This window comes from Trachypithecus francoisi, unplaced genomic scaffold (genome assembly GCF_009764315.1).
Source record: "Trachypithecus francoisi isolate TF-2019V2 unplaced genomic scaffold, Tfra_2.0 Lachesis_group8, whole genome shotgun sequence".
NCBI lineage: Eukaryota > Metazoa > Chordata > Mammalia > Primates > Cercopithecidae > Trachypithecus > Trachypithecus francoisi.
In genome coordinates, this window is record NW_022681473.1 from 96294986 (window position 1) to 96583343 (window position 288358).

Consider the following 288358-nt stretch of genomic DNA (forward strand, 5'->3'; position numbering starts at 1 on the left):
GAGAAAGGTGATAATTCTTATTGCAATTGTGAAAGTCAGGACTGGAAGTAGTTTTGAGTTGTGGGAAGGAGCAAAGAGTTGGATTCTGCTACCATGATGCAGCAAACCCTGGAACTAGTTCTGGCCCTGCCCAGGAAGCAACTGGACAGGTGAACTGAAAAAACAGCTCAGGAAAGTCTCAAACACTTTGGGTAGGAAGTCTTCTCAATCGAACACTAGACCTTCCTCAAATAGCCTTTAGAGGCAGCTTCCTCCACAGAAGTGCCACTGTCCACACTTCCCTCTTCAGGTCTTGCCATTGCTCCTGAAAGGCTTTGCCTCACAACTGGCTACGCAGTCACCATCCTCTGAAATGACAGGCACTCTGCAGCCTGAGCAACCTCACCACTCTGGGGCAGTTCTGTGCTCTGTGAATATAAATAGGTGAAACGATGACAGAGCACTGATCTTCAAGGACTATTTGCATTTGGTTACACTACTAATGATGCTTTCTACTGTTTTATAAATTCAAGTTCATTGATTTAACATATACAAATTAGATGCCTACTTTGTATAAAGTAGGTGTCTTCTCAGAGCATAATGCTGGGGAGTGGGTTCTTCCACCCTCAAAGAGTCTTTACAACTGTGATAAGACGCGGCCTTATCCCCTTGGAGTAACCATCGAACCCCAGCTACCATGCTTCCAACACTGCCTGCCGAAGTCAGTTTTAAAGGTTCAGTTGCCATGAATTAGTTAGCAAACTTGGTTAGGGCAAAACTGAAACCTCCTCCTCCTTTGATGTGTAAAAGAGGAGACAATGAGAGTGGTAAAGTGAGTCTGAATTTCTTGTACCTGATAGATGGTAACTCCAAGCATGACACTGCCAGGGACCCATTAATTGCACTCAAACGTTCAAAAGAGGTGGTGAGGTAATACTTCAAAACCCATCACATATGTTACCGTGTTGACTTCTTCATGCTGTATTTTAAGCCATTATTCCAGCATTTCCTTGCCTGGATCAAAATTTGTATGTTTCTATTTATTGATTGATATCTCTGTCTCTCCCCACTAAACCATAAATTCCTCAAGGGCAGAAACCCTTGCTTGTTATCTACATAGCCTTAGACCTAGCTGTGCTAGGGACATGATGGGACTCTCAATAAATGCTTGATAATTGAGTAGATGAATGAGCAAATACATGAATGGACATATAAGAATTTTTTGTCAGATTAATGTTATTAATATGGTTATACATTTAGTTTAAACAAAAACTTTATAAAGAAATGGTGTCTCATATTAAAAGAGATTTGTGGCAGATGTTTTGGGGTAATCGCTTTTTTTAGTATTTTTTGAAACAGAGTCTCACTCTGTCACTTAGGTTGGAGTACAGTGGCATGATCTTGGCTCACTGCAACCTCCGTCTCATGGGTTCAAGTGATCCTTCCACCTCAGCCTCTTGAGTAGCTGAGACTACCAAAATTAGCCATGCCTGGCTAATTTTTTTTTTTTTTTTTTTTTGAGGCGGAGTCTCGCTCTGTCGCCCGGACTGGAGTGCAGTGGCCGGATCTCAGCTCACTGCAAGCTCCGCCTCCCGGGTTTCCGCCATTCTCCTGCCTCAGCCTCCCGAGTAGCTGGGACTACAGGCGCCCGCCACCTCGCCCGGCTAGATTTTGTATTTTTTAGTAGAGACGGGGTTTCACCGTATTAGCCAGGATGGTCTCGATCTCCTGACCTCGTGATCCGCCCGTCTCGGCCTCCCAAAGTGCTGGGATTACAGGCTTGAGCCACCGCGCCCGGCCAACCTGGCTAATTTTTGTATTTGTTGTAGACACAGGGTTTCGTCCTGTTGTCCAGTCTGTGCTGGAACTCCTGGTCTCAAGCAATCTGCTTGTCTTAGCCTCCCAAAGTGCTGAGATTACAGTCATGAGCCACCATGCCCCAGTAATCACTTTTTAAAAAAAATATTTAAAAAATATTTTGTAGACGTGGGGTTTCCTTTGTGGCCCAGACTGGTCTCAAACTCATGGCCTCAAGTGATTCTTCTGCCTGGGCCCCCTACAGTGCTGGAATTACAGGCATAAAACACCATGTCCTACCTAAAGAACACCTTATATGTTTAAAAAGATGTTTCCTTTATACAAAGTAGGCATGTAATTTGCATATGTTAAATCAATTAAGTTGAATTTGTAAAACAGGAGAAAGCGTCATTAGTCATGTAACCAAATGCAAGTCCAGTTGCTGGCCATTTGCAGTGTCCAATTAACAAGAGCGAGGTCTGGGAGACACAAAGTGACCTTATTCCAGAGCTAGCTGAGGGGAGGTAGTACAGGCGCCTGCCTTGAGGGCACCGCTTCAGCTTTCAGGTCAGAAAGCAGGGGCTTGAAAGGGGAACTTATAGTGAATAGCATGCAGAGTAGTGAGCAAGGAGGTGCCAGGTCTACATGACTTGTTCAGTGTCTTATTCATTGGGTGGCTTGCATGGTGCCATCATGGGCAAAGCCAGGCTGTAAATTAGCACTTGTCTAGAGGCAATCTCGCAGTGGGGAGATAGTTCTGGAAGTGCCTGGTTTGTCTCAAGGTTCTGCCCCTGGAACTTCAGAGTAAACACATAGATAAACTTGCAGTGCAGTAAGTGCCTAGTGGAGTGAAGTTAAAGATTTTTTTTTTTGAGACGGAGTCTTGCTCTGTCGCCCGGGCTAAAGTGCAGTGGCCGGATCTCAGCTCACTGCAGGCTCCGCCTCCCGGGTTTACGTCATTCTCCTGCCTCAGCCTCCGGAGTAGCTGGGACTACAGGCGCCCGCTACCTCGCCCGGCTAGTTTTTTGTAGTTTTAGTAGAGACGGGGTTTCACCGTGTTAGCCAGGATGGTCTCGATCTCCTGACCTCGTGATCTGCCCGTCTCAGCCTTCCAAAGGGCTGGGATTACAGGCTTGAGCCACCGCGCCCGGCTGAAGGTAAAGATTTTAATTGCGTTCCTGAAGAACTAAGTAAAAGGTGAACAAATAGGGACAAGAAAAAGAGGTTGAAGATAATTTTTAGGAAAAGGGGTATTTGGTTACCGTAGAAAGAGTCGAGTTGATTGTAGTCCCATTTTTGCCACTGACCTTACCTTGAACAAGGAAGTTAACCTCAAAAGTCCCACTGGCTCATATATTCTACAGTTTTATAAATTTATAAGTGGAAGCAACGTATATATCTACTCTTCAATGAAATCAGTGAAAAGGCAAATAAAAACACGCAACCACCTCAAGGCACAGCCCATTTTTCTAAGAAGAGAAGAATTTAGGGAATGATCACCATTAGACTTCCTTGGAAATGGTTTATTTTGCAATTGTGGCCCTAACCTCAGAAAAAAACTATTGTTTGAACATTTGACTCATTACTCAAAAACTCATATACTCTCTATTGTTCAAACAGATCAAATTCTACTTCATAGATAAGTTGAAAAGTTCATGAGCTTAACAATGAAATAATAACACAACTGTGGCCTGACCTGGAGAGCTTTCAGGATCCAGAGCTGAAAGAATAAAATAATATCCTGGTAAATTAGACATGTAAGAGAACAATTAAATCTTACTACATCTGTGTAAATTTGCTGAAAATACCATAATAATGTAACTTTAGCTGATAGGAAATATTTTATAGCATATTTCTAACGTACTGCATATAATTTACCCCCATAAAATCTTACATTAATTCACCTACTGGCATTAATTATGTAATTATATTAATTAATATATTCTGAAACTAATGTTATGATTGATCAGATTCAAGCCCATAGACCTGTGCCCTATAGCAAATTGGATGCTACTAGTGCAGAAAGCAGAGCACAGGTGTGGTGTGCCCAGCAGGGCTTACAGTTGTAATTAGATAAATCAGAGAAATCTGGATTATCTGTCACTTTGAAGTGCTTTTCAAAGCAAACCTCAAAAAATGTGCCATGCAATAATACGATTTGGGGGTCAGAGAGTCATGTATAATTGGGCTGCTAGTTTTGCATCAGAGAAGAAAAATAAAAAGCTCCAGTTCTAAGAACTGTCAGGAAATGGGGAGAAACAATCGCAGCCCTCCACAGTACCTGGGATTTTTGGCATAAACTGATGCTTATCAATGTCTACCAGCTGTATGTAGAGACGTGGTTATCAAACTTTAGGAAACGTTTGGGAAGCTTGCAAAAACTGCAGCCACACAGTCCGCATCCTCAGAGATTCAGATTCATTCAGTGGGGCTGGGATGGGGTCAAGGAATCTGTATTTTAAACAGGCATACCCTTAAATGGCAAATTAAAAAAAAAAAAAAAAAGATTCTTATTTATCTGTAAAACAACAGTCGTTTGTGTGAACAGTGGTTTTCCCAGAAGAGTAACAAAATCTTTGTTGTGTTCATCACCTCAGACTTTAAGGGCATTAGGTTTGTAGCCATAATGACCTGAACGTGTTATTTTAGACCTCTTGTTCTCAATAGAAAAATCCCTTCGCTTTTAAGTCATGTCTTGTTGTCTGCTCAGATAGAACTTTTAAAGGATGATTAAGAAATTTGGGCTTTCCCAGCTCGACTTTCCTTCCCATTTTCAATTTTAGTGTAGAAGCAAAGTTTATTTATTTATGTGTTTGTTTATTCCCTCACCATTTATTATCTAATGTATGTGAGCTATGTTTTAATCACTAAGAGTATAAAGATAAATAAAATGGTCTCTGTATTCAAGAAGTTCATAATCTCTTAATAGGTGATAAACGGCCGGGCGCGGTGGCTCAAGCCTGTAATCCCAGCACTTTGGGAGGCCGAGACGGGCGGATCACGAGGTCAGGAGATCGAGACCACCCTGGCTAACAGGGTGAAACCCCCTCTCCACTAAAAAAATACGAAAAACTAGCCGGGCGAGGTAGCGGGCGCCTGTAGTCCCAGCTACTCGGGAGGCTGAGGCAGGAGAATGGCGTGAACCCGGGAGGCGGAGCTTGCAGTGAGCTGAGATCCGGCCACTGCACTCCAGCCTGGGCGACAGAGCGATACTTCGTCTCAAAAAAAAAAAAAAAAAAAAAAAAAAAAAAAAAAAAAAAAAGGTGATAAACATATAAGTAAATAAGTCTAATAAAGTGTTACTGATGTTATTATAAGAACATATGCAGAGTATGGTTGAAAACAAAGAAGCAGGTCAACTCTCGATGGGTAGGAATAGAATCCTAAGGGGGATACATGAAGGAGTTTATACTTAATCTGAAAGTGTTATTTGATGGGCTAAGAGGAGGGAGAAGTGATTCTAGGCAGAGGGAAGCAGCAGCAAAGGCCGGAGGTAGGAAATAGCATGGAACATTGGCTCTCTGTGTTGGCTGTGGGTGGATGAGGCGGAAGAATTAGCTTCTAAGGTTCATAAGTTATCTGCAAGGAGGGCTACAGTGAGATGTGAGTGGTATAGGTAGGGTGGTGGTCATCAACAATTTATTAGGCTAAGGGATTTGAATTTATTCTACAGGTGATGGGAAGCCATTGGGAGGATTTACAGTAATGGATTACTCTGATGATTAATAAAGCCGTTGTTATTACTCTAAAGTCTTTCTTGGGCTTTCCTGAATTTCATGAGTCAAAAAAGGGAGATGTAGTGGAACTGTTAGTACAGATGCTTCATCCTTCTTATGTACTTGTTATCTGCAGATAAGTAAGGTATATTTAAAAACCTGACATTTCAAAAAAAAGATGAGCTTATTTATTGATAGTCAATCTTCTCATTGAAAGAATCACACAGAAGTGACCAAGTCACCTGTTTATCATTTCCCTCAAACATGAGATTGGATGTTTTAAAGAACAACTTTGTGGCTCCATAAAAACTTTCAGAATTATTTGCAAAGCCCATAAATCTTAATGAGGCTTGCTTGAGAGATGAGAAAAATTCACATAAATTGTTTAAAAATAAAAAGCCATCTGCCTGCCTAAAGATTAATTCTAACCCAGACAATACATCCAGCTCAGTTTTATGCCTTCTGTACTTGAATGAAGTAAGATATTGGTAATACATTAGTACTCAAACTTCAGGCTATTATTTATTTAGCCTTGAGCATTGAACACTCACTACAAACTATTAAGATCCTGTAAATTACATACAGCCAGGTGTATTGTTATTTCATCAGACTTGTATTAAACTCATTTAGTTGGTTGATTTTTATACAACATTATTGTAAAGCTAGACTAGCATTCACCATCTCTATATGGGAAACAATTCAAAACTCCTGTTCCACATTCTTTGCTTACAATGCCAGCATAGCTGAAACTACTTAACTTAAAATGCATAATTTAAAAAGAAATTCTGTGTGTACAATGTGCAGCCTCAGGATAAAAAGATTAAGGATAAACCTGAAGAGTCTAAATGACAACTGTCCTACTAAGTCCTGCTGCAGAGAAGACGTGCTGAGAATGCTCCCAGGGCTGAAGACTTGAGTCCATTTTATGGCTGGGGAGGGAAAGACTGGGGAAGTAAAAGTATAGTTTTGGCTTCAGGGTGGTAAGATGTTTAAGAGACAAAGCTCTTATTGAATGAAATATTTATTTGTCAATGCAAAGTAGACATTGGCATGATTAACAACCCTTTTTCTGGTGGCAATGCTATCTAACACATTAATCTAAAACTTTGCTCAAATATTTGACTGATGGTTAAATGAGTAAATAAATAACCTGAAATGGAAGAACAAATGCAGATTATATGCCAAGTTCAAGTTTATTAGCTTATCAACAGGTTCACTTCAAGTGAGACACTAGCAATACCAGTATAGAGAGGAAGTTCGACATCTAAACTATACACTCTGAACTACAAAGCTGATTGTTGCAATTTACCTGTGCTTTTGAGTAAATATTTGAGATTTTGTTTAGAGAATTTACTTTAGAAATATGCTTTTGTCAAGCTTTCTGTACATTCTTCCTTTTAACAAAATGTGTTGTATGTATTTGAAAGAGATTATTAATAAGTTACAAAGCTTTGTGTGGAGTTTGATTTGTTGGCCGCCAGAGATGCTCCTGTGCTCCCTGCTATTCACCAGAGTTGAACTCAACTGGTTGGCATGTATATTAAGACTCAGTTGCAAGTGTTAGAAATGTAACTCTATCTAGTTTGTGCAAAAAGGAGAAAAATAAGCTCATATATATCTGGGAGGATGACAGGAACTAACATTTTAGTTCCTGTTTTTGCCTACAATGTGTCAGGCAAGAGCCTATACTCTAGAATCTGACTGCCTAGGTTCCAGTCTTGAATTTGTACTACTTAGCTACATGAGTTAAGGCAAATTATTAATACTTTCCCCTCATTGTGCCTCAGTTTCCTTATCTGTGAAAAGGGTATTCTAATAGTACATACTTCATGACATTGTTGAAAGGATTTAATGAAGTAATATTTGAAAATACTTAGAATCATGGTAGTCTCATTTCATTAATCTTGATACCATCCCTGATGAGGAAAGAATCATTAGTCCCATTTTACAAAAGAAGAAACAGGCTAAGAAAAGGTAGTAAGTGATTTGCAAAGGGTCACATAGGTTGTTGGGATGCAGCTGTCTTTCCACTCTCTATGTTGGCTTCTGATCCATGAAAATTGTGTTTTGAAAAGATTAATTTGGGGATGAACTGTCAAATGAATTAGAAAGGAGGAATATACTGTGGGAGGCCATAGCAATGATCCATCTAAGAACTCACAAAGGTCTGGATTTGAATAGTAAAAGCCGGACTCCATAAGACAGAATGAATTTGAAAGATATTACCAAGATAGAGTTGTTAGAATTTAGCAATAGATGGACTAATAAAAAAAGAAAAAATGAGTTACAGGTGCCTGCGGCAGGAATGTGTACCCAGAGGCTACCTCAGTTTGTGGAGCATGACAGGTGTTCAGTTAGAGCTTTCTTTCAATGAATGAATAAATAACAATTAGACTTTGAGTAGGAATGTTGGGAGCATTGCGTTATGGGGAAATTCAGAAGAAAAAGCAGGTTTGGAAAGTAGGCTGGTAAGCTTCATTTTGGATGCATTCATTTGGAGAAGCCTGAAAAAATATCAGAAGATTCCTGGCAGACATTTGAAAATATGAAGCTGGAGCTTAGGTGAGATTTTGGAACTAGAGATAGAGATGTAGGAGTTAGCTGGGTGCATGTGGATTTTGAAGCCATATGATGAATTAAGATTTCTGGTGGAGAAAAAAATCCAGAAGAGAGATAAGGGCAAGAAGGAGGAGGAGGAAAAAGAGCTTGAGGTGCAGGCTGCACATGAGCAGTTGGAGAGGGTGGAGGGAGCCAGACACAACCTGGAAACAAAGAAGCAGGAGTGCCCAGGGGCCACCACAGAGAGCCAGGAAGCACAAGGTAGAGGGTGTACAGATGGGAAGTGAAAATGTCATTTCCCAGAGTTGTTTCTATAAAGCAATGGGAATGGAAGCAAGATTCCACTGCGTAGAGGCATTAATAGGCTTTCCTGCTGTTGGGAACCTCTCCTTCCAACTATGCCAGATGCGAAGAGTGGCCTGACTTGTTTGCCAGGTTACATTTGCTCAGAAAAACACAAAGTGCTGCTGCAGCCAAATGCACATTTTGTTTTTGTGGGGGTCTTGGCTTGAATTTTTACTTTCTTTCACTCTAATGAACTGGTTGGGGCTTAAGCTGACTCAAGTTGGTCCTCTGTGCCCACCCTGGCTCCTGTCAAACCCCGAAGGAAACCTCCCTCCCAGATAATCATCTTATGCCTCATCTTACTATCTGAAATGGACCAGAGAGAGATGAGAAGCCTAAAAGGTAGGCAGATACTTGTTGCCCATCCCTTCACCCTTTCCATCTAAGGCTCATTTTACCGTTTTTGTCCTTGTCCAAATGCTGTCCCCTCTCGAACAGTGAGGCAGGAAGGAAAGTTGTGGTTAAACATGTGTGAGACAAGAGGCAAAAGTAGTTTGATGAAGAGACTCAGAGTTGACCAGAGAAACAGTGTTGAAGAATGTTTCCTAGATGGGGAAAATTTTAACATATCCCTGAACTGTGTGGAAAAAAAACAAAAATAAAAGATGGTCAGTTCATGCTGGATCGTGAGCATTTTGAGTTTCTGAAAGATACCCCTGTGTGTTAAGTCCATCAGAGTGTTATAAAGTAAAGGGCTGTGGTTCAGGAGAGAGGACAGGCAGTAATACTTTTTTTTTTTTTTGAGAGACGGAGTCTCTCTCTGTTGGCCAGGTTGAAGTGCAGTGGTGTGATCTTGGCTCACTGCAACCTCCACCTCCCAGGTTCAAGTGATTCTCCTATCTGGGCTTCCCAAGTAGCTAGGACTACAGACATGTGCCACCACACCCAGCTAATTTTTGTATTTTTAGTAGAGACAGGGTTTCACTATATGTTGGCCAGGCTGGTCTTGAGCTCCTGACCTCAGGTGATCTGCCTGCCTCGGCCTCCCACAGTGCTGGGATTAAAGGCATGAACCACTGTGCCGGCCCGTGCAGTAATACTCTTTTGATTGCAAATGCCGCATTCCTTTCTCCATCATCAGTACCTGCTGACCATGTCCCCATCTCCCTTTGCAGTTGCTGTGACCCCATTTCAGGCCCTTGTTACTCTCATTGAGACTAACAGTTATTTACTCCCCTTTCTCCCAGTTACTCTTTCTCATTTGCCCTTTTATACACAGTTCCAAGATTAACCTTTTGGAAATTCAGCTCCAATCCCATCACTCCCCAGATCAGTGGTTGTGGAGTACACTTATAAGATTGGAAAACGCCACATACCTCACACACAAAAATATTCTTCTAATTTCCTGGAGCTGTTTTTTTTTTTTTTCCCCATCACCTGCTAAACATGTATATAATGACAAACACCTATTTTCCATCTTCCCCCAACCAATCCTGCAATCCACAATAGTTGAAGTGGTGGGGGAGGCAAAGAAGCATTTCTTTTCTCTTTAGTTCTAGTGAAACCAATATTTTTTCTTTATACATAAAACAATTCATTGTTATACATGAGGGCATTTTACTCAGTAGAATGTTGTTGAGGTTGTACGTAATGTATATTCATTTTTGTGGCAATGCGTCCATTTCTATGCATTGCAGTTCAATGGAGCAGCACCAGAAAGAAAGAAAAAAAGAACAACTCACCAACCTTAATGCTATTTTAACAAAATGCTTTAAATTATGTTTCTTCCAGTTAATGGTTTGAAAAGAAAAATGGGGAAAGTACATACATTTTACTAGAATGAGCCATCAGAGATCTAAACAAATGGACCAAATGAGTTTGTTTGAATGTTCCCATTCACATAGGATTATACATTCAAATAAAACCGTGTACATTTATTTGAATATGTAATCAAGGAGCTAAGCGTAAGTGGCACTTATTTCTAAGTGTAGCATTCCTGGTTTACACATGTGAGTACCTCAATGTGTTGTTAAAAAGCAGAAAATAGTTCTTTCTATATGCATTTTATGCAAATTTCAAAGCTATTGTTATTGTTTATCAGCTTCATTGCTCCTCAGGCACAGACACTTGCACATATTACCAGCAATGCTGCTGCCAAATGGAAGGCTATATTCAAGTTTCTCAAGTTGTCTGAGACTTTGGGAAAGTTGGTTCATTCATTCCTTCATTTTTCATTTGACAAGTCACTATGCTAGGTGCTGAGTTACAAAGGTATTTGAATCATCTAGGCTTTTTAAAGTGCCTATCCATACTGGTTTCTGTACTATTCATTAGGCTAAACCTGTCCTGGTTCATGACCCAAATCCTTTTAGGCCTCTGATCTTTCAGGCCATCCTTGGTTCTTGAGGAATGGTGAATGTAGAGCATGATCCAGGCAAATGCTCATGTTAACATGATGTGGCACATGAGTACAAATGGGGACTTACAACGTAAATATTAAAGGAGTTATTAACTAAACTAACAGAGTGCTATGTAAATTACATTCTATCCTCCTACCTTGTTCCTAGCTTCACAATGGCTGGAAGGCTAAGTTCTTTTTTTTTTTTTTTTTTTTTTTTTTTTTTTTTTTGAGACGGAGTCTCGCTCTGCCGCCCAGGCTGGAGTGCAGTGGCCGGATCTCAGCTCACTGCAAGCTCCGCCTCCCGGGTTTAGGCCATTCTCCTGCCTCAGCCTCCCGAGTAGCTGGGACTACAGGCGCCCGCCACATCGCCCGGCTAGTTTTTTGTATTTTTAGTAGAGACGGGGTTTCACCATGTTAGCCAGGATGGTCTCGATCTCCTGACCTCGTGATCCGCCCGTCTCGGCCTCCCAAAGTGCTGGGATTACAGGCTTGAGCCACCGCGCCCGGCCGGAAGGCTAAGTTCTAATTTAAGAATCCTTAGTTCCTCTGGGTTCTATGTTGGAATGTGGCAGCACTAGGTGTACGGCCCCTACCCACTGGCTGAGGCCTGCAGCCTGCTCCATTCTTTGCATACTGTGGGCTCTGTCAAGTATCACAAAGGGCTTTACATTCGCATGGATGGATGCCATTGTCAACACATCCAAGCTCTGTCCGTGTTGTATAAATAGTTGCTCCAGACCTAGTGAAGACCAATGAAGTGAGCAGACTCTGGAAGCAGTTCTGGGCTGGTTGGGAAGGGAATTTTGCAGTCCCACATACCTGGAAGGTGGTCTACAACAGGGAACTTGTGAGATCTGTCCCCTTGGTCTTGCCCATGGAGGAAGGCAAGAGCCTTCTTCCTATATTACCAAGTGATCGCTAGACTGAGGGCACTTGGCTGGACAACTTGTGGACAATTTAAGAAGGACTCCCCTCCTTCTTAATTATTAAAGGTTTAACACTTAAGGAGTGTTCACACCTTTCCTACAGGTCCCTTTCTAGTCCTGCTTGGTCTTTTTAGCACAACCGTAACTTAAACTGGGAGCAAGAGAAAAGAGAAAATTGTACAGAGGAAGAAGGCTCTAACCTTTCTTTCTTCCACCCAACTCCACCCCAATGGTGGTGACACAGACCTAGCATGAATGAATAATATCTGGAGAAAAGATTTGTGTTGGCTTGAGTCAGTCATTGTGTTTGTGGTCCTCAGCAATCACCATGCAGTAGGACACAGCTCTTTCAGGACCCAGGGATCCTGAGGACTGCTGCCTAATCTGTTCTGTTATTTCTGAACAAAATGTGGGAAAGGAAGGTGGAAGGGTGGAGGGGAAGCAACAGATGGAAAGATGCTGCTAGAGAATTACAGCTACTGAGAGATTTTCAAGATTAAAAAAGAAGTAGTTTAATTTGAACATTGTTTAAAAATAATCTGAGTTGTCAAGAAAGAAAACACAGTTGACTAAACATTGATATTGAATATCTGAATGATAATAAGAAACGCATATACAGAGCTATGTAAAGCAATGCAAATATGTCAACATGACAAAAATTTGTGTGAGTAGGTGACGTGAATCAGCAAGATGATGATGATAATGATGATGACTGTCATTTACTGGGTGCTTACTTTGTGCCAGACACTGTTGTAAGGGACTGATATATAGTAACTCATTTAATCTTCATAAATCCCTTGAGGCAGACACAATTAGTGACCCAATTTTGCAGATGAAAAACTGGGTGTAGAGCTGTCTAGTAATTTGGACAGGGAATACAGGTCGTAAGTGACTGAGCCAGGATCTAACTCTGGAGCCTGCACTTCTAACCACTACACATAGAGACAGAACTGTCATCATCACTGAATTAGACTACAGTGTGCATTTTTGTTTTGTTTCAGTATGTTTTAATTTTTTTCCTATTACATAAATAACAGAATGGTGACATATTTATCAAATAATAGATTTTTTTTTCTAGCATATCTCCAACAGTAAATTATTTTCTTTGGGAAGTTTGGGTATGCTGTGTTGCTAATTTTGTCCCCACTGAATGTCCTTGAAGTCTCTATTTTGACCTTGGCCCTTGTTAGATCTTGGGCTGAAATGAGTGACTGAGATCCCTGAGCTCTCCCTAGTGTTTAAAGTGTATAATCAGACTAATTACTGGAAAAAGCAGTTTGAACAAAGACAATGTCTTTTTGAGATAAGATTAAAATTCAGGACTGAAATATTGGCACAATGGGAAGAAAATCGGCTAATGAAAAACCATGACATTACTTATTTGGTACAACATATAAAGTAACTGCCTGGCAGACAATAGTTGTGATATTTCTTCCTCTCTAAAGAGCAGATTATGAAGATTTTAAGGGCATATAGTTTTTTCTAATCCAGATTAATATTCCTAAAATAAAGCTCTGGTATGTCATTCTCTAGATCCAAGTGCTTCAAGCAGCCCCTCATGCTTATGGAATTAATTCCATAATTTGCAACTCTTGGCAAAATATTCCTTAAGCTTATTTTGTTATGGGAAGTTTTTCTATCTCCCTTCATTACTTTATACTTAAACCAAATGAAACTTTCTTCTTACTCATCTCTGTTGCCATTATTTCCTCATCTTAAAATACCTCTCATAAGCCCACTCTTGGTTTTACGTGTTCCCATCTTACCCACTTACAAGGTCCAGCCGAAGTGCTGGCATTTCCATAAAAATGTTCCTAATTTCTCAGATGGAAATAATGTCTTCCTCCTCTGAATTCTCAGGACATATGTTTGTTCCTTTTATTACAAATGTCATTTTCAGCCTTGCCTGATACGTCATTGTCATCTACATTTTGTTCTCTTGAGAACTGAACATATATCCAAATCATCCTTATATTTCTCATGGTAGTCTGCATAGCACCTTGTGTACAGTGGATATTCAAGTATGTGCCCCACTGAAGTGAGCCCCTTCCCAGGAGCTACCTCACCCAAGGCTATGACCCTTCACCGAGGACAGCCGGCATTCAATGACTGGTTAAGGTGGGGCCCAAAGGACCTGCTCTCCTGCTTACATTTGAGACATCTCTAAAGAGTCTTCCAACTTTGAAGCTCCCCATGGGATTTACTGAATTCTCAATTGTAACTGAATTCACAGTTCATTTTCTTCTTATGTCCAGTCCTTATGGAGGTGGTTCCTGGTAGAATTTCCCAGTTAAGTTTCTTCTATTAAATCTCCAACTTCTGTCTCAGAATCTGTTTCCTGGAGAACTAAATCTAAAAGACATATTCATCTTCACTGGATTCTTTTCTAGAATACTTTGGCCTCATTCAAAAGTGCTTGGAACAGGTTTGAATCCTGCCTTTATTGTTTACTAGGTCTGTGAACTTGGAATGTTAGTTATGTTCTTCTACCAGTTACAATTAGGTTCAGTGGCATATAATGAAAACCCTAAATCAATGCTGGCTAAATTATATTAAGAACATCTTTCTGTCTCATACAGGAGAAGACAAGAAGTATGGTACAGAATCCTTATGATTGGGCATAAACCAGCTCTGATCCTCTAAGCTGTGGTCTTTGCCTTAAAGATCCCAAATACCTGCTGGAGTTCCAGCCTCACACGTACTAACAGAATGGAGAAAGCAAAGAATAGCATGATCCTACCTTTAAAGAACACTTCCCAGAATTTTCTAAAAATCCTTCTTTATATTATCATTGACTAGAACATGGTCACATGTCAACACTTAACTATGTCTGAAAAATGTAGTCTTTCAATCACATCCATGGCAAAAGTTTTGTTCTTTATAAAATGGTTTGCTATCAAGAGTTAAAATAACGTATATGCATTGCCTGGCATAGGTGGTGGCAAATAAATGGTCCTGAATCCCTTCTTTTATATCACAGTCCTTTATTCTAATATACACTTAGTATTTTCATAAGGTAGCATTATAGCCAAGTAAGAAGCACTAGAAGCTCAATATCAGTGAGTAAGTACTGTTTGTCAAAACCTAATAAAAGTTGTGTGACTTTCAGATCTTTGAGCCTTCTTTTCTTCTGCTGTTGTTGTAATAGAATTGTGATATGATTAATAAAAAGATGCCAATAAATACTGGTAAATAAAACAACTCTTTTTAATGTAGGTCAAGGATATAACTAAGAACATACAGATGCTACACAGACCAGTAGAGACAACCACAATTGTAGCCACAGGGGCAGCTGTCAATGGTCTTCAGGGCCCCACCAAGGTGCTGCCAATGATACTATCAGTTGGGACAGGAATTTTGCATGAGTAGTATCCTCTACCTTTCTCTCAGACCCTTTGCTTTTTAAATCCTGCCTCTCTTGACTATTCTATAGATTCCCAGCTCCTCTTCTGCTTGCCAACAAGATGTATATAACTAGTAACAACCCCGGCATATTCCTGATTGCTTATCCAGAGGGCATATCAAAGGTAACTTTCCAAGGACCAATTTTCCAGGTTTCCTGTCCCCAGCATTTCCTTTCTCTAGCTCTCTAGATTGACTCTGCCAGTTTTGTCAAGCTGATGTGGGAAGGTTCTATACAAGGGTTCCTGGAACTCTTCCATAGATTTTCACTCTGACTTTCTCATCTTGGCTGTCATCTGTCCCCATTTAACATCAAGGTGAGGAAAATCACATCCCTTACATCTCTGCACTGGACAGAGGTTGAAGTTCATAATAATAAATAGTGATCAGTACATAGCTGCTTTTCTGTAAACTATAATGAATTTTATGGCTGTTTATGAAAAGCTACATCCGTCTTTCACTTACTGAAATCAGTGTATCTCAGAATGCTCTTGATCACACTGGATTTGTGGATCTTTCTATCTGTGAATTCTGATTTGCTTTACCATATTTGAGACCACTGGGATCAGATTTAGTGTTTTCTCTGTTGCCTTTTAAATTATTCTTTCCATGAGACCTAGTTGCATCTGAGGTTCTTTATAATTATTCTAAGTCAAAACATAGACACCTGTATTTAAGGTAATCAGGAGCACTGACACCTACTCAGGGCAAAATGACCCCACTACAAAGTCAGATCTTGATGGCACATCTTGACGGAAACCAATGAAGTTGGTTTGGTTCTCATACAGAGTCAGTGTGGAGTATGCAAACACCACTTGGCTTTGTCATTGAAAAGACCTGATTCTGAACCAATCCTTTGCCACTTTTTAGCTCTATAATTTTAGGGAAATAAATTAATCTCTCTAAGAGTACTCCTTAGTATCATAGCATTGCCATAAGGATTAAGTGAGATATATGATGCCCAGTGCATAGTGTTGGACATAGTAACCACTTGACAAAGATTAAGTTTTATAATTTTGTTTATTACCTATAAAAAGAATTTTTTCCATTTATAGCTTTCTTTTAAAATACAATGTTATAAACACATGGTAAGCCCAACCAACTCTTATTTTGTGTGGCATCAAAATAAGAGTCCTCATCTATTGACATGAGGAATTACTCTAATATTTTTGAGGTGACTCATTCTTACATTCCTTGGACAAGCCCTCTTCAGCTCAATATTACTATTTTTTGAGGGCACTTTTGGATTTAAATAAGCTAACATTATATATAGGTATCTTTTATATACATTTATAAATGAAACAAAACTATCATTTTCTTTTCTTGTAGTGTCCTTATCTGATATTGAAATTAAGATTACTCTAGCCTAATAAAAAGACCTAGGCAGAGCCCAGAAATAAGACTGCACACCTACAATATCCAATCTTCTACAAAGCTGACAAAAATAAGCAATGGGGAAAGGACTCGCTATTCAATAAATGGTGCTGGTATAACTGGTTAGTCATATGCAGAAGATTAAAACTGGACCTCTTTCTTATACCATATACAAAAATCAACTCAAGATAGACTAAGATTTAAATGTAAAACCCAAAACTATAGAAGCCCTGAAAGGCAACCGAGGCAATACCATTCAGGACATAGAGCTGGCAAAGATTTCATGACAAAGATGCCAAAAGCAACTGCAATAAAAGCAAAACTTGACAAATGGGGTCTAATGAAACTAAAGAGTTTCTGCACAGCAAAAGAAACTATCAGCAGAGTAAAAAGACAACCTACAGAATAGGACAAAATATTTGCAAACTATGCATCTGACAAAAGGTCTAATATCCAGCATCTGTAAGGAACTTGAACAAATGTACCAGAAAAATAACCCCATAAAATAGTGAGCAAAGGTTATGAACAGACACTTTTCAAAAGGAGGCATGCATGCAGCCAACAAGCACATGAAAAAAAGCTCGACACTGATGATTAGAGAAATGCAAAACAAAATCACAATGAGATTCCATCTCACACCAGTTAGAGTAGTTGCTATTAAAAGGTTAAAAATAACAGGTGACGGTGAGGTTGCAGAGAAAAGGGAATCCTTATACTCTGTTGGTGGGAGTGTAAATTGTTCAACCATTGTGGAAAGCAGTGGTGATTTTTCAAAGAGCTAAAAGCAGAGCTACCATTCAATGTAACAATCTCATTACTGGATATACCCAAAGGAGTATAAATCATTTTACCCTAACGACACATGCATGCATATGTTCATTGTGGCATTATTCACAATAGCAAACACATGGTATCAATCTAAATGCCCATCAATGACAGATTGGATAAAGAAAATATGGTACATATACACCATGGAATACTATGAAGCCATAAAAAAGAATGAGATCATGTCCTTTGCAGGAACATGGATGGAGCTGGAGGCCATTATCCTTAGCAAACAAATGCACCAACAGAAAATCAAATACCGCATGTTCTTACTCAGAAGTGGGAGAACAGGTGGACACAAAGAGGAGAACAATAGAGTCTGGGGCCTACTTGAGGGTGGAAGATGGGAAAAGGGAGAGAATCAGAAAAAAATAACTACTGTCTACTAGGCTTAGTACCTGGGTGACAAAAGAATCTGTACGCCAAACCCCTGTGACATGAGTTTACTTATATAACAAACCTGCCCATGTACCCTTGAACTTAAAAGTTAAAAAAAAAAAAAAAAAAGAGTAAAGTATAAAGGAAAGAACATGGCCTTTGTCTTAATTAGACAGGTTCATATGACAGTTCCGTCACTTACTATCCATGTGTCTGTAGACAAATCACATAAACTATCTAAACCTCAATTTCTTTTTTTTCTTTTTCTTTTTTTTTTTTTTTTTTGAGACGGAGCCTCACTCTGTCCCCCCGGCTGCAGTGCAGTGGCGCGATCTCGGCTCACCGCAAGCTCCGCCTCCCGGGTTCACGCCATTCTCCTGCCTCAGCCTCCTGAGTAGCTGAGACTACAGGCGCTCGCCACAATGCCCGGCTAATTTTTTGTACTTTTTTTTAGTAGAGACGGGGTTTCACCGTGTTAGCCAGGATGGTCTCGATCTCCTGACCTTGTGATCCACCTGCTTCACCCTCCCAAAGTGCTGGAATTACAGGAGTGAGCCACCGCACCCAGTCACCTCAATTTATTCATATGCAAAATAAAACTAATACAAGCTTACTTGTGAAGTTATTGTAAGCATTAAATATTAGGTTGGTGCCAAAGTAATTGCAGCTTTTGCCATTGTGTTAAAAAAAACCGCAATTACTTTTTCACCAACCTAATAAAATAATGTTTAAAAAGACAGTAAAGAATTTTTTCGGCCGGGCGCGGTGGCTCAAGCCTGTAATCCCAGCACTTTGGGAGGCTGAGACGGGCGGATCACGAGGTCAGGAGATCGAGACCATCCTGGCTAACACAGTGAAACCCCGTCTCTACTAAAAAAATACAAAAAACTAGCCGGGCGAGGTGGCAGGCGTCTGTAGTCCCAGCTACTTGGGAGGCTGAGGCAGGAGAATGGCGTAAACCCGGGAGGCCGAGCTTGCAGTGAGCTGAGATCCGGCCACTGCACTCCAGCCTGGGCGACAGAGCGAGACTCTGTCTCAACCAAAAAAAAAAAAAGAATTTGTTCTTGAAAATTTTATAGAATGTATCTGTAAAGCTAAGATACTCTGTGTTTTTTGGAAGGATCAGTGTTTGATTACCATTTCCATTCCTTTATGACTGCCCTATTACAGTTCTCTTTTTCTTGCACCAATTTTGCATTTTACAGAATTTTAAAAATGTTTCTATTTCACTTATATTTTCAAATTTATCAGTGCATAGTTATATACAATTGCTCCTTATTTTTAAATCTCTGCTCTCTCATTTCCTTTTCTCATATTTAGTTTAGCTTATGCTCATCTTTTCTCCTTTTTCTCTTACTTAATGTTACTATGTGAATACTTATCTTATTATGTTAATCTTTTTAAACAACCAGCATTTGGGTTTGCTATTATTCTGCCCTCACCTTTATTATTTTCTTCATTCTTATTTGTTTGGATTTGCTCTGTTTTTCTTTGTTCAACTTTTTGAGATGAATGCTTAGTCATTAAAAACCCTGTTATAATGGAAATTTTTAAGTATATATAAAGGAAAGAGAACAAAATAGAGAATCTCCATCTACCCTGCATCCAGTGTTAACAGTCAGTCCTGAACAATATGGTCTCCTCAGTACCCTGTCCCACTTCTCTCCTTCCCATATCGTGTAACATTTGATTCACAAATATTTATATGTGAATCTCCAAAAAATAGGGATTCTTTTTTGAAATATAACCACAATCTCATTATTGTGCTTACAATATTAATAACTGAGTGATATTACTAGTAATTTTCCCTAGTCATCTCAAAAATTTTTTATAGGTCATTTGTTGGAATCAGTATTGAAAAATGTTCTGTACATTGCAATTTGTTATATCTTTGAAGTGTCTTTTGATGTATATATTCCTTCTCATTTTTTTTTTTTTTTTTTTGAGACGGAGTCTCGCTGTGTCGCCCAGGCTGGAGTGCAGTGGCGCGATCTCGGCTCACTGCAAGCTCCGCCTCCCGGGTTCCCGCCATTCTCCCGCCTCAGCCTCCGAGTAGCTGGGACTACAGGCGCCCGCCACTGCGCCCGGCTAGTTTTTTGTATTTTTTTTAGTAGAGACGGGGTTTCACCGTGTTAGCCAGGAGGGTCTCGATCTCCTGACCTTGTGATCCGCCCGCCTCGGCCTCCCAAAGTGCTGGGATTACAGGCTTGAGCCACCGCGCCCGGCCTCATTTTTTTCTTATATTTGTTGAAAAATTAAATTTTTCCAGCCGGGCGTGGTGGCTCACGCCTGTAATCCCGGCACTTTGGGAGGCCGAGGCAGGCGAATCATAAGGTCAGGAGATCGAGACTATCCTGGCTAACACGGTGAAACCCCGTCTCTACTAAAAACACACACAAAAAATTAGCCTGGCGTGGTGGCAGGCGCCTGTAGTCCCAGCTACTCGGGAGGCTGAGGCAGGAGAATGGCGTGAACCTGGGAGGTGGAGCTTGCAGTGAGCAGAGATCGCGCCACTGCACTCCAGCCTGGGCTGCAGAGTGAGACTCCGTCTCAAAAAAAAAAAAAAAAATTAAATTTTTCCTACAGTTTGTCTTATATTTTCATTGTTTTATTTTGATTTTACATTTGGAAAATTAGTTTTTTATTTAATTTTAGTTATAATTATTAAAACTAATAGTTGCAAAGCCAGTTTTACAAAATGAGATATATTAAAATAAGTTTAGTTTCTATCACCATCTATTGCACCTTATTAGTTGTATTTCCTTGTAGGTAAATGTTTTAAAAAAGTTCTTGTTTTATCCTTCCATTAAAAAAAAACAACATATAAGTACTCTCTGGTCTTGCTGATTGCATCCCTGTGGTGATGCTTAATTTGTCTCTCTGTGCCCTGCAATTCCTGTAAATTGGGAGATAGATCTAGGATATGCATTCTCAACAGGGGTGGTATCACTGTTAAAAAGTGAAAATTGGTTCTTTGAGGGTAAAAAAATTCTTACTCTTTTTAGCTATATTCCCCTAATTTTAACATACATTGTTTTCATAATCACCAACATTAAAACATTAAATTTCCTATGTGATTTTCCTTTTTAGAAATACGCCATTTAGTTTTTTCTAATGTGTAATTTTCAAGCCCTATTTTGTTTTTATTTTCGAATTAAATATTTTTAGTAAATATTTTCTAATTTTTTTACTTTTTTTTTTTTCTGAAATGGAGTCTCTCTCTGTCGCCCAGGCTGGAGTGTAGCGGTGCAATCTCGGCTCACTGCCACCTCTGCCTCCTAGGTTCAAGTGATTCTCCTGCATCAGTCTCCCAAGTTCCTGGGACTACAGGAGCACACCACCACTATGCCTGGCTAATATGTGCTTGTGTGTATTTTTGTAGAGACAGGGTTTCACCATGTTGGCCAGGCTGGTCTTGAACTCCTGACCTCAAGTGATCCCCCCACCTCAGCCTCCCAAAGTGCTGAGATTACAGGTGTGAGCCACTGTGTACCACCTAAATTGTAATATTATTTTATAGCATTATGGTCAGTATAAATAGTCTGCATAATATTAATGTTTTTGCTTTTATTGTTGCTTCCTTTTTGTCTCAATATATGGTCTGCTCTTGTAAATATTTCCTGAGTGCCTTATTTTTGAGTATAGATTTATTTTTCTCCTTTTCTCTGTGTGAGTGTGTGTGTGTGTGAGTGTGTGTGTGTGTGCGCGCGTGTTTGTGTGTGTGTGTATTAACACCCATATATTTAAAATAATGTTCAAATTCTTAATATTTGTTTATTTTTGTCTCTTTCATCTACCAGTTTCGGAGACAGATGTGTTAAAATCTCCAATTACTATTTTTTATTTACATTTTTTTCTGTATTTATGTCAATTGCTGCTTCAAATACTTTGAATCACCCTTCTTAGGTGCAATGATGTTAATGGGGTCTACCATCTTATTCTATTGTTTATTTTACCAGTATATAATATTCCTTTGTGCATTTTTTTGCCTTCCTTATACTTTGTGAGACATTAATATTGATTTCTTTTGTTTCACAATCTAGTTCCTTCTTACTTTTCTGACCTCACCTTCTATACCTTTCAACTTGTCCACCAAACTCCTGCCTTACTGGCTATTCCTCAAATGCATTAGACATCTAGCATCAGGGTCTTTGCACTTGCTCTTATCTCTGCCTGGAATATTCTTCCATTGGACTCCACATGTGGGTTTGATTAACTGCTATCTTTTCAGTAAATTTTCTTTGATCATTTTATTAAAATTGCAACATTTTCTAGATGGCATACACTATCTTTTTTTTCCCCTGTTGTTTTTTCTCCATTGTGTAGCTCACCACTGGACATACTGATGATTTGTTACATCTCTTCTGTGGAGTTCTGATTAGTTAAGTAAGTAACAATGAGGAAGGGGCCTCCGGTCAGGTCGGGAAGAACAATAAACAATTTTTCAGAGAGATGGCTAATCACAAACAACCTATAGGCACAATGACCGCATTCCACACGTAGCCCCAGCAGCGACACCTTGTTTCATACTTTGCCCCTTCCAGCGCGACCCTATAAAACTTCCGTCCAGCCCCTGCCTCTTTGTACACAGCCCCCTCTCTGCTGTGCTGCCTGTTGCAACCTTGCAATATATTTTCATACTTTCTCTAATGAATCTGCCTTTCTTTACCCATGACTGTCTTGGTAAATTTCTTTACCACCCATGACACTGGTCCCAGTTAGTTGCACCTGAGACATTTTGGTGGCCCATATAGTGACTATATGAAGACCTCTCTCCCTATGTGGGACTCTGCCTTCTCCCTTTCTGTTTTCCAACTCGAGACCCTTGGAGGATACAGTCTAAGCATGGAGACAACATAAAGTCTCTGGCCAAGGCTGCACTCTGGTGGAAATGAAAGGTGTCCATGTGGAAATCTCTGACTGCCACCACCTCTTTGGGTGAGGGACCTAAGTTTATTTTCCCTTTTCAACCTTTCTGCAACCAGCCTGTAATATCCCTTTGGCAACTGATGGTAACTGGCCAGGTCTGCTCTCTTGTGTTACCTGAAAGCCAAAGGGTGAAGAGGTTTGACTGCCTTGCCTGGAAGGGAAGAAGATTCTCTCTGCAAATGAAGCGGGGTCATTGTCTGGAGTAAATACCTGGGATTTGTCATCTCACACCAAGGGAATCAAGGACGCAGATGCAAGAAGTAGGTTTAGGAGTGGAGGTTTAATAAGTAAAAGAGCTCTCTCCCTTGCAAGAGAGAGGGGTGCTCAAGTGGGACTTCCGGCCCACAGTGGAGTGAACTGGATTTTATAGACAGGCTTTAGTAGGCAGTGTCTGGTTTACACAGTGCCCACAGATTGGTTTGACCAGGTGTGACATTTACATAGCACGCAGGGAAGCTGGCCACCCCACCCTAATCTTCTTATTATGCAAATGGGCTTTCTGCTTGACTGGCACCATGTTGTCTGCTCCTTATTGTAAACGTGGCTGGCAAAGAGAAGGGAAGATGAAGCCACCACTTTGATCATGCCTAGTCCCAGAGAGCTTTATCCTATTGGCACAACTGCCAGCATTCACCCGTGCAAGCTTCCAGCTTGCTTGTCTGCAGCTCAATTTTACAGGCTGCTCTTTGTTAGAAAAGAAAATAATTTGGGGACTCCTTTTCATTAAAAGGAGAACCTTACCAAGGACTTTCTTATCTTTACTATCTGCCTAAGTAATTTCTTTAAAACTCCTATATCACTCTCTTTTCTGGTTTAAACTCCCTAACCCCTATGAATGATGTGACTGGCAGCAGTAGCTCATTCAAAGTGAATTCACACAAGTTTTAGATGACTCAGACCCTGTTTCTTACTCTAAATTTTCCAGTGAAGACAGCCAGACCTCCTGCTCTGGCTGCTCCTTCCCAAATCAGGTGATCTCAAGCAGCCTCAGAATGGTGAGTCTCCCATTTCTCGTCTCCTCTCCTGGGTTGGGATCAGGCTGAGTTTTTCCTTTACCCTTTTTCCTCATATCTGAGCTGATCACCTAGCATAACCATGTACCTGGACTGGCTATCTAGCATAAGGCGCCAGCACCAAGAGGTCCTTTCAAATAGGTGGGACACCCCTTTAGAAAGTGCATCTGGGCCGGGCGCGGTGGCTCAAGCCTGTAATCCCAGCACTTTGGGAGGCCGAGACGGGCAGATCACGAGGTCAGGAGATCGAGACCATCCTGGCTAACACGGTGAAACCCCGTCTCTACTAAAAAATACAAAAAACTAGGCAGGCGAGGTGGCAGGCGCCTGTAGTTCCAGCTACTTGGGAGGCTGAGGCAGGAGAATGGCCTAAACCCGGGAGGCGGAGCTTGCAGTGAGCAGAGATCCGGCCACTGCACTCCAGCCTGGGCGACAGAGCGAAACTCCGTCTCAAAAAAAAAATAAAAATAGAAAGTGCATCTGAGGTTGGGTGCAGTGGCTCACACCTGTAATCCCAGCACTTTGGGAGGCCAAGGCAGGTGGATGACGAGGTCAGGAGATCAAGACCATCCTGGCCAATATGGTGAAACCCTATCTCTACTAAAAATACAAAAATTAGCTGGACGTGGTGGTGCACACCTGTATTCCCAGCTACTTGGGAGGCTGAAGCAGTAGAATCGCTTGAACCTCGGAGATGGAGGTTGCAGTGAGCCAAGATTGCAGCACTGCACTCCAGCCTGGTGACAGAGTGAGACTCCATCTCAAAAAAAAAAAAAAAAAAAAAAGAAAGAAAGAAAGAAAGAAAGAAAGAAAGAAAGAAAGTGCATCTGAGTCCCTCAGTGGACATGAGTGGAACTATTTTCCTAGATGGGACATTCCAAGAAAAAGTGTGGTTTTTTTCTCAGTGGTCATTAGCCCCCAGCAGCTCATTATTTTTCAGTCATACCATAAGAAAAACCTTGTCTCTTCCTTCAGACTCATCTCTGGGTTGCATAGTAAAACATTGAGATAAATTTGACATTCTGACTCTCAAAAAGAAACATCTAATTTTCATGTATAATACAGCATGGCCCCTACACATAAAATCCTCAAATTAGCCTCCTCAATCTTTTATAACTGAGAGGATAATAAGGAGAACAAGTCTAAGAAGAAAGGAAAATGCAGGGACAGCTCAACTGTTGGCTGCTTTACAATTCCCAGCCCCTTCCAACTTGCCCTAAGGACACTTCTCCAGGTAACTGCCACCAGTGCAGAAGTCCAGGCCACTGGAAAGCAAACTGCCCCAATGAAATAAATGGGGAAAATTCCCACATGGCTTGCCCTCGTAACACAAGCTGAGCCACTGGAAACAGGGCTGCTCTGAAGGCCGAAGGGCCCCTGGGACAGAATCTCAACCACTGATGGCCTTGAGCTGAAGGGGCTCTCTGCTCTAGCTGGCTTCCAAATCAGACATCATTATCAGCAAGACAAAGCTAAGGGCAACTCTGGAGGTGACAAATAAAATTATAAATTTCTCTTTTGGGTTAAAGAGCTGCCTATTCTATCCTAATCTTCTCTGAGCAACTTTCCACCAAATCCTGTCAGGTACTGGGGCAAGTTGTATCCCCTCCCTCAAAAAGAAAAAATTTTCACCCCTTTGTATTACTTAAGGGACCAATTACCATTCTCCCACCAGTCCCTGGTAATGTCTAATTATGCCACACCCCTTTGGGGCAAACATATACTTTCCAAGATGTGTACCTGCTTAATATTTACCTAACCTTTGGATTCATGTTTCCCTCTAATAGCCCTATTTTTCCTGTGAAAGCTACCTAAATCTTTAACCAACCACCTATATAGTCCTATCTCAGGGGTTTCAACATAACCCACAGTTATTCAAACAAGTCCTAGCAAAAAATCTGAGCAGGGCTGGGCACGGTGGCTCAAGCCTATAATCCCAGCACTTTGGGAGGCCGAGACGGGCGGATCACGAGGTCAGGAGATCGAGACCATTCTGGCTAACACTGTGAAACTCCGTCTCTACTAAAAAATACAAAAAACTAGCCGGGCGAGGTGGCGGGCGCCTGTAGTCCCAGCTACTCGGGAGGCTGAGGCAGGAGAATGGCGTGAACCCGGGAGGCGGAGCTTGCAGTGAGCTGAGATCCGGCCACTGCACTCCAGCCCCGGCGACAGAGTGAGACTCCGTCTCAAAAAAAAAAAAAAAAAAAAATCTGAGCAATCTCTTGAGGGGGGGTGACTTCTACAGCACAAAGATAACCTCCTCATTTGCTCCCCCTTCACAGAGCTCACAAAGCATGCAGTACAAACCTTAACTTCCTAACAAAAGGGAAATAATTTTTGTCTAATTTAAAGGTTACTTAAAGGCTATATATAAAACACTAAAGGGAATCAGGGAATAAGAGAGACATAAAAATGTATAAAGGTATATATACCTTATAAAGGTAAAGTGATATTGCTGATAAAAAAAGGTTATAAATAAGAGATTTTATATGAGAAAGGATCTTCTAGAGTAAATTTTTGTCCTAAAGTAAAACGACTGGTTGTTTAAAAAGGTGGATGTTGGCTGGACGTGGTGGCTGACACCTGTAATCCCAACACTTTGGGAGGCCAAGGTGGACAGATCACCTGAGGTGGGGAGTTCCAGACCAGTCTGACCAACATGGAGAAACCCTGTGTCTACTAAAAATACAAAATTAGCAGGGTGTGGTGGTGCATGACTGTAATCCCGGCTACTCAGGAGGCTAAGGCAGGAGAATCGCTGGAACCCAGGAGGAGAGGCTGTGGTGAGCCAAGATTGCACCATTGCCCTCCATCCTGGGCAACAAGAGCAAAATTCTGTCTTAAAAAAAAAAAAAAAAAAAAAAAAGAACACAATGGATGTTTAGGACAAATCAGAAAGTCCAAACATGCCATAGATGGTCTGTGTAAGTTGTGAGAAGGCTCATGAAAGGGGAATTTATGAGAGGAATTTTACAGGTGATTAAGTTGGTTACAATTGAAAGGAGATTATTTGGGACAGTCTTTATAATGTTGGTCCCTTATGTTAAAGCAATGTTTTCTTAAGGTATTAATCTGCTCTTAATAAAATTGTAAGAACTTTTACTTTTATAAGTGTTTATTTAAGAAACTTCCAGTATCATATCTCAGAAGTTCAACTTTTTCTGTGTTCTGCTACTTTCAGCTTTTTCTCCCCTGGATAAGACCTAAGATAATAAATCTCTCCAGTTTTTGTCAGCTTCTGTAACTTTTTCCTCTAATTCTAACTGTTATTATGGCCTAAGGCTAAAATGTTCCATCTTGAAGGTCAAAAAAAATAAGCAATTTTTTTCCTCTAACATAATTTAATTCTGTACCATAGCTTTTCTTGATATTTCTAAGTTCTCAATGTAATAAAAAATAAACTTCTCATGTTGTTCCTAAGAGTCATGTCTTCCCCTGCTATACTCATAACCCTGAACACATTCTTTCTGTGTCTAATGAAATTGAAACATTTTTAAATCAAGTTTAACTTCCAGGTTATCTAAATGGGCTTCCAATAAGGAAAAACAGCCACACTGCAAAAGATTTTTTTGCCTTTTCAGTAACTGGCATAATAAACAAACTTTTATCTTCTAGAATTCAGCAGTTTCACCTTCAGATGATGCTGCAAACAGAATATCAGTCTCCCACAGTGATGCCTGCTACTTTTACAAATCTCCCCTAGATTCAGCTGTATACCAGTTTTGCCATGACATGTTCCCCCTCTCTGATGAGTCCCTTCTTCTAGCAAGATCCAATATCCTAGATCCCACAATCTGGGACAATAACACACAAGGTCTCCTGACAGACCACCAACCATAGGTAGGGTCAACTCTATGCCCCAGGCCAGCAGGAAACAGTTGGAAGGTGAGACATCCACCCCAATACCAAAGATTTGTCATTGTTGTTCTATCAGGGGAAGAATGTAGAGTCCTGATAAGATAAATAAGCAACAACAAGGAAGGTGCCCCATGTTGGGAAGGGCCCCAGGTGGGGAAGAACAATGAACAACTGTTCTGAGAGGTGGCTAATTACAAACAACCCATGGGCGCAATGACCTCCTTCCACACATAGCCCCAACACCACCACCCCTCTAGCACCACCCCTAGAAAATTTCCTTCCAGCCCCTGCCTCTTTGCAGATAGCCCCTTCTCTGCTGTGCTGCCTGTTGCAATCTTGAAACATATTTTTATACTTTCTGTAATAAATCTGCCTTTCTTACCCATGACTGTCTTGGTAAATTCCTTTATTGCCAATGACATTGGCCCTAGCTAGTCACACCTGTGACATCTTTTCCCACTACAAAGTTTTTCTCCATGCAAACAGGGACTTTGTTTTGTTGACAGCTGCCTCTCCAGAGACTAACACAATGCCTATAATATTGAAGGCACCCAGTAAATATATTTTGAACAAATAAGTAAATAGTTTCAGAAGCTGCACATCTAGCATATTAAGGTCTTGAGCTGGGAAGACTGAGAAATGGGGGACAAGTGATACAATATCTGGGGTCAAGAGCCAGACCTAAGAGTAAATCTGAGTTTGGGCACCAAGCATGCCTTGTGAGCCTAGGGTGATTTGTAGTATCCATCATCTTATATTGCAAGATGTGTTGCCCTTTTTTTCTTGCTGTAACAGAATTTTGAAAACTCAGTTTTCTGAACATAATTGTGTGGCAAATTACAATTACCCTAAAGGTGTGTTCTTGATTACAAGAGAGGAGCAAGACCAATGTGAAGAAAACAAGATTAAATCAATTTGCAGTTCACTTTCAGGAGAGTTGATTAGGACATGAGTTAATTAGGTCTATCTTAAATGGAAGGGAAATCTTATTAAGTCGTTATAAAAGTACCAGCTTTGGTTTGTTTTTGAAAGTATATGTGACGGTTACTTTTATGTGTCAATTTGACTGAGCCATGAGGTGCCCGGACATTTGATGAAACATCATTGTGGGTATGTCTGTGAGGGTGTTTCTGGATAGGACTAACATTTGAATTGGTAGACTAAGCAAAGCAGATTATCCTCACCAATGTGGATGGACTTCATTGAAGACCTGAATACAACAAAAAGGCTGACTCTCCCATAAAAAAGAACGACCTCCTCCTGCCTGACTGCTTAAGCTGAAACGTTAGTATTTGGATTCAGACACTGAAACATTGGCTCTACTTGGGTCTTGAACCTGATGACTTTTGAATTGGAACTCACACCAATGGCATTCCTGTTCTTAGGCCTTCAGACTTGGATGGAACTACTTATCAACTTGCTTGAGTCTCCAGTTTGGGACTTCTCAGCCTCTATAATAAATGCTTTTGGAGAACCCTGACTAGCACAGTATGGAAGCATTGACTGGATTTCTATAGCTCTTTAACAATTTATTAGAGCTGGTATGTAGTAAAATGATTTATAGATATTTACATGTCAGATAGGAACATGTAGTGAAAAGAGTGTGAGCTCTGCCAATATAAGCTTCAGAACCCATTCATTTATTTGTTCAAAATATATTTATGGGTGCCTTCAATATTCCATATCTCAGTTCCAATTAAGTCTGCCATTTACTATGTATCATTTGACAATAAATTTGAATTTTCTGCATGCCCAATTTTGCATCTGTATAATAGGGTAACTACCATAATGGTTAGTATGGGTCATGTGAATGTCAAAATTGAGTGCTTCCAAAAGCACTTGGGATGGTATGGCACTAAACATGTAGTATCTGGTGTTAGTCGTAAATATTTATTGAAGGTTTATGTCATATGCTTCATTGGTTATCCTATATTAGGGTATGAGTAGACTTAATATCACCCTGTTCTACAGATAAGGAAACTGAGACATAGTTAAGTAATTTACTCGAGATCACAAAGCTAGTAGGTGGTAGTGCTGGGATGTGAACTCAATGTGAACTGGATCCAGAGCCCATGTTGACTACTGTACGATTTGGCTTCTTGCTAGAAATAAAAACTAATTTTCTTTTCTTTCCTTTCTTCCCATCCCCCATCCCATGCCCAACCCCTACAACTTACGAAATCTGCAAAAGCATGTTAAAGACCAAGTCTGTGTCTTTTTATATTGTTGTGGTGCTTGTTATAGTGCTTGTCTGTTACCCAACATATGTCAGTAAACTATGGGGAGAAGATAGGGAGACAGTGTGGTCAGGAGAGAGACAAGATATACATGTCCCATTTTTCTTGCTGTTGATACAGGGCCTAGGATTTAAATTTCCTTTCTGATAGACTCTATCATTAAGCATGTATGACTTGCTTAACATGACATTGTGGCACATTTTCAAATAGTGAAGGAAATAGCTTCTTTTTATTAATACAGAGCTAAATGAAGAGGACTTAACTATCTACTCTCCAGTTACACTGATTATGTTTTCATTTCATAGAAATATGGGATGGCTAGTTTGTAATTAGTCCTCACTGACTGGGAACTGTTATGCAAAGTGGTTAATGTTGCTGTTTTCCTTTGCGCCTTTTGTAGGTTTCTTTTGGATCACCTCTTGGACTTGTTGGGTATATTAGAACCAATGTTTTTATTTTACCATTTTCATTTGCAGAGCACATTTTCTTTTAGAATGATTGTTTTCATTTTAAAATGTTTTGAGTCAGTTTAATAAAAACCTGAGTTACATTGCATTAGTATATGAGCTGTGGAGTTTTATTTTATTTTATTTTATTTTATTTATTTATTTTTTTTTGAGACGGAGTCTCACTCTGTCGCCCAGGCTGGAGTGCAGTGGCCGGATCTCAGCTCACTGCAAGCTCCGCCTCCCGGGTTTACGCCATTCTCCTGCCTCAGCCTCCCGAGTAGCTGGGACTACAAGCGCCCGCCACCTCGCCCGACTAGTTTTTTTGTATTTTTAGTAGAGACGGGGTTTCACCGTGTTAGCCAGGATGGTCTCGATCTCCTGACCTCGTGATCCGCCCGTCTCGGCCTCCCAAAGTGCTGGGATTACAGGGTTGAGCCACCGCGCCCGGCCGAGCTGTGGAGTTTTAACTCGATGGGGCCATGGGTAAATTTAAAGTAAAATGTGAAGCCTTTAATGGAGCCCACAACATTTGATGATCTTAGTCCTCTGGAGAGATTAGATTTCCCAGCTGATACATTTGTGCTTGGCATTGGGGATGTGAATGTGGTTGGAAGATAATCTTTCCTTATGTTTATTGTCCAGTTATTTATTTATTACTTTATAGGTTCAGATCTAATTTTACTGACATTAAATAAGTTCACATTAAGGGCAGAATAAACAATGAAAATTTTATTTATTTGCTTATTGTTCAAGTGATCATAGTTTGGAAGATTTAAGAGAGGGGCCAATTCTACATTATCAATTCTAATAGATCATTACTACCAACAATTATGTATTTTGGAATTTCTGGTAGTTTGGTTTTATAATACAAACCTTCTAAGTGAAAAGTCAAGAACAAATGAGGGTCATCAGTCAGGCGTTCAATTCATTCGACTAATAATACTGTGAATAAAACAGATAAGATATGGTTAAAAATAACCCAAAGACATTGGCTATCTGGGCTAAGAATTGCTACTACATTCTGCTCTTGAGTTCCAAGGAAAAGTGTACCACATCTATATGTTTGCATTGTGTTTAGAAAATCTTTGAAATGCTGAAACCTGTTTGCTTATAGGACAAGCTAATGAACTACCTTGGCAGTGAAGGTAGAAAAACAGAAGTGAATACGGAAGTTTCAGAGTTCACGAGACAATGGTGAGTGTTATTAGGGGACACAGGAAAGCCATATTGACCTTTTTATTCAGACAGTGAGCAGAAGTCATGGGTGTAATGAAGACAGTAATATTTTTAACAGAAATAGTCGGCTATCAACAAATGTTGTTTATATATAAATTAGTTGAACATCTAAAATTCATATGACATATTGAAGACAGTGTCTTTCAATGGAAACCAATAAAATCACCTTAAATAAAAAATTTAAAATGAGAGTCAATTATCTATCAAAATGCAGAAATAGAAATGGAAGTTAAAGTACTACTTGTGGAAGCTGAATTAATAACAATACATAACTACAATGTTATAAAAAAGAGACAATGTAATGTAGTGGAAAGGGTGTTAGACCTAAAATCTGTTAAGTCTGTGTTCAACCCAAATTCTTTCACTCATTATCTCTGTAACCTTTGGAGAAGTTTCTGAATATATTTGTGTTTCCTCATATTTCGTGTATGTGTATGTGTGTGTGTGTGTATGATGAGTTAACATATAAGAAAAATTTCATATTACTGATATTTAATAAATGTAAGTTTTTTTCATCTTTCTCCTTCCCATTAGTTAGAATGCATATCATTAGGCAGTGGGAGGATTCATTTTATAATGAAAATGGTATATTGATAAGGGTAGAACCTCAATCATGATCCTGCCTATCCTATAATTAGAAATCACATCTGAGGAAAAAAACAGTAAATTATGATGAATCATCTTGGTGCTATCATTGGTTTTAGTGTAATTGTTCATTAAACCTTTAAAATTATTAGATCTTGTTAATTTAAAAGGCTTTTCTGAAGTGCAATGAAGATGCTTATTCACATCAAATGATTTACAGTGAGATCCCTTCTAATTATAGACATTACAGCTTCATTTGCATAGTTGAAATAGTTAGCTTCAATACACAGTCAGTGCTCACTGTATCATGAAGTGGCTCCAGCATGCCACTGTAGATTAAAATGTGCTTTTGAAAATTAATATTAGGGCTGGCAAAAAGAACAGAATTGGGCTAGTTTTGTATTAAATCTTAGCCACATACAAGATCAGGGTTAGAATTGAGGAACACAGGTGTCAGAATCAAACTTTTTTTTTTTTTTTTTTGAGGCGGAGTCTCGCTCTGTCGCCCGGACTGGAGTGCAGTGGCCAGATCTCAGCTCACTGCAAGCTCCGCCTCCCGGGTTTACACCATTCTCCTGCCTCAGCCTCCCGAATAGCTGGGACTACAGGCGCCCGCCACCTCGCCCGGCTAGTTTTTTTTTTGTATTTTTAGTAGAATCAAACATTTTTTACTTTGCTATGGGGGGCATTGTGATAGTCCCTTAACCAGAGAGGAGAAGAGACAGTGATGAAGAGAATGCTGTCTAGCTAAGGTGAATGCTGTGCTAAAAACTATGTTAAATGATATGCTGCTTTTAGCATAAAAACTGTAACAGCTGATATCTTAGCAATGCATTTGATTCTATTATTCACTTGATGCTTTTAAGACATTTTATATCCTCATTTATAATTTTTAATGAAAACTGCCATTGTAAATGGGGCAGTGCATACACCAACCATTGAGAACCTCTTATCTATCTAGAGCTCTGAATCACAGAGGGGGAAAGAAGTCAAACTTTGGGCAAATAAAAATATAAAGTCATATATTTTGATTTTATAAAGAAAAAATATAAAAAGCTAACATCATTTTCTGTTAGTATAAATATTAATAAAATGCTATTTATCATACAATACCAAGTGATATTTTGAGGATAATGTGCTCCATGAAAGTATACAGATGTCTCTTTCTTCTATTCAATATGTATTTGTATTCATCTAGAAAATATATATATATTTCTTTTTTTTATTTGTTTATTTGTTTATTTGTTTATTTGTTTATTTTATTTTTTGAGACGGAGTCTCGCTGTCGCCCAAGCTGGAGTACAGTGGCCAGATCTCAGCTCACTGCAAGCTCCGCCTCCGGGTTTACGCCATTCTCCTGCCTCAGCCTCCCGAGCAGCTGGGACTACAGGCGCCCGCCACCTCGCCCGGCTAGTTTTTTTTTTGTATTTTTAGTAGAATCAAACATTTTTTACTTTGCTATGGGGGGCATTGTGATAGTCCCTTAACCAGAGAGGAGAAGAGACAGTGATGAAGAGAATGCTGTCTAGCTAAGGTGAATGCTGTGCTAAAAACTATGTTAAATGATATGCTGCTTTTAGCATAAAAACTGTAACAGCTGATATCTTAGCAATGCATTTGATTCTATTATTCACTTGATGCTTTTAAGACATTTTATATCCTCATTTATAATTTTTAATGAAAACTGCCATTGTAAATGGGGCAGTGCATACACCAACCATTGAGAACCTCTTATCTATCTAGAGCTCTGAATCACAGAGGGGGAAAGAAGTCAAACTTTGGGCAAATAAAAATATAAAGTCATATATTTTGATTTTATAAAGAAAAAATATAAAAAGCTAACATCATTTTCTGTTAGTATAAATATTAATAAAATGCTATTTATCATACAATACCAAGTGATATTTTGAGGATAATGTGCTCCATGAAAGTATACAGATGTCTCTTTCTTCTATTCAATATGTATTTGTATTCATCTAGAAAATATATATATATTTCTTTTTTTATTTGTTTATTTGTTTATTTGTTTATTTGTTTATTTTATTTTTTGAGACGGAGTCTCGCTGTCGCCCAAGCTGGAGTACAGTGGCCAGATCTCAGCTCACTGCAAGCTCCGCCTCCCGGGTTTACGCCATTCTCCTGCCTCAGCCTCCCGAGCAGCTGGGACTACAGGCGCCCGCCACCACGCCCAGCTAGTTTTTGTATTTTTTAGTAGAGACGGGGTTTCACCGTGTTAGCCAGGATGGTCTCAATCTCCTGACCTTGTGATCCGCCCGTCTCGGCCTCCCAAAGTGCTGGGATTACAGGCTTGAGCCACCGCGCCCGGCCGTATATTTCATCAACAGATGTATTTCACTTATTTCATCAAGATATATATATTTCACATATATTTATTATATTTAATGCCATAATATATTTATAATAATAGTATATATTAAATATATATATATTTTCATCTGTTGAACAACTAGAGATAAATAAATACCAAGAAAAGGCTAAACATTTTGGAAAAATGTGAGATTTTATTAGGAAAAAAGATCAGATCTGAGCCTGAGGAAGGAATACTACAACTGCCTTTCTCAGACAATTACTTTATATTGTACTAGATAATTAACATCATGGCTTTTCATTAGCTGATCTGTTTTCTCGCCATTGTGTCAATATTTCGGTCCTGGATTTTAATTTTTCCCCAAATAGACTTAATCAGTTAATCAAACTGCTTTTTCCAGTAATTAGTCTGATCATACATTTTAACCACTAGGGGGAGCTATGCAGTTTCAGTCTGTCATGATTTCAAGGTGATAGAGGCAGGAAACAGCCAAATGCCTAGGCAAATAGGGAAGGGTCCCAACCCGCCCACATTACTGTGCTTGGGAGCTTGCCTAAACATGCTTACAGTGAAAAATTCCATCCCTTAACACATGAGCAGTAAGGGAAATAAATCAGTGTGGAGTGACTCAGAGTAAGGGTCCGCATGGGCACTGGGGGAATAGGGTGGAGCCACCAGGAATTTCTGCCTTATGCAGGGGAGGAGCCTGGCCTCTTCAACTTGTATGTGGTGGCCTGATACTCAATTTGTGAGGTGGAAACCTGCATGCAGGACTCCTGTTTGTGTTGAGAGCTTTCCTTTCGCTAAATAAATTCTGCCCTCCTCACCTTTTAACGTGTCTGTGTGCCTAATTTTTACTGGTTGTGAGACAAGTACCCAGATTAAGCTGAACCAAGGAACAAAAAATCCTGCATCAAAGGTGTGAAGAGAACCCAAATATATATTGCAAAAATGATCAATTCATCATATGCCTATGACATATGTACTGAGAGTTGGTGAATATAGTTACAGGGAAATGGATTAGACAAACCAAATTGAGCAACAGGTCTGTACTCTTCAAAAATTAGTGTTGTGAAAAACAACAAGAGTGAAGAATTAATTATTCCAGATTAAAACATGATATGAAGATTCTGTTTCTGTCCATAAGGAAGTAAAGGGACTGGATTTAATTTTCTGTCTTAAACTACTAGAAAACTTGAAAAAGTATATAAAACAACTGTTTTCAGACATTTAACAACAGGAAGCATAAGACTATGATCCCTGAGAGAAAAGAACAAATGAGGTTAGCCTGATGACTACAGTGGCATTTTGGCTAGAGGCACATTCTTGACTGTGTAGCAAGGAGGAACATTCTAAGCAGATCATGCTGGTCTCCTGTGATGAGATGAAGATCAGAGTTCAGGCAGTTTGAAGTAGCTGGAAGTTTCTGAGGAGCGCTCTGACAAGGAGAAAATCACACCAGAAAAGAGTTCCATAAATCTGCAAAGAGGTTTTTAACGAGTCTTTGCTAAATATGCATGCATAGGATAAAATTCCATGAAATTGGAAAATAAACCAACTAGGAAACTGTGAGCTAAATGTTATCTAAAACTCATTCAAGAATGGAAATCAGGTACTCCTTTGTAGTAATGCAAAGAACAGACAAAACTGTTAAAAGGATTAAATGAGTTAGGTATGCAAAATGTTCAGCATAGTGCTTGGTGTATGCAGGGTTGCCAGATTTAACAAATAAAAATACAGGATGCCCAGTTAAATTTAAATTTTGGGTTATCTAAAATTGGACATAGTTATACTAAAAATTAGTTATTATTTATCCAAGATGGAATATATACTAACAATTATTCATTATTTGTCTAAAATTTAAATTTACATGAGGACTCAGTTTTTTTACCTGGTAACCCTGGACATACATTAAATGCCCAATTAATGTTAAACAATGCTACTACAGCTGCCACTACCACCTTGCAACTGGAATTAATTCCCAACACACTGCAAAACTAAAGTGTTAAGAAAATTATGCCTTTTTGCAGACCTTGTGAGGTGATTATTCTTGTCATACCTTGAGCCTCTGATATTACCAACTACTCTTACTTGAAATTCTCTCTTCCTGTGCCTTTGGGACGACACGTGGTTTTGATGCTCTTTTGATTTTCTTCCAATCACTACAATGCTTAGGCTCCTTCTGTGTCACTGTTTTTCTCCTTCTCCTACCAACTGGTATTGTAGGCATTGCCTAAGGCTCAGTCTTTGTTCTTTCCTTATTTCCTTTCATTCCTTTCTCTTTGAAAAGCACGGCTTTTCTCATAGTTGTAGTCGTCACTTTTATGTTGATCTCTATGTCGTCCAAGCTTCAGTACTGCCCTTGTCCTCCTGCTTTCAGCCTGGATGTCCAGCTCACTACTTAAAATGTTCCTGTAGTCAACACAAGGGACTTCAGGTCCAACGTACACAAAATTAAACACTTCATCATGCTTCCTGATGGCCTCTCCTTCCAGTTTCCTGAGTTTTGTGCTAATATTCTTTATTTTTGACTTTTCTTTCTTTTTTAATCTTTACAGGTAATCAGTCTCAATTTGTATGGTTTCTTTGGGTAGTGGAATGAAAAAAATGCAATTTGAAGTAAAAATGAACTGCAGCTACTGCTACCTTCTGGGTTTATGTGTGAGTTTGGGAGGGAACTGTGGAGAGAATTGGCACTATATATTTCAGGGGGAATGTAAGTATCTATAAATATCTGTATGGTTTCCTTTTATTTACAGAGGCTTTTGGATATGAAAAGCAAGGCACAGCTGAAACTTTAGTTTCTGGTAGTTTATTTATTTACAGAATAATAGTAACACTCAGAATTGATGAACCTTTTTTTTTTTTTGACAGAGTTTTGCGCTTGTTGCCCAGGCTGGAGTGCAGTCGTGGTCTCAGCTCACTGCAATCTCTGCCTCCGAGGTTCAAACAATGCTCCTGCTTCAGCTTCCTGAGTAGCCAGGATTACAGGCACTCGCCACCATACCAGGCTAATTTTTGTAGTTTTAGTAGAGACTGGGTTTCACCATGTTGGCCAGCCTGGTCTCGAACTCCTGACCTCAAGTGATCCACCTGCCTCAGCGTCCCAAAGTGCTGTGATTACAGGCTCATGCGCCCAGCCTGAACCTTGATTTTTAACAGATCTTATTAATGAATGTTTGGTTATGCAAATGCAAGTCCAGAGCTGAGGAGTGGGTGGAAAACGGACATTTTCTATAAAATAAAGGATAGGAATTAAGAATACAGACTCAAGAAAGGGATTTAGGCAACAAAATGAGAAGCTGGAGTCTCCAGAGAAAGTCTCCTAATGAAGAATTGTGGGTGTCAGGCTACTTAGAACTTTTCAGAGCATGGATGTCTAATAGTCAGATTAAATGGCTTACTTAGCAGCACTGTACAACATCATTATTTCAAACCTTCAGCAAAGTTTTTTTAATACAAAAATATTCAGTGTTGAGCTGGGTCTATATCTGAATATATCTGAATTTCTTTTCTTTCCTTCTTTTTTTTTTTTTTTTTTTTTTTTTTTGAGACAGAGTCTTGCTCTGTCACCCAGGATGAAGTGCAGTGGCACAATCTCAGCTCACTGCAAGCTCCACCTCCCAGGTTCACGCCATTCTCCTGCCTCAGTCTCCCGAGTAGCTGGAACTACAGGCACCCACCACCACGCCTGGCTTATTTTTTGTATTTTTAGTACAGACAGCATTTCACCGTGTTAGCCAGGATGGTCTCGATCTCCTGACCTGGTGATCCACCCGCCTCTGCCTCCTAAAGTGCTGGGATTACAGGCGTGAGCCACCATGCCCCCCCGCCCCCCGTATCTGAAATTTCTACAAAGCAGAGACAAAAAGAAGCCACTGGGGTTTGAAGATGACAAAGAGATTTCACGCAAAACAGAAAGGGAGCCAAAAGTGACCATGTGGGCCCCTAGAAATGTACCGAAACTTTAGGAAAGATATTGAATTTCCTATATATTGAAGTAGCCTAAACCAATTTCATCTAAACCTCAAAAGACAAGGTGACTTTAGCTGCCATTTGGGTTACATTCTTTTCTTCTTTTTTGAGACAGAGTCTCACTCTGTCGCCCAGGCTGGAGTGCAGTGGCATAATCTGGGCTCACTGCAACCTCTGCCTCCCAGGTTCAAGTGATTCTCTTGCCTCAGCCCCTCCAGTAACTGGGATTACAGGCACCCACCACCATGCCTGGTTAGTTTTTGTATTTTTAGTAGAGACAGGGTTTTGCCATGTTGGCCAGGCTGGTCTCAAACTCCTGACCTCAGGTGATCCTCCTACCTCGGCGTCCCAAAGTCCTGGGATTATGGGCATGAGACACCATACCCGGCCATGGGTTACATTCTTTTAACAGATTCTGAGAATCTGTGTCTTTCCAATGCCACCACCTCTAACAAATCGCACTGAGGTGACAGCTATTGCCTCCTGATGGGTCTCTTGGTCTCTGTTACTTCCACTCATACATATCCATTCTTCCACTAATCTTCCATTTTGTTTTTATGGATTCTAAGTCAGAAGTTTTTCTACCAGTTAACTGTGTGACTCTTGCCATAACACAGGATGATTGACAGTTAATTCTTGCTTTTCAATACTATGAATTTCTTTAAATGATGTTGGATCACAGAACAGTTACATACTGAAAGCTCTTATTTTGCTTAATTATAAACACGACTTTACTCTTTATCTCCAGCAGATGGGGCCAGGGAAAAGATTTTGCCAAGGTTCCAAATGCTGACGTTTCTTTGAAGCAGCTGCTTTATCCCAGGTTCTTACACAATCCTCACAACAGCCCTATTAAGTAGAAATTAAAACCTGTTTCACAATGGGAAAGTTGAGGCTTAGAAGGTTAAGTCATTTGACCAAGGCTGCATGAGTTAGTAAGTGACAGAGCCAAGATTAGATCACAAATCTGACTCCAAACCCCGTGCTCTTCCTATACTGTGTTTCCTCTCAGAAGAAGAAAAATGCTTATTTCAGCTATGTCCCCTAGATAGCAGAGCACCGTGCATTTTTGGAGATTGCAGGTGAACTGATGATTAAGCAAATTAATCAGGAAAAAAATGAAGTGTAAGGATTTTTAGCAGTGTTGTATGAGCAGATCAGTGAAATGCAAAGTAGCAATAATCAAGGACTCAACGTTCTTGCCTTTCTTACTTCATGAAATTATTGTAAGAACCAAAAGAGAAAATGGACCCCAAAAAAGCGCAACAGAAAGTATAAAGTACTCTCCAAGTATGGGGTTTAATGATTTTGGTTTTTATTGTTTGCAAAATTATCCTTTGGATCCTATTTGTGCAGTGATTTATAATTGATTTTTTAACAGAATGTCGGCTTTTCGTGGGGAAACATTTACTAGCTCACTTCATAAACCTGACAGCTGCAGGCAGGTGAGATGCACAGCAGCAGCAGTAGCAGAAGTAGGTTTGCACTTCTGGGAACAGCTGGAAACTCTGGGAGGAGATTCAGATAAGTACTATGGAAATACAGACGGCAAGAATCTGACAAGTTCTCAGTGGAAGGTACATACACTTAGGTTTGAATTTTAGGCAGAATTTTTTGAGGTAATGACATTCTATAATAGTAGATGGGGAAGCAATCATCACTGAACTCCATCCCTGTCCAAATCCTGCAGTGTATCAGTAATAGGTTTAATAAAGATTGGACAGCCTTGGGGAGAATTGGATATCATGCAAATAGAAGCAATTTGAAAGTAGTATTACTTTTCCTTTGCAAAAGCAGTATACGTCTCTTTTTTAAAAGCAAGGAAATTTTTATCTATCAAGTGAATGTCTCATTTCCCAATTTTCATCTTTCCCCACAATCCCTCTGCTAAAAGTTTGTCATGTATTTTTCTCTCATTTTAGCATATTTTCTCTCTTAAATATATGTATTTGCTCTCTTTCTCTCCAAATACACACACACTCTGTATATGGATTATAAATGCATACATTTATGTATTACAGTTCATTTATTATATTATAATTTGTATATGTATTTAAACAAAAATTGGACACCTACTATAACTCTTCTGATTTCTGCTCCAGCCACTTACTCTATTGTGAGCATGTTTTTGCATTAGTATGTTCAGCCCTACCTCATGGTAAAATCAATTTTGAAAGCTAATTTAGAAATAGCGACAGAAAGAATATAAAGTAATACTTTCCAAGGGCTGGGGAAATAAAGACGGGAAAGGAAATGAGTGGGAGAAATGGTAATTAATAAACAGAATGAGTTGGACAATTGTTTCTCTTTATCTCTCTGCTTCTGTATTAAATACTCAGACAGTTTTTTATTTACAGGGTGAAGTGCCTCAAGAATAAATGTTTGATTCTCATAAATCTTTAGATGTAGTTGTTTTATGGTTAAAGAAATCTTTCATATAAATGGGCTTAGTGAACAAGTAGAAAGAACACACAGGAAACTAAAAGCCAGCGGTTTCTTTTGCTGTATAAGGCCTCTTGCTAGAACCTACCAATCCGTACAGATGTCACTTTTGAAATGGGATTTATTTATGTTATTGCTATTCTTTTGCTCACAGTTAAATGGAAAAGCATACTGTGAGTTTTGCTATATAAAAACAAACAACACTGCTGGAATGTATTTGACATATAGTGTTTCTGCACAAGAAAATTTGCCATGATAATTTTCTTAGAGGGAGGACTAATGCTCCCAGAGACATTCTGGATAGAATTGAGTTTAGAATATATAAAAGGTCTAAGAACTAACATAATGTTAAAATTGTTCTTAAAAGAGGTTTCTATGTTGGCCAACTGAAACAGTAAATTCAAATGCGTTTTCAGTTTCTACACCTGGAAATAACTCTAGAGATAAGATTAATGAGGTGTTGGAATTAGCAGGGTAACATAAGCAGCACCATTGGCCCCTTTAAATAATAGCCTCCTTGATTTGAAGGGCAAGGCCAACTCTTGCCTACTTGTTTGCCTTCCAGAAATTTCTTTTTAAGGCACTTCCTTAATATTCAACACAGCTCTCAAAAAGAGATAGGGATCATGAAGAAATAAATGCGTTCAGCTAAGAGTTTTCAGATAATCTATTGAACTAGTAGGAGGTGGAATAGGACGGGGATGTAGGCAGACAAAAAACTAAGCCAGCAAACCAACAGTCAATCAAATCATCCCTGCCCAGAGAGCACTTATAATCTAGCTGTGGAGAGCAAGCTGGCAGAAGACAAATTTTTAAGTAGAGAAGGCTATTCAACTCCTTGAAGACCAATATTAAGATCTGGGATTAGAGAATATTAAATTTTCATCTTTCTGGTGCTGAGTGTGGTAGATAGATTCTAAAGAGGCCCTTATGATCCTGCCTCCACACCTAGGAGGCACCTCCACACCACTCCAGGCCATAAAGGCCTTCCACACCTTTATGTAGTCATCCTCTCCTCCTCTTCCTCCAAGTGTGGAAGAAACTGTGACTTGCTTCTAGCCATTAGAATATGACAAAGGAAATGAGATGTATGGGATTATGTATATATGGTTACATTAAATAAGATCACAACTTCCAGGCTGGGTGCCCCTGGTGGCTCATGCACTTTGAGAGGCGAGGCAGGCAGATCACCTGAGGTCAGGAGCTCAAGACCAGCCTTGCCAACATGGTGAAACCCATCTCTACAAAAATACAAAAATTAAGGCTGAGCACGGTGGCTCACGCCTGTAATCCCAGCACTTTGGGAGGCCGAGGTGGGTGGATCACGAGGTCAGGAGATTGAGACCATCCTGGCTTAAACAGTGAAACCCCGTCTCTACCAAAAATACAAAAAAAATTAGCTGGCATGGTGGCATGCGCCTGTAATTCCAGCTACACAGGAGGCTGAGGCAGGAGAATCGCTTGAACCTGGGAGGCAGAGGTTGCAGTGAGCCGAGATTGTGCCACTGCACTCAAGCCTCGGCAACAGAGCGGGACTCCATCTCAAAACAAACAAACAAACAAACAAACAAACAAAAAACAAAAATTAATCGGGCATGATGGCGGGTGCCTGTAATCCCAGCTACTCAGGAGGCTGAGGTAGGAGAATCACTTGAACCCTGGAGGCAGAGGTTGCAGTGAGCCGAGATTGCACCCTTGCACTCCAGCCTGGGCAACAGAGCAAGACTCTTGTCTCAAAAATAAAAAATAAGATCACAACTTCCAACTTGTAAAGAGACCCTTTCTCCCATGCTGACTTTGAAGAAGCAAGCTTCCATGTTGTTTACATCCCTATGGAGAGGGCCATGTGGCAAGGAACTGAGAGCAGACTCCTGCCAACAAGAAACTGAACCCCTCAGTTTGGCAGCTTGCAAGGAACTGATAGCATTGCCAAGAAACACATAAGCTTAGAAGTGGATTCTTCCCCATTAAAACTTCAGATGAGAACACAGTCCTGGCCAACACTTTCATTGTAAAGGACACAATTAAGCAACGCCTGGACTACTGACTCATAGAAACTATGAGACAATAAATGTGTATTGTTTTCAGATGAGAGTTTGTAGTAATATTATTCAATAGCAATAGAGAACTATATATTGAAGCATAAAACGTATAGGTTGATACCTAGTATCACCTAATTGAATCTTATAAATCTTTACCCACTGTAAAGGGAAAAACAACTCTAGAGTCTGTATGAAATTCTCCCACTGCCAATGTAACCTTTGATGTCCTTATTTAGAGATTCTCATTAGTTTTTCTTGTTTTTGGATAAGTAGCCCTACCTGTAGCACTGTAGCACTGAAGAGTTCTATGTTGCCACCCAACCATGACTTACTTGGCCAAGGGTGATGTTTTCCAGGCCAGTTAGACTTTTTCTTCTAAGTATATGGAGTTAAGGTGAAAAGGCAGAGTTCGTAAGACAGAGGCAGAATCTGGAGCTGAAAGATTGTGTAGAATTGAAGCCAGAGTAAGGGTCATGCAGATTAACAGTTACAAGTGAGCCAAAATCATGGCAGAACAGACCAAGGAGCTGTTTAGAGGCCACTGGCCTTCAGAGAGGAGACTGTAGCAGGACACGGGAGGAAGTAGAAGTGAGAACCTCTTAGGGAGAGAGACAAAGCAGGGCTTGCTGATGTTTGGTTTCATTTTCTGCAAAAGATAAAGGAAAAGGAAATGGAAAGATTCTCTCTTTCTTTACAACAACTCTTCCTTTCTCTAACCTTGCAACTACATTATACATGATCAAAGGATATTGTGTTTAATTTTTAGATTTACATTTTATTGTTATTGTTTTAAAATCAAAATGTACAAAAATATCCATCATAATTGTGTTTCCCATCTATGCAGTCTCTGCTTTCTGTAAACAAAAATGTAATCCTAAGGCCCCCACAAAAAACTGAATGGATTTCCTCTTGGCCAAGGGAAACCTGAAAAGCTGAATTCCCAACCATGATGGGAAAGGAGGTCAGATATGCCTCATTAAACACCTTCCCTTTTGGAGTTTAGACACAACTGACCAGTGCTAACATTGAAACAGAGATTATAAGCCTGACAAAACATACTCACTTGAGCAATAAGATGCCAGATTCTAACCTGACTCTGGTATAGCATCACATGACAACAGACCCTGAAGGAAAGAAAAATATTTTACCCCAAATATATTTCTTTGACATCTCTTGAAATAGTTCTGTAAAGCAGTGTTTTGTTGGGGAAATTTGTATCTACAAGAATCTCCTTCCCTTTTAGCCTTTTCCCTGATATAAGAGAGATTAAATGAGAGTATGAATCCTTTAAGGCCTGAAAAGAGATATTTACCATTTATTTTCTCTGAAATTTGGTACCTGGAGGGTTCTTCCACATAACAAGAACTTTGGTTTCCCAACCCTTCTTATCTTAACTGAAGCATTTCTTTCTACTGAGTTCTTTCATTGTGGGCACACTTTCTTAGAACCTCCTGAGAATGGTCCCCAGGTCATGGTCACTCATATTGGCTCAGAATAAATATCTTTAAAATATTTTGTAGAGTTTGCCTTTTTCATCAACATTTACACACCCTCATAAAGATTATTAATGTCACTAGTCTAGTGTTTATCCTTCCAGATATTTATGCATATTCTGTAATTGCCTGATGGGTTCATCTTGTCCACAACCCGGAAAATTCAATGCACTGAGAACAGTAAGTTTTTATAGCAAAGAAGTTTAATCAATGCACGGCTAGCAAAATGAAACATGGAGTTTATTACTCAAATCAGCCTCTTTGAGAACTCAGAGGCTCAAGTTTTGAATGGGTAATTTGGTTGGCAGGAGACTAGGGAATGGGTGCTGCTGAGTGGTTGGGGATGAAATTATGGGGTTGTGAAAAACAGTCCTTGTGAAATGAGTCAGCCTCTGGGTGGGGGCCACAGGACCAGTTGAGTCTTGAGTCATGGATCCAGGTGAAGTAAATCAGTCAACAGAATAAAGAAGTCTGAAAAACATCTCAAAAGACCAATCTTAGGTTCTTTTATCAATCTTAGTGATCAATCTTAATGATGTTTTCTATAGGAGCAACTGAGAAAGTTACAAATCTTGTGACCTCTGGCACAGTAAACAATTATAGAAAGGCAAACTATGCCCACACCTTAGCTGAATTCAGACCCCTCCCTTAATCCTAATCTTGTGACCTTTCATTAGTCTTACAGAGGTGGTTTCAGTTCCCAAACAGGAAGGGGGTCAGTTTTATGTAGCGACTATTAGCATTCTTGCTTCAAAGTTAAACTATAAACTAAGATCCTTCTATGGTAGCTTGGCCTATGCCCAGGAAAGAATGAGGACAGCCGGCCTGTGAGGCCAGAAGCAAAATGGAGTCAGTAATGCTAGCCTTCTTTCACTGCCAAGTGGTTTCAATTCAAGCAAAAATCTTTTTTCTCTTCTTTTTCTTAATGTACTATAATTTATATTTAGCTTGTCCCTTATTTTCTTTTTTCTCTGGTTGCTTATATGATTTTTTAAACATGTAATTTTCACTCTGATGTACCTAGGAGTGGATTTCTTCATTTGATATGCTTACAGTTTGCCAAACTTGAATGCATGATTAATGTCTTTCATCCATTTTGGGAAATTCTCCAAAATTATTTCTTCCTATTTGTCTGGAGTCTAAGCAATTGCAAATCTACAAGATCTTTCTCTCTCTTCCAGAACATCCTCTATGCCACTACTTACTCAGCAAAAGTCTTATGGTGAAAAACTGAGGTACCGGAAAAGCTAACCCTGTGTTTGGAGCTTCTTTAGATTCAAGCCAACTGTTTCAAACAACATGCAGACAGTAAAAGTTCAGTTGGTTTCAACCTGTCTCAGCAAAAGTCTGCTGCTGAGACAAGGTTACTCTTCCACTTGTCCATGCTTCTGGACTCCTCAAATATGCCCTTGGAGATAAAAGTGACCGTGGAGATTTGTTCACCTAAAAAAGTCTTGTTCCTTTTGCTAATTTATTTAACTTCTTTGTTTTCACAGATCCTCAATAACTTTAAAGAAAAAAATAGTTTCCCTATTTCCTTGGTGTTTTCTCATTGTTTTCACAGGATGATGGCTTTTTGCAACTGTTGGGGCTCAGAAAACAGTAGCCCCAAATGAAGGCCTCAGCAGCAGTCTCAGAAGCAAAAGATTTTCTCTGACCTTTTTCTGTCTTCCTCTCAGTCCCATTCTTCCCAGAGGCTAGCCATAAAAACTAGAATCTCTCTTCCCCAAGGTATGTCATAGAAACCAAAACTCCTTTTCCTGAAAGTAGGCCAGAAAATCTAAAACATTCTTTCAAAAACTGTCCATAAAGAAATTATCTGATCTAACTTATTTGACTGTATGTCATACAAGGTCTTGACTGTAGGTCAAGAACCTCATTTCAGAGAAGGTCCTGCCCATACACAGAAGGAGACCAAGAAGCAGCTAGACAGAGAGGCCTTGCTGGGTTTTCCCACCCATTCTGTTATCATTAGATCACACCCTTTTTGTCCAATCATATTGCTACATGGCCATCCATACTTGATTGGACCTCAGTATAAAAACGGACAATTTCCCTTGTATCTTTGTATCTTCATTCTGAAGGGTCCCATGGATACTTATTAAATACGTTGGTATGCCTTTGCTCCTATTAATCTGCCTTTTGTGAGTTAATTTTTCAGTGAGCCTTCAGAGGACTAAGGAGAAAACTCTTCCTTGGCCCCCATACAACCATTTACTGTTAAGTGGGCATAGATCTTCTAATTCTTTTTGACGTTTTTCATTCAAATGTGATTTTGCTTGCTTTTAGCTTTCTATATTGTATGCCTTCTGCGTGGCTTTAGTTATTGGTATACGTCGTTGTGTCTCCCTCAGTTTTGTCATTATTTCTGTGATGGTTTTATTCTTTGTTTCCTCCATTTGTTTCTGGAGCTTTGACAGTCTGTGTTTTATCTTTTACTGCTTCCTTTCTCTTTGCTTTTCCTGTGCTTTTTCTCCTATTTCTCTTAGCTCTTAAATCTTAGCTTTTTACTTCTTTATCTAGGATAATACCTTATGAATTTGAACATATATTTTACAATATATGTTTAAATTTTTAACTTCCTTATGATGACTGGTTTTTCATGCTGTGTGTCCTCTTGTGTTTGCTCCTATTTCTTTCCTCTTTTAGGGTGAGTTCATAGAGATTCTGTGCTGGTTGCTATTTGATTACTCATTTTTGGAAAAAAAGTGAACTTTTATATGTTTACCTGAAGCTCATACCAGGGCTATGTTCCAGGTTAGTTGAAGTAATCTTCCGAATGATTTTATGTGTAAGTCTGTTTATCCTTTATTTCTTCCCGGTCGACAGATATAGGGTTTATGAGATTTTTTTTCATAATAAAAAGTCTGATCTTCACCTCTGTCTGTAAAACATATGGGTTCGTACAAATATGACTTATTTATATATGGTTCTTCCTATAGTCTTACCTTCTGTGCTTCTTGGAACTAAATGGGTCCAGGGAAGTTTCTGTTCTTCATTTTGCATTTTGCTTCTCTCATCACAAGCAAGAGGTTAGGGTTTACACCTCTGGCTGTGCTCCTTTCCTTTCCTTGTCTGTCCTTTGGGATGCTTATTTTGCTTATCCTTTCTCTGCCTCTATAAATTTTCTTCTCTACTTCCTCCCACTAATATATTGGCTTTATCTTATGGTTTTTGACAGCTTGCTACACTTATTTTGTGGTTTGGGGTTTCAGCTTTTTCCTGTTGCCACAAAAACTGGGTGAATGATTTTGTTTCTTGTTCTCCTTTTTGATTCTAAGTGAATTCCAGGAAAGAAAAGAGGAAAATACAGATTGTAATATACAATCTTCAAAATTGTGATTTCATTATTTGTTGAGTGTCTTCTATGTTTCAGGTTCTTTCAAGTTGGCTATTGCAATACATGTTACAAGTTATTTATAATCTGTAAAAAATATGATCTTGGAAAGCTTATTGAAGGAATCATTTTAAACAGTAAAATCAAATTATATCTAAACAGTGATATCGTTTTATTACACATAGATTTTTATTAGCTTTGAAAATCCCTAGATTTAGTTCCATAATTTATATCAGTAACCTTTTTGAGACACTTCATCTCTTTGGGTAATAATCACTTTTAATTAATTTAGATATTCTATATAAAGCCTTTAGCATAAACCCAAGCAAACAATTAGTGTTCAATAAATGTTAGCTCTATTTTCTCTGTTCTCTGTGCTTGTTATCTATTGACTCCCCACAATAGCCTATTATCATCTCTATTATGAGAAGACAGTGAAGATCAAATATGTTAAACAGCTCACCCAAGGTGAGTGGCAGAAACAGATGTCACACCCAGGTCTGCTGCTTCCCTAGCCTGGACCCTTAGTCTCTTTTTCTTAATGTCTATATCATGCTACATGCTTTGAGAATCACTGAGAAACTGCCTTCAGTTTCTCTTTTAAATAAAAACCTTTCTTCCTACTTTGTGTTTTTGTCAGTCTCTTTTGTCCCAATCTTTTAAAACAACTTTGTGGTAGAAAGCATAACTTAGTAAGGGCCTGACTTATGCTCATGTCAATGGAAAGATGACTTCGTTTTCTTTTCTTTTCTTTTTCATTTTTATTTTTTTAGATGGAGTCTCACTCTGTTGTCCAGGCTGGAGTGCAATGGCGTGATCTCGGCTCACTGCAGTCTCTGCCTAATGGGTACAAGCAATTCTCTTGCCTCAGCCTCCCACACATTTTGTTTCCTAAGACTAAGTTTCCACTTACACATCCTCCATTTAGGACCTACATTTCTTATAGCAACATGGCATTGTAAATGCCTGTCTAATCTCCCTTTCCGTAACCCATCCTGTTTCTAATCTCCCTTTTTCGTTTCCATGGACCACACATGTATTAGTTCATTCTCACACTGCTGTAAAGAAATACTCATGACTGGGTAATTTATAAAGGAAAGAGGTTCAATTGACTCACAGTTCCACATGGCTGGGGAGGCCTCAAGAAACTTACAATCATGGCAGAAGGGGAAGCAGGCAAATCTTACATGGTGGCAGGTGAGAGAGAAGAGTCAGCAAAGGAGGAACTTCCAAATACTTATAAAACCATCAGATCTCATGATAACTCACTGTCATGAAAACAGCATGGGGGAAACCACCTCCATGATCCAATCACATCCCACCAGGCCTCTCTCTCAACACGTGAAGATTACAAGTCAAGATGAGATTTGGGTGGAGACACAAAGCCTAATCATATCATTCTGCCCCTGGCCCCTCTCAAATCGCATGTCCTCACATTTCAAAGCCAATCATGCTTTCCCAAGAGCCCCTCAAACTCTTAACTAGTTTCAGCATTAACCCAAAAGTCCACAGTCCAAAGTCTGAGACAAGGCAAGTCCCTTCCGCCTATGGGCCTGTAAAATCAAAAGCAAGTTAGTTACTTCCAGGATATGATGGGGGTACAGGCATTGAGTAAATGTTCTCATTCCATATGGAAGAAATTGGCTAAAACAAAGACACTACGGGCCCCATGCAATTCCAAAATCCAGTGGGGCAGTCATTAAATCTTAAAGTTCCAAAGTAATTTTCTTTGACTCCATGTCTCACATTTAGGTCATGCTGATGCAAGAGGTGGGCTCTCATGGTCTTAGGCAGCTCCACCCCCCTGGCTTTGCAGGATACAGCCCCTGCTCTCACCTACTTTCACGGCTGGTGTGTATATTTTTCAGGTGCATAGTGCAAACTGTCAGTGGATCTACCATTCTGGAGTATGGAGGACAGTGATCTTCTTCTCACAGCTCCACTAGGGAGTGCCCCGGTGGAAACTCTGTGTGGGGACTCCAACTTCACATTTCCCTTCTGCACTGCCATAGAAGAGGTTCTTCATTAGGGCCCCACCCCTGCAACACAATTCTGCCTGGACATTCAGGCGTTTTCATGCATCCTCTGAAATCTAGGTCAAGGGTCCCAGATCTCAATTTTTGTCTTCTGTGCACCTGCTGGACACCACATGGAAGCTGCCAAGGCTTAGGACTAGCACCCTCTGAAGCAATGGCCTGAGTCATACATTGGCCCCTTTTAGCCATGGATGGAGCGGCTGGGACACAGGGTACCACGTCCTAAGGCTGCACACAGCAGAATGGCCTTGAATCTGGTCCACTAACCCATTTATTTCCTCCTAAACCTCTGGGCCTGTGATGGGAGGGGCTGCCACAAAAGTTTCTGATATGCCCTGGAGTTATTTTCCCTAATATCGTGGTGATTAGCATTTGGCTCTTCATTAGTTATGCAAATTTCTACAAGTGGCTTGAATTTCTCCCCAGGAAATGGCTTTTTCTTTTCTATCACATCATCATGCTGCAAATTTTTCAATCTTTTATGCTCTGCTTCTCTTTTAAACTTAAGTTTCAATTTCAGATTCTCTCTCTCAAGTTCAAAGTTCCAGAGATCTCTAGGGCAGGACAAAATGCCTTCAGCCTCTTTGCTAAAGCATAGCAAGAGTGACTTTTGCTCCCACTCCCAAGAAGTTCCTCATCTCCATTTGAGATCACCATGCCTGGACTTCATTGCCCACATAATTATCAGCACTTTAGTCAAAACCATTCAACAAGTCTCTAGGAAGTTCAAAACTTTCCCACATCATCCTGTCTTCTTCTGAGCCCTCCAAACTGTTTCAACCTCTGCCTGTTACCCGGTTCCAAAGTCACTTCCACATTTTTTGGTATCTTTCTAGCAGTACCCCACTCTCTATGGTACAAATTTCCTGTATTAGTTAGTTCTTACAGTGCTATAAATAAACAACTGAGACTAGTCATTTATAAAGGAAAGTGGCTTAACTGACTCACAGTTCAGCATGGCTAGGGAGGCCTCAGGAAACTTACAATGGTGGCAGAAGGGGAAGTTGATACATCTTACATGGTGGCAGGTGAAAGAGAACAGTGAGCAAAGGGGGAACTTCCAAATACTTATAAAACCATCAGATCTTGTGAGAACTCACACATTATCATGAGAACAGCATGGGGGGAAATCACTCCCATGATCCAATCACCTCCCACTAGTTCTCTCCCTCAACACATCAGGTTTGCAATTCAAGATAAGATTTGGGTGGGGGCACAAAACTTAACCATATCACCATCCTTCCTCTCCTTACATTTATCCCTCTGATCTCTTCTAGCTTTCCAGCCCCTTGAAGAGGCCATCTCACATTTTTAAGCACTGTGTGAAGCTATGGCCCTCTACACTTTTCAAAATAAAATATCTACAAGGCAAACAAGTCTTTCTCCTGCTTGCCCTAATCAGGCTATAATATTGGTGGTTTATTATGCTAACAAAATCAATTCTTATTCACATCTTTCAGATAAACAGATACCTAGGTAGGGATTAGATATGCAGTGGATTTACTGTGGAAACTCCTTTGAAAGATAAAGTGGGAAGGAGGAAAAGTAGATAGAGATAGCCTTCAGGCCATGATCCAGGTCTTAATTTGTGAAAAGAGAGAGAGAGAGAGAAAAAAACTGGGTAGGAAAAGTCTCAGTTTGTGGTACCTTTCTGAGAAAGTTTTGGTCATGTTGATAAAGAGTTCCTGAGTCAGCCGGGCGCGGTGGCTCAAGCCTGTAATCCCAGCACTTTGGGAGGCTGAGATGGGCGGATCACGAGGTCAGGAGATCGAGACCATCCTGGCTAACACGGTGAAACCCCGTCTCTACTAAAAAAAATACAAAAAACTAGCCGGGCGTGGTGACGGGCGCCTGTAGTCCCAGCTACTCGGGAGGCTGAGGCAGGAGAATAGCGGAAACCTGGGAGGTGGAGCTTGCAGTGAGCTGAGATCCGGCCACTGCACTCCAGCCTGGGTGACAGAGCGAGACTCTGTCTCAAAAAAAAAAAAGAGTTCCTGAGTCAAAGTTGCTAATGAAAAGTGTCCTACATTGGACAGAAACAGGACAGACTAGTTATCCTCTTACACTCAGCCTTGGCTGCAAGCAGCCTGGTAGCAATGTGGCTTCAGGGTTTACAGGCAGCCACTCTGATTCTTGTGACTCCCCATTTTCCAAGAACTGAGTTAGTACATGAAGACAGTTTCAACAGTCCTATGATTTCATCCCCAACCAATTGGCAGCACCAATTCTCTAGTCCCTTGCCTGCCAAATTATCCTTAAAAATCCTAGCCTCCAAGCTCTTAGAGAGGCAGATATTAGAAACGTCTTCTGTCCTGCTGCTAAGCTGCCTTGTGATAATTAAATGCTTTCTCCATTGCAACACCATTGCCTCAGTGTATTGGCTTTTCTGTGCAGTGGGCAGGAAGAACCCACTGGGCTATAACACTATTCATAAAATGACATCCACTTGTTACAAGGGCAAAAAACAAACATACATTAAAAAAAAAAAAAACCCTGAAATCTAAATTTTCACCTCTATGCCATTTTACTTTACTAACGAGAATTAAATTATTAAATTATTGGGAATTAATAAAGAAGTATATTTGACCTATCACACCGGGTGGATAGAAAGGGTTTTGGCAGTTTGCGTGCTTAATAGTTTAGGGACCAAGGGAAAACTTGCCCTTCACTCTCTGAAGGATTGCTGAAAAACCAGCAGATAAAAGACAGGTTAATAGGAGAAGTGGCACACAAATTTATTAACGTGTATATGAGGAAGAGTTGCAGAGTGATTACTCAACTCCTCAACGGAGTGTAGAAGCTTCCATATCACCTTGAGGCTACAGAAAGAACAGGGTCTTGGAGCATGGCCAAAACTAGGTGGTAAATCAGGTTTTAGTGGCAAGATAGGTTATAAAAGGGGGAGAAGATGAGGCCTACCTATGAAAGTGGCCTTATATGTAGATGAAATCCCTAGGTAGGAGCCCTCAGAGAGAATGAATGGTAAATGTTTCTTTTAGACCTTTAGGGTGTCAAAGTGTCAGTTAATCTTTCCTACATTGGGACAAGGCAGGGCTTCAGAGAAAGCCTGACTGCATCAATGAAGATTCTCTACAGATGCAAATCTCCCCCATAAAAGACAGCTTTGCAGGGCCACTTCTGTTAGCTGGCTGTCTGAGAAGCCGTCTCAAACTATGTCAAAGAAGTGTATTTTGGGGTGAAATATTCTGATTTCCTTGAATAGTAAAATGTTCTGTAAATAGTAAAAATATGAAGAATCTTCAAATGGCTCTTGGTGAGACAAATCATATTAGCTCTTAAGCACACATTTTTCTCCTATGAAGATAAATACCCTAATTTTATCTCAATTATCTAATAAGAGTGGGAGTTTCCTTCCTAGGATATTTTGTTTTAATGGTATTCTTAATTATTTAAGAATTATTTCACTAGTTTCTCAGTATTTCCATTTTCACTTGTATGATTCTACAGAATGTTATATATTGTTTTTAATTTCGATTTTCATCTGCCTTGACTTTTTGCATCTTCCTGAATTTTATTGCTTACTACCCATTGGCTAAAATCTGTATTTTTTTTTTTTTTCTTTTTTGAGACAGGGTCTCACTCTGTTGCCCAGGCTGGAGTGCAGTGGCATGATATCAGCACATTGCAACCTCTGCCTTCCAGGTTCAAGCGATTCTGGTGTCTCAGCCCCCTCAGTAGCTGGAATTACAGGCAAGACCCACCATGCCAGGCTAATTTTTGTATTTTTAGTAGAGATGGGGTTTCTTCCTGTTGGCCAGGCTGGTCTTGAACGCCTGGCCTCTAGTGATCCACTCACCTCGACCTCCCAAAGGGCTGGGATTATAGGCATGCGCCACCATGCCTGGCCTAAAATCTGTATCTTTAATGGCTGTCTATGACAGTGACTTCTGCCTATGTCTTAGGTCCTGCTTCCAGCCATCCCCTGTTAAGCACTTTATCTTTCAATAACGTAAAATTGCTCATGTTTTCTCACATCCACTTTAGTGTTTCATGTCTTTGCTAATAATGTTAGCTGCATAGGCCCCTCTCCTTGACCCTCTCGCCCTTTAACTCTTTGTCCTATTTTCCTCAGTTAACTAACTCCAAATCATGTTTCAAACCTTAGTTCACTTGTGGCTGGGCGTGGTGGCTCAAGCCTGTAATCCCAGCACTTTGGGAGGCCGAGACGGGCGGATCACGAGGTTAGGAGATCGAGACCATCCTGGCTAACACGGTGAAATCCCGTCTCTACTAAAAAATACAAAAAAACTAGCCGGGCGAGGTGGCGGGCGCCTGTAGTCCCAGCTACTCGGGAGGCTGAGGCAGGAGAATGGCGTGAACCTGGGAGGTGGAGCTTGCAGTGAGCTGAGATCCGGCCACTGCACTCCAGCCCCGGCGACAGAGTGAGACTCCGTCTCAAAAAACAAAAAACAAAAAAAACAAACCTTAGTTCACTTGTTTCCTCTTTCCTAAAGCCTTTTATGATTCCCTTATTCTGGGTAGGGGCTCTGCCTCTGTGTTTTCATGGTAACCTTTTTGTACTTCTGTCTGACTTCTTTTTTTTTTTTTTTTTTTTTTTTTTTGAGACGGAGTCTCGTTCTATAGCCCCAGGCTGGAGTGCAGTGGAGTGATGATCTTAACTCACTGCAACCGCTGTCTCCTGGGTTCAAGGAAGTCTTGTGCCTCAACCTCCCAAGTAGCTAGGATTACAGGCGCCCACCACCACGCCCAGCTAATTGTGTATTTTTAGTAGAGATGGGGTTTCACCATGTTGGCCAGGCTGGTCTCGAATTCCTGACCGCAGCTGATCCACCCACCTCGGCCTACCAAAGTGCTGGGATTACAGGCATGAGCCACCGTACCCAGCCTGACTTCTTATGTGTCATAAAATCATTTCTTATGTGCCTATCTTCTTACAACACAAGCAAACCTCCTGGGAACAGGAATCATGTTCCATCCATTCTACATTATCCTCCTAGCATTGTATCTGACACATAATGCATGTAAAATAAATGTCTGTAGAATGTGACTCCAGTTTCTTCTGCTCCCTTTGGCTTAGAATATGTATGACCTTGATATTTTAGGCATTTGCATTTTTCAACATAGTGTGTGTTACAAATTCTGGCTAGCTTGGGGATGTTATTATTTTAACTCTGGCTATTGCTTCATGTAGTCATTTTAGTTACCATTTTTAGTGATAGCTGTCTATGTGAAACAGAGAGGTCTTTGGACTTGAAAATTATTGAACTCCATGTGATAAGCTTCACATATGAAAGAAAGAGATCTGACTGTACAATAACCTGAAAAGTGACATGGTTTAGTCGCTAAAGTTGAAACCATTCCCACAGGGCTGACAAGAATTGCATGCCAGGTCCTGGCCAGAAAAGATATTAATAGCTATAATTAAGCATTAATCAGGGTACACTTTGGCTCACTTCCTTGTTGCTGAATGTCACATACCACTAGATACTGCCCATCTGCCACCTCATTGTTCCTATAGTTAGGATTTCTGATAATGGGGGTGTAAGACTGTTTAAGGATTGATTTGCATCCCCATTGTTCCTACAGACAGGACCTCTGTCTGACCTTAGAATCATAAGACTTTTGTTTAAGCATCGTTTAAGATGTTTTTCAGACCCTAAATTTCAGTAACCAGTTTGAAGATCCCCACAGATGAATGCGATCAGCATGAAAATACGCTTTTTCCTGTCCTTGTCCTGTACTTCACCCTGCGCTCTTCAACTAATCAATCATCTTCACACTTCGGCCAACTCCAAACCCGTTATAAACTCTAATTACACATTTCTCGGGGAGATGGATTTGAGGTTTCCTCCCATCTCTTCATTTGATGACCCCACAATTAAACCTCTTTTTCTGTTGCAACCCGGTGTCTTGCTGTATGGACTTGCTGTGTGCATCAAGCAATGAACCTATTATGGTTACAAAGGGAGGAAATCTTTGAATTTAATACTTTTTCTGCTAAGTACTGCAGTGCAACTCTAAGAGAATTGCTGGGCCCTTTCCATTCCTTCTGTGTAAAGTGAAGATCCTAGTGTCAGAGGCATTGGAACCAGAGCAACTCCTTCTTAACTAGGAGCTGGGTAAAATGAGGCTGAGACCTACTGGACTGCATTTCCAGATTGTTAAGGTATTCTAAATCACAGGATAAGATAGGAAGTCAAGACAAGACACAGGTCATAAAGACCTTACTGATAAAACAGGTTGCAGTAAAGAAGCCAGCTAAAATCTGCCAAAACCAAGATGGCAATGAGAGTGACCTCTGGTCAGGTCCTCGCTGCTACACTCCCACCAGCACCATGACAGTTTACAAATGCCATGGCAACATCAGGAAGTTATCCTATGTGGTCTGAAAAGGAGAGGCATGAATAATCCACCCCTTGTTTAGCGTATCCTCAAGAAATAACCATATAAATAGTAACCAGCAGCCCTCGGGGCTACTCTGTCCATGGAGTAGCCATTCTTTGATCCCTTCACTTTCCTAATAAGCTTGCTTTCACTTCAGTCTGTGGACTCGCCCTGAATTATTTCTTGCTCAAGATCCAAGAACCCTCTCTTGGCGTCTGGATTGGGACCCCTTTCCTGCAATACTAGCAAAGCACTTCACAAAGTAGTTGTGAAGATGAATTCAACCAAGTTACTCAAAAGCCTCCAACAAGGGTATACTTCCTGAGAAGTTTTCAACACAAATGTAACAAAATCATTCTTTTTTTCCTATCGATACTCACTGATTCAGAAATGTTCCAGAAATGGTATAATTAGTGTCTGGGTGTTGGGTAAACATTACACTAAAGGGAGCTTACTGAAAACATTTTGTTTGAGTGTTAGCCCTAGAAACAATTTTCACTCTGGTTAATGTATTCTGCAGCTTTGCTGATAGTGAATGGACACCAGAGTGTAAAGGTGAGGCCACTATGGCCTATCCTTGCTGAATGTGGGAAGGGAAGCTGATAGACTCTTACAGAGAAGAATATTCTCCTGCCTCTTTCTAAAAAGCTTTGTACATATTTGGATATTAGGGTCAAATGACAAGATTACAACAATTTAATTTAAAGATCTTGTGATGGTTAATATTCAATGTCAACTTGATTGGATTGAAGGATAGAAAGTATTGTTCCTGGGTATGTCTGTGAGGGTGTGGCCAAAGGAAATTAACATTTGAGTCAGTGGACTATGCGAGGCAGGCCCACCCTCACTCTGGGTGGGTACCATCTAATTAGCTGCCAATGCGGCTAGGATAAAAGCCCACAGAGGAACATGGAAGGACTAGTCTGGCTGAGTCTTCCAGTCTACATCTTTCTCCTGTGCTGGATGCTTCCTGCCCTCAAGTATTGGACTCCAAGTTCTTCCAGCATTGGGACTCTTGGACCTTCAACTACGGACTGAAGGCTCCACCATTGGCTTCCCTACTTTTGAAGTTTTGGGACTCGGACTGACATCCTTGCTCTTCAGCTTACAGATGTGGGACCTCACCTTGTGATCGTGTGAGTCAATACTCCCTAATAAACTCCTCTTCATATATATATCTATCCTATTAGTTCTGTCCCCCTAGAGAACCCTAACTACTATGGATCTTAATTGGTTTTATATGCAATTCTAGATTTGGGCAACATTTTTTTATTTTAAAAAGAAGAAAAGAAACTTTTTACCTGAAAAAGGTGATCACCTTTAAATTATTAGGCCCAGAGAGGCATTGGAATGAAACAGCAATTCTGTCACTCCTCCTTGAGCTAAATAACAATCTCTTGAGAGTATGTGGGCTTTAGACTAACTGATACCAAGAAGCCATAAAATGCCATACGCTGGACACCATAACTCATACCCTTCTAGTTCAACAATGTATAGCCAATCGCTGGCTAATGTTATTTCTGTAAGCCAATGGTAATTCCTGTCAAACAACTTTGTATCAGCCCACTCCTTGTTTCCTTTGCTTTAAACACCTGTTTGTAATAAAGGCTGCCATAACACTCCCCAGGGCTTTTTGAACAGGTGTCTTCACTTTGGCTCAAACAAACTCTTGAAATTACATTTTGGTCTTAGTCTCTTCCTTTTAGGTTGACAACTTCATCCTGTAAAATAAAAATAATTGTTCCAATGAGTTGAGCAGTAAAACAGGCTTGATCATGTGAGGACAGGGGGACAGAAAAATAGAAGGATTACTTATTAGTTAGTGTCAGATTACCTGAGGCTACTTTTTGTTGTAAGGATTAAAACAGAGAGAACTCCATTATCTTGCTGATTGAGGATTGAAAATGACCTGTTTGGAAATTGGCTGTTATCTCTCTCTCATGATGTCTTGGAAGGTCAGATAACAACTTAGCTTTAGTTTGTGACTGAAACTTTAGCATGAATGACTCCATTTTTATTTTAGTCTCATCTGTTGGGGTCTAGTGCAGGAGTTTAGTCCAAAACCATGGAGTCCTATAATTTTTGTTTAACATTAGGGAATCTGTTTGTAGTTATCAACAAGTGTGGAATTTGGGCAAGTTATATTCTTGCCTGAGTTTGGGCGTCCTATCTCTGTATTCAAGAGGATGGAATTGATAATTTTTAACCTTAAACACTTTATGATCTTTGAGGTAACAGACATTCTGAGCTCTACAAAAAATTTGCAACTAGAGGGCTGTTGGGGAGTGTGAAAGGAAAATATCTTGGGCCCCCAAAATTACTAAGGAAAACTCAAGCTGGAAACTGCTTAAGGCAAACCTGCCTCCCATTCTAATCAAAGTTATCCCTCTGCTGAGACAGATGCATATCTAATTGCCTCCTTTGGAAAGGCTAATCAGAAATCAAAAGAATGCAATCATTTGTGTCTCACCTATCTGTTACCTGGAAGCTCCTTCCCAGTTTTGAATCTTCCTGCCTTTGATGTAAGTTGTCCCTTCTTCCCAGATCGAACCAATGTACTTCTTATGCATATTGATTGGTATCTCATGTCTCCCTAAAATGTGTAAAACCAAGCTGTGACTTCACTACCTTGGACACATTGTCAGGACCTCCTGAGGCTATCTCACAGGCACATCCTCAACCATGGCAAAATAAACTTCCTAAGTTAACTGAGACCTGTCTCAAACTTTCTAGGTTCAGAGGAGCATGAGGCAGAGAATCCATACACTTGTCTCCCATCCCATTCCTCTGTATGCAGATGTTCGGAATGCTTCTTCCCCAATGCCATAAAGAAATAGCACTTGAACATTAATTTCCTCAGCAAGGCCGTTTTTATACTTTCTGCAGAAATGGCACACTCGCCAGCAGTTTTGCCATGAGAGTATACTGAACAAAGGAGACAGGGTAATTTATAACCTGACACATCCACCCTACTACTGTTTCCGGTTTCCATTGGCTGAAATGGGACCTCACATTCGGTATTTATAGGGGGCTAAATTGTGGTGTAGCAGGACGAGCCACAGACAAAACTCAGACACCGAGTTAAAGAAGGAAGGTGTTTATTTGGCCGGGGATGTCGGCAAGTCTTCTGTCTCAAGAGCCGAACCCCATCGAGTGAGCAATTCCTGTCCCTTTTAAGGGCTCACAACTCTAAGGGGGTGCGTGTGAGAGGGTCAGGATTGATTGAGCAAGCATGGGGTACGTGACTAGGGGCTGCATGCACCGGTAATTAGATCGGAACAAAACAGGATAGGGCTTTTCACAGTGCATTTCTATACAATGTCTGTAATCTACAGATAACATAACTGATTAGGTCAGGGACCGATCTTTAACTACCAGGCCCAGGGTGCGGCACTGGGCTGTCTGCCTGTGGATTTCCTTTCTACCTTTTAGTTTTTACTTCTTTCTTTGGAGGCAGAAATTGGGCATAAGACGATATGAGGGGTGGTCTCCTCCCTTAGTGGGAGCTAGGAACGTAAGGTACATTGATTTCTTTATTATGGCTAGCTGATATTTAAGAAGGTTAGCACAGGTCTTTGAATAAATTTTGCTTCTAAGAGAAGTTACTATTTATTCCTAATTAGATGGTGAGGAAAGTCTTTGAAGAAGAACCTCTACTTTACTTTTTACACAGAGCTGTGCACTTTCAGACAGAAACAGTCAACTTCCAAGTTGACAGAAGACAACCAAAAGATGTCTTTTGAAAAGCCCATGCAGACTCTTTCGAAATGACTTGCCAAAGTTTTCAGGAACTGTTTGATCCCTTAAGGCCCTGGTGTCAGAAATAAATGGGAATAAAATACAGCTGGAAGCACATACAATAGATTTCTATCAATGGTTTATGTTTATTATTTGAGCTCCCGTCTGATTTTCTGTTTCACCCTCTGTAAGACTTCTTGGGAATATTACTAATGATAATAACTACAAAACCTTACAGAATGAAAACCAAGTGCCAGATATTCTTCTGAATGCTTTATGTAAATTATTTCAGTTAATTCTGACAATAGCCCTATGAAATATAATCATTTATTGCTTAACAGTGGGGATACATCCTGAGAAATGTGTTGTTAAGCAGTTTTGTCGTTGTGCTAACAGCACAGCATGTACTTACACAAACCTAGATGGTATATAGCCCATGACACACCTAGGCTATATGGTATAGCCTATTGCTCCTAGGCTATAAACTGGTATAGCATATGACTGTGCTAAGTACCGCAGGCAACTGTAACACAGTGGTATATATTTGTGTATCTACATATGTTTAGATGAGGCAGGAAAATAGGATCTGGAGGTGGGGAACATAAGGCCAATTCACATGTCAGCTATGACAGGAAATATCCTCTCCATAGGGCATATGCCAAGTAAATGACTTTGTAACTTCACTTCATCCTCGCAGGTTGGAGCAAACTCGCACATGTTTCAGGCGACTTAAACCTTCTTTTCTTATGCTAAATTCTTTCCTTCCCCTATTCAACTGGCTAAGAACAAATGAAACCCACCCAGCCTCCAGTTCTTATCATTAAAGTTCACAAAACGGGAAACACAGGAAAGCATGGTCTTATCAAATTATAAGGATGCTAAAAGTCGGGATTACACTCAGGTACCAAAGTAAAGCTCATAGCAGGCTTTGGAGGGAATGCATGCAAAGTGGTGCCCACTTAAGTAATCCCAGAGACATCTGGTACTCTAAGACTGGACCCCACAGGAGGATGCTCTGTGGGTCCTGCGGACCTCAACCTGCCCAAAGGGGATGCCCTTGGCAGAGGTTCTGAGGTCTAGTATTAAGCTGTCCTTAGAATTTTCTATCACAGTTGCAATGCTGCTTGGCTCCAAAATTGTTTAGAATCTGAAGTTTACTGTCTAATGGGAAAGTGGGATGGCATTGCATATATCCAGGCTTTTGTGCCGCTGTTGTAAGCAGGGCGCCTAGTTAATGTGTCACACCCTGCTTTGGTACTGTTTGGCCCCAGTGCTCCTTGGAGCCTGGAGAGGTTTAGCCTTTAAAAATAAAACTGCTATGGAGACTGCTTTACCTCAAATTTTGGTTCACAGCCTTCCTTGGGTTATCTATTGGGACAAAGTAAAACCGTCAAGCTTGTATTGTTTTCTCATGGCTAAGGTTCCAAGCAATTGGATCTTCGTTTATGTGTGTGTATACATGCCTAGATGCATTTATTTGTATATATACTTATTGTTATATGTTTTGTCTACCAAATTGGCTTATAAGTAAAGGAGCATTCATAAATTAAGTAAATAAGTCTAAGCAATTTTCAAGTTCACATGGCCTAAGTATAACTGTAGCAAACAAGCTAGCTTTAAAAGTATTGGTAGAATAAAAATAAAAGGCCTTCAGAATTGCCAGCCTACATTTTGTCTCGGTAGGAAAGTGCTGGGAAGGGAAGAGCATGGTCCCTTTAAATGATATGGAGGAGGGGAAGGGAAGTGCTGGTTAGAAAAAGGTGGGTTCCTGGCTAGGGCTCCACCCCCACGGACCTAGGTGAGGACAGGTATTTCCTGCCCAAATGTTGCGTTTCCCAAGACCATCCTGGCCTGCCACACCTCCACCTTGGGCCTATAAAAACCGGAGGCTCCCCCCCCAACCCCAGCAGGTAGACACAGAAAGCTGGATATTTGTGAGGAATACTTCGGCAGAGGAAGATACAAGTCACTGGTCATTGAGAGCGCACTGGCAGAAGAGCACTCTAACAGCCACTAGCAGGTTGACAGGCCAGGCCATCCACTGGTGGAATGACGCGAAGTTTTCCAGGGGAAACCATCTCCCTTCTGGCTCCCCCATCTGCTAAGAGCTACTTCTACTCACTAAGACCTTGTACTCATTCTCCAAGCCCGTGTGTGCTCCAATTCTCCTGGTACACCAAGGTAAGAAGCCCTGGGATACCAGAAATCCCTCTGTCCTTGTGATAAGGAAGCGGGTCTAATTGAGCTGGTTAACACAAGCCACCTGTAGATGGCAGACTCAACAGAGCACCCTGCAACACACGCCCACTGGGGCTTCAGCTGTAAACATTTACCCCTCGACACTGCCATGAGGGTCTGTGTGCTTCCCTAGAGGTTTAAGGAGTGGGGCACTGAGAAAGTGAGCCACAGGTCCGTTGCACGCCCTGTGAGGGGGACAAGGGAACCTTTCAGCTTCAGTTTGTATTTTTTGTCTGTCTTTGCTAAGTATGTTTAAGTGTCAGGGTTAAAGCTGGGAGCTGCTTAGAGCCAGCCTACTTCCATTCTATTCAAAGTCTCACTGAGATAAATGCATATCTGATTCCTTCCTTTGGAAAGGCTAATCAGAAACTCAAAAGAATGCAACCATTTGTCTCCCAACTGAGACCTGAAAGCCCCCAACCCCCTTCCTCACCTCGAGTTGTCCTTCTTTTCCAGACTAAACCAATGATCGTTTTACATATGTTGATTGATGTCTTACGTCTCCCTTGTTAAAAGTAAAAGTTACGTGAATGGGATAAATGTTTTAGGTAAACTTTTGTGTAAATTAAAATCTTAGTTATTTTTGATACTCATTTAATGTCTGAGTAATTTCCAATTAAGAAAGTGTTGTGATAGGGGAAATATGTTTCAAAAATTGTAGAATCGTTCTTATCTATAAATAACCATATCTGATAGTTCAGAATTTCTTGCTTTTTAGGGTCTTACTAAAGTTTTAGGTTACTATGACTAAAATTATAGTTAACATGTAATTCTGCATACAAAATGTGCCACAAAGGGTTATGTTGTTATTAGTGGAAAAAAAAATGACTTTGTATAATTCAAAAGTTACCTAAAAGTTCAAATTACAGATTTGAAAAGGTTATTATGAAACAGTGTGGTAAGGAATCATTAAGCAGGGAAGAAAGATGTGGAAAATGTTTAATAAAATATTCTTTGAAATCTGATAAGAATTGGAAATAATTGGCTAATTAACATTTTCATAGTTAACGCTCTTAGTATTGATTAAAGTAACAACTATTGTAAAAATGCATCAGCTGTTTGGCATTCTCTTTTTAATATAGTTAAGCATAAAGCTGGATTTAGTGTGGAGGCAAATTTCACATACATGGCTTGCATTGCTTCACACTGTGTTTACTGTTGAGTGGATAGTGCTAAAGTATTTGTTAGTCATGTGCCTAAGGTGAATTTCTTGATCACACAGAATTTGTAATGACACTGGTGAACTTAAGGATATTGAATTGTGTATCAGGAATAAAATATTCAATATGTGGGGCTTTGGGGGCCCTAGATAACACTGTAGCCTCCAGGGTAAATTGAGCAGAAACATTTAGAGTTGGTTTCCTGTTTATTTGTTTTTGTTTCTAGTTTTCATTAGTTTGCCATTTGTTCCCCTCAGGCTTTGCTTGTGTATCCATAAATAAAAAACCATGATGCTTTTTAGTTTCTAGTGGAAGGCTTTTATTTGGTTCTGTGAATAGTTATTTTGTTTCCTATGCCTTTCTAGCAAGTCATTCATTCCATGTATCTGGAACCCCTAAGCTACCTTTGTCGGGCTTCAGGAATTAATGGAGCATACCATAGCTTTTTATCCTTAAGATATATTTCTGCTTAGTTTCTCCAAAATTTGTAATATATCCTTGAATATTCTTAATTCTTGGTAATATGTTTGTTTGCGTATAGTCAAGCATGGTTACCAGGGCTGCTCAGGGAGAGAGAATCCAGAAACCTGGCATGCCAGCAAAACGATAAGAATTTCTTACCAGTCTCTGGCCTCTTTCTCTGTGTAAACTGGTTAATCAGACGTTTTGTCAGAAAAGTAGAATGTGTAATGTGTTTTAGTTCATGGACTTTAGCAGTCTTTGGGAAATACAGTTTTAAAGATTATTGGTAAAATACATTTGTCTTCCAAATGTAAATATGTGTTCTAAATTATGTTCAAATATTAGGTTTGCTAAATACCTTAAGGTCATAAACTGCTTCTTTTGCTTTTGAAAATTGTTTTAACTTGCCTGCCTTCCAGGTAGGTAAGACCTGGGGCCATGTGGAGTTGGCCAGGCCCTAGCTGTGCTGGAAACAGTCAAACCTTATGGAAACATAATTTACGTGGTTTTATGTTAAAGTTAAAATTGCTAAGATTGTAACATGCAATTAAGACTATTAGAAACAGTTTTACATGCAAGGTGTATAAAAACAGTAGAATGTGTTTTTTATTTTTTTTAAAGATTATAAAAGGTTTTTGCTTTAAAATTTGAGTCATCATTTTGGCAAAATAATTTATGGTACTCTGAAATTCCAAAATCAAACTTCACTTTCAAAATTGTCTTTTCTAATACCTGTGTTTCTTGATGGATCAGAGGGCCCCTGAAAACATCGAGATGAGAGGTAAACAGGATTATTTGACATGTTTAGGTACATGGGATTGCCAAAATGATGTTCAATCCTCTAATATTTTCATGAATAATACTAATATATATTCCAAAATTGTATGGGATTTCTAAAATTCCAATGTCTAAGTATATGCTGACAATCACAATTATAGTTATTATGCTACTGTAAACCACAGAAATAACCAAATTTCCTTGTATAAAGATACCCAAGCAAAACAAAAGGAACTAAATATCAAGAAAATACTTGTTTTAAATTATTATGCTTTAAGTGCTAGGACACATGTGCAGGATGTGCGAGTTTGTTACATAGGTATACATGTGCTGTGGTGGCTTGCTGTACCCATCGAACCGTCATCTACATTAGGTATTTCTCCTAATGCTATCAATCCTCTAGCCCCCCACACCCCCCAACAGGCCCTGGTATGTGATGTTCCCCTCCCTGTATCCATGTGTTCTCATTGTTCAACTCTCACTTATGAGTGAGAACATGTGGTATTTGGTTTTCTGTTCTTGTGTTAGTTTGCTGAGAATGATGGTTTCCAGCTTCATCCATGTCCCTGCAAAGGACATGAACTCATCTTTTTTTATGGCTGCATAGTATTCCATGGTGTATATTTGCCACATTTTCTTTATCCAGTCTATCACTGATGGGCATTTGGGTTGATTCCAAGTCTTTGCTATTGTGAACAGTGTCACAATAAACATACGTGTCCATGTGTCTTTATAGTGGAATGATTTATAATCCTTTGGGTATATAGCCAGTAATGGGAATGCTGGGTCAAATGGTATTTCTGGTTCTAGATCTTTGAGGACTTGCCACACCATCTTCCAGAATGGTTGAACTAATTTACACTCCCACCAACAGTGTAAAAGCATTCCTATTTCTCTACATCCTCTCCAGTATCTGTTGTTTCCTAACTGGTTTGAATTGGTATCTCATTGTGGTTTTGATTTGCATTTCTTTAATGATCAGTGATGAGCTTTTTTTTTTTTCATTTTTGTTGGCTGCATATATGTCTTTTGAGAAGTGTCTGTTCATATCCTTTGCCCACTTTTTGATGTTTTTTTTTTTTTCTTGTAAATTTGTTGAAGTTCTTTGTAGATTCTGGATATTAGCCCTTTGTCAGATGGATAGATTGCAAATTTTTTTTCCCATTCTGTAGGTTGCCTGTTCACTCTGATGATCGTTTCTTTTACTGTGCAGAAGCTCTTTAGTTTAATCAGATCCCATTTGTCTATTTTGGCTTTTGTTGCCATTGCTTTCAGTGTTTTAGTCATGAAGTCTTTGCCTATGCCTATGTCCTGAATGGTATTGCCTAGGTTTTCTTCTAGAGTGTTTATGCTTTTAGGTCTTATATGAGAGTCTTTAATCCATCTTCAGTTAATTTTTGTATAAGATGTAAGGAAGGAGTCCAGTTTGTTTTCTGCATATAGCTAGACAGTTTTCCCAACAACATTTATTAAATAGGGAATGCTTTCCCCATTGCTTGTTTTTGTCAGGTTTGTCAAAGATCAGATGGTCGTAGATGTGTGGTGTTATTTCTGAGGCCTCTGTTCCCCAATCTAGCAAGACAGGCCAACATTCAAATTCAGGAAATACAGAGAATGCTGCAAAGATACTCCTCAAGAAGAAGAACCCCAAGACATGATTGTCAGATTTACCAAGGTTGAAGTGAAGAAAAAAATGTTAAGGGCAGCCAGAGAGAAAGACCAGGTTACCCACAAAGGGATGGCCATCAGACTAACAGTGGATCTCTCAGCAGAAGCTCTACGAGCCAGAAGAGAGTGGGGACCAATAATCAACATTTTTAAAGAGAAGAATTTTCAACCCAGAATTTCATATCCAGCCAAACTAAGCTTCATAAGCGAAGGAGAAATAAAATCTTTTACAGACAAGCAAAGGCTGGGAGATTTTTCCAGCACCAGGCCTGCCGTACAAGAGCTCCTGAAGGAAGCACTAAACGTGGAAAGGAACAACTGGTATTAGCAACTGTAAAAACATACCAAATTGTAAAGATCATCTACAATATGAAGAAACTGCATCAACTAAAGGATAAAATAACCAGCTAGCATCATGACAGAATCAAATGCACACATAACAATATTAACCTTAAATGTAAATGGGCTAAATTCCCTAATTAAAAGACACAGACTGGCAAATTGGATAAAGAGTCAAGACCCATCTGTGTGCTGTATTTAGGAGACCCATCTCACATGCAAAGACACACATAGGCTCAAAATAAAGGGATGGAGGAATATTTACCAAGCAAGTGGAAAGAAAAAAAAAAAAAAAAAAAAAGCAAGGGTTTCAGTCCTCGTCTCTGATAAAACAGACTTGAAACCAACAAAGATCAAGAGACAAAGAAGGGCACTGCATAAATGTAAAGTCATCAATGCAACAAGAACTAACCTAAACATATATGAACACAATACAGGAGCACCCAGATTCATAAAGCAAGTTCTTAGAGACCTACAAAGAGATGTAGACGCCCACAAAATAATAGTGGGAGACTTTAACACCCCACTATCAACATTAGATCAACGAGACCGAAAATCAACAAGGATATACAGGACTTGAACTCAGCTCTGGACCAAGCAGACCTAATAGACATCTACAGAACTCTCCACCCCAAATCAACAGAATCTACATTCTTCTCAGCACCACATTGCACTTATTCTAAAGTTGACCATATAATTGGAAGAATAAATTACTTTCATGTTAAACCAGCTAGTACTGAAATTGTTTAAAATAGTTTGTAACCAATGCTTGATCCTATATTCCTAGAAAAATAATTAAAGCTTTGGGTACCTGGTGGGCCATTTAAACATCTTATAAAGAGATTTTGTTCAATTGTTATTTTCAGTGCATGATTTCTAGTTGTATGAAAGCTTTTCTTGTAAGAGGGCTGATGTTGTAACAGTAGATTATTATGCTACAATTTATTTTCACCAGGTAAAGAAAGATTTCTAAGGTTTGAATCTTCTGGAAGCATCAGCAAAAGACTGTCCTTGCCATCCATACTGCAACAAAACTTCGGAACTTTGGGCTTTGGGTTTATGGCCTCGCAAATGAGTAGGGTCCCTCCACACTTTTGTTACTATGTACTCCTTGCAACCCTTGAGGTAAAGTAACCAGGAAAATGTCTCCCAAGAGGAAGATGGTATCCTTGATGTAAACAGCTTTTCCTAAGTTCACAGATTAAGACTTCTATTGTCATGAAACTCTTATCTTTGAATGTTTTCTTCTCACTATGCCTCTATGAACAATAGAAGTGGAAAAGGGGTCTATTAGGTACTAATGGGATGTACTCTTGTTTGTGAAGGAGTTTGCAGCCAACCTTACACGTGGATAAGCTTACCCTTTGATAGACAAAAGATGAAGACCTAACGTAGGTAAGACACTTTAAGGGTACATGTGTTGCCTCATAATCGGTCAAAACAAAACATTGGTTCACTCCTCTTAACTCACATTATGGATTAAAGAGAACATTGCCAGAAGGACTTCACTCTTCTAAAAGGGCATCATTTGGTCGTTTTTCCATGGTTTAAAGTAAAAGATGCAATGATTAGAAACTTATCCCTCATCATAAACTCTATAGCAAATCCTGTAAAGGCTACAGTTACACAATAGACTCCAAATTCTCTTATGAAAATTATGATAGGATTGGATAAACAGAAGTACCTGTGCAGCTGCTAGCACTTGTGGCCTATGAAGAAATCCATCAAATGTAGATTATAGAAATTCAGGGATAAAAGATTAACAAAGAGATTGTTTAGTTAAGTGAGTAAACTCTTTAGCCCATTCTTTGATCTACTTGATTTTAGGAGGTTTGGCTTGGGGGGGACCTTGGGTAAGGGGCATATTTCAAACTCGGTATTATCCTTCCAATAAACATAAGAGTCTCCTTGGTGCACTGTATTCTTGCAAAGGTTTTAAATGCTTGCATGCAGCCATCTCTAGAACATCATATGTTCTCTTCAACTGGAATAACAGGAGCTGAAAGAAATGTGCAACCATGAGGGCACCGTAACCTATAAGTGATGTGCTGAAACCCAAAATAATGGTAACTGAGAGTGACACTAAGACCCTAAATTTTGGTTACACTTTCACCTAAGTGACAGGCTGACCGAAAAGGGATTAAAAAAAAAATTATGAGAGGCCGTTGTTTTAGACCAGTCTCATGCACTAGTCTCCAACAAACGAAACCGAACCAAAATGGAGTCACTCATGCGAAGACTTCATGGGAACACATAGATTCTAGAACACATCAGGTTTTGTTTTTGTTTTTTTTCTCCTGCAAATCTCTATAACATTTCTGACAGCACAGGTATTAGGATGTGGATATATTTTCCTGGGAGACACCATTCAGCCAGGCTGCAGTCACTCTCATATCAGCCCATGCAGACCTTGCTAACTATTTACTGAGCTCCAACAAAGATCAGGCTGCTCCTCAGTACAACATTCTGGGCAGCCACTATCAATTGGCTTTGGAGGTGAAATCAGTTCCCTATCCATAGGATGATGTAGATTAAAGCAAACTAAATGTGAAGGACTCTTCTATGTTTGAGTCCTTGTGGATGAACTGTAACCTAGCTTAATAGACAAAATTGAAAACCTAACTTAATAGTATGTACTCATAACAATAGCTGAGTGTTGGCCAATCCCAGCAGTCATATTTCAGCCACTCATAGACTGCTGAGTGTTCAAACTGCATTCAAAGAAGACATAGGTGGAGTTGTAACCAATTTTGCTATTTCTGTACCTCACTTCCATTTCTTGTACATCACTTTAACTTTTTTCTCTATGAATTTGTTCTGATGAGGATGTACCCCTGAAGTCTCTGTGAATCTGCTGTGATTCCAGGGGCTGCCCAGTTCATGAATCAATTATTGCTCAATCAAAATCCTTTAAATTCTGAAGTTTTTTTTTTTTTTGAGATGGAGTCTCGCTCTTGCCCAGGCTGGAGTGCAGTGGCCGGATCTCAGCTCACTGCAAGCTCCACCTCTCAGGTTTACGCCATTCGCCTGCCTCAGCCTCCCAAGTAGCTGGGACTATAGGTGCCCGCCACCTCGCCGGGCTAGTTTTTTGTGTTTTTTAGTAGAGACGGGGTTTCACTGTGTTAGCCAGGATGGTCTCGATCTCCTGACCTCGTGATCCACCGGTCTCGGCCTGCCAAAGTGCTGGGATTACAGTCTTGAGCCACCGCGCCCAGCTAAATTCTGAAGTTTTTATTTTATCAGATGGTACCAGAAGTGGGATCTGAAGTGGAGCTTCTAGTGACCCCTAGAAGCATTGAATGAACACGCAAGGTACCTGCAGGACTCACTTGTGTCCATTGATTTCTCAGAGCAGCTGGGGATCGTCGGTAAGTTCCCTCTCAGATTTCAGAGCTCCACGGATTTGTGTTTTGAGCCCTCCTAGTTTATTTGAGCAAATATGTGATCCAAACTGAGTTTGGAGTCGCAACAGAAACTGGTCTGGGTCCAGGAATGAATGTGATCCAGGAATGAACTGGCTTGGATCCAGTTCAGACTGGGTCAGAAAGGAACTGGCAGTAAGCAGTAATATTGCAGGGGTTATAAAATTTGCCTTTTGAAAATTCACAGGGTTTTTTTGTGTTCTACCCCTTTGTTTCATTTTTCTTGCATGCCTACGTAGGGAAAAAAAATCATTGGTTATGTTAATCAGAAGCATAAAGTCAATATTTTAGGTAAAAATAGGATTCTTAACTTCTGGAAAACTGAGTTCCTTCTGGCTTATACTGTAGGCCTGGAAGGCAGAAACGTCTCGACAGAAATGGCAAAATCTTACTAAAGATAACTTACAGTGAAGCACTCAGAATGAACAACAATGCACTGAAGTACATTTAAAAATGTGGACTCTCGGTTAGATCCCTGTTGGCAAAGAACAGGTTTGGCACTATGGGATGTCAACTACTATTCTCTTTGGAATGATGTGCCTTGCACTCTTTGCTGACAACTATGGGTGACAGGATTGGCATATACAGGATTGTGGGACATGGGGAAATTTTTCTTCCTCCAAAAGGGAAAACTTGAGAGCTGATGGGACTGTTGGAGAAAAAAAATCCCTTTACAACAACAGCAGCAGCAGCCGCCTGAACTTTTCAGTGTCCCTGCAATGGGTGGGACTTTCACCGACCTCTGTGAGCATTTCGCCGTCCCCATCCTGCCACAGACTAAGCTTTTTGCTCTCTCCTTTCCCCTTTCTATCTTTTCTGTTACTCATGGCAACCATCTTGCCCAGAGACCACGTGTTGAAATTCTTAGTTGGAGGTTGGATTAATGATGACGGGGTCCATCTGAGGACAAATTTAAGCCATGCCAGCTTGATATTGGCGGCTAAACAGAGTGGCTAATGTCTGTTTTATCACACATATTTTACTGGCCAGAATGAAAAAGTTTTCTTTATGATGTGGCTTGACCCCCAGTTGATGGTGCAGCAAGCTGGGTCACTGGGGCCACTCAGGAAAAGGAAATCCAGAAGCCTGGCATGCTGGCAAAAGGGTAAGAATTTACCAGTCAGATTTCTGGTTTCTCTCTCTGTGCAAACAGTTGAATGAATGGTAAAAATCACTGTTTGTCTCTTCTGTAAAGTTTTGATTAATGCAAAAAAGATTCTGATGCTAGTCTTAAATGGATACATTTGTGCTATGAATTTGTTCTTCGGAGTCTAGGGGTACCTTAGGATAAAATATGGTCTTAGGACCCTGTAAGGTCACTGCTCAAGACAGCCCAGCAAGCTGGCCAATAACAAACTTTTCCGTATGTCCCTGAAACAAACAAAACTTGATGGGGTCTCCATCTTATATTCTTGGAGCTTGACCTTGTAACCACTTGACAGTACTTTCTCTTGGCCTCTGCCTTTCAGGAAACAGGAATTTTAAGGTTTATGTCATGGTTAGCTCTAAAAATTATCTTGAGTAGTTAAAAGCCTCTCCAAGCTCAAAATTACTCTAGGGTCTTTCTGGGAAGGGCAGTGGAGACTGCTCTGTGCAGTAGCTCAGTAGATTAGATCTTGACCTTTTATAGTGGTTGGGTTCAGTTCGTTGGTTAGGAAGTAAGCCCCTTCTGGTTTAATATCTGTATAACGTTGTGTGGTCTCTTCTCCTCCATGGACTATCCTAAATTTTTATTTCTCTGAGCACCTGGGGTGTTACCTTTGGTAAAGTTCAAAAACCAGAAATATCTTCCATTTGGCCTGCTTAAAATCAGGTAATAAGAAATTTTAAAAAGACTCTATTAAAGAGTACCATGGTTATGTCAGCTTAATTAAAAGCAGATATTCAGGCTCTAACAGCACTCCTTGGTGAAAACCAGGCACCAGAAATCCCTTTCCTGGCCCCATTCTTCCAAGGGCTCCACCTTAAAGCCAATAATCAGTTAAGTTTAAAAACTGGCAAATGAAAAATGTTAACTACTGTAGTAATCTTCTGTCTGTCTGTGTAATTATATCTGTGTTATATGTAATGTTTATCTAAAAGAGCTCTAATTAATTTGTCTAAAGATAAGCACTTAAATATTTGGAAGCAAAATAAAAACTGTAATGCCTTTCAGTTCATGTAACTTTAGTAATCTTTGGGAAATAAAAACAGCTCTAAAGATTTTTAATAAAATACATTTTGTCTAAATTATGCAGGTCAGATATTAGGTTTGCTAAATGCTTTAAGGTCAAACTGTTTTGCCTTTTGAAAATTGTTCAATTTATATTGAAAACATTAAATTTTAAATAAGCCTGGGAATATATGGAATTAGTCATGCCCCCTAGCTATGCAGAAAAGTTTATAAAGAGAAGAGATTTTGGTCAGGCTTGGTGGCTCATGCCTGTAATGCCAGCACTTTGGGAGGCCGAGGCAGGTGGATCACCTGAGGTTGGGAGTTCGAGCCCAGCCTGACTAACAAGGTGAAACCCCGTTTCTACTAAAAATACAAAAATTAGCCAGGTGTGTGGCAGGCTCCTGTAGTCCCAGCTACTCAGGGGCCGAGACAGGAGAATTTCTTGAACCTAATAGGTGGAGGTTGCAGTGAACTGTCATCATGCCACTGTACTCCAGCCTAGGTAATGGAGTGAGACTCCATCTCAAAAAAAAAAAGAAAAAGAAAAACATTTTATGTAAGAAAGAATGTTGTATGGAAAATTCTTGTCCTGAAGTAAAACGGCTTGTTGTTTAAAAAGAGTGATGTTTAGGGCAAGTCAAAGTCTAAACATGTCATATGTGGTCTGTGTAAGTTGTGAAAGAATTTATGAAAAGAAATTTGTGCCAGAAATTTTGTACAATTTAAATGTGATTGGGCCTCCTAAATGCATCCTAAAATGCCATATGACTCTTAATTGTACAGCTTGTCTGCTTTACAGCTAGATAAGGCCTGGGACACAGGGAGTTAGATGCTGGAAAGACTCAGACCTTATCTGCATTTCTGTCTGGGTCCTAGGCTCCAAACTTAGTACATAATTAAAATCCCTTACTTGCCAAGGTTTTCACCAAAAGTAAAAGTCTCTAAGAGTTAACACTGGAACATGTAATTAAGACTACTGAAAAAATAAATTTTCATACAAGGTGTGTTAAGGAGAATAAAACATGATTTTGTAAGAGATTATAAGGAAATGTGAGAACATAAATTTTTACCTAGGTTAGAGGGTTAAAGGGTTGTTTAGAATTAAAGTTAAAGGTTTGAACAAGTTGTGAAAGGTTTATAAAAATTATAAGATTCTATGTCTAAAACATATTGGCTAAAGTTAAAATGGCATTATTCAGTTTTTTCCGTAATTTGGACATTGGAATAGAAGCACAACAGTTTTCTTAACTTTGTTCTACTCTGAGGGGAAAAAAAAGTAAATTATTATAAAAGGTTTATAAAAGTCTTACATTATGGTCAAACTAATTAAAACTGAATTGTTTTATAAAATGTTATTTAAAAAGTAGCTTTAACATCAAAAATACACTAATGGAAACATACACCTTGATTTTCTCTTAAGAACGTTCTGCATTCCCTGACTCATCATAGAAAAGATAAAATAATCCAAATTGAATATATTGATGTGGTAGCTTATAAATTGTGAAAGTAGTTTAAAATCAATATTTGGTTCCATATTCCTGGGAAGACAATCAAAGCTTCAGGTACATTTGGCTACCTGATGGGCCATTTAAGTATTTATAAAAAGATTTCATTCAATTGTCATTTTCAGTGCCTGTTTTCTGGTTGTATAAAATCTTTCCCATGCAAGAGGGTTGATGTTATAACAGTAGATTATTATGCTACAGTGTGACTTCATCAGGTAAAGAAAGCTTTTCATGGTTCACTGAGGACAATCCCTTCACAATCTGGGACCTGAAGACTGGATCTTCTGAGAACATCAGAGAAAGACCGTCCTTGCCATCCACACTGCAGCAAAACTTTGGAGTGTTCAACCTTGGGTTTATAATCTCACATTTGAGAAGAGTCCTTCCATACTCTTGGAACTGTACACCCGTTGGAACATTTAAGTTAAAATTAACTAGGAAGGTTTCTCCCCAGAAGATGGCATCCTTGATGTGAACAGCATTTCCCCAGTTCATGGAATGAAACTTCTATTATGAGACTCTTATCTTTGAATATTTTCTCCTCCTTTATGTCTCTATGAACAATAGAAAAGGGGATCTATTATGTGCACTTTTATAGGGTATGCTTCTATTTGTGAAAGATCTTGCAGTCAGCCTTATACATGAATAACCTTATACTTTAATAGATAAAAGATGAAGGCCCATTGTAGGTGAGAAACTTTAGTGGTACATATGTTGCCTCATAATCAGTCAAAACTCCTCTTAACACACATCATGGATTAAAGAGAACATTGCCAGGAGGCCTTCACTCTTCCATAAGGACATCATTTGTTAGGTCCTTTTTCCATGGTTTAGAATAAAAGAGGCAATAATTAGAAATGTCTCCCTCATAAGAGGCTCTGCAGCTAATTCTACTTTAAAGGCTATTGTTACACAACAGACTTTAAATTCTCTTGTGAAAATTATTCTAAATGATAGAATTGGCTAAACAGAAAAGTGCCTGTGCAGCTGCTGACGCTTGTGGCCTATGGAGAAATACATCAAATGTAGATTACAAGAATTCATTTGTAGGGGATTAATGAAAAGACCACTTAGACAAGTGAGTAGACTCTTCATTTAGCTCATTCTTTAATCTATTTAATGTTAGGTGGTTTGATTTATGGGGACCCTGGATAAGGAGTATATTCCAAAATCTTGGTGTGAACCTCCCGGTAGTCATAATAGACTTCCTGGTGCACTGTATTCTCTCAAAGGTTTTAATTGTTTGCATGCAGCCATGTCTAGAAGTCAAATGGCCTCTCTTCAACTGGAATGACAGAAGCTGAAAGAAATGTGTGACAATGAGGATAAAATAACCTATATGACATGCTGAGACCGGAAACCCAAAACGATGGTAACTAGGAGTAGGGCTAAGGCCCTAAGTTTTGGTCACACTCTCACCTAAGTGAGAACCTGGCCAAAAGGGAGATTTTTTAAAACAAAATTATAGGAGGCCATTATTTTGGACTGAGTTCGTGCACTAGGCTCTAACAAACCACACCAAACTAAAATGGAGTCACTTGTGCTAAATGTGACATAATCAAACTAAGGCTTCAAGAAAACATATAGATCCTAGAACAGACCAGGTTTTGTTTTTCTCCTGTAAACAGGATGTTCCAGCATAAGGAGGTACCTTCTACTCAGTCCTTATTCTCTTCTTGCAAAACCCACTGTTCTGTTTCCCAGTGGGTTTCAAAACCATATAAGTACATTTATGATAGTGATAGTAATATAAATGACTAATGTTTTAGTCAATCTCTCAAAATTGAGAAAATGACCAAAAGGGGGAAATTGTTGAAGCAAACTAAATATGGAGGACTCTGTACTTCTATATTTGAGTCCTTGTGGATGAACTGCAACCGAGCTTACTAGACAAAACCGAAAACCTAAGTTGATAGTATGCACTCGTAACAATAGCTGAGTGTAGGCCATTCGCAGTGGCTGTACTTCAGCCACTCATAGATTGCTGAGTGTTCAAACTGCATTTAAATAAGGCAAACGCAGAGCTGTTACCTGTCTCGCTGTTTCTGTACGTACTTTAACTTTTGCGTCTGTGAATCTCTTCTGACCATGAGGCACCCCCAGAGACTCTGTGAATCTGCTGTGAGGGCTGCCTGATTCACAAATCGTTCCTTGCTCATTTAAACTCCTTTAAATTTGACTGAAGTTTTTCTCTTATATATAAGGCACCTTTCAACAGATACATCTGGTGTCTGCTAATCTGTTAAAACTAACAGCCAATGCCAGGTTTATGTCTAGTAAATAGGACAGGTTGAAGGGCATGACTTCTCTCGAATATTGGTGGTGTGATGAAAATGGTGTAAAGATGTAATCATCATTGAAGAAAAAATATTTTTGCATGTTTCTAGAAAGCTGCTTCCTAATTTGCTTAAAGAAGAATAGTATTTTTTTCCAGCACATTCTCACTGCTTATTCTTGGTTTTCAGGCTATCAGGATCTTAAAACTTGCCCAAAATTATTTTCACTGTATTTATAATCTGGACATTTCCATAAAAACAGAATTGAAAGCTATTGGAGAACAGACCTTATAAAAGAAAAATATTTTATACAGTTTCCTTGGGCTCTCGTTTACATAATGTTTAGCCTCCTCACTTATTGATGTGGTATTTTCATTTCCTATTTCTAGTTTTAAGAATTTTCATACACTTTCTTTTGATACGAGATACATTGTTGTGGTGGGGTGTATGTAGTATGACAGATTTAGTTCAAATTTTGACTGTGCCATTTAAGGAGTAAATGATTGAGCAAATGGAAACTATCATACCCGCTCCATCAGGTGTAGTGAGAGCTAGAAGTGACATAAACACATAAACGAAACCCCCCCAACATAACTTGTTGCATGAATGTGCAAACATTCTCTAAGAGCTTTAGAGGTAGACGAAAGATAAAAATTTCCTTTGAGGGATCAATTCAACAGGAAGAGCTAACTCTCCTAAATATCTATGCACCCAATACAGGAGCACCCAGATTCATAAAGCAAGTCCTTAGAGACCTACAAAGAGACTTAGACTCCATACAATAATAATGGGAGACTTCAACACTCCACTGTCAATATTAGACAGATCAAGGAGACAGAAAGTTAACAAGGATATCCAGGAATTGAACTCATCTCTGCACCAAGCGGACCTAATAGACATCTATAGAACTCTCCACCCCAAATCAACAGAATATACATTCTTCTCAGCACCACATCGCACTTATTCCAAAACTGACCACATAATTGGAAGTAAAGCACTCCTCAGCAAATGTACAAGAACAGAAATTATAACAAACTGTCTCTCAGACCACAGTGCAATCAAACTAGAACTCAGGACTAAGAGACTCAATCAAAACCGCTCAACTACATGGAAACTGAACAACCTGCTCCTGAATGACTACTGGGTACATAACGAAATGAAAGCAGAAATAAAGATGTTCTTCGAAACCAATGAGAACAAAGATACAACATACCAGAATCTCTGGGACACATTTAAAGCAGTGTGTAGAGGGAAATTTATAGCACTAAATGCCCACAAGAGAAAGCAGGAGAGAGATCTAAAATGGACACTCTAACATCACAATTAAAAGAACTAGAGAGGCAAGAGCAAACACATTCAAAAGCTAGCAGAAGGCAAGAAATAACTAAGATCAGAGCAGAACTGAAGGAGATAGAGACACAAAAAACCCTCCAAAAAATCAATGAATCCAGGAGTTGGTTTTTTGAAAAGATCAACAAAATTGACAGACCGCTAGCAAGACTAATAAAGAAGAAAAGAGAGAGGAATCAAATAGTCGCAATAAAAATGATAAAGGGGATATCACCACCAACCCCACAGAAATACAAACAACATCAGAGAATACTATAAATGCCTCTACGCAAATCAACTAGAAAATCTAGAAGAAATGGATAATTTCCTGGACACTTACACTCTCCCAAGACTAAACCAGGAAAAGAAGTGAATCCCTGAATAGACCAATAGCAGGCTCTGAAATTGAGGCAACAATTAATAGCCTACCACCAAAAAAAGTCCAGGACCAGATGGATTCACAGCTGAATTCTACCAGAGGTACAAGGAGGAGCTGGTACCATTCCTTCTGAAACTATTTCAATCAATAGAAAAAGAGGGAATCCTCCCAACTCTTTTTATGAGGCCAACATCATCCTGATACCAACGCCTGGCAGAGACACAACAAAAAGAGAATTTTAGACCAATATCCCTGATGAACATCGATGCAAAAATTCTCAATAAAATACTGGCAAACCGGATTCAGCAGCACATCAAAAAGCTTATCCACCATGATCAAGTGGGCTTCATCCCTGGGATGCAAGGCTGGTTCAACATTCGCAAATCAATAAACGTAATCCAGCATATAAACAGAACCAAAGACAAGAACCACATGATTATCTCAATAGATGCAGAAAAGGCTTTTGACAAAATTCAACAGCCCTTTATGCTAAAAACGCTCAATAAATTCGGTATTGATGGAACGTACCTCAAAATAATAGGAGCTATTTATGACAAACCCACAGCTAATATCATACTGAATGGACAAAAACTGGAAAAATTCCCTTTGAAAACTGGCACAAGACAGGGATGCCCTCTCTCACCACTCCTATTCAACATCGTGTTGGAAGTTCTGGCTAGGGCAATCAGGCAAGAGAAAGAAATCAAGGGTATCCAGTTAGGAAAAGAAGAAGTCAAATTGTCCCTGTTTGCAGATGACATGATTGTATATTTAGAAAACCCCATTGTCTCAGCCAAAATCTCCTTAAGCTGATAAGCAACTTCAGCAAAGTCTCAGGATACAAAATTAATGTGCAAAAATCACAAGCATTCTTATACACCAGTAACAGACAAGCAGAGAGCCAAATCAGAATGAACTTCCATTCACAATTGCTTCAAAGAGAATAAAATACCTAGGAATCCAGCTTACAAGGGATGTAAAGGACCTCTTCAGGAGAACTACAAACCACTGCTCAGTGAAATCAAAGAGGACACAAACAAATGGAAGAACATACCATGCTCATGGATAGGAAGAATCAATATCGTGAAAATGGCCATACTGCCCAAGGTGATTTATAGATTCAATGCCATCCCCATCAAGCTACCATGACTTTCTTCACAGAATTGGAAAAAACGGCTTTAAAGTTCATATGGAACCAAAAAAGAGCCCGCATTGCCAAGACAATCCTAAGTCAAAAGGACAAAGCTGGAGGCGTCACGCTACCTGACTTCAAACTATACTACAAGGCTACAGTAACCAAAACAGCATGGTACTGGTACCACAACAGAGATATAGACCAATGGAACAGAACAGAGTCCTCAGAAATAATACCACACATCTACAGCCATCTGATCTTTGACAAACCTGACAAAAACAAGAAATGGGGAAAGGATTCCTATTTAATAAATGGTGCTGGGAAAATTGACTAGCCGTAAGTAGAAAGCTGAAACTGGATCCTTTCCTTACCCCTTATACGAAAATTAATTCAAGATGGATCAGAGACTTAAATGTTAGACCTAATACCATAAAAACCCTAGAAGAAAATCTAGGTAGTACCATTCAGGACATAGGCATGGGCAAGGACTTCATGTCTAAAACACCAAAAGCAACGGCAGCAAAAGCAAAAATTGACACATGGATCTAATTAAACTAAAGAGCTTTTGCACAGCAAAAGAAACTACCATCAGAGTGAACAGGCAACCTACAGAATGGGAGAAAATTTTTGCAACCTACTCATCTGACAAAGGGCTAATATCCAGAATCTACAAAGAACTCAAACAAAATACAAGAAAAAAAACAAACAACCCCATCAAAAAGTGGGCAAAGGATATGAACAGACATTTCTCAAAAGAAGACATCCATACAGCCAACAGACACATGAAAAAATGCTCATCATCACTCGCCATCAGAGAAATGCAAATCAAAACCACAATGAGATACCATCTCACACCAGTTAGAATGGCAATCATTAAGAAGTCAGGAAACAACAGGTGTTGGAGAGGATGTGGAGAAATAGGAACACTTTTACACTGTTGGTGGGATTGTAAACTAGTTCAACCATTATGGAAAACAGTATGGCGATTCCTCAAGGATCTAGAACTAGATGTACCATATGACCCAGCCATCCCACTACTGGGTATATACCCAAAGGATTATAAATTACTCTACTACAAAGACACATGCACACGTTGTTTATTGCGGCACTATTCACAATAGCAAAGACTTGGAATCAACCCAAATGTCCATCTGTGACAGACTGGATTAAGAAAATGTGGCACATATACACCATGGAATACTATGCAGCCATAAAAAAGGATGAGTTTGCGTCCTTTGTAGGGACATGGATGCAGCTGGAATCCATCATTCTTAGCAAACTATCACAAGAAGAGAAAACCAAACACCGCATGTTCTCACTCATAGGTGGGAACTGAACAATGAGATCACTTGGTCTCGGGAAGGGGAACATCACACACTGGGGCCTATCATGGGGAGGGGGGAGGAGGAGGGATTGCATTGGGGAGTTATACATGATATAAACGTCATGCACATGTACCCTAGAACTTAAAGTATAAAAAAAAAAAAAAAAAAAAAAAAAAAAAAAAAGATATTTACCATGAGAGAGTGCTCAGTTAACCAGTTCCTCAGTTCTTGCTCTTCCTGTCAAATGTGTGCCATTTCACCTGGCATCCTCCCTCTGTGGGCCACTGTATAAATTCATTAGCACTCCTGTCATTATTGACCAAATTACTCAATGTCCTCTACGTGCCCATTTTTCTATTTTGGGCTTTGATATGTGGGAAAGCAGTCAAGTTCTTTGATGTACAGATATACACATTTCAGTTCAGTTTTGTCATTTGTTGAGGCCAAGGCAGTGGTTCCATTTGACCATTCATGAGAAGTCTTTGAATTTTCCAGATATCTGAGTTTTCAGCTCGGTAAAGTGAAAAATGGCATTGAAGGATCTAAACCTTCATGTAGGGTAAAATCACATGCTTTGTGTGAATTAGTCTGTTGGATGAAACTTTAAACACAGAAGTCATGGATTTGGATAGAAAACCCTGAAAAATAATACTATAAAAAAAAAAAATTTCCTTTGATTTAGCAGGGATAAGTGTTTTCAAAATGGAAACATTTGCATTTGAATGCACGGACAGAAAATTAATATAGAGTAAAACCTTACCATCAGCCAAATGCTTTTTGAGCACCTCAGTTTGTGAGGCTGTGCCCTATGATTATACAGTGACATCATTTGGGAAGAATAGTTCTGAGGATAATTGTATTCCATGGTGAGATATTTTTGGAAACAAACTGTAGGAAACCCATTCAGTTAAAATGGCTTTGTTTCCACAGGAATCTCATTGGTACTAATATAGTTTTGCTCTGTGAGTAAATGGTTGGCACACTGATTTTTGTTAAAACGTTACTATTCGCATGTTGATTGGCTTAGAACCAGAATGCTTATGCATTTCAGATGATTGGAAAGTCTTAATACCTATGTATAAATCTGTGCATCTTAAAAAGACAATGATCTTTGAATATGGCTTTGTTTCTCAACTCTCATTGTTTTATATTACCTCACCCCTAACTTGCACATTGTATCATATTATTTATATTCCCATTTTTATATTCATTTGTTGTGTTGTGTTTACGTATAGAAGGAAGGAAGCTCAGAAAGAGCAGAGCTGCCATCTCCATTTTATTAATCTCTGCACAGGACTATTTGAAGTCTATGGGGACATGTATGAGATACCAACTGCTAACATGAGCACATTGATGTGCGCCACAGATGGGAGATAAAAACTGGCTGTGCCCATGAAGAAGTACAGATCGATGTTTAAAAAGACCATGGGCTTTGAAGGCAACAGACCGGGATTCAAACCTTAGCTCCACCGCTTAAGCTGCTTTCCAACCTTGAGCAAAGTACTTAATGTCCAAATCTCATTTTTTCTTTATCTTAAAATGATCACAATAATATATATTTACAGAGTTATTTTGGAAGAAGCCAAGTGAAAAATAAAAAACAAAAAACAACACTACACATATTCCTCAAACCAAACCAACTGAATCCTATGTGGATACTCAGAACTTGCTACTTACTTCTCAGTGATTATTAGAAAATTTTTGAACCGATTTTTGTGTTTCCTTCCATAATAGAAAAAAAAAAATCGACACAACTAATCATTTGATCTGGTATCAAGATTACTTGGTATTATTTTTCAATAGAACATCATGCTTTCTTAAATACCTGCTCTGCTTGTAGCTTCTTGGTTCAGTTTGCCTTATAGGAGTTGTTTGAATAATCTTACATGTAAGTGATATATTAACTACGTTTTAGCCATATGATGGAAGTATTCGTTCACTACATATCAAAATATTTATTGAATGACTAGAATTGTTGAAACAGACCTTGAGTAATTCTGAAAGCAGGAAGGCTAACACAATTTTATTCTGCTATTTTCAAACTCCTTTTTTCTTTCATTCATTCAGGCCCATTTGTTTAAACTGACTCATTCACTTAGCATTTATTGCACGTCGTGCTTGGTAGTTCATGCCTGTAGTCCCAACTGAGGACTTTCGGAGGCCAAGGCGGGTGGATCACATGAGGTCAGGAGTTCAAGACCAGCCTGGCCAACATGGCAAAACCCTGTCTCTACTAAAACTACAAAAATTAGCTGGGCATGGTGGCTGGTGCCTGTGACCTCATCTATTTGGGAGGCTGAGGCGGGAGAATCACTTGCATCGGGGAGGTGGAGGTTGCAGTCAGCTGAGATTGCACCATTGCACTCCAGCCTGGGCGATAAGAGCGAAACTCTGTCTTAAAAAAAAGCCAAAATCTATTGTAACCTACAGTGTGCTAATCAATGGCTAAAGTGGTGAGGAAGACTGTTCTGCTCTCAAATTGCTTATAGATATGAGGAGATTGGATAAGAAAATAGAAAATTGGATAGATATCTGAGAAAGGTATATATAATTAATTCAATTTATTTTATTTTTAATGTCCTACCCATTTTGAGAAGTATTTGAGGTAGCTTGCAGAAACTAAAAAACAAATAGAACAGTCTAGTGTAGCAATAACAAGTTTGTCTCAAATCAGAGAGGTCAAGGTTTTTGATTCCTGGCTGTGCCAGTTCTGACAAATGTCAGAAATCTGTTTGTAGCCTCAGTCAAACTGCAAAAAAGATGCATATGCTTGAGAATATGTGTGCATATGCTTATATTTAAATTTTGGAAACAGAAAAGGAAGATTTGGGTTAATTTGTTCACAGATACAGGAGCTAGTGGTACCCTTACTTCCAACTAGACCTTGGACCTCCTGGTTGGTCACTGCAGACAGCCTTTTTACTGAGGTAATTTTCCTGGATTGAAGCTACAGCTGTAAAACATGATCCTGGCTTTGTTGTTGTTCTTACTAGCTCCTCTAGGCTAAAGACCCAGCATGATGTATAGCCAATCTGGCTGCAGTTTCTACAATGTGCAGTTGGCAAACATATTACATTGTGAAGGTCTGAAAGTTGAATTGTATTCCAGGCCACATAAAGTGCTGATCAACTTAGGCAGATGGGCTGTAGGGCTCCCAGTTTTGAACTGGAAGATTTCTTACTAAAATGGTAGCTGAAGATCTATTGTTCAAGTCCTGAATAATAAGGGATTTGAGGACTCAGAGTTCTTCATTATGTGTCATCATGTAGTAACTTTTCTCTAAAAGGTTTAAGGGTAAATCTTATCCATAGAACATGAACCAGAATAATCTCTGAACTTGAGACTTGTTAGAAAAGTTAGAGAAAATGTTATTCTATAAAAGAGATTAAAAAATTGGTACTGTGTATTAAGGCATTATGAAAGCAATTCAATTCAAAAAATATTTACTAAGTTTTTGCTAAGTGACAGACATCTTAAAGAGTCTTGAAAGAACTATAAAACAAAGAGTTTAATACCTAAACTCATCATTTTGCAAAACAATAATATAGAGAAATAATTTCTCCCTTTACTATATGAATTATTTTTCAGGATGTCCAAATTGTTGAGGGAAGTGTGTTTTTTTTTTTTTTTTTTTTTAAGACACAGATTCACTCTTGTTACCCGGACTGGACTGCAGTGGTGCGATCCCTGCTCACTGCAACCTCTGCCTCCCAGGTTCAAGCAATTCTTCTGCCCTAGCCTCCTGAGTAGCTGGGATTATAAATGCTCGCCACCATGCCCAGCTAATTTTTTTTTTTTTTTGAGACGGAGTTTTGCTGTTGTCACCCAGGCTGGAGTGCAATGGCGCGGTCTCGGGCTCACCGCAACCTCCGCCTCCTGGATTCAAGTGATTCTCCTGCTTCAGCCTCCCAAGTAGCTGGGATTATAGGCATGTGCCACCATACCCAGTAAGCCTGTATTTTTAGTAGAAACGGGGTTTCTCCATGTTGGTCAGGCTAGTCTCAAACTCCCAATCTCAGGTGCTCTGCCTGTCTTGGCCTCCCAAAGTGCTGAGATGACAGGTGTAAACCACTGTGACTGGCCCTAGTTTTTGTATTTTTAGTAGAGGCGGTGTTTCACCATGTTGGCCAAGCTGGGCTCGAACTCCTTACCTGAGGTGATCCACCCTCCTTGGCCTCCCAAAGTGCTGGGATTACAGGCATGAGCCACTGTGCCTGCCAGGAAAATTCTCTTTATGGAAGTATTTAAGCTAATGAAATATGAATAAATAATAGCTCTAAGCAGTGACCATCAATGACTAATACAACAGAAAGAGAATAACCAGAAAATGCATGTCTCATAACAGAGGTCAGTATTACTGCTTTGAAGTAGTATTGTCAAAAATTCTAACCTGAATCTATTAGCTCTTTAGACCTATCAATTTACAGGAAATATGAAGTATCAAAAAATGTCTTAACACAGTGATGTAATCAGTCAAAGCTTAGCTGTGGGAAACTACAAGACAGATAAGCCAGTTTTTTTCAACACAGAAATTGTAAAAATAAAAAGCATGAGAGAAGAAGAACTCTATGGATTAAGAAAGAAACGCCAGCAAGGCATGGGATGGGCTCTGGTAGCACCAGCTACTCAGAAAGCTGAAGCAGGAGGATCACTTGGGCCCAGAAGTTCGAGAACAACCTGGGCAACACACTATAGCAAGACCCTATGTAAAAAACAAAAACATATATACCAATCGAGTTTGTGTGTCTTATTACAATCCTGATTCAATTAAAGAGACAGTAAAATATGTATTTTTTTAATTAAAAAAATATTTGTTTAGAGACAGAGTTTCTTTCTTTCATCCAGCCTCCCAAGTAGCTGGGACTACAGGTGTGTGCAACTGCATCCAGCTTAGTTTTAAAATTTGTTTGTGGAGATGGGGTCTCACCATGTCCAGGCTGGTCTCAAACTTCTGACTACAAGCGATCCTCCCACCTTGGCTTCCCAAAGTGCTAGAATTACAATTACAGGTACGATCCACTGTGTGTGCCCAGCCAGTAAAATATACTTTTGAAGCAATTAAAGAGATGTGAGCACTCACTGGGTATTTAATGGTATTAGTGAATTCTATAAGTATTTAGCAGGGCTGATCAAATTATGATCATATTTTACAAAGATACTTGTTGAAATATGTATGGAAGAGAGATTGATGTCCAGGAATTGTTTCAAAGTGACCTGGAGGAGCAGATAAGTAGGTGGAAACATGGATGAAACAAGATAACTCACAAATTAAGAATTGTTTAAGCTGTGTGATAGGTGGGTAGGGGTTCATTACACCGTTCTTTCTACTTGTACAAATGTTTGAAACTTTCCATAATAAATGCCTTACTAGACAGTTGAAAAATGAGTAAAATCCTAATCTTGCCTGGAAGCATTTCAGAGTCTAATCCAATAGGCAAGCATGTATGCAGAAAATTGTGAGACAATGTGATATTAGCTTTAATTAGAGTGTGATCAGAGTGCTGAGGAGCACCGAGGGAAAAGGGGTCATACATACCACAATTGTAAGAATGTAACTTTTAGAGGATGTGAAAGCCTATCGGCAATCATTCAGAGAAACAGAAGCAGTGTGTATAATAAAAGATAATCCTGACATATAAGATTAAATTAGGCTGAGGATGAGACCATTAAAAGTGAACCTATATGCCAAAATTTGAAAGCCTATATTGGTTATCAATGAAACAAAAGATTCATATTCATCTGTCAATGAAAGAAAAGACAACAGCTTGTTTATCTCAGCAAAGGCATAGTATCTCAAGTGTAGCCCAACTTTCCCCTGGAATGTAGTGAATTCATACACAGCTGCCACTTCAATCCTTTCAGGTACGTATTAAGCTCTGTAGCTTCATATTCCTTTATAACAATGCAAACAGACCAACACAAGGAGTTTCTGGTACTTGGGGTCTACCTGTGAGGGAACTCTTTATGAAGCCCTGGGTGTGGGTTACAGTGACCTATTCAGCAGTTCTGCAAGACTAGGTCACTGGCAGTATAAGCCATCTGCTCATGCAATTTAATTTTACCTTTAGGACTGGCTCAAATTTTATATGTAGCAATTCCCCATAATATTGCATGAGGTTGATTTGTTCATTCAACCTGCATTCTACCCTCCTTTAAAAGAGACTTCCTGACCTGCAGAAACTATAAAGGTAAAAATCAACATATTCCAGACTCCTTTACAACTAGTTTTAGATGGATGCAATCACACACGTTTCTTTTGTTTCTTTTTGCTGTTTTCTGCTAGGAAACTATTTGGTGCAGACAGAAGTTCTTCCTCTAGAAGTAATTTAGTGTTTAATCTTTAGTATCTGGGTGTTGAGAGACATTTGTGGTGGTGGTTGCTGCAGTGGGGACTTTCTAAATTTGGCTCTGTGATGCTGGGATTGCAGTTACTACTGAGTGTTTTTTTGCTTTTTGAAAGCCTATTTCTTGAGAGCAGTTCTGGGTTCATGGCAAAATTGAGAGGAAGGTTCAGAGCTTTTCCATATATTCCCTGTCCCACACATGCATAGCCTTCCCTCTTCTGAATGTTCTTGATTTTAATTGTGTAAGTAGCAGTTTCAGAGGAAGTTGCTACCTTAGTGATCAAGTATATAGTGTTCAAATAGTTATTTTTGGAGGCATAACCTAGAACTCTTCCTTCCAAATTTTCCAGTGACTTTAGAATGACGAATTTCCTTTGTGAAAGTCCATCCTGCGTAAAATACCTAGAGGGGTGATACGGTTTGGATGCTTTGTGCCCTCCAAATCTCCTGTTAAAATGTGACCTCTAGTGTTAGGAGTGGGCCCAGTGGAAGGTGTTTGGATCGTGGAGGCAGATCCCCCATGTGAATGACTTGGTGCTGTTCTTGTGGTAATGAGTGAGTTCTCACATATGAGTTTATACAACAACTGGTGGCCTTAAAGAGCCTGGCACTTCCTCCCCCTCTCTTGCTTCCTGGCTCACCATGTGATATGCCAGCTCCCCTTTTGCCTTCTGTTATGACTGTAAGCTCCTTGAGGCCTGCACCAGAAGGCGATGCCAGCACCACACTTCCTGTATAGCCTGCAGAACTGTGAGCAAAAATAAACCTTTCCTTTATAAATTACCCAGCTTCATATTCCTTTATAACAATGCAAAGAGACTAACACAAGGAGTTTCTGGTACTTGTATTCTTGTATTAAAACTTGACTGATACAGAACAGCCTACTTTATGGCTGGATAAAATCATTTCATGAAGCAAGTCAGGGTGTACTCTTCCTTGATGTCTTATGGCCAGATATTTTGTCTCTAACTGAGTCCAATATTAAGTCAAAGCCTTGTTTGTTTCAAAACCCTGGGAGCATGTACTGTGATTCTAACAGTGGGTCTCACCACAGTCTCCATAGTGCAACTTGATCCGCTGAAGATACTTAGTCTTTGGGTCTACTGGTTCATAAGGGCCAAGTAACAGAGCAGCTTATCCTCCACTCTACACCATCTCTTGCTCTGAGCCTCACTCCAAGCTAGCATCAATCTGGATTGCTTGTTAATTTTTGAGCAGTAACTCCAATTTATTGAATGGTGGCTTCAAAATTCATAGAGGCTTAAAGGGGATATATCCCTTTATTAATAGTAGTGCCTTCTTTAGAGAGGATAGCATGTCATGTCATGTTCTAGACACTGCATGCCCAGAAACCGCCCAGAAACCAAGATTGTGTCTCTTTCTTGGTGGCAGTGAGTATTTTAAAATGGATATCCTGACATGTCTAGATCCTGGGTGCTATGAATTTTTATGGCAGTTTTTTCCTGTTCTCTGGAATGGGTATACTGTAGCTAGGGCTTCAATATACTAGGGAATCTGACATTTTATGTTCACTGGATTCTGCAGTATGCCATCAATATAGTGGACCAGCATGGTGTCTTGTGCATTCATGGGAGTTGCACTCACTGACCCTGACAAATAAAAAACGAAATGCTTTTGGTATTGTTTTGATTTTGGGGATAGAGAAAAAGCAGATATCAGAATAATAGCACATTCCAGGAGCTGAGGGATGTATTTGTTTGTTGAAAGAGGCTACATCTGGAACATTAGCCACAACTGATAGTTTACAATAATCCACTGTCATTCTGAAATATTCTTCTTTATTTTGCATAGTCCAAGTAGGCAGATAAAATTGAGATATGAAAGGACTCAGAATCTCTGAATCTTTCAAAGCACTAAATGGCGGCACTAATCTCTGAAATTACTCAGTGGGTGAGATATTACATTTAGCTTATCATTGTGGTAAGAAAGGAAAACTTCACAGGCTTCTCCTGGCTCTTTATGATACAAGTGTCACTCCATTGTGTTAGAGAGCTTCTGTGGGAATTTTGCAGTGGCTTAGTCTATTTACTTTACAGGTAAATACTTATGAAATGAGCAGTAATTGTGTAATATGTCTATGTAGTCACTGTGCCCACTGTTAGGCACATTGATACCTAAAATCTCTCACTTGGTACCCATACGCTCCCACTCTGACCAACGGACCATTGTGGCATTTGCATCCACTAGTAATTATTGTTTCTTGTCCTGGACATCACCTGTTACTCTCAAGCTTGCCAAACTTATTAGTGCTTATGTAATTTGCCTGGATCTAGTTTTGTCTCTAATAAGGTTCAGACACTGCCAGCAAAAGAATAATCAGGTTTTGTGAGATTACTGGCTAGTCCAAATTGCTCTCCAGAAATAGTCCTTAGAAAGGACATTGCATTTTTAGATAAAAATGCAAGAAGTGTTTAAAATTAGAGTTCCAAAATAGAGTCTTTTGTCTTCTAGATCCATCTATCATATGCTATTTATCTATCATATGCTATCTATCCATCTATCATCTATCTACCTATTTATCTATCTATATCTATCAATTTTAGCACCTATGCTTCACTTCTGGCTAAGAGCTGCAATGAAAGAAATTCCAGTGAAGACTAGAAATAAGAGCAGGAGCTTGCGATAATCAAAAGCTTGGACTGCTATGCTGCACCTGCCATCTCAGAGGGTGAGGTTTCTAGTCTCACTGTCAAGCAAGTCTTGTTCTCAGGAATAGGGCAAAAAGATTGAAAAATGAAAACCTCTGTAATCTGCATAGGTTCCTTATTTCCTTGACATGGGGCTTAAAAGTTTTCAGGCATTAATATCCATGTTCTCTCTCTTTCTCTATATCTACACACAGATACATACATATTAGATAGTATACGTACACTTCCTTGATAGAATGTGAAAATATGGTAAATTTCTTATTTCCTTCTGCTGAAGCAGAGTCAAAAGTTCAATCAATATGGTGCATTGATCTCTAGTGAAGAAACAAACCAGTTGTGATCAAATAATTATAGGATAAAATGAAGATAAAAATGAGAAAATGGAAATGAAAACAATGAAAACTTTGTTATATTAACATGTTGTGATTGTTCAAATTTAGTCAATTCCTTTCTTGTCCTATGTTAATCTATTCTGTTTTTGAGAAGATTGTACACTTAGGGTCAAAAATGTAGAAGGAGCTTGGATTGGTGGGAGAGCCCTGGATTAAGAGTTTAAAGAGCCAGGATGTAGTCCCAGTTGTGCTACTTTACAATTTAGAATAATTAGATGTGTACAAATTTTAGTTTCGCAGCAAAGGGCTTTTGAGCTAATGGGTCTTAGCTTGGAATGAAGAGATAACCCACAGAGGCCAACTTTGGCTCACTTATATAACTGTGCCTACTTCACAGGATGTTTGTAGGGATTCATTATGAATATATGACTGGGCATGGTGGCTCACGCCTGTAATCCCAGTGTTTTGGGAGGTCAAGGCCAGAGGATTTCTTAAGGTCAGGAATTCAAGACCAGCCTGGGCAACATAGGGTGGCCCTATTTCTACAGCATATTTAAAAATTTGTCAGGCATGGTGGTGCATGCCTGTGGTTCCAACTACTTGGGAGACTAAGGTGGGAATATTGGTTGGGCCAGAAGGTCGAGGCTGCAGTGAACCATGATTGTGCCACTGCATTTTAGCGTGGGTGACAGCAAGACCCTGTCTCAGTATATATGAATACACGTGAAATGCTTAACACAGTACTTGATGTAAACTAAGAGTGCAATAAATGCTATAATTCCTCTGTAATACTGTGCTTTCTGCCTATATGGAGCCTTATGTAAGAGAGGTATGAAGAGGTCAAACATCAAAACTAAATAGAGTAATCAGTTGGTAGTTCTTACTGGTTATTATAAGACAACTCAAGGAGAGACAATAAAAGAAGTGTGCTGTTCATTGTGGAGATTTCAGTTCTTTTAGTTGAAATTTCATTGCCTAAAGGTAATGTGGTTCTGAATTTTCCAAATATCTTGCTCAGAAATATTGTAACAACTTCTGGCTATTCTACAGACAGCTAGCTAATTATGTTTGGCATCAAATTTTGAAGAATAAAAGTAGAATTTCATGACATATCAAAAGTAAATCCAAAGTGTTAACTTTATCCTGTTGCTGGAGAAGTTTGCTATTTGGAGTTTTAAAAAAATAAGTTCAGAAAGAGATTGGCCATTCAAAAAAAGTAATTTCAAATGCACCTGTATTTACTGGACCATCCAAGCTTTTTAGAAGTTAATAAGGTAGCAATGTGCTGTTCCCTGCTCAGCCTCTAGCACACAAATGCTTCTTTTCCTCCTAGAGAAAAGAAATATAATCTTTTTGATGCTTAATGTTAATACTCACAAATAAGCATTCTCTAACTTCTTGGGATCAGATGTTCTGTCTGTCCCTCTAAAATTACTTCATTCCCTGGTTGCCCCAGAGAAGTGCAGATTCCCAATAAAGCTTCGGGTTTATTAGGTTTCACACCTGTATGAGGCTTCTCTGGAAAATAGAATTCAAGAAATGATCTTAGGTTTAAAGACTAATGGGATGTGATTTAAATCAGGATTTTTGTTACTTAACCTTTCCAAGCTTTAGTTTCCTCATCTATAAAATTAAAATACTTATAATGGATATAATAGTATCTTGACCATGGTGTGATATACATTAGTTCCCCTGACTCCAGAAGGTTCATCTCTTGCAAACAAAGAATACATTCTGGTTCTGTTAAGCAGGAAAAAGGAATTTTTAAAAGGGAGTTATGGAATAAATTGATTGCAGCGTTAGAGAAACAGACTGAAGCTCAGCTGAACTTTTCAGAATCAACACCCAACCACATCCCGGAACAGATGCCAAAACTTCCCTGGTATTGCTACCATCACCTGTTCCCTGAATGCTAGGACTCTGATTTTGCTACAGTGATAGACCAGGATATCAACTTTACTTTTCCCCTCAAGGTGTTCCCCCATGCTTGTCACCTGTGTCAGCAAAATGATATCCTACTCAGAGGTTCTCTCTTTAGGTTACTCATTTCCAAATTGAAGTCCTTTGTGGGTATTTTTGACAGGCAGAAGCTAGGTCTTGTGGTCTCATCTTGCAAGGGTGCCAAGGAGTGAAGTGCTCTGGATTCTACCTTACGAAGGTGGGGCTTTCAGAGTGGGCATTACCAATATATAGAAGGGTAGTCAAAAGATACTAGGTCCTTTCCGAATGTTTTTCCTCTTAGATCTAATAACAATGATACCATCATTTTAAAAAAATCTACATTTACTCAATCCTTAGCAATGGGCTTAATGAGACTACAATTATCCCCATTACGCAAATGAACAAATTGCGTCACAAAGATTTAGAGAGTTTGCTTTTGTTTGGTAAGTGGCAGAACCAGAGTTGGATCCCTGTCTATCTGACTCCAAACTCTAAGTGGAAAATCCCAACATGAAGCTGCCTGACAAGTCAAGAGATTCTTTCACAGCACTTAAATCCTATTTCCTGTTCCTAAATCTTTCCCTAAAAGCTGGTAAGTGCCCTGGCCTATTAACTATTTGTTCATGCTATTTTTTCCAAGCTAAACCCGCCCAACAGCTCTGCCAGCTCTCTGACTGTGCAGAAAAGAAAATGTGGGTGGGTTTGGGAAAGTGGGTCAGATAAGCACACAGACTAATCTGGGGCCCTGATAGATGAGGTTGTGGGAAAAAAACAAAAAACAAACAAACAAAAACCACGTTGGTGTCATAGACTTCCATTTGAGATGCTTTACTATAGAAAAATGTAAACACTCATCCTATTTTCACGTTGTCTCCCCAGGGCTGTGCAGGGTGGAACTCAGGCAATGAATGCAGTGCAGTGAAAAGAATGGGAGCTGCAGAGGCATTCTGACTTGATTTCAAATTCTGGTTTTGTGACTAACTGGTAGTGTCAGCTTTGAGAAATGATTCAATGCTTCTGAGCCTTAGTTTTCCTCATCTGTGAAATGGACCTGATGTTCAGAGTTTATGGTGAGTGTGGTGCATTTTGTAATGTTTTGGTCTTCTCCCTCCTACATGTGTTTCACTCAGCCTTTTCCCTGGAACACAGCATTCGAGACAAAGCTTACCTGCTGCCAGAGTCTGAATGTTTGTGTCCCCGCCAAATTCCTGTGTTGAAATCCTAACCCCCAAAGTGACAGTATTGGGAACTAGGGCCTTTTAGGAGGTGATGGAATTAGTGTCCTTATTGGCATTAGTGCCTTTATAAAATAGGCCCAAGGGAGCTTGTTCGCCCCTTCCACCATGTGTGGACACAGTGAAGAGGCACTGTCTTTGAAAGAAAAAGTGGAGCCTCACCAGATACCAGATCTGCTGGTGCCTTGATTTGGGACTCCCTGGCATCCAGACCTGTGAGAAATAAATTTCTGTTGTTTATTAAGCTACCTAGTCTATGGCATTTCAGTATCCCTAACTAAAGACACCTGCAGGCACTTTATTGAAATCTCAGGGATGAAAGAGTGAAAATAAAAGGAGAGTAAGGCAGGAAAGGAGGGAAAGTGAATGCAAAGAGGTATGTTACCAAACTCAAAAACATACTGCTAGTTGCTTTTGGCCCTGAAGAAGGCTTCCAGAGAGACCTTATAGGACCACTGGACCTCAGAACAGTTTGTCCAGGAAAAGAATAGCAAGCACTTTAACCTCCTGTTACTTATTGTTGAAAAACAACCCTGTGAGACTGCCCTGTCCTTCTGGAATGTGTGGCTTGGTTTCTCTAAGTAGCCCCTAGAGAAGCCAAGATATTGGAAAGGTTGAGTTTTCTCCTTGATGGGCATTCTAGAGACAACACCAAAGCCTAGCCTCCGCTTCAGAAGCAGGTTGGGATGTGCAGAGACAATAGCAGTAGGAGGTGAGGCAGCAGTGTCAGTGGTGGGCTTTATGGTCACGAGAAACATGTGAGCCATTATTGGGCTGCTCCGGAAGGGAAGTGGAGCGCATAACCTGGGCCTAGAGGACAGGAAGTTTATGGTGCAAACTGGGTCAAATACACTGTGTTTGGGGAATTACCCTTCTTTGGAGTCACACTGGAGAGCTGCACCGACCCCAGCGTTGAAGCAGAAACCCTTTTCCCAGTCTTTCTTTTTGTTAGGGTATCACAAGGCTGTCTTCTAGGCCATGCTGTACTTATCAAAGTCCCACTGTAGACTTCAACTCAGAAACTAAAGAGGTCAAGAAGCGAGGACATCCAAAATCCATTCTGGTGAGGACAAGGCAGCAGGAGAAGCTATATCAGCTTCCAGGAGCTGTAATGCCCAGTGGCTAGCATTGGTAGTATTCAGGATACACATGCATGTCTATGCCCAGAGGTGGTAGTATTGTCATGGGATAAACCAATGTAGTTACTTAATTTTGGATGCCATTCTTATTTCTGCATTCCAAGTCTGGTTCTTCTAGCCTTCCTGAGATATTGTGAACCACCTACATCATATCATTTATATTTTTCTGTTTAAATTATCCAGGATTCTGGTATCTAACAACCCTGACTGACACAGTCATAACTGGGGGAAGTATATGAGTGGCAGATTAGTATTTTTGAAATAGCAATCATTTTCTCCCCTTTGTTTTATTCCCTATTCAAGCATTTATATCATTTTATTCCTGTGTTTTCTGGGGAATGATGTAGTAGGATAAAAGCAAAGGATAAGAGAAAAAGAACAATTTCTGGCCTCCAAAGGCTGGTGGCCTCGGGGAAAGTAACAACAAAACTTTAGCAGACAAAATATTTGGAAATGATATCACAAGAATGAGAGAATTAAGCTGAGCTTCTCTTTCATGCTCCTGGACAGGAAAATTATTTCCCCGGAGTGGGGAGAGGAAAGAAATATGAGAAAACTGCAAAGTGCTGGAGCTATTTTTACCTCTTCTAGAGAATGAGGTCTCAAAGCAGATATTAGCTTGAGTTATGTAGAAAAAAAATGAAGATCTATTTGTACCTGAGTTTGTGGCCTGAAATTTATTCACAGTATGTGCATAACAGCAAAACCAATCACACAGCAAATTCCATCCAGCCTAGGATAAGCATACCATAAAATGGGTGTTCGACAAACAGCACAATTTTTTTCTTTTACTTTATTTATATCTAGTTAAAAATGGAGACATCTGTGTTGCTCTGGCTAGTTAGTGAAAGTAAAGTTAGCGGCCTGAGGCCGTGTTGTTTTGTTCAGGGAGAGGAGTCTCAGTGCTGCTCCGAAATCTCATGCAGTCAGTAAATCTCACTAAATACATTCAATCAATAATATGCTTGGTTATGGGAGAAAAACAGTGCTGTGAAGAACACCCCATTCTTTTTGTCTCATGGGTTCATACTAGATCATCACAACAGGCATTTGCTGCAGCAACCAGTTTTGCATTCACACTAATCTGGAGTTAAGCATTAATAGAGGCTTTAGAGTCAAGCCAATAAAATTGTCCTGGAGAGCTATTCATTCTCTGAGGAGAGGCCCAGTCTGACCTCAAATCACATGTGGTTCAGGAAGATGTGTTTCTGAGATGGGAGAGAAAAGGTCCTGTTTTGTTCTTCACTGCAGACTTGACTTTAGCCTCAAATATCATTTAGGAGAAGGCTGTCACAGGATTGTTTATAGTTACAAACTTTCAATTGTTTCACCAGGGAAAAATGGATAGAAGGAGAGAGAACAGTAGAGTAAATGTGACAAATGATAATTCTTGAATATAGGAATAATTCTTGAATATAGGTAGAAGATTTATGGGCATTCATATTATGCATTCAATTTTGAAATTATTACTATGTTGAAGACATTTCAGGATCATTTAATTGAAGTAAGTGAAGTTGTGTAGAAGTGACCAGAATTATCTTGAAATTTAGCACTAACGTTAATTTTGATCTTCAGGTCATATTAGGAGACCCAACTTCTCACCAGGGGATGGATCAATATTATTAGCTACTACATATTGACACTAACAGCACACTAAGCACTGTGTTAAGAGGTTCTACATACATTTCATTCCGCTGTGTTCAATATATACCAATCAAAACCCCTGCGAACTCCAAAAAGTAGGTAGTATTAGCCTCATTTTATTTCCTTTGAGACAGGACTCACTGTCACCCAGGCTGGAGTGTAGTGACACCAGCATAGTTCATTGCAGCTTCGAACTCCTGGGCTCAAGCAATCCTCCCATCTTAGGCACCTGAGTAAATGTGACCACAGATGTGTGCCACCACACTTGGCTAATTTTTTATTTTTTGTAGAGATGTGGTTTTACTATGTTGCCCAGGCAGGATCCCCATTCTGTAGGTGAACAAATATCCAATCTAGGCTAATAACCCAGGTTTGACTGACTCCAAAGCCAGTATGGTATATAGCCTCTCAGATTCAACAACCAGAAGAGGAAAAGTGGTCGTTATAAAACATGTTAAGAGAATAAGTTTATTTCAGTACAGGTCTTAAGACAGAAAAATCAGAAGCTCAATACTGCTCTTCAGTGGAGGCAATAGCCAGTTTGTGGGAGAGCTCTGCAGCCATCCGTGGAGGGGTAATTTGACAGAGGAGGAAGAGTAGGAATATAGAAGTGTACATACATATGGGTATGCACACACATATTAAGACATGCATTGACCTGTATATATACACACATACATGCATCATTAGCTTTTTGGCTCTGTAATGTAACCCTGGTTAAACACGGTATTGTTTCATCAGTTCTTGACCAAATGTGAGAAAGATCAGAATAAATATAGTGGACTCATATAAGCATGGTTCCAAGATGAATGAACTCCCCAGTATGGTGGGGTGGTCTTCTAGTGTGCTTGCTTGGAGATGGGAGGCTCAGAACAACTTAACACAGAAATAAATTATTTCTGTGTCTTTATCTTTAGAAAATCATTAGAGACCGAAAAATCATCTGCCTCCCTCAACTGAAGGTTTCTTGGTTTTGGCATTGAAGGAAGGAACTACCTTTTAGTTTACCTGATATAGTATAATAAAGAGTCTTGATAGCACAATTGTTATTGTTTAATTTTTAAAAAATTAGTTTGCTTCTGCAATTTGTTTCTCTAATTATATCACTATAATTTTAATTTTTTTTTTTTAAGGACATAGCCAGTCCCAAAAAACTCAAATTCCCCAATAAACCACCAGAAATAAAGGGAAGTAGGGTAACTCTGTTTTTAGCTCTTCACCTCTGGACCTGTGTATTCTTTCTCTTGAAGACACAGAGCGATATGAAGGTCTTTGCATCACTGCATATACTGCGTATGGCAGATGATGTAAATCCTTGCAAAGTATTGCCTCCAAAATGGCACTGCAGCTATGCTTTTCTCAGGAGGTTCCAATGATGGCTTACAGTTTCTGGGTGGTGAGATATTTGATAGAACCAGTGAATCCTGTGATCATGGGCTCACTCTTGGACCTCCTTTGCTGTAAAGTAGGTCCCCTGGTCTGTTGTTGTGTCATTTGGGATGCCATACCAGTGTATTAAGCATTCTATACATCTTTGGATTTCGGCACTGAATGAGGTCCAGAGGACAGACAAGACAAACTCCATTAAACATTTTTTATAGGTAAAGAGCTTCCTAAAAGTAAATAAAATACAAATAATCAGGGCTGGGCATGGTGGCTCACGCCTGTAATTCCACCACTTTGGGAGGCCGAGGCAGGTGGATCACCTGAGGTTGGGAGTTCGAGACCAGCCTGACCAACCTGGAGAAACGCTATCTCTACTAAAAATACAAAATTAGCCAGGCATGGTGGCAAATGCCTGTAATCCCAGCTACTTGGGAGGCTGAGATGCTCATTCTTCTATGAGAACAAAATGCTAGCTTTTTCAAGCATGGAATGGGCCACTAAGTGGTTTGTTGGTCTCCCTAAGGAATGGTGCCTTACTGGGTACTCGTTTTTGGTGTCTCTTGCCTGCAGGTTGGACAATAGGCAGCAATAGTAACTAGATGACAGTGGGCAAGCAGGAATTCATGCTGTTGTGCCTATGCATAATTTCCATCTCTGTTGCCATGGCCACTTTATTGACGTATTTGTTGTGTCAACACTGGTTTGCCAATAATAGAGGTTGGATTATACCAGCTGATTGAAACATTTTGTCTACTTGGTCATTTAGTGCCTCTTCCACAGTCAGTTCTCTTTGGTAGGCATTAACATGTGATACAAAGACCTTCATACTTTCAGTACAGACCTCCTTGTCCCACATCTATCTTCAAGACTTTTTCCTCTTAGGTCCATTATCAGTAGGCCAGGCAATTTGCCATTGGCCCTGAGTTACTATGTATTGTACCCTTGGGCCATTTCTCCTTCCAAAAAGTGATGAGAGCTACCACTGGAAGCTGTACCCAGCAAGATTACAGCTGGGAGGCTCAGAAAAAATTAGCGCATAAATAATTTATTTCTGTGTCTTACTTTTGGAAAACTGCCAGGTCTGACCAGCAGACCCTGGAAGAGCAACAGATGAAAAAATGTACTCAGACACAGGTATCCATGAAAGAGCTGGCTGGGGGACCGGGCCACTCACAGAAAGGTGTAGCAGCTGTGGCCTTGACAAGTCATTTATTCAGTACAAATTTAATGACAAAGGCTTTCAGTCAACACAACTTGTGGATGATTAACATGGTCACCCCCCTACCCGCACCCCACACACACACCCAGAGAGCAGTCCTGTGCGTGGATGACTAAAGACCAGTTTCAAAGGCCTATGTAAACTAACTTATCTACATCAATTCCTTTACATCCCCTTGTTATCTAACCTTTGCTCTCAGGCTTCAAATAAGATAATTTGGCTGCCTTCAGCCAAACCCTCTTTCGAAGCTTTGCAAAACCTCCCAGCCTTCCAGGAAGGTTTGTATCTTTTCCTACAATTTCTCCCACTATCCTGACGGATCTCCTAAAGAAAATTACTAGTAATTTTTAAAGATATAAGTTAGCTGGCTCACCACTGTCATTTGTACTCACTCCTGAGTGAAGTTCTAGTCTTGCACATACTAGTGTGTATCAAGCCTACACACTAGTCTATAAGTCTAAACCAATCTCAGACGTTTTACTCCTTCTTCAGCTTATGGATAGATGGGATGCACCTTATATTCATAATCATGAGCTGGAGAAACAGTGGTAGATACTAGTTCTGCTCATGCTTGATTTGAGATTTACATCTTTCACGTTAAGGTGGATGGTTTGCTCAAATTTTTGACTTTTGTTGTTCTGGCAGGATCCAGTTCATGATAGTCAATTCCAGACACATGATCACTTAGTCTCCCATAGTCACCTGCTCCACCTCTATCAGGCCACAGAAAGTATAATACCTAGTGGATGTTTTGGGATTCTGGAGACAGCATGGTATTCAGGGTATTGGTTGTAGAAAGCTTCCATCGGATAATCACAGAGCAAACCTCTGGGGCTCTGAAGCAAAGCCATGCCACTTGCTGTGAAGAATTATATACCTTTTTTTTTTCTTTTTTGAGACAGAGTCTCACTCTGTTGCCCATTCTGGAGTACAGTGGTGTGACCTCAGCCCACTGCAGCCTCTGCCTCCTGGGTTCAAGCAATTCTCCTGCCTCAGCCTCCCGAGTAGCTGGGACTACAGGTGCATGCTGCCACACCCAGCTAATTTTTGTATTTTTAGTATAGACAGGGTTTCACCATGTTGGCCAGGATGGTCTTGATCTCCTGACCTCATGATTTGCCTGCCCTTGGCCTCCCAAAGTGCTGAGATTACAGGTGTGAGCCACCACACCTGGCCACTTATGTACATTTTGAGAAATAACTCGTGTGCTACTGAGCTAGGAACTCCAGTGCAATATTGCATATCAGAGACAATAAGAAGCACTCTTGACTTGTTCCTGTTCTTAAAAGGAAAATGTTCAATGTCTCACCCTTAAGTATGTTTCATATAGCGTTTTGTAGATCTCTTTTATCAGTTAAAGGTGTTTCCTCCTATTCTTCATTTGGGAAGAGTTATTGTTTTTTTAACCATCAATTGATTTTTATAAAATGCTTTTTTGGTGTCTATCAAGTATTAACTAGTTAGTATAGTATTTTTTTTTAAACACTTTTTCTTTTAAAGGATTTTACATCAGTGTCTTGGGTGCTATGAACCTGTATACGGTCCCTGTCAGGTTTTCGACTCTCAGTTCCAAAGCCTGCCCTTCTTTGCTTTTTTTTTCTTTGGTATACTGGAGCTTAGGCTCTGAGAACCACATACAAAACATGGCTGTTCTGCAGTCTTTCTGCTGTGAGTTTTCTTCTCTATTGACTGCTATTGCTGTGTTGCCCCACAGGTGTCTTAGACCACTAGCCTTAAAAGTAAATTGGGAAGTGATCCTACTTCTTCTATTCTCTGGAATTATTTTGGCAAGATTAAAATATTTGTTTCTTGATTGTGTATAACTAATCAAGTTATACAAGTTATAGTGTATAACTAATCAAAAATAATACTTCGGGTTATTCTTTGTTGAAGTAACCTGAATCTGGAACTTTCTTGTGGAAAGATGTTGAGTTTATTATTATAATTTGAGGCAAGGGTTTCACTCAGTTGCCATGGCTGGAGTGCAGTGGCATGATTTTGGCTCACTGCAGCCTTGACCACCCTCTGTTCAGGTGATCCTCCCACCTCAGCCTCCTGAGTAGCTGGGACTACAGGTGCATGCCACCACGCCCGGCTAGTTTTTGTATTCTTTGTAGAGATGGGGTTTTGCCACACTGCCCAGGTTGGTCTTGAACTCCTGGGCTCAAGGGGTCTGTCCACCTTGGCCTCCCAAAGTGCTAGGATTATAGGCAGGAGCCACCACACCTGGCTGGATGTTGAATTATTGATTCAATTTCTTTAACAGTTATAATCCAAGTTTTTGGTCTTGAGTTGATATTCATGAGGTATATATTTTTTTTCTGGAAAATTTTCTAATCTAACTTTTCACAGTTATTGGCAGAAAGTTAATATCCTTTTATCTTTTTGATGTTTGTGGAGGGTTAAAGTTATCTTTTTCATTATCCACACTGATTATTTGTATCTTTTTTTTTTTTTTTTTGAGATGGAGTTTCGCTCTTGTTGCCCAGGTTGGAGTGCAGAGGCATGATCTTGGCTCACCACAACCTCCGCCTCCTGGGTTCAAGCGATTCTCCTGCCTCAGCCTCCCAAGTAGCTGGGATTACAGGCATTTGCCACCATGCCTGGCTAATTTTGTATTTTTAGTAGAGATGGCATTTCTCCAGGTTGGTCAGGCTGGTCTTGAACTCCCAACCTCAGGTGATCCACCTGCCTCGGCCTCCCAAAGTGGTGGAATTACAGGCGTGAGCCACCATGCCCAGCCCTGATTATTTGTATTTTATTTACTTTTAGGAAGCTCTTTACCTATAAAAAATGTTTAATGACACTTAAGCTGTTGCACAGCTATACTAACTTTCATGATATTTAATGTGTTGGTGGAATGGAATTGAACTCTTCCACAGCTGGAATTCAGAGATGTACTGACAGGTTTTGTTCCCTGTGGGTCTCATAAACAAGTTGGATTGAAGGGAAAGACAGGAGAACACACCGTATGGGAGAAATATGTCTGAGGTTAAGAGTAGGCCTACTGAGTTCAGAATGTTCATGAAACTAGTGGGTCCATGAATCAGGCTCTAGAAAAGACACAGAAACTATATCAGTAACTTAAACAGAGGAAGTTTACTATGAAGAATTATTAACTAGGTAAAATATGGTAAACTTAAAAAAAGAAGAGGCTTGTAAGGTATAATAAAGGTAGCAACTGCATAAAGCAGTTGAATCTCATAAGATTGAATCAAATGGGAATAAAGAAGAAACTTAAAAGTCCTATGAGTAGAGGTTATGTCTGTTGCAGAAGTACACTGCCTGCCACTCTAGGGAAGAAACTTGTTGGAAGTCTCGCAGTGCAGAACTGTGAGAGCTGCTACTGCTTTCTTGAATTCTGCTGGGACAAACTGCTGATGATCCACCCCCTGCCACAGGGAAAATAAAATGAGGAAGAAGGAAAGACCTTTCTTTCTTGTGGAGGCAGGCACTCTGCCTCCGGCAACCTATTGGCAAAGTCTAACATTGAACTAACTGGCAAAGGGGAAATGATTTGCACAGTCTGAGCTCCAGTGTCACAAAATAGAACAAAGAAAGGTGGGGTTTTGAACTGAGGGGGAATAACTTAATGACTGGAGCTGTTCATGTCTAGTTTGAAGCTGTGCCTGCTTAGCCATCTACTTATTCTTCACATTGTCATTCCTGGACGGTTTGTGCAATCTGAGAATGAGAGGACTGTCACAGAAGGAAACAACAGCAGCAATAACAAGACAACAACAACAATGGTGTCACGAAATATCTGAAAGCTCTCCAGAAGGACACCGTTTTGGAAAAGGTGCTCACATGAAGTGGCAATGACCCTTCTTCCAGAAAAGAAGACTATTGGACATTCGAGATTTGTATGAGATGAGCAGCAATATCAATGGCAGAGTCGTATGGAAAATGAGTCATCTAGAAGAGGTTGTCAGTGGTTTGAGAAGATACCTGTGGACAGCGCAGCAATATAGTCAATAGGGCAGAAGGATGGCATGAGGAGCAGAGAGGCTACAGGGAAGCAGGTGGCAGTTGTGGTCGGCATGAGATCACACCCCATGGCACACATCACCCTCATCACTCACACACCAAAAGAACTGATTTCACTCCACAACATTAAGATGACGCAATAAAGGTCATACTGATTTTTTTTTCTCGCTACATGCAGCCTAACTTGCTCTGAGACCCCTTCTGCACTGGGCTGTAGTAAATTCAATTCCAGTTGCTTTTTAAGTTTTCCTTTTCATAGGGGCTTGACAGAGACCCAGGCTTGTGTCTGTAGAAGTCACCCATCATTCTGCTTCTCCTTTTGCCATTTGATGCTGCTCTCAATCTCTGGTTCTTGTGTTCCAGTGAAGCATCCTGTTCTGGGAATCCTCACAGATATATTGTCATAAGAATACTCCATTGACTGCTGACTCACCTCTAGATTCCCTTGCTGCAAGTCTCCAGGCAAAGAGTCTGACCTGTAGAATCTTACATTCTTCCTTCACCCAGCATGGGTTCTGTGTCTCCACCATTTCCTAAAATCTGGTAGTGAGAGTATAGACTTCAGGAAATTTTGAACTTCAGGTCATGTTAGTTCAACTTTCAACTTAGGCTTTTCTCCAACATCAAAATATTAGCTGGTGACTATCGACTGCATGACCAATAGCTTCTGCTTTGGGCTCCATATGGTAGCCATGGAAGTGCACGACTGAGACTTCAACACAGAACATGCTGCAAGGAGTGGATAGTGACAGCCTTCAGCTGCTGCACTGTCAGAATCCAGTTCCATGTCCATCAGTGTCTCACTGTCTTCAGTCTGCTCCTGGCCAATGACTGAGCATGGCAGAGGTCCTCGAGCTGGTCATTCCTGCTCAATGCTGGACTTTTCTAAAGTACAATATTTATTCTTGGGTTCACTAGTGGCATAGAAAGGACTTTCTTTGAGCTGCACTGTATTTTGAGGCTCTTCTTACCCAATTCTTCTTTATTTCATTTTCCCCCTCACATAAGTCAGACACCACCACTGAGGCTCTCCCCACTTATGATTAACAAGGTAAGCTTGTACCTTTTTTTGTATTTTATTTTTAGAGACAGGGTCTCACCCTATCACCCAGGGTACAGGGCAGTGGCACAATCATTGCTCACTGCAGCCTCCAACTCCTAGGCTCAAGGGATTTTCCCGCGTCAGCTTCCCACGTAGCTGGGACTATAAGCATGAACTACCACACCCAGCTTAAACTTACACTTTACAATTTATATTGGTGTCTCCTTCGTGGAGGATCCAAACTGACATATTCTACAATAAAAAATTTGCTAGGAATAGTCATCTCCAATCCTCTCACCTCACCGCTCCCTGAATCCATTCTTCAAAGATGCGAGGAGTTCAGACTCCACATCACAAAGCTTGGCTAGTGTCTTTTATTGGGGGAAGAAATTATACTCAACAGTAGAAATAGAAGCCAAATTGCTGTCTCATTCAATTGTACTGCCAAAAAGGCAAATATGGTATTGTACTAGAAAAACTGCCAACATATGTTAAAGATATATAAACCTAGGTAATTACATCTTCACGAGAAAATAGGAGAAAGAAAAGAGACAAAGGAAGTAAGAAAGTGTTGCTCACAGCCAGTCAGTGACTATATGGCTTTGGAGACTCTCTCTATAACAAAAAATCAAAGCATACAAAGAATAAAGATCAAAATGGATGTTAATAGTTAATCTGAATCTTATAACTTCTAGATGATTTCATTCTGGTGATAACAAAAGAAGTGCTAACATTGGAAATATGAAGATTATCCTTGGAACAGGAAACAAAGTACAAAGTGATGTAAAATAGAGAAAAATGGGAAATAATTGAATGTAAAAGTGGAGAATGAGCTAGTGAGAGTGTTGGTACTTACTTCAAAAGGCACCAAACAATTGGGAGATAGGAAAAAATATTAAATGGGTATGTGCGGGAATATATTCATCACAGGAAAATAGATAAGGATTATCAATCAGATTCTTTTTTCAATTTACTTACATAACAGTGATGCATGACTCCCACCAATAGATACATCATTTCATCAATAGCGGCATTTTTCATGGCACTGTAGTAAAAAGTGAAAACTTGAAAGGAGATTACTTTTCAGTATCCAAGGAGGGAGCTGGATGTTATCCTCTGTTTAGTTTTCATTTGTGTCTTTCATCTTTAATATAATCAGTAGATTACAAACAGAAACCTTTCAAAGTCTGACTACTCCTTTGAAATATAATGGGAAAAAAATACTCCTAAAAAAGAGATGGGTTTTGAAAGCCAAAAAGGAAAACACATAAATGAATATGAAGAGGGTGGGAGAGTACAGGAGTGGGGCCAAGGGACAATAATAGGAACAGTAAATGGATGTCATCAAGGGAAATCCATACTTAGAAGAAGGGAAATTTTAGTATGCGGACAAGCAAAAGACCTCTAAGGATTACTGGGAATTGATCTGGGATAAAAGGAGTGTGTCATGCCTAATGTCTTACCTAAATTATCTTAATAAAAGCCAAGATCAAAATGCAGGGCAAGAGACAGTCTTTCCAAAGAGAATGTCAGAGGCGGGGGAAACTCAGCAATGCATATTCTCCAAATGATCCAAAATAAAACAAAATGAGTTAGAATTAATTGACTAGGCCTATATAGGACAAAGATGGAACAGGTAGAATTAAGTAAAGAAGCTTATGAGCCTTAGAATGAAGAGAGAATGACATTGGGAAGAATTCCATCTCAGGGATTAAGACTTTCTGGAAGAAGGAAAATGCTAAGGTATTTCCTTTGTATTTTTTAAATATACAAATGTATATTTAAAAATAAAATACAGTTGACCCTTTATATCCATTGATTCTACATTTGTGGATTCAACCAAATGATGATTGAAAATATTTTTTAAAAATTGCATCTGAATTGACCATGCATAGATTTTTTTCTCATCTTTATGTCCTAAACAATAGAGTATAGCTATTTACGTAGCATTCACATTGTATGAGATATTGTAAGTAATCTAGAGATGATTTAAAGTAAACGGGAAGATGGGTATAGATTATATAAAAATAGTATAGAAGAAATACTGAGTATTTTGTGTCAGGGACTTAAGCATCCTTGGATTTTGGTAGAGGCAGGAGGTCCTGAATTTAATCTCTCACAGCTACCAAGAGACAATTGTACAAGCTCAAAAAGATAAAATACACAGAAAATACGGTAAACTGAGTGAAGTGAGAACAATGATAATTTAAGTGTTTATAAGAAATTGATGTTCAGTATTTGTAGAAATTTAGTTGATATCAAATCTTTAAGAAATTCTAGAAATGTTAGAGGAAAAAATTCCCTAATAAATTAATTAATTCAACAAACATTCATTAAGGATCTATTATACACACCTGACTCAGTCTTGGGTCTGCACCAATAAACATGACCGCCTTACTGTATAAGATGGAAGTTAGATACATAAACACTTCAGGAAGATAAAGTATCTCATACTTTTCAGTGAGGTGTATTAGTTTTCAATTGTGGCTGTAACAAATTACTGCAAAGATAGTTGCTTAGAACTATACAAGTTTGTTTTCTTAAAGTTCAGAAGTCTGAAGTGTGTCTCACTGGGCTAAAATCCAGGTGCTGGCAGGGCTCCAGGATTTGTCTGGAGGCTTCAGGGGAGAATTCATTCCCTTTCCTCTCTAACTTCTAGAGGCAGCCAGCAGTTTTTGGCTCTGGCCCCCTGATTCTCTTCAAAGCCAGAAATGACAGTGTTTCTCATTCTGTATCATGAGAAACTCTGACACTGACTGTCCTGCCTTCCTTGTTCATTTATAATAACCCTAGGGACCACCTCTTGCCATACTTTTTTACTTTTAAAGAGTCATTCATCCTTTATTCCTAATCCAGGATCATTAGCGTCTATCATAAGGTCGTCTTTACCCAATCTGCAAACTTAATTATCTTTTGTCGTCTGAAACAACGTATTTCACAGGTTCTGCGGATTAGGACATGGACATCTTTCAGGGTTATCACTCTGTCTAGTACATGAGACTACAGTATATAGAGAGAGGGGTCTATTTATTCAATAAATACTTCTTGAACATTTAATCTGTGCCTGGTATGTTTTAGTCACTTCATTCTGCAAATAGTGAGAGCTTATTGGAAGATTCTATATAAGGAAAGGATATGATCAGCTTTGTGCTTGAAAAATAAATTTTGGTTTTGATGTGCTCTATAGATTAGCAGTAGGGGATAGACTGGAGATAAAGAAGCCACTTGGGAAACTATTGGAATGGCACAGATGAAAGATGAAGATCACGAGCTATGGCAGGAGTAATCTAAAACATGAAAGCAAAGTTGAATTCAGTTTTGCAAACCTGAAGACTCATGGAGTTTGACATACCTGTGGGATATCTAATCAACATTGTTCAGTAGTTACCTTTATCTGCAAGTTTTGACTAGAAATACCATTTTACTTTAGGTTAATTTTTAACAGAGAGAAAAGATGGAGAGTATCACTGCTGGCTTGTTTTTGTAGCCTGCCTAGCTTTCTCGGAGGCAGAGCAGAAAATATCTCCCCACTGTATGCCAATTAGTTATATTGTATTGAAACATGTTTTCATATATGGGTCTCTGGACTTTTTTTTTTTTTGAGACGGAGTCTCGCTCTGTCACCCAGGCTGGAGTGCAGTGGCCGGATCTCAGCTCACTACAAGCTCCGCCTCCCGGGTTCACGCCATTCTCCTGCCTCAGCCTCCCGAGTAGCTGGGGCTACAGGCGCCCACCACCTCACCCGGCTAGTTTTTGGTATTTTTTAGTAGAGACGGGGTTTCACCGTGTTAGCCAGGATGGTCTCGATCTCCTGACCTCGTGATCCGCCCGTCTCGGCCTCCCAAAGTGCTGGGATTACAGGCTTGAGCCACCGCGCCCGGCCAGGTCTCTGGACTTTTTTCAGCTTTCTAAGTCAGCTTTTGTATCTTGGCATTTTCAGCACGTAGTATGCAACTCAGAGCAGTTATCTAAAAAACATTTTATCGAGTAAGAGAATAAATAGAATGTAATGGGGAGGTCTCTTCAGTTTGCATACCACTTAAAGGAGAGACTGAGTAGAGAAAATGCCTATTACATGTAAAATTAAGAAAGTGAGTTATGAAATATCTTGAGTGAGGAAATATTACAAAGAAGTTAGGATTGAGTAGCTTCATTGTTAGCTTCTTTTGGAGCTTCTGAAAAGAAACACCTCTGATTTGTTTCATGAAATGTTTTGAGTATCTGAATGTGTTATTGTGTTAAAACTCAAATTCTGTGTGTGTCGTAATGTTCACCAGGAAATTAGAGAAAATTGCAGGGCTATAAGTCAGTGCAGAATTTGGACTCTTATGAAAAATTAACATTTGGGATATAGAATGATTCTGTATGTAGGTTAAGTGGATTAAACAGCTGTTTGTAGAATAAAATGAATGTAATCATTAAATTCATGTGGCATGTAGTTCTTTCCTCAAATATATTAAAATCTGGTCAGGACTAGCTGATGGGAAGTCAGATTTTTTTATTATATTTTCTGGAACAGCAATGGAGAACATGTTGTTTAAAGATAAAGTTACAGAATTTCTCTATACCCTGTGGGATTTGCCCACTAGTTTTGCTGTGGCAGGATTTCTCTGAGAAAAATGAAAGTACCTCTGGGAGCTTGTTTTCTTTGACCTTTTGTATGTGCTGGATAAGGGAGTTTGCAATCCTATTGAATGTGAGTTCATAAGCAGTGGATGCTGCCTGTCTCAGAACGTTCCCCAAGGGGACAGCTAATATGCTGACTGACTCTGAAGAGGCCCCATACAGTCAAAGGCTTTCCTCCTACTTTCTTTATCAGAAGAATAATTAGGACTGAAAGAATATCACTACCACTGACTGCAGGTTCTATAGGTGAATAAACCTATTCAGTCATTCTAGTCGGATTAGTTATCCCAAAAAGTCAGTTTCCTGGATTGGTCATATGATTGATCTAGCAGCCTAGCCAGGCCCAGCCACGTCACTGAATGACTCTTCAGTGCTTTAGTTTATTTGCTTCACCTAAATAAACATAGCCCCTATTTTACTCCCTTTAGAGGACAGGAAAGAGAATGCTTATCACAACATTTTAAACATTTTAATCTCTGTCTTTATAATAAGGTAGAGAATGTTTTGAAGTGATACCCTGGCTCTTTCTTTCCTGTAGTTTAACAATTGTCAGGGGGAACTAAATAATTCTTCGTGCCTTAGGAAGGGGTGATGAATCACTCTTTTGGTCCTTGTATACAATGCATTCCTCTGGTTGTCTTCTGAGTCTTTTTGAGAATAGTCTTTATGGTATTTAAATTTCTGTGGAAGACCCTGGAAACCATATGTAAGGATCATATGGAAGAGGGGTTAAACTTACTGTTTTTGACTCTTGAATTTAGGACAGAAATAGTAATGTGTGTGTCAATTAAATTTGAATTAATTAGGAAACATTTATTGAGTAGCAATCACATGTCAGGTACTCTACCATACCCGGAGATACAAAGATGAGTAAGATTATAACGTCCTCCAAGAATTTTAAAATTTGGTAGGAAATTAGCAAATTTCCTAATTAGCAAATTTGCTATTGCTTAACAATAGCAAAACAATGAGATCGGAACTATTTCCAAATGTTCATGCATGTCACTATGGGAGTGTACAGACTTACCAAAAAGCAGTAAATAGTTTATAAATCCAAAGATGACTTTTCCTCTATAATCAAATCTGATCTACTCAATGATGGATTATTTTTTTTTTCTGTAAGAGGCTTGGGTTCCTGTTCCTAGAGGTATGCAAGTAGAGATTAAACTTGAGGGACAAATTAGGAAAAGGGGATGCTATATGGGTTCGACATGAAATTGCTAGTGTTTCCAAATGTGAATTCTGAAGATTCTTTTGCCAACAGTGTAGGGCTGAAGTTTATGTAGCAAATCTCTGTATAAACTTCCTTTGTGAGGTTGACTTCCTTACTCACTGCCTGATATCCCCACTCTTACCCCTCACTCCTCTGCTGCAATATAGCTGGTAGTAATTTCTTTTCTTCTTTGAGACAGAGTCTCGCTCTGTTGCCCCGGCTGGGGTGCAGTGGTGTGATCTTGGCTCACTGCAACCTCTGCCTCCCAGGTTCAAGAGATTCTCCTGCCTCAGCCTCCCAAGTAGCTGGGATTACAGGTGCGTGCCACCATGCCTGGCTAAGTTTTTTGTATTTTTAGTAGCAACGGAGTTTCACCATGCTGGCCAGGCTGGTCTTGAACTCCTGATCTCATGATCCACCTGCCACTGCCTCCCAAAGTGCTGGGATTAAAGGCGTAAGCCAGCACACCCGGCCCGCTAGTGGTAATTCTTAATAAGGAAGGCATTGAGGTCTAGAGCATTCTACTCCTGCTACCTCACCTCTTCCTCCACTTCCTACGGAGTCTCAGGGACTCAAATTCCACCACAACTGACCCGCTCTGGAAACATCTTTCATTGTCATCTTCAAAATGATGCAACACCATGTTACTATGAGAAAATACTCCTGTATCCTATATTCGGGCTTTTCCCTTTATTCTATGTGATCTGTATCTAAAACATTGAAAGTTTTCCATGCTAGCCCCAACATTCAGACCAAATCATTAGACGTTTTACTTTTTCCAAGTACAGGATATTGCTTTGAGATAGAAGCTGGGGCCTAAAAGAGCAGTAACACTTATTGGCAAATGGTTTTATAGATAAATCTTTCAAATTAGATTTCCTGTGGCTTATAACAAGGTACAATTTCTTCTTTATATCTGTTTGCACTTGAGACTCTTGATGATTTCAACTCATGCTGACGGTGAAAGACATGAGCCTAAATGGTGTTCTGTAGGTTTTACAATGGACCTGAGATATAACAGAATAAGGAAGGACGCCAGGGAAGCACCTTTTGTGAAGGAGGCTTTGGCAGGCTGTTGGATGTCTGCATTCATTCCTTCATCAAGCATTTTACAGAGAAATTTCTATGTGCTAATTCTCTGTACTAATTCCTGGCCAAATGAAGGAAGAAAACAAATGGTTCCTGGCACCTGAAAGTTTATGGTGTAAGGTGTCACAGATATGTCTCCCTATATATGTCCTACAATTTGACAAGAAGAAACTTGGACTGGAGAATTTCAATGTCAAGTTTACTCAGCTACAAAGCTTTATGATATAGTTCAGGATGGGAAGGGAAAAATTAAGCACAGTGAAGCCAGAATAGTGTTTCACAAGAAATACAAAGTTATGTTCATAGAAGGAACATTACCCTTATGCATAGGATGGATTCTTTATGTAAAATCACTTTATGTAGGAGATCACCAGAGAGAAATAAATCCTGAGGCACAGCATCTAGTTGCTTTTGAAAACACTGTGAAGAAAATAGCACTATTTTAGAGTGGAAGTCCCCCACCATTTCATACTCTCTCTACATCTATAGGATCAGAGCTCACTCCTCACCTTCCTTCCCTCCAATGTCCACTGCTAGGCACCACAGACTAGAGACAGCCTTCTTGCAGAGTAGCAGGAATTCAGCAGAGGAGTAAGCATTGATATTCTAGTAGTGAAAATTTTCATAACATGTGACAAAGGGTTGATGAGGACTTGCTTGTTTCTGCAACAATGCAAAATATAAATCAGAAGGTAACACATAGGTTTGTATGGGAAAGCTCCTTTCCTACTATCATAGGCCGGGAAGTCTCAACTTTGTGTGGTCGTAGGGATCTAAGTAGCTATATTTATGACATGATGCCTGATTTTCCCCTACACCACGTGAAGCCATTCTCTAAAGGGCTGCTTAAAACATTACTGGTATCTAGCCATTATTTGATTCAGAGAAAGGCAGGGAAGGAAGTATAAGTAATGTCCTACTGGGCAGACAAAATGATCTCTTCACAGGCTGAACTGAAAGAATAATGAAATCATTCCTGAAATTGCTCCCTTTCCTTGAGAATTATCTAGAGAAATACACCATGGATGAAAGCAAGACATAAAAGAGCCCATAATATAGGTTTGTGTTATACCCAAAGTAGCAAATGCTTTATGACAAGTATGAACAAGAGTAATGGGAAAACTGAGGGTTCATTTATATCTTTCAAGACTCAGCTCAGACATCATTTCCACTGGGAAGCCTCCTCTAAACTCCCAAAAGTGCCCATTCTCCTTTAAACTTTCATGGTACCTGACATATATTCCATATTTATGTAGGTTTTTTTTTTTTTTTTTTGAGATGGAGTCTTGCTGTGTCGCCCAGGCTGGAGTGCAATGGCGCGATCTCGGCTCACTGCAAGCTGCGCCTCCCGGGTTCACGCCGTTCTCCCGCCTCAGCCTCTGAGTAGCTGGGACTACAGGCGCCTGCCACCACGCCCTGCTAGTTTTTTGTATTTTTAGTAGAGACGGGGTTTCACCGTGTTAGCCAAGATGGTCTCGATCTCCTGACCTCGTGATCCACCCGCCTCGGCCTCCCAAAGTGCTGGGATTACAGGCTTAAGCCACCGCACCTGGCCTATGTAGGTTTTTTTTAAGTTTACTTACCTGTTTCCTATTTGTGTACCACCTGCACCTAGCACAGTGCTTGATATATAGTCTGCACTGGATAAATACTTGTTGAATGAATGAATTCCAGAAGTTGAAGGATAGGTTGGAAGTGAAAATATTAGATACTGGAAATATGTAGAAAAGCTAGGGAATTTTTAAAAAGTATCCAAAATGAGAGGCCTGAACTAGTAATGAGATGGAGACAATGGACATAAGATAAATAAGCATGGAAACTAATCAATGAAATGTGTCCTTAATTATGTGAGTGAAAATGATCTAGAAGACTCAAAGCACCCTGAGGTTGTCAGCAGAGAACAGGGAGACGGTTGACCACAAAGCCTGACACAGAAGGACAAGCTTAACTGTTTGGTGAAAAAACTGTGAGCTGGTTTGATCATGTTGCATCTAGAGGAGTATTGGAATGTTTAATTGCACATGTCCCAATGTGTATAGGAGCCTAGAGTTTTGAGGGTATTTGTGATGAAAGATGACAATTTGGTAAACACCTCTTAGGATATAGTATTTGACAACATGAGAGTATGTGAATTTGTTGAATAATAAAATATATATCAAGAAGAAAATGGTATCAATAATAGAACTCTGGGCAATATTTAAATTTCAAGGGTTTGAGGGAAAAAAGAGAATCAGAGGTTGTTAGATACAGATAGGTTCCTCTTCAAACAGTTTGTCCCATTCCCCGGTTCTTTATTCTCTAAATTCACTTTGCTGTGCAGTAAACTGTCTAAACATGCCTACATATAAGCCCCAATGCACATTCCTTTCCTTATGTGGGAATAGGTTAACTTTCTAGTCCCCCACAGGTGACTACTTCCTCCTCTCTCTCTCTTCTCTATCATGCGTCTACCTTATCTAAGAAAGTTTGAATGTGGCCAGGCGTGGTGGCTCACACCTGTAATCCCAGCACTTTGGGAGGCCATGGTGGGCAGATCACAAGGTCAGGAGATCGAGACCATGGTGAAACCCCATCTCTACTAAAAATACAAAAAATTAGTCGGGCGCAGTGATGGGTGCCTGTGGTACTAGCTACTCAGGAGGCTGAGGCGGGAGAGTGGCGTGAACCTGGGAGGCGGAACTTGCAGTGAGCCAAGATTGCACCATTGCACTCCAGCCTGGGCGACAGAGCGAGACTCTGTCTCAAAAAAAAGGAAAAAAAAAAAAAAGTAAGTTTGAATGTTTAGCCAATTGGGACTAACCCCAGTCAATGAGGGAAAGACACAGAGTTAGAATCTGCATTAGGGATAAAAACCCCTACTCTCTTTTGTTCTGTGTGCGCTTTTGGTCATGACTGACACAGAGAGCACCCTTCTGCAAGAGTAAATTTGCCTTGCTGAGAAATCCTTGGAGAAATCCTTGCTGACACACATCTTGGAGGTTGAAAATGTGTGAATGGTAACAAGCCCTACTGCTGTGCAGAGTGAGTGAGTCCAATCCGTGGTTCCGTGGTCACCTCATACAGCTTATGGCGGCCCTTTGAGTGTCCTGTAAGGGGCTTATACTGACCTGCCAACAGTAAGAGGGAGCTAAATTCCCTTCAGGGGAGTGGCCATAGAAGATAAAGTGAAAGGTGAAGACTGTGAGAAACCTCCAGCAACCTCCAGCAGGGGGTGTTGAGCCTCTAGAGAAAGGAAGGGCAAGAAACCCCTAATATGAAGGATTGAGTCTCACATCAAACCTCCAGGGTAGGGATGACAAGAAATCCCTAACACAAGGGACTGAGCCTCAGCAAGCCCCTAGCAAAGGGAGGGCAAAAAATATGTAATATGAGGGATTGAGCCTGACCAGCACTCAAAATGGGAAATACTCCAAGTAAGATAGGAAATGGAAAGGACAAAGCTAACAGCAGTGATATTCCCATGCCTAGAGACTCCAACACATGGGATCCCCTAGACCATCTTCCCCCACCCAATACCCCCGGACCTTCCCCTCAGGCAGCTGATCTTGCTACAGATTCCACTCCAGATCCTTCCCCTGCTCATGTTGTTCCTTCTCCTTACAACCCTGACTCTTGGGAGTTATTGTCCCGTGAGACTGTTCCCTACCAGCCTAACTACCCCTCCCTAAAAGGACTCCAGCGTGAGATAGACCAATGTAAGAAGGACATCCAGAACTTCCCTTTCCCTTCCACCCCTAAGGTATCAGCTCTAACTCTCTTCGCCTTAAGAGAGGTGCCACAAGGAGGGACAGTAATTTGATTGGTAAATGCTCCCTTAACTAGTTCAGAAGTCCGAAGTTTAAAAAAAGAACTCAAGCCATTGTTGGATGTCCCTGGTGGAGTGGCAGATCAAATTGATCAATTCCTAGGACCTCAGTTATACACTTGGGTCGAGTTAATGTCCATCTTGGCATCCTGTTTTCAGGGGAGGAAAGAAGTGTGATCTGTAGGGCCGCTATGGTGGTTTGAGAACATGACCACCCTCCCAGTCAAAATGTTCCTACCGTGGACCAGAAATTCCCCACCCAAGACCCTCAGTGGGACAATAATAATGCAACTCATCAGGAAAACCTGCAAGACTTAAGGGACCTGATAATAAAAGGAATTTGGGAATCAGTACCCCAAACTCAAAATCTCTAAAGGATTTGATATACAACGGGGAAAGGATAAAGGGTCTATGGAATTCCTAAACAGACTAAAGAAACAAATGAGAAAATATGCAGGCCTAAACTTAGAGCTTCCCTTGGGAAGCGGACATGAAAGCTCCATTTTGACACTAAAAGTAGGTCAGACATTTCAAAAAAATTACAAAAAATAGGGGATTGGGAAAACTGTCCTCTAAATGAACTTCTCAAAAAAAGCTCAAAAGGTATATGTGAAAAGAGAGAAAGAGAAGCAAAAACAAAAAGCAAAACTCATGCTATCCACATTCCAACAGGTGGCTCCAAACCCATACACTTCTCAACAAAGCCTTCAGGGGGCCAAAAATTATAAAGGGTCCAAGCCCCTGTTTCAAGATTGCAAGCCCCCAACTAAAGGACCTCAGCCCTCATTTCCCAGGCCCTCTAAAGAATATGATGGAGCAAAGTCAAAGAATCCTAGAACTGAGAGGGAGGAAGGACAGGATAGGCGCTTCAGATGCAGAAGAACAGGCCACTTCAAGAGAGAATGTCCTCAACTGTAAAAGAACAAAGAAGCCCTCCCACTCATGACTTTCAAGGAAGAATAGGGGGGTCAGGGAGTCTGTCTCTTTTATCTCGAGTCTCACCAAGAGCCCTTGATAAATTCTGAGGTGGCATCTAAACACAAGCTCATCACCTTTTTGGTAGATTTAGGAGCGGCTCGCTCTTCTCTTTGCTTTTCTCCAGTTAATATTGCTTGCTCTTCAGAGGAACTTGTAGTCTCCCTGGTAACAGGAAAAGGATTTAAGGCAGAAATTTTGCAGAAAACAGAAGTCAAATACAAAGGCTGATAAACTTATATCCAATTTTTGTTAATCCCTGAAACAGGAACTATTTTATTAAGAAGGGATTTAATGTTAAAATTAGGAATAGGCCTACAAGTTGACCCAAAGGAATTCCTCACCTCATTAAACCTGCTCACCATCACAGATGAAAAAATATATTAATCCTGATGTCTGCTTCAGAAAAGGAAACCAAGGGAAACTCTAAGTTTCCACAATACACATCGAGCTAAAAGAACCTGGGGAAGTAGTATGAAGGAAAGAATACCCCAGTCCTCTGGAGGGCAGGGTAGAGTTGAAACGTATAATTCAAAATTTCATTACAGATGGACACCTTGAACCCTGTATGTCTCCTTACAGCACCCAATACTGCTTGTCAAAAAATCAGACAGGTCATACTGACTCTGGTACATGACCTCAGAGGTATTAACCAGTATCCAGACATCCCATCCCATTGTCCCCAGTCCTTACACCGTTCTCAACAAATTTCCATATAGTAATTTCCATACAGTCCACAGTAATAGATTTAAAAGATGCTTTGTGGGCATGACCCCCTGGCTGAAGATAGTCAAAACATACTCGTTTTTGAATGGGAGGATCCTCATTCAGGGCAGAAACAATAGTATCAATGGACAGTCTTGCCCCAAGGGTTCACAGATTCACCTCACCCTTTCAGTCAAATTTTAGAAGAAGTGCTAAACAAAGTTTTTGTTCCAAAACAACTATGCCTGCTTCAGTACATAGATGATATTCTCATATCTAGTAAAATCATAGAGGAAGTAGCTGGCTTCTCTACACATATTCTTAACCATCTTCAGTTCGAGGGGATACGGATCTCAAAAGGAAAGCTTCAGTATGTAGAGGCTGAAGTTAAATATTTAGGCCACTTTATAAGTACACACAAGTGAAGAATACGTCCAGAATGGGTTGAAAGAATCGCGTCCTTAGCCTTGCCTCAAACTAAACAAGAACTTCGGAAATTTTTAGGGCTGGTTATATATTGCCACTTATGAATTCACTCATATGCACTAAAAAGTAAACTCTTATACCAAAAAGTTACCCAGTAGATACTAGACCATCTCCTGTGGACCTCTGTGGAAACTGATCAGGTTGCAGAGTTAAAAGACTCATAACCACCCCTGTCCTGGCCTTCCCTTCCCTAGAAAAGCCGTTTTACCTTTTTGTTAATGTGAATAATGGGGTAGCTTTAGGAGTGCTCACCTACAAGCATGGAGGCTGCCGGCAACCTGTGGCCTTCCTATCAGAAGTTTTAGACCCGGTCACCTGTGTGATGGTCCAGACGCATTTAATCCCTTATGACTACAGCGGTATTGACTGAAGATCATAGAAAGTTAACCTTTAGGGGGAAATTGGCAGTGAGTACGCCTCACCATGTTACAACTATCTTAAACCAAAAAACAGAAAGGTGGCTTACTGACTCAATAATTAAGAGTATGAGGCTATTCTGTTAGAGAAAAATGACTTAACATTAACTACTGATGATTCCCTCAATACAGCAGGTTTTTTAATGGGGAATCCAAACCTAAAGAGAGAGCATGCATGTTTAGATTTAATTGATTACCATACAAAGGTCCGGCCAGATCTAGGAGAGACTCCTTTCAAGATGGGGCGGCACTTATTTATGGATGGTTCTTCCTGGGTAATTGAAAAAAAGAGTCATAATGGGTATTCAGTAATTGATGGGAAAACTCTTAAAGAAATAGAGTCAGGAAGATTGCCTAATAATTGGTCTGCTCAAACTTGTGAGGTGTTTTCACTCAGTCAAGCTTTAAAGTGCTTACAGAACCAGGAGGGGACCATCTATACTTATCTAAGTATGCCTTTAGAGTTGCTCATACATTTGAGAAAATTTGGACTGAATGAGGTCTTATTAATAGTAAGGGCCAAGACCTTGTTCACAAAGAGTTAATCACCCAACTATCAACCTCCAGTTGCCAGAAGAAGTAACTATTGTCCATGTCCCCAGATACCAAAAAGGCCTTTCTCTTGAAAGTCAGGGAAATAACCTAACAGATCAAATAGCCAAACAAGCTGCCATTTCTTCTGAAATGCCTGTCTTACACTTAACTCCTTGCCTTCCTTCCCCTACCACAATTCCCATTTTCTCTTCTGCTGAAAAGGAAAAATTAATAAAAATAGGAGCCAAAGAAAATGCACAAGGAAAATGGATATTACCAAAGAAAAATGTTATCCAAACCTCTCATGAGGGAGGTCTTTTCTCAACTACATCAAGGAACCCACTGGGAATCCCAAACTGTGTGTGATGTGGTTCTCAGAGTTTATGGATGTATTGAAATTCGTACCCTAGCCAAACAGGTTACAGACAGTTGCTTAATATGTAGAAAAACTAATAAGCAAGCTCTAAGAAAATCACCCATCAGGGGAATAGATCCAGGACTAAGACCATTCCAAAGTGTTCAAAGTGACTACACTGAAATGCCCCCAATCAGTCACCTAAAGTACTTACTGGTAATAATAGATCACTTTACTCACTGGGTAGAGACTATCCCCTTCTCAAGTGCAACTGCTATGTAGTTAAGGCATTAATTGAAAACATCATACCCAGGTTTGGACTAATAGAACACATTGATTCAGACAATAAAACCCATTTCATTACACATGTCATAAAAGAGTTAGCCCAGGTGCTAGACATAAAATAGGAATACCATCCCTTGGCATCAGGAAGAGTAAAAGTAGTGAACCAAACTCTAAAAAGCCGTCTAACCAAATTAGAACTAAAAACCCAGTTACCCTAGGCTAAATGTCTCTCCATTGCCTTGTTAAGAATCAAAGCTGTCCCTCAAAAAGATGTCAGTTTATCCCCTTATGAAATGCTATATGGACTGTCTTATTTACATTCTACTACTGACGTCCCTACATTTAAAACAAAAGATCAGTTCCTCAAAAGTTATATACTTGGTCTATCTTCTACTTTCTCTTCTCTTAAAACCAAATGTCTCCTAGCACAGGCGCCACCCCCGGAGTTCCAGTACATCAACATCAGTCTGAAGATCATGTCCTCATCAAATGGTAAAAAGAAAAATGTCTTGAACCCACTTGGAAAGGACCCTACCTGGTGCTTCTAACTACTGAATCTATAGTCTGAACAGCGAAAATAGGATGGACTCACCATACCCGAGTCAAAGAAACTCCACCACCTTCAGAGTCATGGGCCATTGTTCCAAGATCAAGCCCTATCAAATGAAAGCTAAAAAAACCTTAACCCTCCTATACCTTTTGTATTGTTTCTCCCTCTTTCCCCACTCTATTGTTAGCCATCTCGCTATCAATGTAACTAGGTCTGACTCGCCTCAAACTATTCCTTTTGATACTTGTCTGGTTATACCTTTTGGGGATCTAAAAAACCAAAGACAACTAGCCTTTTCAGATAAGTATCTTTGCCCTGGCCCTCTAATTCCCAAGTTACCCCTAGTCCTCACCATTGTGATCATCTACAGCCAAGATGCCATTTCTTTATTTCCACAGCCTGACAACCTTATAGTGGTTGAGACTATGTTCTCTAGACCACACAATACCAAAGTTAGACCTCTGCAGTGAGGGTTTGCATTGATCTAAAGCCTTCCCTCCATTTTACCAAAGAAACTACTCTCCCTGATTGCCAGTCTTATCAACGCAACCCCATCCTCATTTCCATTACCATCTCTACCTCCACTGACCCTAGTCCCACCCTCAGTAGTCTCTGTGGTGTAGGGGCCAATGATAATGAGAGAGATCCTATAAGTATCTTTGAAATACAACTATTTTCCCCCCCTTCTCTCCCACCTGCGATAATTTCAACTTTGAACAAAACACCTGTTATTCCTGTACTTAATGATAAAACCAAGGTGTCACGCTTGTGCACACGGTAGACCAGAGGCCTAGATCATCCCCTTTCTACCTGGATGGTCTCCCCATCAACTGGACATGAGCTGTATGGTAGCTCTTTTCCAAAACTGCACTGCCTGGGATGACCAATTGTGCCAAGCTGTTTCTCTGCTGTTCCCAGAAGTTCAACACCCTGTTAAGTCAGCCCCTGAGGTCCATTCAGCCTCCGCCTTCGAATGTCAAGTTTACCTCATATCTCATGACAGGGAGAAAACTTGGCATTCCTCAGAGACTTAAAGGGATACAGAGAGCTTAGGCCCTTCCAAGAGCTTACCTATCAGTCTGCCTTTAGTCATCCCTGAGCGGATGTCTGGTGGTATTGTGACAGACCCCTACTGGACACTCTGCCAAGTAACTGGAGTGGAACATGTGCTCTAATTCAGTTGGGTATCCCCTTTGCCTTGGCATTTCATCAACCAGAGAAAGTAAAAACAAAACGCCATAAGCCAACAGAGACCCCTTGTAAGTCCTTTGATGCTCAGGTTTATATAGATGCCATCGAGGTTCCACGAGGAGTGCCAGATGAATTTAAAGCCCCAAGCAAAATAGCTGTGGGGTTTAAATCTGTATTGTTATGGTGGGTAACTATTGTTAAAAATGTAGATTAGATAAACTACATTTACTATAACCGATGACGATTTGTTAACTATACCAGAGATGCCATTAGAAGAATAGCTAAACAATTAGGACCCACCAGTCAAATGGCCTGGGAAAATAGAATAACATTAGACATGATACTGACAGAAAAAAGGTGGAGTTTGTGTCATGATTGGAGTCCCGGGTTGTACTTTCATCCCTAACACAGTCCCTGATAAGACAATCACAAAGGCCTTATGAGGGCTTACGCCTCTATCAGATGAATTAATTAAAAACTCCAAAGTAGATGACCCCTTTACAAGTCTCATGGAAAGGTGGTTTGGTGGATGAAGAAAGTTAATAACTTCAATATTTACCTCCCTTGCAATTGTCGTAAGTGTACTGATTCTGGTTGAATGCTGCCTCATACCCTGTGCTTAAGGTGCAATACAAAGACTTATTGAGATGACTCTCACTAAAACCTTCCTCAATTCTCTCCCGCCTTATTCAGATAAACTTTTTCTTTTAAAAGTTCTAGCAGAACAACAAACTCAAGACATGTTAAAAAGGTTTGAAGAGAATTATAAAAATCAAAAGGGGGAAATTGTTAGATTCAGCTAGGTTCCTCTTAAAGTTTGTCTAGTTCCCCCATTCTTTATTCTCTAAATTCCAAGTATTCTCCACCCCACTTTTGCTGCACAGTATCCTGTCTAAACATGCCTAGACATGATAAGCCCCAGTCCACATTCCTTTCCTTATGTAGAAATAGGTTAACTTTCTAGTCCCCCGCAGGTGACCTCTTCCTCCTCTCCCTCTCTCCTCTGTAATGTGCGTACCTTATCTAAGAAAGTCTGAATGTTTAGCCAGTTGAGACTAGTTTAGATTGTGTGGTCCAACCCCAGCCAATGGGGTAAAGACACAGAAATAGAATCTGTGTTAGAAATAAAAACCCCTACTCTCCTTTATTCTGTGTGCTCTTACAGTCGTGACTGACACAGTGCCCCAGCCCCTTCCGCAAAAGTAAATTTGCCTTGCTGAGAAATCCTTTGTCTCGGTGCTGGTTCTTCTTTGCAACACCGAGCATTTGTTTCCAACAGAGGCAAAGAGGCCCTGGAAGAACTAGATTCTGTCATAATCAAAGGTACAAATAGGATAATTTCCTCAGGCAGATGTAAGAAGTATCATAGCAGCCACCAGCTATGCAGAATACAGGTTAAATGTCAAAGAGACTTAGTCTTCCCTCTCTATTGCACTTATTGGGATAACTTTTCTTTTTCCACCTCTTTACACAAAAGATGAATGCTAAAATCTCAAGGAATAATATCATCTTTCTCTAATAATAGTAATAGGAATTGAGGTTAAGTGCTCATTAATTAATTTATCTTTGTTACATTTCTGGTAGGTTCACTCCAAGACCCATGGAATGTCAGAAAAATTGTTAGCTTTGGAACCAGACTTGCCAGGGTTTTAAAATCTGTCTCAATACTAATTGGATGACATTAGGAAATTTACTTAATTTTTTTTGAGTTCCAGTTTACTCATGGGTGAAATGGGCATAACAATGCTTCCCTTGTAGAACTGTTGTGAAGATTAAAATAATATATACGAATGGCTTAGCATACTGCCTTGAGTATAGTGAATGATAAACGTTAGTTGTCTTTTTGTTTCACTTAGTTTCAAAGTTATCTTACCCTCCTGGAAAGCCTTCCAAAATATATTTGCATGTTTGTTCGCCTTAATATAGAAAATTGCAAAGAACATTAATCAGGACTTTATGAGTATTAATGGAAATATCTTGGAGAAGTTAGCAAAATTGAAAGAGCTAGGAAGCAGGAAAACTGGATATTTTCATAGCTTGGGATTGATACAGTTGGTTCTTCCCATTTCCCGATTTCCAAGAATGAAGACTAATGTGGAGATGGAAAAAAAAAATCTGTAGAATGCTAAAGAATATATATTTATCAGGAACCACTTGAACCTTGTATCAGAAGGACTAGAACTAGGAAATTAATACTTTTAAGATGCTTCTATTATTCTTTTTATTTTTGCTTATCTGTGCTTGGCTTCACTCTTTCCTCGTGTAAATGTGTTTTACTCTTCATGCAAGGGGATGAGGTTTTCAGCAGCTTGAAAAGTAATTTCCTTCTAGCTCTAGAGGGTAGGGGAGTTAAGGAGTCAGTACTAGAAAAAATCCTGGTGAAGAGCTCAGCTAATCTGGCTTACTTCCTCTGTCCACTTCTGTAGTAATGACTGTGACTAGGGCTCTGCCGTTCTAGGACTCTTCTAATTTGGATTGTGAACCTGATTGTGGACTGTTTCCCCATAAAACAGATGAGTGCTGGACAGACAAAGTGAAAGCCACAATAATTATTACTTTGTTCTTTCTAATCTTTACACTTATTTTTTTTTCCTTGTCTTAACATGTTAGCTATGCCAAAGCAATGTTGAATGGTAGAAGTGATAGTGGATATCTTTATCTTCTTCCTGACTTTTATGGGAATGCTTTTAATATTTGCTGTAAGATTTGAATATATACCAATTTAAATAAGTTTTTTCTGAAAGGATTTTTATTCTTTAAATCCTGAAAGGATGTCATTGAATGGTTGAGAAAAATTGATTAGATAAGTTTTAAAGATAATTATGAATTTTTCTCATTTGATCTATTAATATGTCAATTAAATTGATGTTTTAAGTGTTGAACTGGTTTGGATATTTGGGATAGGTCCTTTTAATATTATTCTTTTGCTACATGCTGAATTTCATTTATTAAAAAATATGATTTTTGATTCTGTGTTTATAAGTGAGATTGACCAGTGGTTTTCTTGTGTTCTCTCTGTGTAGCTTTGGAATCAGTGTTTGTCTAGTCTTCTAAAATGAGCTGGGAAACATTTTTCTTTTGCTTAACTCTAGAAAAGTTTTTATAAAATATGAATTATTTTTTTCCTCGTAGGTTTGATAGAACTGTCTGTAAATGATCTGGGCTTGGTACCTTTTCTTTAGGGGGAGACTCTCTGAATATCATTTGCATTTTTAAAATGGCTATTGGTCTAGTCAGATTTTTAAACTTTGTAAACTGTAGTAATTATTTTTCTTAGAAAATAACCTTTTGGTACATTTTTTATATTTATTACCTTGTTTACAGTATTTTTAAGAGGATTTTAAAAGTTCTACTTTACCTATGGTTATTTTCTATTTTTCCATTCTTTAAATTTTTTATTTGTGCCTTACTTTGTTCCTTAAGTAATTTTACAAGACGTTTCTATTTATTTGGCTTTTTAAATAGCCAGTATTTGGTTTTGTTGATCACCTCCATTGCTTTGTTTTGTTTTTAATTCTTTTTTTATTTTTTGCTTTCATCTTTATTAGATGTTTCTTTTTATTTTCTCTGCATATATGTTAAATTTTCCTGCTTATTGAATGAGAAACTTGGCTTGTTTATTTTCAGTCTTACTTGCTTTCTAATGAGTATCTTTAAGGCTGTAAGTACTTTAGCGATGTCCCACAGCATTTGATATGTACTAACTTGTTGTCATCCTGTTCTAAATCTTTTATAGTTTTCTATTTTGATTTCCTTTATAAATCAATAATACTGCTGTATACTTACTGTATACAGCAGTATATTTTCTGCTTGGTAAATGTATAGGATTTGGAGAGAAGTTATCTTTTTGAAGTTTATTTATAATTTCCTGGTATTGTGATCAGAGAATACTGTTTGCATGATACCAATTCTTCGTGATTTATCGAGATTCCCTTTGAAATTTAGTACGTAGTCAGTGTTTATAAATGACCCTTGTTTGCTTGAAAAGAATGTGCATTCACTGTTGGGTGCAGAGTTCTACGTAGTAGTTTGTGCTTATTCATTGTATATATCTATATTTTACTTGCTTGAATTTTCAGTTCCGAAAAGGTAGTTGAAAATGTTTCATTATGAAAGCTTGAAATCATGTTATTCTAGTTGGTAATTTGTAGTTTACCATTCCCATCTCAGTTTCAACTGTTTTGCTGTCATTTTGTTTTGGTGTTCTTTTTAAAAAATTCCTGTGAAGAATAATTTCTTTCAAAAGATGTATTTAACACCTTAAAATGCATTGTATCTAATAACATACTTGGCCTTCTGCCATCTTATTTTCTTCTCTACTGTGACACTTCTTTCTGTTTTACTGTGTGTTTCCCATTAGATTGGTGAATTTTTAAATAAATTACTTGCTTTATTTTCCGTTTTTTAATGATTTGGAAATTACATGTTTTATTTTTATTTTTATTAGTGGTATTCTAAAAATGTTTCTCAGCAATGTGCAGAGTTTATCATTTTTCTTTGGAGCAAGATAAAATCTTTAGGTTGCTTTCACTTCTCTTTGGGTTAGTTCTCTAAAGTTCCTATATGATTGATTTCTGAAAATGATATGCCAACTTGCTATTACACCTGTGAAAATTGTTTTATTCATTGTTGTTATCTATTTAGCCATAGACTGTACAGCTTTTATTTTAATCTTGCGTTACACTATGTTCTTCTACGTTTATTTTTCTTGTCGAGTATGCCCTTTTGTAGTTCTTTTATTGAGGCTTGTGGAAGGTAAACTTTTTGATCCTTCAGAGTTTTGAAATATCTTTATTCCTCACTCTTGAATGATCATTAAATGGGTATAGGATTTAAGGTTGTGAGTTATTTTGTCCTCATAATTTTGAAGACATATTTGTCAATTGTCTTGACATCTAATGATGCCGATGAAAAAGCTAATACTAATAAGATTCATCTTCGTTGTAGATAATCTGTTATTATTCTTTAGTTGTTTTTAGAATTCCTCATCATTTTCAAGGTTTACCGTAATTGATCTCTGTATAAGATTTGAAAATTTATTCTTCTTAGTGTTCCAAATCATTTTTAATATTTAGGAATAGTGCTTCTTCAATAGCAGGGAATTACCAGTCTTTTTCTTTAAATATTGCTCATCCACCATTCTATTTTGTTCTTCTGAAAATCTTATTTTTATTTGGAACATTTGGTCTTATTCAGTTATTGTTAGCATCTCACCTCCCATGTAAAAAATGTCTTTCTTTCTTTGTACTACTTTATAGGAGATTGCCTCAATTTGGCCTGTCAAGTCATGAATTTGTCAATAGCTTTTAATTGAATATGTATCCTATTATTGATGCTTAAACTTCTGTTAAAATATTATGCATTTCTAAGATTTTGAATTGATTGTTTTAAAATAACCACTCATTTATTATTTCATTATCACTTCTTTTTTCATTCACCTTCTATCTTGTTTCCCTGTTCTTTTTCATTAATTCAGAGAATGTTAAAAATATTTATTTTGTGGTCTGCTTTAGAGTTCCCTATTATGTTGATTTCCTTGAGTTTAAATGCTTCTATGTTCCGAGTTCATTATTTGCTTTTTCTTTTTTTTTTTAAATATTTATTTTATTTTATTTTATTTTATTATACTTTGGGTTCTAGGGTACATGTGCATGACGTTTATATCATGTATAACTCCCCAATGCAATCCCTCCCTCCTCCCCCCTCCCCATGATAGGCCCCAGTGTGTGATGTTCCCCTTCCCGAGTCCAAGTGATCTCATTGTTCAGTTCCCACCTATGAGTGAGAACATGCGGTGTTTGGTTTTCTCTTCTTGCTAAGAATGATGGTTTCCAGCTGCATCCATGTCCCTACAAAGGACGCAAACTCATCCTTTTTGATGGCTGCATAGTATTCCATGGTGTATATGTGCCACATTTTCTTAATCCAGTCTGTCACAGATGGACATTTGGGTTGATTCCAAGTCTTTGCTATTGTGAATAGTGCCACAATAAACATACGTGTGCATGTGTCTTTGTAGTAGAGTAATTTATAATCCTTTGGGTATATACCCAGTAGTGGGATGGCTGGGTCATATGGTACATCTAGTTCTAGATCCTTGAGGAATCGCCATACTGTTTTCCATAAGGGTTGAACTAGTTTACAATCCCACCAACAGTGTAAAAGTGTTCCTATTTCTCCACATCCTCTCCAACACCTGTTGTTTCCTGACTTCTTAATGATTGCCATTCTAACTGGTGTGAGATGGTATCTCATTGTGGTTTTGATTTGCATTTCTCTGATGGCGAGTGATGATGAGCATTTTTTCATGTGTCTGTTGGCTGTATGGATGTCTTCTTTTGAGAAATGTCTGTTCATATCCTTTCCCCACTTTTTGATGGGGTTGTTTGTTTTTTTCTTGTATATTTGTTTGAGTTCTTTGTAGATTCTGGATATTAGCCCTTTGTCAGATGAGTAGGTTGCAAAAATTTTCTCCCATTCTGTAGGTTGCCTGTTCACTCTGATGGTAGTTTCTTTAGCTGTGCAAAAGCTCTTTAGTTTAATTAGATCCCATGTGTCAATTTTTGCTTTTGCTGCCGTTGCTTTTGGTGTTTTAGACATGAAGTCCTTGCCCATGCCTATGTCCTGAATGGTACTACCTAGATTTTCTTCTAGGGTTTTTATGGTATTAGGTCTAACATTTAAGTCTCTAATCCATCTTGAATTAATTTTCGTATAAGGGGTAAGGAAAGGATCCAGTTTCAGCTTTCTACTTATGGCTAGCCAATTTTCCCAGCACCATTTATTAAATAGGGAATCCTTTCCCCATTTCTTGTTTCTCTCAGGTTTGTCAAAGATCAGATGGCTGTAGATGTGTGGTATTATTTCTGAGGACTCTGTTCTGTTCCATTGGTCTATATCTCTGTTGTGGTACCAGTACCATGCTGTTTTGGTTACTGTAGCCTTGTAGTATAGTTTGAAGTCAGGTAGCGTGACGCCTCCAGCTTTGTCCTTTTGACTTAGGATTGTCTTGGCAATGCGGGCTCTTTTTTGGTTCCATATGAACTTTAAAGCCGTTTTTTCCAATTCTGTGAAGAAAGTCATTGGTAGCTTGATGGGGATGGCATTGAATCTATAAATCACCTTGGGCAGTATGGCCATTTTCACGATATTGATTCTTCCTATCCATGAGCATGGTATGTTCTTCCATTTGTTTGTGTCCTCTTTGATTTCACTGAGCAGTGGTTTGTAGTTCTCCTTGAAGAGGTCCTTTACATCCCTTGTAAGCTGGATTCCTAGGTATTTTATTCTCTTTGAAGCAATTGTGAATGGAAGTTCATTCCTGATTTGGCTCTCTGCTTGTCTGTTACTGGTGTATAAGAATGCTTGTGATTTTTGCACATTAATTTTGTATCCTGAGACTTTGCTGAAGTTGCTTATCAGCTTAAGGAGATTTTGGGCTGAGACAATGGGGTTTTCTAAATATACAATCATGTCATCTGCAAACAGGGACAATTTGACTTCTTCTTTTCCTAACTGGATACCTTGATTTCTTTCTCTTGCCTGATTGCCCTAGCCAGAACTTCCAACACTATGTTGAATAGGAGTGGTGAGAGAGGGCATCCCTGTCTTGTGCCAGTTTTCAAAGGGAATTTTTCCAGTTTTTGCCCATTCAGTATGATATTAGCTGTGGGTTTGTCATAAATAGCTCTTATTATTTTGAGGTACGTTCCATCAATACCAAATTTATTGAGCGTTTTTAGCATAAAGGGCTGTTGAATTTTGTCAAAAGCCTTTTCTGCATCTATTGAGATAATTATGTGGTTCTTGTCTTTGGTTCTGTTTATATGCTGGATTACGTTTATTGATTTGCGAATGTTGAACCAGCCTTGCATCCCAGGATGAAGCCCACTTGATCATGGTGGATAAGCTTTTTGATGTGCTGCTGAATCCGGTTTGCCAGTATTTTATTGAGGATTTTTGCATCGATGTTCATCAGGGATATTGGTCTAAAATTCTCTTTTTTTGTTGTGTCTCTGCCAGGCTTTGGTATCAGGATGATGTTGGCCTCATAAAAAGAGTTAGGGAGGATTCCCTCTTTTTCTATTGATTGAAATAGTTTCAGAAGGAATGGTACCAGCTCCTCCTTGTACCTCTGGTAGAATTCAGCTGTGAATCCATCTGGTCCTGGACTTTTTTTGGTGGGTAGGCTATTAATTGTTGCCTCAATTTCAGAGCCTGCTATTGGTCTATTCAGGGATTCAACTTCTTCCTGGTTTAGTCTTGGAAGAGTGTAAGTGTCCAGGAAATTATCCATTTCTTCTAGATTTTCTAGTTGATTTGCGTAGAGGCATTTATAGTATTCTCTGATGGTTGTTTGTATTTCTGTGGGGTCGGTGGTGATATCCCCTTTATCATTTTTTATTGCGTCTATTTGATTCCTCTCTCTTTTCTTCTTTATTAGTCTAGCTAGCGGTCTGTCAATTTTGTTGATCTTTTCAAAAAACCAACTCCTGGATTCATTGATTTTTTGGAGGGTTTTTTGTGTCTCTATCTCCTTCAGTTCTGCTCTGATCTTAGTTATTTCTTGCCTTCTGCTAGCTTTTGAATGTGTTTGCTCTTGCCTCTCTAGTTCTTTTAATTGTGATGTTAGAGTGTCAATTTTAGATCTCTCCTGCTTTCTCTTGTGGGCATTTAGTGCTATAAATTTCCCTCTACACACTGCTTTAAATGTGTCCCAGAGATTCTGGTATGTTGTATCTTTGTTCTCATTGGTTTCAAAGAACATCTTTATTTCTGCTTTCATTTCGTTATGTACCCAGTAGTCATTCAGGAGCAGGTTTTTCAGTTTCCATGTAGTTGAGCGGTTTTGATTGAGTTTCTTAGTCCTGAGTTCTAGTTTGATTGCACTGTGGTCTGAGAGACAGTTTGTTATAATTTCTGTTCTTGTACATTTGCTGAGGAGTGCTTTACTTCCAATTATGTGGTCAATTTTGGAATAAGTGCGATGTGGTGCTGAGAAGAATGTATATTCTGTTGATTTGGGGTGGAGAGTTCTATAGATGTCTATTAGGTCCGCTTGGTGCAGAGATGAGTTCAATTCCTGGATATCCTTGTTAACTTTCTGTCTCGTTGATCTGTCTAATGTTGACAGTGGAGTGTTGAAGTCTCCCATTATTATTGTATGGGAGTCTAAGTCTCTTTGTAGGTCTCTAAGGACTTGCTTTATGAATCTGGGTGCTCCTGTATTGGGTGCATATATATTTAGGAGAGTTAGCTCTTCCTGTTGAATTGATCCCTTTACCATTATGTAATGGCCTTCTTTGTCTCTTTTGATCTTTGATGGTTTAAAGTCTGTTTTATCAGAGACTAGGATTGCAACCCCTGCTTTTTTTTGTTCTCCATTTGCTTGGTAGATCTTCCTCCATCCCTTTATTTTGAGCCTATGTATGTCTCTGCATGTGAGATGGGTCTCCTGAATACAGCAGACTGATGGGTCTTGACTCTTTATCCAGTTTGCCAGTCTGTGTCTTTTAATTGGAGCATTTAGTCCATTGACATTTAAGGTTAATATTGTTATGTGTGAACTTGATCCTGTCATTATGATATTAACTGGTTATTTTGCTCGTTAGTTGATGCAGTTTCTTCCTAGCCTCGATGGTCTTTACATTTTGGCATGTTTTTGCAATGGCTGGTACCGGTTGTTCCTTTCCATGTTTAGGGCTTCCTTCAGGGTCTCTTGTAAGGCAGGCCTGGTGGTGACAAAATCTCTAAGCATTTGCTTATCTGTAAAGGATTTTATTTCTCCTTCACTGATGAAGCTTAGTTTGGCTGGATATGAAATTCTGGGTTGAAAATTCTTTTCTTTAAGAACGTTGAATATTGGCCCCCACTCTCTTCTGGCTTGTAGAGTTTCTGCCGAGAGATCTGCTGTTATTCTGATGGGCTTCCCTTTGTGGGTAACCCGACCTTTCTCTCTGGCTGCCCTTAAGATTTTTTCCTTCATTTCAACTTTGGTGAATCTGGCAATTATGTGTCTTGGAGTTGCTCTTCTGGAGGAGTATCTTTGTGGCGTTCTCTGTATTTCCTGAATTTGAATGTTGGCCTGCCCTACTAGGTTGGGGAAGTTCTCCTGGATGATATCCTGAAGAGTGTTTTCCAACTTGGTTCCATTTTCCCCCTCACTTTCAGGCACCCCAATCAGACGTAGATTTGGTCTTTTTACATAATCCCATACTTCTTGCAGGCTTTGTTCATTTCTTTTTCTTCTTTTTTCTTTTGGTTTCTCTTCTCGCTTCATTTCATTCATTTGATCCTCAATCGCTGATACTCTTTCTTCCAGTTGATCGAGTCGGTTACTGAAGCTTGTGCATTTGTCACGTATTTCTCGTGTCATGGTTTTCATCTCTGTCATTTCGTTTATGATCTTCTCTGCATTAATTAGTCTAGCTGTCAATTCTTCCACTTTTTTTTCAAGATTTTTAGTTTCTTTGCGCTGGGTACGTAATTCCTCCTTTAGCTCTGAGAAGTTTGATGGACTGAAGCCTTCTTCTCTCATCTCGTCAAAGTCATTCTCTGACCAGCTTTGATCCGTTGCTGGCGATGGGCTGCGCTCCTTTGCAGGGGGAGATGCGCTCTTATTTTTTGAATTTCCAGCTTTTCTGCCCTGCTTCTTCCCCATCTTTGTGGTTTTATCTGTCTCTGGACTTTGATGATGGTGACGTACTGATGGGGTTTTGGTATAGGTGTCCTTCCTGTTTGATAGTTTTCCGTCTGACAGTCAGAAGGACTGTCTGTTGGTCTGTTGAGATTGCTTGAGGTCCACTCCAGACCCTGTTTGCCTGGGTATCAGCAGCAGAGGTTGCCGAAGATAGAATATTGCTGAACAGCGAGTGTACCTGTCTGATTCTTTCTTTGGAAGTTTCCTCTCAGGGGTGACGCCACCCTGTGAGGTGTGGGGTGTCAGACTGCCCCTAGTGGGGGATGTCTCCCAGCTAGGCTACTCAGGGGTCAGGGACCCACCTGAGCAGGCAGTCTGTCCGTTCTCAGATCTCAACCTCCGCGTTAGGAGATCCACGGCTCTCCCCAAAGCTGTCAGACAGAGTCGTTCGCGTCTGCACCGGCCCCCGCTCTTTCCCCTAATGGACTGCAGCTGTGCGCTGTCCACAGAGGTAGAGTCTACAGAGACAGGCAGGCTTCCTTGAGCTGCTGTGAGCTCCACCCAGTTCGAGCTTCCCAGCGACTTTGTTTACCTACTTAAGCCTCAGCAATGGCGGGCGCCCCTCCCCCAGCCTCGCTGCTGCCTTGCGGATAGATCGCCGCAGACGGCTGTGTTAGCAGTGAGGGAGGCTCCGGGGGCGTGGGACCCTCCCGGCCAGGTGTGGGATATATTCTTCTGGTGTGCCTGTTTCCTTAAAGCGCAGTATTGGGGTGGGAGTTACCCGATTTTCCAGGTGTTGTATGTCTCAGTTCCCCTGGCTAGGAAAAGGGATTCCCTTCCCCCTTGCGCTTCCACGTGAGGCGATGCCTCGCCCTGCTTCAGCTCACGCTGGTCAGGCTGCAGCAGCTGACCAGCACCGATTGTCCGGCACTCCCTAGAGAGATGACCCCAGTACCTCAGTTGAAAATGCAGAAATCACCGGTCTTCTGTGTCGCTCGCGCTGGGAGTTGGAGACTGGAGCTGTTCCTATTCGGCCATCTTGCTCCGCCCCCCATTTGCTTTTTCTTGTGCTACTTTTTTTCTCAGGTGCTCAGTGATTCTTATTTGTAGTTTATCTTCACAGAAAGGTTTCTTCAGCACATGTTCAAGAACCCAGAAATGGTCTCAGGAGGGCTTAGCATTTAACACAGGGGGCGTGACTTCAGCTAAGCTTGGGTAAGTTTCTAACTTGAGGTTTCTGACCCTTAAAAAGTGTAAGTTTTTAAGGACACGTGATTTCCTTGAACTTGGCTTACATTCTTTCATTGTTGGGTGGTAATTCTCTTGACCTGGCTTCACCCAGTTGGTACCATCTTTGCCATTTGGGCACAGGTTGGGAGGCCTTGCCTGTACTCCAAGCACTTGGCCTAGTTCTACTCCTGGTCCTTTGAGCCAGTCAGCATTCACCCTGACTCACCACAGTGAATTCTGTCTTTCTGTTCTGCCAGAAAGCATAGTGGCTTTTAGAATAACTGCTCTAGTTTGGGAACAATGATTCTTGCCTTCTTTGCCTTAAGAAGGCTTAGGTGTTATAAATTAACATTATGATCTTAAATTGGAAATAATATTTTGAATACTTACATTTAAATCTGTGGTTCATTAGGACATATTTTTATGTGCTAATATGTGAATTCAGGTTCCTCATACCACCAAAAGGTGCACCATATGGCCACAAGTCATTTATTGATTTGTCCACCTCTAGCCAGATGGCTAATTTATTTTCTACGAATTTTCCAAAAATATTTTGGTCTAATTATTAACTTTTTTTTGTGTATCAATTATATGTAAGTTTTGGTTTCCTCACCTGTCTTTATATGAAACAGGGCAAATCTTCATCACTCTTCTGAAATTTCTTCAGATATTTTTGTGTTTATTCTTTCAGCTAAACTTTAGAGTAATTTTGTCATTTAAAAAATTATTTTGGTGTTTTGAATGAGACTATATAACATTTATACAGAATTGAACTTCCAAACAAAGAACAAGAAGCACGTATTTCTTTAATAAAGTCTTCTACTGCAGCTTGATAGCTTTTTATCAATCGGACATTATTGACTTTATTTCTAGGAATTTTGTTCGTTGTTTTTATTGATGTGGTAAATATAATTTTATCTTAGATAACTGCCTAATTGCTTATTATTTGTATATATTTTTATTCAGTTGAATACATTAACATTCATTTTTTTCTAATAGTTTTATATATCAGAATTCTGAATTTTCCAGTTGTCTACTCATCTGCAAATAAGATAATTTTCTATTTCCATTGACTAATTCTTGCAAAACAATGTTAAATAGTATTAAATAGCAGGTATTCTTTTGTTTCTTCCAAATTTAATGGGATTGCGTTTAGTGTTTTGGGCTTTTGTTTTGATACTTTATGCAACCATTTTAAGAGACTGTATCAGTTATGACAGTGTCCATAAATAACAGTTCAACTAAAAGTGGCTTAAAAATTAGGTAAAGCTTTCATGTCACATTGTATACTTTGAGAGGCAGAGTCCTGGAGTTAATCTGGTGACTCAACTCTATCATCAAGCATCCAAGGGTTTTTTTCTTTCTGTTTTGCCATCCTCAGCATGCTGGTGATGTCATGCCTTATGGTGGCAAGGTGGTCCTGGTAATTTCGAGTGTTTGTTTGTTTTTAGATGGAGTCTTGCTCTGTTGCCAGGCTGGAGCGTAGTGGCGCGATCTTGACTCACTGCAACCTCTACCTCCTGGGTTCAAGCGATTCTCCTACCTTAGCCTCCCAAATAGCTGGGATTACAGATGCCTATCACCACACCCAGCTAATTTTTTGTATTTTAGTAGAGACAAGGTTTCACCATGTTGGCCAGGATGGTCTCGATCTCATGACCTCATGATCTGCCCACCTCGGCCTCCCAAAATGCTGGGATTGTAGGCATCAGCCACTGCAACCGGCCTGTAATTTCAAGTATCACATATAGACTGAAGTGCATCTGGTAGTAAGGAAAGTTGGGTTTCCTTCCTTCCAGGCGTCATTTTGTTAATTAGTGAGATAAATTTTTCTTAAATTTCTCCAGCAGATTTTTCTTTTCTTCCCATTGGCTAGGACATTGTTACATATCCATGTACAAACTCACCCAGGGCAAAGGAAAAATGATCACTCTGGTAGATATAAACTAATCGTTATATTTACTCTCTAAATCCAGGGAAGGTATAGTCACATTCTCTGAGCACATATCCACATACAAACTCACCCAGGGCAAAGGAAAAATGACCATTCTTGTTAGTTTTACAAGCACCAAAAAACTTTGCAATGATCTCTTTCTTGAAGGCTTAGAATAATTCGACTGTGAATAATATGGGCTTAGTAGTTTTTTGGATGAGTAGGTGAAGGGTGAAGAACTGAACCAAATTAGGATTGTACCTGTTAGAAAGAAGGGGATAGGGTGTGACGACAGTTGGATAGTCCATAGTGTCTTCCAAAGGGAATTTCCCCCTTCATTTTTCTCCAGAATTTATCAGTGGCTATTGCTGTTTTTTTTTTTTCTTTTTCTTTTTCTTTTTTTCAAATGCCTATTGCCAACAATCAAGCTGGTCATATAAGATTTTTCAATTGACTTTTGTTAGGCAAAAGTTTATTGATCAATTTGCTGTAAAAAAAAAATCTATCTTTGAACTAGCTGTTCATTTTTTGGATGAATCTAATTGATAATTAAAGATGATTTTGAAAACTTGTGGATTGTGTTTGTAAATCTTTTTATTAGTATTTAAAATAAATAAATATTTATTTATTTATGAAACAGAGTTTTGCTCTTGTTTGCTCAGGTTGGAGTGCAATGGAGTGATCTCGGGTCATTGCAACCTCTGCCTCCTGGGTTCAAGTGATTCTCCTGCCTCAGCCTCATGAGCAGCTGGGATTACAGGCGTGTACCACTACGCCCAGCTAATTTTGTACTTTTAGTAGATACAGAGTTTTACCATGTTGCCCAGGCTGGTCTCGAAGTCCTGACCTCAAGTGATCCATCTGTCTTGGCCTGGGATTATAGGGGTGAGCCACTGAACCCTGCTAAAATAAATATTAATAATTTTCAAATAAATATTAACATATAAAGTCAATATTTAATAAGTGTTTAAAATCAAGGTGTTGTAATTGTAAGTGTGTGTGTGTATGCGTGCATGCATTGTCAGGTTTTAGAATCAGTGTTATGTAGCCTTTGTAAAGAAGATTTGAAATATCTCTATTTTTGTCCCTATACTGTTTTTTTTCTTTATTTCCCATTGGTCAGGGCATTGTTACCTATCCATGTACAAACTCACCCAGGGAAAAGGAAAAATGACCACTCTGTTAGTCTTAGAAGCACCAGAAAAGCTTTGGAATGATCTCTTTCTTGAAGGCTTAGAATAATTCAACTGTGAATAATCTGGGCTTAGTAGTTTTTTGGATGAGTAGGTTTTTGACAACCTTCTCAATTTCTTCCGCGTTTAGTGGTCTACCTAGTTTTCCATTTCTGTGATGTGTGTTTTTCTTAAAAATAATTTATTTTACTCAAGTGTTAAAAATTTCAAGCAAGAAGCTTACATTTCAGGCAAGAAGTTTACAAAGTATTCCCTTTCAGTTATTTACTCTTTACCTATGGTTATTTACCTTTACTTGACCCTAATTTTCTGTATTTGGGTTATTTTATTTCTTAGTTTCCTAGAAAGTATTTCTTCTCTTTTGTGGTTCATTTATTAATTTTTTATTTATCTAAATAGTTATTTTTTCTATTGTATAATTTTTATTTTTATGTTTAGTAATCCTTCCTATTTGTATTTTGGAGTTAATTTGTCTTTAAAAAATACTTAATTCGGCTGGGCGCGGTGGCTCAAGCCTGTAATCCCAGCACTTTGGGAGGCCGAGACGGGCGGATCACGAGGTCAGGAGATCGAGACCATTCTGGCTAACACGGTGAAACCCCGTCTCTACTAAAAAAATACAAAAAACTAGCCGGGCGCGGTGGCGGGCGCCTGTAGTCCCAGCTACTCCGGAGGCTGAGGCAGGAGAATGGCGTGAACCCGGAGGCGGAGCTTGCAGTGAGCTGAGATCCGGCCACTGCACTCCAGCCTGGGCGACAGAGCGAGACTCCGTCTCAAAAAAAAAAAAAAAAAAAAAAAAAAAAAAAAAAAAATACTTAATTCACGAGATTAATTAAATTATTTCTTATCCAGAGATCTAAGTAGTATTGCACAAAGTTTATGGGAAGCCATTGTTTTGAACTAGTCTTCTACAGTAGGCTCCAGGAGACCAGACCAAACCAGAGCAGAGTCACTCATGCTGAATGACATGTAATCAAACTGAACTTTGAAACAGCAGGCTGTCTTAAAAAATAGGAGATTACAGTCAACTGGATTCAGCATAATAAGAAAGTCTATGTTTTAACCCTTGGGTGCCTTATTACCTGACTTATTTTACGTTTGAAAATGTATAAATACTTCTTCATCTGTAATATTCATGAGTCATATTTTTCTTATTTTAAATTGTGTACACAGTCTTTAATCATTTTCTGGGCTTGCATGTTCCCACCCAGTAGTCTGTGCTTAGCCTGATTTTTTTCTCCTTTTACTTTTTACTTCTGGTTGCCTGAAGAATTGCTTTTGCAATTTTAAAGTTTGGCAACTTATTAGGGTGTCTCTTGTTGTTAGTTGTTTCTACTAATACTTCCTAGAACAATGTATACCCTTTTAATTTGGAGATTCTTTTACCTTTTAGGGGTTTCTTTTATTTCTGTATTGTATATTTAAAAATATCTTTAATATTACCTTAAAGACATTGAAATTAATAGTTTTCCTTTCCATTTTATTATTTTTTCTTTTCCTTTATACCCAGTAGACCGTTATTGAATATTTGTGACTGAGAGCCTAAAGAAGAATATTAGTAACCCTCATTCACCTCTCCTGGGTGCTTTGAAGATTAATGTTCCATAAAACATTCTAAATTAAAATTTAAATTAAAGCACATATGTGAATTAATAAGATTGGAGATCAGAGTCCCAATTTAGCTACTTTACTAGATTTTTTTCAAAAACGAAGGATTTTTTTTTTCTGAGAAAATCACACAGTACAACAATTTGATGCAGTCTTTGTTTTCCTATACATTCAGCAACTTGAATAAAAGTACTTAATAAATACTATTTTAAATTGCTGAAAGAATCACCTTCATTTTATTTGTCTTAAGATGTGAAATAGAAGAAGGTATTAAACCACATACAGTGCAGGTTTGTGCTTTTCTTTCCTTATTTTCAGAGGTTCTGTTTCCTATTGCTATAAGAATGCTACTTACATAGGAGAGCTGGATTTGACCCAGCTTACCTGCAATTTGAGAGGTATAGACACGCTTGTTCAGTATTTCAGGTCTTAATTTAATTTTGGATTAAACCAACTATAAGACAAAATATTTAAAACTGAAAGTTGGATACAAATGTGGTAGGAATCATTATTATTTTTTTAAAACCACATTTTTCCATCTAAATATTTTATTTTTTTCAGGATAGTTTTGAAATAAATAGATATAAAATTAGGAGGTACGGCATTGCTGTCCTTTAAATTTAGTTTTTAATCTTCCTTCCAAAGTTTTTTTTTTTTTTTTTTTTGAGACGGAGTCTGGCTCTGCCGCCCAGGCTGGAGTGCAGTGGCCGGATCTCAGCTCACGGCAAGCTCCGCCTCCCGGGTTCACGCCATTCTCCTGCCTCAGCCTCCCGAGTAGCTGGGACTACAGGCGCCCGCCACCTCGCCCGGCTAATTTTTTTTTTTGTATTTTTTAGTAGAGACGGGGTTTCACCGTGTTAGCCAGGATGGTCTCGATCTCCTGACCTCGTGATCCGCCCGTCTCGGCCTCCCAAAGTGCTGGGATTACAGGCTTGAGCCACCGCGCCCGGCCTTCCTTCCAAAGTTTTAACAAAAACAACTAAACGTGGAAATGAAGGAATGGCCTGAGTTTCATGTCTGGCTCTTAGGGAGTACCCTTATCTCCTGTAGTTCCTATCTTCAGGAAGAAAAACTTCAGCTGGAATAAGCTCTGACTCTTTCTAGAGGAGGAGGAGTGACTTATCTGATTGGTGAGATTAGGATTATTAATAAATGAATTTAGTGTCTTCTAGGTGCTTCCCCCCCTCCCCTTAGAACCAATCTCACTTCTCTTCCATTTAGTAACTCACAGGGGAAATGTGACAAGAACAGTCACTTTCTATCCATGAAAGTGACTGGACATATGGACTCATGTATTTCAAGTTGCAGGGGGCAGATAATTAATAAGTATATGTGGTTATGGATCCAAAGACACCTTCTCTAATCAGCTTTATTAGTAATATAACTGACATTTTGGCATCCACCTCTCCAGATTCAGGTTTCATTTCTTCATTTGTTCTAACAGCAGAAGGAAAGATTTACTCAGTTTATTGAGTCTGTATAAGGTACCAAATGTAGGTATCAGATACATCAAATAAGAAAGCAGGAGCTGAGTACCCGAAGTGGCTCTGAGATTGTACAGTATCTAGAAATTCTTGGAAGTTGTCAGGGAGGATTTTAGACTTAGAAGTGGGGATTTAAATTACTCAAATTTTTATCAGATCACTCAAACTTTGGCTCTTCAGTTTGCTTGTCTACAAAACAGATATAACAGTATTAACTTCAAAAGCTTATATATATATTATATGTCACATATCTTATAGATGATATGTATCATACATGTATAGCTTAGGAAAGTAACCAATACATAGAGCTCCATCATAGTTATTTATTACTGTCATGATTATTATGATTACTATTAGAGGATTAGGGATTCCATAATTGACAACTGAATTGTACAAAGAATTTTTAAAAAGTTGAGACATTAATGTTAATGGAGATTGAATGTTGGTTGCTGTATTTTAGCATAGAAAATAAAGTCTGTATTCTGGTCACAAACCTTGGTCAAATTATGCTTGGTGAGAAGTGTAGAGGGTTAGGGGTGATCCCAGAGATCTGGCAGAACTTGAAATGGATTATTTTGGAGTTTGCTTTTGCATACTTCAACAGAGGTGAATTAAATTAGAATAAGGTTGTGCTTCAAGCTAGAAGAGGAGATGATAAAAGAGCAATAAGGTGGACAGTCAGAGGATTCAGGAAAGCAGGGCAAGATGCAGATCAGGTGATTTTAGACTATTCAGGAACAACATTTAAAACACTAGGCTTGAGACAGGATGTTTTCTTTATGCAGAACTTAAAAGCATTTGCCAGAATGGCAACAGACCCTTGAAGAAACAACATAGGCTTTCTCGAGAACAAGATAGCTTCCTTCTAGTTTCTGTGTCTCTTATTTATTAAGTAAATTGTTCATTCATCTTCCCCTACATGTTCAGTACTGCTAGGTGCTGTGAGGGATGTTGGCGAAGCAGAATACATGCATATTAGCCTTTACATAGTTTCTAAACTATGTTATGGAAATATTAGTTCAATTCTATATTTTGTGAAGTTCACAACACTGAATTATGCCCTGGAGCACAAAAATATAAAAAGCTGTTTCTAATCTCCTTGGGAAGAAAAGCAGCTGGACAATCAAAGTAGGCAATGATAAAGTCACATTGTTGCTGTGAAATTCAAGAGAAGACCATTTAATTTTTTAAAACGTGAAGAATTAGTTCTATTTGAATGCAAGTGCCACAATGAAGAATGTTCCTATCGTTTTTTCCCCCACGCTATGTGGTTCTATGCTGCTTCTATCATCGACATAGCATGATGTTAACTTAAGGCTCTATTATAAAGGCTTGCAATAGTCTACAGAAGGTGGATACATGGCGATCAGCACAGTGAAAACTGTTATGAGCAATCTGCACTTCTTGTTCTCATTTCATGAAGGATTTCCACTCTTCTTCTCAAATATAAGCAGTGACATTTGGCTCTCGCTTGTTCCTCTGCTTGGGAGGAGTGACTGGCACCCAGTTGATCATACAAGTCCAAAGGTGAGACCATTCTTCTGGTTTGTGGGCAATATGTAGGACATGGCTCTTGCTTTATGTCAGTCCTGCCTTTGCTCGGTGGATATTCTTGCTTCCTCCTTCTTGAGGTAACAGATAAAGAAGGACCTATTTCTGGTAGGTCAGCCAAGCCTCTGTTCTTTTTCAGTTTTCCCATGTGTTTCTGGGTGGAGACTTCTGTTTCACTAGCTTTTCAAGGTTTAAGTTTTTGGAGCGAGGTAGGAGGTTCCACTGTGATTATCACATGAGCTTTGCCAATAACAAATACCTGAAAAGGTATTTTGATCATCATCTGTTTCATAGGGCTTTTTCCTGGTTGGTACCTAGATGGAAGGAGGGTATAAGGGGTTAACAAGGGCCTTTACAAAACTCCAACAAAAATTGCAAAAAAAAAAAAAAAAATGCAAAAAATTGTTTTAATCCTACTGCTCATCATGCTCTCTGTGAGACTATGGACAAATTACTTGACTTTTTAAAGCCATGTTATTGAAAAAATTAAATGGCGTCATGCAGATAAAAATGCCTGGCCCAGTTTGCCGCTCTTAGTAGGTGTTCTTAAATGTTGACCTGCCTCTAGACTTCACTCCCTTCAGCTTTTTCCTGGTGGGTTTACTCATCCAGCCTTCTGCTGAGGGCATCTGTTTTCTCAGCTCTCTCTTTGCTTTTAGGAAAGAGCAGCTGAATAAGTGAGCTATTTCAAGCCTGTCTTCAGTGCAGTGTACACGAGAGGAAAAATAATCCAGACAACCAGTATCAGCCCCAGACTTCTTAAAACCAAATAGAACTCAAGTTTAAGTTTTTGACATTTTAAAACATTAATAATTTCATCCTCAACCTTCCTAGGGTAATTCAGAGCTTAAATTTTGCAATACATTAAATATAATGATGTGTTGATAAGAATCTTTCCTCAGCTGGAACTAGGAAGTCACTGAAAACTGATGTAATAACTGATTTGTGGTAAGCATCGACTCTTTCCACCCTTTATCTAGAAGTGAATAGTTTAAAAGTTATTTCTCTGCAATACAAACATTCTCATTTTCTTTGCAACCCCAACTGCATTATGTTTCTAACCAGAAATGAAAATATGCAATTTAAAACCAGATATTAATTTCATAGATAAAGGCTAGAATTAAGTTTTGTTTCAATAAATGAGTAAGAAAACATCATAGTTGTGCTTTCACAATCCATGAATTTATCTGGGGATGGTTTCCTTCGGTTAGGTCTCTCTTGCCTGAAATATTTCATCTTTAATTCTCAGTGTTTCCAAAACCTACCCAGTTTTCCATCCCAACTAGGTACTTGCTTCTTCATGAAACTTACTGATAATTCCAGGCCAGCTGATACTCAAATACTTGAATTCATTTTGAAACTATAGTGAATTGCACAAATAATGATCCAGAGGATAACACATTGACTTTTAGAGTCACACCTGTGTTTAAATCTTGGCTTTCAGTTTACTAACTGTGATTGTTTGATAAAGTTAGTTAACTCCTCTGAGTTCAGTTCCTCCTGTACAAAATAGGCATTATAACTACTTTTCTGTAAACATTCAATCCAATGATTAAATAACATGTTTGAAGTAGCCAAAGGAGTTACCGATCAAAAACAACAAACGCCTTCCACTCATGCATTCATTTATTCATTGTATAAATATTCATCAAGCAATAAGATTTAGTAATATAAGGGTAAATGCAAGTCATTTCCTTCAGGAATTCACTATATAGTGGAAGAGAAATTGGTACATAAATAATTAGGTTATGCTAACACACATTCTATGATAGATGAAGATGTAGGGTGCTAGAGAGGGTATTGGAGGAGTAGCTAAGATAGTGTGGGGAGGTGTCAGCCAAGAAAAAAGGAGGAAAAGGTCATTATGTGTAAAAGAAGCAGCTTGGCCCAGGAAAGAAGATGAGAAAGATCCTGCCCTATTTAGAGAAGGTTGCATAAATTTCAACATGACTACAGTGTGAGGAAATTAAATGTTTGGAATGGTAGGCAGGAGACAGTTCCTAAAGAAATTAAAAAATCGCATTATGAACTTAGAATTTCATCATAAAAACATGGATGAATTTTAAACTGGAAAAAATAATGTGATTTCACATGTTGTTAAAAAGACTTGTTAAAAAGATAGAACTTGTGCAAATTTATTGAATGAGGTAAAATTGTAGGTAAGCCTATTGTTGAAGTAGCTGTTGTTACAGCCTTGGTGTGCAATAATGAAATCCTAAAATTAAGACTCCAACACTGGGAGTGGACAGAAGGAAAATTCAAGAAAGAGTAAAGTATTGGTGAACATAGAAGAATGAATGAAGGACAATTCTCATAATAATGGTGTCAGATTATGTAATCAAGTTATTACAGGCTATTTGGGGATTTAGGATTACTGAATCCTCAAATCCCACAATAAATGTTCCATGTTATGATTCCAGATGCATCTCTGGATTTAATTTTAATTTATAATGGGAGGAAACACGCTAGTCAGGCTGATTCAAGTAGCCATTGTAGTTGGAAGTTACAGTTCTCACTGTAAATGAATACATTTTTATTCTGGTTTCATAAGTCAGCCTTATAACCTTGTCTAATAAGGCTCTGTCCTTGAGAAGCTTAGTCATTCTTGGTATGCTGGAAGTATCAGATCTCAAGCTACTAACATTGACCCAGACTGAGGTGAATTTACCAAAGTAATGCAATCCCGTGAAGTTAAATATGGGAGGCTTTGGGAGATAATCTCACCATTATTAGTCACCTAGTGAGGCACTGTAATCTCAATGAAAAACGTATTCGATGATACTTGTTAAAGCATGGTAAAGACTTTCTCGAGATCATTGTGATAGGAATATTGAGGTCATTGTGATAAGCAATGGGATTTTGCAGTGCGGGAGAGAGATTGGGCTTAACTCTGAATACAGCATGGGCAAGTGAAAATTTATAGCTAAGATGCAGGGTGAATGTTAATGGATGGAAAATTACAGAAAGGAAACATTAGGGATTAGGGAGATTATGGCAAAACCAACCTAATGAGATTCTTGTTGAAGCTGGGTCAGCATTCTCCACCTGAAGAATGGTGGAGGATGAGGCATCCAGTTGGATGTTGAGGATAAGTGGGTATTAAGGGAGGGGAATTCTTGCCAAAGTATGTTGGATGAAAAACAAACGTGTGAAACAGAAGAAAACCAAAACGTCTTTTTCCTACTTTCACACACCACTTAACACTTCTGACACCAGTTGTATGTGCATTTTTATCCACACACCAAGCAGTTCTTCAGTGGACACCAGCTGGGTGTCTCCTCATTCAGTCTACCTGGAGTTAAAACCACATACCAAAGATTAAGTGCTCAGTCCCACAGGATTGCTCCCCACTTCACACACCAATCACCAGTAGTAGGTTGTCACCCACAGTTCTTGAGTGACCAGATATTAATCAGGATTCCCATGGCCACCTCCTGGACTTTGATTAATCCACTAGAGCAGCTCACAGGACTCAGGGAAACACTTTTGTTTATTATCTTATTATAAAGGCTATTACAAAGGATACAGATGAACAGCTAGATGGAAGAAATGCATAGGGCAAGGTATGTGGGAAGGGGCATTGAGCTTTCACACCCCTCCAGGGTGTACCACTCTCCAGGCACCTCTGCATGTTCAGCAATGCAGAAACTCCCTGAACCCTGTCCTTCTGGGTTTTTTGGATGCTTTATTACATAGACATGGTTAATTAAATGAGTGACCATTAGTAATCAACTCAGCCTTCAGCCTCTCTCTCCTCCCCAAAAGTGAGACTGAAAATTCTAACCATCTAATTATATGGTTGGTTCCCCTGGCAACCAGCACCCATCATGAAGTCATCCAGGAGCCCACCAAGTGTTTTGGCATTAGAACAAAAGATGCTCTGATTACCCAGGAAATTTCAATATCTTTAAGACCTGAAACAGAGGTTCCCATCACTCAAGAATTTATTAATGTCTTAGAAGATTTATGTTAGGAACCCAGGTCAAAGACCAAATAATATAATAGATTATTTTCCAACTGCCCTATTATCTACAAGGGTTTCAAGAGCTCTGTGCCAGGAAACGGGAGGCAGAGACTAATATATATTTCTTATTATTTTGTTACCAAAACACCAGGGGTTTGGTCTGAGTCTTGGTAAAGCACAGAAATCCAATCAGTGGGACAATCAGTATTGCCAGGGGAGAAAGGCAATATTTCAGTGACAATAGCCAGAGAGAAAGGACCTAAATCTCAAATCTGTCTCTCCTAGCCAACTAAAATTGGGAGTTTGTATAGTGGGGAAATGAATGTAGTAGCTATGTGGTGGATAGCAGGACTTAGGGAGGGGTAAGGAAGCAATAATGATGATTGAGGGTTCTGGCATCTCATTGGATGCAGTGATCTGGTGAGTTTCAGTTCCTTGATACTATCTGAGAGGCATGAGGGTCCATTTCCTAAGGAAAAAACTCAGATAAGAGAAAGGTAAGTGATATGGTTTGGATATTTGTCCTGTGCAAATCTCATGTTGAAATGTAAATCTCAATATTGAAGGTGGGGCCTGGTGGGAGGTGTTTGAGTCATGAGGGAAGATACCTGATGGCTTGGTGCTGTCATCGTGATAATGAGTGAATTCTCATGAGATCTGGCTGTTTCAAAGTGTGTGGCACCTCCCCCATTTTGCTTCTGCTCTTGCCATGTGATGTGTCTGCTCCCACTTCTCCTTCCACCATGAGTAAAAGCTCCTTGATGTCTCTCCAGAAGCTGAGCAGATGCCAGCATCATGCTTGTACAGCCTAAAGAACTGTGAGCCATTTAAACCTCTTTTCTTTATAAATTACCCAGCATCAGATATTCCTTTATAGCAATGCAAGAATGGCCTAACACGGAAAACTGGTACTGAGAAGTGGGGCATTGTATTAAGATACTTAAATGTGTGGAAGCAACTTGGGAAATGGGTAACAGGTAGAGGTTGTAAGAGTTTGGAAGGCTCTGAAGACAGGAAGAGAGAGATGAGGGAAAGTTTGGAACTTCTTAGAGAATGGTTAAATTGTTGTGACCAAAATATTGATAGTGATAATAACAGTGAAGTTCAGACTGAGGAGGTCTCAGATGAAAATGAGGAACTTAATGGGAACTGTAGCAAAGATAACTTGTGTTATGCCTTAGCAAAGAGCTTGGCTTCATTTTATTTGTTCCCTGGGGATCTGCAGGAGTTTGAACTTAAGAATGATGAATTGGGTATCTGGTGGGAGAAATTTCTAAGCAACAAAGCATTCAAGAAGTGTCCTGGCTGCTTCTAACAGCCTATGCTCAGATGTGGGAGCAAAGATATGACTCAAAGTTGGAAGTTATATTTAAAGGGGAAGCAGAGCATAAAAGTTTGAAAAATTTGCAGCTTAGCCATGTGGCAAATAAAAAGCTATTTCAGGAAAGGAATCCAAGCAGGCTGCAGAATAACCACTTGCTAGGGAGATGTGCATCATTAAAAGAGAGCCCGTTGCTGATAGCCAAAGCAATGGGAAAAAGGCCTGGAAGGCATTTTATAGATCTAAGAGCAGCCCCCAGAGGCCTAGGAGGACTGAATGGTTTTGGGGGCCAGGCCCAAGGCCCTGCTGCCCTAGGCAGCTTTAGGACATTGCTCCCCACCCAGCCATTTCAGCTCTAGACACAGTTCAAAGGGGCCTAAGTACAGATTGGGCTGCCACTTGGAAAGGTGACCTTGGTGGTTACCATGTGGTGTTAAGCCTGTGGTCATGCAGAGTGAAAGAGTAAAGGAGACTTGGCAGCCTCTATCTAGATTTCAGAGGGTGTATGAGAAAGCCTGAGTCCCCAGGCAGAAGCCTGCTGCAGGGGTGGTCCCCTCATAGAGAACCTCTACTAAGGCAGTGCTAAGGGGAAATGTGGGGTTGGGGACCCCACAGAGAGTCTCCACTGAGGCACTGCCCAATGAAACTGTGGTAAGAGGCCACCATCCTACAGGCCTTGGAATGGTAGATCCACTGGCAGCTTGCTCCTTGAATCTGGAAAAGCTGCTGGCAGTCAACTCCAGCCTGTGAGGGCACCTGCAGAGGCTGTACCCTGCAAGTCCACAGAGTTAGAGCTGCCCAAGGTCTTGGGAGCTCACCACTTGTAGCAGTGTGCTCTGTGTGTGGGACATGGAGTCAAAGTAGATTATTTTGGAGCTTTTGGATTTAATGACTTCCCTCCTGGGGTTCAGACATGTGTGGGACCTGTGTTCCCATTCTTTTGGCCAATTTCTCCCTTTTGGAACAGGAATCTTTATCCAATGCCTGTACCCCAGTTGCATCTTGGGAGTAGATAACTAATTTTGATTTTATAGCCTGTTAGGTGAAAGGGATTCATCTCTGGTTGAGACTTTGGACTTTTTACTTGGAACTTAGGAGTTTTGAATTAATGCTAAAATGAGTTAAGACCTTTGGGAAAGTATGATTGTATTTTGAAATGTTAGAAGGACATGAGATTTGGGGGGACCAAGGATGAAATGATATGGTTTGGATATCTGTCCTGTCCAAATATTTTGAAATGTAACCCTCAATGTTGGGGGGTTCTGGTTGGCGGCGTTTGGGTCATGGGGGCAGATCCCTCATTGCTTGGTGCTGTCCTCGTGATAGTGAGTGAGTTCTCATGTGATCTGGTTGTTTAAAAGTGTGTGGCATGTCTCTCTCCTTCTTCCTCCTGCTTTTGCCATGTGACAGGCCCACTCCTGCTTCACCTTGTGTCATGAGTAAAAGTTCACTGAGACCTCCTCAGAAAGCAGATGCCAACATCATGCTTGTAGAGCCTGCAATTAAATCTCTTTTCTTTGTAAATTACTTGCTCTCAGGTATTCCTGAGACCCAAGAATTGCCCAACACAGTAAGTTTCAAGGTATAAGACTGTAAGGGTCAATTTCTATGTTTATTTTAAAAAAACACACACACATAACTGTCAGTTTTATGGAGAAGTTGGGCTGGTTTTAATTTCACAGTACCACACTGACTTAGCAGTATGTTTCCTGTCTCACACTGGATTTTACAAGGAAGTGCACAGATGGGCCTAGGAAAATGTTAAGAAGTTTGCCTGAATTTTGGTTAAGTAAAATATCCTCTTTAGTAAAAATTTCAACAATTATGAATTCAATTTTAGGCATGCTGAATTTGATTTGTAGAGGGAACAGCTAAGTGAAAGGTCTATGAGGCTGTTAGATAAAGGGTATGTAATAAACCACAACCTGCTGTAACAATCCTCCCATATCTCAACATTTTAATTCAGTAAAAGTTAATTTCTTGCTCATGCAAAGAACAATGCAGTTGTGTTTGGTTGGCAAGTAGCCTTCCCCAGGGTCATTTAGGGACACTGCTCCACAATCTTAATGGCCTCACCATTCTCAAGGGTCCATCTCCTCCCCTAGATCTTCTGCACAGACTGGTAGATGGGGAGAAAGTACGAATGATCACTTGGAAGGTGTTTTATGTGCTAATCCTAGAGATGGCTTGTTTTTATCACCACCATATTCCATTGACAGAAGCTACTCACATGGCCATACAAAACTCTAAGGAAGGTTGGGAAACATGTAGTCTAGCAGTGTACTCAAAAGTTAGAAAAAAGTGAATTTGGATGAATTCATAGTAATATCTGTCACATAGGAGTTGATGGTTCAGAAATGAGAGTTAAGTGTTAAAGGGCCTATCATTAAAATATAATGGGTGATTGAGGCTATAGACTGGATGAGAATTCAAAGGGAGTAGATGTAGATAGAGTTAAAAGCAAAAGAAGCAAAAGAGAATGGAAACCTGAGGAATATTCAGTTTTTTCATCTGTAACGATTTAAGTGACAGATGAATGAGCATGAGAAATAGCAACCAAAGGGTTTTAACATATTAAAATCATAGCTAATATTTATGATTGCTGACTATGTATATGGTACTATGTAGTGTTAACAGGGACTCTTTTACATAATCCTTATTGCAATCTGATTGTGCAAAACCTTTTCAGATTCCCATATTTTTCATGAAGTAACAAAATTGGACAATTAAGTACCTGCCTGGGTCACACAATTAGTAAATAGAAGATCTTGGATTTAAACCTTGTCTGACTCCAGAGTTCAATCTCCTCATCAGTGTGCCACCATCATCCCTTCACTTTCACCCAAGGAAGGCAGGGACACATGAACACCAAGGGAGGGGTTCCAAGAAGTAGAAAATGGTAAACAAATGCTCCAGAGGGTTTCCAGAAGAAGTGAATAGTGCCCGCTGGAAGGTCATTCTTCCACATTTTCTTTTCTTCCCTTTTTTTTTTTTTTGAGTAAATGCTCATTGCACATGGGTTTTGTGGCAGTCCCAGTTGGGACAAAGCATGGGCAGAATTTCTTCCCTTATGGAGCTTACAGATCAGTGAACACACTCAGACAGTGGCAGTGGGAGCCAGATTGCAGAGGATCTAGTGAAACAAAAAAGAGACCATGGAGAGAGTGTGAATCATCTCTCCTCTGAGTTGGGTTCTAGAGAGACAGACACAATACTCCATGGTCCTTCTGTGCTTTAAATACAGCCTTATGATCTGAGGCTTCCCTTTCTGTCCCTATTAAAAACTTCCTGTAGGTAGAAGAATTGATAAACTCAGTCTCAGTAGGATGTTAATGACTGATGAAGCTTAAAATACTAGTTTCCTAGGGGTATGTGAATTGTGGGAAACACAGGAAGTCACAGCTTAAATGAATAAATCTCTTTTGATTTTTAGATACCATTGAACAGATGGAGATGAAATTTTATGAGGGTCAGAGTTGCCTTTTTGTTGACCATGAAATTACATCACAAAAGCAGCTGCTAAGACTCCCTGCTGTCCACAGAGCCTGTATTTAAGAAAGACCATTCAAGATAAGACTGAGCTGTGGAATTATAAAACCTTTGGAAAATCTTTCATGTGAGAACAACATGGGGGCAAGCCTTTCACCAAAATAGCTCAAAAATTTGTGTCGCACAGTTACAGTAAATACCCAAGAGCTTGACGCATAAAACACAACAGCCTCCTGGAGACAGAGAGAGGAGAAAGATAAAGGCTGTGGCTTTAGAAGAAAAGGAATAAATTAAGAGGCTTCTTTGCTGTTCAGGCTGGCCCCCAAGGATGACATTTTGGTAGGTTTGGCATGTTCCTGAGACTGTTCTTAACTTTGTTGGTCCTCTAAAATGTACGAAATTGATGCAACAGGTCTGAGGAAGTGGATGAGGTGTGAGAAATCATGGTATTCCTATTCATAAGGGACTACTTTACAACCAGACACAATTATTTTACAGATAACTCTGGTTGGCAAGAGGACCTGAATATTAATATCATTTGGTCAATACATTCTCTCCCTGGTTGAATATTTTTTTATGGGAAGCTGCATAATATAAAATGCCTTTCAAGATTCTGCATGTAGCATGAAAGAGTCAGTGAATTCTGGCTCTGCCAACTACTTGGCTCTGGGACCTGGGGTATATTATTTACGTTCCATAAGTCTCAGCCTTTTCATATATACAATGGATTTAGAAAGACTATGGTGAAAGAAGAAAGTGAATTTAGGTATGTAAAATACTCACCATGTGATGGGCAGCTAGCTAGATATTTTACAAATCTATAATCTGGAAACATGAGAGACAGGACTAGCTGGATTTCCTAGGCCAACTAAGAATTCCTAAGCCTAGCTGGGAAGGTGACTGCATCCACCTTTAAACACGGGACTTGCAACTTAGCTCACACCTGACCAGTCAGATAGTAAAGAGAGCTCACTAAAACACTAATTAGGCTAAAACAGGAGGCAAAGAAATAGCCAATCATCTATCACCTGAGAGCACAGGAGGAGGGACAGTGATCGGGATATACACCCAGGCATTTGAGCCAGCAATGGCTACCCTCTTTGGGTCCCCTCCCTTTGTATGGGAGCTCTGTTTTTACTCTATTAAATATTGCAACTGCATTCTCTTCTGGTCCGTGTTTGTTACGGCTCAAGCTGACCTTTCACTTGCTGCCCACCACTGCTATTTGCCACCATCGCAGACCCGCTGCTGACTTCCATCCCTCCAGATCCGGCAGGGTGTTCCCTGTGCTCCTGATCCAGCGAGGTGCCCATAGCCGCTCCCGATGGGACTAAAGGCTTGCCATTGTTCCCGCATGACTAAGTGCTCGGGTTCATCCTAATCCAGCTGAGCACTAGTCACCGGGTTCCATGGTTCTCTTCCATGAGTGAAGGCTTCTAATAGAGCTGTAACACTCACCGCATGGCTCAAGATTCCATTCCTTGGAATCCGTGAGGCCAAGAACCCCAGGTCAGAGAACATGAGGCTCGCCACCATCTTGGAAGCAGCCCACCTCCATTTTGGAAGTGGCCTGCCACCATCTTGGGAGCTCTGGGAGCAAGGATCCCCCAGTAACAAACAGACCCAAAAGAATTAGGTGGACAATCTTCCAGGCAAGTGCTCTTAACCAACAAAATCACACCTTCCAAGGGAGGCTGATTGTCTTGTTTGTTGATTGGTTCTCCATCGAAAGATGTGAAAGCCACACTGACCTGTTTCTGCTTATTGACTTCCTTCTTTCTAGATCTGTGATGACCAGAACACATTCTTTTTTTTTTTTTTTTTTTTTAGGCAGAGTCTTGCTTTGTTGCTCAGGCTGGAGTGCTGGGGTGGAGTGCAGTGGCCCAATCTTGGCTCACTGCAACCTCTTCTTTCCTGGTTCAAGTGATTCTCCTGCCTCAGCCTCCCGAGTAGCTGGGAATACAGACACATGCCACCATGCCCGGCTAACTTTTGTATTTTTAGTAGAGACAGGGTTTCACCCTGTTGGCCAGGATGGTCTCGATCTCCTGACCTCATGATCCACCCTCCTCAGCCTCCCAAAGTGCTCGGCCCAGAACACATTCTTAAATGGGATAGATTAGACTGCCTACTTGTTACATGCCAGTTCTAAGCATGCAACAGAGCCACATTGATTGGCCTTGAGTGACACCAAACTACTGATAAATGCATTCTCAGACCATCTTAAGCACAGTTCTTCATGTAGTTGATTAAGTGTGCCATTGTGTGCTCATTCTTGCTATTTTCACATTCAATGGGTGGCCTTATTATTCTTTATAGTGCTTTATGTATTGACTATGGAGCTTAGTATATGTTTCTGAAAAATTTAATTTTTGCTGAAAAGGCTGCAATAAGGTTCAGTTGCAGATAGCAGAGATAGTTCTAGCTAGTCTGAGCAGAAAGGGACTTAATATAAGGAGTTAGTTGGCTACAACATTGTTCAAAGTGCTGGAAAAGCAACCCTTAGGCTGGGCCTCTAGACATGACTATAGAGTAAGAGTTATACTGCAGAGTTTGCCCACTGAGAGCACTGTCATCTCTGTCGCAATTGAAAAGTCAGGGAGTCAGGAAGCTTCTATTTAAACTGCTGGCCTCAGGTTCATACCACCTTGACTAGGACCCAGGAAGTCATTGTCAAACTTGTTGGCTCCAACCCATGTGTCTGCTACAATCTGCACCTGTATCATATGCTTTTTGTACTACTTCTGTTTGCATTTAACCATTTCCAAAACAAATCATTGTGATTGTATCTAACTGGTCTAATCCAAGTCACAATCGCCATGTATGTAAGGGAGTCTGGGAAATCTTATTTTTAGTTTTTCAACCTTGTAGGATACTATAAGATTGGGATAGATACTGAGTGAGCCTGAGAAAATCAACTGGATACACCCCAGGCAAGTAATTGTGCTAAGTGATAATTCAGATACTACAGAGAGTTCAAAGATAAAGTCAGCCAGATTTTGTCAAGAGGACCTGTCTATAATCTAATAAGGGAGAAGAGACAAATCCAGTGTTTTCATATGGGATACTTCCTAATGAGTCTGAGCCAAAAGACCTTCCTAGGTAGTCATAAAACATATTTATCCTATCATAGCTTTTAAAACACAGTATTGTAATTGTTGGTTGTGTTTTACCCTGCACTCAGTGGACTACTAGCTATTGAAGGCAGGTACCATGTGAATCTTGCTAGCTGTTAAATAGCCAGTGTTTAATCCAGTGCCAATCAATATTTGTTGAATGACTGGATACATGAAAACAAGCAGGAGTCAAAATTACAGACTCTAAGGATGTAGGTGTTCGTTTATTATAGAATAGAATGTTTTCTTCTTGCCAGTCTTATCTCTAAACTAAATTGGAAGACTCTAAACAATAAATTGAACACTATATTAAGAGAATGTGTTTCTTCAAGACAGCCTACCAGTCCTGCACTCTGCCTAAATGACAACTACATATTAGTGGCTGGAAAAAGTGACTACATTTTCTTTTACTAGGAAAGAGGAAAGAGGAAATTTCCTTTTGCTAGCAAAGGGGAAACTGTTGTGTCACATAAATGAAGCATATTGCTAGTTGCTATAAAAATTAGATTTATAGTCAAGGTTGCCCATTCTGAGTTACTTCTTGGGATAGGCAATACAAGATGTTATAGGATCTGAGATGTATATAAATAATATTTAAAAACCCACTCGCTACTGCTGCTGCTATTAAAATTAATATTTAGAGTATATAATAAGCATGAATTAGAAGGCTTAATACTTTATGGTCTCATGTAATTTAATTTAAAACTACATGGCTTATGAAGTCAGGTGCCATTTTAACCCATTTTCTAGTTGATGACTCTTTGAGTGTTGAAGAGTTTTACTGGTCTAATATTATGGGATTAGTGTTATAACAAGTGGATTCCCAAAGCTAGGCCTATCCAATCCCAAAGTCTATGTTTTTAACTGCTATTGTATGTGAGTTTCACCAGTAGTTTTCCTTATTCTGTAAGAAAACTCTTCTTATCACAAATATGAACAGTGTGTAGTGATGTCCAGTTTATATTATGCTTTCTACATGGCAACTCTTTGTGATACAGTAACCATGCAAAGCTTTCTATCTCTATGTTAAAAATTCTAAAATAGAAACTTAGAATGCATAGAGCCAAACCTTCAGTGGAGGCATTCTGACACTAAATACTGATCTTGTGTCTTGTCTTCAAGCTCCCTCCCACCACATGAACTAAAGACCTGCAGGCTGTAACCTTTTCCGAAGGGCTACCTGGCCCTCTGTGTCCGTCGGGGCTGATGAGCTGATCCTCATTCACCGTAAGTGCAACTACCATGGCTCATGGAGCGCTGGAGAGAGTAGCACATATATTGAACTCCAGTTTTAAAAAGTCTAATACTTTTCTAAAATGATTTGCTATCTAGTTCATCCAGAGAAGATTCATTACGTATCCTTTCTAGCATAAAATATCATTACTTTTAAAGAAAAATCCAATTGAAATTCCTCTAACTACAATGGAAGTCCCCTTTTCTTATTCATTTCTCACTAAAATATGGAACAACCAGTCACTCCCATTAAATCTAATCTTCCTGTATGCTCTTGAAGAGAACTACCAGTTAAACAGAGCTATCTATGGGAATGGTTTTTGAAAGAAAAATTGCATTGTTTCAGTATTTTGGAGGATGGCTGATGTTTGTCTTTCCTCAAGAGATGTATGATGGACTGTTTTTGTTAAACTAACTTGGCTTCAAGAATTCGAGACTAACTCAGATTTTCTCGAACAGTGGGGGATTTAATATAGCAATATGCAGGCATGGGACGTTGGAAAGAGCCAGATTACCAAAGGAAGAGCAGTAGCTGAAGTGGGATTCCAGGACCAGGGTGGGTTAAGTTAGCTCTGAAGCTTGGGATATAAGGCTTTTCACTCTAGCATTCTAACTTAACGTTGCTCTACGTAGTGGCTCGGCTTTCTCATAATGTTAGATTGTATTTTGTGATTTGCCTTATTTTCTTTGTATTTATTGACTTTAATCCTCAGGAGAGACAATATGAATTTATTTAAGACAGATTGTATCCTAGCTCTGGGTCAGATACTCAGCCTTTATCCAATAAGATTCCCCTCCTGTAGTGACCTGGACCTGCTGGGTAATGGCATCACATGTGCAAATCATGGCTGTTTCTTTAGCAGAGGCTATGGGCAGAGTCATTTCAACTAGAAGGGGCTGCAGGCATTTCAGGCAATGTGCTAAAACAAAGGCAGTTTCTGCAAAAGAGCACATTCTATTTATTCTACCTTCTGGATGTGGCATGAGTCCATCTGTCTCTCTCTATCCCCACTGTAGCTGCTCCAATTCAGGTCACCATACCTCATGGCTTGACTATAGTAATAGCTTTCATATATATATATATATATATATACATATATGAGAAATATATGTGTGTGTGTGTGTGTGTGTGTATATCTCCCTACCTTCTGTGGTGTCCAATTCAAACCATTTTCAATTCTACAGTCAAAGAGAAAACATAAATTAGTCTGATTTCTTCTCTGATGAAAAGTTCCAGTGATTTAGGAGACACCGCACATTCTCTAACATAATTTATGAGACCCATGCTGGCTTCTAACTACATCTCCAGCCTCATTTCTAAGCCCCACTTCTACTCTATGGTTTAGTCCATTACCTGTAGACCTTCTACTCTGTTACCTTGGCTTATGAAACACTTCCCTGCCTTTTTATGGCTAACATTTATTCGTGTTTAGGTCCTACCTAATGCAATCCCAACCTTCCAGTCTACATTAGAAGTCCCTCTTAGATATACTTCCTGAAATTGTCATAGAATTGAATTCCAGTGACCTATTTCATGTATTCTGGTGAAAACTCGAAGTGCGTGAGTGCAGGGGCCGTTATCTGTCATTACTGGCTGTCCAGTGCCTGGTATATGATGAGTGCTTTATCAATATATGTTAAATCAACAAAAGAAAGAGAGAAATCATTTTTCATAATAGTGATTAAAATCCGTATAGTTACACCACCAGGAGTAAACCCCAATGTAAACTATGGACTTTGGATGATAACGTGTCAATGTCGGTTCATTAATTGCAAAAAATGTATCACTCTGGTAAGGGATGTTGATAATGGGGGAGGCTATGCATGTGTCAGGGTAGGGGGTGTATGCGAAATCTCTGAACTTTCCTCTTAATTTTTCTGTAAACCTGCTGTAAAAAATAAAATGTATTTCTTAAAACCCCTGTTGTGTATTGTCTCTTCTCACAGTATACCACCCCTCTCCCACGCTGGTTTCTGCCCTGGCTTCCCTGATCTTTTCCCGGTTCTTTGTGACTCTTCTCCTCTCCTTCCACTGTCCTTGTGCGTGCCATTTCCTCTGCCTGGAACACTCTTCTTGTGCCTGGTTTGCTGCCAGTTAGCTTTTAGATTTTAGCTCAGTTACCTCTTTTTCAGGAAGTCTTTTCTGATTCTATGCCCCAGACTAGATAAAATCCTCCCATTATGTGTGACCAGCATCATATACTTCTTCATGACACTAATGACAGTTCTAACCTCACATTTATTTTTGCAATTATGTCTGTTTATGGTTATTACAGTCCTAATCTTAGGAAAGCACCTAATAAGAGAGGAAAAATAGTTATTTGGTGAATAAATAATTCATCAAATTAGTGTAATATTGTCAGATAAAACATACCATAAGAACATGGTAAATAAGGTGGTGAGAACATCAAAGGTCTTCAGAAATCGGTTACCCAGTATAGTAAAAAGGACTAGTAATAAACTATGACATCAAGGGATTGAATCTCTGTTACACAATAAGCTAGCCATGTGACATACATATTACCTTATTTATCTGAATTTCAGCTTCTACAATGGTAAAATGTGGATAATAATTTTTTTCCCTTTCTGAAAATTAAATGAGATGAAACAGGTAAATATCTCTGTAAGCTGCCATATAAGGACAGATATAGTGGCAAAGTTCAATCTTCTTCAAGGTAAATTATAAGCAAACATAGACGTAGAGCATAATTTTCTTCACATCCAAAGTTTGCCCTATAAAAAGATAGTCAAAAATGATAAAATGTTTGAAATTTTGATTTTTTTTCATTTTGTTTCTAACAGGAATCATTTTCATGCCACATTAGGGTTGCCAGATTAGTCATTAAATAGACAATATACAATTCAATTCTGAACTTCCTGTTAGCCCATTTGAGAGATGATGAAGTTAGAATGCTTAATATACTGTCCTTTGTGATTGGGGCAGATAAAAGGGTTCTGGAAAATTCCCAAGAGGCTAGATGTTAATGGAAAGATCTGTCTCCCTTGGCCCTAAGAAAACATGATGGTTTCTGTAGAACTAGAAATGAAGGATTTGAAAGTAACTTAAAATTAATCCACCTTTAACTTGAAGAGCACAAAGCACATTACAATCAAACAGGTGTTTTACATTATTCATATCATTTAATTTTCACCAGTCCTTTGAGGGAGCTACTATTATTCCAATATTACAAGGAAAAGTAGTTGAGAGAGGAAATAAATTTATCTGAGGCCACTTACTCTTTGGTGTCTAGGGTTCAGCACACCTAAGGCAACTGGCATGTTAGGAGTATCTCTGTGTACCTTCTCTGTGCTGGCTAATGTGAGAGTTAGAAAAGGAACACAGCTTTTGAAATATTAGAAAACTTTTTAAGTCAAATCTCACAGTTTTCATGTTGCAGAAGGAGAAAATGAAATTCGAGAAATTGTGTCTCTTGATTCAAGTTACACGAAGAAGGGCAGAGTATGTGCCTGTCTTGTCTAGAACAGCACACAGCAGGGACTCAATGTCTTAACTGATTGATCCAGTTTTGTGTTCCTCTTATTAAAAAGAAAAGGAGAGAGATTTGGGAGAAGGATCTGATGCTACTCTTAAAGGAAGAATTCAGGGTCTCTGGCTCCTAGGTTCTCTGGGAGTATGGGACTTTCTCTATCAGATTCCCACTTATCCAGTCTAATGTTAGACTTTTGACACTAGGTGCAAACCTAGGCTTTGTGAGTGTTCCTTGGAAAATACTGTGCAGTTCTGGGGCTCAGTGATGATTTTCACATTAATTAACTATTGAACTTTCAAGCTTCTGAGACGATGGCAAGTAATTGTAAGGCAGGCAAATGGCGTTTTGAAGGTGTCATGAAATGCACCTTTATCAGTGTTCATAAGACTAGTTAATGACAGTAAAATTATGTCCCGGTGTTATATAAACATGTGAATCCATTTCAGCACTCGCTTTTTCCATTCAAGGAAATCTTGAATCATTTTTCTTCAGGGGAAGAGAAGTGAGTTTCAGATTGGTTCTCTTTTTGCAACTGCTGTCTGTCCTTGAGGAAGACATGCATGGAAGGGGTTAGGTGGTGAAGCAGGTAGACTGAAGAGGAAGTGCTCAGGCTCTGAAGTCAGATCTCAGTTCAAATCTCCTGAGCAGTTTATTTGTCTACAGAAGATCCTAGTTCCTGCATTTCTAAAACATAAATAATTGTGATATACTCCTCATTGGTACAGAGGGTTAGATGATCTAATTCTAGTAAAGTCTCTTAGCACTTGGGAGGAACTGTGTATTGAGTTTTCAGTGAGGAAAGGCCAGTACTCTGCAGAGGAAGACATATTGGCTGCCTGAGGCTTCAGTTCTCCAATGGCTTTCTTTCTCTAAACCAGAGAGGAACTGGCTGGGTCAACAATATTTTCCCAATTGCCCAGAAAGCATAAGTAATGAGTAGTTCTTCCTGTAGTGGCAGGAAAATCCATTCTCACCTTTGTACTTCTGAGGAGCTTGGGGATCCCCAGCCTTGAGTACCTCAAATCACACTGAAGCTTCCCGTGACCCACCTTTCCTGTCTGCCTAGTTGCGAGGGGCAGGATGAGAATAATTTATCTTTGTCTCCTTTCTCTCCTGCATCATTAATTCTTCCCTCTCTATTACACCATTCCTATCAGCATACAAATATGCTGCCATTTCCCCCACATTAATATAATGTTTCTTTCAAGTAATACTATATTTACTGCCTTCCAGAGCAAAACTTTTAAAAAGACTTAACTTTGCTTATTATTTCCAATTCTTCCTTCTAGTCCTCACCTTTAACCCTCTATGAGAAAGCTCGTGATTGAGAACCTCTGCCTGGCTAAATCCAATAGAAAATTCTCAGTCTTTTTCTTATTTGAGCAATCAGGAACCTTTGGTTGAGCTGATCACTGCCTTCTCCTTGAAATGATTGATTTATTTGGCTTCAAGGACATTGTTATATTCTCTCTCCCTTCATGTTCCCCAGGGCAATATTTTTAGAACTCTTCTCTTTGTTATATAATCCAGTATTATGTTTTCAGTTGCTTCTATACATTGATGATACTTAACCTATAGATTCATATATATGTGAATCTGATTGCCCAACGTCCCCACTTGGGTTGCAGGTAGGAATCTTGTCTCAAACCTCACATACGCTCAAACTAAGTCCTGAACTTCTTTCCCCAAATCTGATCCCTATAATTTTTCCCAATATCATGGTAATAATGATAGTAAACATTTACATGGGGCTATGTGCCAAGTGCTATTTTAATAATTTGTTTTGTGTATTCACTCACATAATCCTCAACACCATGTGAGGTTGAATATTATTATTACTTCTATTTTGCAATGCAGAGTGGAGGGAAATACTTACTTGCCTAGTGTCACAGTGGCAGGGTTGGACTGCAAAGCCTGACTGCCTGGTTCTGGTCTTTCTGTTAGCATACTTCCAATTCCTGCAGCCAAGCATGTTGAAATAATCTATGACTTCTCTCTCTTACACCCACATCCAATCCAATAGCAAATCTTGTTGGTAATACTTTCATGATATATTCAGAATCTGATCACTTACCACCCACATTGTCACAATCCTCGTCTGAGCCATCCTCTAATGTTTCCTCTACCCACCTTGTGCCCATTGCGATCTGTCTTAGCACAGCAGCCAAAGGGAGGCAGGTCATGTTACACCTGCTGCTCATGGCTTCCCATCTCTCAGAGTTAAACACAGCATTCATACAATGATCTCCAAGGACTTAAATCCTCAGCTGTCTCTCCTATTACTGCTGTAATCTCACCTTCTACTGATCTCCTTGCTCATTCCACCCCACTCACGCCGGGCTCCTAGTGGTTCCCGGAAGATGTACATGCTTGCTCTTGTCTCAGGCCGTTTGCACTTGCCTTCCCTGGCATGTTTTTCTCCCAGATTTCCACATGCCTCGCCTCCTACTTCCTTCAGCTCTTTGGTTAAATGTCATCTTTTTAGTGAAGTTTTCTATTTAAAATTGTCATATCTTACCCTACTGAAGTTATTCCTTCTTCCTTGTTTTAAATTTATCATCCTCTAACTTGCTTTTGTTTATATTTTTTATTCCCGGTAGAATATTAATTTCAGGGCAGAAGAGACTTTTGCTGTTTTCATCATGGCATTATCTCCAGTATTTATGTGACTGGAACATATTAGGTACTTAATAAATATTTATAGAGTTTGTAATAAATGTAAAAATATTTGTAAAAAACAAGTAAATGGTTTTTAGAGATAGAGAAATGAAATAATTAGGATTCCCAATACCATAAGTCATGGGTCACAAACCTTTTCGGTACCAAGGATTGGTTTTGTGGAAGACAATTTTTCCATGAACGGGGATGGGGGATGATTTGGGGATGATTTAAGTGCATTGCATTTATTGTACTCTTTATTTCCATTATTATTACATTGCAATATGTAATGCTTGATGATATCTGTCACTGATATCTGCCATCTGGGGTGATGGGAGACAGTGACAGATCATCAAGCATTAGATTCTCATAAGGAGCATGCAACCTAGATCCCTCATATGTGTAGTTCACAGTAGGGTTTGCACTTCTATGAGAATCTAATGCTGCTAATGATCTGACAGGAGGTGAAACTCAGGCAATAATGTGAGCGATGGGAGTAGCTGTAAATACAAATGAAGCTCCATTTGCTTGCCAGCCTCTCACCTCCTGCTGTATAGCCTAGTTTCTAACAGGCCCCTAAGAGGCTGGGCACCCTGTGCCATAAGTGATAGTTTAATTGGGAGCCAGATGGAATTTACATATCTTTTAGGGACACCTCCCCATTTAAAAATGAAGAATCTAAGGAAGAGAAGAAAAGTATCTACTCAAAGCCTTGCTGGTTAAACCTCATGCTTCATGGATGAAGTTGTTTAATCATTTAGAGACTACCTTTCCTGTCCCTTCCCACAAGTCAGCTTCTGAAGTTAACATCAGATATTGTTACGTAAAAACAAAACCAAAGAAACCTGCAGACTTATAAACTTGCAAACATTAAATATTCTAAGGTCTATTTGCTTAAAGATTTTTTCATATCTGTCATTGCGTTTTCTCTGTGTTTGGATTAAAAATAGCCAGCTCCCTGCTGATAGCAAGGCCATCAGTTTCACAGCAACATTCAGTTGAAAGCCCAATTAGTCCTCATCCCCAAAAAAGGCTGCTATTTAAGGTCATGTAGTATTTTATATCAAATGGTATGTTAAAATATATTCTTGAGGGAGATGAAGAGACAGTGCCTGAGGTTTATAGCCCTCAAGTCTTTCCTTCAAATAAATGAAATACAGGTTTCTCCCAGGTATGAGGCTTGACTTTCATTCTGTACTCTGAATTCTACCACTTTCATTAGCTTTAGATACAGGATTTTAAATTCCAGAGAAAGAACACTGCTGAGCCCTTATTAATCATAGTGCAAATGTTTGAGTGCTCATTCAGGTTTTCAGATTTATTTTATAAAACTGGCGTTTTATGGGTAAAAGTTTCCTCAACTTTGTTGGGCTATATCCTGATGCCATATCAAGAACCATCTTCCTTTGATATTTACTTTTATGCGAATCTCAAGAGATTTGCAAACCTTGATTTATATGTGTGTGTTTTTACGTAGTGTCATATTCTGGGTAATAAACTGGTTCTGGTTCATATTTCTTTCATATAAAGTGCCACAGAATAACATCTTAGTTATATCACCCTAAATTGAACTTTTTTGACAGTTGTTCATTCCTTAAGCTTGATGGTTAAGCTAACACTTATTACATATATTTTCTGTTATTAGTTTTTCTTTTTAGGACTTTTAGGCACATACCTCACTATGAGACAGTCAATGCTTAACTTTTCTGAAAGTTGCAACTGAGGTTGTAAATGATTATGTGCTGAAGGAGTTGGTTTTGAGTCTGCTACCTATTTTTCATGGGGCCTGTCCTTTTTATTTTTTTCCCAGAGGTCTATACTGGGATATTCAGTGCAAAAATTACAGGAAGATTTAGAAGAAAATAACAGTATAGAAAAAATATCAGTGGATCTGTGTTCTTATTCTCATCGATGCTTCCCAAAGTTATATTTAAATGGAACCAATCTCCTTACCAGTTGTTGAGTTAGGACCCATGATAGATTATATGCTGAATTATTTCCTCCAAATTCTTTTCAGCAGTCGAGTGAAGTAGATATTTCTGTTTTTGAGAGTAGGTAGGCAACAGAGCCTGAGAGTAGTTAGCCACTCTAAGCTACATATCCAGTAAGTAACAGAGCCAAGACCTCAGATATAATTCAGGTTTTGCTCTAAATGCTAAGGTCTTTTGTTACATTGCTCTGCCTCTTTCCATTGACCTCTCAGTTTTCTTTTCAGATCCAACAGGTATTTTAAAAACCATATTAATATAGTGAACTAATATTACACTTTTCTTCCTTTCTTTGGCACCAGGTATCCATGCTTTGACAGCTGAAATAGTGGGATGGCCCTTTGAAGCAGAGAGACACCTTTCTCCCTGGGTGCTACCTGAGCATGTCTTTTAAAACCATTTGTTTTATTATGACATTTAGCAGATTGTGTTATTTTTACTCACACGCCAAATGCTGTACTTCAACCTGAGCTTTTCAAGAGGTAAAGAATAGTGAATTATTCCTATTTGTAACACAGATATGAGACACCAGGGGCACCTATATGCAAACTAAATTGATAGCTATGAGGTCATAGTGTTGAACTGTTGTCACGAATACTTTTCTCATAGACACGCTGAGAAGTGATAGTGAGTTCATGCTAAAGTTACAGTGTAACTTTCTCCAGAGTTGAACGTATCTCATATTTAACATTCTGTGAATTCCATATCCGGAAGAGTTCAGGGTTATCAATATAGTATTTTCTCAAAATAGAACCACTCTGTTCTCTAAGGATTTAAAATATAGAAGTCCAGGAAATATTCTGTTGTTATTTTTTAAAAATGTCCACTAACACATGAAAAAGTTGTTTGGAATTATAATATTCAATGTGGGAGAGACATATTCATGACCTTCTTAATCCGAAATCAAAACTGTTTTCCCAAAAGGTTAACTGCTTTGTTTAGAATTACATAAGTTCTATCCACATGATCCTCATTTTTATTCTTGTTTCTTCTGGAAAATTTATTGGGTTATTATGCCTTTGAAAGTCATAGTGGTTTTTCTGGGAAAACTATGTAAGCACTGCATAATGATTTCTGTTGGAATTCCCTGCTTTTATTTCTTCACAGCTGCAGCAGAGCCATCAGCAAACAACTCTTGATTTCAGTTGGTCAGATTCAAGTCAATGAAAAAATGACATTTCTGTGTGTCTACTTTGGGCTAACCATTATGGTAGGCACAAGAGAGATCACAGGGATGAATTAGTCCTAGCCCCCTGGGGATTATCCTCTCACCCTCTCCCCGCCCTAGTTATCTTGGTCCTTTTCACGTTATCAGAACATATATCATAACAGGTTCTGTTTCAGGCCAAGTTTCACTTCTTTATATGTTTGTTACTACTGTTCATTTGAGATCTGCCACTAACCCTCATTATGACCTGGGACATGTCTGTGGTCCCTCCACAAGCTGGCAGGATAAAAATGGACCAAATAGATGATGCTGTCACACAGATGGATCCTGTTATTTGGTGATTACATTGAAATCTTTACTGTAAAAATTGTGTTGTCAAAAATGAAAACAGATGATACTGAGTAATTTACTAGTGCCCTAAAGTACTCTACAACTTTTCAAACAAAATTGAATATTCTTTTCAACATTCTCTCTGTAAAAAAAAAAAAAAGCATATTAGTGACCCTATATCCAATAGCCAGTTCGAACTTTGTTTTTCTCATGTCGTACATCTCTCTTTTGACTTCTCTGAAGTCGTCAATCTATTGGCCACTTACCTTGTGACACAGTGGCAGAAGATATAGGAAAATCATCAACTAGCCACTTTACTCTCTGAGGTTTGTTAGTCTCGATTGTAAAAAAAAGGATCAAATGATCTGGTGTCCTTTTCCATTCAAAGACTCTTGAGGTCAAAAGAATTGAGTAGAATCACACTGGAGAAAAACCCTATGACTGTAAGAAATGTGGCTAAGCCTTTAGTTTGCCCAGTTCTTTTTGAAAACATGGAAGAGCTCATGTGTAAGAAAAGCCTTATGAATGTAAGAAGCATGGTGAGGCCTTCAGTTGTTCCATTTTCACTTGATGGCATACTTATTCTGGAGGAAGACTCTATGAATGTAGGGAATGTGGGAATGTTTTCATTTCTCATATATATGCAAAGACACATGGTAACAGACACTGAAGAAAATTTTATAAATACAAGAATGCATACTGGATTAAAGCACTCGTAGTGTAGAAAATACAGAAAAGTGGTGTGAACCCAGGAGGCGGAGCTTGCAGTGAGCTAAGATCGCACCACTGCACTCCAGCTTGGGCGACAGAGTGAGGCTCTGTCTCAAAAAATAAAAAAGTACAGAGAAGTTATTGCTTTTAACAATTACTTTAAAAGTCATGTGAAACTTCTACTGGAAAGAAATCCTACATGTAATATGGAAAAACCTGATGCAAAATAATTATTGTATAATGCTTGTGAAAATTCACAACATAAATAAAATATTACATGACATAAATATATGGTGTTTTGTCCGTGACTCACTTTTTAAAAAATTTTAATTTTTAACTTTTGTGGGTATATAGTAGTTACATATATTTATGGGGTACATGAGATATTTTGATACAGGCATGCAATGCATAATCATTGCACCATGGAAAATGGAACATTTGTCCTTTATATTGCAAATAATGCAATTATAATTTTTAGTTATTTTAAAATGTACAATTAAATTATTTTGATTATAATTACCCTGTTGAGCTCTCAAGTAATAGGTCTTATTCATTCTTTCTATTTTTTGTTGCACCCATTTATCATTCTTACCTCCCTCCCTATAGCCCCACTACCCTTCCCATCCTCTGGTAACCATCCTTTTACTCTCTGTCTCCATGAGTTCAATTGTTTTGATCTCTAGGTCCCCAAAATAAGTGAGAACATGCAATGTTTTCTTTCTGTGCCTTACTTATTTTGCTGAACACAATGACCTCCATTTCCATCCATGTTGTTGCAAGTGACAGGCTCTCATTCTTTTTATAGCTGAATAGTACTACATTTTCCTTACTGTTCATCTGTTGATGGACACTTAGGTTGCTTCTAAATCTTGTCTACTGTGAACAATGCTGCAACAAACATGGGTGTGCGCAGATATTTCTTCAATATACTGATTTCCTTTCTTTTGGGCATATACCCAGCAGTGGGATTGCTGGATCATATGGTAGCTCAATTTTTAGTTTTTTGAGGATCCTTCAAATTGTTCTCGATAGTGGTCATACTAATTTACATTCCCACCAACAGTGTGTGAGGGTTCCCTTTTCTCACATCCTCCAGCATTTGTTACTGCCTTATTTTTGGATAAAAGCCATTTTCACTGGGGTGAGATGACATTTCATTGTAGTTTTGATTTGCATTTCTCTGATAATCAGTGGCATTCAGCACCTTTTCATCTGCCTTTTTGCCATGTGTTTGTCTTCTTTTGAGAAGTGTCTATTCAAATCTTTTGCCCATTTTTAAATTGGATTATTAGATTTTTTTCTATAGAGTTATTTGAGCTCCTTATATATTCTGGTTATTAATCCCTTGTCAGATGGGTAGTTTGCAAATATGCTGTCCCATTGATGTGGTTTCTCTATGACCCCACCCAAATCTCATCTTGAATTGTAGCTCCCGTAATTCCCACCTGTTGTGGGACAGAACCAGTGGGAATTGGACTGTGGACTTTTGAGTTAATGCTGAACTGAGTTAAGACTTTGGAGGGCTGGGCACAGTGGCTCATGCCTGTAATCCCAGCACTTTGGGAGGCCAAGGTGGGTGGATCACTTGAGATTAGGAGTTTGAGACCAGCCTGGCCAACATGGTGAACCCTCGTCTCTACTAAAAATACAAAAAATTAGCTGGGCATGGTGGTGCATACCTGTAATCCCAGCTACTCAGGAGTCTGAAGCAGGAGAATCACTTGAACCCAGGAGGCAGAGGTTACAATGAGTCAAGATTGTGCCACTACACTCCAGTCTGGGCAATAGAATGAGATTCTCTCTCACAAAAAAAAAAAAAAAAAAAGACTTTGGAGAAGGCATGATTGGTTTTGAAATGTGAGGACTTGAGATTTGGGAGAGGCCGGGGGTGGAATGATATGGTTTGGCTCTGTTCCCACCCAAATCTCATCTTGAATTGTAACTTCCATAATTCCCATGTGTTGTGGGAGGGACCTGGTGGGAGATAATTGAATCATGGGAGCAGTTTTCCCATAACGTTCTTGTGGTAATGAATAAGTGTCATGAGATCCTTTGGTATTATAAGGGAAAACCCCTTTTTCTTGGCTCTCATTCTGTCTTGTCTGCCACCATGTAATACATGCCTTTCACCTTCCACCATGATAGTGAAACCTCCCCAGCCACATGGAACTTTGAGTCCATTAAAGCTCTTTTTCTTTATAAATTACCCAGTTTTGGGTATGTCTTTATCAACAGTGTGAAAATGGACTAATACAGCCTTTCTATGGATTATCTCTTAACTTTGTTGATTTTTCTTATGCTGTGAGGATTTTTTTCTTTTTTTTTTACTTTGAATTCTGGGATACATGTGTAGAACGTGCAGGTTTGTTATACAGGTATACATGTGCCACTGTGGTTTGCTGTACCTATCAACACGTCATCTAGGTTTTAAGCCCTGCTTGCATTAGGTATTTGTCCTAATGCTCCACCTCCCCTTGCCCACTACTATCAATAGGCCACTGTGTGTGATAATCCCCTCCCTATGTCCATGTGTTCTCATCTGGGAAGTTTGGGAAGTTTTCTGACATTATTTCTTTGAATAAGCTTTTCTCCCCTACTCTTTTTCTTCATTCTCCATAAGGCCAATAACTCTTATATTTGTCCTTTTCAGGCTATTTTCTAGATCTTATAGCCATGCTTCATTTTTTTTTTAATACTTTAAGTTCTAGGGTACATGTGCAAAACGTGCAGATTTGTTACATGTGTATACATGTGCCATGTTGGTGTACAGAACCCATTAACTCATCATTTACATTAGGGATATCTCCTAATGCTATCCCTCCCCGCTTCCCCCACCCCACAACAGGCCATGGTGTGTGATGTTCCCCTCCCTGTGTCCAAGTATTCTCATTGTTCAGTTCCCACCTATGAGTGAGAACATGCAGTGTTTGGTTTTCTGTTCTTGCAATAGTTTACTGAGAATGATGGTTTCCGGCTGCATCCATGTCCCTACAAAGGACATGAACTCATCCTTTTTTATGGCTGCATAGTATTCCATGGTGTATATGTGTCACATTTTCTTAATCCAGTCTATCATTGATGGACATTTGGGTTGGTTCCAAGTCTTTGCTGTTGTGAATAGTGCTGCAATAAACCTACGTGTGCGTGTGTCTTTATAGCAGCAAGATTTATAATCCTTTGGGTATATACCCAGTAGTGGGATGGCTGGGTCAAATGGTATTTCTAGTTCTAGATCCTTGAGGAATCACCACACTGTTTTCCACAATGGTTGAACTAGCTTACAGTCCCACCAACAGTGTAAAAGTGTTCCTATTTCTCCACATCCTCTCCAGCATCTGTTTCCTGACTTTTTAATGATCACCATTCTAACTGGTGTGAGATGGTATCTCATTGTGGTTTTGATTTGCATTTCTCTGATGGCGAGTGATGAGCATTTTTCATATGTCTGTTGGCTGTATAAATGTCGTCTTTTGAGAAGTGTCTGTTCATATCCTTTGCCGACTTTTTGATGGAGTTATTTGTTTTTTATCTTGTAAATTTGTTTGAGTTCTTTGTAGGTTCTGGATATTAGCCCTTTGTCAGATGAGTAGATTGCAAAAATTTTCTCCCATTCTCTAGGTCGCCTGTTCACTCTGATGGTAGTTTCTTTTGCTGTGCAGAAGCTCTTTAGTTTAATTAGATCCCATTTGTCTATTTTGGCTTTTGTTGCCATTGCTTTTGGTGTTTTAGACATGAAGTCCTTCTCCATGCCTATGTCCTGAATGGTATTGCCTAGGTTTTCTTCTAGGGTTTTTTTTGGTTTTAGATCTAACATTTAAGTCTCTAATCCATCTTGAATTAATTTTTGTATAAGATGTAAGGAAGGGATCTAGTTTCAGCTTTCTACTTATGGCTAGCCAGTTTTCCCAGTACCATTTATTAAATAGGGAATCCTTTCCCCATTTCTTTTTTTTGTTAGTTTTGTCAAAGATCAGATGGTTATGGATGTGTGGTATTATTGTTATTTCTGAGGGCTCTGTTCTCTTCCATTGGTCTATGTCTCTGTTTTGGTACCAGTACCATGCTGTTTTGGTTACTGTAGCCTGGTAGTATAGTTTGAAGTCAGGTAGCATAATGCCTCCAGCTTTGTTCTTTTGGCTTAGGATTGTCTTGGCAATGCGGGCTCTTTTTTGGTTCCATATGAACTTTAAAGCAGTTTTTTCCAATTCTGTGAAGAAAGTCATTGGTAACTTAGTGGGGATGGCATTGAATCTATAAATTACCTTGGGCAGTATGGCCATTTTCACGATATTGATTCTTCCTATCCATGAGCAGGGAATGTTCTTCCATTTGTTTGTGTCCTCTTTTGTTTCATTGAGCAGTGGTTTGTAGTTTTCCTTGAAGAGGTCCTCAACATCCCTTGTAAGTTAGATTCCTAGGTATTTTATTCTCTTTGAAGCAATTGTGAATGGGAGTTCACTCACGATTTGGCTCTCTGTTTGTCTGTTATTGGTGTGTAAGAATGCTTGTGATTTTTGCACATTGATTTTGTATCCTGAGACTGCTGAAGTTGCTTATCAGCTTAAGGAGATTTTGGGCTGAGATGATGGAGTTTTCTAAATATACAATCATGTCATCTGCAAACAGGGACCATTTGACTTCCTCATTTCCTAATTGAATACCCTTTATTTCTTTCTCCTGCCTGATTGCCCTAGCCAGAACTTCCAACACTATGTTGCATAGGAGTGGTGAGAGAGGGCATTACTGTCTTGCGCCAGTTTTCAAAGGGAATGCTTCCAGCTTTTGGCCATTCAGTATGATATTGGCTGTACGTTTTTCATAAATAGCTCTTATTATTTTGAGATACATTCCATCAATACCAAATTTATTGAGAGTTTTTAGCATGAAGGGCTGTTGAATTTTGTCAAAAGCCTTTTTTGCATCTATTCAGAAAATCATGTGGTTTTTTTCTTTGGTTCTGTTTATATGCTGGATTACGTTTATTGATTTGCATATGTTGAACCAGGCTTGCATCCCAGGGATGAAGCCCACTCTATCATGGTAGATAAGCTTTTTGATGTGCTGCTGGATTTGGTTTGCCAGTATTTCATTGAGGATTTTTGCAATGATGTTCGTCAGGGATATTGGTCTAAAATTCTCTTTTTTTTGTCGTGTCTCTGCTAGGCTTTGGTATCAGGATGATGCTGGCCTCATAAAATGAGTTAGGGAGGAGTCCCTCCTTTTCTATTGATTGAAATAGTTTCAGAAGGATTGGTACCAGCTCCTCCTTGTACCTCTGGTTGAATTTGGCTGTGAATCTGTCTGGTCCTGGATTTTTTTGGTTGGTAGACTATTAATTATTGCCTGAATTTCCGAGCCTGTTATTGGTCTATTCAGGGATTCAATTTCTTCCTGGTTTAGTCTTGGGAGAGTGTATGTGTCCAGGAATTTATCAGTTTCTTCTAAGTTTTCTAGTTTATTTGTGTAGAGGTTTTTGTAGTATTCTCTGATGGTAGTTTCTATTTCTGTGGGATCGGTAGTGATATCCCCTTTATCATTTTTTATTGCATCTATTTGATTCTTCTCTCTTTTATTCTGTGTTATTCTTTCTAGTGGTCTATCAATTTTGTTGATCTTTTCAAAAAACCAGCTCCTGGATTCACTGATTTTTTGAAGGGTTTTTTTTGTCTCTATCTCCTTCATTTTGGCTCTGATCTTAGTTATTTCTTGCCTTCTGCTAGCTTTTGAATGTGTTTGCTCTTGCTTCTCTAGTTCTTTTAATTGTGATGTTAGAGTGTCAATTTTAGATCTTTCCTGCTTTCTCGTGTGGGCGTTTACTGCTATAAATTTCCCTCTACACACTGCTTTAAATGTATCCCAGAGATTCTGGTATGTTGTGTCTTTGTTCTCATTGGTTTCAGAGAACATGTTTATTTCGGCTTCCTTTCGTTATGTACCCAGTAGTCATTCAGGAGCAGGTTGTTCAGTTTCCATGTAGTTGAGTGGTTTTGAGTGAATTTCTTAATCCTGAGTTCTAGTTTGATTGCACTGTGGTCTGAGAGACAGTTTGTTATAATTTCTGTTCTTTTACATTTGCTGAGGAGTGCTTTACTTCCAACAATATGGTCAATTTTGGAATAAGTGCAATGTTCTCAGAAGAATGTATATTGTGTTGATTTAGGGTGGAGATTCTGTAGATATCTATTAGGTCTGCTTGGTGCAGAGCTGAGTTCAAGTGCTGGATATCCTTGTTAACTTTCTGTCTCATTGATCTGTCTAATGTTGACAGTGGGGTGTTAAAGTCTCCCATTATTATTGTGTGGGAGTCTAAGTCTCTTTGTAGGTCTCTGAGAACTTGCTTTATGAATCTGGGTGCTACTGTATTGGGTGCACATATATTTAGGATAGTTACCTCTTCTTGTTGATTGATCCCTTTACCATTATGTAATGACCTTCTTTGACTCTTTTGATCTTTGTTGGTTTAAAGTCTGTTTTATCAGAGACTAGGATTGCAACCCCTGCCTTTTTTTGTTTTCCATTTGCTTGGTCGTTCTTCCTCCATCATTTTGAGCCTATGTGTGTCTCTGCATGAGATGAGTGTCATGAATACATTTGGAGACTTCCATCTGATCCATTCCATCCACATTCATTTGATCTTCCATCTCTGATATCCTTTCTTCCAGTTGATTGAATCGGTATTGAAGCTTGTACATTCGTCATGTAGTTCTTGTGCCATGGTTTTCAGCTCCATCAGGTCCTTTAAGGACTTCTCTGCATTGGTTATTCTAGTTAGCCATTTGTCTAATCTTTTTTCAAGGATTTTAACTTCTTTGCCATGGATTCGAACTTCCTGCTTTAGTTCGGAGAAGTTTGATCGTCTGAAGCCTTCTCTGAACTCATCAAAGTCATTCTCCTTCCAGCTTTGTTCCATTTCTCATGAGGAGCTGCATTCCTTTGTAGCAGGAGAGGCGCTCTGATTTTTAGAATTTTCAGCTTTTCTGCTCTGTTTTTTTCTTATCTTTGTGGTTTTATTTATCTTTGGTCTTTGATGATGGTGACGTACAGATGGGGTTTTGATGTGAATGTCCTTTCTGTTTGTTAGTTTTCCTTCTAACAGTCAGGACCCTCAGCTGCAGGTCTATTGGAATTTGCTAGAGGTCCACTCCAGACCCTGTTTGCCTGGGTATCTGCAGTGGAGTCTGCCGAAGAGTGAATATTGCTGATCAGCAAATGTTGCAGCCTGATCATTCCTCTGGAAGCTTCATCTCAAAGGGGTACCCAGCCATGTGAGTTGTCAGTCTGCCCCTACTGGGGGGTCCCTCCCAGTTAGGCTACTTGGGGGTCAGGGACCCACTTGAGAAGGCAGTCTGTCCGTTCTCAGGTTCCAAACTCCATGCTGGGAGAACCACTACTCTCTTCAAAGCTGTCAAATAGGGACATTGAAATCTGCATAAGTTTCTGCTGCCTTTTGTTTGGCTATGCCCTGGCCCCATAGGTGGAATCTACAGAGGCAGGCAGGCCTCCTTGAGCTGAGGTGGGCTCCACCCAGTTCGAGCTTGCCATCCACTTTGTTTACCTACTCAAGCCTCAGCAATGGCGGGCACCCCTCCCTCAGCCTTCCCACCGCCATGCAGTTAGATCTCAGACTGCTGTGCTAGCAATGAGGGAGGCCTTGTGTGCGTGAGATCCTCTGTGCCAGGCACGGTATATAATCTCCTGGTATGCTGTTTGCTAAGACCCTTGGAAAAGCACAATATTAGGATGGGAGTGACCCAATTTTCCGTGTGCTATGTGTCACAGTTTCCCTTGGCTAGGAAAGGGAATTCCCTTACCCCTTGCGCTTCCCGGGTGAGGTGATGACTCACCCTGCTTCGGCTCTTGCTTGGTGGACTGCACCCACAGTTCTGCACCCTCTGTCTGACATGCCCCATTGAGATGAACCCGGTACCTCAGTTGGAAATGCAGAAATCACCCGTCTTCTGAGTCGCTCATGCTGGGAGCTGTAGCCTGGAGCTGTTCCTGTTTGGTCATCTTGGAACTGCCCCGCTTCATTGTTTTTTTCTTTTGTCTCCTCTCACTGTGTATTTTCAAATAGCCTGTTTTTAAACTCACTAATTCTTTCTTTCCTTGATTAAGAGACTCTGATGCATTCTTGAATATGTCAACTACATTTTTCAACTCTAGAATTTTACTTGTTTATTCTTAATTATCTGAATCTCTAATTTATCAGTTAGAATTCTGAATACTTTCTCTGTGTTATCTTGAATTTCTTTGAGTTTCCTCAAGATAGCTATTTTGAATTCTCTGTCTGAAAGGACACATATCTTTATTTCTCTAGGATTGGTCCCTGGTGTCTTACTTTGTTTGTTTGGTGAAGTCATGTTTTTCTGGATTATTTTCATACTTGTAAATGTTCACTGGTTTCTGCGCATTGAAGAGTTTGGTATTGCAGTCTTTGCAGTCTGGAGTTATTTGTGCCTGTCCTTCTTGAGAAAGCGTTCCAGGTATTTGAAGGGACTTTGGTGCCAATCCCAATAATAATGTAGTTTTTGCAGTCTCAGGGAGGTACCACCTTGGTGGTCTTAGATAAGATCACAAATAATCCTCTGTACTATCCAGAAAAAAGAATCTTGTTCTCTTTCCTTATTTTCTCCCAGAGAAATGGTCAATTGATCTCTCTCTCTCTGTCTCTCTCTCTCTCCCTCTCTCTTTGTCTCTCTCTCCCCCTCTCCTCCTCTCACTCTCTCCCCCACCGAGCCAGCTGGAACTGGCATGTGGTGATGAAAGCACCCCTGTGGCCACCATATATGAAATTAGCTGTGCGTTTTTAAAAAATGCCTTAAAGCAGGTTGAGAAAATTCTCTTCTATTTACTATTTATTGAATGTTTCATTATTAAGGAGTGTTGAACTTTTTCAAATAGTTTTTCTGAATCTATTGGGATAATCATGTGGGTTTTGACCTTTATTTTATTTATATGGTGTATTATATTGTCTTTCAGATGTAAAAGCAGTATTGCTTGTATGGGTTAAATCTCTCTTGGTAAGAAGTATACTTTTTTTTTTTTTAATTTTTATTTGCTGATTCAGTTTTTTAGTTTTTTTTAATGCTTTTTGCATCATATTCAGAGATTCCTATGCCATAGTAGAGTGTATAGCATATATTTAGCTAGTATGTAGTGATTGCACATATCTAGATGATGGAGTCTATTACGCATTTAGACTGTACTATCATATATGAGTCTGTCATTGACCAAAAGGTTGTTATGTGATACATGAATGTAATATGTACACAACATACAGTTTTGTACAGAAATAATAGTGTGTGCATATATATAGTTCATCTTACATGTTACTAAAATACACGTACAATAAGTTCTCACTTAACATCCTTAATTGGTTCTTGGAAATTGTGACTTTAGGCAAAACAACGTATAGTATGTCAAAGAAACTTAACTTGTATTAATATCAGTTTGCGCAGGATAACATTGGTTTCATTATATAGCATATTGTTTCACTTAAAGTCACAGTTTCTAAGAACCTCTTGCCAACATTAAGTGAGAACACACTGTAGTTAGTATTATAGTATATAGTACAGCATTATAATACTATAGTAATGTTATTGTGGTCTTAACAGTTGGTAGTATAATGTGTTTCGGTTCTCTTCAGTTCATAGGATTATTCAGACAAACCAGTAACACCCTACTGTGGGACTCAAAGAGCATCTCATTTTCTTGATCCTACAAAGCCTTCCTCTGACACTCCCTGCTTGCTTTCTCTGCTTCCAAGTGCAGTATCTGTGTGGATCCATGTAGCTTACAGTACTTTCCTCCTTTTAACTATGAGTATATGTAACTAGTAAACTGTTGTCAATCTTAAAGATCCTTGAAGTTGAGAGATAGTAAATATATTTGATGCAAGACTCCATAGCTGCTGCTTCTTTTTTTTTTTTTTTTCCAATTTTAGTCTCTAAACTGTAAAGCATCCATGAATACTTAAGTCTGCAATGTCTCAGTTCTGCTCCATGTGTTTATATACAATCAGAGGAAACAGTGGCTTGAGTTTGCCTTTTTAAATCTTTTTTTTGACTTTCCTCCCCACTTTATCAGGACATCCCTTGTTTTCTCTAAAAGTTATCCAGAGCACTGCTCTCACACTACACATACAAAGGACACAGTAACTGAGGTAGGGACAAAATTCTGGTTAATGATTTCTTGCTTGATTTCTGTAGAACTATAGGGTTTAATTCCTAGATCTAGATGCATTATTCTTTGTCACAGGCTGAACCAACTGCCCTAGATATATGGAGGGAATAACTGAGGAACTGCTTCTCAGCCAACATCTTGCTGAAGAGTGAAAGGAACAGAAGTTTTAAGACTCCCACAGTATTCACTTCAGAGAGTTTATTAATGCCCCAGAATTCCAAACATTCTCTGCTGTCATTGTACCATGGAGCCTTTCAAGTGGTGGCAAATGGTCTGTGTAGTTTGCATATTTTCTATCAACTGCAAGAGCACCCAAGGTAAAAATGAATAGGAAATGAGTATAGCAGAATGAATATAAAAATGCTGCATTTTGAGAAGAACACGTCAAAGTCTTGGCAGTTGTTCTGTGAGGAACCTGAGTCACATTGTTGAAGTCCATTGAGAATAGGAGGATAAAGTCAGCTTGATGAAATGTGGGTTTGGTGTCTGTAACAGTTAATTATAGATGCAAATATGACTGGGTTGAAGTAAGGATGCCTAGATGGCTGGCAAACCATTGTTCTGGATTGTCTGAAAGGGTGTTTCCAGGGAAGAGTTGTGTGTGCATTAGTGAACTGAGTGGGGAAGATTTACTGTCAATGTGCGGAGGCACCATAATTGGCTGGGGGCCCAGATGGAACAAAACGAGTGGGATGCCCTTATTCTCCTGCTCTTGTACATCAAAATTCCAGGTTCCTTGGCCTGTGAACCATTATGGCACCTTTCCTGAGGGTGATCATCCAGCCAACAGGTGTCAGGTTGATTTCCATTGGCCCGCTTCCATCATGACAGGGCAGCATTTCATCCTTACTGGAATAGATGCTTACTCTAGATACGAATTTGCCATTCTTGCATGCAGTGTTTCTGCCTAAAATACTATCTGTAGACTTACAGAATGCCTTATTCACCATCATGGTATTCTACTTGGTATTGGTTCTAATCATGTCAGCCAAAGAAGTGCAGCAATTGGCTCATGCTGATGGAATTCACTGGTTTTACCACATACCCCACCATCCTGAAGCAGCTGGCTTGACAGAAGGGTGAAATGGCCTTTTGAAGACACAGTTACAGCACCAGATAGGCGATAGCACCTTGTAAGGCTGGGACAAGGTGCTCAGAAGGTTGTACGTGCTTTGCAGTAGAATTCAAGATGTGGTGCTATTGTTTTCCATAGTCAAAATTCACGGGTCCAAGAATCAAGGAGTGGAAAGAAGTGTGAGTGGCATCACTCACAATTACTCTTAGTGACACCCTAGCAAAAATTTTTTTTCTTGTTCCCATGACTTTGTCCTCTGCTGGCCTAGAAGTATTAGTTCCAGAGGAAGGAATACTCCCACCAGGAGACACAAAAATGATTCCAATAAATTGGAGGTTAAGACTGCCACGTGTACACTTTTGTCCCTCAAGCCTCTGATTCAACAGTCTAAGAAGGGAGTTACAGTGTTGGTTGGGGAGAGTTATCTGGACTACCAAGGGAAAATTAGACTATTATTCCATGATGGAGATCAGAAAGAGTGTGTCTGGAATACAGAAGTTATATATATTATATAATAAAATATAGAAGTTATATATATAATATATAATTCTGTATTCTATATAATGTATTCTGTAATATATAATATATATTATATAATGAGTATTATGTATTACAGAATATATATTATATAGTATATTCTATATATATTTCTGTATTATATATTATATAGTCTGTAATACATATTACAGACTATATAACATATATTACAGAATATGTGTTATATATATTACAGAATATATATAAAACTTCTGTATTATATAATATATATAACTTCTGTATTCCAGACATACTCTTTCTGATCTCCATCATGGAATAATAATAGTCTAATTTTCTCTTGGTAGTCCAGATCAGTATCCCCAACCAATGCTGTAACTCCCTTCTTAGACTGCTGAATCAGAGGGTTGAGGGACATAAAGTGTGCATGTTTATAATTTTATATATAATATATTATAAATAATATGTTATGTATTATAAATAATATATGTATTACATATTTTACATATTATATAATATATATGTAATATATATAACTTCCATATTGCATATAATTTTATCTCATATATAATTATATAAAATATATATATTAATATATATAGTGTCTCCTTTTCTGTCTCTCTGGAGAACCTGTCTAACACAATGTCCATCTGCCTTCTTTTTTACTACCTTCCTTTGGTACCATACTGTTTATAGTGGCTCATTTTTTTTTTTCAACCCTTATTTTAGAATCAGGGAGTTTATGTGCAGTTTTATTACAAAGCTATATTGCATGATGCTGAGGTTTGGAGTATGAATGAATTTGTGAACCAAAGTAGTGAGCACAGTACTCAATAGGTAGTGTTTTTCAACTCTTAGTCCCTCCCTTCCCCTATTGTATTCCCCAGAGTCTATTGTTCCTATTTTTATAAAAACATGCACCACCCAATGTTTAGCCCCCACTTATAAGTGAGAGCATGTGGTATTTGGTTTTCTGTTTCTGCATTCATTTGTTTAGTATCATGGTTTCCAGCTGCAGCCATGTTGCTACAAGGAACCAGATTTCTTTCTTTTTTATGGCTGCATAGTATTTCATGATGTGTATGTATAACATATTTTTTTATCCAGTCCACAATTAATGGGCACCTGGGTTGATTCATGTCTTTGCTATTGTGAATAACACTGCAATGATCATATGGCTGCATGTATGTGTCTTTTTGGTAGAATGATTTATTTTCCTTTGGGTATATACCCAGTAGTGGCATTGCTGGGTCAAATAGTAGTTCAACACTCAGTTCTTTGAGAAATCTCCAGACTACTTTCCACAGTGACTATACTAATCTATTTTTCCACCAATCGTGTGTAAGTTTCCCTTTTCGCTGCAGCCTCACATACCTTTGTTATTTTTTTGACTTTTTAACGAAAGCCATTCTGACTGGTGTGAGATGGTGTGTGATTGTGGTTTTGATTAGTATTTCTCTGATGATTAGTGATGATTATGAGCCTTTCTTCATATGTTTGTTGGCCACTGTATGTCATCTTTTGAGTAGTGCCTGTTGCTGTCCTTTACCCACTTTTGAATGGGGTTGGTTTTTTTATATTGATTTGTTCATTATAAATCCTGGAAATGACATCTTTTTTGGATGCATAGATTCCAAATAATTTTTCCCATTCTACAGGTTGTCTGTTTACTCTCTCAGTAGTTTCTCTTGCTGTACAGAGTTCTTTAGTTTAATTAGGTCCCACTTGTCAATTTCTGTCCTTGCTGCAAATGCTTTTGTAGGTTTAGTAATAAATTATTTGCCAAGGCTGATGTTGAGAAGGGTATTTCCTAAGTTTTCTTCTAAGATTTTTATAGTTCAGGTCTTACATTTACGTCTTTAATGCATCTCATGTTGATTTTTGTACAAGGTGATAGGTAAGGGTCCAATTTCATTCTGCTGCATATGACTTGCCTGTTATCCCAGCACCATTTATTGTATAGGGAGTCTTTTCCTTGTTGCTTATTTTTGTCAACTTTGTTGAAGATCAGTTGGTTGTAGGTGTGTGACTTTATGTGTTTTCTATTCCCTTGGTCTATGTATCTGTTTTTGTACAAGTACCATGCTGTTATGGTTACTGTAGCCTTGTAGTACAGTTTGAAATTGGGTAATGTAATTCCTCTGGCTTTATTCTTTTCACTTAGAATTGCTGTGGCTATTGGGCTCTTTTTTGGTTCCCCATGTACTTTAGAATGTTTTTTTCTAATTCTGTAAAATAAACATTGGTAATTTGGTAAGAATAGCATTGCATTTGTATATTGCTTAGGGCAGTATGGCTATTTTAATTATGTTGATGTTTCCAACCCATGAGTATGGGATATTTTTGCATTTGTTTGTGTCATCTATAATCTCTCTCAGTAGTGTTTTGTAATTTTCCTAGTAGAGATCTTTTACCTATGTATTTTTTACCTATATATATTCCTATATATCTTTTACCTATATATATTCCTAGGCAATTTATTCTTTTTATGGCCATTGTAAGATTACATTCTTAATTTGGCTCTTGGCTTGAGTGTTATTGATATATAGAAATGTTACTGATTTTTGTACATTGAATTTGTATCCTGAAACTTTGCTAAAGTCTTTATCAGCTCTAGGAGTCCTTTGGCAGAGTCTTTAGCATTTTCTAAGTATAGAGTTACATCATCAGTGAAGAGAAATAGCTTGACTTCTTCTTTTCCTGTTTGGATGCCCTTTATTTCTTTCTCTTGACTGCCCCAGCTAAGACTTCCAGAACTCTGTTGAATAGGAGTGGTGGGAGTGGGCATCCTTGTCTTGTTCCAGTTCTTAAGGGGACTTCTTCCAGCTTTTGCCAATTCAGTATGATGCTGGCTGTAGGTTTGTCATAGATGGCATTTACTATTTTGAAGTATATGCCTCTGATACCTAGTTTGTTGAGTATTTTTTATCATAAAGAGATGTTAAATTTTATCAACAGTTTTTCTGTGTCTATTGAGATGATTATATGGTTTTTGTTTTTAATCCTGTTTGTGATGAATGACATTTATTGATTTGTATATGCCAACTTAATCTTGCATCCCAGGAATAAAGCCTAGTTGATCAAGGTGAATTAGCTGTTTGATTTGTGTCTGGATTCAGTTTGTTAGCATTCTGTTGAAAATTTCTGCATTTACGTTCATCAAAGATATTGGCCTAAAGTTTTTTTTTTTTTTTTTTTTTCATTGTGTCTGCCATTTTTTGGTATCAGGATGATGCTGGCTTCACAGAATGAGTTAGGGAAGAGTCCCTCCTCTTTGATTTTTTGGAATAGTTTTAGTAGGGTTGGTACCAGTTCCTCTTTGTACGTCCAGTGGTATTTGATGGTGAATCCGTGTGGTACAGGGATTTTTTTTTTTTTTTGATTGTCAAGTTCTCTGTTATTGTTTCAATTTTGGAACTCATTATTTGTCTTTTCAGGTTTTCAATTTCTTCCTCATTCAATATTTGGAGGTTGTGTGTTTCCAAGAATTTAACAATTTCTTCTAGATTTCCTAATTTGTATGCATAGAGGTGTTCCCAATAGTCTCTGAAGATTTTTTGTATTTCTGTGGGATCAATTGTAATGTCATCTTTGTCATTTCTGATTGTGCTTATTTGGACTTTCTCTCTTTTCCTTTGTTAATGTGGTTAGTGGTCTATTAATTTTCTTGATTCTTTCAAAAAACCAACTTTTGGTTTCATTGATCTTTTGTATGAATTTTTGCATCTTAGTTTCCTTCAATTCTGCTTTTACTTTGGTTGTTTCTTTTGTTCTGTTAGCTTTGGGGCTTATTTGCTGTTTTGTTTTTTTTTTTTTAAATTCCTTATTCCTGTCAGTGCAATCATAGATTGTTAATTTGACATCTTTCTAACTTCTTAATGTAGGCATTTAGCACTACAAACTTTCCTCTTAAGAAATGTAAAACAGCACTGCTGTAGTTGTATCCCATAGATTTTCATATAATGTGTCTTTGTTTTTATTAATTTCAAATACTTTTTGATTTTTGTCATAATTTTATTGTTTAACTAAAAATCATATAGGAACAAGTTGTTTAATTTCCATGTAATTATGTGGTTTTGGGAGATCTTCTTGGTACTTATTTCTGTGTTCTGCTGTGTAATCTGAGAGTGTGCTTGGTATAATTTTGATTTATTTGAATTATTGAGACTTGCTTTAGGGCTGTGTAGTTGTTCCTTGTGCAGATGAGAATATGCATTCATCATTGCTCTGTAGATTGTTTTGTAGATGTCTATTAGGTCCAGTTGGTCATGTGTTGAGTTCAGGTTCAGGATTACTTTGTTAGTTTTCTGCCTCAATGATTTGTCTAATGCTGTCATTGGGATGTTGAAGTCTACCTTATTACTGTGTGTCTGAGTTTTTTCATAGATCTAGAAGAACTTGCTTTATAAATATGAGTGCTCCAATGTTTGGTGTGTATATATTTAGGATGATTAATTCTTCTTGTTGACTTGAGCTTTTTATCACTATGTAATGCCCTTCTTCATCCTGTTTGTACTGTTGTTGGCTTAAAGTCTGTTTTATGTGCTATAAGAATAGTGATCCTTGTTGTTTTTTTGTTTTCTGTTTGTATGGTAGATCTTTCTCCGATCCTTTACTTTGAAGTTATGTGTGTCATTGCAACTGAGATGAGTCTCTTGAAGACAGCAGACAGTGGAATCTTGACTTTTTATCCAGCTTGCCCATGTGTACCTTTTAAGTGGGGCATTTAGACCATTTACATTCACTGTTAATATTGATATGTGAGATTTTGATCCTGTCATCATGTTGTTTAGCTAGCTGTTTTGTAGACCTGATTGTATAGTTGCGATATAGTGTCTGTGGACTATGTACTGAAGTGTGTTTTTATGGTAACAGGTACCATTCTTTTGTTTCCATATTTAGCACTCCCTTAAAGACTCCTTGTAAGACTGGTCTAGTGCTAATTAATTCCCTTAGCATTTGCTTCTCTGAAAAAAATTTTATTTCCCCTTCACTTACAGAGCTTAGTTTCAAGGGATATGATGTTCTCAATTGGATTTTGTTTAAGGATGCTGAAGATAGTTCTCCAATTTCTTCTGCTTTGAGAGGTCCCTTGCTAGCCTGATTGGGTTCCCTTTATAAGTGACCTGATCCTTCTCTCTAGTTGATTTTGAGATTTTTTTCTTTCATGTTGAACTTGGAGAATCTGATGACTGTGTGCCTTGCAGGTAGTCATTTTGTATAATATCTTTCAGGGATCTCTGAATTCCTTGAATTTACATGTTGGTCTCTCTAGTAGGATTGGAAAAATTTTCATGGATTATATCCTAAAATTTATTTACTAAGTTGCTTACTCTCTATTATTCTTTTTCATGGATGCCAATGAGTCATAGGTTTGGTCTCCTTACATAATAACATATTTCTTGGAGGTTGTGCATGTAAAAAAAATTCTTTTAAACTTATTTTTGTGTGACTGTGTTGATTCAAAGGACCAGTTTTTGAGCTCTAAAATTCTCTCCTCAGCTTTATCTATTCTATTGTTAATGCTTCTAACTGTATTATGAAATTTCTGTAGTAAATTTTCAGTTCCAGAAACTCAGTTTGGTTTTCTTAAAACTGATATTTCATTTTTTACTTCTTGGATTGTTTTACTGAGCTTCTTGTATTCCTTGTATTGGGTTTCAGTTTTCTCCTGGATCTTGCTGAGCTTCCTTGTCATTCAAATTCAGAATTCCATGTCTGTCATTTCAGTCATTCCAATCTGATTAAAAAACATAGCTAAGGAGCTAATGCAATTGTTTGGAGATAAGGGGACACTCTGACTTTTAGGACTGCCAGATTTCTTGCACTAAATCTTTCTCATCTGAGAGGACTGTTGTTCCTTTCTTTTTCAATTTGCTGTCATTTTTGATTGGGCTTTTTGGTTTTATATTATTACCCTTGAGGGTTTGATTGTGGTACAAGTTGAGTATAGTCAATTTGCTTAGATTCTGGGTGCTTACAGTGGATTAAGACTGTGTATGGGTTAAGACTCTGTATGGGATGTTTATTTGTGGCTAGATTACTGAATTGGGCAGTATATATGGGCAATTATTTGTTGGTGTTGTTATTCAGGCTGCAATCCTGTATATGGCACTTAAGAGTAATGGCTGGCAGTTAGGCCCCTAGCTGCAAACCTCTTTCCCATTTCAATGCATTTGCAGTGGTGCTTTTTGGTGGAGGAGGCAAAAAGATCAGAGAGATGAACCTCTCACCAGATCCATTCCCTGGCCTTAGGGGAGCTCCCACCATCACTGAAACTGTTCCTGTAGTTCTTTAGTTTCAAGGGGAGTCTGTCAGACTGTGATACCGCCTTCCTTACAGACAGCTGAAATGGAAAGTTAAGTTGCTAGGAGACCTGCAGCTCCCTGGGAGCTTGTTGTATCTCTGTGCTTGGCAGAGTCATTGTGCCCGGGATTTTTGCTCAGCAGACAGCTATGAGGACCACCCATTTCTTTCTCCCTTGACCAGCTTTCCTTCTGGTGGCTGTCCCAGTAACTGGCCTGATTTGCTAGTTTTGCACCCAAATTGCTGGGCTATTAGGTGTTCGGGGCTGCAGGGATCCTTCTGTCAGAAGCTGTCGCTGGCAGATAAGGCACACCCTTCCCAGACCAGCCCTGCGGAGGGGGCACACCAAAATCCTGCACTAACCCATAAACTTGAGCCTCACTATTCTTGGTGTTCTGAGAGTGAAGGCTCTTCTATGCTTAAGTTCCAGCAACTTATCTCAGCTTCACCCTCCAGAGCTTCATGCTCTATCGAACCCTGGGGTTTGGGGCTGGGCCCTTGGCTTAGCCCTCTGTCCATTAAAACCAAGTACCAGTTGTGCTGAGGGGCCAAGGTGTTCCAGGCCACCAGCAAACCACTCAGGCCAGGGAGTGGAAGTGGCTCTATGTGCTTGCTTTTGCAGCAGTGGCCAGGCAGGGACCCTGCCAGGAGCCGGTGAACACAGGGACATGCAGATCTTGCGTACCCCAGTCCCATGGGAAAGACAACCCTGTTGTCTCCTGGTCCAGCAGTCAGCAAAGGCTAGAGGTACTCAGAGGACTAGAGCCCTGGGAGATGGGCACCTATGGCCATATTTTATTGCCCCGTACCCTTGCAAAATCCCATGCAGCCTTGAGTTCTGTCTCTGCCTACTCTCCAGGAAGTTGTCCCGGCCAGCTCAGCTGTCCTTGGGGGTCATATCTCTTGTAGCTAGGATCCCAGAGGTCTGTGGTGACAGTGGGTTGCCGTGCAATCACTTCACTCATCCCTTCTTTAGGACCTGTTCAGGGCCAGGAATGAGTTGTGGTGTTCCACAATCCCATACTGGGTTCCTGGCTTCCTCTCTCTTCAGCCTTTGTGTCTGTGTCTCCTCTTTATTAGCTCTCTGTGTTTTCCCTCAAAAGATTTTTTCAAAAGATGTTGGTTTACTCAATATTTTGGTCTCTTTCAGTTGGAGAGGCTCCTACTAACTGTGTCTAGTTGGCTATCTAGTCCCTCCCATTCTGTGGTTAACTTTTTATCCTAATTGGTTGTCAGATAAATTCTCCAAAGGTGTTAGCTAATACAGGGCTTATGCTAGCAACAATTTTTGTGTACAAAGAACTTTTACTTTATTTATGTTTTGCAATAAACTTATAAAGTATTTTAGTTTCCACTGTAAGAATATGGAAATAATGCTCAGATGTTATCTACCCAAGATTCACAGCCAGAAGTGATCCAAGTCTTTTAACTCTTACCCACACTATGTTGTCTTCTTCTTTGGACCATTTTCAGGGTAGTTTTCATTTCAGAGGGGACATTAAATATTAAGCAGTAATGACTGGAAAGGCAAAGAACAAAGGTGAACAATTCTGCTCAGTATTTCTTCAAATCTCTTTGGGTATCCACTGCTGTGTCTGTCTTTTCTCCACTTCTATTAGCTGGCTCCACCCATATAATCTCCACAGGAATTTACTCAGTTACTGGGGCAGAATTAAATCCACACTTTGGGGCCAGTGTTATCATTTGTGCTAGTCTTTGAGACAATTTAGGCATCTAAATACATGTATTAGGGATGGCAAATGGATTTCTATTCCAAGCCAACTCTGTTATATTATTAGTTGCTCTCTCCTTGAAAAGGACTCGATTAAGTTTGCATCTGAGTTCAGCAAACAAGCATCATGATTGATTTTTGATGTTTGCCAGGCTTCTGTGTGGAGGAAGTATTCAGATATCTGTAATGTAGTTGCCATTCTTGACATACACAGAGGTAGCATGTTAGTCTTAGAATGGGTCCCAGAGATCATCTACTCCAGTTACCTCATTTTACAAATTAGGGAACCAAGGTTTAGAGAAGGGAAGAATCTCATCTCAATCTTGCTACATTGACACTGAGCTACTTAAAAGCAAAGGACAATTTTGATCTGGTACTCTAGTTTGATTTCTTGACTCCATGCAGAAAGTGCTAGCCATTGTATAGGGAGTAGGTGTGATGCCCCACTTTATGCTCCCATTGAAGATATCTTTTTTGGCTTTCCATACTTATACTTTAGCCATGTTGAACTCTTCTGTTGCCTTTCCTGGTCACCTGCCTTGGATTCTTCTTTTCTTAGGGTTCTATCAGACCCTGTCTTTAGGTACTGTACCTCAATCTCCAGAACTATCCTTCTACCCATCTCACCTCAATCAGTGTGAATCTATTTTATGTCCCTCACTGTTGTTTCATATACAAACCTATTAAAAGATAAGCATTGTTTAGTACTTTACCCTCTTGTTGGCTATTTGGGTCATAAAATGGAATTCTTAAAGACACAATTCTTAATCCTAAAAGAAAAATCCCAGATGATTGAAATTTAGAGTATCAGGAATCTTATGCGATGTGAGATATTTTGGCAGATTATTGGCAGCAGCCATCAAGTCAGGGCTAGTCTTGATTTTATAAATATTTATAAAATATTTTGTTTCATCAAAATATTTTGTTTTATCACCTCCCATTCACTGAACCTTCCAACTCTTTGAATTCCCTTTTTAAAAAAAAAAAAAATAATAATAAGGTTCATGATAATGCTTAATAGTTGCCCATGTTTTAAAGATACAGAAATCAAAGACACACAGGAGTGACGATTTGCCCCCTCTTTTGATGGATTATAGGCAGAACTAGGATGAATAATTACTGCCTGCAGCTCCACAGTCACCCCTCCCTGCTCCTTAGTCTGAAGAGCTGTCCTGCTGTTCTTTACAGTTCGGTCAAAAGCTGATTCTTCTCATCCCCCGGCTTTATAGAGGCTCAGCACACTTCAATAGAATCTGAAGGTATTGAGTTCCCACTAATGATTTTGCTTTTCAAATATACAGTGATGCTTTAGTGGATACATATTGTATCCAGTCTAAACTTACATCCTTTATTTAGTCTCAAACAGAGCTTCATTCCAGCATGAAGATATGGGATTAAAACATAGCCATTTATCTGCTAGTTCTGGAACATGAAGTACAAATAAACAGGCATTGTATCACCCTGTCAGCCATTTGAACTCTGTTTAGATCCAGATGGTGGTCCCAAGAAACATTACAGTAGGCCGGGCGCGGTGGCTCAAGCCTGTAATCCCAGCACTTTGGGAGGCCGAGACGGGCGGATCACAAGGTCAGGAGATCGAGACCATCCTGGCTAACCCGGTGAAACCCCGTCTCTACTAAAAAATAAACAAAAAAAAAACTAGCCGGGTGAGGTGGTGGGCGCCTGTAGTCCCAGCTACTCGGGAGGCTGAGGCAGGAGAATGGCGTAAACCCGGGAGGCGGAGCTTGCAGTGAGCTGAGATCCGGCCACTGCACTCCAGCCTGGGCGACAGAGCGAGACTCCGTCTCAAAAAAAAAAAAAAAAAAAAAAATTACAGTACGTTTCTGTGGCTATGGCAGGGCATGCGTTTTGCTCAGGGATCACAGGCCTTGAGTTAATGGCAAAGATTATAGACATGGTTCTACATACCACAAAACTTCCCACAGAAGAGTTATGGGAAAGGAGTTTGATCTGCTAGTGTTAAAGTCATCTATGGAGTGTATCTGGAACCAAAAGGCAACATTTTCCATTTTCAAGGTAGGTAAACAAATAAGCAACTGTGTAGTATCTTGCATTGACAGGAGAGATCCCTAAATAATAATATTTTTATTACATGCCAGGCTCTGTGATAGAAAGCGTTTATGCACATTATTTCAACTTCACATAACAATGCATCACAAATTATATGTATTATGAATGTTTAAATATCCAAGCCTTAGGTATGTAACTTTCACTAGGGTCTTTCACTACCCTTCAAGGATGAAATCAGGATTTGAATTCAGTTCCCTCTGACTCAAAAGTCCCTACTTTCTTATACTAAGCTACTCTGATTTACAGTTTGTATGCAATCTATATAAACCCAAACTAATGAGACCAAATAAATGTTAGAAATAGTTTCGTGTATTACATTTTAAATAACCAATTAATATTCTATAGCATTATATGGGCCAGTAAGAGCTTTTTTTTTTTTTTTTTGAGACGGAGTCTTGCTGTGTCACTCAGGCTGGAGTGCAGTGGCGCGATCTCAGCTCACTGCAAGCTCCACCTCCCTGGTTCACACCATTCTCCTGCCTCAGCCTCCTGAGTAGCTGGGACTACACCAGTATGAGCTTTAAACAAATAATAATTAGCAGGGCTGAACTAAGAAGAAAATAAAAGCAGAATTCTATCTGATGTGACTTGAGTGGCAATGGGAAGGTCACTCTTGCTTCAGAATAACCCATCTCATCACCATGCCTGGACTTTCATATAATTATTTACTGTTAGACTGAAAAAAAGTTAGAGATTATCCATTTTATCAGTGAGGAACTGGGCTTAGATTTGTATAGTGACATCCCAAGAGCTCATAACTACTTAGCGTACAAACAAAGAGTCATAGCTTAATGCGTATAAAGCTATTAGGCTTTTTAGAGTCCTAATTAAAAATGGAAATACCTGAGGTAAGCATTGAAAATGGATTTCATCATATGCCAACTCAGATTCACAAGTGGTTGCTACACAACGTATGTTGACAAGGATTTGGAGGTTGCACATAGAGTCAGCAATAAAGAGTGCCATGATTCATTATTGATGTCTGTTATACCCACAGGAAGTGGAATTCCATTGAACAGGTGCTAAATATCATCTATTTCTGACTTATGGGATGAAAATTCCTCTAATTCCTTATTAGAGTGGAAAAAGTCTGTACCATCAGAAGATCTACTTTCACATCCTGACAGCTGTTAATTAGTTTTCTCAACTACAAAATGGATTAATTGTAGCTGCTTTACCTCCCTCATAAAATACCTTTGCTGATGAGACAGCCAGGTGGGAAGGGCTCCCAGGCAGAGCCTTCGACTGACATGCGCAATGAGGGGGTATGCACACTGGGGTGGAGCCAGAGAAGTTTGAGTCCATTTCAGAGGAGCCAGGCCTCTCCTCTTCCTTTGTGGAACCTGGGATTTAAAGTGTGAGACAGTATATGTACCAGCAGTAACTCTGGTTTTGCGCAGGGTCCCTGTTTTCCCTTTTCTTCCTTTTCACCCAATAAAACCCTATGCTACGCACCCTTCAAATCATCTATGAGCCTAAATCTTCATGACCATGTGACAAGGGCCTCATGGGGAAAAGTCCTGCAAAAATGACTAAAAAGAACACCTGAGGATGTATACATTGTTAATATAGGTACCACTTTTTATAGTTGAAAGCCAAAAAGCTACTGGGCCTAGAAGGAAGGAAACAAAATTCAAATATAAAGCAGGGAGATAATATTTTCAATTTTTTTCTTTAGTCATGTTGCAAAAACTGATCTAAAGTGATGTGTTTCTCCAAGAAGGGACGGAATCGCCACTGGGTCTTAGGATGAAGAATCTGGCTCTATTGAGAATGCTCTGAGTTTGATCTAATCAAACATTGGGGAGAAAAAGGACAACTTTTTGAGAGGAACTTTTAACAGTTTCAAGTTTCTGGGATTCTTTTCAATATAGACCTTAGTTTCCTTAAAAAACTAATGTTTCTACTTCTTTCCCAAAGTGGGGGTGGTGTGGCTTGCATCCTTTCTAATAAGGTTTTGATTTGAGTGCATATAAACTCTGCTCTGGCCTTGCTTTCCAGCCCCTGTAAGTCTAGCTCTGGCTTTTCTCACACTACTTTCCTTTCTTTTTTTTTTTACTCCTCAGCCAGCCTTTTCTCTAAAGAGATATCCCTCTCTTCCACCCGTTCATGTCTTTCTTGATGCCCCTCCCTTTCCTGGAAACCTGTTCCATTGGAATGCTTGTTTTTAACAGACCTTAAAGTCAGCATATTCAAAACAAAACCTACCATGGTTCCCTTCTGTTATAGACTGAATGTTTGTGTCCTCCCCAAATTTATATCTTGAAACTTTAATACTGTAATATTTGGGAGATTATTAGGTCATAGTGTGGAGCCCTCATAAATGACGTAGTTCCTCATAAGGTAGTACCTTTATGAAAGAAGCTCCAGAGAGCTCTTTCACCTCTTTCACCATAGAAGAACAAGAGAGGGTACCATCTATGAACCAGAAAATGGGTCCTCAACATACATCCAGTCTACAGGCACCTTGATCTTGAACTTCCCAGGCTCCAGAACTGTGAGAAATAAATCTCTGTTGTTTAGGCCACCCAGTCTATGATGTTTTTTATTGCCACACAAACAGACAAAGGTACCTCCAATCTTGTTTCTTCCAATCTTCCCTGTCTCAGCAGAAACTTGAGAAACCAGACTTATTTTTGACATGCCCCCATACTTCACCTTCTCAACCCATAATTCTACTAAATATCACCTTCTGTTGATTTTACCATGTAAATATCTCCTGATTTAACTGTTTCTCTCCACTGCTATCACTCTGATACAGGCCACTATTATTTGTCATCTTGATCCCTGGATTACTCCATTAAACCTCCTAACTGGTCTCTTTGCTTCATAGAGCTGAAATGCTCCTTCCAGAAATATCCAGTCTTTCAATCCTTGATGTATTCCTTCAATAACTCAATTTCCCTCTAGACATAGAATTTACAAGTCCATCTAAGATCAGGCTTTAGTTATATCTCTGTGATGTTTTTCATGGTGAGCTGACCACTCTGAGTTTAATTCTTGTTCCTGGACATCACATGTTCTCTTTCACATCTGGGTCTTTGCACCCAAAGTTTCTTCTATTTGAAACACTTTGTCTTCTAGTTAATCTTCAGATTTTAGCTTAATTGTCAGGTATTCAAGTATGCCTTGACTGATGCTCCAAAATAGATTTGTTCTTCTTCCTTCTATACATTCTCAAATCACCATGTCCTTCACTATCACCTTGTTTTATCATAATTCCACATTTATTATTTGCCTTTTCCCTAGTCCACTAACAGTATTATAGCTGTAAGCTCCATATGTCTTATTCATGTCTGTATTCATAAGTTCCAGATGCTTATTATTGCTCAATAAGTACTTATTGAATAAATGATTTCCCATCTCAGTATGTTTCCATCATACTCACTATTCAAATTTCACCCTAGAAATCTATTTTACAAATGCTTTCTATAATTCCCCATCTTTATGTGATATTCTTAAGCACATTATTCATACCACTTATACTGTACTCCTTTTTTCCTGGTTTGAGTTATAGTTTTGTCCTCTTTTGCATCACCTTCAACCTCCCTAGAGCAAGATTCTATCTCATATACTTTCATATGCTGTCATGGTACCTAGCTTACAGCCTCGCATATAAGATATTTAAGCAATATGTGATTGCTTAAATGAACAGAAAAACCCCCCTTAGGGTAAATTAAATAAGTGGTAGGCTCTTTACAGAAATTGGACTCTTTTAAGCAATTACTTTTTTTTTTTTTTTTTCAAGACAGAGTCTCGCTCTGTCACCCAGGCTGGAGTGCAGTGGCATGATCTCAGCTCACTGCAACCTCCGCTTCCCGGTTCAGGTGGTTCTCCTGCCTCAGCCTCCCGAGTAGCTGGGACTATAGGAGCATGCCACCATACCCAGCTAATTTTTTGTATTTTTAGTAGAGATGGGGTTTCACCATGTTAGCCAGGATGGTCTTGATCTCCTGACCTCGTGATCTGCCCACCTCGGCCTCCTAAAGTGCTGGGATTACAGGTATGAGCCACCGTGCCCAGCCAGCAATTACTTTTCAGTACATTTACATCATTAGAATTAAGATACTATGGCGGCCGGGCGCGGTGGCTCAAGCCTGTAATCCCAGCACTTTGGGAGGCCGAGACGGGTGGATCGCGAGGTCAGGAGATCGAGACCATCCTGGCTAACACGGCGAAACCCCGTCTCTACTAAAATATACAAAAAACTAGCCGGGCGAGTTGGCGGGCGCCTGTAGTCCCAGCTACTTGGGAGGCTGAGGCAGGAGAATGGCGTAAACCCAGGAGGCGGAGCTTGCAGTGAGCTGAGATCCGGCCACTGCACTCCAGCCTGGGCGACAGAGCAAGACTCCGTCTCAAAAAAAAAAAAAAAAAAAAAAAAAAAAATACTATGGCTAGAGAATTTCTCCTGGCTTTGGCATATTTGTAACTGTTTTACAGGATACAAAAGAAGAGATGATAACACTTTGAAAATGTACCTACCGATGTGCAACAATCTCCCAACTCACAGATACCATGATGATAATCAGCAAAGGACTATTTATCTATTCCTGCAATATAGAGGTTTATCCTAAAGATACCATTGCTGATAACTTTTTTTAACCTGAAAATACTTATAACCCCTGAGCATACACAACATAATCCCATACAGAGTGTTTTATTGCCCATATTAATGTGTGTTTGGAAGACTAGATGACAATTAAGATAACTGCTGGTTCTAAGAACTTAGGATTCCATACACTGATGTATTCAAACAGGATGCTACCCTAGAGTTGGGAATGCAGACCAGAATCAGAGGACATGAGTTCACTTCCCAAATCTGATAATTATTGCCATCTTGACCTTCGCTAAATTCATGCACTTGACTTTTTTTTCCACATAGATTCTGTTCTGAGAATTGAGGATACAGTACTGTATATATACAGTCTCTTGACCAAGCTACCTCTCTGAACCTTAGTTTTCTCATCTGTAAAACAGAGTTAAAATGAGATGCATGGCTTGTCCACATATTGTCCTCTGAGAGGTGACTAACACAAGGTCTTTAGAATAGGTTTACACACGTTTGGGAACTAATACATGAATACATATAGCTATTTGGTAATTAAAATAGAAACATGATAAGATATAAAACACTGGGCTTGGATCTATTAGTGCTTGTGGGTTCTTCAAGTGAGTAACATATGGAATCTTTTTCCCACTTTAAGAAGCATAGTCCTCACAATCACATATACAATCTTCTTGAGGTAAGGACTTTATTTTTATTTATTTATTTTGAGCTATCTCTTGTTTATATTGAGTTTTGGTAGGTTAGCCTGCATACAATGAGCCTCTAGTAGCAGGCAAAGAAAGAGCTCAGTTCTGGCATTCATGCAGAGTCAGTGCAGAAGACTCACCTTCTCTTGTGCTGCTGTGCACCTAAACCCAAGGATTTTGGAAAGCCTGAATCTCCCCAAGGAGACTAAGTTACTTCCATGTTCTCATGCCTCATTTTTGTCCAAAGAACAGCACTTTGAGTAACATGTACTCTGCCTCATGACTGTGAAACAACACAAATTGAAATCATTTCAACCTAAAGAGCCCTGGACAGGGTACCATCTTCTCTGAATGGGACACTGGGGAGTGGTCATTGTGCCTTCATTACTCACACTGCTGGGATTGATGCCACTTTTGCACCTATGACCACCGATGGAGGGAGACTTTGCCCAAATTTCTGCCTTAAACATGATATGCCTAGATCAGCACGTAGAAGGCAGTGCCTCTCGGCAGTGCCTCTCAGCAGTAACTGGTTGGTTGGCATGCTAAGATTGCACATGAAAGTCCTAGGGGAGCCCTAGACAGAAACAGGAAGACTGGAATCATCGAGAGGGACAGACTGGACTTTTGGCTTCCGGCCAGCATTCTAGAAGCTCTAGAATATGTGATGCTGGTAATTAGCTAGGGTATATTATTTTTTGCACACAGAAACTTGTGAAAAGATTCCTGAGTACAAAAACAATAAGAATGTGCTGTACAAGCTATAACATGACTTACAAATACATAGTGTTAAGTTGAGATATTGTTCTGCCTTGCTATGATAGCGTCATTCTGTACCTGTCCATGTCCTTCCTCCTCAGGGCATAACTGCAATGATGGACAGACAGACAAGAGGTCAAACCTTGCATGAAGGAGTAAAACCAGTTTTCTGGCATAAGTTATTATTTTATTCTTTTCCTTTTCTGTTTCTAAGAGTTCATCAAACTTTTGTGGACCTTAATCTTCAGGTTATCCAAGTGCTTTAGCTTCTGAGTAGTTTTAGTTAATCTCAGTTAACTTTAGCTGTAAGGAATTACATTGACCTATTTGCATTTCTACGGTAAACTAAAAGGAGAAACTAGGAAACGCCACATTTAGAATTTAAGTTTATATTTTTCCTGCACCTATTTCCATTTCCATATTTTTGCATTATCTTGTATAATTATTGCAGCAATCCCGATTCTAGGTATTATGTCTATTTCACAGGGGATCAAACTGAGGCTGTGAGGGGTGTGGTGACTTTCCCATGGATACAAACAAGCTAAGAAGCTCACACGAGAGACGCATACAGCCCTTGTAACTGTGAGTTCAGGGCTCTTTCTGAACCACAGCTGCCTTCTGGTTTATTGTAGTCATTCATCATACATCCACATCAGCCAAAGGGAGACTCCCCATCTGCTCCTTGCCTAGCCTGTCAATCTCTCAGGATATGACCTTGGCTGCAAAGAAGGAGACAGGAGAAATTCTGCCATTTTCAGAACCCCAGTTGACCTGAATGTCTAGAGAGAAAAGTCAGAGGCAAAGCACTCAGTGGAAATGGCTGTCAGCAGCCTGGAAAAGGAAATTTAGGTGCCAAGGTCTGACACAAACCAGAGAATCAGCAGCTTTGCAAGTTCAGCAGGGGTGCTGGGGCTGTGGGCATGTGGCATTCTGTGACAGAGAGTGCCTCTAAATTTCTCTGAGGAGCTTACAAGAGATTAGAGACTTGTCAGAAAATGAGAATGTTTTAAGCCAAATAAAAGGTCTTAGAAAGTACATGGACATGTATAATTAAATGAAACAAAGATGCTTTGAAATCAATTTAATGAGCCACGTTTTGGGGAAACGACTGTGTTTTCAAGTTTGATAATAAAAATTGCAAATATATCTTCTGCTTCAAAGTCATTTGAATTGTCATATTTTGAGCATGCCATTAGATTAATTTAGGCACAAAAACAAAATACCATCCTTTCTTTGAGTCACTTTTTATTTGAAACAATTTCATGTACTGTGAAAAGGGAGATGTTCAACCTTGTGAATTCTTCATTTCAAACATCCCTTCTGAAGATTTTTTTCTGCATCTTTAATGACTGAGTTTTAAAAATAATTCTCTAAAATAAGTTTAAAAGCTAGCATCTGTAAGTACTAGGAAGTGCAGACAAAGTGAAAAAGCATCTTTTAAACAGTTGGGGACTCAATTTAGTCGAGGTGAGTTCTGTTCTCAAAATTCGTAGAAACTTCCAGAAGTGTGGTACTGCTAGACTCTGTGGATGATATAAAGGAATATATAATTTCTAACATTATAATCTTTTGATATACATGCTGAAATAAGGAAAAGTAATAACACAGTAGAATTTGATTAGATTTCACAGAGACTATATGCAGTAGTCTGCCCAATTGGAGAAGTGGCCCAATTCTTGAAGTAAAAATAAGATCGGGACAAAGAAAAAGAAGGACTTCTCGGGCAGGAGGTTACAGGATCAGGAATGAGAATGTCATAAAATAAGCGGTAGACCAGTTTGACTGAAACTCCAGAGTGGAGAGCTGCAGAAGATAAGCTTGCATAGGAGCCCTATGATAAGCATCTGTTCTGTATTTGTTGAATGAATCAGAATATTTCACACATATCCTTTATTATTTTGTATGATCTCGGAAAAGTTATCAAGAACTGCAGTTCTTTAATTCCTCATTTGCAAATGAGCATAACAATATAATTAGCTTCAAAGCACTATTGTGATTAGCAAATTCATGTAAAGTACTTTAGTACCGTGCTCTGGTATAAAATAAACAACACATGTCTGTCTTGCCCAAATATTTTGTTAAATTAATAAAAGAATGCAAGAAGTAAGCAAAGGCACTGACATGAAAGGCATATTTGGGTATAGTGAACAAATTAGTCTGGTGGGTAGAGAGGGCGTATAGGGCAGTGTGGAAGATCAGCTTGAAAAGATGGGTGGCAAACAGATTTGGGGGATTTGATTTAGAAGTCCGAGGCTAGTGGTGCCACTAAACATTTTTAGCTTGGATATGACATTAATGAAAGAGAATTATCAAAGGGAAAAGTAAGAAAATAATAATCTAACAGCTGCTTGGAAGTAGCCTCCAGTGGCACAGGAATGTGTGAAGAGCAGAGAAAGGATGTTTTTATTTCAGCGCAGTGTTGATTTCAATTTATCCTAAATCTCTGCACAGCCACAGCACTCTTAGAAGTCAGCTTCAATCTGTCTGGCTCAGGAGGGAAACTAGAGGCATCTGAACCTCCCTTCAAGAATGAAGCTATATTGTGACTTATCCCTTCTCCCCACACTTAGGCATTCTCTAATGACTTACTCTGGCTCACCACATTGTTATATGTCACTCTCAATTACACAAATTTCAAGGGTGATTTACTTCATCTTCCACCCTGGAGTGTAGAAGTACCCCCTCGGAGGGAGAGGTGGCAGCTTTCCGGTGCTCCTCTCTGCCTCCTACTGCTGCACAGTACACTTACCTAGTGGGCAGCCCTGAGCTTAACTTTTAATCACTCTTTCCAATAGGATCAGTTTTTGGCTAGGATTACTGCTCCGAACCTAACAGGGCTGTGGTATTTGTAACTTTTGTGTCAGGTTCCCAACTTTCAGCATTTTAAACATTGTGCAAGATCAGAAACAAGATTGTTATTCATTAATTTATTCATTCCACAAATTTAACAAATATTTATTGATCATATACTGAATCAGGTGCTTGTGCTCTAAGTGATAAATCAATCTCAAGTGTTAAAAACCTGTTTGAGAAAAAGGATTATGTCTTATACCATCTTTAAATTTCTTATAGTGCTTGCATAGAGTAGATAATCAAATTTTTTTTTTAATTTTATTTTATTTTTTTATTATACTTTAAGTTCTAGGGTACATGTGCATGACGTTTATATCATGTATAACTCCCCAATGCAATCCCTCCCTCCTCCCCCCTCCCCATGATAGGCCCCAGTGTGTGATGTTCCCCTTCCCGAGTCCAAGTGATCTCATTGTTCAGTTCCCACCTATGAGTGAGAACATGCGGTGTTTGGTTTTCTCTTCTTGTGATAGTTTGCTAAGAATGATGGTTTCCAGCTGCATCCATGTCCCTACAAAGGACGCAAACTCATCCTTTTTTATGGCTGCATAGTATTCCATGGTGTATATGTGCCACATTTTCTTAATCCAGTCTGTCACAGATGGACATTTGGGTTGATTCCAAGTCTTTGCTATTGTGAATAGTGCCACAATAAACATCCGTGTGCATGTGTCTTTGTAGTAGAGTAATTTATAATCCTTTGGGTATATACCCAGTAGTGGGATGGCTGGGTCATATGGTACATCTAGTTCTAGATCCTTGAGGAATCGCCATACTGTTTTCCATAATGGTTGAACTAGTTTACAATCCCACCAACAGTGTAAAAGTGTTCCTATTTCTCCACATCCTCTCCAACACCTGTTGTTTCCTGACTTCTTAATGATTGCCATTCTAACTGGTGTGAGATGGTATCTCATTGTGGTTTTGATTTGCATTTCTCTGATGGCGAGTGATGATGAGCATTTTTTCATGTGTCTGTTGGCTGTATGGATGTCTTCTTTTGAGAAATGTCTGTTCATATCCTTTCCCCACTTTTTGATGGGGTTGTTTGTTTTTTTCTTGTATATTTGTTTGAGTTCTTTGTAGATTCTGGATATTAGCCCTTTGTCAGATGAGTAGGTTGCAAAAATTTTTTCCCATTCTGTAGGTTGCCTGTTCACTCTGATGGTAGTTTCTTTTGCTGTGCAAAAGCTCTTTAGTTTAATGAGATCCCATGCGTCAATTTTGGCTTTTGCTGCCGTTGCTTTTGGTGTTTTAGACATGAAGTCCTTGCCCATGCCTATGTCCTGAATGGTACTACCTAGATTTTCTTCTAGGGTTTTTATGGTATTAGGTCTAACATTTAAGTCTCTAATCCATCTTGAATTAATTTTCGTATAAGGGGTAAGGAAAGGATCCAGTTTCAGCTTTCTACTTGTGGCTAGCCAATTTTCCCAGCACCATTTATTAAATAGGGAATCCTTTCCCCATTTCTTGTTTCTCTCAGGTTTGTCAAAGATCAGATGGCTGTAGATGTGTGGTATTATTTCTGAGGACTCTGTTCTGTTCCATTGGTCTATATCTCTGTTGTGGTACCAGTACCATGCTGTTTTGGTTACTGTAGCCTTGTAGTATAGTTTGAAGTCAGGTAGCGTGACGCCTCCAGCTTTGTCCTTTTGACTTAGGATTGTCTTGGCAATGCGGGCTCTTTTTTGGTTCCATATGAACTTTAAAGCCGTTTTTTCCAATTCTGTGAAGAAAGTCATTGGTAGCTTGATGGGGATGGCATTGAATCTATAAATCACCTTGGGGATAATCAAATTTTGAAAAGATCCGTGTTTTAGTTGGATGAACAACATATACATTGGAGTTCTAATTGGACTCCATGCTCCAGAAATATACATATACATGTATATACACACATATACATATATATTTCTGTATAATATGAATATAGAGATATAGTTCATATTTATGTAATATATTCATACTTATGTAATTATATGCATTCCTATTCCTATACATATACATGTATAGAAATATATGTATATATGTTCATCCAACTAAAACATATCTGTGTGTGTGTGTATATATATATTTAAATATACTTAAATTCCCAAAACCCAACTTCCTAAACTGCTTCTTGATATTCATCATCTGTAATTTCCATGTAACCATTCCCCGCCCTTCTTCACATCAGGAATTCATCCTGTTCCTTTATGATAGTACACTGAGAATGTTATGAAAAACTACCTAGTAAATGGCCAGATCAGTTTTTATTACAACTTATGGTTAAATGCTTGTTTAATATGTAACTTATTTTCTTCCTAATACATATTAAACAATTTCCATTGGAGACATGCAGCCTCTTTATTTACCTTCTTTCTTGATTTTTATAGTTTCTCTCTCACCTTAGTATGCTATGAGTTTAATGAGCTGTTTACTCCAATTTCTTAGGTGGAGTGACAGATCTTCCACCTTCTGCACAATGGATATTTTCATGAACACATTTTCTCAGAGGGGATACCCAGCTCCACACTTTCTCTTATTATTTTAAGAGTAGCATCCTCTGAGGGTGCCAGAAATGAATTGTTCTTACAGTTTTTTTAATGTCCATTAGCACCTAGAATAGCAAGAAACACACAAACTCCTTAGCAGGATGATCTTGGCAGCATTTTCTAGTTAAAGTTCTTCAAAAATGCCCTCTCATCTTGGGTGCAGAAGAACAGTTAGTTCTTCTTACTGGGTTTCACTCATGTGCAAGCATTCAGATAGAGAGATGACCTCTATTTTTTTTTTAAAGAATAGAAAGGATCATTTATTCCAGTGTTGTTCACAATGATTTACCCATTACTCCTCTCTTCTGCATGATCAGTGATGCCTTCAGGAAAACAATTGTCCTAAGTTTGGAGGAAAAAATAGGTAGTAAATGAATAATTTCTAAATAGAACCAAAGGAGTTTGGACCATTGAATATTGGTAAATCAAAGAGGTTGAATATTTGATGTACACTATTGCATTCTCTCTCCATAATCATTTTTCTAAACATGGTTGGGATCTTGCCTAATTGGACTCTATGCTTATCAGTTCAGTGTCTTCTAATTGATGTTCTATTCTGGCAGATTCACCTTTCTCAAAATAATATAATTATATCACTCTCTTGCTTATAACTCCTAATGGTCACTATAAATTCAAGATATTCAGCTACAGCTGGGCGCACAAGGTGTTCCCATTCTCTTTTCACTTAAGAGGTGATAGAAGCTTTAAGTTGAGGTCTTCCTTCACCTGCCTGATACTTGCCCAAACCTACCAAGATGGCATTTGTACCCATCCCCTTTTTTTTCCTGCCTGTACAATGGAAGAAATGTTCATCTTCTGAATCTCTCTGTCTATGTTTTGTATCCCATCCATTTTCACTTTCAGAGGGAAATAGCCAGTGTTTGACAGGCAGTAAATCTAAAGCGTCAATTGGACAGTCCAGCAGAGATGTCAAGAAGAACAACTACGAGGAAAAAAGCCATTAGTACATCTGCTCTTTGGGGATATGGTAGGTTGGAGTAATGTAGATGGAAAATAGAGGAACATCTAGGTCTGGTTTGGGGCTATTCTGTCATTCAGCACTTTCACAGAGAACTAACTTTGCTGAGACAGAAGGGTCTTCCAGGGAGATAGAGTGAAATCCATGAGGTGTGGTGCCGTAGAATTCAAGAAATCAGAGTACTTGAGCAGATTAAAATACTTCTAAGTGTTTAAAAGGAGAACATAGGTGTGATTTTATGTTAACTTAGATGAGGCAGAGGTCCTTGGTATCACTATATAGTAGTTTCAGAGGAGTGATTGGGGCAGAATTGCAGTTAAGGAGCAGATATAAGGTGAAGAAGTGGAGGTAATGATTACAGATCCCTCCTTTGAGAAGTTCTGTTTTACAAGGGAGGAGACAAATAAGATAATAGAGACATGGGGTGATCAAAAGAGAATTTTTTAAAACAATTTTTACATTTGGGAGATCTGAGAATATTTTGTGTACTGAGAAATAGAGAGACTGATGATGCAGAGATCTGCTTTTGGTGTTTCAATCTTTGTTTCTCTTCTGGAAAACTTCTATCAGAATTTATTCCATACCTACTCTTTTTTTCTGTTAAAGAAAGAAGACACACTTCTTAAAATAATGATTTCTACTGTAGTCTCCATCTTCTTACCACCTTATTCACTTGCTCAATTCATTGCCATCTTGCTTTAGCCCCTGGAACAGCACTAGAATCACTTGTTGCTAAATCTAATTGAAACTGTTTGGTCCTTATCTGCCTTAATATCTCAGCATTGTAATCTTTCTCTCTTAAAAACACCTGCTTTCTTTGCTTCATTTTTCACCCTATGTCTCTGATTCTCTTAGTCTTCTTTGTAAGGGTTCTCTTCTTTAACTGTGATGTTTCTCAGACTCCCTTTTCTCATTTCATATATTCTCTCTCAATAGAAAAATGGTTTTGAGGACCATCCAACAGCCACAGCCCCCTAGATCTATATTTTAAGTCATTTTAGGAAGATACTGTCTTAGGTTGTTCCGGCTGCTATAATAGAATACCACAGATTAGATGGCTTATTTCTCACAGTTCTGGAGGCTGAAAGTCCGAGATCAAGGTGCTGGTAGATCCAGTGTCTGGTGAGGGCTTATTTCCTGGTTCATAGACGGTAGTTTTCTGGATGTTTTCTCACAGGATTGAAGGGACAAGGAATTTTTCTGGGTCCTCTTTTATAAAAGCAATAATCCCATTCATGAGGGCTCCATTCTCACAATCTAATTTATTCACAAAGCCTCTACCTTCCAGTAATATCACACCGAGGATTAGGTTTCAACTTATGATTTGGCGGAATTCAAACATTCATTTTATAGCAGATGCAGACATATATATTCATTTTCCTACTTGATGTTGCTATTCAATGTCTCATAAGCATTTTAGACTTAATACATCCAAGACAACTGATCTTTTTCCTCATTGCATTCTTTATCTATGATTTCAAAGAATGATCCACAGCCTAAATTATTGTTCTAGTTAGAAATCTGGGCACTTTTCCTGTCTCCCCTTTACCTCACACATGCGATCAATCGCAGTCTTGTTAAAGCTACCTTGTGTATATCTCTTGAATTTGTCTATTTCTCTTTACTCTGAATTATTTTCCTTTTACTTTTTCTCTGAAGTTAAAGACAGGGCCACAATTTACTTTTCTAATGTATTCTCTTTAGTTCTGAGATACCAGAATTAAACTGGCTTTTAAATGTTGTCTGGGCTACTCTCATCTATGTGTATTTCAACTTGAAGAAGGATGAAAATACAGAAAAGGGAAAAATAGATTTTTGTATCTAGACCAGTACTTTTTGGGATAAGAGAGAGAATACAGCTTAATTAATAGATTTTTGTATTAGTATAGGACCAAATAAAATTTAAAACATGCAATGGCTTCTTTAGATTTTGAATAATAAGGATGTTATTGTGTGAAAAATAGATTGGAGTCAGGGTTCAGGGAAAATATGGGAGGTATGAAAGTTGTGCTAGCAGATAAGCAAGAGAGTAAGAGAGACTGAATTAGAATGCAAGAGGACCTTTGGATGTATACAACGAAAACTGTCTTCTTTATTTATACACTTATTAAGTAACATAGAGACTTTAAAGTCTACCTTTCATTTCTGAAATATATTTCTGATAATTTATTTATTTTTCACGAGTTTCCTAAGAAATGGGTAGATCTTATCTTTCTAAACTGTTTAGCTAGATTCCCCTCACCCACTGTACATACACTTTAGGTGATTGTTGGTTGTTGAGTGAATGTATTTTAGTTTTCTCAAGAAAATCAGAAATGCAGACTTTTGACGCTGCTTCAAAGATACTTCAAGTAATTTACCAGAAAGCATAAATACGTTTTTCATCTGAAGTGAACCTATAGTGTAGAATTTTCCAAGTATTGTGTTCATCCCAGAAATTATAAATAAGAAGCCCTTCTCAGTACCAATAAGAACTTTTTTAGTTTCAAAATGTGCACAGGTTTTTAAAAATACTGAGCTCTTCTTGCAGAGACTGAGTACAATAGCACCAAGATTTAAAATTAATCTTGATAAAAGATGCACAATAGTGTGGAAATTACTCCTACATGTAATGTTGCAAGACCCTGGGATTCCAGCATTGAAGGGAACTGTAGGAGCCTGGATGGATGAATATTGGGAAAAAATGGGGAGAATCCAGCTGTGTCAGTGCGAATACTCTGAGAAGATAGAGCAGGTTACATACAGAAAGTAGCTACACCCTGTCATTTGACATTAAATCTGCACACTCAGAAGAGTTGCATTACTCTCAAAAGTAATGGGATAGATTAAGCTCAAAATTATGGGATAGATTCAAACTGTGCACACCATGGAACTGGAGAAGGTAATCTGGTTAGTTCATACTGGGGTTCCAACATAAAAACTTAAAGTGGAGTATGCCAAGTCAACCCAGGGTGTTGGTAATTGTCCCACATTGAGTCTTAGTGCATAGGAAGTGAAGACAATGTCACTTGTCTACCCCCTAGAGTATGGATCCAAGGAGGAGCTATGGACTTGGGTGAGACATTTGTAGGAAAGGGGGCTTAGGGCAGTAAGATCTTGAAAGGCTGATATTAGAAATAAAGGGTTGAACCTTGGATGATGATGACTCAGAAGCATAGATAACTGTTGAAAATAGCAGCAGTTAGCTTCAATAAAGAGGCCTGGTCAAGTGAGTAACAAGAAAATATAGAACTTTACATTTATCTAAAATTATATACTTTTTGATACATTTGATTATTGGATTTTACTTGTATATTTGAGTTGTATAAATCATTGACTTTAAACCAGCAACATCTATCTCTGGACAGATAAGCTCAGTAAGTACAGTTGCTTGAACAAATCAGGTATAAACAATAGCACAATTAATCTATTTACATTTTGTTCTTTCGTTTTGAACATACTAGCCAGACCAGCTATTGCTTTCTGTACTGTGCAAGTTCCAGTCAGGAAGACAAAAAATACGCTAAGCATTTCAAATGAAGAGAGTTGATACAGGTAATCAGTTACAAAGGCTTTGAAGGCTGAGGGGAAAAAAGGGGAATCACTGAAGTAATAGGGAAGCAGCTACTACTCTTTGGAATTGAAGTTAAAAAAAAAAAGAGAGAGAGAGATGTGACGTGGGTTTAGCAGAATCCAGGTACTCAGCTCTCTGAGGAAGGGGCATCTCTGGCTGTTGCTGGATTTCTGAGAGTGTGATGAGGCTGATTCTGTGAATGCCAAGGGAAGCTGAAGGATGGAACCAAGCTGACAGGAGCAGAAAAAAACTAAAAAAGTCCCTTCTCTGTACTTCCTTCCTCTAATCCCCCTATAGCATCTCCTGTTTGTAGAAACCAATAGGAACCAGCTAACTTTGCATTCTGGGGAATGTACTTCACATGGTCACAAATTTGAGTAGAGAAAGAAGGATGAATTTGGAGGTAAAAAACAATATGTGGTTGTGCGCGGTGGCTCATGCCTGTAATCCCAGCACTTTTGGAGGCCAAGGCAGGCGGATCACGAGGTCAGGAGATCAAGGCCATCCTGGCTAACATGGTGCAACCCCGTCTCTACTAAAAATACTAAAAATACAAAAAATTAGCTGAGAGATTGAGACCATCCTGGCTAACATGGTGAAAACCCGTCTCTACTAAAAATACAAAAAATTAGCTGGGCGTGGTGGCAGGCCACCGCACCCGGTCAGGTTCTTATCAGGGATGCTGGAGTCTTGCTTCAGGGACTTCAGAAGGCACTACTTGAAGAGATAAATGGTTAGATTATTCCTTTTATGATTAGGAATTCAGCCTGGTCAGCTAAATTAGGAGAGGTGCCCCTTCCTGCTACATGACTTGTTAAGGCAGGCAAAAAGGAAGGAGAGAGATACACCCAGATATGAAAGGCCCATTAGGGCCTTGGTGTCATATCTCTGTGGGGACCAAGTCTTTTCCTTATAATGTCTCAATCCCCCCTAAGAGATTTTAACATCCTTATTCTTTTTTTTCCCCCTTTTTCTTTTGAGACAGACTCCCACTCTGTCACCCAGACTGGAGTGCAGTGGCATGATATCAGCTCACTGTAACCTCCGTCTTCTGAGTTCAAGCAATTCTCCTGCCTCAGCCTCCTGAGTAGGATTACAAACACATGCCATTACGCCCAGCTAATTTTTTAATTTTTAGTAGAGATGGGGTTATACCATGTTGGCCAGGCTGGTCTCAAACTCCTGACTTAAGGTGATTCACCCGCCTCGGCCTCCTAAAATGCTGGGATTACTGCAAGAGCCACCACGCCTGGCCTCAACCTCATTATTCTTAAGGGGAGAAAGGAATGAAAATCTTGTCTTCTATAACTGCTTCATGCTGAACAAAGTCTGTCATCCCTACCTGCTCCAGAGGCACATAAGTCTCTTGCTATCTGATCTAATGATTTATAGGGGCTTGCTCCTTCCTGCAGTGACTCAGGCTGGAACCCTTCAGCCAGCATCAATTTTGTCTGAAACTGTTGCAATCTGGAAGACACAAACTTTACTAAGAGATTCAGTAGACAAGGGCTGAAGATTAGTAATAATAATATGGCTACTTAAGGTTCTAAGAAGGGAAGAAACCAGGTGAGACTTGAGAAGGCACTTCTAGACATAATTTGGATCAGTTCCCTGGTTAGATCTATGTTACTATGTAGCTTGTTTGGATATTTTTTGTATATTGATCTGAACCTTTCCAGAGTTACTGAGGTAACAATCAGTTTTGTTGATAACTGCACACACACCCTCCCTGGTCAGCTAGACCATGATCTAAGCCTAGCCTATTGTTGACAACACCACTAATTGGTCTCGGGAAGCCTGGAGACCTCATAAGCCTTCTCTTATATTTGTGGTCAACTTTTTTGTAATCTGTGTAAGAGTTTTAAAAGTTATTTCGTGTTAGGTGAAGCCCCTCAGGGAGCTGCCTTTCCCATAGGTGCCATAATTTCTGCCAGGATTAGCTCAGTTGGTCTCTTGTATCTAATTTTGGAAGTAAGGTTATAGACTGTTACTCTATTGGAGCCCAGCTGTCCTACAGTAACTTTTCCTTGGAACTGGGGGTGTCCACACAAGGATAGGCTAAGGCCTGTAAGTTGAATGGGAAGATGGGGTCTGTTTCTCCTTTGCAGGACCTTGACTGCGACAAAGCAATATATATCCAGGGGCTGTGCCTACTTGATGGTGTATAAAGGAGTTGAGCCATTTATTCGAACTAGGTTCTCAGGAAGGAATGTTGCTACTGCATTGGAGCGAAAGAGGTCTTCCCACTGAGCTCTGGTTCTCTGCACCCAGGGAATGCCCTTTCTCCCTTAGGAGGTAGATAAAAGAGCCTCCATGTTATACTCTCTATACCTGTCCAATCTGTACATCATCCCTGTGGAGATGATGAGGTGGAGCCAGTCAGGATGTTTCAGTAAATGAGAGGCAGGGTGCCAATAGGTAGTTTTAGTTTGACATTGGTCAGGGATATTGAATGTCATTGGGTAAATTGAGAGTGGACGCCATACCTACATACATTATATTTGCCCAAGGATTGGTTCTACAAGGACAACAGGGGACTGTCAAGGATGGATAATTAAACATGTATATCTCCTTCCAAATGGATTGGTTATAGATGTCTGTGAGGCACACACATTCAAGTCTTTCTGTTACTTCAATTTGTGTAGTCATAGGTGATGGCTTTTCAACATAGTCAGAGGTAAGATTTAATGTCAAATTGGTCTTAGTGGGGACAAATTGGAGCTTAGTCCCTCCCACCTGTAGGTGTGGTGGCAAATCTAACAGTTAAAGAGGTTGTTCCTTGAGGTGATAATCCTGGAAAAAATGATGAGTGAGTTTTCTTCCCATTGGGCCCTAGTAGCAAAGAGTATGTGGAGAAGGAGGAAGAGGAAGTTGTTTCTCATTGTGATCCTGCCTTAAACCTAGCAAGAACAGAAAGAAAAGGTCCTTACCAACAGGAGGGACTGTCCAAAATGGTAGAACAAGAAAACGGTAATTAGGGTGAAGAGAAAAATTAGTTTTCCTATGCTTACCCACAGCATTATGTGTTTGTATCTGGCTAATTGGTTCTTGTAAACCTGTAGTGGAGGCCTTCCACTCATTCATGGGAGGAAAGGGGGCTTTCTGGATGAGCCTAGAAACATTCTGGTGAACAGCCTTTTAACTGGGAGAGGCTGGAGATCCCTGGTAGCTTGACTGCAGTTGGAGTGACCAGGATCACCTAGTCCTAGGGCCCTGTCACTTAGTCAACCGTCGATCCTCCAGGGAGCCTTCTTTCCAAATCTTAAGGACTTGGTGCCTGGGTTGACCTGTAGAGGAGATTCTCCTTCTTTTATAGAAGTTGATGGTACTTTATTCCCAAATTGCTTTCTGAATCTGATCCAAATTGATAATACCATGTGCGTTGACTTATTTCTCAGTCCAGTAAAATGTCAGTAGTGAGGAGGGGCCTCCTGTAATCCATTTCAAATGGACTGGGCTTTAGGTTGCTCTTTGGGGCAGTGCGAATCCAAAAGAATGCAATAGGAAGTAGCCTTATCCAGGTTTGATGTGTTTCTTGAAATAACTTTGCCAAAGTTCTTTTAAGGGTATGATTCATCCTTTCTACCTTTCCTCAGGATTGGGGATGCCAACAGTCATGTATTTATAATCGATTCCCAGGACTGCCAGAAAGCTTTGAGTGATTTTAGCTATGAAAGAGGGTCTATTGTTGCCCTGGAGTGACTTTGGAAAACTGAATTGTGGAATTATTTCTTTTAGGAGACCTTTGCAAATATCAGTGGCCTTTTCAGACTGGGTCGGATATGCTTTGACCCAGCCAGTAAAAGTGTCCATGAAAATGAGAAGGTATTTCTATCCCAAAAGAGAGGGCATCTGGGTAATATTTATTTGCCATTCTTCCACAGGGTGGGTTCCCGGTGTTGGACTGGCTTGACTAGGGCAAGAGGAACAAGTTGAGTCTGGGGATTGTTTTGAATACATAAGTCACAGGCCATGGTTACTTGACTGACAGTCTTTCTTGGCCCCTTTCCAGAAGAGGTCTTTTGTACTAATTCACAAAAGACATCCCTCCTACAGTGAGTAACTTCACGTAGGTACTAAATAAATTTTCATGGTCAAGTCCCAGGGATAAGGACTTTACCGTCCTTAACCAACCACCTGGAACTCCTCTTTTCCTACCCCTACTTCTCAACATCATCCTGTTCTTTTTGGGAGTATTGAAGTTAGCTGGGAAGTCCCAAAGGGTTATTAGTGCCATGACCTGGTCATCTGTCTGTGCTCCAGCTGCTTATTTTGTGATCCTGTCAGCTAATTTCCTTGGCTAATAAGCAGTCTGTCCGTCCAATGGCCTTTGCAGTGAATGTCTTCCACCTGGCCAGGGAATTGTACAGCTTCCAGAAGAGCTAAGACTAGATCCCTATGCTTTATTGGGTAATTTTTAGCTGTTAGCATTTGCCTTTTCTTCCAGATGGCAGTGTGGGTATATAAGATATGAAACTCATACTTTTAGTCAGTAAAAATGTTTAGTTTGTTTTTGCTTTTCTCAGTTGCAAAACCCTAGTTAAAACAAATAATTTAGCCTTTTGAACTGAGGTCAGAGTGGGAAGAGTTTCTGCTTCTATGAGGTCACTAAGGCTTACTACTGAGAAGCCTATTTTTGGACACCTTCTTCCATAAAGCTACTCCCATGAGGAAACCATTCTACTTCTGAATTGTCAAGGGGCTCATCCTGGAGGTCAGGCCTAATGGAATAGGTCTATTCTATTGTCTCAGTACATTGATGGATTAGGCCTTCATCTCTGCAACAGGGAGTAAAGTGACAGGGATCAAATTCTGACACTCTGTGAAATGTCCAGAGTGTCTAATAAAAGAACTTGATGAGTCAATGGTGTTTCTTCACCACCAGTATAGTCTGGACTTGATTACAACTTCTAGGTACTGACCCAAGGTAAGTTTAGAGGCCTCATTAACCAGGAGGGTAGTAGCTGTCACTGAGCCAACCCTGGGCAATGGAATACTGTTTCAAGCCACTGGCCACTGGTTTGGCCCTAGCTTCTGAGTTAGAACCCCCAAAGCCATCCCCTGTTTTTCATGTATATATAAGGTGAAGGGCTTATCCAGGTTAGGAAGCCCAAGTGATGGAATTTGGCTTAACTCAGTTTTTAAGTCCTCAAAACTTGATGACAATTCTTATCTCTTTACAGGGGTACCCTTTTCCCCTTTTCAGCATCTTGTGTGGGGGCTTGGCAATTAAGCCATGATTAGGAATCCATATTCAGCAGAAACAGGTCAAATCAATAATGTCCTGTAGCTGTTTCCTGGTTTGTGGGGGCAGCAATCCATCAATCGACCTTTTCTGATCCATAGCCAAGGCTCAGGCACTGGGAGTGAGAACAAATTCTAGATTTTAGGCCCTTTATAGGGAGATTTGGGCCTTAGCCAAGGAAACTTTGTATCCCTGTTCAGCCAGGAAGTTCAGGGTCTTGATGATGTTACAGTCAGAATCTTACTTAGTCAGATTGGCAATCCTCAGGTCATCTACACATTGTAATGTGGCCCCTACTCTGAAATCCTAGTTTTGTCAATTTCACTGCCAAGCCATTCCCAAATAGATGAAGGCATCCCAGAGGCCCTGTGGGAGCACTTTCCAGGTGTGCTGAGTGGTCTCTAAGATACTGGGATCCCTCCATTCAAGGGCAGAAATATATTGGGAATTAAGGTGCAGAGGTATGCAGATGAATATATCTTTAAGGTCCAGCATGATGAAGTATTGTGCATCCCAGGAATCTGGATGAGCAGTGTATACAAGTTCATACCATCAGATGAATGGAAACCACAGCTCCATTTATGGCTCATAGCTCTTGCACAAACCAATATTCCCCATTTGGCTTTTAGATGGGAAGTATGGGAATGTTACGGGTTCATTGATGGGCCTTTATTAATCCGTGTTTTAGGAACTTGGTAAGTAATGGCTGAATTCCCTTTAGGGATTCAGGTCTTAGAGGATATTGTCTTTTCCAAGCGTATTTTACTCCTGGTTTTAGCTTTACTTCAATAGGGGAAACTCTGACAGCTCATGCTGGAACTGTAATATCCCATACTACTGTGTTAACCTGAATTCAAATTTCATCAGGAAGAGAGGAAATGTTAATATCCGCTAGCTGTAGTGAGGCTAACAAATTGATCCCTTGTCCTTTGTCTACTGACACCTTGAGGCTATCTTTTCCTGACAAGATAGAAGCCTCCAATGAGCTCGGCAGTTTCCTACTGAACACTAAAGTGGGGCATTCAGGAATATGTAGGGAAGAATGAGTTATAACTTCAGAACCAGCCTCACAGACAAGAGGAAAAGTATATTGTCTTACCTTACATCATCCATCTATTCTTATCACCAGACAGTCATGATTGGAGAGGAGGCTTACAGACTTAGGACAGAATAGGCTGCTCCAGTATCAATAAGAAATTCAGTTTTCCTAGGCTCCTCTGGAGTGGTGATGATGGAGGTGGGAGCTGAGTGGATTCTTGGGTGCCATTAGTCAGTGGTACAGTCTCCCTCATGGGAGAGATTTCCAAGACGAGGATCCTGTCTGGAAAGTCAGCAGATCTCCCTGCTTTGATGTGGTCAGGACAATCCCTTTTTCAGTGCCCATCCTTCTGGCAGTGTGTGTATTGGTTAGGTCCCTCATTGGGCAGTTGTCTCTTGTCTCTGGTATTCTTTGCCTTTTTGGGTTGCTATGAGGTGGAGGGCTAATCAAGGTAGCCAAAAGCTGTGTTTTCTTGATCAGCCTGATATTTTTTTCCTCTTGCTTTGCCCTGTCCCTGTTGCTGAAAACCTTAAAAGCCTTCTCTACCAATACTGACAGAGGGGTATGGGGCCCTGTCTCTGACTTTAGTAACTTCCTTCTAATATCAGGAGTGAACTGTGTGATAAAAATGCAAAGTGCATAGCCAACAAGGCTATCCCTTCTGGCAACTCTGGATTAACAATAGTTACTATACTTTCTAAAGACTTCTGTAACACAGCTGAGGAGATTCTTCGCCAGTCCATCCTGAGCTACTTCCCCAACCCTGTCATAATTCACAGGCTTCTTCATGCATTTTCTCAGCCCTTCAGTCACATAGGCAATAAAATGCTCCATTCTACATTTGTCTATTTCATCACTAAGGTCCCACCAGGGGTCCTGCTCAGGGATTGTTTTCCCCAAAGCTTGATAAACAGCATATGAGGCATTGTCCTGTACAAATGAGTCAGCATGTGCCCTTGCCCTTTCACGAATCTGGACCTTTTCATCTGGGGTGGCACAATTGTCTAAAATCACCATCACATCCTAACAGGTTAGGGTGAACCTCAGACATAGTTTTACAAATTCCTCCCTGAACTTATTGGGGTCCTCTGAGAACTGGCTAAACTTTTCTTTACATACTCTCAGATCTGCCATGGAGAAGGGGATGGGAACCTGAATTATTCCCCCCACCCATTTGCTATCTCCTTTAGGGGACAGAGGCCCTGGACTGGGGGGGTGAGGTAAAAGTAGTTGCCAGCTTAGAACTCAATCAGACCCCCATAGGGGATAGTGGATTGGGCTCTGGCCTTAAAATCTCTAGTTCTCTATGGGCCTGATCCAAGTATGGTGGAGATTCAGGGGCCAAAGGAGGCCTTGAACCTGAAAGAGGGGTGGAGGGTTACTGTGTATCAGGCCTGGGATCAGGAAGATTAGGTGGTGACTGTAATAGTGGATCAATGGGTAGGTCTGGCACTTGCTTCTTAACCCCAGGCAATAAGCTGGGAATGGTAGATGCCATGCATATGTGACATGAGTCTAATAACCCAGTATCTTGATACAACTTCATAAAAGTTTGCACATAAGAGATTTCTTCCCACCTCTGTGACTGCTTATAAAGCAAGTGTAGTCGTAACGTAGCATTGCTTATAAAGCAAGTGTAGCTGTAACGTAGCATTATACCTAAGAGACTCATGTAATGTTCATTGCTCCTAATCTCCCAGTGGGTTCTGGGGCCAGGTGATGTCACAAAGGGAGATTAATTTCTTTTTCTTTAGGTCTTCTAGCTTAAATTGCCCCCAGTTGGAGAGAATGTATCCTAGAAGAGAGTCATGGGGAACACTGAGATCATTGCCCATGTCTAATCCTGCCTCTCCTGTTACCTTTGATTAAAGATCCTGGTATAGGGAAAAGCCCCAGGGAATTAGTCTTGATGTAATTTGAGACCCTTTAAGCCCAGTAGTCAGCCCAGGATTCCCTTGGATGGAGGAATCCTTGTTCTCAGGGATCAGAGAGGAAAACATAGAAATAACAGACATAGTTGTTTCACACTAGCTGCTAAGGAATGGGTGCCCTACATGTGACTACAAGGCCAGGAATGCCCATGGTGTGTGTAGTTGAAAGAGTGCACTTGTATTGTACAGGCTACAGGTGTACAGTGCACTTTTGTGTTGAAGATGGGCAGTAGTAGGTGCTAAGATAATTCCTCCACTCTTGAGGAAGAAGGCCCCCATTACTCAAAACTGCTCTTACCTCATTTAGAACACAGGCCAAACAGTCAGGAGGAGGGGTGAAAGCTGAAGGACTGAGCTCAGACAATTATAATTGCTGTACCTTTGCCCAGGACAGAATGGGCCAAACTTGAAGGAGGAAGTGATGGGGGAAATTAGGGATATCAAAAAGATCATGGAATGGGAGCTCTTGAATCTCAGAGTAAAATAAAGAAGGAGTGAAATATCAAAAGATCAGTATTTTGGTGAGGAGTTCAATTGGACAAAGTTTTCCCAATCAGAAGCAATGAGAGTGGAGAGTTTCCTGTAAAAAAGAAAATGGTTCCAGTGTTCTGCCTGGGAGGTACTCCTCAGGGCAGACAAAAGGGAGAGCACTCGAGTCTCACTGGACAGTGGAGTGAAGGCAAGGAGGAAATATAGGGAGAAAACCTTTTCCTTCATTTCAGGGAGAAAATAGGAGAATATGAAATTTTGGATAGTTCTCTGCAAATGAACCAGGTTGAAAGGGGGTGGGTGTGAGAGAGAAAGGAAGGGAAGAAAAAAGACAAGGCAGGGAAAGGAAGCTTGTGAGGCTTCCCGCCACTGTACAGTGCAGAGTCAATGTCGTCACCACTCTTGCTAGTCTCCCATCAGGGAAAGCCTCAGTATCCTAGACCTTCACAATGTCAGATGAGTCCCTCCCACCTTTGCAAGTCACAAGTCAAGGTGAAGTCTTTCCAGCCAGAGGAAGCTAAGTGTACTTTTGGCTGAGATGAGTAAGACTGTAGGTGGCTCTCTGAGATAACCAGAGGAATAAAGTTAGAAGATGGGGAAAGAGACGGGGAAGGGAAAAAAGAAAGAAAAAAAAAATGAAGAGAGAAATAAAGAGCTCAGAGAAACTGGGCATGCAGCAGGACTCATCCCAGCCATTGTTCTTTGGGCTGATCAAGTCCGACTGCCTACCTCCTCAACCAGTCTAGCAGGTTTCTTGGAAATTACTCAGAATCTGATGTCAGCTAGTCAGAGGGTTCTTAAAACCTAGCACAGAGGGGACTAGGACCCCTTACTCCAGAAATCCCTAAGCCAATCAGGAGGGAAAAGAAAATGAGGGGCAGGGCTCAGAAGGAGAACAAAAGTACCGTGGGCCAAGGGAGGACTCAGTGACTGCAGAGACACTGAAGCAAATATTTCAAGTGGCCGTTTCATCTATCACAAGGTCACATTCTGGAGGTCTTGCTGGCTCTCCGGTGCTTCTCCTCAGGGAAATATCCTCACTTATGGACTCCAGCAGAGTCACCAAGGCTGTTACTGCATCCTGGACCCCACATTTGTTGGCTCTTGCATAAGTAGAAATTAACACCAGGATAAACAGAATTTTTTCTCAGCCAAGATTTAATAGGTTTGTGACTCAAACATACAAGGAAGCAGCATACAGGAAAGGAATCCTGGTACTAGCTCCCCAAGGGGCTCAGTTCTTGTCATTTTAAGGAAGGTGATGTGGGAAAAGGAATGATGTACAAGCAATGTTTAGGTGGGTTTTTGTCAACACTTGCACAGTGGGGCATCATGCTCTAACATGTATCACATGACTAGAAAATGGGGGATAAGCCTCACTGTCAGTGGAGATTTTAGTATTTCAGTGAGATTATAATGAGTAAAAAGTCAATGGAAGGTCAGGGCTGGAGTCCATCTTGTCTTCTGGCAGCTGGATATGCTGCCTAAGAAAACAAAAATGGTCCCAGGTTTTTGTTGGGAATGCTAGAGTCTTGCTTCAGCAACCTCAGAAGGCATCCATCCCTCTAGGAGATAAATGGTCAGATGCTTTCTTTTATGATTAGCAATTCAGCCTAGTCAGCTAAGTTAGGAGAGCCCTGCCCTACCTGTTACATGACTTGGGTCAGCTTGTTAAGGAAGGCAAAACACAGGAGAAGAATATGTCCAGATACCTAAGGCCCATCAGAACCCTGGTAACCGTGTCACTTGTCAGCTGGGACCAAGTCTCTTTTTTACACTGTCTTCCACTGACTTGCATTCCACATACAATAGTTCTTTCAACAGAGCCAGTAGTCTTTTTCTTCTTGGATACTGCCATCTTCTATCTCCATAATGCTGAAATTTTGATTACAGTGCCCTTAAAATGATTCCCCCTCTCTTCTATCGATAGACAGATAACTTTCCTCCTCAAGTTCTTGCCTTGCCAATGCCTCCCTCTTGTCTTGATTTTCCAGTATTAGTTGGCCAACAGGGTCTGCTGCTTCCTCTTTGGGTCCAACTTGGCTGGTTCTGTCCTACTTAGGTATTTTAGATATGGCTGCTTTTCAGTGGTCAAGCATCTCTGACTTGAAGAAGTACACAGCTGAACAGATGGGTTTAATAAAACTTGAGATTATTTCACTATCCAGAATCTCCAAATCATTTTATATTGTAATTTCTAGGCCTTCCAAATACTACTATGCCTTGCATAAATAAACCAAAACATTTCTTCCATGAGAATGACTGCCTTGTCAAGCTAAGCGCACATTCTGTCAATTGTCCAACTTCATGCCAGCAGAGGGCAGGCAGGACAAATAATATCCACAGACAATCTCTGATCCTCAAGTTACCTAATACATATGTTTATCCTGTACACAATAATTCTGGGAATTATATCAAGATTGTCAATCCTTGGCAAAAGGGTCTATTTGTCTTATCAAGGCATAAATTGATTAGCTGGCTAAAAGCTCTGGTACTTGCAGAATTTAGAAATTTTTTTGTATTAAGCTTTCTGGAAAGAATTGTTTTCCCAAACCCATCTGATCCCCAGAATTTAAACCAATAATTTAAAATATTGGCTAAGCATCAGAATCATACCTGCAGCTTATTAAAAATGCAGATGCATAATCCTCATTCCAGACTTACTAAAGAGATCACCTGAGTGTTGGGCCTGAGTATACCTGTAAAAGCTATATACATTGTTTTGATATATCATCGGAATTGAGAATTCCAGATTTCCAACCCTGGGGAAATAAAAAGCATTGTTTAACCACTATTGACTGCTTTGTGTTGTTGGCTTCAAAGAGCTGTTTCGAGAAATGTCAGTCTGAGGATCTTAAGATTTATTCAGTGTTTAGTACTGAAAACGATTTGCCTTATTGGTTTGCTTATTTATTTATTTGTTTATTTAATTTATTTATTTCTCTGGTGCTGCTGTTTTTTTCAGTCTTTAAAATGGCCAAGAATTGTTAATTCATGCTGTCATATATACTCCATTTGGTTCTGTTGTGTACATGAAGGCTCCCCTCAGATGGGTAGAATGGATGATAAAGCATATTTAGATAGCATCTCTGGACTCCTTGATATAAGCTGTAATTTTGGCTGCATTACTCAATAGGTGGTTGATCACCACACTTACAGGGCTCAACGAAAGCTCAAGGTTTAAGTACGAGGCCTGAAATCTTGGAAGGGAAAGTTGTTCTATTCCGGAAGATTGCACTGGACAGAGTCTCAGTGAAATCCTTTTCAGAGTATCCAAAATGTGGAGACCATGCAACTGTTTTCAAGATGGTAAAGAAACTGACTTACTAAAAAAATAACAACTTTATGAAGAAATATAGGCAGCTGTCTGAGAGAATGAGGGAAGGTAAATAGCTCTAAGGATGAGGAAACAAATTTATTAAAAGTCTAGGTTCTGGAAGGAGATGTAGTTAGGAGTTTCCTGCAAAGGCTGTGATTAGCAATTATCAACTACAAATTACTGGGCCAGCTTTGCCAGCAGGCATTTGTAATTGTATTGTATTCAGTAGTGTAAAGATGGTTTAATGGAAGAAAATCAATGCACATAATATACTGTATCAATAGGTAAAGCCAGATTTGTAAGATTTTAATAGTTTGCTAAAAGACAGTTGCTAAAAGTAATTTACTATTTTTAAAAATATAACAGGCCGGGCGCGGTGGCTCAAGCCTGTAATCCCAGCACTTTGGGAGGCCGAGACGGGCGGATCACGAGGTCAGGAGATCGAGACCATCCTGGCTAACACGGTGAAACCCCGTCTCTACTAAAAAATACAAAAAAATTAGCCGGGCGAGGTGGCGGGCGCCTGTAGTCCCAGCTACTCGGGAGGCTGAGGCAGGAGAATGGCGTGAACCCAGGAGGCGGAGCTTGCAGTGAGCTGAGATCCGGCCACAGCACTCCAGCCTGGGTGACAGAGTGAGACTCCGTCTCAAAAAAAAAAAAAATATAACAAAAATAATAGACTCTTCCACAATATAATGAAGAACAACTAAGATTATGTCAATCAGTGCTGACAAGAGTATGATGAAACAGGCACTTTCATTAATTGTTTGTATCAATGTAAACTGGTTCAAGACCTTTGAAAAATAATTGAATCTATATATTTCATGAGACAGATTTTTTTAAAGTTTGACACATTAATTCAAATTTTGTCATTCTTTCTTTTAAAAACATCCAAAATGATGATAAAACCTCCAAGCACAGAGATATTAGTTTGAGAATTATTTATTAAAATAAAGAAAATTGAAAGTAACTATGAGAGATATCCAAAATATCTGAGTGTGTATGCCTTACATTTATACAAAATTTTTGCATGCATATCCTTTACATATCCAGTTATTTATGTGTAAATTATACACATGTACTCGTGTGTTAATATATTACATGATAATATATATTATGTAGGCATACACACAAGAGAAACTGAAAACAGATGAATTAAAATGTTATCAATAATATTTTTGGTTAGGACATAGTGATTGACTATACCTTCTATTTTTGAAAATGTTGATTTAATATTATCTGTTGCAGCAATTCCATGGTCTTCATTTAAGACTACTATTTTTAATACTTTTTAAAAGCCAAGGTTACTTTAACAAAATTTACACATAGTCAAATACATCCTTTTAAAGAATACAGTTTAGTAAGTTTTGACAAATGTATGTAGTTCTCTAACCAGTACCACAATCAAGATAAAGAATATTTCCCTAACCTCCAGAAGTCTCCCTGTTCCTCTTTTCAATCAATTTCCTGCCCCTAGCCCCACTCCTGGCAATTAGTGACCCAATTTCTCTCCCTATAGTTTTTTCCCTTTAGTTTTTACAAATCTAACAAAAATAAAGAAAAGAGTCTTCCTCCATATAATAAAGAGCAAATAAGGTTATGCCAGTCAGTGCTGATGAGAGCCAGAACTTTTCCTTTTCCAGAGAGTCTTATACATTTTACCATTTTTGTATCTGGCTTCTTTCATGTTGCATAATGCTTTTGAGGTCTAAACATCCTATTGAATTTATTGGTAGTTTATTCCTGTTTTATTTATGGGTAGTATTTCTTACATAGACATACAACAATTTATTCGTTCATCAGTTGATGGATATTCTGGTTGTTTGCAGTTTTGGGCTATTATGAATATAACTGCTATAAACAATTGTATACAGTATCTGTGGGAGTATATATTTTAATTCTCTTGTGTAAATACCTAAGAGTGATATTTCTGGCTCATATGGTAAGTGCATGTTTTCTAGAGTGGGCAAACCATTGTGTATCACCACTAGCAGTGAATGAGTATCCTAGTCTCCCACATCCTCACTAGCACTTTATATGTCCATTAAAAGTATTTTTTTTTTCATTCTAGTAAGTCTGTGTTATGGGCTGAATGGTATCCCTCCAAAATTCATATGTTGAAGTCCTAACACCCAGTACCTCAGAGTGTGATCATACTTGGTGATAGGGTCTTTACAGAGGTAATCAAGTTAAAATGAAGTTATTAGTGAGAGTCCTAATCCAAAATAACTGGTCTCCTCGTAAGAAGAGATTAGGGAAGCATGTAGAAGAAATAAGTGAAGCAGAGATGGTTCCTGGGGAGATGTAAGCCACCAGAGAAAAGTACCCAGGAAATGATGAAGGAGGAAGATGAAATGCCAAAACCTAATTCTGTGGTTATGCCACCAGGCACTCCTAAAAGGCACTCACGCCTGTAATCCCAGCACTTTGGGAGGCTAAGGTGAGAGGATTGCTTGAGGCCAGGAGTTCAAGAGCAACACCCTGGGCAACATAGCAAGACCCCATCACTTAAAAATTAAAAATGCCAGTGCATGGTGCATGGTGGTATGCACCAGTAGACCCAGCTACTCCAAAGGCTGAGTTGGGAAGATCGTATGAGCCCAGGAGTTCAAGGTTACATTAAGCCACTCACACCACAGCAGTCCAGCCTGGGTAACAGAGAGAGGTCTTTTCTCAAAACAAAATGCAGTGTACATTGTGCATGTCGATGCTGGCAAGTCAACCACCGGAAGACAAATAGTGTATTTGACTGAAATGGGTGAAAACGGGGCACTTGAAATGTATGAAAAAGAAGTTAAAGAAAAACAAAACAGAGAAACTTGGTACTTGTCTTGAATCTTAGACACAAGTTAGGAAAATGGAGACAAGGATAAAACAATAGAAGCGAGTTTTGCCTATTTTAAAACTGAAAAGAAGTATTTTATAGTTCTAGGTGTCTTTGGTCACAGGAGCTTCATCCCAAATACGACTGGTGGTGTCTCTCAAGCTGATTAGGTTGTGCTGCTAATCTCAGCCAGGAGAAGAGAGCTTGAAATTGGATTTGATAAAAGGACAAAGAAGAGAACGTGCAATGTTGGCAAAGACAGCAAGTGTGAAACACTTAAGTCTGTTTATTAATAAGATGAATGATCCAACAGCAAATGGGAGCAATGAGAGATACGAAGAATATAAAGAAAAACTAGTGCCATTTTGAAAAAAGTTGGCTTCAATTCCAAAAACTGCATTCTCTTTGTGCCTGCTCAGGACTAACTGCAGAAAATTTCAAAGAGCAATTGAATTTCTGTACTTAGTACATTGGATTACCATTTATTCTATATCTAGGTAATTTGTCAGACTTCAGTAGATCAGTTGCTGTACCAGTCAGGCTGCCAATTTTGGATAAGTACAAGGATATGGGCGCTGTTGTCCTGGGAAAGCTGGAATCAGGCAGTCTGTTTGTAAAGGCCAGCAGCTTGTGATGATGCCAAAAAAGCATAATGTGGAAGGTCTTGGAACATGTTCCAATGTTATAAAAGCTGATATGTAGCCCCAGGTGAAAAGCTGAAAATCAGACTGAAAGGAGTTGAAGAAGAGGAAATTCTTCCAGGATTCATACTTTGTGATGTTAATAATCTTTGTCATTCTGGAGGCACATTTGGTGCTTAGATAGTGATTACAGAGCATAGATCTATCATCTGCCCAGAATTTAATTCAGTGCTGCAAATTCACACCTGTATTGAGGAAGTTAAAATAACAGCCTTAATCAGATTGGTAGATAGAAAGTGAGACTCAACCCTGTTTTGTGAAGCAAGATCAAGTATGCACTGCTCATTTAAGGAGAGTAGGAACCATCTGCCTTAAGATCTTTAAAGACTTCCTCAGATGGGTCACTTTACCTTAACCGATGAGGGCAAGACTTGTGATTGGAAAAGTTCTAAAACTGTTCCAGAGAATAAGCATTTTCTTGATGATCTTGCATAATACTATGAGAAAAATTGACTGCAAAAAGCCTATTACGTATCACCTTCTCTAATTTTCTGCCCATTGGTTAACCTCTCCCCATATTCACAAAGTGAAAATTCATAGCAAAAGTCCACATTATGTCACTTTCTTATATTGAGAACTCTGCTATGCCACCATTGAATTTTTAAAATATATTTTCCCTCTTTTTCATACTCTGTTTCCTTGGATGGATTTGGCAATAGCTTTGTAAGTCATGTGGACATAATTGCCTGTAATAATGAAAACCCCATTAACAATTTGTTTTTCATTTTCTCCTTAGGCATACTTAGTATTTTTCCCTCAGGCAGATCATTCAGAGTGTGCAAGGGTGTGTGCATATGTTACAAAGACAACTACCATTTTAATAAAGTATTCAAATTGAAAAAAAGAAGAGAAGGTTGATTAGGACATAAACAGTTACAGTGGGACAACCTTGTGAAGACACAGGGAGAAGATGGCCATCAATAAGCCAAGGGGAGAAACCTCAGAAAGAAGCCAACTATATCAACACGTTGATCTGTTCTTCCAGCCTTCAGAATTGTGAGAGAATAAATTTCTGTTGCCAAACACACCCAGTCTGTGGTACTTTGTTATGGCAGCCCCAATAAACTAAAACAGTGTAAAAAAAAGATATTTTCTTGAGTTTTATTTAAATATCCTTAATGATTAATAATATTATTTTTGTGTTCATTTTGCCATCTGTATCTCTTCTATAGTAAACTGTTCAAATCTTTTGTCCATTTTTTAAATTGAGTTTCTTGTCTTCTTACTGATTTCTAAGTATTCTTTATGTATTCTGGGTACCAGTCCTTTATTAGATATGTGCTTTACAAATATTTAGTCCATATTTGTGGCCTGTCTTCTTAATAGTGTCTTTTGAAAGAGAAAGTTTTAAATTTTGAGTAAGTTGAATTTATTATTTTTTCATTTATAATGTATGCTTTTCATTGATGTTTTTATTTTGATTTGTTACAACTTTATTGAGATACAACTGATGCAAAATAAACTGTACACATTTTAATTGTACAATTTGATAATTTGTGACATGTATACATCTTTGAAAGAATTACCACCGTTAAAATGATAGACATTTCTATCACTCCCTTCAAAATAAAGTTTCCTCTTGTCCTCGTGTAAACTATCCCTTCCTTCAACCCACTCCCAGGCAATTAATGAAATTCTTTTTTACTATAAATTAGTTTGAATATTCTAGGATTTATATGAATTAAATCACATAGTACGTACTTTTTTTGCACAGCCTCTTTCATTCAGATAAGTAATTCTGAGATTGATCCATGTTGATGTATATATCAATAATTCATTCCTTTTATTCTATTCATTATCATAAATTGTTAATCAATTTGCCTTGGCTGACATTTTAATGCTTGTCATACTTGAAAAATTTACTACACAAAGACAGTGGCTGAAAGGGAATGCAATATTGACCTCACTTACTGAATTGCCCTACTAGTTTTTCGAACCCTCCACCACAAAACAAAGACAATTGGTTTTGTTAAAATCTCAATTTGCCCCCATGTCAGACTGTTGACATTATGAATTAAATAGATAATATAAGTATGTTACATCCAACTGTAGCTCTTTATTGAAATTTTTTAAATTAAAATATTATTAAGTGGGTTACAAAATTCTGCTTCTGTTTTAAGCACATAGAGAAGAGAGATTTTACAAGTGATACATTTATATTTTGGACGTTAAAATCACTTAATATGAAAATATTTCAAAGCAATCTAATTTTAAATGTTCTCTCCTTTGTGCACTTTTCTTCCAAATAGTAGCAGCTACTTCTTTGTTTTTTAGTAAAATATCTTGAAGTTAAATATTTAGTGTTTGTTTTTCTGAAATTTCTGTCAGCTAGCAGAATATGGGCTTGAATTTGTCATTACAGAAATTAAAAACAAAATGAATGTGTGCCTTTTTGAAAAAGGAAAATGAACAATGCACCTTTATGTTTGCTTGGCAAATCTCTTAAGCACTTGGCACAAAATGACCAGAAAACCTCTTTAGAATATAAAAGATTTTTAAGGTAATTTCTTATTTATTTCATGACACAATATTGTATGACAACTATAATTTGAGGATCTCTTAATATGCATAAAATTAACCACACCAGTAACATTCTGTGGCACTTTATGCATGTCTATTTTCAACTTCTGTGCCAAAAAGACTAATAATCCAATAAATTAATTTCAAATGTGCTATTGCACCTGTAATGTTACTTAAAACAATTTTGTAAAGGAAACTTAAACCAGATATATCAAGAGTGATTACATTTATATGGTTTTCCTGTAATGTAATTTTTACTGTGATAATATATCTTATTCAGTACCTTTAAATAGCTAAGAAAAGGCTGTTTCATTATTAAAACAGAATCCAGAAAATACCATAAGCTGAGATACTATTTTTAATTGTAATTTCAGCCAACACTATAGCAAACCTCCCACGTAATACTCATTTTTAAAATTCTTTAACAATGTTTTCTATGAATATTCCAACACTAATTAAGGAAAAAAATTGACCACATTATTTTCTCCTTATATCAGTCATTTTAAAAAAATCCTGATGTGACAGTGAATGATGTGCTTTCTTAATGATACTATATTTTGTCTTTGTTATTAAGTACAAAACCCAGAAGAAAGTTATAAACTTTATCTTCAAATTGGTGTAATTTTGTAAATACACAGTTGGATTTTACATGATTATAAATACTGGTGGAAAAATGTAGAAGTATATCTTGTATCTTTATAGTACAGAGGCTTAAAAAAAAATGACTCATTGTGATGGCTTCATTCTATCAGTCAGTACTTTGGGGCATAATAAGTAGCCAATACACATAGAGGTTTATTGTGGTAGTAGATATAATATAAATCCATCTTTCAGGCAGTCTTCTTTAAAAGTTAGATTTTTTTTTTTTTTTTTTTTTTGAGACGGAGTCTCGCTCTGTCACCCAGGCTGGAGTGCAGTGGCCGGATCTCAGCTCACTGCAAGCTCCGCCTCCCGGGTTCAGGCCATTCTCCTGCCTCAGCCTCCCGAGTAGCTGGGATTACAGGCGCCCGCCAACGCGCCCGGCTAGTTTTTTGTATTTTTTAGTAGAGACGAGGTTTCACCATGTTAGCCAGTATGGTCTCGATCTCCTGACCTCGTGATCCGCCCGCCTCGGCCTCCCAAAGTGCTGGGATTACATGCTTGAGCCACCGCGCCCGGCCTGAAGTTAGATTTTTTTAAGCTAAAGTTTTGTTAGTTTTTATTAGATCATTGTTGGTGATTATGTCTGAAATGAGTGGTGAAGAGCTTATACTAGGAGAGAATTGTCAGTCTTGCTATTAATAGTTGACCACAGATCTAGACTTTCAATAGTGGAGAAAGGTATATTCATTCACTGGCATCCTATTGAACCAATAAAACAATAGGTATGTTGCTACATAGAGAAATGTGTAAAATAAAGTGCTAATTTATAAAATCTTACAGTCACCATAGAAGAAACTACCTAAAAAAAGATAGGAATAGAATATGGAAAAATAAAAAGAGTTCTACAGGGGTGTTCAGATTAAAGATAATTTGCTTTCCTTTAGTAGCCAGAATGTTTATATTGTTTTGATTTTATTGTTTAGAATTATAAGAAAACACATTTGTATCAAATTTATTTCTTTTTATCCCTACAAAAATGTTCGAATTTGTGTGAAAGTTAATTTAGTCTCTATATACAAGTGCTAACTTCCGTACTCTGACAAATGTGAATTATATAATTTCTTTCAATTATTACTAATTTGATGGGGCGGATAATTTATCTTGCATTTTTTGCATTTCTGTGAATTTTTGTGAAGTGTTCACAAATTGTCCATTAGATTTCATCGTTTATTAATTACTAGGTTATGAGAGGCTTTCTTTGATCACTCTGTACCACATAATTACTTCGTCCTTCATGCCAGTGCCTGCTTTAGCTTTTTATTTTCCATAGTACTTACCTGGCTTATATTATGTGTTTATTTTTTAATGTATTCTTCTATTTTCTTCAGTGCTGTCAACATTGAACAACAGCTGCCATAGATTAGATAGCTGACAAATAACTGTTGAATGAATAATAAATGTCCTTACACGTTTTTCTAATAGTGTTGCTATTTTGTGTATTAATCTGAAAGATCTCTTTCTATATTAGAGAGACAACATTTAAGCATATGTTACAAATACATTTTTCAATTTGTAATAGACTTTATTTTTTATTCTTTTAATTTATTATTTATTAATTGTTTGTTAAAAAAAGAAATTTAATACAGTTATCTACTTAAATGCATTATTTTTATGGTTTCTGTATTTGATGTTTTGCCTGGGAATACTTTCCTCTCCCTCCTTCCTCTCTCCCTTCCTCCGCCTCCTTCCTCTCTCCCTCCCTCCATTCCTCCCTCATTTCCTCCCCCCTCTTCCTCCCTCCCTTCCTCTCCCACTCCCTACCTCCCTCTCTATTTTGTACTCCCTTCCTCTGTGTGTGTGTGTGTGTGTGTGTGTGTGTGTGTGTGTATGGGTGTGTTTCAGCCATGGAACTTAGTGTGGCATAGGTGAAATATAAAGACCTAATTTATATTCAACATGGAGACTTCACTTTACCAGCATCACTTGCTATTTAATTAGTCTTTGAAATGCTGCCTTTATGGTATACTAAGAAGTCATGTAGATTTGGTTCTGTTTCTCTATTCTTCCATGAAGCTATCTATTTGTAGCAGCAGTGTCATTCTTGCTTAATGTAGTTTTGCTGTATTTTTGAATATTTCATGGATAAATTCCCCTTCCATTTTTTCAAAATAATATTTTGAATGTTCTTTTTACTTTTATTATTTCTGATGAGCTTTGGAATCCTTTCTTTCATGAAGCTATACATATTAATGAGAATAAATTTTGTATGCCTGAAATAGAAATTTGAGCATTTGGCAGAGATTGCACTCTGTGCCCTTAAGCTTTTAGACTAGCTTTTAGACCACCCTCTGTTGCTACCCCTAAGAACCATGTTAGGGATGAATCACTGTAAGCTCATTCTCTAATGCATGACATATTCTGTGGGTTATTTTTTTTTTAGTGCATTTGTTTTTTAAACTGATAAACTTTCAGGATTCAGTGAGAGGTTTTTAAATTGAGATTTTAATATTTTTAGTAGGTGCCTGTTCTTATTTTTTAAATGAAGGATTTTGAAAACTCTTTTTCTTTTTGCTCCATTTGAAATAAACTACAGTTGATGGCCGAGCAAAAGGCACAGGTGTGAGGATGGTGTATGCTTGTGGAAAAGCTTTGGGATGCCTGGTCTGCTGGCTGGTTAAGAAGCACTGGGTGCTTCTTATACCCCCAAAGCAGATCCCTAAGTCTGCTCCCAGTGAAGGCTTTCATGCTAAATGCAACAGTCAGGAATGGTTACAAGGGATATAGTACAACCAGCCACTAACTTATTACTCTAGACATGCAAAAAAAACTGGTCCCAATGGTCTCTGGCAAATTTCATCCACAGTATGTTGTCTTGCTTTCATTTTTAAGGTTCAGTCTTAAAACTACAGGAGCACACATTAGGGAGTGTTCTTGCTGAATTAGCTGATGAGGGAAAGGGGATAACAATATGTCCCTGTCTAAGTGGCTTTAAGGTATCTGTATTCAAAGTCTTCAAATCTTTTGACCTTTCAAAAGGACAGCCTTGCCATTGGTCAGTATATCTTGTCATTGACTATGACATGGTGGTTTCTTGTGTTTGGATCTCTCTTTGAGACAGAGATTTACAAATATGATTACACAACTTTCAAAATTCTGTCAACAGTTTTGTTTTAGGTTGAGCTACTAGTCCCCGAAGCTCTAAGTGACATTCTGAAATTTGTTAATCAAATGAGCCTATGGTTTGTGGCTTTGATTTCTCACACTGGCCAAGTGAACCTAAAGCACTTTGCCATAAGGGGTTTTTAAAAAGTCTTACATAGTCATCCTTTTCTGGCTTTCCTTCTATGCAAAAGCCTGAGAGAGAAAGCAATGGCAATACAAATAAATGAAATTTAATAGATTGTTTTAATTTAAGAGCAACAATTCCTCTGGAAATTAATCATGTTGGAGTGAGTGTGAGCTAGGAGAGCAGCAGGACTTACTTCCCAGTGCTGAAAGGATAAAGTTAAAATATGTCTGGAACCAGCAGGTGGCGCCAAAAGCAACCTCTAGTTGCTCTCATTGCTCATTAACATAAGATACTCCCACCAAAGCCATGACAATTTACATTTGTCATGTAAATAACCCAGCATGATGGCAATGATCCAGAAATTACTAGCCCCTTTTCTAGAGACTTCTGAATAATCAGCTTCTTAATTTGCATGTAATTAAAAGTGAATGTAAATGCTGCTAACCGATAGCTCACAAGTGCTGACTCTGGGTCATTACCTATGGGTTGACTCTGCAAGGAACACCTCCTGTTCAATAAAAGTTGCTGTCTAGGCTGGGCATGGTGGCTCACCCCTGTAATCCCAGCACTTTGGGAGGCCGAGGAGTGCACATCACGAGGTCAAGAGATGAAGACCAGCCTGGTCAACATGGTGAAACCCTGTCTCTACTAAAGATACAAAAAAAATTAGCCGGGTGTGGTGGTGGGCACCTGTAATCCCAGCTACGTGGGAGGCTGAGGCAGGAGAATCACTTGAACCTGGGAGGCGGAGGTTGCAGTAAGCCGAGATCATGACGTTATGTGCCAGCCTGGGCAACAAGAGCGAAACTTCATCTCAAAAAAAAAAAAAAAACTTAAAAATTATCTGGGCATGGTGGCACATGCCTGTAATCCCAACCACTCAGGAAGCTGAGGCAGGAGAATTGCTTGAACCAGGGAGTTGGAGGTTGCAGTGAGCCGAGATTGCACCACTGCACTCCAGCCTGGTGACAGAGCAAGACTCTATCTCAAAAATAAAACATTGCTGTCTAACACCACTGGCTGGCTCTTAAATTTTTCCTAGGTGAAGCCAAGAACCCTCATGGGTTAAGCCCCAATTTCAGGGTTTGCTTGTCCACCTGCATCAAATGGACTAGTTTTTAGTAGGCACTCATTTTATTACTTCCAGCTTTAGGAGATCATTTTTCATAACTCTCTCACTGATTACCATTCTGTCTTTGCAGACATAGTTTGGTCAGCTCAGCAGAGCTAACTTTCTCCATCACGGTTTCCTGTGGTAGCCTCCTGGCTGAGCTAACTGTGGTTCATAGGGAAGAAAAGACCTAGCTTTGCAGGTGGGGGGTTTAAAGTTTAGGTTCCAAAAACATTAGGGCAAATGCTTGACTTTGTTTCTCATTGTTTTCCTTCTATCATCCTTGAGGATAATAGATAGATAAACAATTTGATTTAACGTCTTTGCAGTGTACACCTTCCTTTGAATGATTTCTATTATTCTGTCTTAATTTGTGGTTTATTGGAAAGTCTTGGTTCTGTTATGGTGGTCTACATAACCCAGCTCAGATAATAAAACAGAATGGTTTCCTGAATTCAGTGGAAGAACAAATGCTTAAGAGATTTTCAAATATAAAATAATAAAGAAAAAACTATTACTAAATTAAAAAGTCAACATTTAATTTTTAAAATATCCATACTTTTAACAGCTCAGTCACTAAGTTGATGAATATTAATTGGCTACAAATTATTTTCTGGGTTTGATTTAAAAAACCAAAGGACAGAAGGAGATATCGAGCAACTTAATTCATCCTTCCATCTTCAGTCAGTTCCACAATTGACTTTCTGGAGTCAGAAGAAATACTTTCTATTATTGCAAATTACCTCAGATACTCCATGAAAGTAGGTGGAATGTAAAATGTTCCACATGCATTGTATTAGGCATTTTATCAATTCATTTAAAACCCAAGTCAGACAGGGCACTTTGGCTCACACCTATAATCCCAGCACTTTGGGAGGCCAAGACAGGTGGATCATGAGGTCAGGAGTTCAAGACCAGCCTGGCCACGATGATAAAACCCTGTCTCTACTAAAAATAAAAAAATTAGCCAGGCATGATGGTAGGTGACTATAATTCCAGCTACTCGGGAGGCTGAGGCAGAGAATTGCTTGAACCTGGGAGGTGGAGGTTGCAGTGAGCTGAGATCACACCACTCCACTCCAGCCTAGGCGACACAGTGAGACTCCATCTCAAAAAACAAAAACAAACTCAAGTGAGATCAAATAACCCCCATGCTCATACCCTTCAAGGACTTTTCATATTTCTCACATGGAAAGCCAACAGCCTTAGAGTGGCAGGTGCGCGCCAGGGCCACCTGACTTGTCTCTTCTCTATCTTAGCTCTCCTACTCCTCCTACACTCCTCTTTGACCACGTTGGTCACCTCACTCTTCCTGGAACCCACCCAAGCATGCTCCTGCCACAAGACCTTTGCACTAACTGTCCCTGTTGGCCAAAGCTCTCTTCCTGCAAATGTGTTGTTTTCTCCCTCTCTGTTTGAGTCTTGGATCTACCATCACTTTTTTAGAGAGATGTCCCATAACCATCCTGGAACCATGTAAAATGACACCCCTGGTACTATGTCCCTGCCCCAGACACACACACACACACCTGTGTTTTGTTTTTTCTTTTCATGATGGCACATATCAAGATTGAGCATGATTTAGTACTTATTTATTTGTTTACTGATGGACTCTTCTGCAGGAACATAAATTCAGTGATGGAAGGATTTTGTTTTCTTCTCTGTTGTATCTCCAGTGTCTGAAACAGTATCTAGTATGCTCAGTATTAAGTTAATATTTGTTAAAAACTTTGTGAGGCGGAGAAAACTGAATACTATGTGATCTCCCTTATGTAAAATCTTAAAAAGTCAAACTCATAGAAACAGATAATGTAACAGTGGTTAGCAAGGATCGGGGTGAGAGATGTCGGTGGAAGGGTACAGACTTTCAGTCAAAAGATGAATAAGTTCTGGGGACTGAAAGTATAGTATGTTGTCCATAGTTAGCAATACTGTGTCATATACTTGAAAGTTGCTAAGAGAATAAATCTTAAGAGTTTTCACCACATACACAAAAAAAGATAACTTTGTGAAATAAGGGATGTGTTAACTAACTTCATAGTGGTTTTGGTAATCATTTCACAATGTATATATATATATATATCAAATCATCACAGAATATACTTTAAACATATATAATTTAATTTCTCTATTATACCTCAACCAAACTGAAAAAAATTGTTGCCCTCCAATTATATGCAGTATTAACACAATTCTGGGCCCATAAAAATACCTTCATTATGATTATGATTATGATTATGATTTTTTTTTGAGATAGAGTCTCACTCTGTTGCTGTTGCCCAGGCTGGAGTGCAGTGGCATGTTCTCGACTCACTGCAACCTCTGCCTCCTGAGTAGCTGAGACTACAGGTGTGTACCACCACATATGACTAATTTTTGTGTTTTTAATAGAGATGGGGTTTCACCATGTTGGCCAGGCTGGTCTCACCCTTCTGACTTCAGGTGATCCACATGCCTCTGCCTCCCAAAGTGCTGGGATTACAAGTGTAAACTACTGTGCCTGGCCCCCTTCGTTAATATTAATTGAATAAATAATTAATGAAAAACATTTTCACCAAAAAAAAAACACTTTGTGAAGTAACTCAGATGTCACTATTGTTTGAAAATATATTTATCTTGCTATATATGTTTTATATATGACAAGGATGGATTATGATTTTAATTAAAAAATTAATTCAAATAAACAAACATACATGTTGCTGGGCTAGGCCATGTGATAGGGGATGCCAAGACGAATTCATTTTACTTCAGCTCACCACCTCATGGCCTCAGGAAAAGCATAAAACATTTGGCAGCAGCAGCAATCTCCAAGTAATTGATAGTTATGAATTATGTAGCCAAAGCAGAGGTAACAGCAAACCATTCTGGTTGTTTTTCACAAAGACCTGATTGTTGTAAGTAGAAATGAGAAACTGACACAACAAGAATGGAAATAGCGTGTATATGCTATATTAATTAGTTACTTAATATTAACGTTTGCCTTTCCTAAATCCTAAATCTGTTCTCACACTGCTAATAAAGACATACCCGAGACTGGGTAATTTATAAAGGAACGTGGACTCACAGTTTCACATGGCTGAGAAGGCCTCAATACAAGTAATGTATAAAGGAAAATTCCACATGAACTCACAGTTCCACATGGCTGAGGAGGCCTCAATCATGGCAGAAGGCGAAAGAGGAGCAAGGGCATGTCTTACATGGCAGCAGGCAAAAGAACATGTGCAGGGGAGCTGCCCTTTATAAAACCATCATATTGCATGAGACTTATTCACTATCACAAGAACTGCACAGGAAAAACCCACCCTCATGATTCAATTACCTTCCACTGGGTCCCTCCCACAACATGTGGGGATTATTGGAGCTACAATTCAGGATGAGATTTAGCTGGGGACACAGCCAAACCATATCAACTGATAGGAAAAATCTTCAAATAATTATAGTAGAAACAGAAGATCAAAACCATTTTTGCTGGTGCTGTGGCTTATACTGTAATTCAACAACTTTAGGAGGCTAAGTTGGGAGGATTGCTTTGGTCCAGGAGTTCAAGACTGCAGTGAGCTCTGATTGTGCCACTACATCCAGCCCGAGTGACTGAGAGAGACCCTGTCTCTAAAACATCAAACAAGAAAAAAAAAAAAAAAAAAAAAACAAAGTTTGAACATTTATTCCTAAAGTTTTTTTGTACACTGACATATTTGATGATGAGTTATGGACCTTTTCTCCAGAATAACAAACCTAAACACATAGTACATAAAAATCAAAACATGTGAGGGCATGGGGTGCAGGGGTTCGAGCCTGCAATCCAGCACTTTGGGAAGCTGAGATGGGAAGATAGCATGAACCCAGTATTTTGAGATAAGCCTGGTCAACTTAGTGAGACCATGTCTCTACAAAAAAATTTAAAAAGTAGCCAAGTATGATTGTGCATTCTTGCAGTCCCAGCTACTTGAGAGGCCAAGGCTGGGGGATTGCTTGGGCCCAGGAGTTCGAGACTGCAGTGGGCTATGATTGTGTCACTACACTCCTGGGTGACAAAGCGAGAGTTCCATCTCTTAAACAGCATATGAGTGATTCTTCATGGACCCCTTTAAGTCCATTCATGGATCCTAGTTCGAATATTTCGGATGTAGAGAAATGGAGAATATAACCAAGGAAAAAGCTAATATACTTACTGTGAATTCTACCTGAAGCCTACTGACAAGAAAAAAAAAGGAAAGACAAATTATATAAAAGAAGGAAAGAAGTCATAGAAAAGTGAAAGTTATCATGTACTTAGTCTATGCCTCACACTATGGTAGGTTTTTAAAATACATAATATCTCAAGAAATTCCCATCTCACTCATTTGAGGGAGCTGTTGTTTTCCACAATTCATACACAGGAAACAAAGAGTAGAAATGGAATTTCAATCCAGGACTTGCTACTTTCAAAAGGCTGTAATCTTTTTAACCTCGTGATGAAAATAAGTGTACTATTCATCAACAAGAAAAGACACATATTTTTCCTTGATGCTAAACTCTAAGAAAAAGAGACTAAAACTTTCTACAGGCTAGAAAGACAATGGTATTTTATGTTTTCTCCATCCTCCTTTTACCGAGCAGATTACAGTCATAAAACTTGGGAGTGTTATGAGTGTTTAAAAATATTTTCATTTGATAAAACTCTTCTAGGACTGGGAAGTTTTATCTGGCAATTAACTTGTGTGTGCTTTGATGATAGATATTGCGTTTTTATTTCTGATACAATTTCTCCATTTCAAACTATCTTGCTTTGTATACAGAGGCCACTCAGGACATAGCAGTCAACTGATTGACTATATACAGGTCATTTCAGATGGCTCAGATTCCAGCCTAGTTTAAATAACTTAGAAATCCTAGTTATGTTTGGAAAGGATCTTGAGAAATCCAGATGCTTAGCAATAATCCGTTGCAGGCAGCATGCATATTAATAGCTAATATTAATTGAGCACTTACTAAGCTCCAGGCTGTGTTTTAAGTACTCTTCATGAATTTCTCTTTCAGTCTTCTCAACAGCTATTTAAATGAAGAGGCACTATTATCTCCATGAGAAAAATGAGACACAGAAAGTGTTTTCCAAACCCTCTATTAATTTAGCCAAAACACTGGTCAGTCTGTCAAATTTTATTCAAATTAACTCAATCAAAACTATCCAATTAAAATGGAAAATAGACAGAATCTTACATCTATTTTCTAGAGGCCAGAGTAGAATTCTTCCATATAGTGTGCTTCCAGCTATTTTGCTAAGATCCCAGTTTCAAATGATTTGGATAATATAAAGAATATGTAGAAAAGTCACCCACCTCACCATGCTGCCCTGTCAACATCTTTCTTTGTAGGTGTTTTGCATCCTTCTAAGCAGATTGCCAAGGATCAATCAAAAGTAGAACAATTGAGGGATGAGGTTCTAAGGAGCATCTGAAATGACAGCCTTCCATAAGCATAACCTGGCAGATGATGAGCATCCTTTGGAGAATCGGCAACCTTACACGAAAAGGACAATTGTCATGTTCCATGGCTGATTTCAAAGGATCTTGGCATTTTCTCATCATATTAAGAGTAAATCATTAGTGAGAGTAACCTTTGGATGTTAACATATCCTGCAAAATTAATTAATGCTTAAATTCAGAACTCTCCATTGTAAAGACATTTGTCTTCATTTTTGCTTAAAAAAAAAGGACAGGGAAAAAGTTCAATTGTAACTGTATTTGGCTTCATGTGAGACACGAGCTCTCACTCTAGAACCACCCACCCATGCTCCGTTTACATACACAAATAGCAATTTAGGATGTGTGATGTCTTTTCAGTTTTAGTGTCTCCTGAGATAATTATTGGGCAGATTCAGGACAGAAGTTGCATAGTTTCTTAGTTTTAATAATTTCTCAAATAATTGGGGTCTTTTCTGGCTATACCTGATTTACCTAGGAGGCCATGCACTTACAGGTCGGCTTTGCCTCAACAGATGTGAGCACCAGACCCTTTCCTGCCTCACAATCACAAACGATACTGCGCAGGACACCTTGGGGCTGCATTAAGGGCAGGTGGGTGGGAGTAGGAAAGAAGTAAATAGAGATGGATCTGCCAGTGACAGAAGGAGCAAGGATTAAGTGAAGAAGAGGTGACAGAGAAGTCATTGGGTAGAGCAACGCTGGTGCAACTGCTAAGCAGGTTCATGGATAAAGCAGTCTAGCTTTTGCATGAGGCAAGTTCAAAGGGGCATTGTCAGGCTTTGAAATTGTGTCAGCTTGAAGCACTGCTGGCATGAGTTTTATAAGAATTTGTGATCACTTCTATACACTCAGCCCAATATCAGGAGAAAAGGATGTCACTTTGTTTTAGGACACTTGCATCGATGTATAATTGCAAAATGTCTGAATAGATAGTTTAGTTTTTAAGCATAAGAAAGGTAAATGATTGTTTAAAAATGTACCCAGGATTTCATTTGTATTCAGGAATAATGAGGCCAGAAGGTGAGAACACAATTGTCATTGAAAAAATAGTTTAGTAGTCACAGTTTCCAAAAGGAGGGAACCTTGCCCTGTAGGGCCACAAGAGAGAACACCGAGGTTGGTCATAGGCAGACAGAGGGGAGGACACTTCAGAAAAGCCATTATTGTGGTTTTCAGGGGAAGGAATTGGTGAGGTAAGGTAAGCAGGCTAAGCAGGTTCAGGATTCGCTAGTTTGAATGATTTCAATCAGCTGGAGTGTAGGCCCCTACCCTGTCTCCAGTTGTCTGATAGCTAGCCCTGGGTTGACTAAGGAAGGGAAGTAGTATCCATGGTGCAAGAAGAGGCAGGTGAGCGGTGTGGGCTTTTAGCTGGTTAGTTTGCATATGAAGGCACACTTGATGAAAAACTCCTTTGCTATCTCTAGGGGTCTGCTAACCACTGGAGGGGCAGTCTTTCCCCAATCAGCAAAACCTCAGACGTCAAAATGTTCCTGACAAGGCCAGTCCCCCAAAAGATGGGGTCTTCCTCTGTTTGGTATCAAGAAGCCAACACATGAAACCAAAAGTGAGCATAAAGCAGAGCAAGATGTATTCAATGGCCATGGAATTGAGAATTGGGAGTATAGCTCAGAAATCAACTTCTTGACTAGTGAGGGGCAAGGGGGTTAAATATAGGGTTTCTCTAAAAAAGGAGTTGGACATTAATAGCAAGAAGAGGAATATTCATATCTTTTCTGGAAATGGGCAGTGAACTTCTCAGAGCTACAGCACTGCCTTCCTTTTTGTCTTTTTATGGCTTCTTCTGTTTGTTGTCATGGCAATTGTCAACTGTCATGGCACTGGTGGTAATGTCATTTAGCATGGAAATGAAATTATAATGAAGTCTGAGATCTTTTTGGAGTCATTTGGTTGGCTATTTTGGTTCTAGGCAGTCTCAGCTGGTCTAGTTACACAGGGAACTTTTTTTTTTTTTTTTTTAAATCATAGACATCTTGTTTCTTAAGATTAAGCAGAATTAAGGCAGGGTAGAAATTCAGCCATGTCATATAGCCATTATATCAAGTAACAAATTATCAGATACAAAAACTACAAAATACGGTTAATGCAACTATGTACAGGGATGCCCCCATTCTCTCTCTGTACACATGCAAAATAAGTGTGCACTATCAAAACACACCTCCCTGTCCCAACTTCCAGGGTTGTCTTTGGGTGGCTCTGGGAAGAGGAAGCCAAAGTTGCATGGTTGCATGGAGAAAGAGCAATGGATATTCACTTTGACTTACCCAAAGTTTGTGCAGCCTGGATGTGAAGAGATCGTTGTCTCTTTCTGGTTGCGTTCTACTGGGTGATTCTCAGAGGAGAGGCCACTCCTAATGGTCGGACTCTTATGTGCTCCAGGAACTGTATGTTTTCATAGATGTGCCTCCAGCAGTAATGCTGCCACTTTGGTCTGAGAAAACTTTATGAGACATACAAATCAAACCCTTGTATTTTCATTATAAAAATTATTAAGAAGTATTTGAAAGATATTCTTTAGCAAAGGCCTGCATTTTCCTTGGCTAGTCACCTCTCTTGAGGCTCACTCCTCTGCTCTGCTATTCCATCTTTAAATCATTAGTATAGTGTTTATATTTTTCAAATGGCACTTACGTATACTTACATGGAGGGGTAATACATTCCATTACTATCGAAATTCTATCTATCTTCCCAGATAGAGCTGGAAGTTTCACTTGTCTCAAGTTGTTCATTCATGCAGTTAATGTCAATTGAGCACCTAGTCTGTATCAGCATTGTTTTAGGATAAAACCAAGCACAATGCAGACAACATACCATCATACTTGGTACTGACACTCCAAGGAGGAAGTCAGGCAATTAAAAAAAAAGAATGTGTCAGATGGTTAGTGTCATAGAGAAAAATAAAATAAGGTGGGAGAATAGAGTGTGAAGTAGATGGGAAATATTGCTAGTTTATATATGGTGGCAAGGGCAGGCTTTGTTCATAAGGTGAGCATGCTTGTGTTTTAGTAAGTTTCCCGTTAAGAAGGAACAGCATATGTGAATGCCCTGAGGTGGGAATGCATTTGGAATGTCCCAGGAAAAGTAAGGAGACCAGTGTGACTGAAAAGAGTGACAGAGAGAGAAACAAGACATAAAACTAGATAGTAGTGGGTGAGGAATTGGGAAAAGAGGCTGCTGGGCCTTGCAAACCAATCTAAGGACTTGAGTGAAAAGGGAAACTACAAGCAGGTTTAGAGTAGCAGAGCAGAAGAAAGAAATTCACATTTTCACAGGATCCTGCTGGCTTCAGAGAAGAGTTTGCATGGTTAAGAGCATAAGAAAGGAGGCCTTTAATATATTCCAGGTGAAGATGATGAAGGCTTGGACCAGTGATGGAAGTGGAAGTGAGGAAAAGAGTCAGGTTGTGGATATGTTTTTGAAGGTAGAGCCAGCAGGGTCTGCTGTTGGATCAGATGTGAGATGTAGGAAGACTGAGAAGTCTAAAATAAGTCCAAGGTTATTGACTCAGAGTGAAATTTTCACTAATTGAGCTGGGGAAGGCTGCAGGAGAAGCTAGTTTTGGTGGAACAGGTGCAGAGGGGGTGAAGGTGAGAAGACGGAGGAGCTCAATTTTGGAGCCATTAAGTTTGACACTGTGGTTAGACATGCAAATAGAAATGTTGAGTAGGCAGTTAGATACACAAATCTGGAATTCAGGTGAAATATAAAATTGGAAACAATATAGGTACTATTTATAGGCATGTGACTGAAGATCACATAGTCAGTGAGCAATAGTCACAATAGCCAAAAGGCAGAAATGACCCAAATGCCCATCAACACAGAGGAGGGCCAAGGACCATGCCCTGGGATCAGCAGTACTTAGAGGTAGAGCAGATGAGAGAAAAAAAGAAAAAAAAAACAGGAAAAGAGATTGTAAAGGAACACCCAGCAACTTGGTTGGAAGCCAAGTTAAGAAAGTGTTTCCAGAAAAAAAGAAAAATGTGCATTATGCATTTAAGGCAAGTTAGGTGAGGAAACAAATCAACCATGGGATTTAACAACATAGAGATTATTGGGAATGGCAGAGTTAGTCTGTTTGGAGAGAGATCAAGAGAGAATTGGAGAAGAAACGTAGAGTGCAGGCATAGATACGTAGTTTGAGGAATTTTGCTACAAAAGGGAGCAGAGATACAGGACAGTAGTTGGACTAGAATGTGGATTAAAAAGAGGAAAGTTGTTCAAAATCTTTATTGAATATTCTGAATCATGTCTCTCTATCCGCATAACTGGCCCAGCATAGATGCTTATTCAGTGTCTACGATTAGGATAAGTGCATACATTGTGATATATAGACCTGTGGGTATGCTACATCATACTGCTTTGACATGATTTCACAAATATCTGTCTTGTTTAATCAATGCTGGGTTGAAAGCCACTACTCTGACACCTAACATGAGAAGCAGGAATAAAGTGGGTACTGAAACTGTACGTGATGTGCATATTTTGCACATAATCCTCTTAGCCAGTCTTGAAAACAAAATGAAGATGGATTTGTTTACCTGCCTATTTTCCTTCTTAGTCTGTGATTCCACATTGCCAAGGGTGATGTCTTTTGGTCTCTGTATCCACAGTAACACGTAGTACCTGGGGATCAGAGGCATTTAAAAATGTTGATTGGAAAACATGAATTAAATGAATGGATAGAAAGTAGTACAGAGGTCTGGCGCTGGATGTTATTACCACCTGAAATCATACAGGTTACATAAGGAACAGTTCCTTGAACTATCAGGAACTTATTGCTAATGGTAATACAAATAGGGCAAAATATTTGAAGAAAAACCATGCACGAAACTTGAGTAAGTCTTCTTGACTTGAACTGGTTGTGGACATCAAAAATTAAGAAGTGATATTTAAGTTTTTAGACGAGATTGGGCATGTTCCAGGTGGTATGGCCACAGACGATTTTTAACTTTTCAGACATAAGAGAGTGTTTTCTTAAATTTGTCAGACTGAAAATTCTGCTAATCTATTAAGGACTTTACTATTATAATTAGCTTGCTCCTTACAATTCACTGATCATAATAATTTATTTTATTATTAACAAGAACATTGCTCACCATGGTTAGAATTCCACTAGTATTCAACACTAATAAATCATGTGCCACTAGTTAATTATCCCCCAAACTTTTAATTAAACAAAACCAGCACTCGTGGCCAAACTGGCCCTATGTTGACAGAATCCTGCTATGCAAGTCTGATTTTATGACTTTGTGGTCAGCTGATAATAACTTCAAGAGGCAGCACTCAGGTTGCATATTCACTCTTGAGCCTGTGGTTATCTACTCTGACTCTACCAAAACCTAATAGTAAGTCAGGAGCTGTTAATCAAAAGAAGAGTAATTTGTCAGTGATGGCATAGCTTTTCTACAAAATCTTAGAGGACTGCACTGAAATTCTTCTAATAATACTTTCTCCCTGTAACATCCTGTTTGCTCCATATACTTCAAGCCCTATCAGGCCTATGGGCTCCTAAGTTCCCAGTGATGGAATTGATTACTTACAGTCTGAAATAGCAAGAGAACTCCTCTTGCTCGGGACCCATTGATCAAGATATTCACCTCAGTTTGACTAAACTTTAGATAAGTTTTTTCTTTCTTTCCTCCTTTCTTTTTTCTCTCTCTCTCTCTTCTTCTGCTTCCTTTTTTTTTTTTTTAGAGATAGGATTTTATTCTATCACCCAAGCTGGAGTGCAGTGGCACAATTTCAGCGCACTGCAGCCTCAACTTTCTAAACTTAAGCAATCCTCCCACCTCAGTCTTCTGAGTAAGCTGGAATCACAGGAATGTGCCACTACACCCAGCTTATTTTTTATTCTTTAATTTTTTGGTAGATATGGGGGTGTCTCTATGTTGCCCGGGCTGGTCTCGGACTCCTAGGATCAGGTGATCCTCCTGCCTCGGCCTCTCAAAGTGTTGAGATTACAGATGTGAGTCACTGTGACTGGCTAGATACATTTCTACTTCACTAGGGGACCCTAATTTATTTATTTTTCTTCCTTCCTTCCTTCCTTCCTTCCTTCTTTCTTTCTTTCTTCTTCTTTCTTTTCTTTCTTTCTTTTCTTTCTCTTTCTTTTCTTTCTTCTTTCTTTCTTTCTTTCTTTCTTCTTCTTTCTTTCTTTCTTTCTTTCTCTTCTCTCTCTCTCTCTTTCTTTCTTTTCTTTCTTTTCCTTCCTTCCTTCCTTCTTTCTTTCTTTTCTTTCAGCACATTTACTTTCAAAAACTTGCAATTGTTAATTCTTTCTCTGGTACCCTGAGATATAAATCTTCCCTTAACCTCTTGCCAGCTTTATAGTCCAGGAAAGTCTTACTCAAGTACATGGGAGGCATCCCCTTGAATCGTAATTATTAAAAGACATACCACCCCTATCTCCCAGTCTCTGTGGGAGGGTAGGATCTTAGCGATGATGCTAAGCAACAATCAGCAAACACAGACGGCCTAATCCCATTTACTAATCTCCCCCCAACATCCTTCAGTCCTCAGTACTTCCACTGGCTTACCTAACTTCTTAAAAATCCTTTTGCCTTTTGTTTTAGTGTAAGTGAGTTCAATCTTTGTCTCCTATTGAAATAGTCTAGAATAAAGTTATGCTTGCCTATTTAATTCTATCCAGTGCATTTTCTCTTTGACACCAGTGAGAGCTTATGAATTACTTGGCACATGGATCAAAGTAGCACCACCAAATGCTGTAAATATTGCTTAAAAATTAAAAAATGCTGTCAGGTATTGTAAAATAATTCCCAGCTGTTTGAGCAAGCATAATGAACACAGAATCTGTGCTAAGTACGTCCATACAGATAAACTGCCCAATATAAAATTATGTTTCTTCTTCCTTTGTCTGACATTCTTAGGATCTATTCTCACACATTTCCTAAGTTTTTGTTGATATATATTAGCAAAATTTTACTATATTTTTGTACAAATCTTGTCTGTAATAATCTGTTCTCACATTGTTATAAAGAGCTACAAGACACTAGATGGTTTATAAAGAAAAGAAGTTTAATTGACTCACAGTTGCACAGACTGGACAGGAGGCATGACTGGGGAGGCCTCAGGAAACTTACAATCATTGTGGAAGCTGAAAGAGAAGCAAAGACATCTTCTCATGGCAACAGGAGAGAAAGTGAGGAAAGGGGGAAGGACTACACACTTTCAACCAACCGGATCTGGTGAGAACTCACTATCACAAGAACAGCAAGGGGGAAATCCACCCTCATGATCCGGTCACTTCCCACCAGGTCCCTCCCCTAACACTGAGGATCAAAATTCAACGTGAGATTTGGGTGTGGCCACAGAGCCAAACCATATCATTGTCCTTATAGAATGAACTCTGTATTTGCTCTTCTGAGGTATGTTTTCATCTTACTCTGGATATATGACTGGAGACAATAAAGGGTAGTCATTTTTAGGCATAAGGACAATTGACATCCTAAGGCAAGATAATGATCATAGGTGAGGTCCTTACAGAGTTTTCAAAAAGGATAAGACCATACTATTCACATAGTGAGCAAGGAGTTGTTTCTGCTGACAAGGGAGAATTCACTGGCTTTTGAAAGTTTGGGATATTCAGATTCATCTAGATTTACCTTAATCACAGATTTCCATTCTTTTACAATAATTGTCCCACTTTTCACATACAAGACTTGGCAAAGCTGTAAATTCCACTTATATTGTAGTTAAGCAATTCCAGATACAACTCTTCATCTAATTTTAAAATTATACCAGCCCTATAGCTGCAAGAAATAAGAAGTTTTTCTGGATAGTCATAAAACTTCCCTGTACTTCTGACTGTGTCTTGAAGCAAGAATCCTGAACACTTAACATTTTTTTAGTTCTCAGTGCAGTATGAAGCAGCTACCCCACCCCACAACATTTATATTTCTCCTTTACATAATAATTGTCCAGCCAATGTCTTGTTTAAAGCACACATTTAATTCATATCAAATACAGGTCATAATATAAAACATTGTTTTGCCACTTTATGTCTTAGACTGCTAGTGTCTTCCTATTCATCAATAACTAAACTATCACTGCCTTTAAATCCAACCAAGTGAAATAACCAAATCAAAACAGAACATTAACAGAAAATTAGAAAATTATTTTTAAAAATACATTTTGGGAATAAGGAAAATGACCTCAGAAGGAAGTTTATATATAATACAAAAGGAAATAGAGAACAATAATGTTAGTAAATTTCTAGGTAAATTTAACATTCTGTGAATGATAATAATGATCACAACAATAAGTGTATGTTGAAGAATTAAGAATGGAAAATAAAAATGATAACAACTAAGTCATAAGGAGGGTGATTAGAATTTTATGTCCCAATTCCCTTACCTATTTTGGAAGGCTAAAACATTAATTAATTTCAGACTTCATTAATTATGCATGCTAACATTTGAAGGGTCTGAAGTGTTTTGCAACACCAACAACCAATTTTTCAATTTTCTGGATACCTACTGGGGGTCCAACCATTCAACCCCAATAAATTTAATTTAATTCAATACAATCCAGTTCAACTCAATTCAATTCAGATTTGACATTACCTAGAGTTAGTGTCAAATTCCATAGATTTAAGGGTTTGGTCACACAAGACTGCCCCACTTCATGTGTTAGTCAGAAGTCTCAGGCTTTACATCTCACCAACTAGCTACAAGTCTGGAATTCTTACAGCTCCTTCTCAGGTTTGATAATTTGCTAGAATGCATCATAGAACTCAGGGGAATGCTTTACTTCTATTTACTAGTTTATTATAAACGATGAAATTCAGGACGAGTCACGTGGAAGAGATGCTTAGGGCAAAGTAGGTGCAGTGATGGGGGCAGCATGAAGCGTCCATGCCTTCCCAGCCCCAGCACAGAAGCACATTAAATCTCATTGTCCAAGGATATTTATAGCACTTACTCTTCCCTTTCCTCAGGTAGGTGGGCTGAAAGCTCCAATCCTCTAATCACTTGGTCTTTCTGTTGATAAGCCCCAACCTGAGACAATCCAGGAGATCTATCCTCAGTTACCTTATTAGTACAAACTCAAGTGTGATTGAAAGGAGCTCATTATGAACAACAGAAGAACTTCCTATTGCTCAGAAAATTCCAAAGGTTTTAGGAGTTCTGTGCCAGGAAGCAAGACAAAGACAAAATACAGTCATGTACCACTTCATGACATTCTATGTCAACAGCAGACCACATATAACACTACGGCCCCATAAGATAGTAATGGAGCTGACACCTAGTGCCATCATTGACATAGTAACCTCGAAGTTATTGGTACTCAGTAATCCATACCCCAAAATATGGTGCTTTGGTATGCTGAACTGATGAAGCGTCAAGGTCTCAATGACCTGTTTAACCCCCTCACAATCTCTCTAAAAGCACAGGATGAAGTTGTTAAATTCCTTTATCCACCTAATGTCCCGAACCACCAAGGAAAATGGTTGTTTTATTCTTCCTCTCCCTGTAGGACCAAAAATATAACCACACCTGAACAGGTTCTTTCACAAGATACTGTACAAGTTAATCTCTGTTCCCTGATTCATTTATTCTCCCTAGTAATTCCCTCAACAGAATTCCTCTTCTCTCCCATCTCCCATTACCCATTTTGTCAGGATCATCTATAAGCTTCTGAACCACTTTGGGGCTGGGGGGTGGTAATCTCTTTGCAGTTCTCCCAGTTACATGTTAATATATTTCGTATGCCTTTTCTCCAGTTAATCTGGCCTTTGGAGTTATTGTTTCAGCAACCTTCAGAGGGCAAAGACGATGCTTTCCCTTGGTCCCTACATACTGCAATGCATTATTCATGTGTTTGTGGTGATGCTGGTATAAACAAACTTACTGTGATTCCAGTCATAAAAGTATAGCACATAAAAGTATAGCACATACAATTATGTACACGTAAGTACATTACGCTTGATAATAAACTACTCTGTTACTGGTTTATGTATTTACTATACTATACTTTTTTATCATTATATTGGAATGTACTCCTACTTAAAAAGGTAGCCTCAGGCAGGTCCTTCACGAGGTATTCCAGAAAAAGGCGTTGTTATCACAAGAGATGACAGTTTCATGTGTGTTACTGCCCCCTGTGTAGGTCCAGTCTAGTGTGTGTTTGTATCTTAGTTTTTCACAAAAAAAGTTTAAAGAGAAAAAAGTTACAAATAGAAAAAAAGCTTTTAAGGACAAAAAAGTTTTTTGTACAGATGTACAACGGCTTTGTGTTTTAAGCTAATTGTTATCACAAAGAGCAAAAAGTTTAAAAATGTGAAAATCTTTATAAAGTAAAAAAGTTACAGTCAGGTAAGTATCATGGGTGTGCCTGGCTGGGGCTGGTGTTGCGGGTGGTCAAAGAATTTACAAAGACGGTCATGGGTAAAGAAAGGCAGATTTATTAGAGAAAGTAAGAAAATACGTTGCAAGAGAGCAATGGGCAGTACAGCAGGGAGAAGGATGTCTGCCAAGAGATAGGATCTAGAGGGATGTTTTATGTGGTTGTGCTAGAGAGGTTACGTGCAGATAGGGTCATGCTGCTGGGGCTACGTATGGAATGAGGTATTTGGGAACGGGATGCTGTGCAAGCTGGTTGTTTGTGGTTAGCCATTTCTCAGAAGAATTGTTCTCCCCCACCCTGAGGCCCCTTCTTCACTGTTGCTAACTTATCTGGACTCTACACTAAGGTTAATATACTACTGAAGAAAGAAAATTTTTTTTTCTTTTTTTTTTTATTATACTTTAAGTTCTAGGGTATATGTGCATAACGTGCAGGTTTGTTACATATGTATAATTGTGCCATGTTGGTGTGCTGCACCCATCAACTCGTCAGCACCCATCAATTTGTCATTTATATCAGGTATAACTCCCAATGCAATCCCTCCCCCCTCCCCCCAGAAAAATATTTTTAATAAGTTTAGTGTAACTTATGTGTATAGTATTTATAGCATCTACAGTATGCACACTAATGTCCTAGGACTTCACTTCACTCTCCACTCCAATACTGACACCCAGAGCAACTTCCAGACCTGCAAGCCCTATTCACAGTAAGTGCCGTATACAGGTGTAGTATTTTTTTATCTTTTATACCATAATTTTACTGTGCCTTTTCTATGTTTAGACATGTTTAGATACATAAATACCATTATATTACAATTGCCTACAGTGTTGAGTACAGTTAATGCAGTAGAGGTCTCTAGCCTAGAAACAATAACTAGCTTTTTCATATAGCCTAGGTATATAATAGGCCACATCATCTAGGCTCATGGAAACACACTCCATGATGTTCAAACAAGGACAGAATCACCTAAACTTGCATTTCGCAGAATGTATTCCTGTTGTTAAGTGGTATATGACTGTACATTTCTGTAACATGCCACAAAGGGTAACTAAAATAATAGTTAGACAATTATTCAAAACAGTAGAGGAAACCACCAGTACCACTTTCAGATCAGTAGAGGAAAAAAATAAAATATGAAATGAAACAGAAATACACTTAAATTATTCCAATAAAGGCAAGAAAGTGAAGAAGAGAAACATAAACAACAAGGAAAATAGGAAATGCTAGCCAAGACAGTAAAAAAAATCCCAATATGTCACTAATTACAGTAAGTACAAGAAGACTATGCTCACTAGTTTAAGTAGAAAGATTCATACAGATTTTTAAAATAAGTAGCTCTGTTCTACTTAAGAAATAAACATAAAGATGCAAAGAAACTGAAAGCAAAAGGAAGAAAATAAAATATAATAGACAAATACTACCAAATAAAAATTCAGTTACTATATTAATAGCAGACAAGTTAGATTTCGAGGAAATAAACAATTTAAAAATTTTCTATATAATTTATACAGGATTCCCCTCAACAGGAAGATATCACCATACTAAACATATAATTTTTAAATAAGTAGCCTCAAATAGATAAGAAAAAAATGATAGATTATAGGGACAATTGGGCATGTTGTCCACACTGCGGTGCTTTAATGCATGCCTACCCCACTCACTGCAGGTCTTAGGTTCATCTCTGTGAACTGGGGCTGGACCTGTACTTGGTCTGTAGATTACAGAGCTGGTTATCAGCTTTTGCTTTCAGAAAGCTCCCTGCTCCTGACTCTTTTCAGTTTGCTGTCTTCTCTGTCTTTTATTTTTTGTCAATTTTCCTTTCTATCTTGTGATCCTAGTCATTTTATCCAGTTTCTAGTTGTATCAGAGCAGGAGGGGCTTTCAGAGAATCTCCTCTGCCCTGCTGCTGGAAACAGATGTCTTCTTTACTGTGTCTTTGTTTATTTGTTTACTATGTCTTCTTGCTTTCGAACATTTCTCCTCACAAATTTCATCCTCATTCTAAGGCCAAAGTGATCTTTCTAAAATATGACTCTAACCACTTCACTAGCCTGCATTAAAGTCTTCTGTGTCTTACCATCAACTGAAAACAGTTTGATAATCTAGTCTGGGGAAAAAGATTGTTCAGGAACTGGCCTCTGCCTGTCTCCTCAGCATCATCTTCTTTGGTCTCAGTTCTGCAGGGTTTAAACTTGGAGCAGCTTGAGACTCTCCATGGTCTCTTGGCACCCTGTGTTTTGTGCAGATGGTTTTGGCTGTCTATAAGTTTCTCCCCCACATCAGGGTAGATATTTAGTGAACACACACGAGCACAGATACACTGGTTGTTAAAATATCAAAATGCTTTTATACAAATATATCAATTATCACAACTGTGTCTTTTTCTACAGGAATTTTTGCTCCCTCCCTGCAAGTCTAACAAATCAGACACCTGTCTTGGTGGGAGTGGGGTTTCAAGACCCTGCTCCAGAGTAAAGACTTAATCAGTCAATGCCCAGGTTGTGTAGGCTGTTAAATGTCGTCAATGTTACTCCTGCTTCCACTTCCTTTTTTCTAGGCAAATCCTACTTGTACTGCAAGATTCCAACAAAACATTGATTTTTCTATGAAAAATTCCCTGCACTTCTTTCCTTACCCCTTTTTCTGTGCTACATTAATCACTCTGTGCATCCCTCTGCCCTGTTCTGTCCTCTGCTATGTCATAAATGATTCTCCTGCACATTAGACTCTGTGCTCCTTAAAGGCAGAGCCATGTCTTAATCGTCATGGTATGTTCTGTTGTTAGCAGTGTTTTGGCACATCATCAAACCTCATTAAAGCCTAGGATTTGGCACTGAGCATTTAGATTGGCCCACTCTTTCTTTAACTCTAAGAGAAAAGAGAGGGACTAAAAACATGTCTAACTTGGCTTATGACCTTGCTTTCAGCATGAGGCATGAGGTCAGCAGCCGCTAGTAGCTCTGAGCCTTCATTCTCCTGAAACCTTTAAAGAGCATCAGTAAAGCAGAAGAGGAAGTGCCTCTTTCTGGGTAGGAGACTCTCCCATCCCAATTTGAGCAGGAAGAGTCCTCACAGAGCATACTTTGTTTATATTTTCTTTATACAAATATTTTTGAATGACTCCTGATTATTTACTGAAATTCTGGCTGATTGTCAACAGTCAGGATGAAAAAGGTAGACTGCATGCAAAAACATTATTGTATTAGAAATGTTGATTCTACTTTGGGAAGGTTTTTAATTTTGAAGATATTCTCCTTAGATCTCATTCCTGACTGTAATCGAAAGGCTGTAACACTTTTTTTCTTTTACATTGCTTTTATTTCTGGTTATTGCCATGGTAACATAGACTTATCCCAACATATATGCATTTTGGGCAAATCTCTTGAGAAAAATGCCAAGGAGAGTAAGAAGTAAGGAAAAGATGCAAATGACTTCTGTCAGATACATTTTGTGATGTTCAGTTGTTAACTTGTTATCAAATGAAAGCAAGCAATTTATAATTCTGGTGATTAAAGAAGGGCAAAAATGTACCAACTTTTAAAGAACTTGTACAATTCACAAGAGTTTAAAAAAAAAAAAAAAAAACCCAAGGCCGGGCGTGGTGGCTCAAGCCTGTAATCCCAGCACTTTGGGAGGCCGAGGTGGGTGGATCACGAGGTCAGGAGATCGAGAGCATCCTGGCTAACACAGTGAAACCCCATCTCTACCAAAAATACAAAAAATTAGCCGGGCACGGTGGTGGGTGCCTGTAGTCCCAGCAACTTGGGAGGCTGAGGCAGGAGAATGGTGTGAACCCGGGAGGCGGAGCTTACAGTGAGCCGAAATCCAGCCACTGCACTCCAGCCTGGGAGACAGCGAGACTCCGTCTAAAAACAAGCAAACAAAAAACCCAGTCTGGTACCTATGATTATAGAGGAGAAAACTGAGTAAAGATGAATAAATACAGAGATAAGTGACTTGCTTTACAATCACATGACTAATGAATGGTAGAGCTGGGTTGAGGACTTTTTTCTTCAGCAAATGACCTTGTGAATGGTAAAAGAAACACCTATGGAGGCATGGCTAAATTTGTATTACAAACAGAGTCATGCTGAGTTATTTGTGTATGGATTCATTTATATTAAATGCTTATTATGTGCTAGGACCTATGCTAGGTTCTGGGATTAAATAAAGAATCACATATCCATGAAACTTTATGGAGTTAACAGTTAAGCGAGAGAGATAGACATTAACTTATAATTACTCAAATAAATATATAGCTACTGTGAAAAGGACGTGAAGGTAAAGCATGGAGTGCTATGAAAGCAGGTAACATGTGGACTTAATATAGCAAAGTGATTAGAAGACGTCTCCTTGGTAAAGTTACATTGACCAGAAAAATTATTTGCTAAATATGGAGGAGGCCAAAGAGAAGCTAGGCAGGGGCCCTAACGCCAGGTCCTTAGAGGAGACATGTGGTGGGTCTGTAGAGCAAAGAGAAGTCCTGGACTGTACACATGATGAGTGCTGGAGAGAGTGCTGAAGATGACTTTGGCTGATGTGAAGCTGAGACACAGGAAAGCACAGATCCTAGAGCATCCTTGAAGTCATATTAAGAATTCTGATTTTGATCTTGAACTCACTGGGAGACCATTGAAAAGTTTTCATTAGGAGAAAACCGTCACTAGAGTGCTCATGCTGGCTGCTGGTGGGTATGGGAATGGAGCACCAATGAGGGCATATTTTCAATAGTTTACATTCCTGATGGTAGTTTTCCTTAAAGAAGTAACAGTGGAGACCAAGTTCAGTGCATGGATTAAATACACATTTTGGAAATAGAATGAACAAAACTCTTGGGGAGTAAGCGAAAGAAACGTTTCAAGGATGACACCAGTAGAATCTTTTTCACAATCAAACCACCTTGACAATAGGACCAAAGCTGTTTTTAGTTCTCCAGGACTCTTGACTCTACCATTTGGGTGCAGCAGAGAACTTCCCATAAGAGCTTCCTGATAATTGCTATTTAGTAACTGAGTTGGTGTTGTTAATAAGTAAGAGGAAAGATATGGCAGTGTTTATAAATACTGTTTAGGTAGGAGAGTTGTTAGCGAAAACTTGTTATTGATGCATGGACAAACATGTTATCAATTCACTTATAGAATTCTTCTTCACAGTTCCTTTAGGAAGTACTAAACCAAACTATAAAATTCAGATTATCATCTTCCCTTTGATGAAAGTCAAAGTTTATTAAGGCCAACAGTCATGCTACTACTCTCTATAAGACTTTTCAGTGGCTTCCTAGTCTCTTTAAGTCAAAAGCCTTAACATGTTTAAAGGGTCCTTCATGATCTAGTTCTTGATTATTTTTTCTCTAATTTAGGATGACTTTAGTTACAAATATCAGATACCTCAGAACACACTGACTTAAACAATACTGGGATTCATTTACTCACATTACTGTAAAATCTAGAGTTGATCAGCATCTGGTCTTGTTTTTCTGTGATTTTTCTCAGTACCTGCCTCATCCTTAGGCTTGCTCTCTCTTTTTAAAAAAAAAATTGTAATTGACAATAATAATTTTATATATATGTATGCAGTACAACATGGTGTTTTGATAAATGTTTTTATTATGGAATGATTAAATCACACTGACAGATCCATCTCACCTACTTACTTGTTTTTGTAGTGAAAACATTTAAAGTTCATTTTTTGTAATTTTGAAATATACAATGCAAGGCTGGGTGTGGTGGCTTATGCCTGGAATACCAACATCTTGGAAGTCTGAGGTGGGAATATTACTTGAGCCAGGAATTCAAGACCAGCCTGGGCAACATAACAAGATCCTCATCTCTCCAAAATAAAAATTTTATAAATTACCTGGGCATGGTGGTATGCACCTATAGTCCCAGCTACTTGGGATACTGAGGTGGGAGGATCATTTTAGCCCAGGAGTTTGAGGCTGCAGTGAGCTATGATCGTGCCACTGCCCTCTAGCCTGGATAACAGAGAGAGACCCTTTCTCTATATTTAAAACAAATCAATATACAGCATAGTGTTATTTATTATAGTTATCATTCTGTGCAAGATATTACTGCAGCTTATTTCTCCAATCTAACTGAAATATTGTACCCTTTGTTCAACATCTCCCACTTTCCCATCCGCCTGCCTCTCCCAGCCTCTGGCAGGTAATTGCCAAAAGCTTGTTCTCTTGATGGTTGCAAGATAGTAGCGAAAAGAAATATGATGGCATTCTTTCTCAATCACGTTTAGGAGATTAAGAGGACATCGATTGCTTCAAATGTGAAAGAAGGGCCCCAAGCTTTTTTGTGCTGGGACTAACCTGAACAAATTGCATTGAGTGGGCAGTTACGCTCTTCTGATAGGCGTAAGACACTCTGGGCTCACAGAGTCACTTTTAAATACATTTTTTTTTAAATGAGTGAATGAAATATGCTTGGAATTTTATGTAATTCAGATAGTACACACCTCTGGAACCTGTGTAAAGGAACAGCTTCAACATTAGATGGATGTTGGCTTCACATTTTCAGCATGCCAGTTCTTAAATCCTGGAAAGTAATTTTCCATTGACCTCCTGCCTTATGTCCTTTGATTTTGACCTGACTTTATTTTTACTTCTGGAGCCTGTTAAGAAGTTATTTGAGCATCACTCTTGAATGTCCTATGGGTGATAAAATAAAAGAGGGAGGCTGCGGGAAGATGAGGTGTGGTATACCTAACCTTATACAATCTATATGTAAGAAACTTGCTATGAATTGCTTTATTTTATAGACTCGGATAACTTCAAGCAATCCTATGGAAATCCACTAACAAAATAGTAATCTTTGTGAAAAGCAAATAACTACCTCCTTACTTATCTGTTATGCAAATCTGGATACTTACAATAACAGATAATGACAATAGCACATTTACTCTAATTTACTTTATGAAGTCACACCAGTGACAATATATCCATCAATTTCTGTTGTATTTTTTGTGTGTAAGTCACTTGATTTATAAGTATCACTAGACTGTAAGTTCCTCTGAGTGCTAATTCATGCTTATTTCCCCAGTTTAGTACATTTTGTTAAGCTCTTATTGCATATTTATAAATTGAAATTATCCATTTATTCCTCATCTATTAACATCCTGCTAGGAGCCAGGCACTAGGTTAGGTGCTGAAGATTCAAAGACAAAATATAATGCTTAAGTCTTGGAGATCCTATTTTTAAAAGAGGGGAAGATAACTAGGTCTATAATTGGCAAATTTTAGTGTGATTGGTGCTTCAGCAGGGCGTAAAAACAGATGGAGATGCAAAAGAGGAAATGCTCAACCTTCTCATGGTTGTAAGTGGCAGACAAAGATGAGGTATTCAAGGAAAGCATCCAAGAAGAGAGAAGGAAGAGTAGAATTTTTTTTAATGCACAAAAGGGGAATGAGGATAGAAGACAAAGAGCACATGGGTAAAGGCATGAAGCCCTGCAATAAAATGGTGTGTCCTCAAAACTTTACATGCTCCAAGTTGCCGAAGAAGAAAAGGCAGATCATGAGATTGGAGAGGTAAGGAGCAGCCATATCATAGAGGCCAAAGCAACCATGGTACAGACTTAACCTTAAAGAAATGACTACAAACTTAACTTTAATAAATGATAAAGATTTAATTAGGGTGGTAACACAATGGAACAACCTCAGGCAAGATGGATTGGCTTGGAAGATAGATTGGAGCAGGTCAATAATGAAGCCAGGAGTATCCGTTAAGGAGTTCCACAGCCCAATTAAGCAGTCACGATGGCTGATGGAACACCTTTTTTGGGAAGTCAACTTGAAAAAACTTAATGATCAATTGAGTACAAAGGAGAAAGAGAAACCTAGGATGACACCTGGCTTAGGTGATTGGTTGTCAGATGGTATCCAGCTTAGATCCTAAGAGGAAAGATAGGTTTAATGTCGGTTCTACCGTTGTTGCTGAAGTATCTCCAGGATGACCTATATGAGCAGTTGGATATTAGTTCTGAATATCAGGAAAGAGATCTGTTAAGTAGCAATGTATATGATTTGAAGATCATCAGGGTGGAGGTAATAGTCAAGTCCCTGCACTTAGATGAGATTGCCCAGGGAGATTCTTAAAGTGAAAAGTTGGCACAGGAGAGAATGTTGGGTACCACCAATATTTATGAGGGAAAATAAAGCAAAAGAATGTAACTATGAAGATCAAGAAAAGAAAAAAGAGGCATGAAAAGGACCTAGATGCCATGGCACAATGGACTCAAAGGGAAGATAGAGCATCAAAGAGGACATTTTTATTTAGGTAAATAAGTTAAGTAGACTAAGAATGAAATTAGCTCCACATTAATTAGCTACAAAGTATACATGAGTAAAATGGATTGGTGTCCTTGAAAAGAGTAATTTCAGTGGTGTGTTGGGTTAATGAATGGGGAATTGGAGGGTGGAGGTCATGAGTAAACTGGTTTTCCAAGTGGTCTGGCCATAATGGGAAGAAAAGTGATGAAATGAAGTAGATAGTTACAGAAGTGTCTGTCTCAAAGTAGCCAATATATATGTATTTCTTTATAAGTTGGAAGAAAATGTTAGCTATAAAATTATATGGAGAAGTTCAGAGAGACAGAACTAATGGGAGAGGGAGAGGGGGGAGCAAAAACGCAGGAGAAGAAAGAAATATTAATGGAATAAGTCTAATGGCAAGATGAGAAAACAGAATTGAGGCTCAAGGATATAGGCGAAGAAATTATCTTGAAAAGGGGAAAGGACATTTCGTCATACAAAACCAAAGTGAAGGTATTGGTATGGAAACTGATATGAATAAATTTACAATCATTTAGCCTCATTTGATTATGAGTAAATTGAAATGCCCTATGTTCACTTGCTATTTTTTGGAGGCAGTTTAAAGGATGTTAGAGGCAGACTCAACCTTTTCACTTTTCTTTTTCTAAGATACAGTCAGGTTGATTAATTTCTTCCATAAAAGCAAGTCAAATGCTATTTCTTTGACAGCTCCCACTTGTTTTCTCATTGTTACACAATCTGAAGAGGTGGATTGTATCTTTGTTGATGTCAGTCAGTAGAGATTAAAGTTTGGTGGAAATCTTGAGCTCTGTTAGGTTCTGCCCTCAAAACTCAGCCTTGTGACTTAAATTTACCTTGTTCAGGTTTCCAAAGGAATGACTCATAGCCAGAAAAAGGATACTCTTTCCTTGTCCAATTTTCCAAGGACAGAGTTTGGGGATGCGTCCACGGGATGCTTAATACCCCTATTCTGTTCTTCAGCCTTAATTATCCATCTGGTTCCTCAGACAATTTATTAGACTCTGACAAATCTGAACAGATGGGCTGTAGCAATTGAAATGCGGATAGGTAAAGGAGAGGTTAAACAATGGCAAAAACAGAACCTAAACACATAATTTTATTTAATTCTTACACCTCTGAGAAGTGGGCATTATATTATTATTGCTAGAATCCACTGTGATCAGGTTGATGATGGGGGATGGGGGAGGCATGTGTTTTGCATGCACTGGCTCACATGCAGGGAATAGAGCATGTTAGAGGAGAGTGTATTTATATTAGAAGAGGACATAGTTGTACATATTAAAGGAACACAAGAGGTATAAAAGTAAAAGAGTCATATTTAGCAATTTAGCATGCAAAATATGGTACTTTGGACTCATCAACCAGAGAATAAAAAGGTAATTTCTGATTCCCCATTCAGAGGATTGAACAATCAGGGCCCATATTCTGGATTTCTGAGTGTTCATGCCCCAGAGGAATATTGTCTTACTCTGTTCAGATTGCTATGAAAAATACCATGAAGTGAGTAGCTTATGAACAGCAGAAAATTATTTCTCACAGTTCTAGAGGCTGGGAAGTCCAAATTCAAGGCACTGGCAGATTTGGTGTCTGGTGGGGTCCCACTTTCTGGGTCATAAATGGTGCCTTCTCACTGTGTCCTCACATGGTAGGAAGAATGAGCTGGCCCTCTGAGTTCTCTTTTGTAAGGGCACAAATTTCATTCATGAGGGCAGAGCCTCTAAAGGTGTCATCTAATACCATCACACTTTGGTGATTACATTTTAACATATGAATTTTGGTGGGACACAAGCATTCAGACCACAGAAAATATTAAAAGTCTTTTTGCATTTCAGAGCTCAAAGTTGCCAGATACAGTGGCACCAAGTAAAGAAAATCTTGCTGTATAGTTTTTATTGGTAAGGTCCAGGCCAAGGGTTGCAAACTCTGATGACCACAATAGCCAACCAGTTACCATAAAACAATGAAGAGAGCTAGGTGTAACCAGTCGGGAGCGGTGAGGACTGTGGGAAACTGTTGAGTGTGTGCCCTAACTAAAGTGTTACTCAGTTACTGCCCACTCTTAACATGCAGGAATGTGGACTCAATTCATCAGACTTTTTGGCTTATTAAGAGAAGTCACAAAAAATTCTAAATGTATAATCTTCTAGTTTTTGATGTTGGCATAAATATTATAAACTACTTTGTGAATCAAACCGACATGTCGACATTTAAGGGTCTGATTGATTCCATGACTCCTGGTTTGGGCCCTTCAAGTAGGTAAACCTGGATTATCTGAGAAAGGAAGGAAATGGTTATAATGAAATGAAAAGAGAAGGGGAGGACAACAGAAAGAAGAATTGATAGTGGGACTTCCTAAGACTGGGAAGTGTGCGGAGTGAGAATCTCTGCAAGTAGCTGAGATCCCTGTCCTGTTCCTCTCTAAGGGAGCCTGTAGAGATGTGGGGACCAACCCCTATTGGGGTGGAAATGTCAGTAAAACTTGCCAAGACAGAGACTGCCTTGGTAAGACTAGAGCTACTACAGGGAAGCAGGCAACCTTCTTCATACTGACTCTAGGGACATGAACAAGACACATTGATTTCAACCCATGGTCCTGGATTGGAAATTATTTTCCCTAGTTTCTCTTGAAGTGTTGAAGCCCCCAGGTTAAGAAGCAACCTAAGAGAAGGAAAAGTGGCCACAAAATGACTGACCCACATTTCTCGAGAACTTTGGGTAATGGTAGGGCTTGAAGAGGATGTACTATGACTAAACAAAAGAAAGAAGTGTGGCATTCTTTACACTTCAACTTTAGAGAGTAGACAGCAAAGGGTTGTGACAACCTCTAGGCAGTTCAGCTCCACAGAACTCATGTCTGAGCCCTTTAGAGAAAGAGGTGATGGCAAAAGTTGAAGGAGTGATTTCTTCTGGAGTCCGTGAGATGTGTAGCCACACTACAATGTCCAGGGTAATAACAGTTAGGTGGAAAGGTATTTGCCGTGGTCTGAATGTTTGCATGCCTCTGAATTCCTATGTCAAAATCCTACCTCCCAAGGTGGTGCCATTAGGAGGGTGGGCCTTTGGGAGTTAAGTATGAAATGGGGCTGCAGACCTTTTGAATGGGTGGAGTGCTTTTATAAAAGAGACCCCGGACAGCTAGCTAGCCCTTCCTTATTTGATGACACAGTAAAAACGGTACCATTTATGAACCAGAAAGCAGAACCTCACCAGACACTGAATCTGCCCGTGCCTTGATCTTGGACTTTCTACCCTCCAGAAGTGTAAGAAAAAAAATAAAATAGTTCGGTTGTTTATAAGCCACCCCATTCATAGGATATATTTTTTTTTTATAGCAGCCCAAGCAAACTGAGATAGCATTCTTCTCAATCTCAATTAAAATGCCCTTGAGGCGCTGATGCCTCGACTACCTGACTCTATGGAATAATATGCTGGTAGCTTGATCCTCTGGATATGCAGGCAGTTTGAGAGGAAGCTTTTTGAAATGTTAGGAGTGAGAATCTTTGGAATGGACATCACAGTCTGATAGTCAGCCATGAATGTGAGGAGCTTCAGGAGGTAGGAATGACAGAGCAGGATGCCATTTACTATGCTGTAGCTAACAGACATGTTATTGATCTTATTTGATACCATCTAGGAACTTCCTAAAATAACTGGATGAGATTTTGAGAAGTTTTTGTAAGAAAATAGGACAAAGTCAATGAAATTTTAGTGTTCATGCAGACCAATTGTACTCACACCCTAGTGACAACTGAGGCCACTTTAGTTATATGAATCACACACATTAAAATAAAGAGCCTTGCCTGTGGTCTCCACAATCTTTTGTAATGAAAGTGAAATTTAAATTCTAGACTTAACTTCAAATTTACCACCCACTTTATTATATAATCACTGCCTTTCACCAAGCTTATTGATTTTCTTTTTTTTTTTTTTTTTTGAGACGGAGTTTCACTCTGTCGCCCGGGCTGGAGTGCAGTGGCCCGATCTCAGCTCACTGCAAGCTCCGCCTCCCGGGTTTACGCCATTCTCCTGCCTCAGCTTCCCGAGTAGCTGGGACTACAGGCGCCCACCACCTCGCCCGGCTAGATTTTTGTATTTTTTAGTAGAGACGGGGTTTCACCGTGTTAGCCAGGATGGTCTCGATCTCCTGACCTCGTGATCCACCCCTCTCGGCCTCCCAAAGTTCTGGGATTACAGGCTTGAGCCACCGCGCCCGGCCGATTTTTCTTTAATCTAAAATAAAATGCTTCTCAGGGAATGTCTTACAAGGAGAGAGATGATCACAAATACTTTGAGATTACTTAAACGCCCATTGGTTGTACCTATTTTAATGTAAGTTGGTACAGTTTGTTTTTAAATTTTTTACCTTTAAGCTTTTTTTTTTACTTGAGGTTTATACAGTTTGAACACTTTAAACAAAATGCTTTATTTACAATTTAACAAAAAATAAAACAGAAACTAAATGGAGTGTCAGAATACAAAGGCCCTGTTTCCCCCCACACATCACAATAAATGTGAATTGTCACATAAAAATAAATAAGGTGGAAAGTAGAAAATATGAATTCTCAAATATTGCAAATGGTGAGCAGTTATGATGAGTATGCAAACCCAAGCTCACCTTTTGCAAGAAAAGAAGTTTCTCTCAGGCTACCTGGTTGTGGCTGGGACGCTGATACTCTTTTAGGTAGCAAATTCCTTCCCTTCAAGTTAATAATGCCTAATATTTCCTTGAGTTTACTCAGTACTCTCCATTCTCCAATATCCCTGCCTTCCAATAGCCCTGAACAAAAACTTTGGTTATTGTTAATGTTCTGCTGGCCACTTACATGTTTTCTTCCTCTCATTCTTCCTAGATCACTGACCTTGGTCATCCATCAATTCAGATCATTGGAGCATAAAACTTCTTGTCACCTAGAACTGGCTTAATACTTGTTTCGTACCACTAGCACTTTGCACTTGGCTAAACACTCAGTAGGTGCTTTGGATTCATTGCTATGCTCCTTAGATTTGTGACGTAAATCAGCATCCTAAAAGAGAAAACTATTTAGAAGAAATCTGGTAATAATCTATACACTGGGAAGTTATGCAAAGGAAATAGCTTCCTATGTTTCAGGTGTTGCTGTTATCAAGGTATGCTGCTTCTATATAAATTCACAAACTATAATCAGTCTCATATTGTATATAGTAGTATATAGTAGATTAGAAGCACCATTTGTATGCAGCCTCAGTCTACTGCTCCTAATTACTGAGAACTGCTATTATTCAGCCTGATAAATTACTAAACATTATGTCTCCTATGAAAACATTCCATGACAATGCAGATGCCTGAATAATTAAATTGCCTTACTCTGGGTTGAATGTAGATAATCAACATAAGATATTTTGGAAAATGTAAACAACAGGAAGAATACAAGGAATAATCTTTCAGAAGACTTAATTTCTCTTGACCTAAGTCTCTGTAACCACTAAAGTATAATGACCAGTACATAGCAGGCACTAAGTAAATGTTTGTTGAATGAATGAATGCTTGGTGAATAAATGAGTGAATTCAACAATGGTTGCTCTGCTTAATTCCAGGGTTGTTATAAGGATAAACTGAAATAAGAGTTGCGTGTATATTGGAGAAATAAATTTATCATCAGACAGTCTTGGTTTTGGATCCTGCCTCTGGCATTTATAAACCACACCATTTTGAGCAAATCACTTAACCTTTGCATAGAACCTCATGCATGATTGGTTCCCAATAAGTGAGCACTATCACTTGTGGAAAGGGTTGTGTGTAATGCAAGGTTTTCTTTCTCATATTTGTCATTTGGTACCTTTTTAACCTGATAAATGTTTCCTTGTGGCTTTATTAATCTATACTTCATACTTTCTTAGTCAAGTGACAGGGAAGTCGTGTATTTTATGCTATGAATATTTGCTACCCCTGAGGACAAAAGTAAAATATTTAAAAAATTCATAAGATAATAACTAGTATATGCAAACCACTGGAGATCTGGTATCATATGCTGGCTATTGGGGTTTGGTAAATAATTCTTCACAAAGCTCGTTTTGATCAGGGAGCTGCCAGTCATCTTCACAGCTCATGTTTAATAAGCTAAGTTTTGTGATTTAGCACCAGGCATTTAAGATAGGGCCAGCTATATGGTTCTGCATAGTTGCATACACAAAAATATCCAATATCCATTATCAACTGTTGTTAAGTACAGTGTCATTCACATGAACTTATTTGTCATGTTTGGTAGTTTTTAAGACAGGGATACTTTTCTTTTTTTTAACCTATCCCATACATTTATTTATTTCTAAGCACAAAGGGCACTTGGAAGAAAATGAAGCAGCTGGTACACACTTATGGAGATAAACACTATCTTTTTCTGTCCCTCTCTAATGTCTCATCAATTCTTCAATTTTAATTAAGTTCTTTTAAATCTCAATGGACATTCATTCTTTCTGCTTATTGTTACAGTTATCTGGAGACATCAGTAAATAGGCTGCATTATAAATAATGTTTCCCATGTATCTTAGCTGGTTTTGTGTTGCTATAACAGACTAACACACGCTAAGTAATTAATAATTTATTTATCACAGTTCGGGAGACTGAGAAGTTCAACCTCAAAATGCTAGGATTTTATTGGGTCTTCTTGCTGTGTCATCCCTTGGTGGAGGTAGAAGGGAAGATAGTGCAAGAGAGCATGGGAAAGTTCAACTTATTTTTATAATAAACTCACTCTTGAGATAATTAACCCATTCCCATCACAACGACATTAATCTATTCACGAAGGCAGAGCCCTCACGACCTAATCACCTGTTATTAGGAACATTGGAGATTAAGTTTCCAACATATGCACATTGGAGAACACTTTCAAATTTTAGCTCCTTATATCTAAAGTGAAGCCCTTTAGGGGCCAGTTTTTAGAGGGAAAAAGGTGATTAAGCCCGTGAATGTGAATTTCCATATCCCATGGCATTGGAAATTCTCTTACTGAGCATCATTTTCATAGGGATAGTTGTAACGTGTCTAGTTGTTTCTCCCTATACTGAAATAATCTAACAAAATCTCAAACAATTCAAATGCTGTAATTTTAGAATAACTAATTATCCTTTAGTTTTTTCTGACGACTCTCTCAAGGTAAGACTGCGAATTACCACTTTTTGCTTCCACTAGGTGATTTGCCTCTAGTCTTAACCGCTTTTTCATTTCTATTTTACTACTTCTTGTTTCTCTTTTCCTCCCTCCCTTCTCCCACCCACAACATTTTCTTCTTTTTTTCAACAAATTTCAGTGCCTACAGTGGCCATGGGCAGTGTGCAGTGCTGATGGTCTAGTAATGCACTAGGCAATATTTCTTCCTCATGGTGCTCATAATCTTGGGGGGAGCAGACTCATAATAGAGGATTAACATCTGATGTTTTAATTTATTCTGGAGGCAGCCTAGTGGGGTAGCAGGATCGTAATAATCAGAATACCACAAATTAGTTAATTTTAGAAGTGCACATGAATTTATAAAGCATCATATGGAAGACAATGTATTTGAGTAACATGTCAAATAGGAATAGAGAGGTTTAAGTAAAGAAGTAAAATTATTTTCAGATTAAAATGTATCACCTTTAGCAAATAGATGTTGTGAGAGCTACTTTGTCTGTTTCATCTGTTTTGTTTTGCTAATTTCGAGTGTGCTAGGTTCTGTGGTTGAGCAATCATGCTGTGATGTTATACTATTTGTTTGCAATGGAGTTGTAGCCCACTCCTTACTTTTCTTTCTCATTACCTAATGGAAATTAAGAGTGATGCCATTAGCGAGGACACCTGCCCCAGGGAATGGTGTGTTTTGCCGATACAAAGCCTTGAAACCGTGTCTTTTGTCACTTATCTAGGACAAAAAATATAGAGTCACTGAGAATTCTGATAATTCCTTACGGGTCCTAGAAAGTGTAATAAATAAAATATAAATTTCATTTCCTCTCAGTATTTTTCATTTTAGATGTAGTCTGAAAGGTTATTTTAATTTTACATTTCTGTTTCTATATAGCTTTACATTTTGAAAGTACAGTTATATTTGGCTTTTTTAAGGAAAACCAGTATTGGACATCATCCTGATATGAAATCATTTACTTATGATGTTCGGTTTCAATGCCTTAGGTTTCTTCTTCTAAATTGTGTTGAAATAGCTGTCTTTAGAAATCCTCTGCTCCTGCAAAGAAATCTCTGGCTTCTTGTTGTTAGACTCAGTCCTTATTCCTGAGATTCCAGTATCCCCAAAAGGAGATGAGTAAATGGAGACATAGAATAATTGTATACTTTTTTAATGTTCTACTTTCTCCTTTTTTTAGTTTTAATCTGTTATATTCTGACTTAACAGTTTGCTTTTCAGTCATCTTATATTCTAATATTTAAGGTGATATATTCCTTTACTACTTTAACCTCATTTCCGAAGTATTGATCTTCAGTGTTATCATTGTCATTTAATTATAAAAGTTAATTTTCATTAGAATTTCTTTGATATAAAAGTTTTTCAAAGAAGTGTTCTAAAATTTGTGTTTGGATTTTTTTTTTTTTAGTTTCAATTGTATTGCATTTTGTTCAGACAACATTATTTCGTGACAGGCCTTCTTATTTCTTGAAATTTTGTTTTGTGGCCAAGTATACACTTTAAAAAGTTCCATGTATGCATAGAATGAATATCTTCTATTTGGGGTACAAAGTTTCACATACATTAATTGTGTTCAAATATTTTATAACCTTACTATTATCAAGACCTTTAAATTTATCAAGCATGGCCTTAATTAGGTGATATTAATCATTTAATCATTAATTGATCATTAATCAACCTTTTTGCTGTGAAATTTTGCTGATCAATGTGAAAGAAACTTTGAAGGTAATAATGAAGGGGCCATAGTAGTATCACCCTGGTCCTAGGACCTGGGTCTCAGCTCCTTTTCTGACTCTCTCAGTAACGTGAGGCTTCTCTGAAGTTTACCTCTAAAATGGAAATGATGACATATGCTCTAGCTTTTTTACATAATTGTGAGAGGAAAGATGCACTACATAAACCAATACTATGAGGATTGCAGAACTTGCAAAGCAAGGATGGTTGAGTAATTTCCTTTATTACTTTACATGCTTTAATTATGGAAAACATATAACAAAATTATAGGCAGACTTTTCCTTAGGAAGTTTTCTATATGATGTTTTCCACTTTGTTTAATGAGGAGTTGTACAATTAGCAACAATCAAAATAATATAAGCAATATTAAGATCAGCTATTCCCATGAGGGACTAGTGATAAGACATAATTTTGTTGTAACGCAAGTGGCAATGACAATTCATTATATGTAAATTGTGGGATGTTTTAAGTTCTATAAAGTTCATGATATTGTATCTTATTTAAAAAAAATAAATTTAGAAAATAAGAAATAGGGTTCCACCATGTTGCTCAGGCTGCTCTTGAACTCCAGGTTCAAGCGTTCCTCCCACCTTATCCTCCTGAAGTGCTGTGATTACAGGCGTGAGCCACCATATCTGATCAAGTCCATGATATTTTAAATTCTAAAAGGGAATTCCAAAATACCTTCTTTCACAACCTACCTATGTACCGTGGTTTTATTTTCAGCACCTGAAGGTAGTTTTACCTTTGCAATATCATATTAGGTAAGACAACAAAGAAAAAAGTACACCAGAAAGTCATGAACTACTTTAAGGCAAGTTGAAATATGGTAACTTTATTTTTATTAAATTAACATGCAAATGTAAAAATGTTTATTAAATTTTACAGAAATTACTGTAAAATGTAAAATTAAATCATGTCTTCACCAAAGAATTATGATGACCATCTTCTTTACCTACTAGCCATACCCATTCTGTTTTCTTTTTCTCTTTACACATCTAATATCCGCATTCTCAGTTGTAGCGGGTAGAGCTGAGTGCTGCCAAAATATGTTGATGTCTTAACCCCTGGTACCTGTGAATGTGACTATTAGGAAGTAGTATCATTTAAATGTAATAAAACTAAATTGAGGTCATACTGGTTTAGGGTGGGTCCTAATACAATGACTTATAACCTTATAATAAGAGAAAAATTTGAACACAGACAGAAACAGGCACTGAAAAAGTCTGTATGAAAACTGAAGCAGAGTTATGCTGCCACAAGTCAAAGGATGCAAAGGATTGCCAGCTACCACCAGAAACCAGATGAGGCAAGGACAGATTTTTTAAAAAGAAATTTCAATGGTCAAATAAAAATTGTATATATTCAAGATGTACAACATGACAATTTGATATATATGAAATGATTACACAATCAAACCATTTGTGTGTGTATGTGTGTGCACGTGTGTTGTAAGGACACTTAAGATCTACTTAGCAAATTTCAGTAAACAGTACAGTATTGTTAACTATAGTCCTTATGCTGTACACTAGGCCCAGAACTTATTTATCTTATAGCTGAAAGTTGTACCCTTTACCCAACATCTCTCCATTTCCCCCCACACTCCAGCCCCTGGCAACCACCACTCTACTCTCTATTTCCACGAGTTCAATTTTTTTAGAATTCAAATTTAAGTGAGATAATATAGTATTTGCCTCTCTGCATTTGGTTTATTTCATTTAGCATAACTAGGGAAGGATGGATTCACAAATTAGGAAGGGATAGATCCTTCCTTAGAGTCCTTGGTGGGAGCATGAGCCTGCTGACCTCTTGATTTCAGATTTGTAGGCTTCAGTACTGAGAGAATACGTTTCTATTGTTTGAAGCTACAGGGTTTGTGGTAATTTATTATGGCAGCCCTAGCAAACTAATACACCAGAGACCTGCCTTCCACATCTTCTCTTTTTACAAGGTGTCTTTGGCAATCTATTCCCTTCTTTTGAATTCTTCTTCTTCTACCACAATTGAATAACTTCTAAATCATGAGCTATCTATCTATTGAGTTCCGGCTCTGTATTTCTTACTCTATTCTCAACATCATCAGCAAGGTTTCCTACGGGAGCATCACATCCAGCGTATGAAGTCCGTCATCTTCCTGCTAAACTTGAGTTACCCCTTTCTGGTTGTGGTCCCACCATCCTTCCAGTTTCCCAGACTTAAAGCAAAAGGGCCATCCTTGGCTTCTCTGCCGTCTCTTGCCCATCCTGTCCACCACTATCCCACAGACGAGGTTGGTTTTCAGGTCCCTGTGGACCATAACACACATAACACTCTTTTTTAATACCACCTTTACTGGGCTAGCCCAACAGCCCTCTGATGGATTCATTTCTGTTCATCTCTTGAACATATTATTCACTTTATGCATTCCTTAAAAATTATGCTGTGCAAAGCTCTGGTTGTGTTATTCCATTGCTTAAATGACTTAAACATTTCATCACTATCTTCCGAATAAAATCAGACTGATGTGAATGTCCTCCCTCCTCAGAACCCACTTCTTTTTATCCTATTTTCTTCTAATACCCCTTGGGTACATTATTTATCTAAATCGATGTTGTTTTCTTTACTTAAGCTTTTTTTACCTCAGTGCTTTTTTTGTAGCTGTTGATCTTATATCTTTCTACCTGTATTGTTTTTTCCTTTATCATCCAGAAGTTAAACTCTGGCTGCTTATTCAAGTTTGAAGATCACCTCCTCTGGTTCTTTTTTTCTTTTTTTGAGAAGGAGTCTCACTCTGTCACCCAGCCTGGAGTGCAGTGGCTCTCTGCAAGCTCTGGCTCCCGGGTTCACGCCGTTCTCCTGTCTCAGCCTCCTGAGTAGTTGGGACTACAGGTGCCCACCACCACACCTGGCTAATTTTTTGTATTTTTAGTAGAGACGGGGTTTCACCGTGTTAACCAGGATAGTCTCAATCTCCTGATCTCTGACCTTGTGATCCGCCCGCCTCGGCCTCCCAGACTGCTGGGATTACAGGCGTGAGCTACTGTGCCTGGCCTTCTCTGGTTCTTAATCAATGTTATTCCTATCTGAAGTCTTATGTACACTTTTTTTTTTTTTTTTTGGTAGAGACAGGTTCTATGTATGTTCTGTCACCTGGGCTGGAGTGCAGTGGCATGTTCATAGTTCTCTGTAGTGTTGAACTCCTGGGCTTGAGCAGTCCTCCCACCTGTACCTAACCTAAGTACTCTTGTGTACTCTTTCAGATTACAAGCTCATTGAAGGGAAAGACATGATTTATCTAACATTGCACCTAACTTAGTGCCTTGGACACAGCAGACACTCAATAAAAATCTTTGAATGAATGAGCGCCTATTTCAAATGAAAGCATAATCATTTAAAATGCTCATGGCTTAACTCTGATTACCTTCTTTCCTCTCTACTGACTCTAAACATTTTTTAAAATCTGTGTATTTTTGGCAGCATTACCCCCTCACATCCTCCAGATCATATTATCTCCTTGTCCCCAATTATCACGATAGAATAAATTAAGGAAGGCTCCTCAGTTAAAGGATGCTACTGCTTCTTTTAAGATACCGTGCATGCATTATGTTTATTAAGTGTTCTTAGAAAACTTTGTGTTTATGTCAAATTGTTGGACAACATAGAAATCATGTAAGAGATTTGCTTCCAACATGTTTTACTAGCTGAATGTGTTTACTTGTATGCAGAACATTCTTGGAGACTAAATTGTCAACTCTTGTAGGGTGGAGGGGCTGGTGCTATTTGCATAGCTACAGAAGACAGGGAAAGTGTCTGGTATGTTTCAGGTTTGAAAGAGAACTTCTGTAGCTGAGCCAGGCTTCCATCCCACTGTCTTGAGGACATACCACTTGGGAGTAGCTGAGAACAGGGAATGCCAGGTGTTGGCTGGGAGCTACCCAAAAAAAGATGTCCTCACACCTGAATCTTTCCTAAGAACCTCTAGAACTGCTCTGCCTTCTTAAAATCATGTTGATAGTCTCAAAAGTGGTGAAAACTATCTATACACAATTCAGAAACAGAAAGGCCAGATCTCCTGTACTTAATACATTGTGTATTGCTTGATACCAAGAACTAGTAGATTTTTAATGAAATGCATGTTGATCTTATAGTTTATTTTATGTCTTTTTTTTGCTTATCTGACCTTTCTTACTATGAAGAGACACTTTTTATAAAGCTAATGCATATTCATTAAGAGAAATCCCAAACTGAATAAAACAACTTTTTTTTTTTTTTTTGAGACAGAGTTTTGCTCTTGCTGCCCAGGCTGGAGTGTAATGGCACGTTCTTGGATCACTGCAACCTCCACCTCCCCAGTTCAAGCAATTATTCTGCCTCAACCTCCCAAGTAGCTGGGATTACAGGCACCCACCACCATGCCCAGCTAATTTTTGTATTTTTAAAACAGAGATAGGGTTTCACCATGTTGGCCAGGCTGGTCTTGAACTCCTCACGTCAGGTGATCCACCCACCTCAGCCTCCCAAAGTGCTAGGATTATAGACGTGACCCACCACTCCCGGCCATAAAATGACATTCTTTATGACGCTTCTTCAAAGATGATGCTTCAAGTGTAGAATGACATTAGAAAGGTCAAAATTAAAAGAATAAAATTACTTTAAAGTGAATCATATTTATAGAGAAAAGGCTTACATTTCCAGCGGCAAAGTAGGGGTGACTTAGGATGATTGTATGTTGCAATAATATTCACAGAAAATTTTTTGTTATATATCATGCTTATTTGATTGTCTCAAAGGGGCTTGTAGTTCAGTGGAAGAAAACAAACACTGCACTTTGTGTCCTGAGAGATTCTTCTCCAGGCCACGTGATCAGCTTCCAGTGTAATGTTGTCAAAGCACGTCACCTGCATGGGTGGGCCTAGCTTTCCTCACCTGTGCTTTGAAGCCAGTTGCAGATCTGAAAATCTGGATACAGATTGAAGGGCAACGGCAGCCCACCTCTCCCTGAATGCTCATGATATGCCACAACTTGTGCTAAGCACTTTACATGCATTAGCGCAATCTATTTTCCCAGCAGCCCTCAGCTTCAAGAGGTGCAGCAACCTGCTCCAGTCCATTCAGCTGGTAAGTGACAGAAGTGGAATTTGAATAAGTCTGTCTTAGTTACCACTACACTATGCTGCAAGGACAGTGAGGGAGGCAGTGGAGTTAGGAGGTTTTTAAAAGAAGTCAGGACTCTTTTTCTCTCCTTTTCTCACTAAAATAAAGCATTTCAGAATATCTGTTATCCGTGAAAAATTGTATTTCTCAAGGAGTTAACGAGAACTAATATGTGCATGAGACTCCATAGCAGGAAAATATACTTGAGTAGGATTCAGGACGCCTCATATCAACTCCTCAATCTTGTATTAGAAACCTTGGGCAAGTCACTTAGCTCCTCCATGCCTCCGTTTCTTCATTTGCAAATTTGAAATAATTCTGTTCTATTGAGCTAAATGTCCACAAAATACACAAAGTATAAAGTAATTAACGAGGTCAATTTTTCCACATAAACTTCCTCAATTACCAACCCACCTTTTCTCTTCCTCGCTGAGGGTGGCAAGGAGGGAATGAAGAATTTGCATCAGTGGTCTTGGCCAGTGGTATGGATATCTGAGCAATTAACTCTAACTTTAGCTGTGCCTCTGATAGACTGATCTCAATGGGACAGGACACAGAGCAAGACTCCGTCTCAAAAAAAAAAAAAAAAATTGGACAGGAATCTCTGGAGCTTTGAATTATGGATCATAATAATTTGATGAAATTAGCTGTCTAGGGATAGGATAACCCAACCTTTTGACAGAGAATAATTTGACATTGCTGAATCAGGGCTGGAAATGCCAAAAATGTTGGGAGGTAGAAGGTAGGATGTGATGATATTACTACATAGCAAACATTTATGCAGTTTCTCTATTTCTCTTCCTTCTTGGGAGATAATTTATCCTAAGGTGATATGCAAAATCTCTTCAATGCAAATAATGGTGTTTTTCAAATGGACTTGGATTATATATAATACATGCATAGTAGAATCATATTCTTCAGCCATGAGAGCCACAGATAAAGTTAATCTCAGTCAAATGTTGCTCTGAATTAACCAGTGAAAAGTAAGGCTCAGCTCAAATAGGGGAAAGAGGGATATTGCAAAACACACCATTCACACCATTTTCTTCCTTACATTTTATATTTGTTTCCTGGAGCTGCTGTAACAAATTACCACACACTAGATGATTTAAAACAAGAATCTATTCTCTCATAGTTCTGGAGGCTAGAAATCCTAAATCAAGGTGTTGGGAGAGCCATGCTTTCTCCAAACCCTCTAGGGATGGATTCTTTCTCATATCTTCCAGCTCCCGATGGCCTCACATGTTCCTTGGTTTGTGGCAGCATAACTTTAATCTTTGCCCTGTCTTCACATAGCTGTCTTCTCTGTGTCTGTAGCTTCACATGGAGTTTTACTCTATGTGTCTCTGCTCACATTTCCCTCTTCTTACAAGGACGCTAGTCATACTGGATTAGGGCCCACCCTAAGGACCTTAACTTTACTTGACTTTGTCTGCCAAGATCCTATTTCCAAATGAGGTTATATTCACTTGTATTTACAGGTACTTGGGGTTAGAAGTTCAGCATATTTATTTTGATTCAACTTATAACATAGCTTTTTGGAAGTGTTTTGTTTGAGAAGGCATGGGAGAATTTAGGCAAGTTAATAAGGAAAGGACAGACCAAGGAATTTCAAGGTAAAACTATATTTTTCCCAGACAGTCATACACATTTCTTATGTATCCTTTATCTCCACTCATCTTCTCATAATGCAACAGCAAGAGGGTCTTCAGGCTGGGCACAGTGGCTCACGCTTGTAATCCCAGCACTTTGGGAGGCCGAGGCGGGCAGATCACCTGAGGTCAGGAGTTCAAGACCAGCTGGCCTACATGGCGAAACCCCGTCTCTACTAAAAATACAAAAATTAGCCAGGTGTGGTGGTGGGTGCCTGTAATCCCAGCTACTCAGGAGGCTGAGGCAGGAGAATCGCTTGAACCTGGGAGGCGGAGGTTGCACTGAGCCAAGATCACACCATTGCACTCCAGCCTGGGCAACACAGCAGGACTCTGTATCAAAAAAAAAAAAAAAAAAAAAGTCTTCTATTCTACACAAAGTCCAGAGAGAAGATATGTAGAAAACATTCAGAGGTAGACAGTTTTCTATGAACAGATCACCACAGCAGTCTAGGAAGGGATTAAGAACAGGAAACTTGGAGTTAGGTAGATCTGGAGTTCAGCACTGCCATATGCTAACTGTCTGACTTTGGCCAATGCAACCACTTTTCCAAGCATCAGTTTACTCATCTGTGAAGGGGATGATAACATTATGCACCTCTTGGTGTTTTTATAAGGATTACCTGAGATAAAGCATATAAAATCCTTACAATAGTGCAAAAGTACAAATATTTAAGCACTACATATATTGTGCATGATTATTTCTCTGGATCCTCTTCTGGGATATGGATTTCACCTTCTTAAACAGACCCTATACATGTGTGTTTTGGAATTCATTAAAATAATGACTTAAGTTATAAACAATAATCTTTTGAGCATTTTAAAATATAAACAAGGTTGTTAAAATTCATAGGATCCACTTTGGGAGGCCGAAGGGGGCAGATCACCTGAGGTCAGGAGTTTGAGACCAGTCTGGCCAATGTGGTGAAACCCCGTCTCTACTAAAAATACAAAAATTAGCCTGGCATGGGAGGCTAAGGCAGGAGAATCGCTTGAATCCGGAGTTTGCCTTGAGCTGAGATCTCACCACTGCACTCCAGCCTGGGCAACAAGAGTGAGACTCCATCTCAAAAGAAAAAAAATCATAGTATCATAATTTTTATAAGGATATCTCAGTGTTAAATGGGCTATGCTATTAGTTACTGTGAATTCAGAAAGCCAATATGATAAACAACTTTTAAAGCTATTTTTTTTCTTGAGTAATTCTTAAATCAACAGTAAAGCAAACAAAAGTAATTTGACAACAAATATTTCTGTAGCGGTATTATGTCAATTTCTTCTTCCCTATAATTTTGAGAACCAGTGTTACGATTTTCTCAATTTTCACTTTCTTGGGCTGCATAATGTGAATGACAAATACCATTTCATTGCCATCTTTATTCTGTCAAATAAGAAAGACCAGCTTTACAAAATTCCTTTCAAGTAAATGATTTCCAGAGAGAAAAAAATGAGTGAATTCTAAAATTATAAATTACTTTCCTGTATTGAAAAGGCTAATCTAGTCTAAAGCATAAAATATATTCATTCATAATGTTTAAAAATAATACTTATTAGAAAAATACATTCTGACCATATTTTGGTCTAAAGAAAAATTAAATTTGTCAGAAGAGAAACATATAATTATAGGTAAATAATTAATAAAGAGAAGTTCTTTGTGTATCTATAAGGGACTACAGAGAGGAATTTTAGGAGACAGAAAAATCTACCAACTCAAATTATCTAATTCTGTTTGAGCACATTAAGAAGTCATTGGTATTCTCTGCATTCTCTGAAGCCAAAATTGCTTTGAGCTAAAAAAAAAACCAGTCGTCTTTCCCATAGTGATGTGTTCTACCAATTTTCTTCTTGTTGTTTGCTGTCTTTTTATTGCAATGCAGAGATGTTCATAACACAAAGAAAAAGAAAAATTATTTGCTTTTTGGAAAAATCCTTTACTCACTAGTACCCATTGACATGTCAAATATATTGTATCTTGATTAAGTAAAATATACACTATTGTTTTTTTTTTATTTTTCAACTTTTATTATAGGTTCAAGGGGTGCATGTGCAGGTTTGTTACAAAGATATATTGTGTGATGCTGAGGTTTGGAGTGTGAATGAATCTGTCACCCAGGTAACGAGTACAGTACCCAATAGGTAGTTTTTCAGTCCTGCCCCATTGCTTGCTCCCTTTTCTTTTATTCCCCAGTGTCTGTTGTTCTCATTTTTATGTCCATGTACACTAATGTTTAGCTCTCACTTCAGAGAGTACGTGTGATATTTGGTTTTCTGTTTCTGTGTGAGTTTGCTTAGAATAATGGCCTCCAGCTGCATCCATGTTGCTGAAAGAACATGATTGTCTTCCTTTTTCTGACTGCATAGTAGTCCATGGTGTAAATGTATCTACATTTTCTTTACTGAATCCAGAGTTGATGGCCACCTGGGTTGATTCCATATCTGCTATTGTGAATGGTGCTGTGATGAGCATATGAGTGCATGTGTCCTTTTGTTAGAATGACTTATTTTCCTTAAAAATAAAATTTCCTGTCATTTATTTTGATATCTTGGTTTAGGATTATGGAGAGATTTTCCCTACTGAAAACAAACCCACTATTTCTCCTTTGACAAGAAATAAAAATTTAAGTAAGGTCATATTACTTTTACAAAAAGGTACTATTAGGAACAAGTGCAGCCCAAAATGATTTTGTGCATGAGGAGACATTTCATATGTCCCTCTGTGTTCAGAAGTGAGTAGGTTCTTTCTGTACTCCTAAATCTTCCTCTTTATGACTGCTAGCCTGCATAATCCATGAAGGCAGGGAATGTATCTATCATGTTTACTAGCACAGTGCCTCACACAAAGTAGAACCTTTTTTTTTTTTTTTTGAGATGGAGTCTTGCTCTGTCATCGGGCTGGAGTGCAGTGGCACGATCTCTGCTCACTGCAACCTCTGACTCTCTGGTTCAAGCAATACCCCTGCCTCAGCCTCCTGAGTAGCTGGGATTACAGGCACACACCACCACACCCAGCTAATTTTTGTATTTTTAATAGAGACAGGATTTCACCATGTTGTCCAGGATGGTCTAAATCTCTTGACCTCATGATCTGCCCGCCTTGACCTCCCAAAATGCTGGGATTACAGGCGTGAGCCACCACGCCTGGCCACAAAGTAGAATCTTTATACACACACACACACACACACACAGGCACACACACACAGTAAATTACATCTGTTCTTTATTTAGGGAAAGAATATATGAGCACAGTTAGACTGCCTTAAAAGTAATTTTTGCAGGTGATATTATGTTATAAAAACAGTTGTAATAACAGGGTATCACATTTCTTAATTACCTTCAGTTTATCTGACTTTGTAATCCATGTAGATATTGGTAGTCAATGACTTGCACCAGGTAAATTATAGTGAGGACAGGAGCCAGTGTGTGAAGGACTGTTCCTCATTTTGAACGTGAAAACCAAGGAAAAAGTCAGATCACATCCTTGCACATTAGACTCCCAGAGGCTGTAGTTGTCACACAGCTGAATAATAGAATATGAACTTCCTATTTCCTCCTAGCTAGTTACTAAAATTAGATAGGGGACATCCATCCCATCTGGAGGACCAGTGTCCTGTGATAAATAGTGATTTCTTGAGCAACTCTATACTATACTCTGCAGATAGGATGAAGAAATACATTTTGGAACATTGACAAAATTCTTTTGTGATGTACAGTTCCCTAAATTTCTGTTTCACTAAGTACTTCCTTATTTGGCGAATGCCAGCACAACATCATTATAGCCTAATACTTGCATAGCAAAGTTGTGACTCTCTTGGTGTTTTGATTGGGAAGGCTTAAGTCAGAATATCTGAGCCTCTTAGGGGGTGATCATCAATTTTCATAGAGATATGATCACATTTTTCCTTTCCTGGCAAAGCTTCTTTCAGAGGTAGGAGTTAAAGGACACAAAGAAAGAACTGGGCTAAATGATTAGCAAATATAATCAATGTGATACATGCACACACACAATCACAATTTTTTTTCCAGGTGGTGTTTTTTTTTTGGTTTGTTTGTTTCTGTTTTAGACACTTCCAGAAATCAAGCATTCAATACAACAACAAACAAATGCTCCAGGCAGTTACCACATTAAAGGTAAAACTACTGCTATTTTCAATAGATAAAATTATATTAGAATGGGCTTTTATTAAATAGAAATTCTAACTTAAAATGAAGCAACATATCTTAAGAATAATCCTACTGAAGAATATCATTTATTTATAGCTCCCTCTAGCTTTCCTACTTAAGCTCTTAAACTGGAAGCTTTTCACAGAGGGAAGAGTTTTTACCTGGGTGAGATGATACTAAACCTTGCCCAAAGACTGTACTGTTTTAAGTCTCTATGTTCTCTGAGCCTGCCACTTCAACCACGGTACTCAAATCTAATTGGAATTTGAAAACCTGCTGTGAGTTTCTTCATGAGTTTTTTTTTTTTTTTCTCTTAAACAGTTGTGAGAGAAAGGCACTGGGATTCTGTCTTCAGATATCTAACATTTTATGAATTTATTTTCCAGGTAGCGGCCTTTTGAATTTTCTTTTCTTTGTCATACAATGCAACTTGTTTTTTAGTTTCTACTGGACAATGGGGTTTGCCAGTTTCCACAGTAGATTATGATTCCTTGATGTTTTGAAGGCTGTTTTCCACATTGGAAAATGGGGGCATTTAAAAAGACTTGAGATTTTTAGATCTCTTAGAGAAATTTCTGTACCTATGGGCCATTTTGTGGAAGCTCTGGAAAGGTTACTTGAGGGGTTAATAATGAGTATGATGACAACTTCTCCCCAACTCAACAGAAGATCATTAGTAATACTAGAAGGACACTCTCTTGGCTCCAAGAATTTAATGTTCAAACTGGAAATTACTAGAAGTCATATAATTTAATGGAAGAAGCTGCTGAAGCTCAGAGAAGTAAAATGACTTCTCAAAGACTCCACTAGTTAGAAAGTGCAGCCAAGACTGAACCCCAGGCATGCTGACCAATTTAATGCGTATTTCAGATAATTTCCATAGATAGCAGGATATGGACTCATCCTTTCATCAAATTGATGAGATTATTTATTGTGCTTAATTTGTAATCTCTCCATGAGCTTTCATCAGTCAACTTTAAGGTAATTCTTTGATATTGATTAGTTAGCAGCTACATTAAAATGTCCAGAAAAGTACCAATGAGACGGAGGAAGTAAAAACCCCAGAAAAGTCAAAGGCCCTCTTGTCAACGTCAGTTACAGTTGAGGAGATGACAAGGTTCATAGGACCTACACCTAGATGTTGAATGTTGCATTTTGAGTTTATGTTTTTTCATTCAATTATATGTTAACAAATTTCTCTCTGATATGGCTATACCAAGATTCACTCTCACGAACCAATCCTTATGTGATCATTGCATGTTAGACATTGCACTAATTATTTTATGCATATCGGCTCATTTGTTTTCACAATCATCTTACACATTGAAGTGCTGGTATGGTTATCCTTGCTTTAAAGATAAGAAGTTGGAGGCACAGAGAGATCAAGTAACTTGTCCGAGGTCATCCAGCTGGAAAGTGGCAAAGCCAGGATTTCAAATCAGTCTGATTCTCACAGGCACACACTTTATTTACTTCTCAGTACCAGCTACTTCACATCCTCCCCAACATTATTATGACTGGAATTTAAAATTTTTGTGAATATGATGTTTGTTAAATTGTATGTCTTTAAATTTTGCACTGTGCTGGTTAATAATGAGGCTGTTTTTTAATATGTGTTTTTTTTTTTCTGTGTTTTGGCTTCTCATATTTTTGTACTTGTGAAAGATTTTTTTCTATGTATCCTAAATATTCATTTCTTCTTGGTAGTGGGCATTGTAAATAAATTCTACTAAAATGTGGCTTGTTTAATACATTTGTTTATAGTGATTTTTGTTTTATGTAAGTTTCATGTAGTTGAACTTGTCCATTTTTTTCTCTGAATGTTTTGTGCTTTTTTGGTCTTATTTAAGTAATTTTTCCCTGTTTCAAGGTTCTGAAGATATTCACTCAACTCTTTTTATGAAAAGTTTTAACCTTTTGGCTTTCACACTTAGGAATTTAATATATATAGGATTAAATTTTATTTATGTTGTGAGGTTAAGAATCCAGTTTTTAACGTATGTATAACCAATTATTACAGCAGGATTTATAAAATAGATGATCTTTCCATGCTGATTTGTAACGACTTATATCTTACATATGTATCAGCTCTCCTGTCTATCCTTAGATCAATGATACATTGTCCTCTTATACCTTTATATTACCTCTTGATAGCTATCGGAGTGAGTTCTAACCATATAACTCTTTAAAATTGTCTTGGTTATTCTTGCCCATTTGCTTTTCCATTTAAATCTCTGAAACTGTTTATAATTTCCAATAAAATCTGCTGATATTTTGATTGGAATTATATTGAACATATAGAAGAATTTGCAGATTGACATTTTTATGTTACTGCATCTTCCAGATTCCTGTTTTATCTCTCCATTTATCTAGGTCTTTTAAAAAGTATTCCCAAAGAATAGTCCACATTTCTACATAAAAGTCGAATACACCTTTTATTAGTGTTATTTTTGTTTGCCTCATATTTCTATTGATATTATCATTATATCTTTATAAAGTTATATTTTATAATTACATATGACATGCAAGAATTTAGTTGAGTTTTGTAAATTCATATTATTGCCTAGTATTTTTGCTAAGCTCTTAATACTCTAGTAAATCTTGGACCCGCAAGTGGTGGCTCATGCCTGTAATTCTAGCACTTTGGGAGGCTGAGGAGAGTGGATAACTTGAGGTCAGGAGTTCAAGACCAGCGTGGCCATCATGGAGAAACCCCATCTCTACTAAAATAAAATACAAAAATTAACTGGGCTTGGTGGTGCATACCTGTAATTCCAGCTACTTTGGAGGCTGAGGCAAGAGAATCACTTGAAGCTGGGGGGCGGAGGTTGCAGTGAGCCAAGATTGTGCCACTGCACTCTGGCCTATGTGACACAGCGAGACCCTAACTCAAAAAAAAAAAAAAAAAAGATAAAACTATAGTGAGTTTTTATAGAGTCTCATAAATTGTGAATAATAGCAATTTAATTTTTGCTTTTCAATTTATTTTTTTTTTTTGAGACAGGGTCTCACAGTGCTGCCCAGGCTGACCTCGAACTTAGCCTAGGCAACATAGTGAGGCCCACGTTTATATTTTTTTGGTTCTTTGCTTATAATAAACTTTAACATGTACAGGATTTATTATCATTGCCTCACCTCAGACATAAAAATTAAGTCAATAGGAAGTGTATAATTTTATTTGCTGTAAGTAAATAATAATCTACTGTATTCCAAAAAATGTGTGTATACATTCAGTATATTAATATATTGAGACATAAAAATTTAACAACATGTTATCATATTAACAAAATTCCCTTTTAGTCCTAGTTTGTTGTGAATTTTTGCCAAGAATAGTATTGAATTTCCATAAATGCTTTTCTGAGTCTATTGAGATGATCATAGGTTCTCTAGAATGTAATACTAGAATTTTAGTTTCACTTGCTTGTATACTCTCAACATTAATCTTAAAATAATTATATTGTATTTTTGAGGTTTGGATTTTTCAAAAAAACTGTTCCTTAGCTCATTCTATTTTGTACCTCAAAATTTACTTACAGATTCAACATCCTTTTTCTCTAATTGTATCTTTTGGAGGATTACTCAGAAACAACTGTTAGTATCACTGTCTCTTAGCTTTTGTTGATTTTAAAATATATTTATTTCTACTCATTTAAAAATATGTTATAGTTTTTCTGCTTTTAAATCAGGTTGATAACTACTTTCTCTTAATACTTTTAAAGATATTCCATGATCTTTTGGCTTCTAATATTACTGTTTAGAGAGAAGAATAGTATCTCAATTTATTACTCTTTTTTGGAAGTTTGGTTGTTTTTATAAACTTTGTCAGTGGTGCTGTGCAGTGTCAGTCGATGGGTCTAGATATAGATTAGTTCTGTTTTTTCTGGTCGTCATTTTTTGTGCTTCATGAATCTGAGTTCATCAAGACCAGAAAACTTATAATTATTTTTACAAAAGGTGCTGCTCTCAAATTTTCTCTGCTCCTGAGATGATCTTTATTCAAATACTAAGACTTTTATGTTTTGAACTCCTGGCTTCAAGCAATCCAACTGCCTTAGCCTCCCAAAGTGCTGGGATTACAGGCGTGATCCACCGCGCCGGGCCCTTGGACTTCTATTTCTGTTAACTGTGTCAGTCTAAACCTCTGGCATATTTTCCTCCTCTTTGTGTTTCTATTTTTCCTTTGTTTAGGTATTTTGTCATACATTTTCTATATCACCATTTAGTTATTTTTAAAATATGTCAATTCTTTTTCCATTAAGTGTCTTGTTCAATTTCTTAAATTTTGAGACCTTATTTTATATCTTCAATCAATAAGCATGCTTGTTTTATAGCTATATCCAGTGATTCTATTATCTGAGGTACGTAAGAGTATCTATATCCGGTCTATGTGGGGTCAGTTGTCATTTGATCATTTAATTTATAATTTATTTTATTTTCATCTTATCCAAAGAGGCTTTGTGTTAATCCTGTAGGTTAGACTTGAGTCTTATTCCTCAGAGAAGGTTTACATTGGGTTCTGCTGGATTCTCTTATTATCAATTCTTTCATTCCATTGACTAAAATGTTTATACCGAGAACCTATTATGTACAAGGCACTTTTCCAGTTGATTGAGATGTATCAACAAATATAAAAGACAAAATTCCTGCCCTCCTTGAGCTCTCAATCTAGTGGGGTGGGGGGTATTAAGTAAGTTCTAGTAGGGGTGGATAATACGTAAGTTTTTTTTTTTTTTTTTTTTTTTAATTTAGAAGATGATAAGTCTTTTGGAAAACAGCAAAAAGTGAATGAGGATTAGGAGATTAGAAGGAGTGGATAGGTTGCAATTTTAAATTGGGTGGTAATAGAAGACTTCATTGAGAAGCTGGCATTTTAGCAAAGGTTTTATTGGGTGAGGAAATTTTCAGTACACATATACAGAAAAGAAGGCTCAAGACAGAGAAGAGAATGAGAAGACAGAGAAGAGAATGAGAAGACAGAGAAGAGGATGAGAAGAGAGAGAAGAGAACCAGTGTGGCTGGTATTTTTGAGCAATAGGCAAGAAGACAGCATGGATGCTGTCTAAGTGAGGAAAAATAAAGATAAATTACTAAGTGAGAAAAGATAAAGTCAGAGAAGTAACAAGTTTCTTTTGTTTAATTTATTGGTTTAGAGATTCCTGCATCCCATAGGTAATATAAATGCATATGTTAAAATTAGGTAAGAATAGGCCTACAATTTTAATTCTGAAGAGAGGCCTATATATGTTTTTTATGACCAACTGCACTGTTTGAACAGACAGGCTTCTTGTACCTCAACTATTGCTGGTAGATGAATTTTCTTATCTACCTTTTCATGAAGTTACAACGCTTCAAGGGTTGAGAAACTTTTCAGGCATATCAGTTCCAACTCCTCACCTTGCTCAAAACCAAGGCCTATTTTTCTGTCCATAAGTGGCCATTAAAACCTAAGTTCTTCAGTTTCTGAGGCTGAAAGATCCGATAGCCCCGTGTTATTTCACATTTCCCACTCTTTCAGTTTCTTCTTTGTTTCCAACCCCTGAGGACTTCTCTTGCTTTCTTGACAACTGAAACATGCATTTAAAATACTATCTGTAATATTTTATTTAACATTTTCCAGGTGCTTTTTAGGCAGTTCAGTTTTCACATTTTTGAAAACAGAAGTCCAAAACACTTTCTATATACGAGTGGGGAGACAGAGGTAAAGGATATATTTTTCCTGCCTGAAGGAACTCACATATTAGAAGTAGATATAGAAACATATGATTATGTTTAACTATAATCACCACTCTGATAAAAGCTAGTAAAAACTGCCATGAAAACAGAATGTAGATAGGTATTCATCTGAGTGGGCTGAGATGAAGAAGGCATCACTAATGATGCAATAGATGATGTGAGCCTAGAATAATTGATAGCAGGCTGCCATGTGGAGGGAGAAAGCTTTTGTGTTCAAAGGCTTAGAGGAGAGTAACTAGGCTTCTGGGGCCAAACGGTGGTGCCTTGGGAAAGACGGAGGTGTGGGAATATTATGTGCTTAAGGAGGTAAAAAAGATGATTCAGAGGATGAACTTAAAGGAAAATTTCTTATTTAAAATTTTATCTCAGCTGAGCATGGTGGCTCACGCCTGTAATCCCAGCACTTTGGGAGGCTGACGTGGGCAGATCACCTGAGGTAGGGGGTTCAAGACCAACCTGACCAACATGGAGAAACCTCATCTCTACTAAAAATACAAAATCAGCCAGGCATGGTGGCCCATGCCTGTAATCCCAGCTACTCCGGAGGCTGAGGCAGGAGAATGGCTTGAACCTGAGAGGCGGAGGTTGCTGTGAGCCGAGATCATGCCATTGCACTCCAGCCTGGGCAACAAGAATGAAACTTCATCTCAAAAAAAAAAAAAAAATTATCTCAATCCCCCTGTGAGTGTCAAGCACAAAGTTAGGGTTTAAAGGAAGCCAGTGTTCCTTATAGAGTGAGGTTTGTACACATGGGCCATAAACAAATTTTCTCTAGGATGACCATCTTAATTTGCCCAGGACTAAGGGAGGGCCCAGGACACAGAACTTTCAGTTGTAAAACTGGCGGATGTCCTGGACAAACAGGGAAGAGATGGGCACTTGAGATATCCCCTTAGAATTTTAACCTCCATAGGAGCAGAAGAATTTTTCAAATGTTACTTGGCAAGTGGTAGAGGATTAGCAGATATTTAATGAAACAATATATACATGAATGAATGTTTTTGCCACACTGGAAGGTATCCGGCTACCTCATCACATCCAATTGACATTTAATAGACACATCCAATTTTACATATCCAAAGTTGACTGGGAGAGGCCCCATCAAATCTTCACCAAAGGGAAAAATAGCCAAATTTTCAGCTCCGGTACCTGGGGCAATACTTAGGCTGTTGTTTCTAGTGGAACAGGGTCAATGTAACGGAAACCAAAGAGAAATAGGAACTCCAAACTCAGAGAAAGCCATGATGAGCAACATTGGAGCAACATTCCCCATGGCCTAGGCACATTATTTAGAGAATAGGCTGTCCCTCTTAAAGAATTTATGATGAAGGCTCCTGCTAGTTTTCTGGCGACCAAAATGAGGCATATATCCATGTCTTCTGGTTTTTCTATTTTTTGGAAAATTTTATGGCCAATGAAAATAGAAACTTTTGCAAAATATATTGTCTTCCTCTGAAATGTAAAGATTTAAGGATTATCGTGCATTTTTCTCTTTCCAGACAACTTGCATTTCTATAGCTTTATATTAAGTACTTTCGGGATACGAGCATATCAGAATAGAATTGGGTGAAGCAGAGGTGGAGGGGATCTTGCCTATGCATAGTGTATACTTCCTGAGCTGTTTAGAAGAGGGGTTGCTATTTGAAGGGAGATGTTTCAAAACAGGGAGTTGGGCTTTTGAAATAAGGCATGGTAAACATGAGAGACATACATTTGATCCCACACTGTATTTCAAAGACATTTTATAAAGGTGCAGAAGAGTAAAGGGAAACATGAAAAAGGGAAACAGGATTCAGTCTGGCCTCCTGTTATGCTGCCTAATGCTGAAGAGACCTCCTTTCCCAACTCTGCCGTTGTTTTCGTTTTGGAAGTATTGATATCCACACTAACAGCATTGCCAACTGGGACATTTTCCCATCCCTTAAAAGAGGGGCCAGTTCATTTGAATGGTATTCTTTTTTTTTTTTTTTTTTTTTTGAGACGGAGTCTGGCTCTGTCACCCAGGCTGGAGTGCAGTGGCACGATCTCGGCACACTGCAAGCTCCGCCTCCCGGGTTCACACCATTCTCCTGCCTCAGCCTCCCGAATAGCTGGGACTACAGGCACCCGCTACCATGCCCGGCTAATTTTTTTTTTTTTTGTGTGTGTGTGTTTTTTAGTAGAGATGGGGTTTCACCGTGTTAGCCAGGATGGTCTCGATCTCCTGACCTTGTGATCTGCCCGCCTCGGCCTCCCAAAGTGCTGGGATTACAGGCGTGAGCCACCGCGCCCGGCTGAGTGGTTTTCTGAACTTTGATTTCTATAAATAAGATTCTGGAATAGTCAAAACAAATATTTATTTTTTTAATATTAAGTGGGAAATGTAGCATGGTTATACCAAACTCATCTAGCCTGCATTCAGGGATCAGTCTGAAAGTTCCTATTTGTGCATCATAATATTGTTTTTCAGATTGATGCTGAACATTAGGAAAGGAGGACTTATTGGCACAATTTTTTTTTTTTTTTTGAGGCGGAGTCTCGCTCTTTTGCCAGGCTGGAGTGCAGTGGCGTGATCTCACCTCACTGCAACCTCCGCCTCCCAAGTTCAAGAGATTCTCCTGCCTCAGCCTCCCAAATAGCTGGGACTACAGGCACATACCCCCACACCCAGCTAATTTTTGTACTTTTATTTATTTATTTATTTATTTATATTATACTTTAAGTTCTAGGGTACATGTGCAAAACGTGCAGGTTTGTTACATGTGTATACATGTGCCATGTTGGTGTACAGAACCCATTAACTCGTCATTTACATTAGGGATATCTCCTAATGCTATCCCTCCCCGCTTCCCCCACCCCACAACAGGCCACGGTGTGTGATGTTCCCCTTCCTGTGTCCAAGTATTCTCATTGTTCAGTTCCCACCTATGAGTGAGAACATGCGGTGTTTGGTTTTTAGTCCTTGCAATAGTTTGCTGAGAATGATGGTTTCCAGCTTTGTCCATGTCCCTACAAAGGACATGAACTCATCCTTTTTTATGACTGCATGGTATTCCATGGTGTAATTGTACCACATTTTCTTAATCCAGTCTATCATTATTGGACATTTGGGTTGGTTCCAAGTCTTTGCTATTGTGAATAGTGCTGCAATAAACATATGTGTGCATGTGTCTTTACAGCAGCATGATTTATAATCCTCTGGGTATATCCCCAGTAATGGGATGGCTGGGTCAAATGGTATTTCTAGTTCTAGATCCCTGAGGAATCGCCACACTCTCTTCCACAATGTTTGAACTAGTTTACAGTCCCACCAACAGTGTAAAAATGTTCCTATTTCTCCACATCCTCTCCAGTACCTGTTCTTTTCTGACTTTTTAATGATCGCCATTCTAGTTGGTGTAAGATGGTATCTCATTGTGGTTTTGATTTGCATTTCTCTGAAGGCTAGTGATGATGAGCATTTTTTCATGTGTCTGTTGGCTGCATAAATGTTTTCTTTTGAGAAGTGTCTGTCCATATCCTTCGCCCACTTTTTGATGGGATTGTTTGTTTTTTTCTTGTAAATTTGTTTGAGTTCTTTGCAAGTTCTGGATATTAGCCCTTTGTCAGATGAGTAGATTGCAAAAATTTTCTCCCATTCTGTAGGTTGTCTGTTCACTATGATGGTAGTTTTTGCTGTGCAGAAGCTCTTTAGTTTAATTAGATCTCATTTGTCAATTTTGACTTTTGTTGCCATTGCTTTTGGTGTTTTAGACATGAAGTCCTTGCCCATTCCTATGTCCTGAATGGTATTGCATAGGTTTTCCTCTAGGGTTTTTATGGATTTAGGTCTAACGTTTAAGTCTCTAATCCATCTTGAATTAATTTTTGTATAAGGTGTAAGGAAGGGATCCAGTTTCAGCTTTCTACATATGGTTAGCCAGTTTTCTCAGCACCGTTTATTAAATAGGGAATCCTTTCCCCATTTCTTGTTTTGTCAGGTTTGTCAAAGATCAGATAGTTGTAGATGTATGGTATTATTTCTGAGGACTCTGTTCTGTTCCATTGGTCTATATCTCTGTTTTGGTACCAGTACCATGCTGTTTTGGTTACTGTAGCCTTGCAGTATAGTTTGAAGTCAGGTAGTGTGATGCCTCCAGCTTTGTTCTTTTGGCTTAGGAATGACTTGGCAATGTAGGCTCTTTTTTGGTTCTATATGAACTTTAAAGTAGTTTTCCAGTTCTGTGAAGAAAGTCATTGGTAGCTTGATGGGGATGGCATTGAATCTATAAATTACCTTGGGCAGTATGGCCATTTTCATGATATTGATTCTTCCTATTCATGAGCATGGAATGATTTTCCATTTGTTTGTATCCTCTTTTATTTTGTTGAGCAGTGGTTTATAGTTCTCCTTGAAGAGGTCACGTCCCTTGTAAGTTAGATTCCTACGTATTTTATTCTATTTGAAGCTATTGTGAATGGGAGTTCAATCATGATTTGGCTCTCTGTTTGTCTGTTACTGGTGTATAAGAATGCTTGTGTTTTTTGCACATTGATTTTCTTCTCGATTCATTTCATTCATTTGATCTTCCATTTCTGATATCCTTTCTTCCAGTTGATGGAATTGGTATTGAAGCTTGTGCATTCGTCATTTAGTTCTCGTGCCATGGTTTTCAGCTCCATCAGGTTCTTTAAGGACTTCTCTGCATTGGTTATTCTAGTTAGCCATTCGCCTAATCTTTTTTCAAGGATTTTAACTTCTTTGCCATGGATTCGAACTTCCTCCTTTAGCTCGGAGAATTTTGATCGTCTGAAGCCTTCTCTCAACTCATCAAAGTCATTCTCTGTCCAGCTTTGTTCCATTTCTCATGAGGAGCTGCGTTCCTTTGTAGCAGGAGAGGCACTCTGATTTTAGAATTTTCAGCTTTTCTGCCCTGTTTTTTCCCCATCTTTGTGATTTTATCTACCTTTGGTCTTTGATGATGGTGATGTACAGATGGGGTTTTGGTGTGGATGTTCTTTCTGTTTGTTAGTTTTCCTTCTAACAGTCAGGACTCTCAGCTGCAGGTCTATTGGAGTTTGCTGGAGGTCCACTCCAGACCCTGTTTGCCTGGGTTTCAGCAGCGGAGGCTGCAGAACAGCGAATACTGCTGAACAGAAAATGTTGCTGCATGATTATTCCTCTAGAAGTTTCATCTCAGAGGGGTACCCAGCCATGTGAACTGTTAGTCTGCCCCTACTGGGGGGTGCCTCCCAGTTAGGCTACTTGGGGGTCAGGGACCCACTTGAGGAGGCAATCTGTCCGTTCTCAGATCTCTAGCTCCCTGCTGGGAGAACCACTACTCTCTTCAAAGCTGTCAGACAGGGACATTTAAGTCTGCAGAGGTTTCTGCTGCCTTTTGTTTGGCTATGTCCTGCCCCTTGAGGTGGAGTTTACAGGGGTAGGCAGGCCTCCTTGAGCTGTGGTGGGCTCCACCCAGTTCGAGCTTCCCAGCCACTTTGTTTACCTACTCAAGCCTCAGCAATGGTGGGCACCTCTCCCCCAGCCTCACTGCAGCCTTGCAGTTTGATCTCAGACTGCTGTGCTAGCAATGAGCGAGGCTCCGTGGGCGTGGAACCCTCTGAGCCAGGCCCAGGGTATAATCTCCTGGTGTGCCATTTGGTAAGACCACTGGAAAAGCGCAGTATTAGGGTGGGAATGACCCGATTTCCCAGGTGCTGTCTGTCACTGCTTTGCTTGGCTAGTAAAGGGAATTCCCTGACCCCTTGCACTTCCTGGGTGAGGCGATGCCTCGCCCTGCTTCAGCTCTCGTTCCGTGGGCTTCACCCACTGTCCTGCACCCACTGTCCGACAAGCCTCAGTGAGATGAATCCGGTACCTCAGTGGCAAATGCAGAAATCACCAATCTTCTGTGTCGCTCACACTAGGAGCTGTAGCCTGGAGCTGTTCCTATTCTGCCATCTTGGAACCGCCCCTTTTTGTACTTTTAGTAGAGAGGAGGTTTCACCATGTTGGCCAGGATGGTCTCAATTTTTTGAGCTTGTGATCCACCCGCCTCGGCCTCCCAAAGTGCTGGGATTACAGGCGTGAGCCACTGCACCTGGCCTTTTGGCACAATTGAAAACCCTCTCAAGTCATTGAAAGAGACCAAATAAATCCTTTTCTCGTTTTTTTCCAAAACTTGTTCTGTTTTTGTCATAAAACAAGGGAGGTATCCAGTTTTTAAAAGATGTTAGAAATGTATAACACATAAAAAATATGATAAGTTCTATAGCATGTTACATTCCAGAAATAACCCTATACTTACCCAACGATAAAAAAGAGATGTGTTGCAAAATCCCTTGTGAGATAGCAAAGGAAAACAGATCTAGTCACAACTAAAATGGAAATAGTGTTTAATCAAATGCAGATAGTGAAGGGATAAATTCAGTCTATAAACTATAACAGGGCAGCATGACAGACTGGGTTTTAATCCTATTACACAGGCAGGAGGTGCATGCTAAGCTGGAAATTGCTGCAGTTACCTACACTGGTGATTTACAGGATGGTTGAGAAAAAAGTAATGAAACCAATTTCTCTCTCACTTGTACTGGAGGCTTTTTCGGGTCTTTGAGTGTAGAGAATGGTAGAAGATTACAGCAGAGCAATCTAATACTAAAAAACTCCACACAGATATTTAAAAATCTAATAAAAATAATCAGAGCAGGGTAGGGAGAGGAGAAAGAAGCTAAACATTTGGGAAGTCCTCTTCATAAAACTCTTCTATAAGAATGTCTTAAGGCCATCTATATGTTCTGTGTAGCAGCATCTGCCCCTCCACCCCATCATTTAACAGAGTGTGCAGCATTTGGTTTGAAAATATAACATGGTTGGCCGGGCGCGGTGGCTCAAGCCTGTAATCCCAGCACTTTGGGAGGCCGAGACGGGTGGATCACGAGGTCAGGAGATCGAGACCATCCTGGCTAACACAGTGAAACCCCGTCTCTACTAAAAAATACAAAAAACTAGCCGGGCGAGGTGGCGGGCGCCTGTAGTCCCAGCTACTCGGGAGGCTGAGGCAGGAGAATGGCGTAAACCTGGGAGGCGGAGCTTGCAGTGAGCTGAGATCCGGCCACTGCACTCCAGCCTGGGTGACAGAGCGAGACTCCGTCTCAAAAAAAAAAAAAAGAAAGAAAAGAAAAGAAAAGATAACATGGTTGATGCTTCCTCGCCCCCAGCATTCATCATTGCTCTCTCTGTAGGTCTGAGCTGGGAGGGTCTTCTTTTTCTTATTTGAACGATCTTATGTTTCCTAAAAAGACTTAATTATATTGGAAGAAAATCTCTGTCTTCCGTCTTCTGTTTTCTAAGCTTTATATATAAATATATATGTATTGTATTTATAGTATATCTTTTTGTGTGTTTGAAAATAATTCTCTGCCAGGTAGAAATTAAGGAGTACTGCCTATGTAAAATGAGCCTGGTTTGGAAAGAACACAGGTGGCTGCAGTCAGATAATTATCTTACCGTTTCTGTCTTCATCAACCCCATCCTCAGGTACCTATCTCTGGGTCCTAAGTCTTTCATTGGTCCTTCTTCTCTTGCAGAACTTTGAAACCTTACCTACAACTTCCTAACAGTCTCTCTGGTCCGGTCCCTCTATATATGACTGCTTTTCCTAGCATTGATTCTTCATCCCATTTCTGATATTTATTCCTCTGAAGACCTTGGCTTTATGAATCTGCCTTGTTACTCCTTCTTTATCTCTCCGTTCCTGTCCTCCTCCTCCTCACCTTCACTCAATCACGGGGAGACCCCTTCCAGTCTGGCATTGTCTCTTGAGTTATGGCAATTGACTCCTTCCAATGAGAGTCTTCTGCAGGCTTTGCCTTTTCTTTGATATGAGGAGAAGTACAGAATTATAGATACAGACATACAGACAACTGTCGTTTGATTGCATCATCCTGTAGATTATTTGTTCAAAGAGGGTCTTGCCTGCTGATGTATGTAAATTAATCCATAAAGGGAAAACACTGCTTAAACCAAGAGCCCCTGGGTCACTAGAGTGGGTGAAAATTCCGTTTCTTTCTACCAGTCCTAAATTTACCAACTTTCCCAATTAGTCTCATATCACACATACCACAGTTTGCTTACGAGAAATTGCCGCCGAGTTTGAATATGATTGGGTAGTTAGAGGAGTATTGATAACCTGCCTCTAGTTCTTTATCTTGTAAGTTCCACTAAAGTCTAATTATGATTGAATATTGGACTCCAAGTGACTCCTGGCTTGCTCAAGTAACCAAAACCAGTGCCCCATGCTGTCAGTTAAAGAAGGAAGACTCTTTTTCAAGACGGTTGTCCCTGGGAAATTGGTAGCTCCCCTGTTCACCTCACTGGGGAGTTTTATGTCACCATTTGCTTAGGAAGCTGGGAAGCTGTTCAAGATCTCCCTAAGTGTGGCCGGGCGCGGTGGCTCAAGCCTGTAATCCCAGCACTTTGGGAGGCCGAGACGGGCGGATCACGAGGTCAGGAGATCGAGACCATCCTGGCTAACACAGTGAAACCCCGTCTCTACTAAAAAAATACAAAAAACTAGCCGGGCGTGGTGGCGGGCGCCTGTAGTCCCAGCTACTCGGGAGGCTGAGGCGAGAGAATGGCATAAACCCGGGAGGCGGAGATTGCAGTGAGCTGAGATCCGGCCACTGCACTCCAGCTTGGGCAACAGAGCGAGACTCCGTCTCAAAAAAAAAAAAAAAAAAAAAAAAAAAAGATCTCCCTAAGTGTTACACAGGGACACCCCTGCATCCCCCTCACCCCCACTTTCTGCCTCACAGGTTTCTGATATGCAGTGGCCAAGCGGGATCAAAAAAGCAGATGAGGTGGGGTTATCTTGTGGCTATTTTTTGTATTGTTTTGCTATTTTCTATATAGAGGCAAAGACTAAAGAATTTTTACCTCTTTCGTTTTGATGGTATATTTCTTTGGATCACACCTGTCTAACCCATCTTGAGAGACTTTATTAAGGTCTGATTTAGCAATAATAGGATTTGAGGAAATTTGAAACTTAAATATAATAACTACCTGTCATGACTGGTTAAAAATATGACAGTGATGCCACAGTACAGCTACTTCCCAGTAATCAGAACATTTCTTTCTTAACTTCTGCAGCCTAATTTAAGTCAGCCTCCACAGCTCATAGTTTCACCCTATCTTCCTTATATCAGATCATTCCATCTGAATCCCTGAGACTCTAAAGCAGCATTAGGCCTCCCAGGTCAAGGTGTGATGCCATAGTAAGATCACTCAAGCACCATCCATTATCACTCACTTGCTCACATGCAATTATAAGGAAGCAGACTTCTAGCTAATTACAAAAAAAAAAAAGCTGTTCAATTCATTAAAAACTGTTTTACGCTTAGAGAGAGGAAAATACACTTTTAAAATGTGACATGTGAAAATCTATTTTCCAAACAGAAATACTTTGTGAAAGTTGTTATGAATGTTTAAAAACAGGACTAAATCACCTTTTTTTTTCCAGAGTAAAATGGCTTTTTTTTTGGCAGTCTCTCTGGTGATCGGAATTCCCCATTATGCTAATTTTATTTCAATTGTCCAGTCAAGGATAAGGAGGGAAAGAGCAGTGCTCTGACTCCAGCCAGGCTTCGGAACTCTGGGATTGGAATTGAGTTGGGTCAGAAATGACAGCTCACTCTAGGGAATGGTACTAAGGGGAGGACTAAATGGGGTATCCAGAGTAGAAGTGAGTAAAATCTAGAGCAAAATAGTTAAGTCAAACAAATAATCGGTCTGAAGGTTGATGGAGAAAGGCAAACCCTGGTCAAAAATGTGGTTGAAGACAGTGGGATAGAACAAGTGGGTTTTGGTGTGTAGATGCTGGGCAGAGAGAGGGGCTGGCTCCACTTTTAAGGGTATCTGTGGCCACTCAGGAGATGAGGGAGCTCTAAGTGTCTTGGGAGGATTAACCTCTCTTTTATTTTGCCTCAAAGCTTGAGATATATGTAAGAGTAGAGTATACAACAAGAGGCGAATTCCAGCTTTCAGTCACACCTGGAATGCTCAGTAGCATCCCATAACTGCCCTTGGCATGGAGAGTCACTGAAAGCTGGCCAAGAGACTCATAGCGAAGATCAGCCTTGGGAAAAATGTACAGTGGTGGAATTTTTCTTAGAGTTATTCTTCCACTCTCCTCTTTATTCCCAAACAGTGTGTCACTTTCACTTGGTGGGGAGGAGGCTTCCATAGGCAACTTCTCTTTTTTTTTTTTTTTTTTGAGACGGAGTCTCGCTCTGTCACCCAGGCTGGAGTGTAGTGGCCGGATCTCGGCTCACTACAACTGCAAGCTCCGCCTCCTGCCTCAGCCACCCGAGTAGCTGGGACTACAGGCACCCGCGACCTCGCCCAGCTAGTTTTTCGTATTTCTTAGTAGGGACGGGGTTTCACCGTGTTAGCCAGGATGGTCTCGATCTCCTGACCTCGTGATCCACCCGTCTCGGCCTCCCAAAGTGCTGGGATTACAGGCTTGAGCCACCGTGCCCGGCCGGCAACTTCTCATTTTTTAAGCTAGTGGGTCTCTAAATATGATCCCAGGAACTCTGGGGAATTCCTTAACCCTTTTCAGGAAGTCCACAAAGTGAAAACCACTTCTTAGTAATACTAAGATTTTTTTGCCGTTTTTTCTTTTCATTTTCTCAGGAGTGTACATTGGAGTTTTTCAGTATTAGATGGTAACTGACTGAATGCAGAAACAGACACGAAAACCTAGCTGTTTTCTATTAAGCCATTTTTATTTGAAAATATGTAAATCAATGTCTCTCTTGTCATTATTGTGTTGGTCTTGTACAATTAGTTATTTATAAAGATACACTATTTTTGTGAATATATTGTGTTTCTTCTTAGTTTTATATAAATTTTAAAAATTCAGTTTTAATTTCTGATGTAGTTTACCACTTAAGCAAAAGCTTTGGAGGTCCTCAATAATTTCTATAAGTATAAAGTGGTCCTCAGTCCAAAAAGCTTGGGAACATTGTCTTAGGTCTATGCCTTTCCACTGTCCCTGTTCTTGAAGCAGGCGAAGCTGGCATCTGGTTCTGAGATACGATGCTGAGAGCGCCATGCAGGCTCCTCTTATAATCTCTCCCCATTAGTCTATCACTGGTGCCTGACTTATCACCACTTGCAGTTTCTTTATTTGGACTAAGCAATAGACAATGCAGAGAACCCTAAAAGATAAAGCTTATTAAACCTTATCAGCAGTTAGCATCTTCTCAATATTGAACACCTGTATAATAACACATTATTTAGTAGTTCCCAAACTTTAGAGCACATGAGAATAATTTGTTTACTGGAGATTACTCAGGTATTACCTGTTTTCTGGAATCAGTTTTTGGAGAGTTTGGCTCAGGAATCTGCCTTTTCATAGAGTCTTCAGGTTATTTCTAAGTAGACAGTTGGAGGGCTGTGGTTTTTAATATAAAGTTGCATTTTCTTGCTCACTGCATCTACAGCGCTCCATCTACAGCAAAGTACATGATATATAATAATGAGATTTAAATAAATATCTGCTGAATGAAGGAATTAAATAGTACCACTTCAGGTGTCCGGAGTGAAGAATCTTGACAACTGTCTGGTAAGTCAGACTTTAGGAGGAATGTGAGGATATGGAAATGCAGAATCCATGACAACCTGAGGCATTGTGAGCCTCAGGAAAGAAAGAGAAGGAGGGAGGATAGGGAACAGAGAAAGAAGACATGGAACCAACATTAGTGGCTGTGCCCTAGTATAGATCTGGAACTATGCTAGTAGTTTCCATATGTCACCTAATCTTAATTCTCATGACAACCTTGAAAGGAGAGTATTGTTATGTCCACTTGGCTGTCACAGATACTCTCTACCCACCCCACCTCACCCCATGTTTCTGGACTATACCTGAAATACATAAAATGGATACTTGACTATAACAAATAAAATTTTTTACTAGTTCTTCACCCATTCTCTTCATCTGTAAAACAAGGGGGAGGTTGAGAACCAAGTAGATAAATCTTGAAATGTCTCTCAAACATCCAATCTTCCATTTTTCCCTGAACTTATGTGCTGGCTTTCTGATTGCTTTGCCTTTCTCTAGACTACCACCATGTCCACATTCTGGCCCAGAGAAGGGCAAAAGAGTGAGGAAGTCCGAGGCAAGCAACTTTGTTTTAAAAAGCGGTACAGAAATTGCACTATTCACTTAGGAGATGTGCCATCTTAGGTATGTAGGATTGTCCTCTTTAATCTGTCAATGTAGTTAAATGAAGTAATATACTTTCTAGTATAGAATCAATCATGCATTCCTATGATGAACTCAAATTAATCATGATGCATTATATGTTTTACATAGTTCTAAATTTAGCTTGCAAATATTTTGTTAGAATTCTTGCACTTATGTTCATGAATGAGAGTGGTCTATACTTTTCTGTTTTCATTTTGCCTGTAGCTAATTTTGGTATTAAGTTACACCTGTATCATAAAATGTGTAGTAGAATATTTCCCTCCTCTTGTCTCAGAAAAGATTTGTGTAAGTGGGATTTATTTTTTTTTTTTCATTAAAATTTGGTACACTGAGTGGTACATCCTTTTGGATAGTTTTTAAATGACTTATTTTCTTTATTGTTATAACAATTTGTGTTTTTCTATTTAATGTTGAGTCAGTTTTGGACATTTCTATTTTTCTAAGAATATGTCCATTTGTCTGCAAATTAATGGCATAGAGACATAGTATTAACTTATTGTTTTAAATCTCTGTTAAACTCTTAAAATTTTTAGTATTGTTTATATGTACCATTTCTCTCTCTTTTCCCCTTTCTTTTTCATAATCTGTTTTGCCCAAGGTTTGTCAGTGTTATTAACGTTTTCAACATATAAGCTTTGGTTTTCTTCATCCTCTTTATTTTGCTTTATTGCCCTTCTCATCTTTATTTATTTATTTTTTTTCTATTTTTTGGTTGACATTTTTCTAACTTCTCAAGTTGTATGCTTATTTACTGACATTCACATTGCCTCCTATTCTAATAAAAACATATAAAGGTTAAAAATTTCCTTTAGTGTTGATTTAGCTACAGTTCAAAAGTTTTGATATAAAGTTTTTTATTATCTTTCAGTTCTAAGTATTTTATAATTTCTTTTGTGATATTCTCTTGGCCTTTGAGTCACTTGGTTGTGTGTGTTTGAAATTTCCAAATCATGAAGTTTAAAAATACTTTTTCTTGTTATTAATGTATACCTCAGTTAGATTTAAAATAAAGATTTTGGGGTGCATAACACTAGATTTTTGAAATCCCTGCAGATTGGTTTTGTCCCAAACTTTCACTTTCTCATTGCTTGATTTATTTTTTTTAATGTTTCTGTTTCTTCTGGAAATCTTTATCTTGAGAAATAAGAGCATCATTTAAAACTCCTGAGAAGCAGTTAAGTGCCTGGGCTGTGCAAATAGCCTCCCCCATTATTAAATACTGTGTCTCCCTTCTTTCTTCTTAACGACTCCACAGTAGCTAGCTAGCTAGCTGTGACACACTGAGATTTGAGCAATGCTCTTTTATCATCTCATCACAACAGTATGCTGCAGCACAGCCCCTCTATTACACCTTATCACCTGATTGATTTCCACTCAGGTTCTTTAGGGCAGTTATTCCTGTCTATGCTACTCAATCTTTGGTCAACAGTATAAAATTCAAATCCTTCTGATGTTGTTTCTTTCTCTCCCATTCTAATCTGATTCCCTTACCAATTCTTATCATGATGCCCTTTTGAATCTCAGGTTCTCTTTAAACCTAAATGGTAAACCTTTTCAGGATCCTCTTGCTAATATTCTCATTCATTTGAAACTGAAAAAAGAGAACATGGGGTCTGGCAACTAGAAGACTGCTGCTTTTCTCTTTATAGTCTTCTCCCTCTGGACTCATCCTATTGAATACTTCCTTCTTCTTGAAAGAGCTGTTTAAATTGACGGTCTTCACTTCTTTACCTCCCATTCACCTTTTAACTCATTGTAGCAGAGCTTCACTTCTTACTTGTTTCTGCAGAGATACAGGGAGTATTCCTGCCTGAGACCCAAAGAAACACCATCCATCCACAAATGACTACATTGTGCAACACAGGAATGTGGTGCCCAGGTCCTGGTTTAGTCTTCAGTCGTCGGATCCATCCCTGAAGACTAAGAGCAAATCTGTCTTTTGCCAACTCACATAGGAGTCATGTGCAGTTTATTCAAACGTGCTTGGTTTCCAGAGATTTCTGTGAATCAGATCTATTCTCCACAAGGCATACAACATAATATTTCTTAAATGCAAATCGAATTATGTCTTCCCATTACTTAAAACTTTGCAAAGTCTCCCTAAAGCTCCTAAAGTAAATTTAAAAATTCGTTAAGAATGGTTTACAAGCCCCTGAACCATCTAGTCAAGGCTTTTTTACTTAGATTCGTGCTGTTTCTCCATTTCTGCTATACTAACTACAGTTCAGTTCAGTACTTTTCTTCTTCTTCTCATTTGTGCTTCTCAAAAATAACTGTAGCATATGCTGGGAATGTAACATCCTGAGATAGGGAGGGCTGGCTAGAATTGTTCAGTCCAGCTTTAGAAAGAAGATATCTTCAATGCACTATCCCAGCTATTCACATTATCAGAGGCTATTAAACCTAAAGCAGACCCCTTTCTGGTGTGATGCAAGTGATATCAGCTGTGATATAAGTGGGGCATGTGTTGTCAAGCCTTCATTTGCTTGGGGCAGCTTTTCTGGGCCTTGGGGGTCTAGCATGCAATGGATTCTAGGCTTCTATTTTCCCTTGTCTATCTGTAAGTAATAAATTTGCTTTGTGTAATTTGTGTTAGGTGTTCTGTCTCATCAGAATCAGACAAGTTAGTAACCAGTGACCCTACTTTGCAATATCTATATCCATTTTAGATTATTTGAGGTAGAATTTCAAGGCTTTTACATCATTGGTTTCCATATTTGATATTCTAGAATATATCCTTATGCTTCTAACATGAGTTCTTTAAGTTGCTGTCTGAGGATTATTTCCTTTCATATTGGAGTTAGAGTATTTTAAAACTTTATTGCTTGGAGTCAAGTGGAACTTCTTGTGTCACAGTAAGAGGAAAGCCCACATTTGCCTTTCATTTTATCGCAAAAAATCCAAAGAGAAGAGCATAAAAACTGGCTTACCCGGGTCATTGTTAGCTCCTTTCCTTTCCTTCTCATTCAAATAAGGAGGCCTGGGCCTTCCTCCCTCTGTCCATCCCTGTCACGTTAGTTCCTGTGAAGCAAGTTCTTGTGAGACAATCCTGTTAAATTGTGTTTGGCCTAAAGCTGTCTCCACACATATTTTTAGTTTTGTCTAAAGATTTCTCCTTACATAGTGAATTGTAACCTAACTGGATGTGTAAACAGACAACAACGTACTCTTATACCAGACTCTGAGTTTTAGCCAATCAAAGGTGGCAAACTGTTCAAACTGTGTTCAAACAAGGCAAACATTGACCTGTAACTAATCTGGTTATTGCTGTATTTAACTTCTACTTTCTATATGTTACTTTCCTTTCTCTGTTTATAAATCCTTTCTGACCATGCTGACCAGCTCCAGGGTCGCCCTGAACCTATTTTTGTTTGGGAATGGGGAGGTTGCTTGATTTGTG

The 288358-nt window shown here is 39.1% G+C and overlaps 1 pseudogene; it reads left to right on the forward strand.

The window, feature by feature from the left end:
* The first annotated feature begins 39635 nt into the window (after positions 1–39635).
* LOC117081358 lies at positions 39636–215950 on the forward strand (annotated as a pseudogene).
* Positions 215951–288358: the final 72408 nt, after the last annotated feature.